Source organism: Rhineura floridana, chromosome 4 (genome assembly GCF_030035675.1).
Source record: "Rhineura floridana isolate rRhiFlo1 chromosome 4, rRhiFlo1.hap2, whole genome shotgun sequence".
NCBI lineage: Eukaryota > Metazoa > Chordata > Lepidosauria > Squamata > Rhineuridae > Rhineura > Rhineura floridana.
Window position 1 is genome coordinate 159,811,680 of NC_084483.1, and position 288,358 is coordinate 160,100,037.

Below are 288,358 nucleotides of genomic sequence, written 5' to 3' on the forward strand. Positions count from 1 at the left end.
AGCACTTGTTTTTAAGGTAATTCTATTTTATGCCTGATTTTGGGGGGAGAGATGTTTGAATAGACAAACCCATGTTAGCCATTTTGAAACCGTCACAGTGTTGTGCAAAATTACAGATGTTTGTGACAACAAAATCAGATGGGGCCATGGTGGGTAGATAAACTTTTCTGTGTCAGAACTTTTGGCCCTTATTTTAGAACACAGTCACTTCACATTTATTTGATAAATTTATACTCTGTCCTTCAATGCAAAAACATTTCCAGGGCAGCTCACACAAACACCACAGCAGGCATCCCTGTTTGTTTCTTAACACACACACTTCTGTAAAGAAAGGGTGACACCATTCCTAGAAATAGTAAAAAAAGAAGTTATGCTTATTAATAAGATAGCACTTCTGGAATATGGCATAATAGTGGCTAAAATTAGTATTTCTTAAAATAGGGGGCATCTGAAACAAAACCTCATTCTCACTAAGTTGAGATTTTAAAAGGACAAAGTCAGGTGAGCATGCATGAATTTTCTCTTTCTGGGTCTTGATAGTGCTCAAATAAAGCAAGCCCACTATTATCAGATTGATGGCAAACCACTTATGCCTCATTCACATAGGTCTCTAACCTGAGCAAAGGCTCACCAGGATGTAAGAACATGTTTCCTATGCCAGAGTCAGTTCAAGGCCCAGTGCCATAGTATGGCGGTTAGAATGTTGACCAAAAACTAGACCCTGTAGCTCACTGTCTAACTTACCCCACAGGGCTCTTGTGGAGGTAAAGGAGAGATAACTCCATCTACGTACACCTCCCTGAGTTCCTTGGAGGAAACATAGGATATGAGGGAAATAAACAAATATGATTAACAAGTGCAGTCCCACAGAGCTCATTGATGCTTACTCCCAGGTAAATCGGTATAGAATTGCAGTGTAAAGTCGGTCATGGGCAGATGTTATAATCTACAGTCCATTGGCATCCAATTGAATTTGTGCATTTTTGCTTTCTTTTTTTCTATACTGCTTGTGCAAAATTGCCATTTTTAACTGTATGATGATGAAATGCTTCAAGAACCGTTATGGCTAAACAGCAGCATACATATACTGTACTATAAATGATATTTATTGGGAAGTAAATCTTCCCTGACTCCAGTTCTCACTTATTCCCAAACGAGCGTGCATTGGATTTAACAGCCTAGATAATCGCCGCAATCCTATTCAGCATTACTTGGAAGTAAGTCCCATGGTTCCACCAAAATACTGATGCGCACTTATTTCGGGAGCAAGCCCCATGGAACTAAGCCGGGGTGGGACTTAAACAAGGTTAGAAACGACGCCGGTGTCCTAAGAGGAACTTCCAGGTCGCGTCTCTCACACTTGACTGACTGACTTGAGGCGAAGTCCCCTCAGGGTAGAGGGAAGGCCCGAAGGCGAGGCTCAGGCGGAACCCGTCAGCCCTTGCATCCATGCGGAGCGCGTTGAGGCGAGTACGCTTGCGCGACGGCCCGAACACGTGGCTTGCTGCGGGGCCGATCGCCTGCCTGCTGGGAACAGAGAGGGCCGGGCTTGAAGTGAGCGCCATGGCGGCGGTGGCAGGAGCGGGGGTCTCGGCAGGAGACACAGCGTGCGGGGACGAGGCGGCCGCCTTCCAGACCCCCGTCTTCCTGGCAGGGACCCCGTGCGCCTTTTCCCCCCATGAGCAGCGCTTGCTAGCGCTCTCCGGGCCGGACGGGCGGCTCCGCGTGTGGGAGACGGCCAGCAGCCGCCTGCACCACGAGTACGTGCCCTCTGCCCATCTCAGCGCTGCCTGTACCTGCTTGGCTTGGGCGCCGCCGGGCGCCGGAGGAGGCCGCGCATCTATCACCAAGGTATTCTGGGGGTCGGCCCAGCTGCGATGGCGGCGGGGAACGGGATGAGGGTATGTCTGTGGGGGGAAGGCTGGGCCTCTCCTCCCCACCCCCGCTATGTGTTGAACTGCCTTCCTCACGCACGAGGGGGCGCTTGTCACTCCTCACGGGGGGAGGGGGGAGGAAAAGGAGAAGACCCCGCAAGAAATACACTTGGAAGTAGCAACAATCCATGCTTGGCCTCGTCTTCTCACGTGTGACTGGGCCCTTGGTGCTAAAGAGAAAGGAGCCCGGCCTCTTCCCGGTCGGCCACTCTTCGTTTTTATTTTTTTTTTGGGGGGGGAAGGTTCTGTAGTAGTGAGGGGGGTGTCTGTTTTTCTCTTCTCCCTTTCTCCTTTCCCAATTTGTCTTGGGGTTCTCTGTTGTGGCCCCATTCTGCACCAGAGCACTCTTGGGCCGCAGCTGTAGCACATGTGTGCCACTCTGGCTCTGCCCCGAGCCTATCGCATGGTGGCTGGGGGAAGGAAAAAGACTTGGAAACCTTGTTCGAAGTGAGTTTAATCTGCGCCACCAGGACAAAACACCCTCCCAACCCTGACTGAGGAACCTAAGGTGGGCCTGTAAAGGTAATTTGGGTCGCTCCCTCCCATTTTGGGTAGAATTCCAAGTTAGGAACATAGGACTTTATGGTAAGCCAGACCATAGATCTATCATAAATCCTCATTCTCTACAGTGGCTGGCAGTGGCTCTCTAGGTTTCAGGCGGGAGACTTTTGCAGCCCTACCTAGAGATTGAATTTGGGACTCTTTGCATGTAAAGCAAGTGCTTGTGCCCGATCTCAGTATTTCCTAAGTTCAATTCTTGATTCTGGGCCTGGTGCCGAGGGCTCAGTCTTGGATGGTGCATATGTATGTACATGAAGCCAGTTCCCCAAATGCTATACTGCTTTACTGTGACCATGAAATGACCCCCTCTCCCCAGATCAAGCTATGAAGGACTGGGCTTCATCATCCTTAATAGTTGGTAAAAGAAGGTGTGGAGCAGTTTTGGCCTACCCTCAGTGCACCCCACTACTCTATCCTGTACAAATGAATCCAAATGGAGGAATCTGGTCTTCCTGTAGGGATCTCTTTTATTGAGAGAGTTAGAAGTGGGAAGTGACAAGGGAGAATATTTGTGTATGCAGTGAGATTAGGGGAGTACTGCTGTCCTCTTAAGGGTGCAGTCCTATCTGTGCTTACTTGGGAGTACGTGCCATTAAGCTCAGTGGGACCTACTTTTAAGTCAAAATATAGAGAATTAGGTTGTTAGTTAAGAGAGCCTTGCTCAATTATTAAAGAAAAGAAGTGAGTAATTGAGGGTGATCCTTAGTGGACTGTGCTGAGTTTGTGCTCGTCAGTCTGTAAGTTGTAAAGGATCCTGTTGCCTTTACATCTCCAACTACTCTCAAGTCTGATCCTATGTATAGTGGCCTTCCTGCTCTTTTTTTTTTAAGTTTTGCTTTTGAAGGCTGGAGCCTTGTACTGTTAACAGCTTTCGTTTGCCATGGAGTGTAACTATTGTTCTATTTTAGCAAAATCTTAACGTTCAAATGTAAGTCCTATTAAGTTCAAGAAGATTTACTCCCAGATAAGTGTATAGGATTGCAGTCTTAGTATCCTAATTTACTATTTTATTTATAGCCTACCCTTTCTATTGGTCCATGGAGGATTCTAGTGACTTTACCACATTTCATCTATTAATTGTTTGTTGATGATCTCCATGGATCAGTAGCCTTGGAAGTTCTTTGTACTAATTCTGATATGTGAACAAATAAATAGAGGCAGCTACTACTATATAACCACAGCCTTCTTGGACTTAAAGAGAATGTCCTTTTTATCTTGGTTTTTTCAGCTTTCCAACAAACTTACTACTAGCCCTGTGGCAAGTAGAGCACAATTTTGAATGAGGAAAATTAATGCACATTTTTTCCCCAAAGGTCACATCATGGGTCACTGTCAGGTACAGACAAACTATTTCATCAACTTTGTTTCCATAGGAACCTTTTTAGCCACTTTTGGACAAAATGTTGCAAAACTCCTTTTACTGTATATAAAAAGGAGGAACTACTTGAGCCCATTCATATAGGTCACATAGTTTGAATATGGATGTTGATATGAATGTGTCCAAGCATAAAAATACTGGCATCACTATATTAAAAATATCGCTTGAAAGAATTCAGATGCTGAAACACCCTGTTCACATGTAGCTTACCTATATATACTTAGACCAACATGTATTAAAGGACTCTTCACATTGGGAGGTAAGGCTTGTTACCAAAACTGGGAGTGTCATAGATTAGTATGAAACAGGAAACATTCTTCCCAAACTGGGGCATTTTTCCAAAACTGGGGCATTCTGTGTTTAAGGGAATTTTATTTCCTCGGTTGGTATCCTGTTTGATCAGCATCTGAGAGTAGGTTGTTTTTACTTCAGGATCTTTACTTGATATTCCCTCTCTACTGAGATCTGAAACCTGTAAAATATTTTCTAGAAAACTTTGGTAGTCTGCAGAGAGGAACAAATCTAACAGTTTAGAGAACATTTATGCAAAAAAGCCAGATAGCCTTACATTTCTAACTTGATGGTGTTGGCTTTGAAATCAGTACTATTTTCAATATGATTCACTTACAACAGTGGTTCTTAACCTTTTTGGGGGTCACAGATGTCCTTGAGAATCTAATGAAACCTATGGTTCCCTATAAATAAATACAGTTTATTTCATTGCATTGGAAACTGTTTTTGTCTTTTGCACCTGGTTCATGAACCCATGAAGCCATGGACCACAGCTTAAGAACCCCTGACTTACAAGCTGAGTGTAGGGAAATAGAAAAAGGGGGGATAATGGAGGGTAGGGTTCAGACCCATGGTGCAATAGAGAGACCACTGTTTGCATGTAGCACAAAGCCAAAGCTTGGCTTACTGTAAACACATGTGCATGTGGGCTCCTGGAGAGGAGGTTATGGCTGCTGCACTCATCTCCTAGTGATGCTGCTGCTGCACTATCCAGGGCTTAAACCATGGTTTGGCTTAGCATGTTGCCCAAACTCAGGCTTGTTGTTTGTCTCACTTAAGACAAACCACAAGCTATAAATCAAGAACAAATCTTGGGTACAGATTGTGGTTTGTAGCAAGACAAACCATGACCCTGTTTTGGATGACATACTAAGCCAAAACATGGCTTAGCCTTGGATAGCATGGCAGCAGCAGGACTTGGGGAAGAGTGCAGTGGCTACAAGTTTCTCTCTGGGTACCCACACATTCATGCTAAGCCATTATTTGGCTTAGCATTACATGTGAACTGAGCCAGAGAGAGGAGACAACATGCATGCTGCAGTATGGCGGAGAAGGTGTACTGGGGGATTAATAAAGAGGCTTGGAGTGACCCAAAAAGAGAAGAGAGGGTCCTGTAGGGTGCAACAGAAAAAGGAAGCAAACAAATAACTGGTTAAAATAATTTAAACTGTAGCAAAAATGATTGTCCCTTGTTAACATAGCAAGACAACCCTCCTGAGTTAATGAAAATGTAAAGGTGGCAGTTAAGAATGACAGTGCCTGTTAGTTGATATTAACTCTTCCTGTGGCTTTAGGTGAATAACAGAAGGCAGAAACAAAAGGGAACAAGCACCAAACTGAAGTCAGGAAGGAGCACCAGACCCTGTCTCTCCTTCCTGACTTAGGTGAATAACACCATTTTTGAGTTGTCTTGACTTTTCCCATCAATAAAATGAAGATAGTGTCTTTTTCCTTATGTGGCTGGGAGAGAAAGTTTGCAGAATACTTTTAGCCTGCTTTGGAGAAGAGAACAAAATGTTTGTTTTTGAATTTATTCTTTGAAAATGGAAGCTCCATATATGCCCTTACTGAAATAAAGACAACAAATATACTGAGTTTAACCTGTCACGTTTGAGCAAAAAAGTATGTAAAGCAGGAGCTTGCCTTTGTTCTGGGTTTTCTTTAAAAAAATGAAGATTTTAAATTCATGCCTGTTCATATTTGAACAAACTTGGTAGCCAACATGGTGACCTCCTGGTGTTGTTGAACTACAACTCCCATCAGCTCCAGCCAGCATAGCCAGTGGTCAGGGTTGATGGGAGTTGTACAGCTTAGTCTAGAGGAATACCACATTGTCTACCCCTGATTTGACCTGTTAACCTCTCATTTAATATAGCCAACCAAACTATTGCTCTTCTTACTTGTATCTCTTTATAGGAAGGCCCTCAGAGAAAGAAGAGGAAATCTGAAGCTGTAGAAGCAGGTGAACGGTTAGATCTTTTGGCTATTGGTACTGCAGCTGGCAGCATTTTATTATACAGCACAATAAAAGGAGAATTACAGAGTAAACTAGTAAGTATTACTTGCACCATAATTACTTTTCTGCAACTAGAATAAATAGTATTTTTGCATTGTTTTTACTAGACTAACTTGATCATGCTTCATTTAAAATGATTTAAGCATTGGTGTAGTTAGCAAATGATTTAATAATACCTGCAAGAATATCCTAGAAACCTCAAATGCCTGTGTTTCTGATGAAATATATGATGAAAGTTAACATAATAAATTATCCTAATTTTATACTCAAAAGAATCTATGGTAATGCTCCAGGATCCCCTTTGTAAAATGCTTCAGTGAGAATCTGAAAAGTTAACAAGAAAAGAGAGAGTAGAATTAAGACACATCTCTTGTATGAGTAGAGATATTGAATATGAGAGAGATCAGGATAGAGGTACTTAAAATAACAATAAAAAACAAGGGTAATAGACAAATTGGGCTCCTTTTGGAAGTAAGGGTGGGATCTAAATAGTAATAAATAAGAAGAAAAAGCCTCCAAAGTGCACAGTTGGTTGATGCCTTATGATCATCATCATCTTTTTAATAACAAATTCAACAAAGAAGAAAAAGGAAAAGCAAAGAAAAAAGGCAGGGGGAAAAACATAATAACAAACAGCACTGTCAGCTCACATTAAGCATATGATAACCATCAGTACATCCATCTGAAATTCAACATGCAAGGCTGCAATTCAATACACACTTACCTGGGAGTAAGTCCCATTGAATCCAGTGGAGCTTGCTTCTGAGTAGACATGTATTGGATTGCAGTCTAAGTCAATGTAAGTTCTCCAACTTGATGTCAAAATAAGTATCCATACAAGATTGGTGTTAATAGAAAATATGTTCAAATGTAGCGAGAGTGGTGTGGTCCTCAGACCATTTGGCAATAGATGATGGGTGTTTATCCCTCCAGAAGAACAAGTCTCTTACCGACTGTAAGGGCTTGCAAAGTCTACTTTCGTTGTCCTGCCGTTAGTCCGCATTCCACAGGAATATAATTTAAAAATACGTGAACACCTGCAAATATCAAAGAATTGGCCAGTACAAAATTGAAATGGACAACAACGTCAGACCAGGGTGATGCCTTTATTAGGACCAACCAAAAGAGTCAGAAGACTTCCAATTTCTTTAGAATTTTTCATCAGGCAAGATGTTATGAGAGGTGGTGGGGTGGGATAGTTGGGTGAGGAAAATAAACAAAAAAGTGGGAAAATTAGACTGGATATTATAGCCATGAGGTCTCCTCACAGATTGCCTACAACCTAAATCTTAGAGTTAAAGTCCTCTCAGCTGCTGAGATATCAGGTTACATACTTGGGATTCTGGGATGAAGAAGAAAAATGGCCGCTGTCCCCATTTTACCCCTTATCTTGTGTAACATCTTGCCTGATGAGTTCTGGAGAACTTAATATTTTCTGAGCCATTTGTTCTTTTAATAGGGAGTGATTGCTTACCTTTTTTAAAAATACAGAATTTGAATAGCCCTTTGTTCCAAAGAGGATAGCAAATGAAAGTACATATTGAGCTCAAAAAACTACATAAATTCCTGTAATGTAAGTGACTATTAAGAGCCAAACTATGAGTGTCAATGGCAAACCCATGTATTTAAACAATGGTTTGCATCAGTTGTGTAGAAAGTTGGGGTGGAGGTCTGCTTCTAGCAGTAACAGGCATGTGAGTGAGGAATCCAGAGGTGTTGCCCTGCCCTAAACTTACATCTCCAGTTTGTCCCAACTTTTCACTGATATCCTGTGTGTGCTCTGGGTAAAGAGAAGGGTTGTGGGAGAAAAGTAGTGGGTGCAATAAGAGTTATGCACTTCTCACCCACATCCCCCTTTTGCTGTTTAAAATGTTTCATCTCCTTCTGTATGATGGATCTTGTTTAAACACATCTGTCTGCTGCTGCGATAACTAGTTTGGCCCTGTCTAAGAAAGCTGTGTTTTGTGCTGCTTTGTCCTATGCATCAAGTTACTGGGAGTGATTGAGAGGGAACAGACTATTTCATAAGAGCCCCGATGACAAATGTTATATCATCCTAGTTTCAAACAGTGCAGAAAAAGTACTAAAATGACCACAGAAGAGTAACATAGATTGCTGTTACCCTACTAAGGAAGTGATATTGCATGCTAATAACTTTTTTCTTTTCATTCAGAGTGGTCATGACAATAAAATAAACTGTGTACGATGGCACCAAAACAATGGTTGCTTATATAGTTGTTCAGATGACAAACATATTGTGGAATGGAACACACAGACATGCAAAGTGAAATGGTAAGCCTGACTTAAAAACAGCTGCTATGTGGCAAAATATATTGCCACATTTGGTATTCAGATATAAGACTTCAGAGGTTTAAGATACTGGAAGCTTTTGTTGGATGCAATACTAATTACCATTTAAAGAAAAAAGTTGATGTATTTTCTGAAGCAGGTGATTTCCTTTTAGCTGTGGTGTGTGCAGTAAGAATTTTCATTAAAGTTGGGAAGCTTGTAGCAATCAAATTGGTGCCTGCGGTATGGAGAGTAGGCTGCTTTGCAGGTACAAGGATTTCTCCTTTAGAGCATTCTGTGAGTTATGTTAGTTATACTCAGGAAACCCTTTCAATGTAGAGAACACTAGATAAAAATCATAGGTATAGGAGAGATGAGATGCTGCAGGTGCTTAGAGAAATTTACAGCTGTGCAGTGATAAGATCAATACTGATACTATTACAGTAGTGAATCTGATTTTATTTCAGTGATAGCTCCATTAATGCATTCCTACTTTAAAGTTTCTTACAGAAAAATATAAACCACAGGGGCTGTGAATTTGTTTTGGTTATTAATATTTTATTGAAGTACACTTTCTGAAAATAAAAACAAACTTAATATGAGACTCTCTGTGTTGGTCAAGTTGTTCATTTGGAGAAAAGGAATATTGCTTCCTTGGTGATCTCTTCTAGCACTTTAAGTGGTTGAGCTTCTGCAAGAAATTGGTTTCTTCCTAAACTAAAGTATATATTATTCAGAATATGAAAGCCTTATGCAGGTGTTCACACCTTACACATAAGCAAGCTGCCTTCCTCTTCTGTGCCCAGTTTAACATTCACATGTTGTACATGGCATGTTTGTTAACATACAAATGCCCAGAGATCAGTTATGCAGGTGTGTCTTGGGCTGTTATAAATGTGAAGGCCAACACTTGGGTGAGTTGGGCTAGCACAGTCCTGATGAGCCCTACATAGGGCAAGAATAGGCATTCATCACATTTTTTTCTTAGTGGCTTGTGATAATTTCTAATGCTTCTGTTTCTTGAGGTTTATCCAGTGAATCAAGCAGGGCTGTGGAGTCAGTACGCCAAACCTTCAACTCCGACTCCTCTATTTTTCTACTGTCTGACTCCAATTCCACCCAGAATTGCTTCCAACTCCACAGCCCTGGAAAGGGCTGTAAATGTCTTTTTAAATTGGAAGCTCTCGTAGGAGCATTTTTATCGCTGCCTGAACATGCGCTGATCTTGGCATCACAGCATTTGTCTTCATCTGGGTCCTGTCATACACTGACACACAAAATATTTTCCATCTTGAGTTATGGTGAAATGCTCAGATATAGCTGACTTCATGGGAAGCTTCTTTGACATTGTGAATTTATACTTAAAAAAATTTGTCAATCAAAATTTATTTTGAAGTCGTAGTTGGTACATTTCTACCGACTCTTGACTCCACCCAAAATTGCTTACGACTCCACAGCCCTGGAATGAAGTATCAATATATTGAGTGGTAGATAACTTAAGAGAACAGGACAACTTAAGAGAACATGACATCTGTCCTCTTAACTTGTTTGCTCTCCCTTTCCCCAACCCCCTATCATACAGGAGAGGCATGCTTATCTTTCAGCATCCTTGCATGTTGATTTATGTTACATTTTTTCCATGGGCACAAGGCTCTTAAATTCAATGCCTTTCACCGATACCAGTACATTAAAATCATTGCAAACGTTGCCCAAGAAAAAATTCAAATGCTTGGCTTCTGCTTCCCTTAGCGCATCTAACATACTTAAACCAGTATTTAATGTTGCAGAATTCTGTATTTTCCTACGTTTCCTAATTTTCCCCCTTCTTGTCATGGTATGTGCTCATTGTAAGGTTGTACTCACTGTTGTTGTTCCCATTCTTTTCTAACTTCCTAGCAAATGGAAAGGAGATAACAGCAGTGTGAGTTCACTGTGCATCAGTCCTGATGGTAAGATGCTTCTTTCAGCTGGTCGATCTATCAAATTGTGGGACCTGGAGACCAAGGAAGTCTACAGAGTAAGTATTTGTTTGGAGCAGGGTGGAATATAGGGAAGATTGCTAACTTCTTTATCCGAGATGAGTTGCTTCACCTGATCTTGTGTAAGTAATATAATGTAAGATGTTCAGACTGCTGGTAGTTTGCTGTGATGATACTCTTAAAATGTGGTTTCGACTGGCTGACAGTTGAATGAGGACAAGAAATTCCTTGGCTGTGTCTGAGCGCTCCCAGCAGCCTCTTCACCAAACTTCATCTGAGTTACAAAAGGCATAGACTTGTATCCAGTGGTGTCCCTCTGCTGTCAGAAGGCTCTTTGATCCAGTAGAAGTCTCTGACAACTCTTACTCCTGGAAGCGTCTACTTGATTTTGTGGGGCCTCCCAACCTTAGGAAGAGTCTTTGGTGTGCTGCTAGAGGAAGGTGGGGGCAGGGAAGTTAGCTTCCACCAATCCTTATGTATGCAGTGCATGCACACACAAAAACCTCTATCAGTCTTTCCCAATCTTTGGGACTCCAGATGATGCTGGACTGCAATTCCCATCATTCCAGACCATTGGCCATACTGGCTGTGGCTAATGGGAGTTGTAGTCCAACAACATCTGGGGACCCAAAGGTTGGGAAAGGCTGCTGTAGATCTGGCTATATTGTTTTAGTTAAAAGAAAACATATATAAGAAGAGCCCTGCTAGATCGACCAAAAGCCTATCTTTTCTAGCATTCTGCTTCCCACAGTGGCCAGCCAGGTGCCTCTAGGAAGCCCATAAGCAGGAGATGAGCAAAATAACTGCCTCTGATCCTGGAGGAGGGGCGGGACATGAATTAAATAAATAAATAGTATACAGCCATCATAAATAGTAGCCAGTGATAATTTTATAATCCATGACTTTGTCTAATCCCATTTTCCATATGAGGCTGGCCATCACTGTGGGTCTTAGCTCCACCTATCGTGCAAAGGCAAGAATGTTTTTGAAGTCAAGACTAGGAGCGTCAAGCTCCTCCCACTCTCCAGTTCATTCTTGCCTTCGTACGAACAAGTTTGAAATTCTATAGCGTAGCTTTAGCTAAGTTTCTGTGTTTTTTGTCGCTGTATTTGTCCTTCTAAATTGGTTGCCAGTGTAGCACAACAGATTTAACTTATATACAGTTGCATTGAACAACTCAACCTTGTTTCTTTTTAGTTATGTGTCTTAATGATATATTGAAATCTACCTAAGGAATTATTAAATGAGGGATATCCTGAGACCTAGATGTTTGTAGCACACTGACAGATGATTACCCTGTACATATTTTTTCTGTTTTGTAATACACTTCCTGGGAAAAATTGATTCCATTACGCACAGAAGTGCAATACCTCTGAACAAATGAGACTGACAAGCAATCTCTGTCCCACCCACCCCAAGATGTAATGCATTATTAGGCAAAACCAGTATATAATGTTTCCCACTACTCTCAGGGACCTCTTTGGTTGTTGAGCCTGACACCTTTTAAATGTTACCTTCTTTGGAAGCTCTGTGGAAAGATTAATATAATTACCCTTATGGGAAGAATAATAGACTGGAGAAATATAAATCAATAACATCGTGTGATCCTGATCTAATGTATTGAAATGGATTCTTAAAATAACTTGTTCAATCTCACATAGGGAATTACATTCTATCTGGGGGTAGAAAATTCATTATCAGTTTCCCTCTTCGTTTATCCCAAGCACAAATAACTCCTGCTGCAGTATAAAAGCTTACTTTTATTGAATTTAAAAGTGGCTTTCTTTAATACTTGCTGCCTTTCATCTTAATCCTAAATTTATTCCCTAGTACAAAAATTCCATTGATTTTGGTGGAACTGGTTTCTAACAATTGTTAGAATTGGGGTGTAGAACAGATCTTCATCTTAACATTTTTTAATTAGATTTCATTTCAATTTTTTTGTTTCCAGCATTTCACAGGACATTCTACATCAGTATCAACTCTTATGTTTATCACAGTACGCCCTCCCAATGAGAATCAACCCTTTGATGGAATTACAGGGCTGTATTTCCTATCTGGAGCAGTGCATGACCGGTTACTCAGTGTTTGGTAGGTAGCTTTCCCCATAATGATCAGTGTTGTCATTGTACCCCAAAACATGAAATTAAACTCCATGATCAAAAATGTGGGTTTTGGATTGTTTCAGTGAACAGATATAATGAAAAATGTGGCTCTCACTCCTTGACAATTCAGTGTAGAAAGAAATTTCCGGGATTCTGAATATGTACTTGTATTACATTATGATACAGTTAACTTATTCTTTTTGTCTTTATCTTTGTGAAGCTGGAACTTTCCTAGATTGCCCCCCCATCTTCTTCAGTATCATTCTTTTTGTATTGTTTTAAAATTTGCTATTGTATTTTAAGGCAGGTGAGATCAGACAGGAAAGAAAGGAATGCTGTAATGAGTTTCATGGTTACAGATGAACCAATCCATATCGATCTGACAATATCAGAAAGCAAAGAGGAGGTATGGCTTATGTTCTCAGTATTTATTTTTTGATACCAGTTTACGGAAACTATTCTGGCTCGGAACTGATCTATTTTATGCAACTATCCGGATAAATTAAGAATCAGTAATTTAAAAAAAAATTAAATCATGTTTAAGTGGAAAGTATGTATGCAGTGGATTATATTTAATGTTAGTCATACTCAGAGTAGACCCATTGAAATCAATGGACTTAAGTAACCTAAGTCCATTAATTTCACAGCATCTACTCTGAGTGTGACTTAGTTGGCTATCGCCCACTCTCTTAAAATAAATTGTAACCTTAAGTACATTGAGTTAAAGACTTCTTTTATGTGAAAAAGAGCCATGGGATGGGAAATAGTTGCATAAGTATTATAAAAGATACATGAATTCATGTATCATTTGTTACATGTTGTGTGGACTTTCCCTCTTACTGGACTCTGGGATTAGCATGTGATCAGTCAGGAGAGGCCATCTTTTGTACATCCAGGAACATGTATGGAGCCCATACGGCCCCTCAGATACCTAAGCTTTGCAGTAGGTTCTTTAGCTATGATGATTTACAACTCCTAAATGGGTTCAGAGGAGGGCAATGAGAATGATCAGGGGACTGGAAACAAAGCCCTAAGAGGAGAAACAGAAAGAATTGGACATGTTTAGCCTTGGGAAGAGAAGACACGGGAGTTATGATAGCACTGTTTAATTATTTGAAAGGTTGTCCTACAAAGGAGGGCCAGGAACACTTCTGAATCATCCCAGAGTGCACGACATGGAATAATGGGCTCAAATTAGAGAAAGCCAGATTTTGACTGAGCATCAGGAAAAACGTCCGAACTGTTAGTGGTACGACAACAGAACCAATTGCAGGGCGGAGGGGCCCCCTCCAACACTGGAGACATTCAAGAGGCAGCTGGCAGCCACCTGTCGGGAAGTTTATTTATTATTTTATTTATATCCCGCCCTTCCTCCCAGTAGGAGCCAAGGGCGGCTCCTTATAAGTTGGATTCCTGCATTGAGCAGGGGGTTGGACCTGATGACCTTATAGGCCCCTTCCAACTCTACTACTCTGTGATTCAATAAACAAGTAGTATGGACACTCCATCTTATTGAGCAACACTATTGGTAACTACCAGCACTAGCTCTGGATAGTTTTACAGTCTGATCCCAGGACCGTTTTTCTCATTTTGTTTGATGGGACTAATTTGGAAGTAGATGTGCATATGATTGTAGCCTTTGCCTTCAAGTGATCTTGCTTAGCATCCTTACATGTGTACAGAGTGCCAAATAGTAATATATTTGTTCTCTTAAGGACATAGACCTATTACAATCAATAGGTTAGCCATGGCTAATCTATTGATTTCATTGGGTCTACGCTTGGAATGACTTTAGTCTGGATCCAACCCAGTATTTTTAACATTTTTAGCAATTGCTTAGTATGTTTGTGCATTCAGGAAATGTGATTTCAAAATGGAAAACTTAATTTAAATCAATATTTTTGTGTGTAATTTTAAATAAGTTGTCTTTATTTTAAAGTTATCTGTGCTGAGTATGATAAACATGTATAAAAGTAGGGAAAGTACTGTCTGAATATTGAGTATGGTAGTCTTTTTGAACTGATGATGGATACATTCTTTTCAGCCAGTCACGTTAGCAGCTGTATGCAGAGATGGACAATTGCACTTATTTGAACAAGTCTTGAATGGGTGAGTTGGTATTTAAATGCAGGCACATATTAATATTGATCTTGTGTTGAATATTAGGCAGGCACCATCTCTGCTATCTTTTCGGCGCTTTTTGAAGACTTTCCTCTTTCAACAAGCCTTTTAGGTTGAGACCTATCCCAGTCTGCTTAATAAGTTTTTTAATAATGCTTTTAACCCTTTTTTAAAGTTTTTTTTAATGTTTTTAAAGCTGTTTTGTTTAAATTTATTTTAAGATCTGTTTTTATGATGTTTTAAAGTGTTTTCAGCGCTTTGTTTGCGGCCCTGGGCTCCTGCTGGGAGGAAGGGCGGGATACAAATTAAATAATAAATAAATAAATAAAAGCGCAGAAGAGAGTAGTGAGGCAAATCTTTGTAGCAAAAAGGTTCTATTTGGAAGTTTCTGAAACTATCTTTTAATGCAGCCCAGCATTTCTGTGCATGCCCACACTCTTAGAATGTTGTCTTTGATAGCAATCCTTCAGTTGTATTACTTGAAATGCTTTCAGTGGCTGAAGCAGATGACTGTGAAAGTGGTTGGGCACTTACTAATGATCATTTTAGGCAAGTCTAACTTGCTGTTGCTTGTCAGCAAAATGGCAAACTTGGCACATGATAGCCATAGTTCTCAGTTAGTTCATGTTGACTTCTATCATCTGCAGCAGTAGTGCTTTGAGGCAGTTTTGTAGATGGCATACCATCTGAAGAATTTGGTTGGCTACTTAATGGCTGGTTCTGGCAAGATAAACTAGCCCAGAATAATTTTTTTATGAAGGGTGGTGTACAGATGACTTTAATTCTTAACATAATTCAGTACTGAGCTCAGTGTGTATTTTACATAATTGCTTTGGTGTGTGACAGCCACTATTGGAAAGCAGCTCAGATTGACAATAATCAGTAGCTGCCTTGTGCTTTGAGAGGTCATGAAGCTAGCTAAATATTTTACAGTTAATCTGTTTTTAACATACTCCTTTCTTTGCAGGTCCTGCAAAAAACCCTTGACATCAAAATGTACAATCCAGGTAGCAACATCTGGAGAAGATAGTGATTCCACACCAAAGCCCATCCCTATTCTAGCAGCTGCAATTTGTTCAGATAAAGAATCATTGCTGCTTGTATATGGAAACTCCTTACATCCTGTCTTTGAGAGAGTGGTATGTAAAGCTTTTTACAATCTCTGAAGCTGATATCATGCTTTAGAATTTAAATTAAAAATTCTCTCAGTTGAGGTGATTGCTACTTATGCTGTGCTTTGTCCAATACTCCTTGTAATATTTCAGGAAAGCTTGGTCTTAGCTTTATTTGCTTTAGAATCTAGCATTCCATATACCCTCTTGTTTTTGTAATAAATCAATATTTGTTGTATTGTTTCCGTCCCCTGCTGAAAACCTTTTTGTTTAGGCAAAATAGGTACTCAGATATGTAAAGCTGACATGCATATGAACAGGTGATTTTCTTGTTTTGATAATGTGTATTTCCAACTACTGATATAATTCATATTTGAATTTTTTTAGCTCAGCTTGTTTTTAATTTCTGACTTTTACAGATGTTTTAAAGTATATTATGTTTTATGTAAATTAATGTTTTTGACAATTAAGCTGTATACAAATATTATTAAATAAAGATACTCCAATTGGAATTAAAACCTTGTTGGCCTAGTTTATATTATCATAAATTGCTTGATTGGGATTAACGGACAACCTGAATAGCTTTTGTTCAGGAGTATGTCCCACTATTTAAACTACTTGCATGCTGTGATTAAAACCTATTACCAACCTGTGAAGGCACTGAAATGTGTTTTTGTGTCTCCTCTTCTCCCCCCCCCAACCCATTACAGACTATAAATACGACAGAACCGCATATATGCTTAGTAAGGGATATTCAGAAAACCCTGACACTTAAAACAGAAATGGCTATAACAAAGGTGAGATTGAAATCTTATTTCATTTTTTAAGAAATCGTTTTCTTCTAACTGAGATGTTAACTATGATAAGATATATAGAGTAAAAATGGCAAGTGCATGATGGCATACCAGAATGTCTTTTTTTAATATACTAATGTTTCTTTACAGGAAGATGAGTAGAATCTAATTTTAGTCATTAGAATAGCTCTAGCATACACATTTCAGTTCTGCTATGTATATGTTTAAATTGAGGATCCTGGGTTTAGGTACATAACGATAAATATCTATATCTTAAGAATGCCCATGAGATTGTAACATGTTCAGTTTCTTGGTACTTTATCCACTTGCATGGTGGCATCATGGGCAAATGTAAGCTTTCGACAAATAAACTATAGGGCTTCTGCTATACCAACCACAGAGAAAAGGAAAGTTTAAGGATCCTCAGGTATGCTGTGATGATCTCCATCTTGGTTTCGCTTATCACTGAATTCCAATGATGACATATTTCTCTTGGCTGTCTGAGCATACCTAGCGGATGGAAAGGAATTCATATGTGTGATATGGGCATGTCTCTTTATTCTAGGACCCTTTATAATTAGGATCCAAACAAAACTGACCAAAAGGCTAGACTCATTGTAAGTAGGATAGTTTCTTCAAAGCATACAATGAGCAGTGAGCAGTGTTATTTGAGTCAAACTAATGCTGCAGTCAGCATATTTGGGAGTAAGCCCCATGGAAATTGTTGTGGTTTACTTCTGAGCAGACATGCATAATATTGTCCTGTAGCTAGTGAAAAATATGTAAGTTCTGTTTTTGTTATGTTTCTGGTGCTGTTTGCTTATTCTGGTGCTTATTCTGCTAACTGTCTGTGTACAAATTTAGCAGGCATAGTGCCACTGACTCAGTTTATGACCTTCAGAGAAAATACAGAGATCTGTGAAAATGCAGACGTCTCACTGATGAATCTGTATAAATTATCAAGAATGGTTTAGGTATAATATTGCCTCTTTGTGCACAAGGTCCTACCCTGTTTTCACTTGTGTTCTGCAAAGAATAACTAAGTAAGCAAACTCATGTTACGCTAACTATATCATCCCCAAATATTTACTCATCCCAAGTTTTGGGACATGACTTGTGTCCATTAAGTCATATCCTTTAATTTCAGTGGGGCTACTTTGGATATGACTGCTTTAGGATATAACCCTGTGTTACTCTTTCATATAAGCATAGTGAAACCTTCCTCTTGAGTATATGTACACCTCTGTTGTAATTTGCATAAAATATATCTATGTGTAAATCCTCAGCATAATGTATTTTCTTATGAGAATTGGTTAGACTGACTTTATCTAAATCATAGGCTACACATTGGAAATATTTCCTAGTATTGATATTATACATATTTTATCAGTCCTGTCCTTCAGTAGAGAGCTGCAGCTCTCTGTGATGCTGCTCTTCCACATTTTTATTAATGACTTGGATGAAGAGGTACAGGGAGTGCTTATCAAATTTGCAGGTGATACAAAATTGAGAGGGATAGCTAATGCCTTGGAGGACAGAAACAAAATTCTTGATAGGCTACAGCATTGGGCTGAAAACAACAGAATGAAATTTAACAGAGATAAGTGCAAAGTTTTACACTTAGGAAAAAAGAAACCAAATGCACAATTATAAGATGGGGGATACTTGGCTCAGCAATAACTGCAGGCGAGAAGGATCTTGGAATTGTCATTGATCACAAGCTGAATATGAGCCAACAGTGTGATGTGACTGCAAAAAAGACAAATGCTATTTTAGGCTGGATTAACAAAAGTGTAGTTTCCAGATCACATAATTCCAGTTCCCTACTGGTTAGGCCTCATCTTGAGTACTGTGTCCAGTTCTGGACACCACACTTTAAGAAGGATGCGGACAAACTGGAAGGCATTCAGATGAGGGCTACAAGGATGATCGGGACTGGAAACAAAGCCCTATGAGGAGAGACTGAAAGAACTGTGCATGTTTAGCCTGGAGAAGAGGAGACTGAGGGGAGATAATCTGCAGCTATTGTTTATTGATAGCACTCTTCAAGTACATGAAAGGTTGTCACACAGAGGAAGGCCAGGATCTCTTTTTGATCATCCCAGAGTGCAGGACATGGAATAATGGGCTCAAGGTACAGGAAGCTAGGTTTCAACTGAAGATCAGGATACACTTCCTAACTGTTAGAGTGGTATGACAATGGAAGCAATTACCTAGGAAGGTGGTGGGCTCTCCAACATTGGAGACATTGAAGAGGCAGCTGGACAGCCGCCTACTGGGTTTGCTTTCAGTTTGATTCCTGCATTGAGCAGGGAAATGAACTCTATGGCCTTATAGGCCCCTTCTAAGTCTACTCTTCTATGATGCTAGTTGTTTGAACCATAGAGATCCTCAATCTTACAGTAAATTGCATCAGTATTGTGGGGCTTTCCCTACTGTTTGTTCCTTTAACTCAAGATTTATATTGTGTCTCCTTAGAATTTTAGGGTGAGATCAGGGTAATGGGTGCTCACTTGTGCAACTTTCTCTTCTTCCTCTTGTAGCCCCTTGCACCCCCCCCAAAATCCTCTCCAGAGCGGCATGCAAGGATCTGGAAGGAGAAGAGAACCTGGAAATCCTGTTATGCAAGCAGATTTCCATTGTACAAATGGGTGGACAGACAGTTACAATCTTCATACAGGCAGAATAAATCAAATCAATCAAATTTTATTATGTGGTCACAGACCCAATATACAAATCGATTAGATAGGCGTTCTATAAAACATACAAAATAAATATAAATAACAATATAACTTTAAAATGAGGCATTGTGGAACAGTCTTCCCGATGAGGTGCGCCTGGCGCCGACGCTACTATCTTTTCGGTGCCAGGTGAAAACATTTTTATACTCCCAGGCATTTTAAAGTGTATTTTAACAGTATTTCACTATCATTCTGTATTTTGGACGTTGTTTGGTTCTTTTATTGTTTGTTTGTTTTTGGTTCTTGATTTATTGTATTTATTGTACTTATACACTGTGCTTGTTTTATCCTTTATGTACACCGCCCAGAGAGCCTTCGGGCTTAGGGCGGTATATAAATTAAATTAAATAAATAAATAAAATAAATAAAATAAATTGGTATTTAAGAGGACCATCTTGCGTATATTTTGGATTGAATTAAACTTGGCTACTAACTCTGTGGTCGATTGGTTTGTATCGGCCAACAGATATTTCAGATAACAATCCGCAGACCTACCAGGCAAGCTTTCCATAATAGGGTGTAAGAATCTGGAACGTTCGTTGTTATAAAAGTTACAAACAAAGAAAACATGGGCCAGTGATTCAGCGTCAGTGTTCCTACAGGGACATAACCGATTTACATAGGGAAAAGAAAATGAGGGAAGGCCATATGAGTTTTCGCTACCTTGTTGTAAGAATACAAAAGAAAATCACATGGGCAATTGTCATGCTCTTACTGGCCTTTGATGTCTCCATCAGCATGTGATGCAAGGAGCGATCAGCCTACATAGCTTTTATCTGTGTTAAGATCCTTACTGGGAGAAGGGACTGAAGAGATTGCCTCTCCCTAGCAACTGCCCATTGAATCTTAGGACAGTATAGTGTACAGCTCTGTCCACAATAATCACTATAGTATATGCCTCTAATAGAGGTGTGAGAAATTATTGAGGCAGTTAACTGATAATTTCATGGCAGTAGTTCTGTCTGCACACCTGGCTAATGTTTGGTTCCATTAATAAAGGTTTTCCATCCCTGAGGTATAAGAGATTTCAACAGGTCAACTGGATTAAAAAAATTAGAGTGCATTTTTAAGACAGCCATAAAATTAATTTTTGGGTATTAACCTCATAGCTTTGCTTCCTGGTAAGTATCTTGTTTCCATTATTCCTTTTCTTGCCAGCCTCTACTATCTTACTTAGCTGACTCCAGTCATGATGACAATCCAACTCCTTTCTCCATGCAGAGAGGTTCATAGAATTTAGGGAAAGGAACTCACTCTCTTTTACACTTCACACAGCAAGGCTGCTTTATAGGATTATCGATGACCAGTTTGCTCTTAAGTTACTTTGTGCAATTGTGAATAAAGCTTCAATCCTGTGGAGAACATTAATTGAGAACTTTCCTCGAAGATTGTTTAAGTATCACTAGCTAGCTACCAGGGTGTCTTCTGTAAAAGAATAGTGGGTTTCAAGTGAAGTAGCTGTCATGCAAATTAAGTTTGAACAAGATTGAAATTATTGCTTAGAATATTGAAGGCAGTTGCACTTGGACACATGCAGACTTCTCTCTCTCTCTTTTTTTTTTTAAAGGTAAAAACTCCCATAATCAATTCAGAAGTCAAAACGCTAGTGCCTGGAATTCCTGGACATAGTGCAGCTATCAAATCTACATTTCGTGAAGAGAAAATTGCAAATAAAAGGAAATCTACTACAGCTGGTAAAGAGGTAAATTGGTGTTTGAACAGTACAATCACCCATTTATTATTGTACAAGTTCACATTGTGGAGGAGTATTAACCTCAGATTTTTGTTTAGTGCGCTTATTTTTCAAATTGTGTTCTGGGGCTCCTTGCAGTTTCTCAGGAAGGAGACCAGATCTAGTGAACCGGTTTTCCTGAAAGACAACTCTCCCCCCTCCCTTTTGCTGGTCTTTGTAATGTACAGTTCTCCAGAGGAGTGTTGGGTGTGTTCGAGGGTACATTCTCAGTTCACAGTGGGTGATGGTGAGGCACACCATGCCTGGTCAGCACGCCATGTAAACAAAATATGTACCTGTGAAGGAATAAAAGTGTTCAGCCGTTTCAATTGTGAGGAAATGCTTGTTTTCTGTTTTTAAGTGATGGTTCTGACCAGGAGGTTCAAGTGTTCACAGGGAGGGGGTCAAACGTTCAACCCAAGAAATTGAAAGAAAATGTAAAGACATTAGAAGGGGGGGAGGGGAAGCTAAAGGCTGGTGGTGGTGGAGGGGAGAGAAACCAATAAAACTATGAGTCACAAACTGATACAGCATTCTAGTAGCCTTATGATTAGCAAATAGTTGGAAGGGGAAAAGGAGATTTTGTACATAAGCAAAGCTGGTAAATAGGGAGTTAACAGTATTTCAGTTCTCTCTCTCTCTCTGTAATACTTTAAGAGAGCTGGAACACTGGAAGTTAGTACTGGGGGAGCATGGCAGAAGAAGGGAGTTAGAACTGCAAGTGGGCCAGAAGCTGAACGGAGGGCTGGAAATAAGTAATGGTTTGATTAAGGAAACAGTTTGGTTTTAACTGGACACATTTTCCTGTTACCTTTATATTTTGCTCCAGTGAACAACTGTTCAGATTGTTAAAGTAGTTCTTTTAACATCTTTTCGAAAGCTTAACCTTACATAAAACAGAGTTTGTTTTTATTTAAGTCCAAATGTGTCTGAGGTGTTATTACTCAGGTAGCAATAATATGGTGGCAGGTAGCAGTAATAAGGCTATTGCTAGCTGGGAGGTGAATGCCTCCCAGCCCTTCCATACTGCATCTGCTCCTGGAGAACTGCAGCTTGCTGAGGAGCCAGAAGCCTCACCCTGGAGAGAGCAGCTGTCAGAACTTTGCCATCCTTGTAGTTGCTTCCAGGGGGAAGCTTGCTGTGTGGGGTCTGGGTTGCGGATGGCAGTTGTGTTTGTGGTGAGAGCACAAACGCAAGTCATGAACATATATAGTGTAATTTATGGTGTGCCTGGGTTTTTGTTATTTTATATTTTCATTTATTGTATTGTATTGTACTTTAGAATTTATATTTACTGCAACTTTATTATATTTTCTTCTGTATTATTCTGTTCGCTGCTTTGAGATCCTTGTCCAAAAGCAATATACAAATAAACCAGTGAATGAAAAATGCACGAATTCACCCCACACCTAGCAGTCTACCCAGTACAGAGATTTGACTCGGGGTGCAAGGGTGACTTTGAATAGTTAGAGTGCTGTTTTGTGGGGGTGGTGAGGGTCCTGTACTGGTTATATACATTTGTGGGCCATATGAAGGAAGTTTCCTGTCTAGAAAATGGGGCAGCTCCATGAAATAGAGAATATCCATGAGCCTTAAGAAAGGTTGTTTCTAGCTCAATTAGTGAGCAAAAGAAGCAAAATTAACTTCTTTGCTGAATGGGTAATATGTTTTCTATATTTATAGATTGCTAAAGTTACTAGAACAGCAACATGTTCTGCCTCAAGAGGAAGCAGTCCTCAAAACAAGGGCAATATGATGTTTTTATTTATTTTATTTAAAACAAAATTGAATGCCCCCTTTAGGAGGAAACACAAAAGAAAATACAAAAAAACCCCACAAAAGACAAAAACAAGTAGTTCTGTACTTGCTTAGGCTTGAACATCAATTGCAACTCAGTCTGGAGATGTCAGACCTTGCCTCAGTTACCCATGCACTAATCGTGCCCAAGCTGGAATACCATGTTTTCTACATGGCGCTGCCTTTAAAGACTGTTTGGATACTTCAGCTAGGGCAACCACCTGAGTGCTGGTTGGATGCTAGATGGCTGGATTTGGGAAAGGGCTGTAGCTCAGTGGTAAAACATCTGCCTTGCATGCAGAAGGTCTAAGGTTCAGTGCCCAGCATCTCCAGGTAGCGCTGGGAGTGATTCCCTGTCTGAAACCCTGGAGAGCCACTGCCAGTCAGTGTAGACCACTGTTCTTCAACTTTGGGTCTCCAGCTTGGCCAATGGACAAGGGCGATGGGAGTTGTAATCCAAAAACATCTGGGGACCCAAGGTTGAAGAACAGTAGTGCAGACAGTGCTGAGCTTGATCGACTGTTGAGACTGGTTCAGTTCAAGGCAGCCTCCTATGATGATATGACACCAATACTGTACCAGCTTCACTAGTTGCCAGTGCATTTCCAAGCCCAGTTTAAACTGTTGGCTTCAATTTTTATAGGAAGGTCAGCTAACCTTTTTGGGCTCAAGCATCGCATCGCCAAGGGATTTGGCCTCACAGTGGGTGGCATCAAAAAGCACTAAAAAGCTTAATTATGAGGATGTTGCTCTATATGCGATGGCCCTTGCTTTTCAGATAACAGTAAATTTGTTGTTTGTTGTATAGGAGAGCATTGAAGACCGCCTCGGTGCAATGGATATTGATGTGACAAAAGTGAAACAGTCGTCAGGAGGCCTTCCACAGACAGACAATTTTGCAGTGCTTTTAGTTCAGGGTTTGGAAAGCAGCGATCCTGGAATACTAAATGTAAGTAAAAAGTGTGTTGTGAGTAGGGAGGACACCTTATAGGACAAAATAGCCAAAAATTATTTATTATGTTTTGTGTGTTGCTTTGTTACATGTTCGTAAACTACCCAGGAAGCTCTACTGAAAGCTGTCGTAGAAATAATTTAAGGGTTTCTTTGTTTTATTGTCTTCATGCCTGATGATATAACAGGCTAGTTGCCTCGTGCTAAGAGCTGCAACCATGATTGATAAACAGTGGGTTGTATCATACTCAGAGGAGACCCATTGGAAATTGGGATTGAGAACCAATATGTCTTCATGTGTAAGTGCACATGTCTCCCAGTCAGAGCATGGAATGCTGGCAGTGACTGTTGGAAGGGGGAAAACAGATGTGATGGGGAGTGGCTGGAAATCTGAATAGAAGTGTTCTACAGTGCAGTGTTGCAGGTACCACTTCCTTATATTTCTGATGTTCAGGCTGTGATGTCTGTTGCTTACATAGCCACAATGGAACCCCAAAGTTTGTAGAAGTACAAAAAACCTTTGGGGGGGGAAATGGCCCTATGAGGACTAGTCTGCTCAGTGGCCCCAGAATGCTGTCACCAGTGCTGCCTGTGCATGAGCATACCCCCCAGTACACCCTCAAAATGTGCTCTGGAGAGTTGGGGGATATTCTGGAGCAGATTTTGGGAATGCATTGCAGTGATTCATAGTGCAGGACACAGAATAATGGGCTCAAGTTAGAGGAAGCCAGATTTCCCATGAGCATCAGGAAAAACTTCCTAACTGGTAGAGGGATATGACAATGGAACCAATGACCTAGGGAGTTCGTGGGCTCTACAACACTGGAGGCATTCAAGAGGCAGCTGGAAAGTCACCTGTCAGGTATGCTTTAATTTGGATTCTTGCATTGAGCAGGGGGTTGGACTCAATGGCCTTTTAAGCACCTTCCAACTCTACAATTCTGTGATTCTAAGCAGAAGTGTGATTGTGCGATATTGTATTCTGCCCTAGCTGGCTTTGAATTTGACCTAGAATTAGGAGTGAGCAGTCAAGTGGCCAAGTTTGCTGATGACACTAAATTGTTCAGGGTTGTTAAAACAAAAAGGGATTGCGAAAAGCTCCAAAAAGACCTCTCCAAACTGAGTGAATGGGCGGAAAAATGGCAAATGCAATTCAATATAAACAAGTGTAAAATTATGCATATTGGAGCAAAAAATCTGAATTTCACATATATGCTCATGGGGTCTGAACTGGCGGTGACCGACCAGGAGAGAGACCTCGGGGTTGTAGTGGACAGCACGATGAAAATGTCGACCCAGTGTGCGGCAGCTGTGAAAAAGGCAAATTCCATGCTAGCGATAATTAGGAAAGGTATTGAAAATAAAACAGCCGATATCATAATGCCGTTGTATAAATCTATGGTGCGGCCGCATTTGGAATACTGTGTACAGTTCTGGTCGCCTCATCTCAAAAAGGATATTATAGAGTTGGAAAAGGTTCAGAAGAGGGCAACCAGAATGATCAAGGGGATGGAGCGACTCCCTTACGAGGAAAGGTTGCAGCATTTGGGGCTTTTTAGTTTAGAGAAAAGGCGGGTCAGAGGAGACATGATAGAAGTGTATAAAATGATGCATGGCATTGAGAAAGTGGATAGAGAAAAGTTCTTCTCCCTCTCTCATAATACTAGAACTCGTGGACATTCCAAGAAGCTGAATGTTGGAAGATTCAGGACAGACAAAAGGAAGTACTTCTTTACTCAGCGCATAGTTAAACTATGGAATTTGCTCCCACAAGATGCAGTAATGGCCACCAGCTTGGACGGCTTTAAAAGAAGATTAGACAAATTCATGGAGGACGGGGCTATCAATGGCTACTAGCCGTGATGGCTGTGCTGTGCCACCCTAGTCAGAGGCAGCATGCTTCTGAAAACCAGTTGCCGGAAGCCTCAGGAGGGGAGAGTGTTCTTGCACTCAGGTCCTGCTTGCGGGCTTCCCCCAGGCACCTGGTTGGCCACTGTGAGAACAGGATGCTGGACTAGATGGGCCACTGGCCTGATCCAGCAGGCTCTTCTTATGTTCTTATATGTGAGGGTGAATAGAATACAGTGTTGTAGAGGAGTGGTTCCCAACCTTTTTTCCCCAAGGGCCACTCAAAAATTGCTGGCGGACCATGGAATGTTGTAGCAATTGTAATGTGCTGTGTTAAGATAATATATTATTGTAAATTGTATTTTATTGCTTGTATTTCTCATATGTTATATTTTATTGTATTTTGTAGAATTCAGATTGTAATACAATAAAATACAGTATAAAGATACAAGCAATAAAATACAATTAAAAATCAAATGTAAATATTAAATGTGATGGATATGCCGTCTACTGTCTTCAGCCACAAATCCACAGTCATGCCGTGGAATACCTGAATGAAACCTTCAGGCTGCTGGTGATTCACAGATCACAATTTGGGCACTCCTGTTGTAGAGGAGGGCATGGCTAACAAGTTGAATAGGCAACTGGACCACTCCACGTTGTAACATTTTGTTGTAGGTCCACTAATTTTTGCACTTTTCTCCTTCTCTAACATGTGAAGTGATGACTAGCCCAAGGTCATCTGATCTTCATGGCTGAGGGGGTCTTTGAACTTTGACCTCGCCAATTGAATTTCATTGTGCTATTCAATATGCCACTGGCTACTGATTCAAAGCTTTCTTGGTGCCAAGCTTAAGCTGATAATATGGTTCTTTCACTGTTCCCTTCTCCTCACACCCCTTAACAGAAAGTGCTTCAAGCCAGGAAGGAAGCAGTGATAAAGAAAACAGTAGCCAGAATGCCTGTGTATGCTGTCATTCCACTGTTGCATGAGGTAAGAAATCTTTTATTATAATTTATTATAATATCAGCATTATACAGGAATGGTATGCCTGTGGCTCAGTTCATATGAAATTGGGTAGCCTTTGGTTCTCCAAACTTGTGCTTTGCCAGGCCAAAGCCAGCCAGGCTGTGTATCGTAGAACAGCAGTTTCTTGTCCCATGAAATCTGCAGCACCAAAGTGAAATAATTCTGAAAAATGGGACCTGACAGCATCTGACACGAATCGCCATGCAGGTAATGCATTTTGCCAGATGTGAACGCAGTTCATTCTATAATTCCAACGTGAATGGCTGCCATGACTTGCTTAGTTAAGGATGGTGCCCCTGTGTCACTTGACAGAAGTTAAGTTGTTCAGACTAGTAAAGAACAGTGACTTACTGTTTGAAATAGAAGTGTAGAGGCCAAGCAGGGGTTTGTACATGAATTGCAGCATGTTGTTCTGAATGCGCACATTGGCTTTTATTTTCATAGCCCTTGAACACGGAAACATCACATCACATTGTAACTTTGATTTCCCTCTCCCCTTTAAAAAGGGATACATGCATTGCTTTGAATTTTAAATGTGTATTGGATTTCATTCTGCTATCTCAGTGTCCAACAGTATTAGTGCAATATAAACTAATTTGCTGGATAGACTGGTAATTAAACCAAAGGCTCATTTGGCTCAGCCAAGTGTAAATGTAAGAGATAAAGTCTGAAAACAGCTTTTACCCAGTGGACGATCTTTCATTCAGCTGATGTTGATAGACGAGGTTTCCGACCTTGTTTTCCATGTAGTATTGTATATTCTGCGTTTTGTTTGTTTTTGTACCCCGGTAACAACACTATGCTATAAACAACTTTATTTTTTTTTATTTTTTTACAATAATTTTTATTCAAATTTTCATAAAACATAGAAAACAAAATCATAAAACATTCAAAGACAAAACAAAACAAAACAAAAATGATTAAACAAAAAAAAATAAAATGTTGACTTCCCATTTGTCACATATCAAATCAGTTATAAGTCTACAATATATAACAATCCTGTCTCTTAAATCATATTATAAAATCACTTTCCTCCAGTAGTTATCTTAATTAATCATCAAATCTCATAAACATTACTTTATTCTTTCCACAAAAAGTCAAAGAGAGGTTTCAATTCTTTAAGAAATATATCTATCAATTTTTCTCCAAATAAACATGTCAATTAATCCATCTCGTTAATAATTATAATAATCTTATTGTCATAACCATAGTCCAAATAAACATTTCGATTAATCCATCTCATCAGAATCTGTTAGGTCCAATACTTTCAATAGCCATTATTCCATTATCCCTATTAGTTCCATCTTCCATCTTCAATAGTCCTGTTAAGTCCAATAATTTCAGTGTCCAATCTTCCATTATCAGTATTCCATAATAATCTTGCTGTTGTAGCCATAGTCATATAATAAGAGTCTGATGGGAATTTCCTCTATCCCAAATATTTTCTTGCCATCCATTCTGAATAAGTTGCTGAAATACTGTTGTAAAGTCATATCTGTGTTCTTCTTTTTTACAAAATGCACTGGCTCATCTCTTAAGAGTTTTTCCATTGTCACATGGCTGCAGTTAATTCCATAGATTTTCTCTATATCAAGCTCCATCACATCATTCCAGTCCAGAAGATTATCCAAGCCATTGATAACTTTATCTCTAATATCTTCATTAATTTCTTCAGAGATAACGTTAAATTCCAAACAGTAGATTTTATTTCTAAAATCCATAAACTCCAGATCTTTTTCCAATTCCACATTTGTTCCAATCTCCAGGGCTTGTATCTTCCCTTTATTTTTTCTTTTCTCATCTCTGATCTCATTCTCCTCTCTCACAGAATCCCCTATTTCTTTAAGCTCCTGCGTCATTTTGCTCAGTTCAATTTTCAGCTCCTTACTACCCTGTCGCAGGGTTTGTTTCGTTATCTCAATCTCATCCATTATTTTCTGAAACATAATTACTTCCAGATTCTCAGCCACTTTCTTGATTGCCATTTTTAAAACCACGAAAACAAAGCAAAACAAAAATAAAGAAGAACCACTTCTTATTTCAGCAACAATTGGGTTAATATTCCAGGCTTGATGACATCACAGTATAAACAGAGCAACCTGCCTTATCTCTCTATGTTCAAGAATGCAAAACAAATTTAGTTCCCAGCATCAAAACAGTTAGTGGCGTCGTGAAGAAGCAGATTCGTCAAAATAAAATAGACCAAAAAGAGAATAGTCCCAGACAATATAATATTCCTCGGAATAGAAATCAGGAATAGAAATCCCTCTTCTGTGTATATCTTTAGAATGCACTTCCAGGACAGCTTTTTGCGACAGAAACAGAGATAAGCTGTTAATTTCGTGAATAACAGAGAAGAGCTGTATCTCACCCAGAAGTTGTCCAAAGCCGATCAATCTGACAAATCTCCTTTTGCTGCAACAATTTAAACCAAGTAAAAAAAATAATAGAAAGAAGGGTGCTTGCCTGTTAGTCCGTTCTCTCTTTAAAGAAAAGATAAACGTATCGCTTAAGCAGATAGAGCTTGTTAGGAAGTCCGTCCGGCATTGTTGGCTGGACCTTATCTCATAAATTAATGAAATCCAGTCCTCCCAACAAAAACAGGCTTTTGAGGTTGATCTCTACGTTTCTCCCTGCCCGGGAGAAATTTCATCAGTCAAAAAAAAAATGTTCTGACTGATTTATATCTGAATAAGCTTCTTTTGAGGCGGGAGCCCGTCCCAAAAGCAGGCACAAGCGAAGTCACCCTTCCCGGAAGTTCCGCTATAAACAACTTTATGATGATGAAGAATAAAATAGCACACCAAGCAGAAAGCTTAGTTTATAAACATTAGGTTTTGAATCAGTATTTTGAATACCTGAGGAAAACCTGGTTATATCAGAGTCTGATTATAGCTCTGTACCTGCTTTCTCTACCTCTTTTTAGCTCACAAAAAGGCTGCAAGGGCACCCATACAGGTAAGCAGAGATTATTTATTTTAGTTACTTACTAAAATATTTATATCCCACCCTGCTAGTGTAAGAACACCACCCAGGGCAGCTTGCCACGTTATCATTCTGTAAAACAGTTACAAAAAGAGAGTGGGTCAGCAGTAAAATTATAAAAACATTGTCTGAAACTGTAATAGTCAGCATTAAAGGGAAGAAAAAACTGTCTACAACTTTGATACCATTTATTGTAGACTAACGCTGTAGTGCTACTTAAAATGGGATCTGTGCTCAATTAGTAGTAGTAGCAGCAGGATATCGATGTGCATTTTGAATGTGCATGCTTTTGAAACAATGTGGTGTAGGTGGCTGGCATCCACAGTCAGATGTGCATTTGATTTATTTATCTTTCAGGTAAACTGATAGTTATCTCTATTGTAAATTTCTTGATTATTAAAGGCTGCAGAATCATGAATTCTGACATAACTTGAAAGTTAACCTGATTGATCTCTGCCTGACACCCTGGAGAGCCAAAGACAGCCAGAGGAGATAACAGAGGGTTAATGGACCAATGGCCTTACTCTGTATTAAGGCAGCTTCCTATGTGCATGCTCATCTGCTTTGGGAAAAGTAACATGTGAAAGTGGCCATAGCATACTTTTTGCTGATGTGATTACCACTACTAAAAACTATAGCTCATATGGATGGTGTAATTTATGACAGTCATTCTATTGGTATATCCTCCTTTAGTGCAGCTTGGGTTCTTTGTCTTGAGATAGGGAGGATGCTTTGTATATTTTTCTAATCCATATCAGTAAATGCAGGTCACTCTATTTACTGTTATTTTTCCAGTGCCTCACAAATGGTTCGATGGCTAAAGGCTGTTCTAACTATGCATGCTTCCTACCTTTCAACAGTAAGTACATGAATTACCAGAACTTCCCCCACCCCATTCTTCAATGTTTTTCTCTACCCCAAATTTGTACTTCTACAGTCCATTTGTTTGAACTGAATTCTCTGCTAATAGGCAACATATAATATATTTTGCCCCTGTTCTAGAGTTCACAGATTCTCAATATGAAGTCCCATTGTGCAAGCGGAAGTTCATTTGCACAGTTGTGGATTCTGCCCATAGTTCTAAATAGTGCTGATCTTGAGACTGTGAAACTTTGCTAAAAATTTAGTTTTTAGTCTTAAAAGTTAAACATTCCATTAAGCTTTTATTTTCTAATAAAGGGGAGCAGGGCTTGGTGCACAGCAGAGGAGCATAAGAAGAGCTTGCTGGATCAGGCCAGTGGCCCATCTAGTCCAGCATCCTGTTCTCACAGTGGCCAACCAGGTGCCTGGGGGAAGCCCGCAAGCAGGACCTGAGTGCAAGAACACTCTCCCCTCCTGAGGCTTCCGGCAACTGGTTTTCAGAAGCATGCTGCCTCTGACTAGGGTGGCAGAGCACAGCCATCATGGCTAGTAGCCATTGATAGCCCTGTCCTCCATGAATTTGTCTAATCTTCTTTTAAAGCCATCCAAGCTGGTGGCCATTACTGCATCTTGTGGGAGCAAATTCCATAGTTTAACTATGCGCTGAGTAAAGAAGTACTTCCTTTTCCATAGGAGGAATGCCATCATGCGGGTTATAGCTCGACCTATCGTCCGAAGGCAAGAATGTTTCTGAAGTCAAAACTAGGGGCGTCAGGCCCCTCCCACTCTCCAGTTCATTCTTGCCTTCGTACCGAACAAGTTTGATATTGATAGCGTAGCTTCTAGCTAAGTCATTTGTGTATTTGTCTGACAGGGTGTGGAAGTTTTGTTGTCTGTGTGTTTCACAGTTCCCTTCCCTCTGTCTTGTTTTTCACATCGTTTGTTTCATTTTCCTGGGGAATCCTTGGGGGGGTTTCTCCCTTGCCCGGGCCGTTTTTCTGCCTTTTCCCCAGGTTTTAGCCTAACGGCTCTCAGAGAGACCGCGGCCGCGGTTTTCTCTTCTCTCAGGCGGGAGCTTGCGGCTGCAGCTCCCGGCCTCTCCACACCGCTTGTTTTCGTGCCCGTTCGAAGTCACGTCCCCCACAGGAGCCTGCCCTTGAGGCTTCCTTTTATCTTTTGTTCCTGGCCGTCTGGGTCGCCGCCTTCCCGGTACGACCACGGCTTTTTCCGTCGCGGCGGTTTATGCCTAGAGCCTGCAGCTGCGGCTCCTCATACTATCACTGCCCCACCTCCCCCAGCTCGCTCTGCAGCAGCTTTAAATCTCGCCGCGCCAGTCGCCCGCAGGCTGCGGCTGCGGCTTACTCAGTCTCCCTAAGCCTACAATCACTAGGGGATTCTGCTGGCCGTCTTGCCTCTCTGGCAGACTCTTTTCCCTGGCTTTTACAGCCGCGATCGAGCCTTTCAGCCCCGCGGCTCCAGAGCGTCTCCTTTTTAAATTGGAGGCCGTTTTTTCATTCGCTGGTGCTCCCAGGGGACCGCCATTGCTTCTTCATCTCCACAAGCCTTCTCTGATTGGTCAATTTTTCCCGCTCCTTCTGCTAGCCCATTAGTATTGCAAAGGGGGGTCTCTATTCCACGGGCTATGGATAGCAGAGCCCAGGCCTTCTGTCAGCTCCCACTGTGTGACCTGCCCTTTGTGTGTGTGTTCCAGATAGGATCCTATAGTCTTCACAGGTTCCTCCATTAAATCTGCTACTGCTGCTGGTCCTGGCAACTATTCGATTACTGCTACTATCTGAACCAGTATAATCTCTTCTCTCCACTGACTGTGCACCTGTGACTGTTTCATTAAGACTATTAATACTACACTGACTGTGCACCAGGCTGATCGATCTTAGTGTGCAGAGGCTCTTGCTACTATACAAGATTCCTTTATTAAATCTGCTACTGCTGCTGGCTCTGGCCCATTCGTGACCGTGTACAAAGGCTGTTGATACCATACAAAGCTGTTTGATCTGTACATTCTGCCCCATCCGTGGCCGTGTACCAAGGCTGTTGTGTACAAAGGCTGTTGATACCATACAAAGCTGTTTGATCTGTACATTCTGCCCCATCCGTGGCCGTGTACCAAGGCTGTTGATACTTTACAAGGCTGTTTGAACTGTACATTCTGCCCCATCCGTGGCCGTGTACCAAGGCGGTTGATACTATACCAGGCTGTTTGAACTGTACATTCTGCCCCATCCGTGGCCATGTACCAAGGCTATTGATAATATACAAAGCCGTTTGAACTGTACATTCTGCCCCATCCGTGGCCGTGTACCAGGCTGTTGATACTATATAAAGCTGTTTGAACTGTACGTTCTGCCCCACCCGTGGCCGTGTACCAAGGCTATTGATACCACGCAAAGCTGTTTGATCTGTACATTCTGCCCCATCCGTGGCCGTGTACCAGAGCTGTTGATACTGTGCAAAGCTGTGCAAATATTACATTCTGCTCCATACTGTACCACACCTGCGGATACTGTGCCAAGATATCTGGACGTGCATTCTGGTCGTGTACTAAGACTTTTCATAGTGTACATTCTGCCCCATCGTGGCAGTGTACTTAGCCATCAGCCAGTGCATTCTGCCCCAGTCGTGTGCCGTGTACTGAGCCTGTTCAGGTCTGTACATTCTGCCCCATCGTGGCAGTGTACTGATACCCATAGAAAATATAAGATGGCGGAACAGTGCATTCTGCCCCATCGTGGCAGTGTACTGCTACCCTTAATATATATATGATGGCAGAACAGCCAGAGACAACCCAGGCAACCATGCTGAAACAACAGCCAGAGACGAACCAGGCGACCAAGCCTAAACCACCTAAGGCGGTCAAACATAAGCATGCTAAAGCGGTTGCCAAAACTAAACATCTTTCCAGCCACAGCACAACCAAGCAGCCTCACTATGTCTCTGTTCCAGTTCCAGAGGGGTCAACCCGTGCACAGCTAACTACCCTCTTTCATTCTCCTGCCGCTTCCTTTGATGAGGAGGACTTTCCAGGTTTTCCTGAACAGCCAACAGTCACTCAACCCGGGGCTTACTCTTCTTCACTACCTGTAGGGCCGTCCGCACTTCTGCCTATCCAAGAGCAACTGTCTACATCTCCGGGACTGCAGCTGTCCCATGAGTTCATTTCACACCTTCTAGGGCATGCTATTGTTTCTCGCTCAGAGACAGTCACCATCACAAGTTCCCGCTATCCCTCAACACAGTGGGGACCAATTTGTACACAGTGAGACGAATCCTTCATGTTCTCCAAATCCGTTTGACATTGCCAGGGGCAGGTTTGTTGATGACGTCTCTTGTGCGGAGGAGTCCGCATTTGCGCTGCAAGACGAAGGAGACGACTGGAGTGACCATTCTGAACATGAGCAGGATACATCCTATCGCCTCTTCGATGCCTCAGATTACCAACCTCTTGCGTGCAGAGTGCTGAACGCCCGTGCCAGATCCCATCGCTAAACTGGCCAAGGACGAATGGTCTCACCCTCTACAAGCACGCCGATTTAATAACATTGCGGACAGACTTTATCCTTTGGCCCCGGACTTTACTACCAAACGGGCCGTCCCTGGCAGAGACGAGCCAATTTCCAGCTTAGTTTCCAGATCCCTCTTGCCAAGGGAAGAAGAATCTCATTTAAAGGATGCCACTGAGCGGAGACTGGACTTTGCCTTACGCAAGACTCATAGGCCACCGCCTTTCCTATGCGTGCATCTACATCAGCCTCTATTTTCGCCAGGGCAGCGATGATGTGGTTGGATGACCTCATCGAGGATCCCAATCTAGATCCTGTTTTTCTGTGCAGATCGCTTATAAAATTGTGCAAAACAGCTGCTTTCGTGGCCGACGCCACCTTGGACGCGAATCAGCTAGGAGCACGCGCCATGGCGGCTCAAGTTGTTGCCCGATGGACCCCCTGGCTTCGTCACTGGCAGGCCGACTCTACCGCCAGAGTTAATCTATCACGGGCACCTTATGCCGGGTCATTACTTTTTGGCGATGAGGCACTAAAGGCAGTGCTTGTTGACCCTAAGGACACTCGAAAGCCTGTCTTGGCCACCGTCAGAAACATCAAGCGCAGACCTTTTAGACGTTTCACTTCGTACTGCACGTCTCAGCCCCTTCGAGGAACGCGGCCCAGGGGATGAGGCCGCGAGTTCCCAACATATGATTTCTGCTCCTCCAGAGGAGGCTGGAATAGACATTTCCAGGGTAGAGGCCCACGGTTGGCTAGTTAACTTCGACAAAAGCCATCTACAACCAACCCAACGTCTACAGCATCTAGGTGCAATGTTGGACACCCTGCATGCGACTGTGCTCCTGTCACCAGATCGCATATCGGCTATCACAGACATCACAAGATCTCTGATGCACAAAACATCTGCAGACGTCATGCTTCTCGCCAGGGCTCTCGGAATGTTGGTGTCCACCATCCATATTGTGCCATGCTCTCGAGCTCATACTCGCCAGCTACAGTGGGCCTTACTACCGTTCCAACACGACATTGCCAGCTCAAATCATCAAGCAATCCCCTTGAGTCCCACACGGCGCTTGTCATTCCGCTGGTGGACAAGGGTACAACATCTCACCCAGGGCACTCCATTCAGAGAACCCCACAGGACTGTCATTACCACAGATGCCAGTCTCCTTGGCTGGGGAGCCCACTGCAACTCCCAGTTAGTTCAGGGAGTTTGAAACATAGCAGAGCAAACTCAGAGCATCAATTGGCTGGAACTAAAGGCTGTCCACTTAGCTCTACTTCATTTTCAGTCTCTCTTCCACTTGGACCATGTCCTCATTCGAACAGACAACACGTGTGCCAAATCTCATTTAAATAGACAGGGAGGCACCAGGTCCCGACCTGCAGAACCTGTCTTCCCTCATATTCGACGGGGCAGAACAACATCTGCAATCCTTGCAAGCAGAACATCTAAGAGGAATTTGGAATGTGATAGCAGACTGGCTTAGCAGACAACAGGTCTTTCCAGGAGAATGGAAGCTTCATCCGACCGTTTTCCATCTTCTCCAGCGTCGTTTTGGCCTTCTCAGTCGATCTCTTTGCCTCCAGTCGCAATTGCCAGCTACCCAGGTACTTCGCGCGATACCTGGACATGACAGCGGAAGTGGTGGATGCCCTATCGCTACCGTGGCTGGATGGCCTATTGTACGCCTTCCCTCCAATACCACTGTTAGCCAGAACCTTGAGGAAGGCGCGGCGCGAGAGGGCCAAACTGGTTCTGATAGCTCCATATTGGCCCCGTTGACCGTGGTTCTCGGATCTCCTTGCCATGTCAGTAATGGATCCATGGACACTCCCGGTCAGGCCAGACCTCTTATCCCAGGGTCCAATATTGCATCAGGATCCCAGTTGGCTCAAGCTAGCAGCATGGCTTTTGAACGGGGACATTTGAGGTCGGCTGGCCTGTCTGATGCTGTAATTGACATTATTTTGGCCTCGAGAAGACCATCCACTGCTCGTATTTATCAACATACTTGGGTGGCATTTTCCAGGTGGTGTCAGACTCAGCACCTCGATCCTTCACAGGCTACAATACACAGGTGCTGCAATATCTTCATAGGGGCCTCATGATGGGACTCAGATCCAACACATGGCGTCGACATGCGTCCACTCTGTCGTCCATTCTCTCAGTGCCCTTCACTGGTACCCCTATTGCCTCACATCCGTTCATCAAACGCTTCCTCAGAGGCACTACCCTACATTCACCGGCTGTAGTCCACCGTTTTCCCTCATGGAGTTTGTCAAAGGTGCTGCAGGCTTTACAACACCCTCCGTTTGAGCCCCTCAGGACTGTGCCTTTACATTTATTATTCAAGGTCCTGTTCCTGATCGCGATCACTTATGCGAGATGAGTTTCGGAACTAGGCGCATTGTCTTCTGCTCGCCATCTTTGTGTCTTTCACAAGGGCTCTGTTAGGCTGAAAACTGATCCTTCCTTCCGTCTCAAGGTCAATTCAGTTTTCCACTGCAACCAGGACATTGTTATTCCTTCATTTTATCCGAATCCTACCCATCCTCTCAAGAAGGCTTGGCATTCGTTGGATGTCCGGAGGGCTCTCAAGACCTACCTGTCCAGGACCCAGGAGATTCGACGAACGGAGTCTTTGTTTGTATCCTTTCATCCAAGGTCTATGGGGCATAAAGTAGCTAATTCCTCCTTATCCCGCTGGTTGCGTGCATGTATTACTTTAGCTTATGAGTCTCTTAAGCTTCCGGTTCCAGCTAGTATAATAGCTCATTCCAGTAGGTCAGCGGCCACTACGGCTGCTTTTGCTACCAACGCTCCTGTTGCTGATATTTGCAGAGCTGCTGTTTGGTCTACCCACACTCGTTTATAAGGCATTATAAAATAGACCGTTATGCCTCTGCTGATGCCTCTTTTGGCAGGCGAGTGTTGCAACAGGTTCTTAATGATGATTAGGATGTGGGTGGTCCTCCCTGTTATGGGTTGCTGTGGTACATCCCGCATGATGGCATTCCTCCTATGGAAAATGGACCATTGGTCTCACCTGAAGGGTGATTTTCATAGGAGGAATGCCATCACGACCCCCCAGTTGGAGGAAATTTGGATGCCTAGTTGGAGGATACCTAGATTTCTTTTCTAGGGTTTTTTTATTACATTCACTAGTGAAGTCGAGACTGCTATTAATGTTATATCACTATGTTAGAGTCATGTTATTCTGAATACTGTTATTGTATTATGTCTTTGCTGGTAGGCCAGTTGGCCCTTTTTCCTGCACTTTTAGATATCTCTCTGGACTCGCTGCGAATGAACTGGAGAGTGGGAGGGGCCTGACGCCCCTAGTCTTGACTTCAGAAACATTCTTGCCTTCGGACGATAGGTCGAGCTATAACCCGCATGATGGCATTCCTCCTATGAAAATCACCCTTCAGGTGAGACCAATGGTCCATTTTGTCTGTCCTGAATCTTCCAACATTTAGCTTCTTTGAATGTCCACGAGTTCTAGTATTATGAGAGAGGGAGAAGAACTTTTCTCTATCCACTTTCTCAATGCCATGCATAATTTTATACAGTTCTATCATGTCTCCTCTGACCCGCCTTTTCTCTAAACTAAAAAGCCCCAAATGCTGCAATCTTTCCTCATAAGGGATATATTAGTACTGAGTATCATTGGAAAATCTTGAGCCGAGAGACAAAATGTGGTTCTTGTGCTAGATGTCCACGAATATGAAGTAAGAAAGGTGTTTCCTTAAGCAAGTTAGTATAAAAGGGAAGGATTAAGAATCAGTAACAATAAAATAGTAGTAAAACAGCAGTAGCAATAAATAAGTGTTGGCATAATTACATAAAAAATTAAACAAAAAAATTCAGCACCAGATTATCAAAATCAGTATAATATACTTAATCAAGAAAAAGCAGTTCAGAACAAATAGGTCTTTAACACCCATTTGAACACTTGCAACAATGGAGCCATACTAATCTCCATTAGAATTGAGTTCTCTAACATAGGGCCATCACTGAGAAGGCCCTCTTCCTTGTACCCAGCAGCCTAATTTGCAGTGGTGGGCATATGAGTAGTGCTTCCAAGGTGAAATTAAAGAATGAACAAGTTTTGATATGGATGTAGGTAGTCCTTCAAATAACCAGGTCCCAAACAATTTATGGCTTTAAAGATGAAAATCGTTACTGTGAAGTGGGCCCAGAAATGCACTGATAACCAGTATAGCTGTTACAATCTCAGTGTCACATGCTCTAACTATCCTAACCCCACCAACATCCAGGTGGCAGCATTTGACATTGGTTGATGGGTTTTGGACCATCTTCAAAGACAGTTCCATGTAAAGTATGTTACAGTAGTGTAACCTTGAGATCACTTGTGCATAGATTACTTGAGGCTAGGTCTGTCACCTCTAGATAGCATTGCAGTTGGTGTATCAGTCTAAACTGATAAAAGGCAGTGCTAGCCACCAATGTCAGGTAACTCCAAGCCTAGGAGGATCCCAAGCTGCAAACTTGGACCTTGAAGAGGAATGCAACCCTGTCCAAGACCAGTGTAAATTTTCAGGCAGGCTGATTTCCCATCCAAGTATACAGCAGTCTTTCTGGATTAGGTTTAAGTGTGTTCACTCTCACCCATCCCAAAACCACCTCTAGACACCATTTGAAGAGCTCCACAGTCTCCTTGGGATGAACAAATGGAAATGGGTAGAGTTGTGTATCATCCCCATATTGATGAATTTTATTTTTTTTATCAGTTTTATAGACCTTCACATGTTAGTAATACCAGGGTGGGTTCCAATATAGAACAACTCAATAAAACATTTTTTAAATAAAACAACCAGTAAAAATCAAAACACTACTGCAGCAGTCTGGAGATGAAAAACAATGATCTCTCTCTTTGATTAACCTAGTGGTGGGGAATCTCCAACCCATGCACCTAAGTAGGCCCACCAGGCTCCCCTAATGTCATGCCCATCTGTCCATCTATGTGAGGAACCAAATTGAAAAGGAAGAATTAGAAGTGCACTCTAACCCCTAGGGCCTGCGAGAAAAGAAATGCTTTTACTTGGGGGCAGACATCTGTTTACTGGTGCCACAATCCATTGTCTCAGGGAACAAAATTCCAAAACTGGAGAGTCAAACAGAGAAGGCCCTATCCCATGTCACCACCCAGTGGGCTAAATCCACTGGAGAGAAGAGAGCCCTGAGGCACTCCATAAGCTAGCAGGTCTAATAAAAATCCCTCAGCACCACCTTCTGGGACTTAGTCTCCCGGAAACCACAGACCACCATAACACCATGACTCTCAAGCCCAACCTGGCCCAGATAGCCCAGAAGGATGCCATGGTCAATTATATCAAAAGCTGCTTAGGGGTCTAGAAGAACCAATAAGCTTACTCTCCCCCATCCATTTGGGATAGGGGATAGGGGCATGTGTAAACCAAGGGGGGATGGAACAGAGAAGGATGGGGGCCAAGTTATATCAAGATTGGGCGGCAGGCGCTGGACTGATGCTGAGGGCAAACCATGTCAATCCAGAAGAACAGGGGATAGATGCGTAATACCCATCCCCTGTTCTGGGTCTGCCCAAAACCAGAAGTTAACTGGGGGACGCAGGATTCCTACCGACCTTCGATTGCTGCTATGTAATGCCAGGTCTGACACAAAAAACATCTGTCATCCATGATATGATACTGGATGAGTGCGCAGACCTGGTATGTATTACGGAGACCTGGCTGGACGAGGCCTCAGCTCCCATTCTTGAGGCCATGTGTCCGCCAGGTTTCCGCTTTGCGCAGCAACCGAGGGTGGGAAGGCGGGGAGGGGGAGTGGCAGTCATCTATCGGGAGTCTTTGATGTTCACCAGGCCTCCGCTCCCAAGGACCAAGTTTGTTGATTGCATGTACTGGAGGTTGGGCCCGAAGGGCAGTCTGGGGATCCTGCTTGTGTACCACCCGCCCCGCTGCACGGCAGACTCCCTGACCGAGGTGTTGGAGGTGATCTCGGATGTGCGAACGTTGACCCCAGAACTGTTAGTACTGGGGGATTTTAGCGTACACGCTGAGACCACTCTCATTGGAGCCCCTCGGGATTTCCTGGAAACAATGGCTTCCTGGGAACTGCACCTTAGTAACACTGAGCCCACCCATGTAGCCGGTCATGCTCTCGACCTTGTGTTTGTCCTGGAAGAGGAGAGCAGTGTTCTGAAGTTGGGAGTGGCTTCTTCCACTCCTGTGTCATGGTCAGATCACTATCTGGTGAATTTTGACTTCTTGATGCCACACACCCTCCGCAGGGGTAAAGGACCTATTAGAATGGTCCGCCCCAGGCGCCTGATGGATCCGGATGGATTCCTGACTGCGCTGGGGAATTTGGAACCTGCTGAAGGTCGTCCGGTCGTAACCCTGGTGACGGAGTGGAACGAGGGAATCACCAGGGCATTACACCGGGTGGCTCCGAAACGTCCTCTCCCCCTGAACAGAACTCAGACAGCACCGTGGTATACACCTCGGTTGCGAAGTCTGAGACAGGAGGTGAGACGACTAGAACGCCGGTGGCGGAAATCCCGCTCTGAAGATGCTCGAACACAGGTTAGAGCAGCAATAGCTGCCTACCAGGTGGCAATAAAGGCAACAAAGAAAGATTTCTTTGCTGCCTCTATTCCATCCGCAGAGTGCTGTCCCAGGAAGCTGTTCCAAGTGGTCCGAAGCCTGGTCGGTCCAGTCGCTCAGGAACCCTTGGAGCATTCAAAGGCTTCCTGTGACAAATTGGCAAGGCACTTTGCCGATAAAGTCGAACATCTGAAGAACTCGATTCCGTACGCTGTGGATGCAGTAGAGGATCCAGAGTTAACCAGTTGCAATTCGGTTCAGTGGGATCGGTTCTGGCCTCTTCCTTCTGAGGATGTGGACAAGGTACTTTCAACGGTGAAGCCTACCACCTGTCTGACTGATCCTTGCCCATCATGGTTCCTTATGAACTGCAAGGAGAAATTGGGCGAAGGGATCAGGGCGGTGGTAAATGCATCCTTGAAGGAGGGTGTAATGCCACTGGCCCTCAAGGAGGCAATTATAAAACCCATTCTAAAAAAGTCCTCCTTGGATCCCCAAGTTTTGAACAACTTTCGCCCCATTTCGAATTTGCCATTTTTGGGCAAGATCATTGAGCGAGTGGTGGCTAACCAGTTGTCAGCACACTTGGATGAAACGGATTATTTAGATCCATACCAATCGGGTTTCAGGACTGGGCATGGTACAGAAACAGCCTTGGTCGCTCTGGTAGATGATATGAGGAGGGCACTAGACAGGGGAGAATCCACCTTTCTTGTCCTCCTGGATCTCTCAGTGGCTTTTGATACCGTCAACCATGGTATCCTGTTAGATCGCCTGGAGGGATTAGGAATAGGAGGCACTGTTTTACAGTGGTTCCGTTCCTTTCTCTCTGACAGGCATCAACAGGTAGCATTGGGAGATGAGGTTTCAGACCCTTGGCCCCTCACTTGTGGAGTACCACAGGGTTCTGTCCTCTCTCCCATGCTATTTAACATCTATGTAAAACCGCTGGGAGCTATCATCAGGGGTTTTGGGCTGTAATGTCACCAATATGCTGATGACACGCAGCTCTATCTCTCCTTTAAATCTTCACCGGAGTTGGCTGTAGAGACCTTGTCCAAGTGCCTGGAATCCGTGAGTGGATGGATGGGAAGAAACAGGCTGAAGCTCAATCCTGATAAGACCTACGTGGGGTTACCCTTGAAAACGGTCCGGAAACTACAACTGGTGCAGAATGCGGCGGCACGCCTGCTTACAAACAGCTGCCGCCGTGATCACATCACGCCGGTGTTATTTCATCTACATTGGCTTCCAGTTGTTTTCCGGGCCCAATTCAAGGTGTTGGTCTTAACCTTTAAATCCCTATACGGTCTCGGCCCAGTTTACCTGAAGGAGCACCTCCAGTACCACCAACTAAGCCGCCCGACCAGATCAGCCACACAGGGCCTTCTCTCCGTCCCACCAACGAAAACAGCTAGGTTGGTGGGGACTAGAGAGAGGGCATTCTCAGTGGCGGCCCCCACTCTCTGGAACTCCCTCCCGTTCGATCTTCGCCATGCCCCTTCCCTGGATACATTTCGCCGAGCCTTAAAAACATGGCTCTTTGGACAGGCCTTTGGGGTCCCCGGGGTGGGCTAATTTCTTATATTGTTTTAAAATTGTCTATTGATGGCCCTGTACTGCCGCTTTTTAAAATGGTTATTGTTGACTGCGCTGTATTTTATTATGTATTGTATTATTATGTATTGTTGAATTTAATGTTGTACGTCGCCTAGAGTGGTTTTGGCCAGATAGGCGACACAAAAATTAAATTTATTATTATTATTATTCACAGCATGTCTTCAACCAGGCTGATCAAAGCTGGTTTTGTCACAAACCCAAACCAGAGCTTAATAGTAGATCTAGGCAATTAAGTCTGTATCAACTATTTATTTTGTAAAGTTATATGTTAATGTTCTGTCCGTTTGAACACCTCTTAAGATACCTTAACCAAATTTTGCATGATGCTTCCTGACATCTGTTAATCAGGAGATCCAGTCAGGGCTCATGCAAATAATGTCAAATTCCGGCTCATGCATGAGCCTTCATTGGATACGCCAATCCTGGTTCAGTTTGCTCAGCAGCAGCCCATCGAGGTAGTTAGGTGGAAATACCATGTTTGCTTTGTCAATGCTTTCAATGATATTTTTATGATTTTATTGTTAGTTCATTTCATCATTAAGTATATATACCACATTGCTTTAAGTTTCTTTTTAGGTTACCTTAAGTTGCTGTTGAGCAAACTGAACATCAAGGAACAGGTTTTCATCTGTGTTTGGATATGGTTGGATGCCATTTTGAAGCAAGATGGTAGACTGAACCTTTCAAAACTATACTGATTTTAACCACTGATTTCAAGCTGTACTGATTTTTTGGTTTCTTAGAATTCCCGAGCAACACTGGCTATGAGGTGACTAATATTTGTTATTGCAGAAGCCTTGGGGTTATAGTAAGGTTTTATCTCTTAAAACTGTTCCCATCGCTAAGAGACAGAGCAGATGACATGATATGAAATATTTATCCCATTCTCTGTCTATCTCCCTCCCCCCCCCCAAAAAAAAAACCCCAGTTGCCAGATCTGGTCCCTCAGCTAGGAATGCTGTATCAGTTAATGGAGAGCAGAGTGAAGACTTTGCAGAAGCTCTCTCGCTTACATGGGAAACTCTATCTTATCATCACCCAGGTGAGTTGAAGTGGGTTTTGGGGCACAGGAAGGGTATGAATGAGGAATGGAGGCATGTTACATATGAGTGAGGTCTATTATCAAAAGCTATGGTAATTTTCATTCGTTTTCCAAGTGTGCAGATTTCATGTGTGATGCAGAAAGAATCTGATGTTTTCAATATGCTACTTACAAAGTTTTTCAAAGTTTGAAAGGCACTGCATTCTGCTTCCTTGTGTCATCCTACATAATTCAAACTTGCAGTTTGCTACATTTGCTGCTGAATAATATTTTATTGATAATGCTGAAACTAGCACTTGGGATTCAATGGGAGGCATCAGTTGATACTAGCAAAGGAGATGCCTTTTAAAAGTGTGAGTTCTTACAGCAATTTATTTTAATGTGTGGGTTTGAGTTTCAGGGATTTTATTTTCTCCCCTAAATATAGCTTTTCCCTGGACCATATGGGTGTAATAAACTGGTCTGAACAACAACATAGAACTCAACGTAGTTTCTGGACATTCTGGAGGAGAGTTTTTGGACTCCTTAAAAGCTAACAATTTCATCGAGTTAGAAGCTTTTCTGACCTAGAGCCCACTTTGTCAGCTTCATGAACTATAACCCTCAATATGTCGTGTCAGCCTACTATGAATAACACTTTGGAACAGCTGACAGAGTCATAGTATACAAACATTGATGCCACAATAACAATAGTTTTTAAGATGCCAGAGGATTCCTCACTACTACAGAATAACAAGGATATTCTTATGGAAATATTTTGAAATGTATTTTTGATGAGTGTGTTGTTATTTCTTTATTACAAAAACATACAGTTCTTAATGAAGGATAAATTTCTCACATTCATTGGCTTCCAGTTTTAAAAAAGGATAAATTTCTCACATTCATTGACATTTCCAATTTTTAAAAAGGTTTCCTAAACAGATGGATATATTCCGATGTTGTGCTTGCAAAAATTTAATTTAACCATTTAAAATACCCACACTTTTTTTTTATCATAACTTTCAACACATGCACTACTCAAAGAGCTTAAGTTAGTCTTTTTAATTATACACAGTTCATTTTTCTATGAAGTAAGCAAGCACGATTGGTGGGGACGCGAGATAGGGCCTTCTCGGTGGCTGCCCCCAGGTTCTGGAACTCTCTTCCTAGGGAAGCATGAATGGCCCCTTCCTTGCTATCCTTCCGTCGGCAGGCAAAGACTTTTTTATTCCGACAGGCTTTTGGACTAGAAGATGTTTAAGATAGGACCTCATAAGGTCTGTTGTATTGTTCTATGATCCTATTCTTAATGTTTTAAATTGTCTTAGTATTTTAAGTGTGTTTCATGGTTTTAATGTTACGAATAGTTTAATTCTATTTTAATTGTATATTTTTGTATGTTTTTTACCTATGTATAGTTTTTATTTGTAAGCTGCCCTGAGTTCCAGTTTTGGAAAAAGGGCGGGGTAAAAATAAAGAGTAATAATAATAATATAATAATATGAAGTATTGCAAGTCGCGCACATGTGGTAGAATGGCTTAGTGAGAAAATAGTACTACAACCCCTGTTGATGCCACACATTCCTTTCCAGGTTGCTGCATTGGAACAGGCTCAGGATGTAGCTGATGTTGACCAGACTGCAAAGCTAGTGTATGAAGAAGGTAAGCAAAATGTTTTAAGTGGAGAGGACCTAAAAGGAAACATGGTGTGGACCTTTTGCTTCAGATTTAGGTCCTGGTCCTTTTGTTTTAGATTTAGAGTTACAAATATACCCTCTCAGTCTTCTCAGCTGAAATTGGGTGCATGGTGAGGGTGATTCACATTGTTGAATCAGCGTTAAGTAATTGAATCTGTTTTACTATTATGTTCATGTTGGGCTATTTTCCATAGGAGGTGGGCCATCACTACGGGTAATAGTTCGACCTATCGTGCGAAGGTAAGAATGTTTTTGAAGTCAAGACTAGGGGCGTCAGGCCCCTCCCACTGTCCAGTTCATTCTTGCCTTCATACGAGCAAGTTCTCAGATAGCGTAGCTTAGCTAAGTTTCTTGTGTCTACTTGTGTGTGTGTGGAGGTTGTTATCTGTAATTCCACTTCTCCCTCTCCTCTGTCTTGTCTTTAATTCGTTGTGTCTCCTGGAGAATTGTTGGGGGGGGATCTTCCCTTACCGGTCCGTTTTCCCCAGTTTTTTGAGCCTTTCAGCTCAGCAGAGACCGCGGCTGCGGTTCTCTAGCTTTTCAGGCGGGAGCTTGCGGCTGCAGCTCCCGATTTGGCCCGCTGTTTCCCTCACTTTGGAGCCGGCTCTCGCGGCCTCCTTTTTTCCTCCTCCAGGAGCTTGCGGCTGTGGCGGCTTCGTCGCTCGGCGCCGTTTTTTGCCTCCGTCTCCCGACCCTTCAATTTTCCCAGTTTTTTGAGCCTTTCAGCTCAGCAGAGACCACGACTGCGGTTCTCTACGTCGGCTCCCTGCCTCTTTTCCAACCTCCTAATTTCAGCCTGCCGGGGTCCTACCTCTCCGGAGCCTGTTGATTCGGTTCTCACAGGCTTCTCTCGGCAGTCTCTTCCTTGGGGTTTTTTTTTTAGAGCCGCAAGTGCGGCAATCGGCCCCGCGGCTCCTCCTGTGAGACTGTGCTGGGCAGCACTTCCCCCAGTTCGTTTCCAGACGGCCGCCATTGCTTCTTCTCCCTCCGCCATTTTTGGATCATTTTTTCCCGCTCTTTTTTCCGGGCGCCATTTTTGTTTGGATTCAAATTTCCCGCCTTTTTTGTTACCACTTTATTTACCAATGGATACCTTCCCTGCAAGCTATCTGTATGTGTGTTGTATGTGGGCTGTAGACAGACTTACACAGGGCTTACTTACACACAAATTTACTGTGATTGTACCTCAAGTCTGGAGCTTTAATTCAGTGGCTGACTCACACAAATCTAATGCGACTGTATCAGCAAGGCTGGAGCTTTAATTTCTGTGGCTGACTCACACAACTTTACTGTGACTGTATTATCAGGGCTGGAGCTTTAATTTCAGTGGCTGCCTTGTATTAAATCCGAATTATATTCTGTACATCCTGCCCCCTCTGTGGCCATGTACCACGCCTAAATCCAGCCTACAGCACTAATCTGAACTATATTTTGTACATCCTGCCCCCTCTGTGGCCGTGTACCAAGCCTAAAATACAGCCTATATTATACAGCCTATATTATTCTAACGCTGATACCACAGTGCATCCTGCCCCCTCTGTGGCCGTGCACTTAGCCATCTGCCAGTGTATCCTACTCCCTCTGTGGTCGTACACTGTGCCAGTTCGGGTCTTTACATCCTGCCCCCTCTGTGGCCGTGTACTGCACCCAAGTTAATATAAGATGGCAGAACAGCCAGGCATGTCGCAATCAGCCAATATGATGCCAGATCAGCCAGGCATGTCACAAACAGCCCAGCCGCAACACTCTAAGGCGACTAAGTCTAAGCATGTTAAAGCAATGGCTAAGACAAAACATCTTTTAAGCCATAGCAAACCAAAGTGGTCACGCTATGCCTCTGTGCCAACCCCCACCACTACCACAGCAACTCAGGCACACATAAGCGATATACTTCATTCCCCTGCTGCTTCCTCTGACGAGGAAGATTTTGCTGGCTTCCCCACTCAGCCTTCGCCTAACCAGCCTCCCTCCGTTTTACCGTCCCAAACATCTGCTCCAATAGCCACTCAGGCACAAACATCTGCCACAACTGGGCTGCTGCCGTCCCCGAATTTCCTCTCCCAACTTCAAGCCATGCTGGCTTTTTTCACCCAAATGCAGTCACCACCACAAGTTCCTGCCATACCCCAACTCAACATGGACCAACGTGCGTGTCATGAAGTTCATCCTTCCTGTTCACCTAACCCCTTTGATGTAGCCAGAGGCAGATGTATTGACGAAGCCTCGTATGCGGAGGAGTCAACCTTCACTGACCACGTTGAAGGAGATGACTGGAGCGACTTTTCAGATCATGAGGAGGATACATTGTATCGCTTGTTTAATGCCTCAGACTATCAGCCCCTGGCACGCAGGGTAGTTAATACCCTTGGTCTCCAGACTGCGCCTTCAACTTCCTCCACCCCAGCTATCAAAGGGGCCAAGGTTCTCAAATCCCCTGCACCTACTGAACATTACATCCTGGTGCCGGACCCGATTGCCAAATTGGCCTCTGAAGAATGGGCTCACCCATTCCAATCTCGCCGCTTCAAGAACCTGGCTGACAGGTTTTACGCCCTAGCTCCGGACTTTGCCACCAAGTTAGACGTCCCTGGCATAGATGAACCAATCGCTCGCCTCGTTTCACGTTCTCTCTTGCCCAGGGAAGGGGAATCCCAACTAAAGGACGCTACTGAGCGACGAATAGACTTCGCCCTCTGCAAAAATCATGAGGCCACTGCCCTCTCCATGCGTGCCTCCGCTTCGGCCTCCATTTTCTCCAGAGCAGCTATGATGTGGCTGGATGATCTACTAGAGGATACTAACCCTGATCCTGTCGCCCTCAGAAGGTCACTGATAAAGTTGCGTAAGACAGCAGCTTTTGTGGCCGAGGCCACCTTGGATGCCACTCAATTGGGGGCACGAGCCATGACGGCTCAGATAGTCGCGCGACGGACCCTTTGGCTTCGCCACTGGCAGGCTGATTCAGCAGCCAGAATGAATCTGTCCAGGGCTCCTTACTCCGGATCTTTACTTTTCGGCGAGGAAGCTCTAAAGGCAGTGCTGGTTGATCCCAAAGACGCCCACAAACCGGTTCTGGCCACTGTCAAGAACACCGACCACAGGCCTTTCAGGCGATTTCCTTCCTTCCGTACTAACCAGCCCTTTTGAGGAACGCGGCCAGGAGGACGAGGCTGCGACTTCAGATCCTATGACCCCACTTCATTCAGGGGCTCCTGGAACCGACGCTTCCAGGGCAGAGGTCAGTACCAAGGGCGCAGGGGCAACTCATCGTCCTCATATAGGGGAGGTCCTCGCCAACGCAAGCAGTATTAACACACTTCCCATAGGTAGCAGATTACTTCATTTTGGAGACCGTTGGCTGCGCCTCACTGCGGTCTCCTGTATCAGGGAGCTTTTCAGTTACGGCTATGCCATAGAGTTTTGGGCAACCCCATCAGACAGATTCCATCCGTCCCCCTGCCCAAGGGCACCAGCCAGGCACAAAATCATGCAGACAGCTATACACCACCTCTTGGACATAGCGGCAATAGAGCCAGTCCCCACAACTGAGAGGTCGGAAGGGGTGTACTCCCTCCTATTTGCTGTGCCAAAACGAGATCTATCATGGAGGGCGGTATTGGACCTCAAGTTTGTCAACCGTTTTGTAACATATCGCAGGTTCAAAATGGAATTACTCCACTCCATTACAGAGAGTCTGCATGAAGGAGACTTCCTGGCTTCTATCGACCTTAAGGAAGCGTATCTCCATGTGCCCATTTGCATAGCCCACAGAAAGTTTCTTCGGTTTGCTTTTGGCCACCAGCACTTTCAATATAGAGCGATGCCATTCGGCCTCTCCTCTGCTCCAAGAGTGTTTACCGAAATGCTACTCATCCTAGTGGCTTATCTCCGGACCCAAGGGGTTCATCTCTACCCATACCTGGATGATCTGCTAATACGGGCCAAGTCTGAGGAGCTGGCTTATCATCATTTAATGATCACCCTCAATGTTTTGCAGGCCTACGGCTGGCTTGTCAACTTCCACAAAAGCCATCTCCAACCAACCCAACGCCTACTACATCTAGGGGCAATGTTGGACACCCTGCAGGCAATGGTATTCTTGGCTCCAGATCGCATCACTGCCATCACAAGCATCGCAAGGTCCCTGATGCAACAAATATCCGCAGACGTCATGCTTCTCGCCAGAGCGCTCGGAATGTTCATCTCTACAATCCACATTGTGCCATGGGCTCGAGCTCACACTCGGCACCTTCAATGGACTCTGTTGCCCTTTCAAAAGGAAATTGCCAGCTCCAACCATCGCAAAGTTCATTTGAGCCCCGCACTGCGTCTCTCCTTCTGCTGGTGGACCAAGGTTCAACACCTCTCCAAGGGCACGTCGTTCAGAGAACCCCGCAGAACCGTTGTAACCACAGATGCCAGCCTCATCGGTTGGGGAGCCCACTGCAACTCCCAGTACGTTCAGGGGGTTTGGTCCACCACAGAGCAAACTCAAAGCATCAACTGGCTGGAGCTAAAGGCTGTCCACTTAGCTCTACGTCATTTTCATTCTCTGTTCCCTTTGGACCATGTGCTCATCCGAACAGACAACACGTAAAATCACATTTGAACAGACAGGGGGGCACCAGGTCTCGTCCTCTGCAGGACTTGGCCTCCCTCATCTTTGTCTGGGCAGAACAACATCTACAATCCCTGAAAGCAGAATATCTCAGAGGGATTTGGAATGTGACAGCAGACTGGCTCAGCAGACAACAGGTCTTTCCGGGAGAATGGAAACTTCATCCAGTCATTTTCCATCGTCTCCAGTGTCGGTTCGGCGCCCTCTCAGTCGACCTGTTTGCTTCCAGTCGCAATTGCCAGCTTCCCAGGTACTTTGCCCGATACATGGACTCAACAGCGGAAGCAGTGGATGCTCTGACAACACCGTGGCCAGACGGTCTCTTGTACGCCTTTCCCCCCATACCATTGTTAGCCAAAATCTTGAGGAAGGCGCGAACCGAGAGGGCACAGCTGGTTCTGATAGCACCATTTTGGCCACGCCGACCGTGGTTCTCAGATCTTCTGGCAATGTCAATGATGGATCCTTGGACACTTCCAGTCAGGCCAGACCTTCTATCCCAGGGTCCACTATGGCACCAGGACCCTACTTGGCTCAATCTAACAGCATGGCGTTTGAACGGGGACATTTGAGGTCAGTTGGACTGTCTGACGCTGTGATTGATATTATTTTGGCCTCGAGAAGACCATCTACCACTCGTATTTATCAACATACCTGGGTGGCTTTCTCCAAGTGGTGCCAGTCCCACCACTATGATCCATCCCAGGCCACTGTGCATCAGGTGCTGCAATATCTCCATAGCGGCTTTATGATGGGACTTCGACCCAACACTCTACGTCGACATGCGTCCACTCTGTCGTCCATTCTCTCAGTGTCCTCTCCTGGAGCTCATATTTCCTCACATCCGTTCATCAAACGTTTTTTGAGGGGAGTCGCCCTACGCTCTCCGGCTGTTGTCCATCGGTTCCCCTCATGGATTTTGCCGAAAGTTCTGCAGGCTTTGCAACGCCCTCCATTTGAACCCATTAGGACTGTGCCCCTACGTATGCTGTCCTTCAAGGTCTTGTTCCTGATCGCAATCACATCTGCCAGACGCGTTTCGGAGTTGGGCGCATTGTCTTCTGCTCGACACCTCTGCGTCTTCCATAAGGACTCTGTTGTGCTGAAGACTGATCCTTCCGTCCCAAGGTCGATTCAGTTTTTCATTGCAACCAGGACATTGTTTTGCCTTCCTTTTGCCCGAATCCTACCCATCCTCTCGAGAAGGCTTGGCATTCGTTAGATGTCCGGAGGGCTCTCAAGACCTACCTGTCTAGGACCCAAGAGATTCGACGAACGGAGTCTCTGTTTGTATCCTTTCATCCAAGATCTATGGGGCATAAAGTATCCAATCCTACCTTATCCCGTTGGTTAAGGGCATGTATTACTTTAGCATATGAGTCTTTGAAGCTGTCAGTTCCAGCTAGTATAACGGCTCATTCTACCAGGTCAGCTGCCACTTCGGCTGCTTTTGCCACTAATGCTCCTGTTGCCGATATTTGTAGGGCTGCAGTCTGGTCTACCCCACACTCGTTTATAAGGCATTATAAAATCGATCGTTATGCCTCTGCTGATGCATCTTTCGGCAGACGAGTGTTGCAACAGGTTCTTAATGAGGATTAACACGTGGGTGGTCCCTCCCTGTATGGGCTGCTTTGGTACATCCCGTAGTGATGGCCCACCTCCTATGGAAAATGTACCATTGGTCTCACCTGAAAGGTGATTTTCATAGGAGTGGGCCATCACGATCCTCCCAGTTGGAGGATGACTAGATATTTCTAATGGGTTACATATTATTGTTACGCTATTATATTTAAATGTAAGAGTGAAGTCAAGATTCTTAGTTCTGTTATATTGTTATGTTAGAGTCATGTTATTATGCATACGACTATTGTGTTATTTTCCTGGCGGGTCTGTTGGCCTTGTTCTTGTATTTTTAGATATCTCTTTTTAGACTCGCTACGAATGAACTGGACAGTGGGAGGGGCCTGACGCCCCTAGTCTTGACTTCAAAAACATTCTTGCCTTCGCACGATAGGTGGAACTATTACCCGTAGTGATGGCCCACTCCTATGAAAATCACCTTTCAGGTGAGACCAATGGTACAGCCTCCAGTGTTAGTCTAAGTGTGGAAGGAAGAGTTGGACTATGCCTCCTACCCCACACTCACCATTGCATGTCTAATCTGCCATATCCATAAATTCAGCAGGATGTCTGAAAAGAAGTGCCTTTTCATTCATGCAGACAATTATATCCATGTAGATGCCCCTTTTCAGACATGCCACTAAACATGCAGATGCTTGGACCAGTGGGGGCAGCAGATAACAGTCCCGCATCTTCAGTGTATAAACTAAACACGTGGAGGAGATTGTATGTAAAACCTTAAGTAAGCTGCATGATCATGTAGCCTAATTGTTGTATCACAATGTTGGGTCAAACCAATTCTAGAAGTTCTGCAGCTGGTTTACTATCTTTGAGTTACAAGAGGATTTGGGGAGGGTTGCAACTAAGCAGGAAGAGGTTTTGCTTCTGTGTTACTGGCTGAACCCAGCATGTTAGTCCTTGTTAATAAGACACTGGGGGAGTATTGTTAAAATTTGAACAATTTGAGCCCTTTCTTTTTCTGGCACCAAAATTACTTTGGATCTTCTGAACTATTTTAACACCAGCTTAAATGACAAAACCCTTTAGCATGTAGTAGTGCATGGTCTCAGTATCTCTTTGAGGAAAGGTCTACCTCAAACACTTGCATTTTGTCCTCACAGAATCATCAGAGGAAGGTTCAGATGATGAGATGGTTGCAGAAAAAGATTCAGATGTAAGTAATTGGCTTCTTTTCCCATGCTTGGCATTCAAATGTTTAAAAGTGATTACACTAGTTTCATGTTTTGTCACCTTCTGCTGCAGGAAAACTGGGATGAAGATGATGAGAAAGAAGAAAGCGAAGAGAACGACGAGAGAGATGAACTTTCAGATGATGAACAAGAAATGGCTGTAGAAAAAGAAATCAATGGGGAATCAGATTTGGATCCAGAAAATGAAAGTGAAGAAGAATAGCACACACTTTAAAAGACACAAAACCTATTAGCTGGCCACCAAAACTTGTTTTCTGGATTGCCGTGCTAAAAGCCGCTTGCATCACACAAGGGAGTACAGACTGGATACTTGACTGACATGTGTGATGGCATACTGGGCCCCTGTATTTCCAAGCCCAGAATGTGTATCAATGCCAGCCTTCTTATTCCTCTACCGCCTGTCCTATACTTTCTGGGATCACAGTGAAAGATTTTTCTTCTACATAGTAAGCAAATTTATCCCCATTACCTGGACATTCATTTTGCATCTTGAGTGAAAGAGTTTACCAATGCCCTTTGGATGGTAAACTTGTTGCCACTTTGTATCAGTTCCAAATTCTGATGGATTGCAGACCACTCTACCTTAGCATTCTTTAGTTAAGTACTTTTCCACTTGGCATCTTGCTACATTTTTTGGAAGAGAATAAATATTTTTGTAAGACTAAGACCTTAATGTTGATTGTTCTTCCTCTTCTTTCTTTGCCCATGTCTGTTCCCTCATAACAGCATTATTCACGCCTTGGCAGTGGTACAATGCCAATCAGGTTGAACACAGCATTTTCTTTATAAAACCAAATGTTTTATATATGTGTGTGTGTGTAAATCAGTCACTCTTGTTATTTCAAAACAATTAGGCTCGTTGGTGGTTCTTAATTTGTTCTTTTAATTGAGCTTGTATATAAGTTTAATGCTGACCCATAGAGAAAGTTCATCTTTGGAAGAGTGAAGTTTAAAAATATAATAATGAAAAGAGAGGGCAAATGCTTGTGAATAATGTAACGACGCGTATACATTTATTATGAATTTTTAATCTTAGGGGCAGAACAGGGGTTGCTATTAGCTCAATTAAGCTGAAGCGGTATAAACAATTTTTAAGAGCAAGGTTGGATAAAGATTTTGAGCCATTCACCAGTGTAATGTACAGTTATTTGTTGAATTGGAGCCGTTGCAACCAGATACTGCCCTCCTTTGTAAAGTGAATAAATATACATTGCCTTTATCAAGTACTAGTCCTGTCATGTGTGCATTATAGTTTGAGTGATTACAGGTTGAATTTTGTACTGATGATGATTCATCAGTTCTCTCTAAAGAAGCAGGCTACCAGATTTGAGAGTGATTCCAGCTGCGTCTTGTAAGCTCCCCACTGCCTTTCCTGCAACGTAATGGTGCTCATTTCGTTGCCTGTGACTTGCAGAATGCAAGTAAGGTAATTTTTTATTTTGCTCTTAGTTATTCTTGAATAAACAGTAGTTTCAGGAGAACCTGTGCTGCAAGGCTAAAGGAATGAGAACAAGACTGGCTTTTTCTGATCCTTGAGTGAAACTAGCAAATAATGACACCTGTCTAAATGTGTTCACGTAAGTGAAGCATTAAGGGTCTTAGGAGGAGTGTACAAAAATCCATGAACAACCTTCGGAGGTGCCAACTGCACAAAAACGTGCACTGAGCTAAGCTGATGTAATTTTTGTTACTGTCATGTCTTGTAGCCATTAAGCTGCATCATTAAAACATTGTAATGTCACATCACATATATATGCATACCTACCACCAAATCTGCTTGTGCATTTGAAGTTTTGTAGAAAGGCACTTGTAAGGGCTGATTACGCTGTCTTCTGTTTGTGTGTGTGTAATATGTACAGGGTGTGTTACCTTGTAAAACAACATAGGTGAAGATTATTTTCCTCCATTTCCCATATTTATAATGGCACAGTTGAGCTTGCATGATTTATTTAGATAATATTTTTACCCCACCCTTCAGCTGAGTTCCAAGGGTGGCTTACAAACTAAAGATACTGTACTATTAGTTGTCAGGGCTTTGTGATCTCTCTTGCTTGCTGAAGGCCAAACAGGGTAATACATTTATTTATTATTAAATTTATTTCCCACCCTTCCTCGTAAAGGGAGCCCAGGGCAGCAAACAAGTGGTAGAAAAATAAAAAGGTCTTTAAAATGTGCATTTCATGTATCAGTTTCTTTAAACTTAAATAGCAGCAATGAGGGATGTGGTCCTCTTTGGCACTGTAGGAAGCGGAGAGGAGACTTAACCCTTTCCCTCTACACCGGTGGTTCCCAGACATGTTTTCCTGCAGACCACTTGAAAATTCCTGAGGCTCTTGGCTGGATATGCAATGATTTTTCTGCCTGTTGTAGCCGTTGTACAGCACTGCTAGATACTGGTGATTTTTAATTGTATTTTTATTGCTTCTTTTATTGTATTTCACTGTATTATAATTTGCATTCCGTAGCATTCAAACCGTAACACAATAAAATAAAACAGAATAAAGGAAGCAGTAAAAATATCCATATTGATTTTTAATTGTATTTTATGTGGACATGCCACAAACCACTTGAATGAAGCTCATGGACCACAGGCCACAGTGTGGGAACCTCTGCACTATACCACAGTACTAGTGAAAACCATGTCCCACCTCCTAAAGCTGCTGTTTGCACTGGGAGGGACCCTGTAATCAGTCATCTTTTAACTACTGATAATGGGGCACCCAAGGCGGGCTTGGAAGATCAGGCAGATTCATACGGAAGAGAAGGCAGTCCTTCAGTTTTCCTCGTCATATTGGGGCTTAAATTTTTGTGTGGTTATGGGCTTGTCCACAATGAATGTGTAAAACTTTAAATTATTTTTACCCTCTTCAACCAAAATGGCTCCCAGACCTGCTTGCAGATTAATAAAAACAAGACAGTCCCTGCTTTCAGGCATAGAGTCTAAATAACACAAAAAGAAAATGGATTTGGAAGGAAGGGAGGAAAAAGGCAAACTTGGGTACCAGTTCTTAATTGTAAGTTTGTTTAATGATCAGTTGGGATGGCAGCAGTTCAAGGAAAGAAGGACCCAAAGGTGCTAGCTTCTCAGCTGGGATGGCTGCCTAATAGCTACTGGGCTAAGTTCAAGGTTCCGCTTTTGGTGTACAAAGCCCTATACAGCTCGGGACCAGGATACCTGAAAGACCGTCTTACCCCTTATATACCCAGTTGATCACTGCGCTCTGCAGGTGAGGGCCTCCTGCAGATACCATCTTATCAGGAGGTCCATTCTGCACAACATAGGAAACGGACCTTTAGTGCAATTGCACCTAACCTTTGGGATTCCCTCTTAAATATTAGACAGGCATCTCTGTTATCTTTTCGACACCTACTGAAGACCTTCCTCTTTCAACAAGCCTTTTAAGTAGAGACAGACTGGGATAATGCATCTGTGATGGCATTACTTTTTAATAGGTTTTTAAAGCTTTTAAAAAATGTTTTAATATGTTTTTAAGGATTTGTTTTAATATATTTCAAAGTTTGTTCTTATGATTTTAGAGTGTTTTTAGTGCCTTTGTTTGCCATCCTGGGCTCCTACTGGGAGGAAGGGCAGGATATAAATCAAATAAATAAATAATAAATGTGGCCCTGCATCTCTCCTCTTTCTCCTTTTGCTACAGCCTGATGGAATCTTGATTTCCTGATCTGATCATCAGGCACCAAGGAGTAGACTATACAGAAATCTGGACAGTATTTGACATAATTGTGGCCCACCATATAACTGAATCTTGGCACAGGTAGCAATTGGTGTTGGAAGAATTGCTAGATTATAACTAATAAACAATTTTGTATTGTTGCTCTGCAGGGTTTGGTGGCTTACATTGCAATTCAATATATGTCTACTCAGAAGTAAGCTCCATTGGGTTCAATGGGGCTTACTCCCAGGTAAGAGTATTGGATTGCAGCCTGAGAAGGTCAAATAAATTTTATCAATCAAAAGCGGTAAATTTGACCCTAAAGTGTGTTTCACATATTCTTCCTGCACTGGTGTCTCTTAGGTTTGCAATTACTTTTACAGAGACCCTTTCTGCAGGGGTGGGATGCTCAACTGGTTCTGCACCTCATGTGAAGTGTAAAGTATTGTCTGTCTTAAGTGTATGGGTTGTGTTCCAAGATCCACAGAGGCAGATAAAGCTGTAATATGTACTTCCAACAATTGCTATATTCCTTATTTGAATTGAATTGAAACTTTATTTTTACCCCGCCCTTTTTCCAAACTGGAACTCAGGACGGCTTACAAATAGAACTACATGTAGTTAAAAACATAGAAAACATACAATTAAATACAATTAAACTATGCACAACCTTAAAACCATAAAGGCACTTAAAAATCTAAAAACAATTTAAAATAATACAAATAATAATATAAAACAATAAAACAAGCCTTGTAAAGCCCAATCCTAAACACCTTCTATCCCAAAAGCTTGTCAGAATAAAAAAGTCTTTACTTGCTGACGCAAGGATGGCAAGGAGCGGGCCATTCGTGCCTCCCTAGGAAGGGAGTTCCAGAACCTAGGAGCAGCCACCGAGAAGGCCCTATCTCGCGTCCTCACCAATCGCACTTGCGAGGGTGTTGGGACTGAGAGAAGGGTCTCTCCTGAAGATCTCAGGGCCCGGGCAGGCTCGTATAGGGAGATATGGTCTGACAAAAACTTAAAAATATTATTTGTATTATATTAAAGTTCCAAACTCAATCCAAGTATCTACTCATTTGCTGTGCCTGTGTGTGTTGTTTAACACCAGATTGGTACATAATAAGACCACTCTCATCCATGACTTGATTGTGGATGAAGGTGCCGATTTGGTGTGTATTACCAAGACCTTGGTGGGTGAGTTGGAGGAGTTGATCTAACCAAACTTTGCCCACCTGGATACTCGCTGCAGCACCAGCACAGGCTGCAGGGACGGGGCAGTTATGGTCTACAGAACTTCCATCTCTGTCACCAGGAAACCACTCTGTCTTGGAGCTGGCTGTGAGGGCCTGCACCTGGTGTTGGGCTGAGAAGACAGCAAACTAGGGTTGTTGCTGGTGTACCATCCACCCTGCTACCCGGCAGCTTCTCTGACCGAGCTAGTGGAGGTCATTTCGGCTGTGGCATTGGAGCAGCCCAGAATGATAGTGATGGGTGATTTCAATGTCCGTGCAGAGGCTGCCTCTAGTGTTCCGGCTCGGGACTTCATGGCCTCCATGACGACCATGGGGCTGTCTCAAGTTGTTACTGACCCAACACATAGGGCAGGGCACACCTTCGACTTGGTTTTTGCTCCAGATGAAGGAAGGGGTGGTCTGGAGATGGGGGGGTGGATGTCACCCCATTGTCACGGTCAGATCACTTCCTGGTGAAGTTTAGACTTATGGCTCCGATCCTTCCCTGCAGGGGGGGTGGACAGATTAAGATGGTCTGCCCCCGGAGACTAATGGAATCCACTGGATTCCTGAATGCCCTGGGGGAGTTCCCAGTAGATAGAGCAGGTGACCTTGTTGAAGCCCTTGTCACGCTGTGGCTCTCGACATGGTTGCTCCTGAGCGCCCTCTCTGGCACTGTGGAGCCCAGCTTGCACTTTGGTACACCAGTGAGCTAAGGGCAATGAAACAGGCTGGATGATGGCTAGAGCGCAAGTGGTGAAAGATGTTCTGTGAGGCTGATTGGGCACGAGTAAAACATCATAACCGTGCCTACTGTGTGGCGGTGAGGACAGCGAAGAGGGCCCACTTCTCTGCCTCCATCGCATCCTCAAGTAGCTTTTCCGTATTGTCTGGGGTCTGTTGACATCAACTCCAGGAAATGGAGTCTTAGACCCTTCGGAGGCCCACTGTGAATTGTTTGCAAGGCACTTTGAGGGTAAAGTTGCTTGCCTCCGTAGCAGTTTTGATGCCCCATCTACATCTACTGTAGTCCCCAATGAGGTGCCCAGTGCAACGTCTGCTGCAACTTCTTGGGAACTGTTTCAGTTGATGCTGCCTGATGACATAGACAAGGTGCTTGTGATGATGCGGCCAGCAACATGTCCTCTTGACCCTTGCCCTTCTTGGCTTATTAAAGCTTGCCGAGGGGGTCCGACGGAGTGGATCCAGGGTGTGGTCAACGCATTATTGCAGGAGGGAGTGGTTCCAGCTGCCTTGAAAGAGGTGGTGATTCGACCACTCCTGAAAAAGCCCACCCTGGACCCATTGGTTTGTGACAACTACCGACAGGTTGCAAATACTCTCTTTTTAGGGAAGGTGATTGAGAGGTTTGTGGCGCAGCAACTGCAAGTACTCTTGGATGAAACAGATTATCTTGACCCATCCCAGTCTGGGTTCAGGCCTGGTTATGGAATCGGCCTTGGTTGCCCTGATGGATGACCTTTATCGGGAGAAGGACAGGGGGAGTGCGACCCTGTTATACTTACCTGATCTCTCAGCAGCTTTTGATACCATTGACCATGGTATCCTTCTGGGCCGACTTGGTGAGATGGGTATTGGAGGAACTGTTTTATAGTGGTTCCAATCCTATCTCCAGGGTCATTCTCAGAGAATAGCATTGGGTGACTGTCTTTCGGCCCCCTGGCAGTTGTGCTGTGGGGTGCCGCAGGGTACCATCTTGTCACCCATGCTGTTTAACATCTATATGAAGCCCTTGGGAGCAGTCATCAGGAGCTTTGGGGTGAGGTGTCAGCAGTATGCTGATGATACCCAGCTCTATTTCTCTGTAACATCTGAATCAGGAGAGGCTGTGCAAGCCCTGGACCGCTGCCTGGACTCAGTGGTGGGCTGGATGAGGGCCAATAAACTGAGTCTGAATCCTAGCAAGACAGAGGCGCTGTGGGTTGGTGGTTCCCTAGTTCGGATAATTGGTCAGTTGCCTGCTTTGGACGGGGTCATACTCCCTCTGAAAGAGCAGGTCCGTAGCCTGGGAGTGCTTCTGGATCCATCTTTGTCGCTAGAGGCCCAGGTGACCTCTGTGGCTAGGAGTGCCTTTTACCAGCTTCGGCTGGTGAGACAGCTGCAGTCGTTTCTGGACCGGGATAGCCTGACCACTGCTGTCCACGCACTTGTAACCTCCAGGCTGGATTACTGTAATGCGCTCTATGTGGGGCTGTCCTTGAGGTTGGTCAGGAAGCTGCAGCTAGTGCAAAATGCGGCGGCAAGACTGCTCACTAGAGCAGGATATCGCCAACATGTCATCCAGCTGCTGAAAGAATTGCACTGGCTGCCCATTTGCTACTGGGCCAAGTTCAAGGTTCTAGTTTTGGTGTACAAAGCCCTATACAGCTCAGCACCAGGATACCTGAAAGGCTGTCTTATCCCTTACATACCTAGTCGATCACTGCGCTCTGCAGGTGAGGGCCTCCTGCAGATACCATCTTATCAGGAGGTTCGTTCTGTACAATATAGGAAACGGACCTTTAGTGTGACGACACCTACCCTGTAGAATTCCCTTCCTTTGAATATTAGGCAGGCGCCATCTCTGCTGTCTTTTCAGTGCCTTTTGAAGACTTTTCTTTTTCAACAAGCCTTTTAAGTTGAGAGCTATCCCAGTCTATGTCTGTGTCAGAATTGCTTAATATGTTTTGAATAATGTTTTTAACCCTTTTTAAAAAAGTTTTAAAAATGTTTTTAATGCTGTTTTGTCTTAATGTATTTTAAGATTTGTTTTTATGATGTTTTAAAGTGTTTTTAGTGTCTTGTTTGCCACCCTGGGCTCCTGCTGGGAGGAAGGGCGGGATACAAATTAAATAAATAATAATAATAATAATTTACATCTGCCTGTTAGTTCAATATTTTTTGGTGGGGAGGGGTTTACCTTTAAATTTCATATAAGTTCCAAACTTTTCAACAAAGCCCAGCTTTTCTTCTCCCATTGTACTAGAATAGATGCTTATATTTCCATCTTCATAATTTATTTACTATTTTATTACTTTGCTGCTGATTATAGTAAAACACTATGGATGGTGTCTTAAGATACAGTGTAGATCCACTGAAATTAATGGACTTGAATTAGTCTACTCGGAATATGATTTAGTCAGGTATCAACCTACATCTGCTACCTGCTTGCTTCCTACTTTTAAAAAATATTAGGACAGGATACCATAGCATGTTATAGTATTTGCATCTGCAACATCTACTTAATCCTTTTAACTACTTGCTAAAACATGAATTTTTGGGCAGAGTCACCATTTAAGAAGTAAGCACAGCCTTTTCACAACTGCATTTCCAACATTGCAAAGACGCATCAATTGTCAAGGCATCAAGTGCCATCTTGCCAAAATGATTTCATAGGGTCCTTCCAGGCATAGCTTATAGTGTTATAGCTGCTGCTGTTCCAATGTTTTTGAAGCAAAATTGTAGCTGACTGTTCACACAACCAGATGTATGTCACTTTTTTGGTGAATGATTACACTTCACACACCCCTCCACACCAATGATGGGATGTGTTCAGAATGAGAGATTCTCTGTGCCTGTAGTGACATCCCTTCATTCCTTCATTAAACTAAGTAGTAATTGTTGGAGTTATGAGGATGCATGTAGGTTACTAATAGCCCTTTTGTGGGGTTCTGACCATATGAACTTCTGATGGCAGGAAGTACTCGAGTTCACTGTGTCAGTCTGAGCTATTTGCTGTTTGGGAGAATGCAGTGATAGGTCACCTGTCAAAAAAGTAGGGGAAAAGGCATGAAATGGAAATCACTCAAACTGCCATAGGCACACATAAAAGTGGGAAACTGTACAAAATACTTTCCATACAATTAAAATACTGCAGAACCATTCTGGACCTTTCACAAATGTTAGAATTTTTGTGATAGAAGAAAAAGCAAATTGACTTCAATATTCCAGAATAGTGATGAAATGGTAATGATGTCCTATGGAAGCATGCAGAAAAATATGAAACCCCTCAGCAACTATAGTGCTTCAAAAGATAGGCCTGTACAGTGCAAGAATACTTCTTTTATACCCTCAATTAGATCTCCTCATCACTTTTCACAATATGCTGCTTTGCTTATTTCAAACTCCCATCTATTACTTAGTAGGTAACTTCTCTACTTGCCCAAAGTATTATTTTATTGTACTGATATTCCAAAGTTCTGTTTCAATTGTCAACAAGATCTTCCTATTGTATTCTGTGATTTCTTGTTCCAGTTCCTTCAAGCTCACTACTCTATATTTTATCTAACATAAGTGGACCATTCGCATTGTAAAAATAGTCCCAAAGAGATTGATGTGGGCTAAGCAGGTTCTTACACTAATACGAAACTTTCACAAGAGCTGTTACCATTGAATTTGTAAAAGTTGTTGATTTTTCTGTTAGTACTTTTCGACCATAGAAAAGATTTAGGATGCACTAAAAGTAAACAATCACTATCCTCATGTCTTAGCGAGACATCAGGGGCATGACCTGGGGAGAGACCTAGGGTCTTCATATGGCGCAGGGTCCTGAAGTCCCTGATCCCTGGCATAGTCAATCCCAGCTAGACTGTGGGGGCAGATGGACAAAAAGCTGTGTACGGTTATATATAGGGCAGGGAGATGGAGTGGGTGTGGGTGAATTGAGGGAGAGGGAAGTCCTGTGAGTTGGAATTTGGAGATTCAGGGGATTGGGGGGAATGTAAAAGCATGGGGAAAGTGCTGGAGATGAGGCTTCAGGGGAGGGCTATAGAAGTATGACAAAACGGGTTTGGGATAAATCAATACAGGGAATCATTGCCGTTCTCACCTCCACCCGTTTCCACTTAAATTTTAAATTTTCCATTATGTCTTCCAATTGCTGTACAGTTCTCCCATGTAGTAGCGCTTGGTGTGTTGAGGTGAAGCTGCCCTCCTGACACCAGCATTGCTGCAGCTTGCCAGGACACTGCTGGAGCACGGCAGGTGAGCAGTGAGGTTGGGGTGCACAGGAGTACTAGATTGGCTCAGCCAGTGCATCCACACAGCCCCAACCTCCCCAGCATCTTGTCCCACCCCAGCCCCATCCAGGTAACCTGCAGTGATGCCAGTGTGTGTGTGTGTGTGTGTGTCTACCCTTCAGGTTCTTGTTTGGATTACCAGAGATGAGATGCAGACGTGAGGTTTGCTTACAAAGAGTTAAAATTTATTGAGTTCACTTACAAAGCATACAGCCAAGTATCCCCAATAAAAGTGGATCAGCCACACAGCTCTGCAGTAGCTGGTGTCAGACTGAACACTCATACTGGGCACAAGAGACACGTTTATAGCATAAAAATTGGCATACAAACTGATATGATTACATAAATGAGTGATGACTTTAAGGCATCAAAACATTACATCATGGCACCTGCTACATATAATTGGCTATTCTGACCTTTAACAGGACACCTTCAAAAGCAGACTAATTGCTAGAAAACTACTATCTTAAGATAGATAACTGAAACATCCTGGCATCCTCCCTTGACAAACTATATGCCTGCCTTATCTTTATCTCTATCTTTGCTAACAAGCAACTGCTGCACTATCTTATCATTGACCGTACCTTGACTCATCCACCTGCTAAGAATATGACCTATTACTAGGAAAGGCTACATCATACAACATAACAACAACTGATAGGCAAAGCCTCTAATTGCCTAATGGGACATTCTACATTATCTTGGTTAACAAGGTACCTTCCCAGCATCACTCTTGGCAGGGCATCACACCGAAGGCTCATTAGGAACCCAAGATTAGACTCCATATGGCTCTGAGCTAATTCTCTAAATGCTTAAGAATGCTGGGGCCTTAAAGGGGGATACAAACCTTTAGGCTAACAACAACTTTACTGGTTATATTGGCTTAAAGCTATACTTTATATATTTTGCTGACACAAGGTATACGGGGGGGGCAGCTACTGCTCCCAAGTCAACAGAAAAAAGGAGAATAAAGTTGAAACCAAGACCAAATATGTTTTCTCAGATGTGTGTTCATGCTTGCAGCAGTAGCCACAGTAAAGGGAGGTAGGGCTCCCAAAGGAGCCATACGATAATGGAACCAATTACCTAGAGAGGTAGTGGGCTTTCCGACACTGGAGGCATTCAAAAGGTAGATGGACAGCTTTGGATTCCTGCATTGAGCAGGGGGTTGGATATGATGGCCTCGTAGGCCCCATCCAACTCTACTATTCTATGAAGAAATGATTGAATGGGTGTACTGAGTGGGAGGTGTCACCCTGACAGAAGGTGTGAATCACTGCAGCAAGTGCAACTCAAAAAAGGAGGATGATTTATGGAACACAAAGCAAGGCAGATCATATTTGCAAATCCCCTTCATAGCAAATCAGCTGAGGCCCTTGAAAGCTTACAGTACAGTAAAGCTGCTTAATCTTAAACATAACACATGACTAGGGTTGCCAGGTCTCCAGTTTTCTGCCGGAGTTTCAGGGAAAAGGGGGCTGTCTCCGGCCTCCGGCAATACTTTGCTTAAACTGGATGATCTCCGGCTTTTCACTGGCCCCCTCAGCCACGCATGCGTGATTGACACGCATGCGTGACGGGTGTGGCTGGCCGCCTTCCCGCCCTTTGTCATTGAGGCAGGGAGAGCTGGTGCTGCCGGGGCCGGGCTCTGTCTCCCAGGCGGCGAGGCCAGGACACTCTCCACGTGCCCAGAGATGCCCTGCGGCTGAGGCCAGAGGTGCAGCCTGTCTTGGACAGGGGCGGGCGGGAGCGGTAACGAGGGGCTGGCCCTGGGGGCGCAAGGCGGGCGCTGCTTAAAAGGCCGGTCGGGCGAGTGCGGCGCTGTCATTCTCCCTCCTGCTGTGGGCGCCGCTGGGCGGGAGTGGCCGCGATGGAGCTTGGCAGTGGCGGTGGCAGTGGCGGCGGCAGTGTCTCTGGCTGGGGGGGGGCATCGCGGCCGCTGCCGCCCACAGCACGAGGGGTGAAGCGGCCGGGCATCCTCGGGGCTAAGAAGGAGCTGGCCCCGTCCGGCGTCCACTGCTGCTGTGGGTGGCAGGCTGGAGAGAGAGAAAGAGAGAGAAGCTAGAGAGAAAGAGAGAGAGAGAGAGAAAGAGAGAGATGCTGGAGAAAGAGAGAGATGCTGGAGAGAGAGAGAGAAAGAGAGAGATGCTGGAGAAAGAGAGAGAAAGAGAGAGATGCTGGAGAAAGAGAAAGATGCTGGAGAAAGAGAGATGCTGGAGAGAGAGAGAAAGAGAGAGATGCTGGAGAAAGAGAGAGATGCTGGAGAAAGAGAGAGAAAGAGAGAGAGGCTGGAGAGAGAGAGAGAAAGAGAGAGATGCTGGAGAAAGAGAGAGATGCTGGAGAGAGAGAGAGAAAGAGAGAGAGGCTGGAGAGAGAAAGAGAGAGTTTGGCCCTAATCCTCAGTTTCTTACTATTTCCTCTGGATAATTGCACTGCTGGAAACGGACAGAATCATCATGTGATTGTCTTTTCTTGACAGGATGTGGGAGTGAGATTGAAATGACAACAAATAGGAATGTGTGCCATTGTTCCATTTTTCTGCACATTTCCCATCTCCCCAAAGCAGCCTTCCCCAACCTGGTGCCTTCCAGATATCTTTGGGCATACAGCTGCCACCAGCTAACATCTGGAGGGCACCAAGCTGGGGAAGTCTGCCCTAAATTGTCAGCTGCTTCAGGTCTATCAGATCTAAGCATATGGTCACCCTGTTGTGGGAAAGTTCCCATTAAACTGACTCATGTTGTCTCATTAAGTCTCTAATGTGGCAATTTAAGCGAACAGACCTGATCTTGTTCTGGGTTTTGGACTTCCAGCAGGGGCTTAGACTAGAAGGACTAAAAGGCCCCTTCTAGCTCTGTGATTCTATGCTACATGTAAGTGTGTGTGTGTGTGTGTGTGTGTGTTACACACAAACGCACAGGCACACACACAAGCATACTTTTTTTCTTTGATCAATTTTGCTTAGAAAAAAAGTGTCTTGTTCTTGTCAGTTGACTTCCTTTTTTATTCTTTGTATGTACTTAAACAAGCTGGTCTGTTTTAAAAGAAAAGCTTGGTGGTGTTTGTGAGAGCCCACGAAAGAGCAATTTCAGGTAACTGCCACAGCCAAATGGTTAAGAATTGGCCTTATGACATAATGTGTACTGGCTGGTCTCTACAGAATTCCAAACACCATTTCAGACTTAAGGCTGCCATCTATTATCCCAAAGGCAGCCAAAGTAGCATCCTCCAGATATTGTACTAAAACTCCCATGGGCCCTATCCTGCTTGGCCAGCAATCACAATAAAGTCCAAAAACTTGACTGCATCTGTTTAATTATATGCATGGAAATGGAAATGGACTGCCTTCAAGTCAATTCCGACTTATGGCTACCCTATGAATAGGGATTTCATGGTAAGCGGTATTCAGAGGCGGTTTACCATCTAAGGCTAGTACTCCCCACCTGGCTAGGGCCTGCTCAGCTTGCCACAGCTGCACAAGCCAGTCCCTTCCTTGTCCGCAACTGCCAGCTGGGGGAAACGGCTCCTTGCGACTATGCACCTTGCCCACAGGTGGCAGGGCACATAACCCCTGAGCCACTCACTGTGGGGGTGATCTTTAGCTGGCCCTTGACATCCAGAAGACACGAGCGGGGATTTGAACTCATAGACTCTGGACTCCCAGCCAGGCTCTCCTCCCCACTGTGCTATACCATCTGTTGCATGAGCATACAGTTAACATACAACTGACTTCATAGCACCATGCAGATAACAACTGGCTCATTCTGCATTAGCATAGCTGCTGCAAGCACTCTTAGTTCATTTTTACAAGATAGTTCAACATGCTATCTTGTTCATTAAAAAAATGCATTCATTCCTGACTTTAACTCTTACCACTTCTCCAGGCTGTAAAAAATAAAATAAAACATCTTCCACTTTCCTCTTTTGTATCTTTAATTCAGTTGTTGTTGTTAATGTGCCTTCAAGTCAATTTCAACTTATGGTGACCCTATGAATCAGCGACCCCAATAGCATCTGTCATAAACCACCCTGTTCAGATCTTGCAAGTTCAGGTCTGTGGCTTCCTTTATGGAATCAATCCATCTCTTGTTTGGTCTTCCTCTTTTTCTACTCCCTTCTGTTTTTCCCAGTATTATTGTCTTTTCTAATGAATCATGTCTTCTCATTATGTGTCCAAAGTATATGTGTCCAAAGTCAGAGGAAGGCAATGGTAAACCACCTCTGAATACCTCTTACCATGAAAACCCTATTCATAGGGTCACCAAAAGTTGGGATCGACTTGAAGGCATTCCATTTCCATTTTCCATCCATACTCCCTAAGATGGTGAGAAGGAATGACCTTGTCACTTCAGCTGGACCTCTTTTAGGTAAGATTTCTATTTTAATTTCCAATCAGAAATTTTTTTTTGAATGGTATGCTGCACGCACGCGTGGTTGATACAATGTATCATGCTTCATGACATCACTAGGGCCCGCCCCATGATGTCACTAAGGCCCGCCCCATGATGTCACTAGGGCCTGCCCCGTGACATCACTAGGGCCCGCCCCATAACGTCACTAGGGCCCGCCCCCATTTTCTCAGGTTTTTGGATGGTTCCGACCTGGCAACCCTACACATGACACAGTGTTTGTTGCCCATCTTAAGCTTCTAAATTGTCAAAGGATCTAGCATTTTATTCATTTTATTTTCAAACTCGGGTTAAATCTATCAGACTGCTAGGAGCTCAGTGTTCCAGACTCTGAGATAACTTAATTTATCCCCAAAAGATTGCACAGAAGCAGTGTAAAAGTTTCTTAATCTCTTAGAAATGTTGTTCCACGGATGGCCAGTGGGTGGCAGATTAGTATCACAGAATGGTGGCAAATTTCTGGTCAAAAGTGATTGGGAGATACTGTGGTGTACTTGAAAAGGCTGTTCTTTTAACAATGAATTACAGCTTTGTCTTCTATTTCTACTTCCTGGTTATCTTCTGAAGATATTCTGTAAAGTGCAAAGCCCATGGCAGAAGCTCTCTATGTTGTCAGTAAATTTAACGGGTGAAGCCTGACCCCCTTGACGTTCTAGCTTATTAATATTAATATTATAGTGGGGAAGAACTTCATAATCATCCAAGACTTGCTCTGTGGAACTGGAACTGGCACTTTTATAAGTATCACATAATATTCGCTCCACATCTGTTCAGAGCTTGGAAGCAATTCGTTACTTGTAATTCATTACTTTTTTGAGGAATGAGTGGGTAATTCCTTTACATTTTGATTGTACTAGAACTAGGAGTAATTTTATTACTTTTGTGGAGTACTTGTAATGTTTCCAGCATTACTTTTGGGCATTACTTGGGGGGGGAGCTGGGGAAGTCTTCTGCTCCTCTAATTTGTGGATGAAAATCATGTGCCTCAAACTGGACTTCTGTGCGGTGTCGCTCTTCCCTCAAGCTCTGTGAGTGGGTAGGAGGCAACAAGGGAGGAGGTGGAGAGTGAGATGGGGGTGGAGTGGAGAAAACAATTGTGTAAAAAAATGGATGGTGGTGGAGAAGAATGGAGTGGAGGGAAAAAGGAGCCGGAGGGTAAGAACATGGATAAAGGAGAAGGAGGCAACAGCAGAATGGAGGTAAAGAACTGAGGAGGTGAAAGATGACTCTGTGTGTGTGTGTGTGTGTGTGTGTGTGTGTGAATACAGTAGCGGCCCACTTTTCAGTGTTCTGCTAATACGGCAGCTAAAATTAGAGTAAGGCCCCACTCATACGGTGCTTGTTCCACTTTTATGGCATTTTTCAGGTGTTGGGCAGCATTTTATTGATGGAGTTCCGCTTTTTGGCGGGTTCCGCTTTTAGGCAGGGGTCTGGAACGTAACCCGCCGTATGAGTGGGGCCCTACTGTACTGTGTTTGCACTTGGCACAGAAAGTGGCCTCCACCACCCTCTCTGGCTACTGTGCTGCATTTGCAGTATTTTAATTTTTTGCATCACAGGAAAATGTTTGCTTAGGTGAGTGTCCCTTAGTTGGTGGCAGGGCAGGGTCTGGGAGGTGGTTAAGTGAGAGAGATTATGCTTGCTGGCTGAGGGGGGGGTTGCACTTGGTTTGATGGTCAAAGATCTGCATAGTCGCCTCTGCCTCCCTCCCCACCTCCCTTACCAGCAGAGAGACCACCATTGCTATCTTACGGATAAAAAGAATTATTCTACTACCTCTGTATGTGTGTGTTTATTTTTAATGTTGTTTTAGACTGTTTAGATGTGTAGCAGCCAAGGCCAGCACCTTGTAGGCGTTTTTTTTTTAAGTAACTGAAATGTAATTGTAGTGATTACATTTGAGAATAAGTAAAGTAATCAGTGACTTTCAGAGCAATTGTAATGATAATGGTAATTACTACTTTTGGGCCATGTAATTGTAACTGTAATTTATTACTTTTTAAAAGTAATCTCCCAAGCTCTGCATCTGTTAGAAGTCCATCTTTCAGTGTGGCAGCCAGGGGAGGATGGGCATTGCCCATCAACCTCAATCTCTCCTCAACCAGGGTCCACCTGTCTGCATTCCTGCTTGCAACCAGTCCAAGCGATGGCACTGCCTGTCAGCTTCCTCCTTCTCCATCTCAGTGTTGCGCTTGTAGAACTCAGCAGAGAGGATGGAAACAACTGCAATCAGTTGGCTTTGCCTGTTATTGGCTCTGCCTCCACCTGCTGTTTGCCTCTCTACCTTGTGCCCTAACAGCCTGAATGGGCACCAGCCACCACAGGTGGCAGCATCTATGCTTGGAACTCTCTGCCTATTAACATAAAGGATCACCTGAGTCCTTACGTTCTATCTCGATCATTGAGATCTTCTGATGGGGCACTTTTGGTGGTTCCTCAACCCCGAAGTTTAGTTGGCCTCCACCAGGGACTGAGCCTGCAGTGTGACAGCCCCTGCCCTTCAAAACTCCTGACCAATAGAGGTTTGGCAGGAACCACCCCTTCGTTCTTTCAGGCATATCTTGAAAACGGAACTTTTTAGACAGGACTTTGTAATATGAATTCCCCCCCCCAAAACAATGCAGTATTTTTGATACTTTTATTATTGCTTTTAATGATGTTTTATTGGTTTTTAAACATTATGTTGTCTTTGTATGTTGTAAGCCACCTTGATGTACTTCTATGAAAAGTGCAGCTTATTTATTTATTTTAGCTATTATTTATTTATTAGATTTATATCCCACCCTTCCTAAAACATCATAAAAAGATTTTTAAAATATTATAACAAAATATTAAAACATCTTTAAAAACATCTTTAAAAAAAACAACTTTAAATACATCTTTAAAAAAACAATTCCAACACAGATGCAGACTGGGATAAGGTCTCTTCTTAAAAGGCTTGTTGAAAGAGGAAGGTCTTCAGTAGGTGCCAAAAAGTTAATAGAGATGGTGCCTGTCTAATATTTAAGGGGAGGAAATCCCATAGGGTAGGTGCCATTACACCAAAGGTCCATTTCCTATGTTGTGCAGAATGGACCTCCTGATAAGATGGTATCTGCAGGAGACCCTCACCTGCAGAGAGCAGTGATTGACTGGGTATATAAGGGGTAACATGATCTTTCACTTATCCTGGTCCCAAGCTGTATAGGGCTTTGTACACCAAAACTAGAACCTTGAACTTAGCTGGATAGCTAATAGGTAGCCAGCGCAATTATTTCAGCAGCTATGTTAAACAGCATAGGGGAACAAAATGGTATCCTACAGCACCCCACAGCACAACTGCCAGGGGGCCCACAGCACAACTGCCAATGGGCCAAAAGACAATAACCCAATGCTATTATCTGAAAACGACCCTGGAGATAGGATCGGAATAATAATATAATAATAAATTTTATTTCTAGGCCGCCTATCTGGCCGCACAAGCGGCCACTCTAGGCGGCGTACAAGATCAAGTAAAATACAACATACAAACTATAAAAACCCAAGAACTACAATATAAAACGAAACCGAACCCACCCATAGCTAAAACCAATAAAATTAGGCTACCCCAGGGATCTTGTAGGTCTGCCTGAATAGCCAGGTTTTCAAGGCTTGGCGAAAACTTGGCAGGGAGGGGGCATGGCGAAGATCATAAGGGAGAGTGTTCCAGAGGGTGGGGGCCACGATTGAAAATGCCCTCTCTCTGGTCCGCACCAGTCTAGCTGTTTTGACTGGTGGGACCGAGAGAAGGTCTTGAGTGGCTGATCTAGTCAGGCGGCATATTTGTTGATGCTGGAGGCGTTCCTTCAGATAAGCTGGGCCGAGACCGTATAGTGCTTTAAAGGTTAGTACCAACACCTTGAACTGGGCCCGGTAAACAACTGGTAACCAGTGTAGATCTTGTAACACCGGAGTGATGTGATCGCGGCGACGGCTGTTCGTAATCAAACGTGCCGCTGCATTCTGTACCAGCTGCAGTTTCCGGACCGTTTTCAAGGGTAACCCAACGTAGAGCGCATTACAGTAGTCTAAGCGAGAGGAGACCAGGGCATGTACTACCCGTGGGAGAAGATGGACAGGCAGATAGGGTCGCAGCCTCTGTATTAGATGTAATTGAAACCAAGCTGCCCGGCTCACTGCCAAAACCTGAGCCTCCATGGACAGCTGGGAATCAAGGATGACCCCGAGGCTGCGGACCTGGTCCTTCAGGGGCAATTTTACCCCATTGAGCACCAGGTCTAAAGCTCCTAATCTTTTCCTGTCTCCCACGACCAGTACCTCGGTCTTGTCAGGGTTTAGCTTCAGCCTATTTCCTTCCATCCATTCACTTACTGACTCCAGGCACTTGGAAATGGTCTCCACAGCCAACTCTGGCGAGGACTTAAACGAGAGATAGAGCTGGGTGTCATCCGCATATTGGTGGCACCGCAGCCCAAATCTCCTGATGATGGCTCCCAGCGGCTTTACATAGATGTTGAATAGCATGGGGGCAAGGATAGAACCCTGTGGCACACCACAATTGAGAGGCCAAGGGTCCGAGACCTTATCCCCCAATGCCACCCGTTGATGTCTGTCTGAGAGATAGGAACCATAGAACAGTGCCCCCTATTCCCATTCTCTCCAGACGATCTAAAAGGATACTGTGGTCAACGGCATCGAAAGCCGCTGAGAGATCCAGGAGGACGAGGAATGCATGTTCTCCTTTATCCAACGCCCTCCTTAAATCATCCACCATAGCGACCAAAGCTGTTTCAGTTCCATGACCAGTCCTGAAGCCAGACTGGAATGGATCCAAATAATCTGCCACTGTAAAACAGTGCCTCCAATACCCATCTCACCAAGTCTGCTCAGAAGGATACCATGGTCAATGGTATCAAAAGCCACCAAGAGATGAAGTAAGAATAACAGGGTCTCAGTACCCCTGTCCTTCTCTCAATAAAGGTCATCCATCAAGGTGACCAAGGCTGATTCAGTCCCATAGCTAGGCCTGAAGCCAGATTGGAATGGGTCAAGATAATCTGTTTCATCCAAGAGTACTTGCAATTGCTGCGCCACAACCCTCTTAATCATCTTCCCTATAAGGGGATATTTGTGACGGGGCGGTAGTTGTCATAAAGCAATGGGTCCAGGATGGGCTTTTTCAGGAGTAGTTGGATCATTGCCTCTTTCAGAGTAGCTGAAACCACTCCCTCCCACAATGATGTGTTGACCACACCCTGGATCCACTTGGTCAAATCACCTTGGCAAGCTTTAATAAGCCAAGAAGGGCAAGAGTTGAGAGGACTTGTTGCTTGCCTCATCATCCCAGCTGATGCAAGAGGGTGCAAGATTGAGTGCAGCCTCTCTCTGGAGTCAGAGTCAGACAGGTGGTCCCTGTCCTTGCAACACTTATAAGGGACCTCAGCTGTCTCGAAAGACAGCAACACAGAGGAGTGAGCAAGCAAGCAAGCAAGTAGATGCTCAGGTACTCATTCCCAGCCCAGGGCAGGACTTCTCCAGTCTTCCAGTGCTGCCGCTGTTCCCTTTATGTAAATATATAAATACTTGAACAAATGGTAAATAAACGTTACTTCTCACTGTTTTAGATGCCTGCTAAAAACTTTATTTCAGCAACCCTATTCTCCAGACACATTTTTTTAGTATTTGCTGATATTATCTGTATATTATTGTTTTGTATTTTATGTACACTACTTAGAGGTTTTTTTATTAAATGGTTTAGGGTTTTTTTCTAAATAAATAAAGTATATGCTTTTAAACAATTGCAAAACTAAGAACTGCAGCTTAACTCTGGGTTTTGAACCTAGGGCCTGCTTTTGGTCTTGCAGAGTCATCCAAAAACTCTTGCCAGGCTGGCATGTGGAACTGAACAGAGGTGTCCCGCTACTGGCTAAGCTGGCCTCCCACCAGCCAATGGCAGAGTAGTCTGGTCCCACTGCTCTCCCATGATGGTATCAGGCCTGATCTGGTTCCAACTGTGCCACCTCCAGCTGATGCAGTGATCATCCTGTCCCCGTCTGCCCAGCTGCTGGGCACCAATCTTGGTGGCTGGGGTTTGGATTGTCACATTAGTCTTTCTGATTCCTTTTCACCCTAACACCAGCTCTTGCCTTTTCTTTTTGCAGTGTCCCACATGTAGATAGCCTTCTATTGAATGCATACAGCACTCGACTGGAGCATCAGTCCAACACTGGTGTTAAGAGAGGAACAAACCAGGACATCTGAGCATCCGGATTATGAAACTCCCTGCCAAGGAAATGCTGATTGGCACCTTCTCTCTCTCAGCCTTCCCTCACAAGACACCACCTGGCAGGCATTTCATCTGCTGTGCTGATGTTTTTTAGAGGACTGATCTCTTGTACTAAGCTGAGTTTATCTGTTACTGCTTCCCCTAGTTTATATTGTTTTGTTATGTCTGTATGTTTTATAAGTGCATTTTGCAAATTGTTTGTGATGCTTGTTAACCATCTTGAAAAGTGGATCAGTAAGATTTCTTCCCTCCCCTATTATTTTGGGATTAAGGCTGTCTTGTTTCTGTGCTGAAGGCATTGATGGCTACAATGCATTTGCACGAACCATCACTCAAAGATGGGAACCAGTGGCCCTTCAGATGTTTTTGGACTTCAACTTTCATCAGGAATTTATTGCAGAGGGGAGTGCTTTTTTCACTGTCTAACTTTCACATCCATACATAGTGATCGGGAATACCAGGGTCTGAATGATCCTGACTTTAGCGTTCAGTGATGCATCTTTGCATTTGAGGACCTTTTCTAGTTCTCTCATAGCTGCCCTCCCCAGTCCCAGCCTTCTTCTGATTTCTTGGTACCAAGGTATTGATAATCCTTGAAAAGTTCAATGTTCTCATTGTCAACTTTAAAGTTACATGACTCTTCTGTTGTCATTACTTTAGTCTTCTTGACATTCAGCTGTAGCCCTGCTTTTGTGCTTTCCTCTTTAACTTTCATCAGCATTCGTTTCAAATCATTACTGGATAGTAATAATAATAAATATAAATAAATAATATAAATAAATAAACAAATAAATAAATAATAAATCATTACTGGATAGCAAATGGATAGCTGTGGATAGGGGACCTTAATTTCATCTAATCTTTCAAAGATATTTAATTTCTACGCTGGCTTAGATATCACCTGCTCTAATTATTCTAAAACGTTGTTTTTCCAACATCCGACAAAGCCATCTCATACAAACAAAGAGAGCAAGTAGTCTGGGTAACAGGACTGAGCTTCTTTTCCCTGCAACTGAATAGACATGGTGCTTCATGCAACTGCTTAATTCCCCAGTGCTGCTCTTCACTCCAACAATATAAACAAGGCTCCTGGGAGTGTGCATAGCTGGACCTCTTGGGAAGTGCAAGTGGAACTTGTGGTCAGATATGGAAACTTTTCACAGGTCTTCTAATCTCATGAGTTGAGGTCACCTGAAACCCTCTTTGGTTAAACAGTAGGTGACTTGAATGTCTTTCTCTCTCAACATTCTTAAATATAGCAGTGTTACCATTTACAATGAAAAAAACAGTTCCCTTGAGCTGAAGGTTTACAATTCTGTGCTTGGATCACCCCAAATCTATGCAAATTGCTCTGAGATATGTATGTCGTAGCGTTGGAGGGGGCCTATAAGCTCATCAAGTCCTGCTCAATGCAGGAATCCATCTTAAAGCATACTGACAGGTGGCTGTCCAGCTGCCTCTTCAAGGCCTCCAGTGTTGAGAGTGCCATATTGTGCTTTGCAACAGAACTCTTTTCTTGGGAGGGAGGAAGTGACAAGTTAATACCTTTTCCCCTTAACATTATTTGCCAGAAATTGGAAAAGAATGGTAGAAGGTCATAGTTTTGGGGCAGATGGTGAGGGAGTGAGAATGAGGATCAACAAGCCACCCTTAGAGTACAGAAAGGCCAACCTGGATCTGCTTTGCTGTTTAAATCTTTACTAGAAAGTATCCACACATTTTAAAAGTTTTTATGAAACATGAGGACATTTTTAAAATTTAAAATGTATTCATTGAGTGAAACTTTGATCCAATGGCATTATGTTCTAGAAACAATATTATAGGCTCTGTGTTAGCTGTACATTGGTATGCAAGTAAAGAACCTGGCATGGAATTTGAAGTCCTGAGAATTTCAACTTTTTTGTGTGTTTCAGGACTTGGCAAAGAGGAGTGGTGGATGGGAATGTCTATATGCATTCTTCCATTTCTTTCGGTAATGCTTGCTTTGCCATATTTGTTTTAAAATCTGAGTCACAAAAGCACAACAAATTATGGAAAATGTTATGTATTGCTTCATTTAGTCTGGCCAAAACTTCATTGTAAAAGAAAAGCAAAACAAAATTGAGCACTGAACACATATACTCTGGCTGTGCTCTGTAATTTGTAGAATCATCATATCATTGTGGAGTCAAGGGTCCATAGGCAGTACTTGGCTCTCCTTCTTCATCTTTCCTTGCTGCCCATCTATATATCCTGCGGTTTCCTTCCTCTTACTATGTGCTGCTAGTTGTAGCTACCACTGGCATGTAAGATACACAAGGAAGGCTAATAATAAAAAAGTCTTGTGGTGTCTTAAGGACAAGTGTATTGTATGACAATAATTATATCATATGGGATAGCATTGATGCTTCCCACCCCTTCCTCCTTTGCTCAGGAAAAAAAGTTATTCATTTGCATGTGAAAGTTGAAATGTTGCAACGTTTTAATGTCTCTGCTTGTGACTTTAAATTCTCTTTTTATTAACTGGGTATCATCCAGATAATTTTGGTTTTTGCTCATTTTCGGAAGAGCAGACAATAAAACTGACTAGAGTCTATTGTTGGCTGGTGTCACACTTCCGAGAGGGGAAACTGCCTTTGTGCTTTACATTTGCTGCTTCCTAGTAAACCCGTTAGGTATATTCTGTCACTGACCATTGGGGGCAAAAAAGAAATGATTTATAACCATGGCAACAGTTGCTGTGAGAGGCTGGGATCAACAAGAATCTCTTTCATGCCCACATCAATGAGTTGAGGGTGAAGAGTCTCTCCCATCCATTTGGACAAGACAACTAGGGCCACTTTTTAATTTTGACTGAGGTAAGTTCAACTGAAATGTTACACGCTCACTCACTCACTCACTCACTTGCGTAAGGGAAGTTGTTGCTCTTTGCTCTTTTGCTGAATTGGAGCTACTTACTTACTCCCAGGGGACTATTTCAACCTCTTTCCCTCTTCCAGACCCTCTTCTCTCTTTCCCATGCCACCACCAGAAGTGAATGGGGTTTTGTTCAAACAGTGTTTGCTAGAAGTTATGGGAACTTGTGCTCTGGCTGTCAGCTTCAGAGCTTTCTATCACACAGAATGGTTTTAGAGCGAATATACCCTTAAGCTGTGCTTGCTTTGTGTTATATAGTCATTCCATCTGACTGTACTCTCTTGCCTCTAGGCATATGGAAACCTTGGATTTGTTTAAAACGTTACATTTGCAAGTACTTTCAGAGCACCCTTCATGCAGTAGGGACGGAAAGTTCAGTTTCTCATTTTTCCAATCTTAAATTCGGTTCTCCATATTTCTGCAGCAATTTGCAATTTTCTTTAAAAAAAATCCTCATGAAAATTCTCCAGCATTTTAGTGTGATTTTCTCCTAATAAACACGTCTTTGCAGGCAGTTTTGACTAATGTACACATTTTTCAAGCAATTTCTCATCATATAATGCATTTTTGTATGGTATTTTCACTCATGTATTCATTTTTATGCATACTTTCCCCTAGCATATGCTTTACTGGAAACATTGTCTGGTCATTGAACTGCATTGCAAAATATGAACCAGTTTGAATTTCAAAGGACGGCTGTGTTTTGGTTCTCATATTGTTTTAGAAAATGTGAATTTGATAGATTCGGCTTGAAATGCAAACTGAATCAAATTTCTTGCTCATCTCTGTCATGCAGGTTTCTAAAAGCATACCAAAGAGTGGGCTTCATTTCAGAAATATATACATATTGTTACATGTATGTTTGAATCCCCACATGCAAGTATAGTCACTGGAAGCTCAAATGCCACCCCTAGGAGTGCGGTGGGACCTTTTGCTGGAATTAAACCCACACGTCGCTCTTATGTGTGTATAACCTTACTCTTAACCCTAATAAAGCACACAAAGAGTAAAGCAAAGGTTGGTTTATTGAAAGAAGAAACCTTTCCTGAAGAATGCAGCGAAACTCTGAGGTCAGAGTGGAACTTCCGTATCTAGCCTGTGAGGTCTTGAAGAATAAAGGAAAAGTGAATTTAAACTAGAGCTGAGTAAGAATGGTTTCCCAGAATTCCCCACCTTATTCATGGGCAGCGGAATGAGAGATACCATTTTGCCAATTATTCTTGGAAATGGGGCTTCCCATTAACAGTGGCCACAGAAGCACAACTTCTTTTTTCCTTAGAGATTTGTTGGGGTGGGGGCTGTTTTTGTTTTGTTTGTTATTGCCACTGTTGTTTTTGGTTTTGGTTTTTTTGTGGCAGCAGCAGGAGGAACTGTGGCAGGTTGGCCAGGATTTTGCATCCTCCACAATGCCCTGACCCCAGCATAACTGCAGAGTATTGGGAAGGGGAAATGGCAGTGGCCACCAAAAAATGTAAAAAGAAAAAGATTGAGAGTTTTCCGCAAAATGGCTATTTTTATCAGAAAAGAAAATTCTCAGAAAGTTTGTTAGAAAAATCTCTTGGATAAAATTAGGCTCAGCTCTAGCTTTAAACTATGGGAGATATTCAGTGTGAATCCTACTCAGAGTTGAAGTAATAAACATGACTAACTTAAGTTCCTTAATTTCAGTGGGTCTACTCTGAGTGGGACTTAAACTGAATGCAACCCTATGATAGTGAATCACTATGGATGTTCCATACAATTTTTAGTATTTGAAGCAACTAAAAGTGACTGAACATTTCTTCATGAGCAAGCCCACAAAAGGTCCTTCTGTATAAGAAGGAACCTGCATGTGGAGCAGAAAAGTGATATTTCACATGAGGGTTGTGAAAAACTGTAACCTCACCACCACACTGCAGTTTAAACAATGTGAGCTGCCTGTGTATATATTTCTACACAGAATGCTTTGCTTGTAGGGAAGTTTGCTAGTTTGTGAGGCCAACCAGTGATATTTTACTGCATGGGTGGGGAACCTTTAGCTCTCCAGATGTTGCTGAACTACAACTCTCATCAGACCCACCAAGCATGGCTAATGGCCAGAAAAAATGGGAACTGTAGTTCAGCAACATCTGAAGAGTCAAAACTTCCCCACACTTGTTTTACTGCCTGAGGTGAAGGACAAGATGGCGTCCCCCTCTATTCCACGTAAAGACTATCTAACCAGGTGGGCAGTTGACCCTTATTCAACGCTAGTGATAGAACAACATCCTCCATTACACATGAGGGTATCAGGCTAGAAAAAGAGGTACACAGCAGACTAACCTGGGGGACTCAGGGGAAATTGAGGGGGAGAGCCTGTTGCTGTGTCCAGCATCTGCTAACTGAAACAGCTGCCTCACTCTGCCTAACGGTAGGGCCGGCCCTGCTACTGTGTGAAGGGAAGAGGTTTGTAGTCCTCCTTTCCTTTCCAATTAGTCCTTGAATAGTCTCTGCCCTGACATCTAGTGTTTTACAACTCTGGGGATGTAATGATTTGTTGAGGCTTCCCTGTCTAATTCCTGGTTATATACTGTTGGGCCTGTCATTACTCGAGGTGTATTACGGATTGCCGCTGCAGCTGGAATGTATATCTACCCATGTCTGTGTATGAGGTGTTTATCTGATCTTGGAGCTGCTCCTGCTACTACTTGTCAGCATTGTTTATGAAGCCTGGTGGAATTAAATGTTATTGATTACAAGGCAGGGAGTAACTGCGAGATCAGCAAGTGGAAATTTAGGTAGAGATTTGTCAAAAGGATGAGACTGCAGCAGCTAAAACTTTAAACTTTTAATTGGCTGCGCCAGGGATCTTTCCCACTAAGGCCAGCCATCACATGCTCAGAATTTGTGAGTAAAAAACTTCGATTAAGAATTGGATAGTGTCTTCTACCACACCCCAAAATGTTTTGGGGCCAAATGTTTGTAAGATTCATAGAGAACTAGATGACATTGACACTGGAGGTTATTTGATGCCTTTGTTTTCAACATCTATCTCCTGTTTTCTCAGTGCCCTCTTACTCTGATTAGGATTGCTGTGTGCTTAGGGTTAAGGACAATGCAATTCCAGAACTGAGTTGGAAAAAATTGAGTTGTCCATGTCAGAAATTTACATATAGACCAGCATGCCCACATGGTGCACTCAGGCAAAAGTGGAGACCCCACGGCAACAGTGCTCAGCAGAGCTCTCGGCTCACATGCCTATACTTGTTAACATCTCCATCTTTATTATGCTGGCCTACACCCCAAAGTAATGTGGCTTCATCCTGTGCAAGGCAACCTGCCAGGGGGCCAAGGGGAGGCAGAAGGAGCCTTATTTGCTGCCCTGGGCTCCTTTTGGAAGGAAGGGCGGGATATAAATTTAATAAATAAATAAATGCTTCAGTTGTGCATGCTCTGGTAACCTCTAGATTGGATTACTGCAATGTGCTCTACGTGGGGCTGCCTTTGAAGACAGTTCGGAAACTACAGCTAGTGCAAAACGCAGCTGCTAGACTGCTGACAAGGACTAGGCGATCTGCACATATAATACCTGTTCTGGCTCGTTTGCACTGGCTACCTATTTGTTTCCGGGCCAAATTCAAAGTGCTAGTTTTGACTTATAAAGCCTTACACGGCGCGGGACCACAATACCTAGCGGAACGCCTCTCCCGATATGAACCTACCCATTCACTGCGTTCAACATCTAAGGCCCTCCTCCGAGCTCCGACTCACAGAGAAGCTCTGAGGGTAGTAACAAGATCTAGGGCCTTTTCAGTGGTTGCCCCCGAATTATGGAACAGTCTTCCCGATGAGGTGCGCCTGGCGCCTACACTTTTATCTTTTCGGCACCAGGTTAAAACCTTTTTATTCTCCCAGGCATTTTAATCTATTTGTGCTTTTAATGTATATCTGGCTGTTTACTTGTTTAATAATGTATATTTTACTGTTTTTGTAATTTTATTGTATTTTATCCATGTTGTGCACCGCCCTGAGAGCCCCCGGGCTGTGGGCAGTATATAAATCGAATAAAATAAATAAATAAAATAAATAAATACATTTGATTGGTCCAACATAGGGGATCTCTGACTAGGAATGAGTCAATTATGGCTTCTCTCACCTTCTCATTTTTCCATTGTTAAGGTCAGTTCAGTTCTCCACATCAGTTTGTGATTTAAAAAAAAATCCGCATGAGAATTCATCAGCATTTCAGTATGAATGTATCCTAATATACATGTTTGTATGTTGCTTTTACACACAAGTTTTACCAAGCTATTTCCCCTAAATCAATGCATTTTCGTATGTTGTTTTCACTAATATATGCATTTTTATGATCATGTTACCCTACTGTATGTATTGTTGTACATATTACTTGAGAGGAGAACTGCATTGCAAAATTCAGAGAAGTGGAAATTTTAAAGGATGGCTGTGTTTCAGTTTGTGTTCGTTTCAGAAACTGCAAATTAGGCATGCCTGCCATTAAACGTTAATAGAATCAAATTTCTCCGCACCCCTATATCTTACCCACATTTTTGGAATATGTAAGTGATTATTAAATGGTCTTTTTCATATTGCTTTTTATATATTGTTAAGGATGGAATAGCCATCACAGCGCCAACCGTGTAGCGCAAGATCACTTGCATGCCCTCTGCTTTATTGCATTATCCTGTTACCTCCTGTTTTCGTAATGCCTGTAGCATAACTCAGCCATGGTATATTCTTGGGAGGTTCAAGCATCCATCTGAGTCCCAGGTTCCTGATTAAGGCTTATTAAAGAAGACTATAAAGGGAAATAAAGAAAGGCAGTGAATATGCTTGATAAAAGAAAATAGAACTGCTTACTGGTTTACCGAAACCTACATGGAGCAATCTTGCATAGCAAGCATACTTATGCAGAGAGGCAGGCATCCTTTCCAGGCTATCACTATTTTGCAGGAAAGATTAAATCATATACTGACAAATTTAGGTTTGTACAATTCAAGTGGATTAAAGCACTCTTGTGCAACAAACCTGCTTTGAAATAAACCCAGAGTTTTGGTGGTAAGGAAAGTGAAGGGAAAAGGCATTAGAAAGTTTGGAATAACAATAGATTGACGGAAAGTCATATAATCTCTGCGCAAACAAATCAGGATGAATGTTCCATAAACAGCTAACGTATAACCGTCACACAAGCTTTATGCAAATCAGGATCAATGCTCAATAAACAGATTGTCTGGAGGTTACTTTGTCATTCTGTAGAGCCTCTTGAGATGGTTAGGAAGTGACAAAGCCTAGGAGAAAATATTCCATTTTGTATGATGTCTAGCCAGGAGGGTCATGAGTGATAGCCAAGGGATAATCCACCAATGAGGTAGGCTGACTGGTTTTGGTGTGAGCCAGCTCCTAGGCAAATAATGTCTGAGGAAAGCTGCAATCAATGTGAGGAATCACTTTGACAAGTAAGAATGATGTAGCCCATCCTTTCCAGCACCAGAGAAATGTGTGGATTTAAAGGAGGCTTGAGGGGATATTTTATACATTTTGGATGTGTGTGTGAGAGAGAGAATTTATGGAAACAAGACCTTATTATTATTTAATTTTTATATCTCGCTTTTTAGAAAATTTCTCACAAGGTGTTAAATAATAATATAAAGTTAAACAAACATATCACGTACTGTATAAAACATTCCAATAAAACATTGATAAGTACAAAAAAACCTTCATGGATAAAATAGTACAAACCAACAACTGATTGAACAAGCAGACAAGATATAGCCAAGCCCATCCGTGGAAACGAAAGCCACCAGTTATTAGTGCTGCTTCAGAAAAAAGGCTGTGAGGAAAGAAAGTCTCCAGAAATTTCCAGAAAGCCTGCAGTGTTGTGGTCTGATGGAGCTCTGTTGGCTGTGACTTCCCTGGCGCTGGCAAGGAGTATGCCTTCTGCCTCGCACCCATACTTGACCTCAAAATGTGGGCAGATCCCAATCCTTAAGAATCGTATATGGGACAGTGCTGGACTCAACAGCTCCATAATTATCCTATCTGAAATGAAGGCTGTTTATATTGTTGTTTTACCAAGGAGCTTTCTGTAGTAATTTGTCCAATCCTCAGAAAACCAACTATGTCTTTGGTTAGAAAATAACTTCCTGTGAAATCTGAACTCTGGCTTGTCCCTTGGTGTGAAGTTTTTGGCATAATAACTAAATACATTAGGTTTGTGAAAGGAATAAGTCTGCTCATGTCCTTTCCCTTTGCCGGAAAAGTCAGATGCGCCATCCAAAGGGCAGGCATTTTAAAAAATCAGCTTTAGGCAAGCTTTGGATTGCTGTGTTGATAACCCTTATTGAACTTTTGTAGATTTGGAGCAAGAATAATGAAGCTGCGGGGAAAAATAGAAGAGTGTTAATTTGTAAGGATGGAGGTGCTTAAGCTCAGGCCTTTTGTGTCCTGCCCTAGGCCGCTGAAGTCAGAACTGAATGCAAAGGTGTGCTTTTCTTTAATAGGTTTAACAGAAAATTTCAGTTCAGAATGCTTCATAGATCAGCTTACAGGTTACATAGGATACTGCAACTCTACTCAGCATAACTAGGCAAGACTACACACAGCTAAGACATTGCAGCAATTGGACAAGCCCCCTTAAGCCCTTAAGTAAGTGTGGGTGGGTTCATCTACTTGTGTGAGGAAGGGGTCACTAAACGGGCACACACGGGCACATGAGCACTCCTCCATAGAGGGACTGGGGGAAGCCTTTGAGCTTGCCTGTGCAGTTGCCTCTGAGGAAAGGGTGGCAGAGACACATCTGCGAGATTCTCCTCCCTGGGAGAGGAGGGGTGTGTGGCAGCAGCAGTAGCAGAGTGGACGGGAAGGGGGCGACAGGGAGGTGAAAGGACAGTCTCTTGATCAGGCAATGTCTTCTCAGTTGTAATTTGAGCTACGGGGAGTGAAGCTGTCAGTGTCAACGTAGCTGTGGCTTGCAGCTTCAACGTTCTCTGACTGTGAGACACCAGAACAAAAACTCACCAAACAAATTCACAAGTGGATTCCCCCCTTTACAGTTTTGGTTCCATATCTCTCTCTAAAATATATGAGACAGGAAGTCTTACTTGTTGGGCTTATACAAAAGAGCAAGAAGAGTCTTCTCTTGAGAAACCTCGGCTGATTTTTATTACTTATTTATTTATTTCAGAAATGTTTTTGCTACCTTTCTGGGCAAAGGCATTAAAACAATATAAAACAAATTTTAAATATATACAGAACAATCCAATTACAAAGCTAAAAACAGCAGCAGCACATCACTGTTTAAAAAATGCAGATTGAAACAAAAAATACTTCCTTCAGGAGGGAGTTCCAGAGTTATGGGGCCACCACTGAAAAGACTAGTGGCTGCTAGTTTAATGGTCCTCCTTGATGGGCCTGCAACCAGAGCCCTGAGCTTGATCTTAAGGCCTAGACAGGTTTGTATGGGTGCAGGCATCTTCAGATTACTGGTTAGGGCTTTCAAGGTTAAAACCAACCCTTTAAATTGAGAGCAGATGGAAAAAGGTTTGACTACTTACCCTGCAGGGTGTTTCACCTTTCCCTTCAGTGCATGCCATGTCTTACTTTTAAAAAAAATCATTTGGATGTGCTTTTACTTTAGCTGTTTGATGGTAGTGGCAGTCAGTGGTCCCTACAGGGAAGAAAGCAGATTCCAGTTTTCTAAAACAATGCCATTTCCACGTGGAATTGATTCTGTTTCTTTTTTCTTTCCTCAATAGCTTATTAATATTGACCAGTAGCAGCTCAAAAGCTTCTCAGAAGATAAGGAGGAAGTTAGGGATGCAAGGAAGGAAATCATCATTGAACAAGTGGTGGCAGGCCAGCTCCAGTCACTCTTGATGAGACCGATTATCTGGATCCATTTCAGTCAGGTTTCAGGCCTGGTTTTGGCACAGAAACAGCCTTGGTTGCCCTGTAGGATGACCTCTGTCAGGAGAGAGACAGGGGGAGTGTGACTCTGTTGATTCTCCTTGATCTCTCAGCGGCTTTCTATACCATCCACCATGGTATCCTTCTGGGGAGACTGGCTGAGTTGGGAGTGGGAGGGACTGCATGGCGGTGGTTCCGTTCCTACTTGGAAGGTTGGCTCCAGAAGGTGGTGCTTGGAGAACATTGCTTGGCACCCTGGACTCTCCAGTATGGGGTTCCGCAGGGGTCAGTTCAACATCTACATGAAACTGTTGGGTTCAGTCATCTAGAGCTTGGGAGTGCGTTGCCATCAGTATGCTGATGACACGCAGCTCTATTTCTCCTTTTCATCCTCTTCAGGTGAGGCTGTCAATGTGCTGAACCAGTGTCAGGCTACAACAGTGGACTGGATGAGGGCTAATAAACTGAGGCTCAATCCAGACAAGACTGAGATGCTGCTAGTGGGTGGTTCTTCTGACCAGATGGTGGATGTCCAACCTGTCCTGGATGGGGTTGCACTCCCCCTAAGGAGCAGGTTCGTAGCTTGGGGGTTCTGCTAGAACCATCTCTGTCACTTGAGGCTCAGGTAGCCTCGGTGGCACGGAGTGCCTTCTACCAACTCCGGTTGGTGGCCCAGCTATGCCCCTATCTGGACAGGGATAGCCTGGCTTGAGTTGTCCATGCTCTGGTAACCTCCAAATTAGATTACTGCAATGCGCTCTATGTGGGGCTGCCTTTGAAGACAGTTTGGAAGCTGCAGCTTGTGCAAAATGCAGTGGCCAAACCGATTCTGGCCCGCTTGCATTGGCTGCCTGTATGTTTCCGAGCTTGATTCAAGGTGCTGGTTTTAACCTATAAAGTCTTACATGGCTTAGGACCACAGTACCTGATGGACCGCCTCTCCCAACATGAACCCACCCGTACACTGTGCTCAACATCTAAGGCCCTCCTCCAGGTGCCTACTCTGAGGGAATCTGGGAGTCTGGCAATCAGGGAGAGGGCCTTCTCAGTGGTGGCCCCCAAATTATGGAATGATCTGGTTGACGAGGTGCGCCTGGCGCCAACACTGTTATATTTTCGGCACCAGGTCAAGACTTTCCTCTTCTCCCAGGCATTTTAGCATGTGTTTTTAAATTGTTTTTAATTTTTTTAAAATTCTGTTTTAATTTTTTTTGTGTGTTTTAAAATTTGTATATTTGTTTTTATTGTTTTAATTGCTGTAAACCGCCCAGAGAGCTTCGACTATGGGGCAGTATATAAATATAATAAACAAATAAATAATTGTCAGTGGAATGTTACAGAGGCAATAATGTGGTGTTCTCACGTCAACAAGTTTCTGCTTGTTGCTTTTTTGGGCACCACTGATTTGACTTTTGATTTTAAATCCCTTGGGACTCAGAAACTGGCACTGGCTTTCTTTCTCCTTTTTAAAGCTAGTAAGTTGGCAGGTCGCCTGGTCTCCCCTGACACCAAGGTCCCACATATCTGTTTGCATCCTGTGTGCCAAATGCCTAAAAAAAGGAGCCAATCAAATCACACTTGCCTAATGCATTAATGAATCTCCTTATACACTGCTAGCAAGCTTAATTCTTTAGCTAGCGGTAACAGGGGTTTTACAGCTGGGAAGGGGTGCACATTCCACAAAGGGGACCAGAGGGGGCAAAGGATGTTTTGGGGAGTGCAGAACCCCCAAATCAGACCTGTCCCACTGTAGAAATTCTAAAACAATCTCCCAAGTGTTAGCTGGGGGTATCTGGATGAGAATGGACGTAGGTTCCTCTTCTTTTTGTCACTGTTGTAGCATATGTTCCTTTTGTGTTGCAGTAGTTTCTACTTTTTGGCAAGTGCAGCTGATTTGGGAAAACCGAAGCTGAATAGGGTTTATTTACTGCTCTAAAGTGAGCTGTTTCTTAGAACACTCCAAGAGTTGTAATAGCTACTAGCATGCTTGGCAGAGTGCACTTGAATGTACAGCAATGCATTGCAATGACCTTTGGTATCACTGGAAAAGTGTGGAGGCAATAACTTTTTTTAAAAAAACTGAGTTAACAGGGTGCTTGCTCAGTTTGGGTTGGGTTTAGGAAACATATGCTCTTGAGGTTTGTGAGAAGCCAATCACAGTTCCGATCAAAAGTAGCTCTAGTCAGGAATGTGTGTATCTCTGTGCTGGCCTTCCCTAATGTGGTGTGTGTGTTTGTGTTTTGTGTGTGTGTGTCAATAACTATATCTCATGCTTTTCAGTTTGAACCAAATTTACCAAAGTGCTCAGCAATAAAGATACTTTAAAATATCACAATCAATTAAAACACCCACCCAAATAGCAACAAGTTGGAAGGCTAAAAACAAAAATTGATTAGAATACAAGAATACAATACCAGGGGTGGGGTAGGGAGCTATTAAACCCATCAGTGCAGAGTTCTTGCCATATTATTGTTTCCTAAACAGCTTGGGCACACAAAAAGTTGTTAACCTGGCATCTAAAACTGAACTAAGAAAGTACCAGGTTAACCTCTCTGCAAAGAGCATTCTGTAAGCTTGGGTATAAACAACGGAAAGGCCCTTTCCCTGCTCAGGTCAACTCTAAAGGTGGGAGCACCTGGAGAAGGGCACCTCATGACAATCTTAATTTGTGGACAGACAGGACTGCATGGGAGAATGCAGAATGTGGTCCTTCAGTTTAATTTATGAAGCTGAAAAGTAGAATTCAATTAAAGTGTGGTTACATTGAACAAAGGCAACCCCTCTTTAAAAAAAAATAAAATAAAATCCCAACAATCCTATTTTATATCATAGTCCCGATTTAAAACTACTGTGCTGATCTCTGAGGTCAGGCATTCTGGCCTGTATCCTTGTTTTTTAATATTTAAACTGTGCTAATCTTATTTCTGCATTCTGCATATAGTGGAGTCGTTTTGCCATTGTAGATATTACCAGTTATGTGAGCAGAATATTTCCTCTGGGTCATGACCTGTCCATAAATTGCTTATTGTTATGTCTTTTTCTATTACAGGTCTTGAATACAGTTCTCTTTTTGTAGCATTGCCCTTCCAATGGTTGGTTGCTGAGTTGCTGCACACACTCCATACATTTAAAAACACATTTCTGCCCTCACCCAAGAATCCTGGGAACCATTGTTGCTTGGGATTGTAGGTATGTGAGGGGGACTGAAGCTAAATTTCCCAGGATTCTTTTTTTGAGGGGGATGTGCTGTAACTGTAGTGTGTGTAAGCACACCTTCTTTATCTATTAACAATGACTGCAAAAAATGTTAGGAGAGGCTCTAGACCTTTTCTTTCCTTCCATACTGTCCTGAGTTCCTGACACAGCATGTGGCTCAGTTTGAAAGGTTCTAGTCCATAATCTAGTTTTTTCCCAAGACCTTCACTTAAGAGCAGACGAGTTTCTCTCTAAATTTGCGTTTTCCTCTTTCTTAGAAAAAATCACTGGCATTTTCTCAGGCTATAACAAACAGGTTACTCATCTTGATTGTGCAATCAGGCAGCAATATCTACTCAGAGTGATATGAAGGAGCCTGCCAAAGATAATCAAAACATTGTTTTGTTTTGTTTTTAAAGGAGTTAAAGGTGGACTTTCTTGTTTGTCTTTATAATGTTTGGCAGAATGAAAAATGTTTGTAGTCCCCCAGTTGCTCAACTATTTGGGGGTGGACTATTGCTGATGGACACTTGGGTCTGGTATAAGATATGAAGAACTAGTACTGCCTTGAAGAAGAATATAAAAGCTTCCCCAGTATTACCTCTGCTAAGAAATACATTATGAAATACATCCATGGGGGACCTTTATAAAATCCATAAGCTTACCTTCATTCTTGCTGCATTATGGTCCAACATAGTATTCTAAAAACAGTAGCTAAGAATGCTAGCACATTAGGCAAGAGGGCTCAGGCCCAGTGCTAGTGGGCAGCCAGGTGGGGCACTGGCTGAGGGTCCAGGAGCACAAGGGCCCATCGCCAGCCTTAGCCCAATCCTGCCATGCTGGTGCTTATCCTCCTTTCTCTGCCACCTCCTTCTTTCCCCTCACAGCCGTCTCAGCCCCTCCCTGTTCTGCTCCCTGATGCCCAGCTCAGCCAAGTCTCCCCCACGTTCATTTGCTTGGTTGCCCGCTCACCTGGGTTGACAAAGCTCATGACAGTGTCACCTCTCTCGCCTCCAACTCTCTGCAAAAATTACCAAGCTCAGTGAAAGCTGAGTGGAATGCATATATAATTTGTAAATTTGAGATAATGTTTATTTTATTTTATTTTATTTTTGCATTTAACAATAACACTTGGGCCTGTTTTTAGTTTCAAATAATATTTTGCAGCTCCCCCATATAATCTCTTTCAACTCTGATCCTAAATTCAAGCAAGAGCATGCCTCTTGCTTTAAATTTGTTATTAGTGGAGGAAAGCTATTTCATATTTCAATGTAATAAAATGCAATTTAAAAGACTTTTTTAGGCCAAATCCTAGCAACCACTCAAAAAAATTCATGTGAAACCCCTTTTTTGATGTTTTATTAACATCCCTATTTTAACCCTGTTCTGTAATAAGAGCATATTTTCTCTTGCTTTCTTCTTTGTGTTAGCCAGAGTGAACACAATCTGAGCAGGAGCTACATCTGTGCAGCTGATGGTAAAGCTGAAGTGTACCATTAAGCCAGTATAGGGTTGCCATATTCCAGTTCCACAAATCCGGGCAGATTAATTTGCATATTATGTAAAGTATTTGCATATTATGCAAATTATTCGCATATTATTTGCATATTATGCAAATATTTGCATATTAATACTTGGATTGTCCAGTTGTTTTGTTTTTGTGCCTAGGAATTACCACCAAAAACTGGGGAAAGATGTGAGAAATCTTTTTTTTAAAAGCAACATTTTTAGCCTTAAATGCCTAGACTCTAGTTTCCAACACTATGGAGTATTTATTGATTGATTAAGAGAATTTATATCCTGCCCTTTTGCTGTTAAAAACAGAGCTCAGCACAGCTTACAAATATAATAAAAACAAAAATACACAATCAATATAAAAACATAATAAAAACACAAAATAGCAACAAACATAAAGTAAGTCAGGGCAACAGTACGGTTAACCATATACGATATATTTCAAAGATGTGGTGGGTGGAGAAAAACAAGAAGCCAAAATGTTAGGAAAAGGAGTCTTTCACACCACATGCTCAGTTGTAAATACTGTTGCAGCAAGCTTTACAAGTTCCTCCAGTATTCCACTGGTGCAGGCACTCAGACATTCAAAGTATCTGTATGTTTCTTAGGTTTTATAAAAGCAGAGCTTTGCTTAACTCAAAATTTCTTCTCCCTTTGATCAACCACATCTACACAGGTTCCACCTCCATACTCAAAATGAAACTGGGCCTGGAAGTGTGCAACAACCTTGCTAATTAGATTACCAATGCCAGGATGTCTGTCTTATCGACTACTCTCCTGTTCCCCCCCCCCCCCCGGGCATCATGAAAGACCCAGTCCTGGGCTCAGAAAGAAAATAAATATCTGGTCCTCTTCAAAGTATTGATAAGCCTCTTGTTTTAATTGAAATAATAATTATAAATTCTTGTTCTTATCACTAATGGGAGTTAATTATCTTGCATATGCTGCTGTTGCTTCTATGGCTGTAACGGAGTGAGGTTAAAGATAAGTGAAATGCAAATAGGAAAAAAACAACACAAAAGGCAGTAACACTTTCCATACCTACCACAACAAGATTCCTATGAGTAAGGCAGAAAACTAAGCATCTCACAACCAAAAATATGATAAATGAAGAAATATTTATATAAAAGCATGACTATCAAATATATTTATTATTTACACAAACTGTAAAGATATTTATAGTGCAATCCTAGGTTTATTTATTCAGAAGCAAGTCCCAGCGTATTCAGTGGGGCTTACTCAAACAGGGACAGAAATGCAACTTCAAGTGATAAGCAACTTCATTCACACAACCCAAAATTCCAAATCATGCCACTTTACGCTGTTTTGCAACTGTTTATACTTGTTTTTATGGTTATTTGATTTTAAATGGCTTTATTTCTTGTTGTGAGCTGCCTTGGTTTCCAACCCTACCTCACAGGGGTGTCGGAAAGATTCCATACACGCACAGGCACACGCAGACACTGCAGATGTACAAATACATACAGCCCATATAATAGTTTATTGTCAAACCAGTTGGTCATTGCAGAAAAATCAGTATTAGTTTTAAAAAAATCAGTATTACTTTCCTACAGAATAAAAACTGTAATACCTAAGTAAGCCCTGCCTACTTGCTTTAAAATAGGACTGGAGGGCACAAACACAATTCTTTTTTACATTCACTCCAAAGTCCCATTGATTTTCAGCACATTCATAACCATGTCTACTCAAAAGTAAGTCCTATTGAATTCAATGGGATTTACTCTGGGCATATGGGATTAGCATTGCTTTTACAAAAAGCAAGCACTGGGAAAGTTTTCAAAACACTGCCCAAGATCTGACTCCTGCACACAAGAGGAAAAAAACCTGAAATGTATATACTTACCCAATTTATGAGATTTTCAGATAAACAGGGGGTGAAACCACCATTTTGTTTTCTAGACACTGCCTAAAGTCAATGAAACTGAAACACAATCCCTGATTGGCTGCAATCCTGAAAGGGCGGGGTTAAAGCTACGAAGTGCTATACAGTACTGTTTAAAGAAAGATTTAACAGTCGGGGGGGCGGCTGATGTTTTTATGTATATCTCGAGAACCCGACCACCTAGAAACTTAATTTTTTAAAAAAATTAAAGCTGAGAATCCGGGCCACCTAAAGGGCTAGCCGGGTGCCGGGTGGCATGCATAGAATCCGGGTAAAACCCGGCTAACCGGGCAATATGGCAACCCTAAGCCAGTATATACAATTAACTGGACGAAAGGTACAGGAAGCCTAATGAGATTATCTTTGGATCGTGTGATTCTTATGCACTTGAGCAGATCATGTGCAAACCAATAAAGGCATAGGTGGGGGAGGATGTGCTTTGAGTGTGTTATAGAAGCCTAAGTGCATTGTTCCAGGAGTTAGTTGCTACCATTGAACTTGCCATATTGCATTTACAGTGTTCTGTTTTGAGTATTTGTGGAATAAGGGCATTCCAAGCACATTCTGCCACTATCCTCCTGTCCACGGCCAGCACCAGGCATGACTGGGCCGTTGGGTACCAGCCTGCCCCTGGCCCAGAGCACCATAGCCCAACATCCCTCTGATACAGATGGTGCAGGGTTAATAAGCCCACCTGCAAGCCCCACCTACCTCTCATGTCATGTGAATGACGTGCACATGTAGTGGACATGCCTGCCATCAACTAAGACGGCTGTGGGGGCATCAGCCCCTAGGGAAGCCCCCGCTGCCATTGTGGGTGATGGCAGGCATATTGGGTGATGGGAGAGGTAGGGGAGACGTGCATATGGACTTATTAAAGCCTGCACTGTCTGTGCTGGGGAGGGTGCTTTGGAGCTCCATCTCCACAATCTGCAGCAGGTTCGGGTTGCAGGACTCAATGCTGCCGCCGATCACGGAATGGGAGTGCCACCCTCCTATCCTAAGCAGGGCCCCTTCAGGGGCCTCTCTGGGCTGCAGGGGCCCCCAGCCAGGGCTCAACCTGGCCACCCTCTGGCACCGGCCCTGCTCCTATCTAAAAGCCATCTATATATTTTAATTTCCCATTAATTGACTTTTTGTCCCTATGGCTTGGGAATTAATTGTAGCTCAGGGAGCTTTCAAATAATGGATTGCCTTCAAGCCTTTTGGAAGAATCAGAATGGCTTATGCAAAAGAAAGTCTTGCCATACTCACTTTTTCTTATTATTAACATTAATTCAATTAAGGTCTTATTCACCTTCAGATCCATAAGTGGCATCTTTGGCAGCACCTGCTAACAATGCCGTTCAGTAACTTACCTCAGCCAGACATAACAGTCCCTGTATAAGAGAACAGAGATCTAATCTGACAACCGTCTGTAACTTGGTAGCTGTAGGAGAAAGCCTGCATACGTAGACTCTTGGTGCATGATGAGCCAGTTATGCTCACCTTCTGCCAAGTATAGGATTTAGCTGTCGGTGCACCACTGTCATGCTATGCAAACCCCACTTTTGGGGAGAGGGGGGACAGTTTGTGGAGGTAGATAAAAAACTAGATTGTTCATGGTAGTGACTGCTGCCCATGGCTAGCTTGCCATGCATTGCAACCAAAGAGAAAAAGAAAGCTGGGGACTTTAATCTCCCTGAGTGTTATCATTAACATTTTAGGTCACCATACTTAAACAAAATCTATTTGAGATAAATTTGGAATAAGAACTAAAGCAGAATTGGAACTGACTAACCAATCTGACACCGCTTCTCATGGTTAAACGTGGATTGTGATTACTTCTCCCACAGGAAATATAATGTGAAATATTCATGCTTTGATTCTCCGGGATATACCAATTATACTTAGATTGCATGTGCTATTCATGCTTTACATCCCAGATGTCAGGATGTAGAATTTGCAGGTGCTCTGTGCCTATGAACAGATAGTAAAAAAACCCCAACCTACTCAAAAACTTCCTAATACTGCAGAGCAATTTTGCGTGTGAGGGAGAAGCATGGAAAGAAATGAAAAACAGCACAGGGATTTTTTGCAAATAAGTTCAGTAGTGTATATTACATAATCGTCTTTCCCAGAAACTTGTTTCTATCAATAGTGTGTTTCATTTTGTTTTAGTACTGGAGGCTACTTCAGAAGTCAGCATGCTCTTGACTGCACAGACTGTCTTCTCTATCTCTGCAGGACCCCATTCAGATCCATGGTGGTGAATTATTAATTCCTTTCTGTTGCTTTAGGTCTGATAAGTGGCAGCTCTGTATGAAAAGTGGACCTATTTGTTGGGCTCTAATTAATTCTTATACGAAGTGTTGTGTACACACATACACACATCCTTTCTGTGTGCAGTTTGGTTTATTTATGAACATTACGTATCTCTACTCAGAAGTAAATTTATTTTATTTAACAAAATGTATATTATTATTATTATTATTATTACATTTGTATACTGCCCCATAGTTGAAGCTCTCTGGGTGGTTTACAACAATTAAAAACATTAAAAGCAAATATACAAATATACAAATTTAAAAACCCTTTATAAAAAAAAAATTAAAAACACATGCTAAAATGCCTGGGAGAAGAATATACTGCTTGGATGTAAAGACCACAAAGTGGTTTACAAAAAACATTAAAATTATCAATAAAAACAGTTAAAAACAAGTAATTAAACATATTTTAAACAATTAAAACAGCTACTAACTAAAAAGATTAAAATACATCAACATCTATGTGTTTGGAAATGCTTGCGTAAACAGAAAAGTTTTAAGCAGGCAGCAAAAGGAAAACAGTGAAGGCACCTGCCTGATGTCAGTGGGCAGGGAGTTGCAAAGAATAAGTTCCTCCATGTGCCACGGGATCTCCACCCCTAGCGTCTTCATTGCCCTGGCCACAGTTCGGGACTTTAGGGGCTGCCCATCAATGGTCTCAATGGACAAGGATTGTGTGAGCGTCTGAAGGGGTATACCATGCTCACAGGGAAAGTCACAGTCCATGAAACTTGATGAAGCTCCACTGTCAATCATGGCGTTGGCTTGGAAACTCTTTCCCGTAGGCAGAATCAGTTGAACCGGCATGAGTAGAGTGGCTTGCAACGGAAGGGGCTGCTGATGAGGCCGCTTCGTTGACTCGGCTCCCAACTCTTTAGCCTCTACAAGAGCTGGAATCTGGAGTTTTCCAGCACCAGGGCTTTTTTGGTTTTGGAAGGGCATCCTCGGGCCAGGTGCCCCCTTTTCTGCAGTATAGGCATACTCCCTCCTGCACTTCTCCTTCTCCTCCTCTGACTAACGTGGTCAAGCTCCACCGACTTGCATGGGCTTCACCCCTGACAAGGTCGAGGTTCCCACACTAGGAGGATAACAGATGCGGGAGAGAGGTAGTGGTGCCTGGGAACGGATTGTCTCCACTTTGCGCTCCATATGACGGCCCTCGAGATTACCGTCAATCTGTAAACACAACTGGATCAACTCCGACAAAGTCCCGGGTGGCATCTCTGAACTCAGACCATTCCGATAAAAGTACATCAGTGCCGGGTCATTGTATTCGGTCTCTTGGGCTAAGATATGGAACGTATTAGTGTAGACCCCCATGGATCCCTTTCCTTGTCTCAGAGTTCCTAGCTGGCAGGCTACCATCTCCTCCCATTGAGGATTTCATTCATGGCAGCAATGAAGGTGGTATATTGGCCCAGGACGGGGTTATTTCTGATCAAGTACGGGGTGGCCCATTTGGCAGCCTCCCCTTCCAGAAGACTGATGATGAACGCCACCTTCGAGTTTTCAGTTGGGAACTCAGCTTGACATAAGAGTATGTATAGTTCACACTGGACAAGCAATATGGTGGTCACTCTGGCCACCATAATGGCAGGATAGCCCCATGGCAGATTTGATTCTGGTAGGCGGTGTGGCCGCCGGTGGTGTGCCTCCCTAGGCAATCAGGGCTCGAAGGTTCTGAAGTTGTAAGTTCTGGGTCATGGCTTGGAGGTTCTGGAGCTCAGCATACAAGGCGGTGCCGCTAGTCTCCATGTTGTCAGTCATGGAAGCGTTGGGGAAGAGAGATGGTGGCTGAGTCAAGCTGTCCTGCCCAGAGCGCAAATCACAGGATGGAGGCGAGGCTGGAATTAATTCCTGTTTTATTAGAGTAACAGTTACATCAAAAGCAGTGCGCTTCATAGACCTGTCTATGCTAACTCACTAATGTTTCTACCTGAGCTACCTAGGCATGCAGCATGTGGAATAAGTTGACTCAGCACCCCAATCAGGGGGGTGCTGCCTTAAATAGGAAAGGTCTTTGCTTGTAATCTCTGACTCCTCTGAAGTATCACCTTCTAACCGTCTTGCTTCTCGAGTCATCTCGTGCGGGGTGAGGGGGGACGATCCTCCGGCTGTACATCTGACAGTACAGGCTTGCTAGGTGCCAGTTCGACCTCAGGGGGCGAGGAGCAGGTTGGCGGGGAAGCGTTTGAAGTGCCAGGCGGGGAATCCCAGGGGGTAGAGTTGGCAGGTGTGCGAGGTCGCTTCTCAGTGGCTTTGTTGGAGCGTTTGTAGACAGAGCGAGATCCATGTCGACAGGGGGCTGTCCGTGGGAACATCACCATCTCCCCCTCCCTCAACGCCCTCGAAAGCCTCATCCTTCTCCAACACCTCTCCCTGGTCTACCTGGGGGAGCTGGGGCTCAACACAGGGGCAACTGCCAGGGGCTGAAAAACAATCACTCAGCGCTATTGTTGGGACTCAGTCCTGTAGGTAGGACTGGAACCACTGTAACACAGTGCCCCCAATTCCCATTCCACAGAGCCGATCCAGGAGGATACCGAGTTAAATGGTACAACAATAGAACCAATTACCTAGGGAGATGCTGGGCTTTCCAACACTGGAGGCATTCAAGAGGCAGCTGCACAGCCACCTGTTGGGTATGCTGTAATTTGGATTCCTGCATTGAGCAGGGGGTTGGACTCAATGGCCTTATAGGCCCTTTCCAACTCTACTATTCAATGATTCTGTGAAAGCCTCAGAGAGAACGAGAAGCAGGACCAAATTGTGTTGAGTTCAATGGGACTTACTCCCAGTTAAGTGGGGGCAGCATTGTAGCCTTATTTTGAAAATGTTTATTCTTTATTTCTTTTGCAAGAAGACCCAAGGCAGCTAACACTATGAGAAAACACTATGAAAAACAGTATGAAAACGGTCTTGTCTTTCATTATTGGATGAGTTTCAGTTGGTGCAGCTTGAGGAAGTGGACAAGGTACTTGGATTGGTGCGGGCGACCACGTCTGCTCTAGATCCTTGTCCATCTTGGCTAGTGAAGGCTAGCAGGACTACTACCACCGGCTGGGCCAAGGAAGTGATAAATGCCTCCTTGAGTGAGGGAGTAGTCCCTAGTAGCCTCAAGGAGGCAGTAGTAAGACCTCTCTTAAAGAAACCTTCCTTAGACCCAGATGACCTGAACAACTATAGACCGGTGGCGAATGTCCCCTTTTTGGGCAAGGTTCTGGAGCGGGTGGTTGCCGGTCAGCTCCAGGTGCTCTTGGATGAGACCGATTATCTGGATCCGTTTCAATCCGGTTTTAGGCCTGGTTTTGGCACTGAAACAGCCTTGGTCGCCCTGTATGATGACCTTTGTCGGGAGAGGGACAGAGGGAGTGTGACTCTGTTGATTCTCCTTGATCTCTCAGCGGCGTTTGATACCATCGACCATGGTATCCTTCTGGGGAGACTCGCGGAGTTGGGAGTTGGAGGCACTGGTTGGCAGTGGTTCCGCTCCTACTTGGCGGATCGTCACCAGAAGATAGTACTTGGGGAACATTGCTCGACTCCTTGGACTCTCCATTGTGGAGTCCCTCAGGGGTCGGTTTTGTCCCCCATGCTTTTTAACATCTACATGCAGCCTCTGGGTGCCGTCATCAGGAGTTTTGGAGTGCGTTGCCACCAGTACGCTGATGACACGCAGCTCTATTTCTCCTTTTCATCTTCTACAGGTGAGTCTGTGGATGTGCTGAATCACTGCCTGACCGCGATAATGGACTGGATGAGAGCTAATAAACTGAGACTCAATCCAGACAAGACTGAGACACTGTTGGTGAATGCCTTCCCTGCCCAGATGGTGGATGCTTACCCTGTTCTAGATGGGGTTACACTCCCCTTGAAGGAACAGGTTCATAGTCTTGGGGTTCTTTTCGATCCTTTCTTGTCTCTGGAGGCGCAAGTGGCCACGGTGGCAAGGAATGCATTCTACCACCTTCGGTTGGTAGCCCAGCTACGCCCCTATCTGGACAGGGATGACCTCGCCTCAGTTGTTCATGCTCTGGTAACTTCTAGGTTGGATTACTGTAATGCGCTCTACGTAGGGCTGCCCTTGAAGACAGTTCGGAAGCTTCAGCTAGTGCAAAACGCAGCAGCCAGACTGCTGACGAGGACCAGCCGGTCAGCGCATATAACACCTGTTCTGGCCCGTTTGCACTGGCTACCTATTTGCTTCCGAGCCAGATTCAAGGTGCTGGTTTTGACCTATAAAGCCTTACACGGCGTGGGACCGCAGTATCTTGTGGAACGCCTCTCCCGCTATGAACCGACCCGGTCACTTTGCTCAGCGTCTAAGGCCCTCCTCCGGGTACCAACCCATCGGGAAGCCCGGAGGACAGTTACTCGATCTAGGGCCTTTTCTGTAGTGGCCCCCGAATTGTGGAATAGCCTCCCCGAAGAAATACGCCTGGTGCCGACGCTTCTATCTTTTCGGCGCCAGGTTAAGACCTGGCTATGCTCCCAGGCATTTTAATGCGTTTAATGTTACAATTTTAAATCTCTTTGTTTCAGTTTATTTATTGTGATATTTTGTATTTCTGTACTTTTAATCTTTTGTACACCGCCCAGAGAGCTATTCGCTATGGGCGGTTTAAAAATGAAATAAAATAAATAAAATAAATAAAAATTAAAAACACTCCTAGAAGTATGAAAAAAAACCCAAACTTAAAAAAAAATTATTGAACATTACAGAAGCTGAAATCAACCAAAAAACAGAAGGAAAAATCCAACTCCTATAAGCAGCAGCATAGATAATCATAATATTATCATCAGTCAGCTATCACCAACAGCCACGTTTTCACTAGATGGCAAAGGTTTAATTGTGACAGGGCCAGACAGACTTCTCTGAGGAGAGTATTCCATCAGTGGTGCCACAATTGAGAAGGCCCTGTCTCTTGTGGCCACCTGCCAAGCCTTAGCTGGTGGGGGAGACATGGAGCAGAACGTCCAATGTTGACTGGAGCACATCAGGATTTCTGGGGCTGATTACCCAGAGGACTGTCCAGTGCCCTTTGGTTCAGCAGGTTTCCAGTGAATAAGTTGTTTGTCTGATTTAGATGGAAGAGTCCTGCTGCTGCTGTTGCTACAGATGGGCGACTCCAGGATTTGGGGGATCCTTAGGTACCTACCCTCTGTGGGCCCCTTTAAGCTGAAAGAGGTGCAGAGAGTAGCCTCAGTGGCCTCCACTGAGAAACCAACATAGCTATATTTTTCAGGATCAAAGAGTCTTATTTCAACAGCAAAGGTGTGATAAAGTCCATCCTCAGCTTTGTTTTCAGCATTCACAATGTTACGAGCTGCTGTGCTGAAGTATAGAGCCCAAAAGTAAATTGGGGCCATGCACAAGTAATAAGATGTCTGACCGACAGAAAGATGAAGTTTTTCCCTATAATTGTATTTCTCCATACTAGAAAAGGCTTACCTTGTTTAATTTATGAGACCTGCACAGCTGTTAAAGGCAAAAGGCATCATTCGTTTTGTTCCTATACCTGTACTTCTTGCTTCAAGCTGATCCTGTTGGAAGAAAGCGAATCCCTTCAGCAGGGAAAATACAAGAAATGCCAAACATTCCTTCTTTCTGGTTGTTCAGCAACAGTGATTTTGAGTGACTAAGCAACCTTAGTAACAGCAGTGCCTCTGTATTTGCCCAATAAGCCTTAGAACATTGCCATCACATTTTGCTTTCTAACTTTTTTTATAGATGTCCAGTTGACATTCTTTCTTTTTTTTAGTGAAAGCTGAGTCCATGCCTCCTGCTGGGAGAGGGGAAGGGAATAAATATGGAAATGAATTCAAAATCATTCAACATTCTACCCCTAGGTAGATAGAATTCATTCCAAACATGAAAATAAACAGGCAACATTGGCAATATCAGTATGCCAGATATTTCTTAACATGAGTGTCTCTAATTGGAAATGAGGTGCCTCATAGGTTTCAATTATGTGGCCACTACACTTAGAGCTACACAAAGTAAAGAGTGAATATGGAGCCTTGGTGTATCTAGCTTGATAGGATTGTGCTAAGATTGTTTGCACAAAAGAATACTCTTGCTCTTTATGTTTGTATTGCTGCAGTGCCCATAGTGGGAGTTAAATATAAAGTGCAATGAGAACAAAAATGGGTTGATTATTTAGGCCAGAGTCAATTATGGTAGCTTCTGGGTGACCTTCTTGTTGAGCATTCTTCCTGATTTGTTCACATAAAGTTTGCAGTGAGGTTAGACTGTGTTGGCTATTTATTCAACAATAATTCTGATTTGTTTGGGGGAGATTATATGACATTACATCAAGCAAGTTATCCCATGCTTTCCAGTGCATTTTCCTGTCACTTTCCTTATTGCAAAAACATTGGTAGTGGTGGTGCTGAGGATAAGAGAGCCAAATCAATTTTGATTGTGCAACTTGAATTTTCCAATATGTGATTGAATCCCACCCAAAAATAGCACAATGCTGTTGTTGACATAATGGAAGGTGTTACAAGGACCATAATAATTTCAAAGCAATATGTTGTAAGTTCTACTTCTGATGGAGGCATCCTCATTGATAACTAGCAGTGCCTACCTCACAGGATTGTTTTGAGGATATATGATATATGTACCCTCAGTTGTACTGTAGAATGATGAATGATTCCTTCCTGAAGGAAAACACAGTTTAAGGAAGGGTATAAGATGGATATGTTATCCTATCAGTTTACAGAAATCTGGTTTCTTCTGTCATAAAATGTGGAGATTTCAAAACATCCTTTTTCTGTTGGGTATTTTATTTTTTGCTCTTATGGGTCTGCTTCTAGGAGCTGGTCACGGGCAGGCAGAACTCCCCAATGCATAACCCCTTTCCATTGTTATTTGGAGCCTGTGACTTCTTAAGAGTTTGGGTGCTGTCAAGGTCACTCAGGTGCTTGCCATTTAAACACCCAGGGAGACGCTTCCTCACACCTGTATCTCAAGACTTCTTTGAAGAAGTGGTTGCTATGCAGCCTTGTTTCTTCACGGTATGTGACACTGTTTGCCTGCTCTGTGTGTATAACCTGTTAAGTGTGAGCTTGTTAACCTAGGGCAGTCAAGGATTGGCCTGAGAAGGAGGTACCCACACTTTTCCAAAACTGCCATCTGACTTTGGTGAAGGCAGAATCACTACTAAGGGGGAAGACTCTTGCAGCAAGTTCTGTGATTCTGCAAGGGATGGCAAATTTAAAAACAAGAAAATCGGGTTCCTGAAGTACAGAGGAGTTTGTAAAGCAGGTGAGTGACCAGAACTGTATTCTCTTCTGGCTGCTCTCTGAGAGCCAGTCTGTCTCTTAAAAAGCTGTTTACATTGACTGTGTACCAAATACTTTAGCTGAGCACACAGTATTCTGCTAGGGAGAGTGTTATGTAACTGCCATGTCATTTGCTTTTCATCCCTGAATTAGAGGTATATTCCACTTCAAACTAGTGTAGACCTCCCCAGAACTGAGGGGCTGTGAAAATGCTCTGAGGAGAAGCAGAGCACCCCAGAGAGGAACCTCGGGAACTGCAGCTTGTCAACCAGCCCTCAGAGAACTGAGAATGGGCCATACAAGTGACCCTCGCACAAAAGATGACAGGGATGTTCAAATGTGATGAGGAAATTGTGAAGGCAAGGGGATACTTGACCAGTTTCTCTACCCCTTAAGAGAGGAGAAGGAGCAGGAGAGGGTAAGCCGGAGAGGAGAGCCACTCTGGGCTCCTGTTGGGAGAAAGGGTGGGATACGAATGGAATAATAAATAAATAAATAAAATGAGGAGAAGAAGAAGAGTGATGGTTCATGATTACCACAATGAAAGTGAGCTCCATTTGTGGTGGCTTCATTTGTAGTGTACTGTGCTTTTGTTTCCTGTGAATAATGGTTGCTTCCAGACTGTTGCTGGTTTGGGGTGGGATTCAATCACATATTGGCAAATTCAGGTTGTAAAATTACAGGTGACTGGGAGATTTTGTGCAACACCCCCCCCCATTTGATTTTTTTGGTGATAATGAAAGTGATGAGAAAATGCACCATGAAGTGTGGGATAACACTTGCATTTATGCAACAACATGTAACCTCTCAACAATCATAAGAACATAAGAGCCTGCTGGATCAGGCCAGTGGCCCATCTAGTCCAGCGTTCTTTTCTCACAGTGGCCAACCAGATGCCTGTAGGAAGCCCACAAGCAGGAACTGAGTTCAAGAGCACTCTGCCCTCCTGCAGCTTCTGGCAACTGGTTTTCAGCACCTTGCTGCATCTGACTATGGTGGCAAAACACAGCTATCGTGGCTAGGGTTATCCTCCATGAATCTGTCTAATCTTCTATTAAAGCCATCCAAGTTGAAATCAGAAATGAAGGAAATCAGAATGAATGCTCATTAAACAGCCAATGTTGTTTAATCTCCCTGCAAATAAATCAGGATGAATGCTCCATAAACAGGTTGTCTGGAAACACTCAGTGTGCTCTTGTGAACACAAACACATGCACACTGCACCAGCATATGGAGATTTACTCCTTTCTAGGAAACATACGGAGGTGGCTGGTGCTATTTTGCAGGGTGTGTTTGGCAAGACCTCATATGTTTGTCCATCAGGTACATCGTGCATCATCCAACCATCTCAGAGCAGAGTTTGAAGCTCTCATCCTCAGCTGAAATGTCCTGCTGGGTTGGTGGAATTGTCACTGCCTTAGTGAGATGGCTGAGGATGTAGTGGCAAGCCCAGTCAGACTCTGGAAAAAAGAGGAGTGTTATTTTCACAGGGGAAGGCATTTTGCACATGGTCAGTGGCACTGTGTCTAAACCCTTCTATTGGAAATATTGTCTTCTTCTGGAAAAATAAACTCTGCACATTTTTGGAAGTACTCAGTCCAAGGTATTACAATGTCTAAAAAACAGGAAGTTTGCAAACCTTATCCCTGAGTAGGACATTCCCTGCTTCAGTTTAAGCAGCTCATAATTGGGTACCTTAGTAAGATGCGTTCAGTGATAATAATGCACTGTGTGTTAGTAAGCAGGGGATCCCACTTCACTGGTTATAATACAACTCAGTTCAGTTTGGGTGTACTAGAAACAGGAAGCACAGGTCTACCTACACAATCAGCCCCAAATGCAAACCTTTATTTGTTTTACTCTACTTCTTCAGTTGAGTGAAAATAAAACTTGTTCCTTAAACATATATAGTAATTGCTCAACAGCCTCTGTTAAATGGTTCAGAAATTTTCCAGAATGGGTACCCTTGACTACTCAAGCAGTAACTGTGGAGCAGTCAGAGAGCAATGGCTTTTTGATGGCTGGTTAATTAAAAGTGTAATTTTAAGTACTTCATAGGAAGGGGGAAAGCAAATTCTAAATATGAAGCATTTAAAAAAGAAATTTGGATCTTGGCTCAATATGTCTCATGCTACTGTTTGAGAAAAAAGATTTTCAAAGACTTCCTAGCTAGTAGCTTAATTCTGTTTTGTTGACAGTATTGACATTACACAAACACCTTCATTATACTGTTTTAGGGAGCAATCCAATGAGTATTTGCACCAGGCTGGAGGGAGTTGGATGTGGCAGACCCCCAGCTGAGCTGGCAGGCTCCTGGCTCTGCCAGGCTCAGCTGGCAGAAGCCCCTCATCCCAGTTCAGTCACAGCGCTGTCGGGATCCCGCAGGCTTAGCCAAGGGCCCAACCTGGTGGACAGAAAGTTGACGGAAGGCCCAAAAGTGGGGCTTTCTGGAGACATGGCAGAGTAGGGGCCAAGGGTCCCAATCTAGGTAAATTTCCACTGGCCAATAAGCTGGCTGAGTAAAATAATTTCCATAGTGGTCAATAGGGAGCACTTACTCCCCAGTAGGGGTATTCGCAGGAGCCACCTTTTCCTATTCTGGCCCCCGCACATGGCTCCCGACTGAGCCAACATTCAGCCAGCCCGGCAGCTCCCAAATGGGGACTGGATGCCATGGAGCTTTCCACCACCACTTCCTCTGCTGGCCCCCCTCCCGCTGGCTTCCCATGATTTGGATTGCTCTGCCTGACACCTGCTGAAAACTTTTATGTTTCAGAGGGCCTATCCAGACAAATGATTTGGTTATTTTTATTTATTTTATTTTATTTATTTCATTCCATTTCTATACCGCCCCTAGCCTATGGCTCTCTGGGCGGTTCACAGCAAGGAATAAAATACAATACATATCTGTTTTTAAATTTGTTTAATGTTTTACTTGTATTTATTGTTTTAAATGTTTTCGATGCTTTTATTTTTAAATAGTGTTGTGAGTTTGGGGGGGTTGAGATGGATAATTCCTGTGAGTCCCCTTCCAGCCTCTGATTTGGAGACTTGCACCTGGGGGGTGAAAAACTCGCTCTGCTGGTCAGATGAGTTTCTTTGTTAAGCTAATAAAGTGGCCAGGTGGGTTAATGGGTCTATTAGGTTCCCATCAACTGGTGAATGGGCCAGGGAGATCCTTTTGTCATTGAAACTCTTCAGGAGAGCCTCCCCCCCCTTCTGGGGCCGAGGAGAGGCTTAAAACACAAGTTTTGAGAAAGGCTGGGAACTGGAGTCAGGCAGAGAGACTGGGTCTCTACACCATGGCTTTAGGATGCCTCCTGTAACCCTGATGGAAAAGCTGGATATTGGACTGCTGATGCCTTGAACCCCTCCATCCTAAGCTCAGGTTGGAATGTGTGTAAATAAACAAACCATATCTCATAAAGACACTACAGTCTCTGCTGACCTTCTTCCCAAGGAAACTAAACCCAGGACGAGTGCAGGGACCCCTGGAAATCTCACCGCTTGGAGATTGGGGTGGCACGCATTGTTTTTAACTGCATTGTTTTATCACAGATGTGATTGGTGCCTTGGGCACCTTTGGGAGGAAAGGTAGGATATAAATTTAGTCAATAAATATAGCTAAGATCTTCTGATCTCTGAAAAGATATCACCCTTCCTCCTTTGCTGCCTCTCATATGCTTCTCAGACCACCTGTATGATGCCTCCTTTCTCACTTTCTTCAGATCCCTCCTCAAAGTCTTATTTATTATTTATTTATCATTTCATTTATATCCCGCCCTTCCAGCAGAAGCCCAGGGCGGCAAACAAAAGTACCAAAACACTTTAAAACATAATAAAAACAGACATTAAAATACATTAAAACAAAACAACTTTAAAAAACATTGTTTTAAAAAAGGCTTTAAAGACATTTTTAAAAAGGTTTAAAAATATTGTTTTAAAAAAGGTTTAAAAGCTTATTAAAAAGCATCTCCAACACAGAAGTCTTCCTTTTCCATGAAGCCTTTGGTTCAGCCCACTAGTTTTTACACCCTATGTAACCAAGGCTGCATACACACCATACATTTAAAGCATATGGCTTCCCCAAAGAATCCTGGGCACTGTAGTTTTCACCTCACAGAGCTACAATTCCCAGCACCCTTAACAAACTGCAGCTCACAGGATTCTTTGGGGGAAGCCATGTACTTTAAATGTATGGTGTGTATGCAGCCCTCATCTATGTATGTGAAAGAATCACACATTGCTCCCCTCTTTATTCTTGCCTGCAGTTCCCTTCCCTTTCTGTGTTATTTTAACTGTGTTGAATGTTATGACTGTAAGAGGCAGGGATCTGTATTCTTGTACTCTGTGAAGAATCATGCACACTGATGGCACTAGATCAATAAATAAAGTGACCAGTGGGACAGCGGCAGAGAGAGAATTGCCATTGAATAGATGGATCTTTGTCAGTTAGCAGCCTTGTACACAGTTGGCAAACCCCAAGACTATGCAAAAGAGCTAGTTTGCTGAAGTGCAATTTGCCTCTCTTTGCCAAATGGGTACAGTCTCAAGAAACAAAGCTCTGGAAAAAACACAACTGGTGGGAGCATTCAACTCTCGACAAGGGCTCCTCCTTCCTTTTGAAGATTCCTGAGAACATTTTCAGAGATGACATCCTCCTGTCATTGACAAGCAAGTTCAGAGACTCTTCGCACCTCTAAGGAATATGAGGCAGGCAATCCCTCAGCTCATTATTAGAGATGTTTGCTGGTTACTCTCTTCCATCTCTAGAGACAAATCCTTTGCTTGCTGTTACTTCGGGAGATTCTGTCTCAGCTCTGTTCTGTGAAGGCCCAGGGATGTAGAGATGCTTCTTGGTGTTTGCAAAGACTGCTTTGCCCTGAAAGTATCAAAAGGCAGGTAAGGATCTCATCTATCTTGCAGATTGAGCCAAATGTGGTGCAAAAGAGTCAAAGTGACCCAAGAGTTGCAACCTCATTTTTGGTGGTAAGTGGAACTATAGAATATCTTAAGTAATTTAGGGTTGCCAACTTTTGCTTCCATGCCTTGTAAGAATCAGTTTGTTTGCAGACATTAGTCGGTCACAATGCTGTATATCTCCATGAAAATGCAACATCTTATCTCCAGACTTCCACTGATTAATCAGCTCAAGAAACTGAAATGAGCTTAGATGCATTTTGGTCAGCTGGCAACCCTATGTAATTTCTTCTGGCCTCATGATCTTTATTTCTGTTTCAAAGGCAGAGAGGTGGAATTTAAAACCTATTTATCTCTACTCCCTCCTATGTGCCAAGTAATCTAGACCAGCCTTCCCAAACCTTGTGCCCTCATTGGATGTTTTGGACTACATTTCCCATCAGCATGGCTATACTGTCTGGCACTGATAGGAGTTATAGTTCACAACATCTGGAGGGCATCAGGTTGGACAAGGTGAATCTAGACACTTCCCTGAGGAAGGATATCCTGTATGTAGATGTCATCTGTTTTCTTCTGTTGAGTTATGAAACTTGAACTATATAGAGTTTTTCCCTTGCCTTAGCTTTAGCTTCTGCTTCTTGCTTATAGCTAACTAGGAAGTTGAATGTGTGACAGCTAATGTTGTATTCAGAAATAACGAACAATGAATTAACTGTGCATTGTCCCCCTTCAGTACAATCTAGCCTCCAGACTCCCCCTCCCTTTCCTTAGACTAGGAATAACCCTGCTGCAGGCCTATGTATTAGAACCCTGCCATACACATTAACCACACCTATGTGAAATGCGACTCAGTGTATAAGATGCAACAGACAACACATGCAGGATAAGAACATAAGAACAGCCTGCTGGATCAGGCCAGTGGCCCATCTAGTCCAGCATCCTATACTTACAGTGGCCAACCAGATGCCATGGGAAGCCTGCAAGTACAATATGGGTGCAAGAGCACTCTTCCCTCCTGCATTTTCCAGTAACTGGTATTCCAATTACGGAGGGAGAATATAGTCATCATGGCTACTAGAAACTTATACCCTTTTTCTCCATTAATTTGTCTAATCCTCTTTTAAAGTGACCCAAGTTGGTGGCCATTCCTAGTGGCAGGAAGTTGAAGCTGATGAGTATGGATTGAGAGAGTTACAGTTCAGAGCTGACCTTAGAAAAATGCACCAAAGATCAGGGAGAAAATACTTAATCTTCCTCTTCCCCTCCCCTTTAATGCAGCTGGTAAATGCCTGTTTTTTCTTTTTGCCATTAACCTATGATTATGATTATCAGATACCCCCTGTGATACTAAGCCTACTGTCTAAGGTCCAGTGTTGAACTGTAAGGCACAAACATCCTAGGATGAAATATACTATGCGCCCTCTCACACCTGTGGCCTATAAGCTGCATTTACTCTTCTGTCTGCTCACGCATGTCAGTTCTGAGAGGCAATCATGTCAGGCATGCACTGTTCTCTTTATAGACTGGGGCAGGGAACAGGGTGTTAAAAACAAATCCAGATTTACTGCCATTATGGTAACCCAAATTTTTGTGCCAAGAAAGGCTGCAGAAGTTAGCTTTTCTCAATCAAGCACATTCTGTCTGTATATTTATTTGGCATACGTTGTTCTGCTTCTGTTTAGTTATTGGGAGGAGCAATGAGTCTGCAGGAATCCTTCCTTCTGATCTCTGCAAATCTGTTGTATGCTGCTCCCCTCCATGGCTTCTATGATGTCACCAGTCATTTGCAAAAGTGCTATAACATGAGCACATTCCACATTGTCTGAATAATATCAATCTGCATTATCCAAGTTATGGGTTCATTTGGAGGAAGGAGTGGGATATAAATTTAAATAGCAGCAGCAGCAGTAGCAGCAGTAACCGTAATAGGAAGGATGGAAGAGAAGCCGGTGCTCTCATGCACGCATGCCAACATTTTTTAAAGCATTCTTCGGGTCGAGGTGAAGAACCTGTGTGACTCACCAGATGTTGCTGGATTACGACTCCCATAATCCCTGACCATTTGCCATGCTGGCTGGGAGTCTGATGGGAGTTGAGGTCCAACAACATCTGCATCAAGTAGTTCCAAAAAGGCGAAATAAGGATATTGATTTACAAGGGACCAGAAAAGAGAAATTGTGCTGGCTGAATATTTTATTTATGTACATATTTATAATCCACACTTTCATAAAAATATATCAAGGTGGTGTACAACATATAAAAATAAAATCAGCAAAAAGCATCCATAAAAACGTGATTGAAAACATCAATAGGTAGGGCAGTTGGAACCAAGCATATGGTTGTCTTATAAGATTAGAATCTCATTCACACATGCAAATCAACATTGGATGTTGCAGTTATCAAGCATGTGAACCACTCTTCTTTGTTATGAGAATCTTAAGAATTCTCACTGATTCACTGTTGAATACTGAATCGAGTAGCTGCAAAGTGCTTATATGGAAACTCTCTTCAGTTTTTACCTTCTGAGCTCCTTGTGGATAAGATTTCGTTTGACTTCAGTGCCCACTAGATCAGGCCCCCAGGAAGTTTGAATGAAAATAAACATTTTTGTTCTTTCCTCTTTGTTTTTCTTAAATTGTTCTGCAAGTTGTTGCAGTTAATCAGCCAACCTTTCAGAAATTAGTATATCTTGGCCACAACTCCTAGTAGAGACAGTAACAAAATGTACTCTGAAAACACTGGGCACAATGCTTGAATAATTTGTGATGTCCTAGACTTGGCACTCAGTATTGGTGTTTAATTACTTCTGGAGTTTGGATTCAAAACCAATCCATCCCGCTCTCTCACTCATTCCTACTCACACTTCTGCCTGCAATGGTAGAAATGGTTACTTTGTGACAAATCTGATTTATGCAACTTTTGACAAATGACTGTGGCCTCCCTCCCCTTTAAAGAATCTTTTGCTGTAAGGAGTCATTCTGAACTCTGTGAATTAAAGAATTAAGAACTTTCGAAATAAGCTCAAGATTTTCCTTTCTGGGAAAGCTTTTAATGAGCAATTTATTACTGGCCTGAGTTTAGTGCAAGAACATTTAAAGGGTTTTTAATCTAGTTGATATATTACTGGATTTTTAAAAAATTGTTTGCCACTTTGAATTTTTATAACAGAAGTAGTGCAGAAATAATGAAATTATAAAAACAGCATATTAGAGCTTTGACTATTGTAGAAATGGCAGTTCTGCATTATTCCAAAATGCACACAATGCCTAAGATTGTCCTTTTCCCTGTTAACAATCACTGCTAATATGACGAACTCAGGTGGTGACTGTTGGCAGGATTGTAGCCAAAAGAGGGACACTGAGAAAGAAGAGAAACAAGAACCCCAAGATTTGTTGAAGTACAATAAAAAATATACTGGGGGGGTAAATCCCTGCAACACATGCACATACACATCTCCCCCCCCCCAGCCCAGTGAGAAGAACTGACCATGGTCAGTAGTCATGGAAAGTAGAGAAACTGTTGGAAAAGAAAAATGCAACATGGAAGAGGGGCAGAGGAATGGAATGCCCTGCTTGAAGGGCTTGGGTTGGCTTGGCTGGCTGGAAGCTTGAACAGGAACATTCCTGTTGGTGGGGAAGTATACATGTACTGCTTGATTCTGTTGCAGGTCCCACTTTGTTACCTATCTCCAACCTTGACATGCAGGCAAGTTTTTTTCATTGTCCACACAACATTCGCATCAAAATGCCATTCCATATTCATCCATTTAAAACCTGTTGCCAACAACCCATTTGCGATATGTCATTGACCTGTTTGCAGCATTAAGCCCACATCTGAAAGTATCCATTGTTTCACTCAGAAGCCCATGAAATAGTAATATATGGATGAAGGATCCAATTTAATAAAGGTTGCTTGTAGACCCCAGTGTTTCAGAATCTACTCCTGATCATTTAATGGGTTATATTTGTTTTTTGTGCTTTTATATTATCACTTCAGACATAGAACTGGGTCCTTTTCAGGAAAGGAGGAGAATGGTCTCATGTGCAGTGTCCCCATGCCTGACCCTATGCACACACAACAATAGGTAGACAGGACTCTGTCCCAACAGCTGGGAATCCTATTCTTTCAGTTGTTATCTGCATACAGCTATCTATGCATAGGTTCTATTAATGAGTATGTGGAGCCTGGGAGCATAGTGGATATAATCCTGTTCCTCTCCAAACATAGAAAAACAGTCTTAAACACACAGGGTACAAATGAATGCTTGGAGATGGCTGGTTGGGTTTATAACCGATGGCTCCAACCCCAACCAGCATGCATTCAAGAGTCCTACATATAGGCTTCTGTACGTGAAACCTGGTGCCTTTGACTATGATGGGCTCAGGAACGTATGAACAGAAACCAATTTATGTATGTGTGCATGTAAGCTTCTTGCAGGCATGACCCTTGAATATGAAGAGATCAAGGCTACCTGAACAGGGCTTGTTTGCTGAATATAGCCCTTCTGGAGGAAATGGCAGGTATAAATGGTAAAAAGAACCTATTCTAAGGACTCAGTTCTCCTCCCAATAGCCTTATACATGGCTAGTTATTGCATTAGAGCAGGTCAACCAATGAAAGCCAGAACAGCTACTGTGACATTAACACTGATTGGTCATCAAGAGAAAAGTTGAAGAGGAGGAGAATGAAAGGGGGGGGGAGCCAGCCACAGCTGTTTTATTTATTTATGCAACAGAATCTATATACTACTTGACTGTAATAAAACCTCAAAGCGGTTTACAATTTTTTTTTACAGGAGCTGTGACTCCCATAGCTAGTTCATAAGGCTTTCCTTTATCTCGTCCAGTCACAGGTTTTATCATGTTGAAGAGAGAAATGAATTCCTTTATTCTGCATGATAAAACCCCACAGCTATAAGAATACAGAGGAAGCACGAGAGCTTTTTAAAACTTGTCTGACACATGTACTCTCAACTAAGTTTTGTACACAGTATGCTCTCCTTTTTAAGATGGGATTTTTGTTGAGCGTGAGACATCCAAATTGACTTTGCCCTTGAAACCATCCTACACCTCCACATTATTAAATTTAGGAATTCATGTTGCAGAGCACAATACTGAGGAGAAATAAATGTAAATATATTGCTGCATAGGGAAGATGCCGACGAAATGGCTGGCAGGCTGCAGTGTGATAAATGGGTAAATAAATTAATAAATGGTCAACTCACCTAAATTTACAGTTAATTGGCTGGTATTTTATCCTTGCACATTAATTTCATGTTGAGGCATATATAGAGGTATTCTCAATATTTCATTTTTATTAGAAGAATGAATAAATACTTCTGGCTGTTCCATCCCAGGCTCACGCTCTTATGTCTTACGGCTTAACCAAGCGTGATGCATCCATTTTTTCCCTCCCAAATCTTTCCCTCACAAATCAATCGCTTTGGGTCCTTACCGTAGTTGGTTTATTGTGGGAATGGCTCTTCTTTCACTCAGCTCCTGTCTGGGATTGTCAAAGCTGTTTATCATCATAACTGCATTTGCCTGTCAATGAAATTAATGTGAACTTTACCATAAGTTGCAATATCAGCAGAACTGGGCCTTTCTGACAATGCGACCTATACACTAGGAGTTTACTGTGGAATAACCAGGCTTTGTTTTCTTAGTTTTAATGGGGGATCTATGTGATGTCATCATCAAATGGTTGTTCTGTGTTTTTCCCATGGTACTTCCATATTTTTTTCAGATCACAGACAATCTGGGGGTTTGTTGTTGTTTTTTTGATTTGGAAAGAGTGGAACAGTAGCACAATCATCTCAGACAACAATTGCCCTTCCTGTTAATCTTAAGTCTTATTTAAAGGGGGATGATTTTGTCATGTGCAGTGATGTGTTTAGTGCAGAGTGGTAAACCTGCAGCCTTCTAGATGTTTCTGAGCATTGGGCATGATTGCTAGAGCTGATGGGAGTTGTGATCCAACAACATTTGCAAAACCAGTGGGTAAGGCTTTCACCACACATCTCTGTACATTGGCACACTTTTACTAATACATTTTCAGTTGGCATCATTTTAGCCACATATTTTAAAGTGATCTTTTAATTTGTGTGGTGGTGGTAAAGTAGTAGTGTTCATTTTCAAATGGTTAACACACACACACACACCCTTTCTGGTGCAATTTCATCTCCATGTTTACTTATTTTTCCACTTTTTAATGCTATTGAAGTAATTGTGCAATACTACTTTTTAAAAAAATGTTGTAATGCAAATTTTTAAGATGAATTTTAAAAACAAAATGATAGGAGATGTAAGAAAATTTATTTATTTATTTATTCGATTTATATCCTGCCCTTCCTCCCAGTAGGAGCCCAGGGTGGCAAAAATGGGGTGCTTCCCCAAGTACATACCTGAGTCATACCCCTTAGTGTGAAGGGAACATAATGTGATATATGCACACACAATTTGTGGTTGCCTCTGAAGCCTGGAAAGTCAACTGAAATTCCACATGCTGCTTATAGCAGTAGAGTATTACACATGTAGGAATAGGAGCTAACAGTCTGGAAGCACTAATGTGACCACATTTCCAAAGCAATAGGCCTCTGCCCTTACAAGCTCTGAGGATATGTTCACAACATCATTTTGTGATTCTATGTAGGAAGGTTCAGGTTACTTCATGCTCTGAAAGAATATGTGAGGGGGTAGTGGGGCCATGGGGGCTAACTCATCCCACCCTTGATGTACACAGTGGCCACAACTTCTTGCACATGTTCAGCTGGTGTGACAAGGGACACTGTGAAACATAATGTAAATGCATGGTGCCCCTCCATATGAGGGAGGATCCTGGCCCAGTCAAGTGAAAAGGCTCTATGCATGTATGTTAGTATGTGCATAGAATTGTTTCACATCCTGACCAAAACCACAAATGGAGGAAGGGTGTATGTAGTCTCTCTGCATTTTGGGCTGGGGCCAGCCTGTGTGTCTCTATGACATCAACTGGGATGTGTGGAATCATCTGCATCCCTAACATGTCTGTTTTCATTGGCGTTCCTTCATGGGTCACCCTGCAATGAACAGATAGTTGCACTCGCATATGGTCACAGATCTCACAGCATGTTGGTTGGACAGGGCTGGAGTGCAGTTGGAGTCACCATGGGGAGGCTATAGAACAGAAGTGGAGGACTTGTGTTGGACTCCAGCCCCCCTTAGCCCCAGCTAGCATGACCAGTAGTCAGGGATGCTGGAAGTTGTAGACCAGCAACATCTGGAGGGCTACAGTGTCCATCCCTGCCACATCCGTGGCATTATAAGAGGCATGTTACTTTTTAAAAAAGATGGGGTATTCTCTTTTTGTTTTTGCAATAATCCCAGGAGAAATTCTACTGTGAGGCCTGTTAACATTGCTCCGAGACTTGAAAATCCACCTGCCTAGACAGATATTGGCCTGCTCATGAGGAAATGATCTGTGCATCTGCTTCTACATGGGCATCCATCTCACACAGGAAATCCCAAAATGGATTTCTGCCATGACATTGTAACTCTCCAGTGTGCACACAGCTGTCAGTTGTATGTTGGGGCTAGGGCTGGGATCACTCTCATGGGAAGCTGTATCAACTACTGTTACTAGTACTTGTTTATTATTGTTGTTGTTGTTGTTAACTTCTCATTAACTTCCTGATGTGCATTTGTAGCAAGACAAATGCTCATGCTGACTTCATACAAGATTGTATTTGCTTTTTTCTTCTTAAAGGTAAAGGTGTCCCCGCACTTGTAGTGCGAGTCGTTTCCGACTGTTAGGATGACGTCTTGCGACATTTACTAGGCAGACCATATGTATGGGGTGGGATTGCCAGGTCCTTCCCCGGCCTTTCTTTACCCCCCAGCATATGCCGGGTACTCATTTTACCGACCACGGATGGATGGAAGGCTGAGTGGACCTCGACCCCTTTTACCGGAGATTCAACTTCCTCCTTCCGTTGGAATCGAACTCCGTCTGTGAGCAGAGCTTTCGGCTGCGTTACCGCCGCTTACCACTCTGCGCCCCTTCTTACAGAGAGATTATTTCAGTGTAGGAAATATTTAATTATGAATCAGCCCTCAGTCTTTGACTGAGAGTTCAGGAATTCCATTAGCTGATAAATTAGTTATAGTTTTCCTATAACTATAGTTATAGTTTCCCTATAACTCTTATAATTCTCAATGTCACTTGTGCTGTTTTGTCTGTGGTGTTTTGCGTAGACCTGTGGATCTTCTGGGAGAGAAGCAACAGCAGCTGTGAGGCCTATCAAAAGAAATCGGACTAGTAGCCTCTTAGAAGTATCCTGGGCCCTTTCTTACACATGGCAACAAATGATGAGTTTACAGCAGGTAAAGATTTGACTTTAACTGTTTCCTTTCTTCCTACTCATATTTGAAGCTTTCTTCTAGGACAGGCTTGGGGGAACCTCAGAAGGGAACACAGTCTCCAGGCTGCAAAGGTTCCCCCATCCCTGTTCTAGGTTATTGCATATCTGTTGTCCATCCACTGGTAATCTCCAGGCTGGATTACTGTAATGCTCTCTATGTGGGGCTGCCCTTGAGGCTGGTCCGGAAGGTCCAGCTGCTGCAAAATATAGTGATACAACTGCTCACTGGTGCAGTGTACTGCCAACATGTTACCCTGCTGCTGAAAGAATTGCACTGGCTGCCCATTAGCTACTGGGCCAAGTTCAAGTTCAAGCTTGGGACCCAGGGTACCTGAAATATTGTCTTACCCCTTATATACCCAGTCAGTTACTCGCTCTGCAGGTGAAGGCCTCCTGCAGATACCATCTTATCAGGAGGTCTGTTCCACACAACATAGGAAGCAGATCTTTAGTGTTGTAGCACCTATCCTTTGGAATTCCCTCCTCTTAAATATTAGACAGGCATCATCTCTGTTATCTTTTTGGCACCTTCTGAACACCTTCCTCTTTCAGCAAGCCTTTTAAGTAGAGACAATATCCCACTTTGCGAATATGTTGGAATTGCTCTTACAGATGTTTTTGAAGCTGTTTTTTAAAAGATGTTTCGTTTAATATGTTTATAAATATGTTTTGTTTTAATATGTTTTAAAGTATTTTGTTTGTAAGATCTTTTAGAATGCTTTTAGTGTTTTTGTTTGCTGTCCTGGGCTCATTCTGGGAAGAAGGGCTGAATAATAATAATAATAATAATAATAAAAAATCTGGAGAACACTCTCACCAAAATTTGACTCTGATCAGAACATCCCATGAAAAAACTCTCCACAAGTACTTTTATTGTTGGTGGCAGTACATCAGGAATGGATGTAGCCCTTCTGGTGTTGTTGGAGTACAACTCCCATAATCCCTGACTGAGGCTGATCAGTAGGGATGGAAGCGAAATTCAAACTTGCTTGCATTTTAATGAGAAACTACCTAATTCCCACTTCTTGAACAAATATGCGAACTGCAACACAGCTTTCCTTCAAAATCTGCACTTCTCTGAATTTTGTGGTATAGTTCTCCAACCAAGCAATGTCTACAAAAATGCATATATTAGGGGAAAGTGTGCATAAAAATGCATATATTAGTGAAAAATAATATATCTGTTATATTAGGGATTGTTTGCAATAATGTGCCAAAACTGCTTACAAAATGTGTTTATTAGGAGAAATTGCTGAAAATAACATACACAATGCATTATATTAGGGGAAAATAAACATTAGGGAAAAGATGGTCTGCATAAATGTGTATATTAGGCAAAATTGCATACAAAAATGTTTATGTTAGTAGAAATTCACACTAAAATGCTGATGAATTTTCATGAGATTTTTTAAAATTGCAAATTAATGTGGAAATGTGGAGAACTCAACTTAAGATTGGAAAAAGGGGAAACTGAGAGATACCAAAATTGACTGATTTCCCCATCTCTACTGACAAAACCACAGAAAAAGTCCATATCACAGTGCTAGGTGGAAAAAGAATGACATTTCCCCTGCAACAATATAATATACGCAGGGGTCAACAATATGGTGCCCATAGGCTCATATGTGCTTGCAGAAGATTTTACTGGTGCCCACACCGCTCCCTTCTCCACCCCAGGCTTCAAAGATGCATTCTATTGTAGCCAATATAATTGGGTACAGTGTGTGTGCCAGTGGCAGTTTCTCTGGATTACAAATAGGCGCATGAGCCAAAAAGGTTGGTGGCCCCTGTACTACAGTCTGAACTTTAGTAAAACACAGTATACCTAAAACAGGGATTTTAGCAAATGGTCATTCATTAAATGTTTAATTTCATTTGTGTTGTTTTTGTTTTTAAAGCTAAGCACCGAGCCCCCGTTGCAATATATTGTGGAAGTGTTCCTAAAGCAAAGCCTGGATGCAGGTCACTGAGAGGAGGGAGCATCGATTCCAATTTGCAGCTCTGTGGGAACGGATGGATGACAGCTGATGATGGTTAGGATGGGGAAGACTGGGTGTAATTTGTAATCTAGGGACCACTCCAGGTGGCCTTATATTGTGGATTCATGATTATTTCTGCTCATAGTGGTTTCAAGCTGTTTATACATGATCCCACTTTCAATACCGTTTATGTCTTTCAAAATTTCAGGATGAACATATTGCTTGGTTTCCAATCAGTGCATGTCATGTGACTTCCTGCTGAAATCCTGTAACTTTTATACCACAAATATTGCAGAATATTTTTTCTCTTGCTTTCATGCCATTGCACAGGAGTGCCCCTCCAGGCAGCAATAATGATGTAAATTTTGGGAAGTATCGCAGAACAACTAATAAAGTGGAATGATCTATGGACAATCCAATATAAATTCACCACTAATGGACTTATTGTATTAATACATGTTGCAGAATACACCCGCAAAAAACTACTAGTCTAGAGGGGCCTTGTAAAAATAAAACCCCATGTTTAAGTGGGAAAATGAGGGGCATGCTAAAATTGCCTAATATCCAGCTAAGACATTTATTCATCTTACTACCCAGTGTTTACTTAGGAGTAAGTCTCATGGAGTTCAGTGGCTTTTACACTCAAATAAGTGTCAAAGGGATATAGGCAATGAACCTGTACAGTGGCTTTAGTCACTACAGCATGGGTAACACATTTTGAGAATGTGCAAGCATTTGGACAACTTGACTTTTATATCTGGGGGAAGGATATATTTGGCCAACATACTGCAAAAGTGGGAGGAGAGGCAGACCTACTCTGCTTCTCATGCATGACTCTAAATAAACCCCTAGTGAAACGCTGCCCATGCCTCCAAGCAGGGTTGGTCAGAGACATTTTGCTGCCTGAGGTGAAGGACAAGATGCCTCTTTTCATTCCATATGCAGAAACCAAACAGATAGGCAGTGGTCCTGTTCAGCCTTCCATTTGGCAGTGAGCTGATGAGGGGCTCCAGCCAAGCCAGCTGGCTCCTGTGATCTTCTAGTTCCCTGCAGAAATAAACAGGAGGAATAAACTGGATCCCTCAATAGGTGGGCTGGTTGAGTAACTGAACTCCTCTCATTAAATTGCCCTGCAGCCTCTCTTCATTCAGTTCTAAAGAAACAGACATGTTTGTGGGGAGGCAAAGGGAAACCTCTGGATATTTCCCCTCTGGAGAACTGGGACAGTAGGAACGGCCTCCAGAAGAAGAATACAGATAGCACACTCATGGCTGATCCTTCTCAGCTGCCCAGCCCCCTGACAAAACAAAAGCCTGGTGAGCTGGAGGTGAGCAATGCGGCTGTGGAAACAGCACAAATCAAGGACAAGCTCAAGAAGAGGAGAATATCTGAGGGCATACATGCATCAAGTAAAGGTATGATGGATGCTGCTTACTTACTGATGCTGATAAGAAGTATTGGTATTACTTACAATAACCTGTAACAACCCTTTTTTGCACAGTGTTTTAAGACCTTACAGCTTTCAGCCTTGCAACAATCCTTTGAGGCAGATGGAGAATTGAGACTGAGCCATAGTAATTTACCCAGTGAGATTATAGGATCTGATCCATTCCTAGGTTTAAAGCTCAATACTCAGTTAAACCACAACATTTAAAACTGAAGAAATGCAGCACCGGAAAAATCTGCCATGGACACAAAAAAATTATTGACCAACCTGGCAACTTAGGTCTGTGTGGTATTGGCACTGGCACTGAAAACTACAATGTGTTTATTTAAAATAGAATAGTTAAAATTAAAAGAACTCTGCTTGAATAAATGGGCCATCAAAATGTCAACAGGTAACATTATCACATATTGCCTTCAATGTATACAACTTGAGCCATTTCCCAAATGCCACCCAGTACCAACCATTTCCAGACCCAACTCTCAGAGCTGCTTCTCAATGAAATGACAATAAACTCTTGTTTGCCACTGTGGTTATGCACAGCGGAATTCCACAACCAGTCCCAGCTCTTTGCTGCATGTAGCTGTATGATACCTGTGATTGAAAGCATATAGTTGTAGCATGCACCATTAGAACATCAGAAAAGCCCTGCTCGATCAGGCCAATGGCCTATCTAGTCCAGCATCCTAGTGGCCAACCAGATGCCCATGGGAAGCCCAGAAGCAGGACCTGAGCACAAGAGTACTCTCCCCACCTGCAGTTTCCAGCAGCTAGTATTCCAAAGCATACTGCCCCATGGAGGGACAGCATAGCCATCATGGCTAATAGCCGTTGATAACCCTATTCTCCATGAATTTGTCTTTTAAAGCCATCTAAATTGGTGTCCATCTCTGCCTCCTGTGGGAGTGAATTCCATAGTTTAACTATGTGTTGCGTGAAGAAGTACTTTCATTTGTCTGTCCTGAATCTTCCAACGTTTAGCTTCATTGGATGCCCATGAGTTCTAGTTTTATGAGAGAGGGAGAAAACCTTTTCTCAATCCACACTTTTAGCATGTCACCTCTTATTCACCTTTCCTCTAAACTAAAAAAAAACCCAAATGCTACAACTTTTCCTCATAGGGAACTTGCTCCACTCCCTTGATCACTTTGCTTGCCCTTTTCAACCTTTACCAAGTCTACGATATCCTCTTTTGAGGTGAGGCTACCATAACTGTACATAGTATTCCAAATGTAGTCACAATGTAGATTTGTATAACCACATTATGATATCAGTAGTTTTATTTTCCGTTCCTAATATTCCCTAGCATGGAATTTGCCTTTTTCACAGCTGCTGCTCACTGGGTTGACATCTTCTCTGAGCTGTCCACAACAACCCAAGGATCTCATTCTTGGTCACCACCAGTTCAGTCCCCATATCTGTGTACAGTATATGAAGTTAAGATATTTTTGTCCCAGCCTGATCCCTTTACATTTGTTTACACTGAATGCATTTACATCTGTTCACACTGAATGCATTTTACCACCGATTTACTCAGTTTAGAGAAGTTCTTTTGGAGCTCTTCATTATCTCTTTTTGTTTTAATGACCCTTCACAGTTTAGTATCATCAGTAAACCTGGCCACCTCACCGCTCATTGCTAACTCTAGAACATTGAGGAACAAGTTAAAAAGCAGAGGTCCCAATACCAATCCTTGGATGACTTCAATTTCTACATCCCTCTGTTGGGAGAACTATCAATTTATCCCTACTCTCTGCTTTCTGTTTCTCAGCCAGTTTATCATCCACAGGAGGATCTCTGCTCTTATTCCATGACTGCTAAACTTATTCAGGAGTATTTGGTGAGGTACCTCGTTGAAAGGTTTGTGAAAGTCCAGGTACACTATGTCAACTGGTTTACCACTATCTATATGCTTGTTGACACTCTCAAAGAACTCTAATAGGTTGGTGACTTACCCTTGCAGAAGCTATGTCGGTTCTGCTTCAGCAAGGTTTGTTCTTCTCTATGTTTGGTTATTTTATCTTTAACACTGCTTTCCACCAGTTTTCCTGGAATAGTGCTTAAGCTAACCAACCTGTAATTTCCAAGACATTCCCGCCCCCCCGATGCTTTTTTTTTTATGGTGTTATATTAGCCACTTTCCAGTCTTTAGGTATGGAAGTAGATCTTAAGGACAAGTTACATATTTTGTTAGAAGATCAGCAATTTCACATTTTATTTCTTTGAGAACTCAGGTGGATGCTATCCAGACCTGGTGATTGGTCAGATTTTATTTTCTCTATCAGGCCTAGAACTTCATCTCTCATCACCACTATTTGCCTCATTTCCTCTGACTCCCTTCCTGCAAAAGTTAACTCAGGGCCAGGCACAGTGATCTACCCTATATCATTCAGCTTCTTTGCAATCTTCTTTTCCTCTTTTAGCACACCTTTGACTACCTTGTCATACAAGAATCCAACCACCTCCCTAGATGGTCTCCTCCTACTAAAGTATGCAAAGAATCTTTTGTTGTTGGTCTTTATGATTTTAGCAATATGTTCCTCATTCTTTTTAACAATCCCTTGTTGTCTGTTTGCATTCCTTTGTGCAAAGAGTTTGTGTTCCTTTCAATTCTCCTTATTTGGAAAAGACTTCCATTTTTGAAGGAAGCCTTCTTAACTCTCATAGCTTCTTTGATTCTGCTCGTTAACCACACTGACATCTTCTTGGCTCTGGTGGTACCTTTCCTGATCTGCAGTATACACTCCAGTTGAGCTTCTGGTACTGTGTTTTTAAACATGTCCCAAGCATTTTGGAGCAATTTGGGCTTCTTGACCTTGCCTTTCAACTTCCTTTTTACCTATCCCCTCATACTGGGGAAGTTATCTCTTTTGAAGTCAAATGTGAATGTGTTGGATTTTCTTAGCAATTGGCTGGTTATATGTATATTTAATTATTATTATTATTTATTATTATTATTACTATTATTATTCACTTGAGACCCAAAGATCCTCAAGCGACTTACACAATGTTAAAACAAAAACAAATAAGACAAATTATAAAAACATAACAATACACAACAACGAAACAAAAGCAAATTCATAGCACTGTGGTCACTATGGCCACTGCACCCAATTGGTTCATCAACGATTACATCTCACAAGAGGTTCTGGGCACCACTGAAGATTAAGTGGAGGGTCGCTAACCCTCTGGTCAGTTCCATGACCAATTGTTCTAAGTCATAGTCATTTAGAGTATCTAGAAATTTAACCTGTTTTTCATGACTGGAACACATATGGAGCCAGATAGGATGAGGGTAATTGAAGTCAACCATGACTACAACATTTCCTCTTTTGGATGTTTTCCTTGATTTCATTCTTCATCTCAAGATGTCTCTGAGCATTTCAATCAGGGGGGCAATAGCACATCTCCAATACTAAATTACTCTTGGGGCCTATCATATTTTTATTTATTTATAATAATAATAATATTAAATTTATTAGTCGCCCATCTGGCTGGATGTCCAGCCACTCTGGGCGACGTACAAGATAAAAACAATACATTAAAACATTAACATTTAAAACCATAACAATAAAAACCTAACCCACCCCAAAAGCCTGCCTGAAGAGCCAGGTCTTCAAGGCCCGGCGGAAGCTCATCATAGAAGGGGCATGGCGGAGATCATTTGGGAGAGAGTTCCACAGGGTGGGGGCCACTATTGAAAAAGCCCTCTCTCTAGTCCTCACCAGTCTAGCTGTTTTAACCGGTGGGATCGAGAGAAGGTCTTCTGATCTTGTTGAGCGGCATCCCTGACGATGCTGGAGGCGCTCCTTCAGATAGACTGGGCTAAAACGGTATAGGGTTTTAAAGGTCAAAACCAACACCTTGAATTGGGCCCGGTAAACAACCGGTAGCCAGTGCAACTCCTTCAGCACTGGAGTGATGTGATCTTGCTGGCGGCTGCCTTTAATCAGACGAGCCGCCGCATTCTGTACCAGTTGCAGCTTCCGGACCGTTTTCAAGGGTAACCCCACGTAGAGCGCATTACAGTAATCTAGGCGAGAGGTGACCAGGGCATGTACTACCGGTGGGAGCAGATGGTTGGGAAGGTAGGGGCGCAGCCTCCGTATCAGATGGAGTTGATACAGCGCCGCCCGGCTCACAGCCGAGACTTGAGCTTCCATGGTCAGCTGGGAGTCAAGAATGACCCCCAGGCTGCGGACCTGGTCTTTCAGGGGCAATTGTACCCCATTGAGCACCAGGTCCACATCCCCCAGCCTTCCCTTGTCTCCCACAAACAGCACCTCGGTTTTGTCAGGGTTCAGCTTCAGTTTATTCCTTCCCATCCAGCCACTCACCGACTCCAGGCACTTGGACAGGGTTTCTACAGCCAACTGTTGGATGTTGTATCTGGCGCAAGCAGATGCCCAGGATGCAGAACAGTATAGTGACAGGCTGGATGCCAGTTGAAGCAATGAGCCGGACAAGCAATAAGTTTTAAGAGTCACTTTACTGACAATAGAATATATCACAAGCTCTCTCTCTGTACAAACTCCTCGACCCCCACACCAACTGGCCAGATCTGCCAAGTCTTATAGATAAGGCCAGCTGGTTGCCTTGGATACTTGTCCTTGAGATCTGCACGGACTCTGAGCGTCTTGGCCTTGTAACTCTGCCATGGAAAAAATACTCTCAGGAACCCTTTACTTGCCAACATTCCCCCACCTATTTTTTCCATAGCCTTCTTGCTTAGCATTTCACACATTATATCACATTTCAACAATACATTTCAGATTATGTTACAGATTCACATTTTCACTTCTTTTCATGTCATTTACATTTACATTTCTTGCATTTACTTATATCATTTTCTCCACATGATACATTTCTTTTTCTTCAGTTTACATCAGCATCATTTGTAATACAGTTACTACATTGCATTAGAATCTCAGCATCACTTTTATTACATTTCATTACTCTTCATGATTTCCATCATCCCACTTTTTCCAGTTACTGAAGTCTATATGTTTAATGGAATTTATTTTAAATCTAACAGGTGGAATACCTTTTGTTGTTCTCTCTGATCTGCGTGGTTGTATTTCTGCCTTAGTGTCTGTGTCTGTGTCAGGCGATTCCTCTGTTTCTCTCTCAGAGCTAGAACTTGATTCACTACTGCTGCCTGTTTCTTCTTGTTTTGTTGGTACTGTGTCTGCCTGTTGTTGTTCATTACTACCTTCAGTGTTTCCCAACTCCACATATGTTTTCTCTTCCCAATCCTGCTCTATTGCTTGCACGCTTCTGCTTAACACCACAGACCTTTGTTTTGGCATCCAAATTCTGTAATACGTGTTTTCAAAACCCAGCATGTACCCTTTGTCTGCTCTCCTTTGCAGCTTCCCTGTCCTTTTATTTTTGGGAACATGTACCCAGCATTCTGCTCCAAACCTAATCAAATGTTTTAATCTGGGTTTTCTGTCATACAATTTCTGATAAGGAGACATTCCAGTGGCCTTATGGAATATTCTGTTTTGAATGTAAGCTGAATACAGAACACACTCTCCCCAGAAACCTTGTGTTAAAGAGGAGTCACATAGCATTGGTCTTATTGAGTCCTGAAGCAACCTGTTCCAGCGTTCAGCTAACCCGTTCTGATGAGGACTATAAGGGGCTGTTAACTCCTGTTTTATTCCTCTTTTATCCAAGTATTCAGTAAAAGAGTGTCCTAAGAACTCTCTTCCTTGATCTGATCTTATTCTCTGTATTTTGACACCAAACTGCACTTCAATTTTTGTAATAAATCTTTTCAGTTTCTCTGCAGCTTCACTTTTAGCTTTTAGTAAATAAACAGTGCAGAATTTTGAAAAATCATCAACTATTGTCAGGAAATATCTTGCACCCCCCTGAGTAGGTTGAAATGGCCCCACTAAGTCCACGTGTATTAATTGATAAGGTGCATTTGTACTGGGCATGGCTTCTTTGTTCTTTGCAGCCACAACTGCCTTAGTTTGTTTACACACGTGGCAGTCTACATATTTTTCACAGTTTCTCAATGTCACATCATTACTGTTCTCTGTTGTTTTCACCACATTTTCATATCCTATATGGCCTAGTTTTCTGTGCCATAAATGAACACAATTATTATGGGGTTTCTCATTAGCACACATGAGTACATGATTTGTTTGTTTCACGTGTAAGAAGAACAATGAGTTCCTTACTATTCCTTTCATGAATATTTTTTCTCCTCTCATAATATGCACTGAACCCCTTTTGAACATTACATTGAACCCCATTTCATTGAGTTTCGACACAGCCATAATGTTACATTCGATATCAGGAACAAACAGCACATCTGTCATAATGGTATTGAAACCTGCTAATTTCACTGTTCCTCTACTTTTGATAAGTTTCTTAGATCCATCAGCCATTATCACATGATCCTCTACGTCACAATATGTATGAAACATGGATTTATCTTTGATTATACTATTTGTTGCCCCACTGTCAATTGCCCATAAATCTTTACAGTTATTTCCCTGCTCATTGTTAATACATTGCTTATTCTTACTAGCATAGATCACCTGTACCCATGGTTTTCTTCCTCTTTCTCTTCTTCTTGCTTCACAATTCCTTTGTAGATGTTGCCTGGAACCACAAAAATAACACGCCTTTTGTCCATACAGTCTCTCTTGTGCTGCTTTGTTGTTCTGCTTTTCCACGTTGTGTTTAGACTCAGTCTTTTCCTGCTTTGTCATTTCTTGCCTCCTTTGGAATTCTTGTAAAAGTTTGCCTTCTATATAATCCATATTGAGATTTGCATCGTCCATTGCTTCCAAAGAGCTCACCAGACTATCATAACTTGAATCTAGTGAAGCTAATGTGATATACACTTTTTGCGTTTGAGAATGTTCAATTTCACGTTCTGACAACTCAGTAAACAGTCTGTTTATTTCCAACAAATGCTCTGACATGGTTGTATCTCCAGATAAGCGCATCTGATACAATCTTCTGGCAAGATATATTTTAGAACTGGCAGTCTTTTTCACATGAATATTTCTTAAAGTTTCCCAGGTTTCCTTAGCTGTTGTTGCATCACGCACGTGCAGTAATTGAGAATCATCAATAGAAAGAACAATTAACGCCTTTGCCCTCTCATCCAGCCTTCTCCAATCTGCTGGAATAGGCACCCCGGCGGGTGGGTCTTCTGCGATAGCTTTCCACAGGTCTTCTTTCACTAGAAAAGCCTGCATTCTCTGTTTCCAAGTGCCATAATTTTTCCCTGTCAGCCTTTCCAAGGGAATCCCGGCCGATAACGTAATAGACATACTTTCACTTTTCACAGTTCACCGCCTTTGTAATTAGAGCTTCTCACCTCTGTCCTTCAGTCAGGTTTTTTTTTTTTCCCGGCTCTCTCACAGCTTTCAGCTCAGCTTTCGGTTTCTCCATCTCTCTGCTGTTTTACTCGCTGGTCTGCTGTTCTGGCTTTTCTCTGCCGCTTTTCTGCAATCCTCAGCACCAGGTAATCCTCAGCACCAGGTAACCATCAGCACCAGGTAACCATTCTCTGCTACCACTTGTTGGATGTTGGATCAGGCGCAAGCAGATGCCCAGGATGCAGAACAGTATAGTGACAGGCTGGATGCCAGTTGAAGCAATGAGCCGGACAAGCAATAAGTTTTAAGAGTCACTTTACTGACAATAGAATATATCACAAGCTCTCTCTCTGTACAAACTCCTCGACCCCCACACCAACTGGCCAGATCTGCCAAGTCTTATAGATAAGGCCAGCTGGTTGCCTTGGATACTTGTCCTTGAGATCTGCACGGACTCTGAGCGTCTTGGCCTTGTAACTCTGCCATGGAAAAAATACTCTCAGGAACCCTTTACTTGCCAACACCAACCTCGGTGCAGATTTAAATGAGAGATAGAGCTGCGTGTCATCCGCATGCTGATGACATTGCAGCCCAAATCTCCTGATGATTGCCCCCAGCGGCTTTATATAGATGTTAAACAGCATCAGGGAGAGGAGGAAACCCTGTGGCACCCCACAAGTGAGAGGCCAAGGATCTGAAACCTCATTCTCCAATGCCACTCTTTGGTACCTACCAGAGAGGAAGGAATGGAACCACTGCAATACAGTGCCCCCCATACCTAACCTCTCCAGGCGGTCCAAGAGGATAACGTGGTCAACGGTATCGAAAGCCGCTGAGAGATCAAGGAGGACAAGGAAGGTGCATTCACCCCTATCCCACGCCCTCCTCATATCATCTACCAAGGCAACCAAGGCTGTTTCAGTCCCATGTCCAGGCCTGAAGCCCGATTGAAATGGATCCAGATAATCCGCTTCCTCCAAGTGCGCTTGCAACTGTTTTGCCACCACCTGCTCAATCGCCTTGCCTAAGAATGGCAAATTTGAGACTGGGCGAAAGTTGTTCAGATCTTGGGGATCCAAGGAGGGCTTCTTTAGGATTGGTTTTATTACTGCCTCCTTGAGCGGTGATGGCATTACTCCCTCTTCGAGGGATGCATTTACCACCATCTTGATCCCCTCACCCAGTCTATCTTTGCAACTCATAATGAGCCACGATGGGCAAGGATCGAGTAAGCAAGTGGTTGGCTTTAAGGTTGAAAGCACCTTGTCCACTTCATCAGATGGAAGACGCTGGAACCGATCCCATGCCACCAGAGCACCACTGGTCACCTCTGGCTCGCTCACTGTGTCCACAGCGCACGGAATAACACTCTTAATACGATCGATTTTCTCCGCAAAGTGTTTAGCAAACTCGTCACAGGAGACCTTAGCATGTTCCATTGGTTCCAGAGCAACTGGACCGACCAGGCTCCGGACCACTTGGAACAGTCTCCTGGGACAACACTCTACAGATGCAATAGAGGCAGCATAAAAATCTTCTTTTGCTGCCCTTATTGCCACATGATAGGCTGCCGCAGCCGCTCTAACATGTGTCCGATCGTCGTCAGAGTGAGATTTCCGCCACCGGCGCTCTAGCCGTCTCACCTCCCGCCTCAGAGTTCGCAACCGTGGGGTGAACCATGGTGCCGTCTGAGCTCTATTCAGGGGGAGAGGGCATTTCGGAGCCACCCGGTCTAATGCCCTGGCGATTGCGGTATTCCACCCCTCCACCAGGGTCTCAGCCGAGTGGCTGTGTGCATGCTCCAAAGAGTCCCCAAGCGCATTCAGGAATCCATCAGGATCCATCAGACGCCTGGGGCGGACCATTTTAATAGGTCCTCCACCCCTACGGAGGGTTTGTGGCACCAAAAAGTCCATCCTCACCAAGTAGTGGTCTGATCATGACAAGGGGGTGATGGATGTACCCCCAATTTTCAGATCACTCCCCTCCTCTCCCGAGACAAATACAAGGTCGAGTGCATGACCGGCTACATGGGTGGGCCCCATTGTAATAAGGTGCAGCTCCCAGGAAGCCATGGTTTCCATGAAGTCCCGAGGCGCCCCGGTAAGGATGGCCTCTGAATGTACATTGAAGTCCCCCAATACCAACAGGTTTGGGGACTGTACACATACAGCCGAGACCACCTCCAGCACCTCAGCCAGGGAGTCCGTCGTGCAGCGGGGTGGGCGGTACACGAGCAGAATCCCTAGACTGCCCTTTAGGCCCAACCTCCAGTACATGCAGTCTGCCACCTTGGTCTCACAGAGAGGAGGTCTGGTGAGAACCAGGGACCTTCGGTAAATAACCGCCACTCCCACTCCCCGACTACCGACCCTCGGCTGCTGTGCATACGAGAACCCAGCCGGACACATGGCCGCAAGAATAGGAGCAGCAGCCTCATCCAGCCAGGTTTCCGTAATGCATGCCAGGTCCACGCCCTCATCCAATATCATATCATGGATGAGGGATGTTTTTTGGGCAACAGACCTGGCATTGCACAGCAGCAGTCGAAGGCCAGAGTGTGGAGTCAAGCATCCCTCAGCTGTCTGTTGGCTCTGGACAGGCCCGGAACAGGGGACAGATATTATGCATCTCTCCCTAGTTCCTCTTACCTGACGTGGCCTGCCCCTAGCTTTCCACCAGCATCTGCCGCCCAGCCTCGGTATACATTGGCCTCCCACCCTTCCCCCATCACTCCCCTGTGATTGACACATGCCCCGATGTAAGCTTCCACCACTCAGGCAGGTACCCAACCTTAAAACAACCCCCCCAAAAGAAAAACAAACAAACAAACAAACACAGCACACAAAAAACCCAGGCCACCTCAGCCAGCCGGCTTATGTATCCCTCCAAAGAGGGACAGGTGGTAGGAATCAGTCACAGCTGGCTGGGTACCTGGGGCCTGGTCCTGCAGGATGCAGGTCTGCCTGGCAGAAGTCCCACAGGGAAGGGTGGTGGAGGTGGAGATCCGACAGCAGCAGCAGCAGCAGGCTCCCCCCCCCGGGCAACGATGCTCTTCCTGCAGGCACTGGGCCTCCCAGGCCACCCCAGCCAGCCGGCCCATGCATCCCTCCAAAGAGGGACAGGTGGCAGGAATGTCACAGCTGGCTGGGTACCTGGGGCCTGGCCCTGCAAGATGCAGGCCTGCCTGGCAGAAGTCCCACAGGGAAGGGTGGTGGAGGTGGAGATCCGACAGCAGCAGCAGCAGCAGCAGGCTCTCCTTCCCTGGGCAACGATGTTCTTCCTGCAGGCACTGGGTCTCTTTGATTTATATCCCGTCGTTCCTCCCGGCAGGAGCCCAGGGCGGCAAACAAAAGCACTAAAAACTTTAAAGCATCATAAAAACAAAATTTAAAACACATTAAAACAAAACATCTTTAAAAACGTTCCTTAAAAAAGAAAATCCACATATCCACAACGATTCTGTGGAAGAGTCTGCCCCTTTTGGAATTTCTAGCTTGTTTGATATACAGAGTGATGACACTTCCAGTGTGTCCTTCCCTGGCCTTCCTATAGAGTTTAAATCCAGAGATAACTGTGACCCACTGGTTATCTCCATTCCGCCAGGTTTCCATTATGCCCACTATACCAATGCTGTCCTCTAAGACCAAGCACGCCATTTCTCCTATCTTGGCTCAGAGGCTTCTGGCATTAGTATATAACCACTTGTATATATTGTCTCTCTTCAAGTGGGTTTGGCACTTTTCGCCTGTGGTGCTTTGGCCTCTCTGAATAGCTATCTTGTCCCCCTGCATTCACAATGCACCTTTCCCATTTAAATTTTCACCATTTTTTTCATCTTCATCCTAGACAGGAGATTTGTTCTGAATAGGGTCCTCTGCACCTGTTGGCTTTTGCCTTGCAATCAGTTTTAAAAGCTGCTCTGCCACCTTTTTGATTTTAAGCCCCAACAGTCTGGTTCCATCCCAGTTCAAGAGGAGCCCATTCCTCTTGTACAGGCATGGCTTATCCCAAAATGTTTCGCAATGCCTAACAAATCCTAACGCCTCCTCCCAACACTATCTTCTCATCCACGCATTGCGATTACAAGGGTGCCTCTGTCTAGCTTTCCCTGTGCATGGAATTAGTAGCATTTCACATAAATGCTTGGAGAAATGCTGCCTTGGATATCCTGCCTTTCAGCATCCTACTTAGCCACCTAAAAATTTTTTCCAGGACCTCACAACTACATTTCCCCATGTTGTTTGTGTCAGTGTGCACCATGATCACTGACTCCTCCCCAGTACTATTTATCAGGCTATCTAGATGACAGGTGACATCCACAACTTTCATGCCAGGCAGGCAATTAATCCTGCGATCTGTACACTCATCATCACACACACCTATGTATGTTCCTAATGATCAAATCACCCACTACCAGGATTCTTCCCTGTCCTCCCCCTCCCCGGAGAAGTATCCTTTGTACAAGAGGATAGTTGCTTGTTCCCCCAAGGAATGGGTTCCTTCTAAGGGATCATTTCCCTCTTCCTCAGAGTGACACTCTCCTTTCCCAAGACCCTCATTCTCCATGATAGCAGAAGAGCTATCATCCTGGGAGTAGGATACAGATATATTCTCCCTGAAGGCCTCATCCAACAACCTCTCTGCCTTTCTCACCTTTTCAAGATCAGCGACCTTGGGCTTAAGGGAACAAACTTGTACCTGGAGAATCAGGAGCTCACTGCAACGAGGATGCACCTTTGACTTCTCTTCAACAAGCATATAGTTGTACATGAGGCAGCTACTGCAAAACACGGGAAAACAGATACTGCTGCTGGCTTCCTACCTGCATCATTGTTTTTGTAGTTTATTGAGTTGTTACATGGTGTTACTATACAGAGTACCTATGGAACTTAGATTTTCTATAGATGAAAAAAACAGATGGGCAGAGTGGTGTGCCCTGGCTCCCTTGCCCCGCTGCCGAACTCTCTCTGCTGCTTAACCCATTGTATTTTTAGTTGCACACACAACATTTTAAAGACACAATTTAAAAATCCAATGTGTGAAGCAGACTTCATTAGGTTGCTGCTTTCTACTTCTGATATGGATGTAGGTGTGATCTACCACTATACCATGTTTCTTCTGGGTAGGTATCAAAGATATTTTAAAATGATATTTCCTTTCTCAGTCCAACTAGAGACAATACCCACTTCCCACCTATTTCAGAGACTGGATATACTTTTTCCATGGATCCAGTTCCAGAAGCCCACAGTCACAGTAGGATTTGGCCCATCTGCATGACTGCTGATATCATTGCAGGAGGCGTATGCGGTATAGAGTTTGCTGGAGAGGACAAGACATCTGCCTTCTCTAATGGCATTTTCCAGTTTTCAGGCTATTTCCTACAGTGCCAAGCTGATGTACAAACAGTTCATTGTCCTTTGTGTGATCTACTCAGTGTAGCTGAGAGATATTGAAGTTTAGAATTAGCCTGTACATGTTTCCAATATAAAATGTCACATCCATTGTGTTTTGTATTTGCAGGCTTACTTGACTCTTCTGGTCCTCAGGGACTTGCCCTGAAACCAGCCATTTCCAAATCTGCTTCTCAAAGACTGCTGATCACTTCCAAGCCCATGCCTCCTATTCAGAGCATCCCCACTTCCCCAGAGGCCAATGGACACTGTGAAAGTGAACATAAAGTGTTGGGGAATGGCACAAATTGCTTGGAAGTTGGAGGGTACCACTCAGTGTCAACAGCAGTCACTCAAGAGGTACAGCCAAATAAAGATACTAAAATGTGTTTATGCCTGAGAAAGTTGTGCTTCTGGAAGGATTTGGGTTCATTTTATGTTTCTGCTATTAAAAAGTGAGGTGATAGTGTTTATCTGAGCAACAAGGTTATTATGTTGGGCCGATTGCACCAAATAGCTTTTGATTTAGTTTGCAGCTGAACTGCACATCTATTGCGGAAGCATCATCAAATTGGTATAAACGTGTTCTCTGTCTATGGTTCAAGTCACATTGTTTTCATTAGGGGCATAAATTTACATGCTAGGAAAAATGTCTACAGGAATAGAAACAATGTATGAAACTACTTTATATTAAATCAAATCAGCGATACTGTCCACTCGGCTGGGCAGAAGAAGCAAGTGGCCTATCTATTGGCGGTCGGTCCCTCTCTAATCCAGCGGTTGCATTATGCTAATTCCCACCATCATCAACGCAATGAAGACCTTCTGTGAGGTTGGAAACAAACTGTTGTACCAAGTAATCTGATACTGCCTACTCCAGCCTTCCCCAATCTGGTACCTCCAGATGTTTTGGACTACAGCTCCTATCAGCCCCAGATAGTGTAGGCAATGGTCAGGGATAATGGGAGTTGTAGGCAAACACATCTGGATGGCGCCAGGTTGGAGAAGGTTGGTCTACTCTAACTGGTAATGGTTCTTCAGCATCACCAGCAGGTCTCTTTCACAGCCCTGCTGTGGAGATGCCAGAGACGGAACATGGGTCTGTCTGGACATAAAGGATACGCCAACTGTAGCACCTCCTCAAATTATGAATTAAACCCAACCTAAGCCATTATAGTAGCCCACATTAATCTGTCCTTGTGCCTTCCACTGCCCCCTCCTCCATTTAGCCTCAGATTTTATTTTATTAGCAACGTTTTATATTGCTAATAACCACACAATTCTATCTGCCCTGATTCGGAACCACTAGGATTACCCCTCTTGTTTACATGAAACAAAAACAAACCTCCTCTCTTCACTTACCAAAATTGCTAAGTAAAAGAAAACCCTCACCACTGGGCATAGCAAGTTCTCATCACTGGGAATAACTGAGTAACATTGTTTTTTTAAAAAATATGTCCTGCTGTTGTGCTTTTAACAGTCTACAGGCAGAAAATAATTAAGCAGGTGAATCTTTCATCATTACTTTGGCTATGGTCTTGTGCATGTTGACCTGACAGTAAATCTCAATGGGATTTACTTCTGAGTAGCAAGGACAGGATTGTAGTGTCTGTCTCCATATGCCAGGAAAATGGGGTGGCCAGTTGAAAAAGAAGATGGGGCTCCTGCACCTTTAATAGTTGTGTGGAAGACGGAGCTTCAGCAGGAGTTGGCTTGTCATGCAAGCTATACCTGCTGAAATTTCCTCTTTTACACAACTATTAAAAGTACAGCAGCCCTGTCCTCCCTCTTCTACACAACTTTTAAAGGTACAGGAGACTTCTCCTCTTTGCATTTTACCATCCTACAGGAAAACCTTCAAGTACTGAATTTTTGTTTGTCAAGCTGACAACAGAGTCACAGAAGCAAGGCTAGCAGAAAAAGCCAGTAATGTTAGGACCCCTGTTCCCATCCTCACTGGGATCCTTAGCATCCGAGGCCAGCTTGACATAGGCTACCGCTGTTTATCAAGACTATCTCTGAAAGTATCATTGAGAAAATTCAAGGATTTATGTCTGTATGTGTGCAAGAGACGAAGAGAAGAGTTGTGTTTTGAGAGGACCAGTAGCTATAGAAGCAGAGCAAGAGGCTGTGGTGTTAGTCTTCGTAGCCAAGATAGAGCTTGTCGGATCCACCTTGAAGTTGCTGCTGCTGCTGCTGCTGCTGCTGCTGTTAAACTGGTAGTCCAGTCATGGTCAAATGCATCCCTCAGGATAGAACCACAGGTAGGAAATTCCCCTGGCTCAGCTTTTATTTATTTATTTATTTATTTATTTATTTATTTATTTATTGCAGTTATATACTGCCCCATAGCCAAAGCTCTCTGGGTGATTACAACAATTTTAATTACAACAATTAAAAACATTAAAAACGAATGTACAAATTTAAAAAACACATTTTAAAAAAGCAATTTAAAAACACATACTAAAATGCCTGGGAGAATTGGACATGGAGACCATACTTACTAGTACCTGCTGAAGCAGGGAGGGTGCCGGTATTTGTTTGTGGCAATATTCCATTTGTGGTTAAGCATGTGGTGCTAAATTATCCACATTGTTAACTGCTCGCCAAACTTAGCTGTGCACCAGCCACCTGATCTACGCCATGAAGGTCTAGCTTTTTCTGGATGTTTATTTGTTTTAAAAAATCAATTTGGCTGGCTGTCCTCTTTATAAGATCTTGGAATCTACTGGGACCTAGTTGTTGATAAAAGATAGGGTTTTGACATTGTTGCTGCTGTGTGAATTGGACGGAAATGCAGAAAAGGCTGCCTGTAACATAATCTTGCATACAGCGCAATAAATGGCCTAGATGCCTCTTTGCCATAAGTCTAATCAACCTATGTTCATATGTAATTGCCAATGGTATATATGAGGGAGGGATCCCTTCCTTGTTTTCCATGTTCTTTTTGCCTGCCTGCCTTGCCTGCCTGCCTCCATGAGGATCTGCTTATAAGCATCATTGGAAGTAACACCAGCCTACCTAGAAAATGAATTCTGCATGTCAGAGTACCTCAGAGCTGTTTTAGTGACACATCAGCTAGGTGAGGCACACTGCATTAGAATTTTTTTCCTGATGCAGGAATCATCCCTTAGGGATATCATATGTATTATATTGCACAGTCAATGAGATATGAAGTGCCTCTGGAGTTAATAACTTGCGGTTAGATGTGACAAATTGTTAAGTGGTATTTGGAGAGGACCAAGGATCTGGTGATCACATCTTACCTTCTGGGGCTGAGAAGCTGATGAGGGCCAGCAGGAGGAGCACTAATGCAAAAAATTAACAGACTTCTGAGAAGCAGATTTTGATGGAAGGTCGAAAAAGTTGCAAAATTGGCCAGAACTCAAGGCTGTCTGGCAGGAATAATAGATACATCCTGGAGATTGTGAAATTTAAAAAAGAAAGAAAAAGAAGAAAGGAATAGAGTGCTGAAATTCTACTGGCAAAGAAGGTAGGAAAGACAAGTAGGGGGAGCTATGACACTGCAGGTGATGCAGCCAGCATCAAAACTTAGGAAAATGTGGTGCTTCTGCTGAAACAGTAAATCTTTCATGCTAGACCAAACTTCTCATCTTTTTGCTTCCTGAAGAGTTCTGTGTAGCTCGAATGTCTGTGTTCTGCACCAACAGAATTTGGTTTAGACAGACTTAAAAAAATAAAATAAAGGTTGATCTGCGTTTCTCTTATTCTTAGAGACTCATGCAGCAACTATTGTTTATAAAAATATATGAAGGAAAATGAGGCTAATCTCAGCTTTTCCCTGCACAGACTTCTTTTTGTTTCCACTCTGCTACCTTCTTAAAAACTCTCCAGGAATAATCCCATTCCCACCTTTTTCACTTAGAAGACTTCAGCTTTCAAAGGTCTCCAGCTAGAATTCTGAATTGCTACTGTCTTGGATGATTTCTTTGGAATGGTTTGCCTGCCCCATAATCAAGTGACTTTCCACGCACATGCATTAAAGTGACATTGTTTAGGCAGTGATAGCAATATCTCCTAAGACCATGACTATCAGCAGGTCAAAGATAGTTGCTTGAAGTCTGCTTATGTGGGCAAGTTTTAAGTGAATTCCTTGTAAATGGGGCAAATCATTTGCTGACTCTTGCACTCTGGGAGCCTCAGTTCAGAAACATATTTTTCCTCCACACAAAACTTGAGTGATACTGTCATTATCTTGGTCAATTCAGCCCCAAAATGAAGCCCTTCGTGAGTTCATGGAGTTGGGCAGAGGTGAACTGGAGGTAGCAGGTTATAGTGGCCCAAGGACTGGGATAGAGTTGGTGGATTTCCATAAGCCAAGATAAGGCAGGGAGTCAGCTGGATGCAGTCAGCTTGTAAGCAGACAGTTTATTCTAACAATCCAAACAGAGCTGAACTCTACAGTTGAGCAGACAGAGAAAAATGCCTGGAAAATGCCTCATCCTAGGTGAGGAGTGACTTTCTTAACAGGGAATATGCTCTGAACAGGAATTTCAGAGTTCTGTATTCTCTTGATAGGCCCATTGCCAACTCAGGCAAGGGTGTAGGAGAGAATTGGCAATTGAGAGGGGGTTCCATGATTGGTTTGAGCTGACGGTTCAGTTGGTATGGACATTTCTGGATTTTGATCTTCTGTCATCAAATGGGCTGTGGGACCTCATGTCCTCCAGGTCTGGGTGTGGCCTCTACCCAGGGCCATGGATGTAAGAGCATTTTCTTCCATGTCTGGGTCACTGGCTGAGGCCAGTTAGCAGTGTGAAATATTAGAGTGTCAGGACTAGAAGGCTCAGCCACAAAGCTCACCCTCTCTCAGTCTAACTACCTCACAGAGTTGTTGTTGCTGTGAGCTCTTTGAAGGAAGGGTAGGATGTAATGTAATTAATAAATAAAGTTACAAATTTAGTCTGTCTTTTGTTTGAATGTTGACCTCTTCTACCATGCTTTTCTGCAGATCCTCCATGGCCATGATGAGAATCTGAAGAGGTATTTAGGAGTTGCTTTGATCCCACCCATCCCCAAATCAGCAAAGGAACAAGAAGAAAATTCGCAGAATTTTCAAGAACTTCTTCAAGGCTCATCACAGTTCTTGTTGGAATCTGCTCCTCTTGCTGCAGAAGAGTCCTTTGAAACAAGGTAGATCTCTTCTGCTGCCTTTGTCTTCTCTATTTTACAAAGCCTCACCTATAGAATCCAGAAAGCCTCACCTATAGAATCCAGATTCTGAAATCTCAAAGGATACATTTTTTAATGTGAGCTATAACTCCCTGTTGCATGATTATAAAGGCAGTACTGAATATAAAAAGGGCACTGCTGGGTCAGATGAATGGTCCATCTAGTCCAGCATCCAGTTTCCCATAGGGACCAATCAGATGTATCTAGGAAGCTCACAAGCAGACTGAAGGCAATTGCATCTTTTGCTGTAGCTCACAGCAGTTATTTGTAGCCACAACACCTCTGGCGTAGCGCAATGGCTGAGCTATGACTCAGGCAATTCAAACATCACTAGGTAACCTTAGGCATGTCACTGGCCTCATTTGCATAACACTGGCCATAAACCATCGTTAGTCAAATTAGACTCTGCATGAACTATGCACTGGTATACATAACTTGAGCAGTCCCCACTTTGCTTCTCCTTTCCTCGATAGGGGAAACAAGCCATGGGGCATCTGGCTTAGCATTATGTGTGAAGTTCCACTCCAAATAAACAATGAGTGAAAGCCAAAATTTATTCTTGGTTTACTGCTGTTGTTTGTTTGGGGAAGGAAAGCATGAGTGCTGGTTTACATGTAGCAATTACCCCTTATACACCCAGTCAATCACTGTCCTTTTCAGGTGAAGGCCTCCTACAGATACCATCTTATCAGTTGGTCTATTCTGCACAATATAGGAATTCGGTTTTTAGTGTTGTGGCACCTACCCTTTGAAACTCCCTTCCTTCAGATGTTAGACAGGTGCCATCTTTGTTGTCTTTTTGCTGCCTACTGAAGACCTTCCTCTTTCAACAAACCTTTTAAGCAGACACCTTTATCCTAGTCTGCGTCTGTATTGGAATTGTTTTTAAGATGTGTTTATTGTTTTATCACTTATTGTTTGCCACCCTGGGCTCCTTTTGGGAGGAAGGGTGGGATATAAATTTAATAATAGTAACAAATGCTTTTTAGATTACTGAAGATAGTGTCTGTGTCTGTGTTTTGAATAATCTAAAGCACTGTATAAGTGCTGAATTATTATATTACCTCTCGTGAAAATCCAGTTTTTTTCCTCTTGTATTTTCATATTATTTTTTTTCTCTCAATTGTTTTAAGATCAAAACTAATGCCTTGTAATACTGAGAGGAACATCCTCAACACTCTGGGTAGGTGCAGATTGTGTATTTGCTTTATTAGAAAACATGAACATGCATTTTTAAAGAAATTAATACTGAAAGTACCTTTCTAAAAAAAATATCCAGCAGGTGGTGGAATTTGGGATGCTTATGAGATTACTTTTATTAGTGAAAAAGTGTGTGCACCCATGTTTTAAGATGTATACAAGAAAGGGTACATATTCCTTTCTTTCTTAGCAAAAGTCTGCAAGCCATTCTGGACAATACTCATCTTGGCAGAGAAACAGAAGTTCTTACCCTTCCAACGTGGCATTTATATACATCTTAACTAATTATATTTGGAGCAGCCCTTGGAAAAAAAGGTGCTCAAGCACAGCAAATACATTCAGAAGTCTAAAAGAGTGATGTGGTCTTGCCAGTTTAGAGCAGGTAAGGTAAGACATATGAATTAATGTGCCCATAGACAGAAAATGAAAGTGAAAAGTCCATTGACAGGTCCTCAGCAGCTTTCCATGATTAAAAATGATCACAAGGGCTGGCAGGGACTGTTCATGTTCAACAAGCCTGATCTTGCTGTGTTGACACAGGAGTCACTAGACTTAACCATTCCTGGCAGATATTTCTCCAGAGTAGAAGGAAAGTAATTATCTGCGATAGCATTTGGGGACAGGCCAATGTCAGGGTAACAAATAAAACCAGATGATCAATCAAGAAGGAAAGTTGCAATGTGGCATTAGAAGACAGGGCTGACCCAGGAGGCATATGGAGGCTTCTAGGCCAGGCTGCAAGTGGTGCAGAGGTCTTGAACCAAAGTGGTCAAGCTCTGGAAACAGGGAAATAAGCAATACACATTGGAATGAAAGCACAGGAGAGAGAGGCTCTGGGGTGGGGTAGGAACATAGGAAGCTGCCTTATATTGAGTCAGACCATTGGTCCATTGAGCTCAGTATTGTCTACACTGATTGAAACAGTTCTCCAAGGTTTCAGGCATGACTATCTCACAGCCCCACTTGGAGATGCTGGGGATTGAACCTGGGACCTTCTGCATGTAAGGCAGATGCAAATGCAAAAGGTTACACAAATGGCATGGGGCATGGTAAAGCAATATAAAAATGGTAAAATAAAGAGCTGGCATTGCCTTTGGTTCCATTTCCTTGTGTATTTATTCCAGTCAGAGTCATTGTAAGGAGCAGACAAGAGTAATGGGAGTGGGCAGGGGGGGGGAAGGCAATCACTGTAATGTAGCTGTCATTGTCTGTACCTGAGAAGCTTGCCTGTAGCTGATCTGATAAAATATGCAACAAGAAAAGGTTTATAGAACGAGGAAGATCGCAGTGCTGCTGGCCCCAGGTGGGGTGAGAGATAGTGGTGTGGGAAGTGCCTTCCTGCATGATCTGTCTCTCCCATGTACAGTGGTAGAGTAGTGTGGGATACAGCCACAGGAAAGTTGTATTACTTTGGTAATACATGAACCTGGTTTTGTCCAGTATTAGCTATCTACGTAGCCTTTGGTGGAGGAAACAACCTTGTGAACTAGTATAGTGTAGTCAGCAGTTAGGAGTGTCAGACAAGGACTGGCAAGACTTGGTTCAAATCCCTCCTCAGTCATGAAGCTCACTGGATGACTCTCCTCTCTCTGTGTCTCTGCCTAACCTACCTCAAAGGGATGTTGTGAGGATATATTATAACTGTGAGCTCTTTGGAGAAAGGGCAAGATATAAATGTGCTAAATAATAAAATAAAGAATAAAATTGGCAGTACTTCTTTCTATTGCTGCACTGCTGGGCATTGTGGCATTGGAGAAAGGAGCCATATGTATCCTTATTGCTGATCTGCTGAGCAGGAAGGTGATAGTTTTTGTGTGGCAGTTTTAACAGTAAACACACTCTGTAGGTTGCTATGAGCTGAATAATAGAAAATGTATTATTGATTTTAAGCAGCATTGTTGTGTAAATTAAGATTAGTTTCTGGCGTGACTTCATTGCTTTTTAAATGTAGCCTTTTTTAGTTCCCTGTGTCACAAGAAGCTCAACTGGAGAGCAAGTCCTGGGTTGTGTGTTAAAATGGAGATTTTCACTTTCTGTCTCTAGGGAGATTACTTGGTCAAAGGTGCTATTATCAAGGGGACTGAGCTGCTAGCTTTGATCATTATTCCTCTGCAGGATGTCTCAGGAAAGGGTTTATTGTGGCAACCACTTCAAGAAGCTAAATTCTGTTAATATACCTTTTAATTTCCTATCAATGAGAAAAAGGCATTTTATTTTCTCTGGATCTTCTCACAGCGCAAGAGAAAACATATGATATAAACAAAATCCTGTTTTACTCCAAGGAAGATGGCTGTGTATGTAACACAAGCCTGAAAAAGTAGAAGACAATATAATTAAATAAGGTCAGAAGTAGAATGCCTCAGCTGCAGGGTTCCCTCTCTTTATTTTCATCTGAGCATTGTCCTCATCTTCCTTTCTTCATGGCCCCTGTTAATTTGCCAACTTTCCTTGATTTTGGTCTGATTCCTGCCCTGTCTCCCTGGGCTACTTTCGATTTCAGTGGAATGCTTGGACTTCACCCTTTCATGCTTTCAATCCAGCATTTTAACAAGAATGCTGGGGAAAGTGCCCAGGGAACAGACAGACAGACTCAGCTTTGGCTGGGTCACCCCTGCACTGACTCCTCTAAGCCAGAGCTTTTTGAATGCACAGTCTGTACTCTGTGCAGCTCTTGCATATTGCAAGATGCACATCCAGTCCTTTTTCCAGCTGGCATTTGGATGGGTTCCTTGCAATGTAAGCAGTGCCGGGTCCAAATGGAATTCCTGTGGAGTGTATTTTTGGAGAGTTCCGAATCATAAGCAGACACAGAAGCTAATGGGCAATCCTCACATTGTGTTGGAGAGTTAAGAATGCGCACATTCATTTAACAGGCTGACCTACATAAGAACATAAGAAGAGCCTGCTGGATCAGGCCAGTGGCCCATCTAGTCCAGCATCCTGTTCTCATAGTGGCCAACCAGGTGCCTGGGGGAAGCCCGCAAGCAGGACCCGAGTGCAAGAACACTCTCCCCTCCTGAGGCTTCCGGCAACTGGTTTTCAGAAGCATGCTGCCTCTGACTAGGGTGGCACAGCACAGCCTGTCTAATCTTCTTTTAAAGCCATCCAAGCTGGTGGCCATTACTGCATCTTGTGGGAGCAAATTCCATAGTTTAACTATGCGCTGAGTAAAGAAGTACTTCCTTTTGTCTGCCCTGAGTCTTCCAACATTCAGCTTCTTTGAATGTCCACGAGTTCTAGTATTATGAGAGAGGGAGAAGAACTTTTCTCTATCCACTGTCTCAATGCCATGCATAATTTTATACACTTCTATCATGTCTCCTCTGACCCGCCTTTTCTCTAAACTAAAAAGCCCCAAATGCTGCAACCTTTCCTCGTAAGGGAGTCGCTCCATCCCCTTGATCATTCTGGTTGCCCTCTTCTGAATCTTTTCCAGCTCTATAATATCCTTTTTGAGATGAGGCAACCAGAACTGTACACAGTATTCCAAATGCGGCCGCACCATAGATTTATACAACGGCATTATGATATCGGCTGTTTTATTTTCAATACCTTTCCTAATTATCACTAGCATGGAATTTGCCTTTTTCACAGCTGCCACACACTGGGTCGACAATTTCATCGTGCTGTCCACTACAACCCCGAGGTCTCTCTCCTGGTCGGTCACCGCCAGTTCAGACCCCATGAACGTATATGTGAAATTCAGATTTTTTGCTCCAATATGCATAATTTTACACTTGTTTATATTGAATTGCATTTGCCATTTTTCCGCCCATTCACTCAGTTTGGAGTGGTCTTTTTGGAGCTCTTCGCAATCCCTTTTTGTTTTAACAACCCTGAACAATTTAGTGTCATCAGCAAACTTGGCCACTTCACTGCTCACTCCTAATTCTAGGTCATTAATGAACAAGTTGAAAAGTACAGGTCCCAATACCGATCCTTGAGGGACTCCACTTTCTACAGCCCTCCATTGGGAGAACTGTCCATTTATTCCTACTCTCTGCTTTCTGCTTCTTAACCAATTCGTTATCCACAAGAGGACCTCTCCTCTTATTCCATGACTGCTAAGCTTCCTCAGAAGTCTTTGGTGAGGTACCTTGTCAAACGCTTTTTGAAAGTCTAAGTACACTATGTCCACTGGATCACCTCTATCTATATGCTTGTTGATACTCTCAAAGAATTCTAGTAGGTTACTGAGCCAGGACTTTCCCTTGCAGAAGCCATGCTGGCTCTGCTTCAGCAAAGCTTGTTCTTGTATGTGCTTAGTTAATCTAGCTTTAATAATACTTTCTACCAGTTTTCCAGGGACAGAAGTTAAGCTAACTGGCCTGTAATTTCCAGGATCCCCTCTGGATCCCTTTTTGAATATTGGCGTTACATTTGCCACTTTCCAGTCCTCAGGCACGGAGGAGGACCTGAGGGACAAGTTACATATTTTAGTTAGCAGATCAGCAATTTCACCTTTGAGTTCTTTGAGAACTCTCGGGTGGATGCCATCCGGGCCCGGTGATTTGTCAGTTTTTATATTGTCCATGAAGCCTAGAACAATAGAACAAACTCCTTCTGAACGTGGCGTTTACAATAGCCACTGATAGCCCTATCCTCCAATAGCTCTTCCCCATGTCTTGTGGCACAGACTAATGTCACATCTACACAATTCACTTAATACACTCTTATGCCTACAGAAGAGGCTACTTCCATTTGTTAGTCTGTGTGGGTGGCCCTAGAGGAGAGATTTGAGGAAACACAAGCAGGAGTGTTATTGACACCTTCAAGGTACAGTCACCTCAGAGGGGTTATCTCAGGAGAGAAGGAGAGCTGACAGAAATCAATATCCCCAGGAACAAACACAGTCAAAAGGTGTGAACTTGGGCCCCCTGTCTCAGGAAGTAAAAATAACTAATTTACCTAGGCCTTCTGTGGAGCTGATGAGTCACTATTCCTTAACCTGCATTCATTTAAAATTTAGCTGTAGGAATCAGAAGAAGTTCATATGGATCCCATTTCAATCATAAAATCAGAGTAAAAATGTAAGAAAAACCCTGCTGGATAAGTTCAAGTTCTAGTTCTGCATCCTGCTTCTCGCAGGGACCAGCCAGACACCTTAGGGAAACTCATGAGTAATATGTAAAGGCAACCACCAGCCTCCATCCAGTGTCTGTTGTTCAGAGGAAAACTCCTTCTGAATGTGGCGTTTACAATAGCCACTGATACCCCTATCCTCCAATAGCTCTTCCCCATGTCTTGTGGCACAGACTAATGTCACATCTACACAATTCACTTAATACACTCTTATGCCCCCCCCCGCAAAAACCAAAACCAGGGAACTGTAGTTTGTTAAGGGTGCTGAGAGCTGTTAGGAGACTACTCACAGAACTACAATTTCCAGCACACTTAACAAACTACAAGCCCCAGGATTCTTGGAGGAAGCCAGGACTTTTAAAGTGGTGTAGAGTGCTTTAATTCTGTGATGTGAATGTGGCCTAACTTCATTATGTGTTATTAGAAGTACTGTCTTGACTATGCTGAAAATCAACTTTATTCACTAGAGTACTAGTGTTATGAGTGAGTGAGAGAGACCCCCCTCCTTGCTGCATGCTCTCCACATCATTAATAATTTTATAAAATTCAATCATGTGCCCCCATATTTGCCTTTTTCTTCCCCTAAGCTAACACATGTTCATGCAAAAGCTTTAGTCTTTTCTTGTGGAGAAACTGCTCTGTTCCCTTATTGTCCTGCTTGTCCTTTCTACATAAATTATATCTTTTTGAGATGGGGTGATCAGAACTCTTTGTAGTTTTCCAAATGTGGCTGTTCTAAGAGCGAGATCATGTGGTGAATGCTGACAGAAATGGAGTCACAGCCAGGCCACTGAGGAATAAGAGGGAGGCATGCCTGGGAACCCCAATGTCTGCAGAAGTAAACAACAACACTTTTAGAACCCTCCCCTCCCAAAAAACTAAGGGGGACAGACCATGCTCAGTGGTCACAAAATGTTGAGTGTTAGTTGGAAAAAACACACACAACAGGAAATTGAGGGGGCAAGGGATGGAATGGCCTGCTGAAGGAGAGCATGGCTGGTTGGAACCCTGAACAGGAACATGTCTTTTTGAGGAAGTGGATATACCATAGAATTTTGTTAGTTTCCACTTGTAAATAACATTATGACAGGGCCAGCCAAAACTGGCTAATACAATATTTCTTTACAAGGGCAACATTAGCATAACCCTCAGCTGACAGAAACTGGGAGCTGGAAGAGCAGCTCTCTCTCTCTCTCTCTCTCTCTCTCTCTCAGACACACACACACAGACACAGACACACACAGACACACACAGACAGACAGACACACACACAGACACACACACAGACACACACACACACACACAGAGAGCTCTTTGAATCATTCCCTGTAGAATAGGTGAACTCAATCTGGTGGAGTATCTCCTTGGCACAGTCTCGATTCACATTAATACATTGTGTAATTTCTTGGCTCACACTCTCAGCAGTAACACTTATTATTTCATACATACTCACTGTCCATGGTAACATGCTGTTTATGTTTTATTGGCTCATCAGAAACCAGAAATGGCATCAAAAATGGCATGTCTGAATCCTTGAAGGCTGCTATGTGTCCACCTGAATCTGTACTGCCATTAACCATCTCCTCTCTCAGCCTGCCTAAGGAAGGAGGCCAGTTCTCAAGTCCTTGCCTTTTAAAAGATGAGTGGAAGGAGAGCAATGGAAGGGTATGTGCCATCTATCACCTTTCTACTTCTAATCAGGGATTTTGATATGATGACTGAAATGATTTGTGTTTAACTGAGGCAGAGACAAAGGAAAAGGTATGGCAAGTTATTAGCCAGTAGGGAAGGTTACTGTGAGTGACATTTGATCTTTTTTTAAAAACACTGTAGCACTGTAGTTTTGCATGCTGGCTTGAAATTGCAGGACTGGCCCTATATGCCTTGAATTGTCAGACCTCAGCAGGGGTGTAGTGGTCCAGGGTCTCGGGGGGGGGGTCTTAGACCCCTTACTTTTTTGGGAGCAGGGTCCCAGCAGGGTCCCTATGTCTCCAGTGTCCTATGAGCTAATCAGCATGAAAAGGGAGTGTTAGCCACTCAGAAGACCCTTCTTACATGGTTCCTTGTCCTTTCCTGCTGATTGGAGCCAATCAGAGTGAAAGGAGATAAGCCAGCCACTGAGAAGACTCTTCTCAGTAGCTAACACACTCCTCTTGCATGCTGATTGGCTCCTATGGAAATCTGTTGTTCTGGGAGAAAGTGCACATGGGGAGGACTGAGAAGTGTGGAGATGATGAAGGACAGCAAACAAGTAAAGGATGGGATGTGGCTGTGAGGGGGCGTGGCATGACTATCATGAAGGGACCCTGCACTTCTGAACTTGTCACTACACTACTGGACCTCAGAGAGGCTATCACTGGGAAACATCCTCATCTGTAAGCACCTTTAGAGCTACATTACAGACAGACTCATGCAACAGAACCCTGACAGCTTTTTTTTTACAGGTCATGGGGGGAAGGCCAATTCTAGCAGGGGCTGATTTGGAGCGGAGAGGCAGCAGACAGTGAGGGGATGTTCAGTCTTTTTTTCACCGCTTCTGCACTCCTGTTAGCTGCTTTTCTTAAAAACATTTTAACAAGGACAGTGGAGTTCTACCGTACACGTTTGCTTTGCATATAATAATGCACAGTATGCCCTTAATAACTGAGCAATATTCCAATACTTGTATAAGTGGCTGGGGGTGGACCCTCCAGGCAGAGCTTGGAAGATTAATTTTAAAAGGTAATAAATTACAGTTACAGTTACATGGCCAAAAAAGTAGTAATTACCTTTACAATTACAATCGCTCTGAAAGTAACTGATTACTTTACTTTTCTTCCAAAGTAATCACTACAATTACATTTCAGTTACTTTTTAAAAAAACCTACAAGGTCCTGGCCTTGGCTGCTGCACCTCTAAGTAGCCTAAAACAACATTAAAAATAAACAAACACATACAAAGGTAGCAGAATAATTATTTTTATTCATAAGATAGCAATGGTGGTCTCTCCGCTGGTAAGGGAGGTGGGGAGGGAGGCTGAGGCCACTACTCAGATCATTGCACATCAAACCAAGTGCAACCTCCCCCCCCTCAGCCAGCCAGCATAATCTCTCTCACTTAACCACCTCCCAGACCCTGCCCTGCCACCAACTAAGGGACACTCACTCAAGCCAACATTTTCCCCTGAGATGCAAAAAAGTTAAAATACTGCAAATGCAGCACAGTACCCAGAGAGGGTGGTGGAGCCCACTTTGTGTGCCAAGTGCAAACATAGTATTCTCTCTCTCTCTCTCTCTCTCTCTCTCTCTCTCTCTCTCTCTCTCTCTCTCTCACACACACACACACACACACACACACACACACACACACACACACACACACACGTTGTTATCTTTCACCTCCTCAGTTCTTTATCTCCATTCTGCTGCTGCCTCCTCCTCCTCCTTTATCCACGTTCTTGACCTCCAGATCCTTTTCCCCCCCACTCCATTCTTCACCACCACTATCCATTTTTTAAAATAATTGTTTTCTCCACTCCACCCCATCTCACTCTTCGCCTCCTCCCTCGTCGCCTCCTACCCATCCACAGAGCATGAGGAAAGAGCGACACTGCACAGAAGCCCAGTTTGAGGCACATGATTTTCATCCACAAATCAGAGGAGCAGAAGACTTCCCCTGCTCCCCCCCCAGTAATGCCCAAAAGTAATTCTGGAAATGTTACAATTACTCCACAAAAGTAGTAAAATTACTCCTAGTTCTATTACAATCAAAATGTAAAGGAATTACCCACTCGTTACTCAAAAAAGTAATGAATTACAAGTAATTCGTTACTTGTAACTAGTTACTTCCAAGCTCTGCCGCCAGGGGGGTTGACCTGCAGTTGAATTGGCTGGAGGTTACGAAGAGCACCCAAGAGTGCAGCCAAATAGGCTGTCCTGACTATCACAAATGAGGGCAGGAAGAAGGGGTGGTAGAGCATGAGAAGCCCTGGTGAGCTCAGAGTTGTTTGGGGTTGAGAGCAGGGACAGCCCTAGACATTTTGCTGCCTGAGGCAGAGCAGCAAATACCGCCCGCCCCCCCCCCCCCCCAAATCAAGGTATATAGTACCCAAGACTGATCAAATTATTTTTGACACTGCAGTCAGAAAATCCCAGAAGCACCTCTCTCACTACCTGGCAGAAAAAATATCAGTCATAATAAATTAAATAAATAACATTGGCTACCCTTTCATGACAACCAAAATAAGCTGCCTGAATCTGTCAGAGAGCAGTGGGGTCTATGGGTCACAGATATAAGAGAAAGGGATGGTGGGAAGGGAAGAGGAGGAGGAAGAAGAAGAGCAAGAGTGATGGTCCTTCAAGCTAGGGAATGAGATTTGTGGTTGCGGAATAGGGTTGCCAGGTTCTTGGCCTAAGACTGATCCTGTATCTTTAGGAGAAGAGAAAGTCAGCCAAGTGCAGGTGTTCTTGCAACTCTGTAATGGGAAAAACCACAAGGTGGAATTCTCCCTCCTCCCTCCACAACTTTTAAAGGTACAGAAGACCTCTTGGTTGCCAGGCCCGGCCTCCAAGATTTCTTCTGTATCTTTAAAAGTTGTGGAGGGGGAAGGGAGAATTCCACCTTGTGGTTTTTCCCATTATGGTGTTGCAAGAACACCTGCACTTGGCTGACCTCTTCTCCTAAAGATATAGGATCAGTCTCAGGCCATGGACCTGGCAACCCTATTGTGGAATGTAGGTGACAGCTATATGGGCCCAAGTGAAGAGCCAATGGTCCAGGAGGAAATAGCATGAAAACTGAACCCTGAGTGAGAACTCTTAGCAGGAAGAAGCAACCCTGAATTGCAAAAGATCCAGCACTGCATAGCCCAAGCTAAAAGGAGAACAGGAATTCTGAACTGTGAGGAAAGAGGTGAGCAGACAATGGAGTAATCAACTACTAGGCCTGAAAAATGATACATGCAGATAGACTGTTTCATTGTAGACCTGCATGCCACCATTTTTGTGGGCATAGAGGGAGGTGAGTGTGGAGCTCTATGATGTGGAGATCTCCTCAGCTAACCCCAACATGGCAATTTATGAAAGTGATTTTTTCCCAATGGTAATTCTAAAAACATTACATCTGCATGGTGTATATGAGTATGTGTGTGGATGTGGATGGCGGGTAGCTTTGCTGCAGAAGCAGTTAGTCACCTTATTCTTCTTCATCACATATACAAATTTGGCTATATGCGCATTTCTAGACAAGAGCTGTATAACAATAAAGCTCACAGCCTTCTCAAAAGTATTATTATGCATAACCCAATCTCTGAGCAGTGAGAGATTTCAGATGTACCAGTACATATCTTAGATTTGATTTCCTTAGAATGAAGGTCACCATGAAACTGTGTTTGTGTTATCTCAATGACCCGTTTACAATATTAAGCCCCCATCTGGAAGCACCTTCAGCTTACACTATCTCACAGAGTTGTTGTGAGGATTACAGGTGAGCACCTTCTTTACAGGAAGGGCAGGGAGCAAATGTAATAAATAGAAATAAAACATTGAAGGAACATGTGCAAATCATATGCAGCCAAAATAAATCAAGTGTGCATTTTTATTGCACTAAGTTGATTGTACAGAAACTATTTGATTTCTTGAGAGCTTTTCTGTGGTGGCAAAGTGATACATACACCAAAGACAGGACATTAAAAGTAAAATTTTGGGATACAGGAGCCCATTAACAATTTCTGAGGATCTGGACTCTAGTAATGCTGCCCTTCTGCATACATACTAATATAAATTGTGTGCATTTTTACATACATTTTTACATGGCTACCTATTAGCTACTGGGCTAAGTTCAAGGTTCTAGTTTTGGTGTACAAAGCCCTATACAGCTTGGGACCAGGATACCTGAAAGACCGTCTTATCCCTTTTATACCCAGTCGATCACTGCGCTGTGCAGGTGAGGGCCTCCTGCAGATACCATCTTATCAGGAGGTCTGTTCCACACAACATAGGAAATGGACCTTTAGTGTAGTGGCACCTACCCTTTGGAATTCCCTCCCCATAAATATTAGACATGCACCATCTCTGTTATCTTTTCGGTGCCTACTGAAGATCTTCCTCTTTCAACAATCCTTTTAAGTAGAGACCTTATCCCAGTCTGCATCTGTGTTGGAATTGCTTTTTATAATGTTTTTAAACCTTCTTTTTTTAAAAAAATAGATGTTTTTAAAGGCTTTAAAAAATGTTTTTAAATATGTTTTGTTTTAATAAGTTTTTAATGGTTGTTTTGTTTTAATATATTTTAAAGTCTGTTTTTATGATGTGTTAAAGTGTTTTTAGTGCTTTTGCTTGCTGCCCTGGGCTCCTACTGGGAGAAAGGGTGAGATAGAACTCTAATAAATAAATAAATAATAAATAATGTGGCTTGAGATATTTATTTATTTATTATCATCTATTCAGCATTGTGCTTGCTAAAACTTTTCCGTTTCTTGGACTGAAAAAACATTTGGCTCAGCCATTTTATTTATTTATTATTTTATTTATTCCCCTTCCTTTCTTCCAGCAGGAGCCCAGGGCGGCAGACAGAAACACTAAAAACACGTTACCCAACCTTTTTCGACCCAACGCCGCTTTGCAAAATCTTTTTGTGCCCAACACCCCCCTCAGACTAAGTATATGCCAATGCTTCCTATTATACTTAATATACTTAACAACAAACTCATTCATTTTACCGGCATTGTTTCATTAAACAAGTTCATTTAAACATCACAGAAACAACGGGTAGCGAGTGTGTCTCATTCCTGAAAAAACCAGCAAATAACTGACTGTCTGCGTCACCCATTTGCACACGGCACTCATCCGTTGGAAGAATGCGCCCTCCACCAATACACCCAGTTTATCAAACACTCTCTCGTGATTGGTTCCAACATCCCTCAAGACAGCATCGGAACATTACCTAGTGCTGGGGCGTGGCTAATATCCCCATTCCTTGATATGACGCTATTCAGAATTTCTTTACTAAAGAGCACACACTATTTATAGTGTTATTTCCATGAATTGAGACTATTAAATACATTCTAACTGGGGAAAGCAGTTGGGGGGGGACAAACAATGATTTGTGTATTAAGAACATAAGAACATAAGAACATAAGAAGAGCCTGCTGGATCAGGCCAGTGGCCCATCTAGTCCAGCATCCTGTTCTCACAGTGGCCAACCAGGCGCCTGGGGGAAGCCCGCAAGCAGGACCCGAGTGCAAGAACACTCTCCCCTCCTGAGGCTTCCAGCGACTGGTTTTCAGAAGCATGCTGCCTCTGACTAGGGTGGCAGAGCACAGCCATCACAGCTAGTAGCCATTGATAGCCCTGTCCTCCATGAATTTGTCTAATCTTCTTTTAAAGCCATCCAAGCTGGTGGCCATTACTGCATCTTGTGGGAGCAAATTCCATAGTTTAACTATGCGCTGAGTAAAGAAGTACTTCCTTTTGTCTGTCCTGAATCTTCCAACAATTAAATAAACAATTAAATAAACAATTAAATAAAATTAAACTTAAATGCTTCAACTGTCGCATCAGACCGCCAAATGTCAACGCCACCTAATGAACCCAAATGCCCCCATAAAGTTTGTAGTCACGCCAACTCCCACCTGAAAGGCTGTAACGCCCCCCAGGGGGGCACTACTTCCCACGTTGGGAATCGCTGCTTTAAAACATCATAAAAAGACCTTAAAATACATTAAAACAAAACAACGTTAAAAACATTAAAAAAACGTTTAAAACATCTCTTAAAAAAAGGGTTAAAGATATTAGAAGACATATTAAAAGCAATTCTAACACAGACGCAGACTGGGAAACTTAAAAGGCTTGTTGGAAGAATAAAGTCTTCAAAAGGTGCCGAAAAGATAACAGAGATGGCGCCTGCTTAATATTTAGGGGGAGGGAATTCCACAGGGTAGGTGCTGCCACACTAAAGGTCCATTTCCTATATTGTACAGAATGAACCTCCTGATAAGATGGTATCTGCAGGAGGCCCTCACCTGCAGAGAGCAGTGACTGACTGGGTATATACGGGATAAGATGGTCTTTCAGGTATCCTGGTCCCAAGCTGTATAGAGCTTTGTATACCAAAACTAGAACCTTGAACTTGGCCTGGTAGCAAATGGGCAGCCAGTGCAGTTCTTTCAGCAGCGGGGTGACATGTTGGCGATACCCTGCTCCAGTGAGAAGTCTTGCCGTTGCATTTTGCACCAGCTGCAGCTTCTGGACCAATCTGAAGGGCAGCCCCACATAGAGCGCATTACAGTAATCCAGCCTAGAGGTTACCAGTGCATGGACAACAGTGGTCAGGCTATCCCGGTCCAGAAACGGCTGCAGCTGTCTTATCAGCTGAAGCTGGTAAAAGGCACTCCTAGCCACTGAGGTCACCTGGGCCTCTAGCGACAAAGATGGATCCAGGAGCACCCCCAGGCTACGGACCTGCTCTTTCAGAGGGAGTACGACCCTGTCCAAAGCAGGCAACTGACCAATTATCCAAACTCGGGAACCACCAACCCACAGCGCCTCCATCTTGCTAGGATTCAGACTCAGTTTATTGGCCCTCATCCAGCCCACCACTGAGTCCAGGCAGCGGTCCAGGGCTTGCACGGCCTCTCCTGATTCAGATGTTACAGAGAAATAGAGCTGGGTGTCGTCAGCATACTGCTGACACCTTGCCCCAAATTTCCTGATGACTGCTCCCAAGGGCTTCATCTAGATGTTAAACAGCATGGGGGACAAGACACTACCCTGCGGCACCCCACAGCACAGCTGCCAGGGGGCCGAAAGACAGTCACCCAATGCTATTCTCTGAGAGCAACCTTGGAGATAGGATCGGAACCACTGTAAAACAGTTCCTCCAATACCCATCTCACCAAGTCGGCCCAGAAGGATACCATGGTCAATGGTATCAAAAGCTGCTGAGAGATCAAGTAAGAATAACAGGGTCGCACTCCCCCTGTCCTTCTCCCGATAAAGGTCATCCATCAGGGCGACCAAGGCCGATTCAGTCCCATAACCAGGCCTGAACCCGACTGGGATGGGTCAAGATAATCTGTTTCATCCAAGAGTACTTGCAATTGCTGCGCAACAAACCTCTCAATCACCTTCCCAGTCGGTAGTTGTCATAAACCAATGGGTCCAGGGTGGGCTTTTTCAGGAGTGGTCGGATCACCGCCTCCTTCAGGGTGCCCAGAACCACTCCCTTCCGCAATGATGTGTTGACCACACTCTGGATCCACTCGGTCAAACCCCCTCGGCAAGCTTTAATAAGCCAAGAAGGGCAAGGGTCGAGAGGACACGTTGCTGGCCGCATCATCGCAAGCACCTTGTCCATGTCATCAGGCCACATCAACTGAAACCGTTCCCAAGCAGACTTTGCACTGGGCACCTCATTGGGGACTACAGTAGATGTAGAGGGGGCATCAAGACTGCTACGCAGGCGAGCAACTTTACTGTCAAAGTGCCTAGCAAAAAATTCACAGTGGGCCTCCGAACGGTCAAACTCCATTTCCTGCAGTTGATGTCAACAGACTCCTGACAATACGGAAAAGCTCCACTGGATGGCTACTTGAGGATGTGATGGAGGCAGAGAAGTGGGCCTTCTTCGCTGCCCTTACCACCACACAGTAGGCATGGTTATGATGTTTTACTCATGCCCGATCAGCCTCACAGCATGTCTTTTGCCACTTGCGCTCTAGCTGTCGTCCAGCCTGTTTCATTGCCCTTAGCTCACTGGTGTACCAAGTTGCAGACCGGGATCCACAATGCCAGAGAGGGCGCTCAGGGGCAACCATATCAAGAGCCCTACGCGTCTCACTGTTCCACAGTGTGACAAGGGCTTCGACAGGGTCACCTGCTCTATCTACTGGGAACTCATCCAGTGGATTCCATTAGGCTCCGGGGGCGGACCATCTTAATCTGTCCACCACCCCTGCAGGAAAGGATCAGAGCCATAAGTCTGAACTTTACCAGGAAGTGATCTGACAATGGCAATGGGGTGACATCCACCCCCACTATCTCCAGACCACCCCTTCCTCCATCTGGAGCAAAGAGCAAGTCGAGGGTGTGTCCAGGTCAGTGACAACTTGAGACAACCCCATGGTCGTCATGGAGGCCATGAAGTCCTGAGCCTGAACACTAGAGGCATGGACATTGAAGTCACTGAGCATTATTGTTTTGGGCTTCTCCAACACCACAGCCAAGACGGACTCCGCCAGCTCAGTCAGAGAAGCTGCTGGGCAGCAGGGTGGATGGTACACCAGCAGGAACCCTAGTTTACTGTCTCCTCGGCCCGACACTAGGTGCAGGCCCTCACAGCCAGCTCCAAGACAGAGTAATTTCCTGGTGACAGAGATGGAAGTTTTGTAGACCACAGCAATTCCTCTCCCCCCCCAATCCCTGTAGCCTGTGCTCGTGTTGCACTAAGTATCCAGGTGGTCAAAGCTGGGTCAGATCAACTCCTCCCAGCTCACCCACCCAGGTCTCAGTAATGCACACCAAATCGGCACCTTCATCCACAATCAAATCATGGATGAGAGTGGTCTTATTGTGTACCGATCTGGTGTTAAACAACAACAAACACAGGCCAGTGGGCACAGCAGATGAGCAACGCGGAACCCACCCATGAGAGGAGTGGCAGCAAGGAACAAGGCGCAGATAGCCTTGTCCTCGTCTTCTGCGGTAATTCACCACATCCCCATGGCTATATTTCCCTCTACCCATGATCACTGAAATTGGGGTGGCATCACCCATGTTCCTCCATACTAAGACTCCTCCTAAACACCTGATATGGACCCAGCACGAGTCCACCAACAAAGTCTGCTGGAGCCAATTATCTGAGAAAGCCTCTGTGAGAATTGGCAACGTCATACCCATTCAAACTTTTTCACATAGGGCCCATCTACTCCCCCATCTCACACCCAGGGAAGGCCAGCTTTTTGCCAGTTACAGACTCTCACTGTGAAGGCATCTGGTGACTTTCTCCTACCATTCAGTTCACTGCACAGGCTCCCACCCTGTGCAGGAACTACACATGCACCACATGCCCTCCCCACCACCAATCTCCTCTAGATTGGTTTAACAGAAAATTAAAACAAACAAAAAAGGAAGGTAATAGAAGGGGGGTAGTGCCCTCGCCCTCGGGACTCTTTTCTCTTATTTCTTATTTCCCTTCTGCAAGGGAAAGTCCTGTCTCAGTAACCTATTAGAATTCTTTGAGAGTGTCAACAAGCATATAGATAGAGGTGATCCAGTGGACATAGTGTACTTAGACTTTCAAAAAGCGTTTGACAAGGTACCTCACCAAAGACTTCTGAGGAAGCTTAGCAGTCATGGAATAAGAGGAGAGGTCCTCTTGTGGATAACGAATTGGTTAAGAAGCAGAAAGCAGAGAGTAGGAAAAAACGGACAGTTCTCCCAATGGAGGGCTGTAGAAAGTGGAGTCCCTCAAGGATCGGTATTGGGACCTGTACTTTTCAACTTGTTCATTAATGACCTAGAATTAGGAGTGAGCAGTGAAGTGGCCAGGTTTGCTGACGACACTAAATTGTTCAGGGTTGTTAAAACAAAAAGGGATTGTGAAGAGCTCCAAAAAGATCTCTCCAAACTGAGTGAATGGGCGGAAAAATGGCAAATGCAATTCAGTATAAACAAGTGTAAAATTATGCATATTGGAGCAAAAAATCTTAATTTCACATATACGTTCATGGGGTCTGAACTGGTGGTGACCGACCAGGAGAGAGACCTCGGGGTTGTAGTGGACAGCACGATGAAAATGTCGACCCAGTGTGCGGCAGCTGTGAAAAAGGCAAATTCCATGCTAGTGATAATTAGGAAAGGTATTGAAAATAAAACAGCCGATATCATAATGCCGTTGTATAAATCTATGGTGCGGCCGCATTTGGAATACTGTGTACAGTTCTGGTCGCCTCATCTCAAAAAGGATATTCTAGAGTTGGAAAAGGTTCAGAAGAGGGCAACCAGAATGATCAAGGGGATGGAGCGACTCCCTTACGAGGAAAGGTTGCAGCATTTGGGGCTTTTTAGTTTAGAGAAAAGGCGGGTCAGAGGAGACATGATAGAAGTGTATAAAATTATGCATGGCATTGAGAAAGTGGATAGAGAAAAGTTCTTCTCCCTCTCTCATAATACTAGAACTCGTGGACATTCAAAGAAGCTGAATGTTGGAAGATTCAGGACAGACAAAAGGAAGTACTTCTTTACTCAGCGCATAGTTAAACTATGGAATTTGCTCCCACAAGATGCAGTAATGGCCACCAGCTTGGACGGCTTTAAAAGAAGATTAGATCAATTCATGGAGGACAGGGCTATCAATGGCTACTAGCCGTGATGGCTGTGCTGTGCCACCCTAGTCAGAGGCAGCATGCTTCTGAAAACCAGTTGCCGGAAGCCTCAGGAGGGGAGAGTGTTCTTGCACTCGGGTCCTGCTTGCGGGCTTCCCCCAGGCACCTGGTTGGCCACTGTGAGAACAGGATGCTGGACTAGATGGGCCACTGGCCTGATCCAGCAGGCTCTTCTTATGTTCTTATGTTCTTATGTTCTTAATATCAGCCTGAAACGACATGTAAAATCAGTAAGGCTACATGTCCTTCTTTTTCTCTAGTGGTACTGCTTCTGATCTTTTGCAATTCCTTCCCCCTGTACCCACCCACCCAGTTTTCTGCCTAATATCTGCTCCCGCTTGTACTTTCTCTTGCAGCTGCATCCAATTCTGGGCAACAAATTAAGTGTTTTAAGGGAAATCCATGTTCAGATTTCCTGATGTTATTTCCTCTTCTAAAAGCAGTTGTGAGGGACACAAATTAGATTAGGTTTGTAGTAATGGGGGAAAGGAGTTTAATGCCTTCCCTCCTTGCACCCTTTCCCCGATATAAATCCCCTGTGAACCTACTATCAGCCATGGTGGGGGGGAAATAGACTGATACCAGGGTGGCCACTTATGCTTTGTTAAAAAGTGAGGGAATGCATCACCAAAAAAGAGGGACACATCTGAATAAAAAGTGAATGTGCTCATTGGTATGCATAGATGCAAATTTAGAGAAAAATATTATAATTTAAATAGAAATATGATACATCTCATCATATCAGAGAAGATTGTGACCACATGCCCTGGGTGCCTGCTTAGTGTGCCATCCAGGTGTTCATAGTTGATGGGCAACTTCAGGGCCTCTGCTCTCCCTTCTGGTGGTTCTTTATCTTTAAACTCAACTTGAGCCAGACAGCCCTCCAAACAGAGGTCTGTTTCAAATAGAGGGCTGTTCTCTAGCACCTACTCCAAAGGGGAACATTCTCTGTAAAGTACAACTCATGACCATCCTAACAGGTACCCACATTGTAGCTATATTTTTTCTTCTCTGTGGCTAAAACCAGCTTCAGGAATTTGAGGAAATAGTATTGGGCGAGGTGGGTTAAAAGCCCCATCTTCAACATTGCAGGCCTGATCAATCCCCTGGATGCTGCCCCGCAACTGCTTTAAAGGAAAGAAAATGATGCTGTAAGATCTGATCATGGCCTCCCATGTCATGTTTAATTTATTTTACCTTCACTCTTAGAGGCAGTATGCTTCTGAATGCCAGCTACTGGGAATCACAAGTGGGCAGAGTGCACTTGCACTTGCACTCAGATCCTCCTTTTGGGCTACTGCCGGGAGGAAGGGCAGGATATCAATCAATCAATCAATCAATCAACCAATCAATCAATCAATCAATCAATCAAATAAATAAATAAATAAATATCTGGCTGAGAACAGGATGCTGGACTGGATGGGCCATCGGTGTGATCCAGCAGGCTCTTCTTGTTTTCTTATGGTCCACAGCCTCCACTAAATAACTATGTCAGTATAGTATTGTACTGCTTGTCAAGCAAAAGCATCTATTAAACATATCTGACATAAATTTCTCCCACCCACTCAGATTTAAGTGAGCTACTCTGGTGAAAAGACAAAAAAAAAATAGAACATCACTCATGTTGATGAAATACTTATCTTGCTTATTAATAAATAAAGATTTATGGAAATGGATGAGCTCTGGTTTGTGACATTGCACTGTGCCCAGAGAGTCTTCACTTTTGTTTAGAGTAGGGATGGAATTTTATAAACATCTCAGTGTCAAGCTTATCCATACAAATATTTTTCTAACTCCTGTCTTGCTCCTTGATCTCCTTTCCACTAAAATATGAACAATTCTCATATAATATGTGCATTATTATACGTATAATATTATGCACGTTATTATAAATATTTACACTCCAGGTTTCCTAAAGTTAACTAGCACATAAGCAGATACATTCAACAAGGCATATAAATATAAAACTGTGTTAATACTTATGCTGCAAAAATGTAATACTGCAGGAGGTTTGACTCTTTTATACATAGTATATGTATAATATACATATTTTATGTATACTTTTGCATATAATTAGGCTTTTTGAAAAAGAGAGAAAAAAAGAAAATGCAGAAGCAACTTGGACATAAGTGAGCGTTTGTTGCAAGAGGTGGTACCATATGGGCAAAACTCGATTGAGTTAGGATGGCCAAATTCCATGTATAAAGGCATTTAGTGTAGAGCAACACAGTTGTCCATTTTTTTCATACATGATGGTGTGTTTCTGTTGTGTCCAGATCCATGTGACCATAGCTAAGTCGGCTCAGGAGAAAATGCGTCAGAAGCAGCTCAAAGAGATAGAGATTTTGCACAAAGAAAGAGAAAAGGAGAAAGACAGGGAAAAGGAAAGATTTATGAAGTTTCAAGATCAGCTACAGAAAACTGCTTGTGAAGGTATGTAGCTACTTGAGACAGAAAAATGATTAGCTATACAGATTTTATATATTGTCCAGATACATCAGTAGCATTTTGCATCACCCCAAATTTCATTTACCTCCTTCACTCCATGTACCCTGTACTGTGTGCATCTGATCTTTACAAGTCAGAAAAAAAGAATAGGTTATGGGATGAGATAAGCTGGGAGTGGGTGGGTTGCTACCCTGACACAGGCTTTCAGCTTGCAACAACTGCTTGAGAGGCTGAAATTCCATAAGTACCCTTCCCTGCCCCCATGAACTTGCAGTGGTGGAGGCAAAACAAACAACATGTATTGCATTTGTGCTTGTCATATAGCCATTAAAAGATCAGAGCCCTTGTCAGGAAAAAGGTGCTGAATCCTAAGTACTGTATATCAGTTTACTTCCTAAGAAAGTTATCTTATGCAGGAATGTTAGCTGCTGTGGGAGGGAAGAATTGTCCCAAATTAAGAGTAATTAAAATTCTTTTCATTTTATTTTACTTATATGCCACTCTTCCTTTAGAGAGCTCTGCAATGGCCTACACTGAGGTTCCACCCAAGCACTGAACTGATTGGGTCTGTTCCCTCTGCACTTTAACCGTAGTGTAGACTGCTATGCAATGGGGATTTTTTTTAATATGAAGGAGCTTTCACGGTGCAGTCTTATTTATGTCTACTCTGAAGTGAGTCCCACTGAGTTCAATGGAGCTTACTCCCAGAGAAGTGTGCATAGCAGACATAGGGAACCCGTGGCCCTTCAGATGATGTTGGATTACATCTCCCATAGTTCTGGACTATTGACTGTGCTGGCTGGGACTGATAAGAGTTGGAGTCTGATAATGTCTGGGGAGTCATAGGTTCTCCATCTCTGTTATATAGGAATGCAGCCTCAGTCTTGTGAGCCTCCTCACCCCTCCACTGCAGTCTGGAGTGGGTTGCCCTGGGCTCCTACTGGGAGGAAAGGCAGGATATAAATCAAATAAATAAATTAAATAAATACAGGTTAGCCTCCTCATCTCCTATTTGCAAGAATTAGGCCAATATTACAGCACTGGCTTTCCCTGGACAACTCTGGAATACTCTTACACCCTCATCATTTTCACTGAACTTGATCCTTTTCTTGGTGAAAAAGTGGGACACGTCATCATGTACTTCAGTAGACATGAACAATATTGAAATAAGCCACTTGCTGCAGAACAGTCTGTGCCTTTGACATTTATAGAGAGTGTATTTCATCAAAGATTTTGTTACATTGCAACAGGAGCATTTTAAAAGGGAGCTGTCCTAGCAGTAGAAGACTGGGTCTGATGGTAGCTTGTAAAAAAGAATTGCCCTAATATTCTACCCCCTGGGCAATGTTGAATCCGAATTCTAATTTCATCACCATTAAACCCACACAGATTTCAGTGTAGCAGCAGCACTTATAGTCAGGCAACATAGATACTCTTCCCAATAACATTTAATATTATCAATGAAATTATTGCCAGGAGGAATTTTTCATACATAGGAAGCACTTAGTTATACAATAATAACTTTCCTGTTTTAAGTACCCACACATACTCTTGAGAAGTGATGCTTTCAGACAAATATCAAAGCTGTTATAATAGGAGTGCATATTTAAAATGCGGAAGAAAGATATATGGCAGAACTCCACCAACTGATCTAATTGCAACTGACATGCAGTGATTGTGCTGCAGCATATACTCCACAAAGGTCTGCTTGCAGCAGCAGTGAAAGTGGCAAAGTCAGCACTCTGCCAGAACAAGGCTCTGGTGCAAGGTCACTTGCTCTTTTTCTTTAGTACTGGCTGGAGGTACAGAAATATTTTCTTCCACCTCTTTCAGAGTGTCATTTTAAAGTGATCCTCAGGTGCAATCATCATCATCATTTCAAATTTGTAGAGCGCTCTTCATCATGTCAGCATGATTACAGGATAGTTTCCAGCAATGGCGTTAAAACAATTTTTATTGTTTCTTCTTCTCCAAATTTGTGGAGTTCCCTCTTTCTTAGAAGAGACAAGATCTCAGCAATTTATCTCTTGCAGTTTCCAGCAATACATAAAAATACAATGAGCAAATAATATAAACAAATGTTAAAACAATCCAATTAACAAAACAGTAATAGAGCAACAGCAGGAGGCCAAACAATCACTGGTGGCTGCTAGTTAACACCAAAAGCCTGAAATAATAAAACCATGTTTACCTGCTGGTGGAAGCCCATCAGTCTCTCCACTGTCTGGGTTTCCAAGGAAATGAAGTTTCATCAGAACGGCTGCAATGTTTAGTTGATTAATGGATTAACCCAATCAATCCAAAAACTTTCTGATTAACTAACAAGACTTCTCTGATGAATTAGGTAGCATCTTTTTTTTTTTAGTATTGTATTTCCAAAAACTGAAGGGACCAATGAGTATAATCTTAGAAGAGGCATTCTCCATTTCTTATTCACAAGGAAGGGGATGCCTTGTCTAAAAGAGTAATCCCAACCAGGCAGATATGCCAGAATAGCTTCTGTGGCCAGGGTTGGGGGGGGGAGCAGGGTGATAAAATACCATTTCCCATCCTTCCATTGACTCCCATGGGTGAATTTAGGGGTTTTTGTGGTAGTATAAGTTGCACCAAGCTTGGTGGGCATGACCAGTGAATGAAGGGAGTAAGGATGCAGTGCAACTTTGTTTATCTCTCTTCCAACCCCCAACATGTCCATTCCATGCCCTTGGCACCCCTTGTTTTGCCCTTACACTGGCAAAACTTCTACGGGCTTAACTTACACCAGCAAGCTTTCCCTCATATGGTGTAAATAGATATGCTGGGGTGTACTAGCATGCTTAGCCAGGGAGGGAAGATATGCCACATCCTAAGCTCTCGGGCTATGGTCTGAATGCACATGAGGCCAGCACCCTGCTGAAGCCAAGCAGGGTCAGTTGTGGTCAGTGCCTGGATGGGAGACCGCCTGGGAACCATATGTAAGCCGCCTTGGGTTTCTATCGTGAAAAGAAAGGTGGGGTAAAAATGTAATAAATAAATAAATAAGCTCTCCCGGTGGATGTGTGTGCACTATTTTGCACTATAAGATGGTGCCTGCTATGACATATATGCACATAATTACACACTTTCCCCTACTTCACAGCTATTATTTTTTATTCATATTCATATGTGTGCATATGTAACCAGATCCTTAACCAGTTTATTACACCATGTATAATTAATCAGTTTATTAAGACATGTACAATTAATGCATGATGACTTCTTTAATCAGGTGTCAGCTCTAATCAGAACTTGTTGTTCAGGTAACAATTTACAATCAACAGAATAGGCTGGGTCCTAAAAACATACATCTCAGGTGTCAAAGGCCAGTGTAAAGAGGTGCGTCTTCAGCATATGACAAAGCTATACAATGTAGGTTTCCCATGCACTTCTGTGGGAAGGAATTCCACAACTTAGGGCTGCCCTCTCCTGGTCTGAACTTCTGAGTGCGGTGGAACTTCCAAAAGGGTCCCCTCTGCGAACCTTAATACCTGAGAGGGTCTGCAGAGAAGGAGGGAGTCTTTCTTGTAATTGATACATCTCTTCTACTGATGAATCAATCCCTGTGTTTCTGTCATGTTCTTCAGGGCTGGCGTCAGCACCTGGCATCCTTGGGCAGCTGTAGGCACTCCAACACCCTGGAAGGGCCCATCGTTATTGCCTGTCCTGTCACCCTCCTCCCCTTTTAAAAAATAAACATAGCTCAGCAGTTTGAGTGGCGCTGGAATGCTGGGTCTAGCTGCTATTTTAATTCCACACAATGCCCCTGACATAGCATCACTGCAGGGCATTGTGGAAAATTTAAGGAGTGGGCCCCAGCCACCCAGCACTGCTTGGAATACTGCTGATGTCCATACTGCTGCCAGGTAAGGCCCACCAACAGAGGAGGGAATCCATTAGATGGCACTTTTTCCTGGGCCCCCATAGACTTGGAGCTGTCCCTAATGGTCTTTCAGCTGTTTGTTCATTCTTTGCTGAGTTTCCTACATGACTTTCTGCAGGCTCTGGGCCACTTAAAAGCAATGCGACCACTCCTGTTGCCCTCAGCTTGAGCAACCCCTGCAGAGCTCCTGTCGGAATGGCCTTAAAGAAACGGGTGAACAGGCCCTCTCTGCCCAGCATCCCTGTAATCAACCATGACAGTAGCTTCTTGAGGCATGCTTCAGGTGAGACATAAAAAGTGCTAGCAACTTCTTACAAACACTGCTTTTATATTTGTCACAGTATTGGACAGGAGTGTCTGGCACAAGCAGGGCATCATCATCACCATCACCATCACCATTCACACTGTAGAAATAAATGGGAAAAGGGGCTTCCTCCTCCAAATATTATAATATCAGCTAAGCAGACAATATCATTGTTTCTTCTCACTGGGGGTTTTCAGATTATCATTTCTTGGAACTTGTCAGCTTCTTCAGAAGAACTTTATCTGTAGGTCACCAAGATTCCAAAATGTGGTGCAAAATTGGAAAACAATTCCTTTTGTCGAGCCAATATGTAATGATTAGTGTAGCAAATGTGTAAAAGTGACTGGTTATTTTAGAGCCATCACAAAAAGCCAAAAGGATGAGTGCAGCCACCTCCCTGCCTGTCTGCACCACTCTAGGTGAATTTAAAATATTCCTTGTTTCTGGTCCTTTCCAACATTTATGGGTATGTCTAAGGTCTGCCTGTGCCCATCAAAAGTGGGTGTGAATGAGGAAATGCCTGCATTCCTATACTTGCATGACTCCTCTTGGAGGTGTGTAGTGGTAGTGCCAGTTTTTCCATACTATTGCAGCCAGCCAGCCTTCTGGCCATCCTGCACAGTCCACCTGCACAGCCCACTTAGCATGTGATTTGCTTGGAGAATGCAAGTCTTGTGTGATATTGCCACTATGCACAGCGAGGAGGGATGGCAAAGCCTAGTGTGATTTTTTCCCTAATGAACACATTTTGTATGCAATTTTGCCTTATATACAAATTTTACAAAGCATTTTATGCATTTTTGTATGCTGTTTATATTTGCATTTTTGTCCACACTTAATGTTAATATGTACATTTTGTACAAATTTCTTGGCAGGAGAATAGCATTGCAAAATTTGGAAAAGTGCAAATTTCAAAGTATGGCTGTATTTCAGTTTGCATATTGTTTTGGAAAGTGTGAATTTGGTATATTGCCTCTACATGCTGGCAGAAGTGGCTTGCCTGTGGGACAGAGCTACAGCAATAGTCTCCCAGCAGCAGCATTGCTGCTGTTTATCAACAAGGTGAGGCTGTAGGTGAGGTTGGGGCTATACAGGTGCACTGGTGGGACAAACTGGGCACTCCTGCCAGAGCACCCATGTAGCTCTGAGCTCATCAGTGCCTTGCCCCTCCTCCCAATAAGTGGCAGCAATGCCATTGCCAGGAGGCAGTTGCTGTGGTTGTGCCCCACTGAGCAAGCCGTTCACTGGACCTAGAGTAAATGGGATGTTCAGCCAAATGCACACTCTGATGCAGATTCTTACTGCAGTCTTTTCAATGAAATGTGATTTAGATATGCATTAACAACTGAGCTGGAACAGTAAAAAAAAATACTCCTTGTTTGTAACCTTTAATTAAAATGTCACTATGATTGTTGGTGATTGTTGTTTAAAACTTACAGCTAATTCCCTGCCAGCAAACCTCCCGAGTTCTCCAGAATGGGAAGAGGATCTTGTAAACAGAGATACCTTAGAAACAAGACCCTTGTCTTACCCGGAGCAGGGGCTAGTTGATGCTCTGAAGTGGCTCAATAGCAATGATTGGTAAGGAAAAAGAACTTTACTTTCTGCGTGTGCCTCATGCCATAAAAGTAGGGCAAGTGGCCTTGAATAATTGAAGGCTGCAGTAGGAAGTGAGATTCAAATTCATTTACCCCACTTTCCAGACAAAATACACCCTATGTGTTTTCCTCTTGTTCCTTCCATCCCACATGGGATACCAAAATAATGGTTGGTTTTCAAGCTCAGTTTTGGAAAATTGTGAACTTGTTTCAAAATGCAGTGAACAGTTTCAAGGCAGCCCTCCTTGGGCCTCCCTCCCTGTAATTCTAACCAGCTCCATAAAATCCTGCACCCTTAATACAACTCCATGAACTTCATATCACTGACACCACTATAGGATTGTCTTATTTGCGGTGGCTTTCTAGACAGCATGAAATCAATGTGTGAGCCAAGAAGCATTATCACAAAATGTAACCCCAGGGTTACATTTACTTGCCCTAGAATTTTGCTTTCAAGTAGCCACTTCCACTAACAAAACCTTTTTGAAAGACTACTATCTTCAATTTATCCTGAGTTATCTATCCTCAATTTAGAGTACAGTACCATGACCAAAAGCCCTTTAAGTCTGAGTCTGGAATGAGGTAATAAGACCTTATCATTGGCAAAAAGTAAGACACACATGTTTCTATTGTCAGGTTTTGGAGCGTGGCATGCTGAGGCATTAAGGGCATTGTCAAGATTGTGTAGATACAAAATAAACATAAAGGGGGTAAGAGTACAACCCTTGCCCAAGGCAGGTCCAAGAAACCTTGCTGCCTCAGGCAGAGCAGTGTGAGTGCTCCCACCGCATAGACATCAAGGCACATAAATATCCAAGTGCAGCCAAATTATGTTGGCACCTGAGGAAGAAAATCCCACAAGCACCTCTCCTGTCCCTGGCAGTAAACATGTAAGAACAATCAATTAAATTACTAACAGTTTTATGTCATTTCATAAATATCCCCAAACAGCTCACTGAGGTGGTTTCCCCTTTCTGCCTAGTGGCAGGGCTCGCCCTGATCTTGCCTAACACCTTGAGTTATAGGCAGTGAGTTTATTTATAAAAGTATTTATATACTACCCTCTCATAAAACATCAGGGGGGTGCACAGCAACATAAAAACATTTAAAAGCAATACAAAACCATCATTAAAATGACTGGCTACTCAGAAAATATTTTAAACAGCTGCATAGGCCTGTTGGGACAAAAAAATCTTCAACAGACACCTGCAAGACAGAAGCAAGAATGCCTGCTGAAACTCTGCTGGAAGAACATTCCACATAGCATGAGTTGTCCAATCCTTAATTTGAAGTTTGTTATTCCCTTAGAGAATCTTAATAATCTTTTGCACAACTTAATAAAAAGCCTCTTATATCACACACCGTTAAAGTCCTTTGGAAATCACAAAAGATATGGAAGATTCTGTCTTAGCACAGAGGCATTAATTGCCATTGGACCTTACTGTTTACATTATTTTTCTCTATGCCCTTGTATTACTCATTGTATATATCTGCCAACCAAGGACAACAATTCACACATCTGATGAAGTGAGCTCTAGTCAACAAATGTTTATGCCATAATCCTAATAATCCTAATAATCATAGTCTTTAAGGTGCCATGAAATTCTTTCTTATTGCTGCTGGTACAGACAAATGCATCTGCCTTTCTGGAAGCTGTTGCTCCAGAGTTTGTCACTTGTGCTCATTTTTATTGCCAGTTCACCAACAGATGGTGCTGTTAATTCAGTAAGGCAGAGTCAGGAGGGATTGTTGGCCAAAAAAAAAAGAAAGAAAAGGTGGGTGGGTGCATAAGCTTCACCTCCTAAGCCTCATAGGAGAAAATGTGTCATGCAGGTCTCAGTGCTTTCCAAAGATGGAGCCTATCATGTGGAACTAGTAAATCAATCACACTCTTTTATTCAGCTTGGTTCATTGGAGATTCTATCTAGCACACAGTGAAAGGTAGTTTTCCCCATAGTAGTTTTAAAACCATAGTGTATAAGAGCTTCTGTTAAATTCAGCATCTTTGCTTTTCTGTATTCCCAGTGTGTGACTTCTGTGACACATCTCATTTTCAGACTCTTTCGCTGCTGTGAGAAATCCCGTCTCTGCAAAATGCCAGGCGAGACCAATAATTTCTCTTCTCTTCTCTCCCTCCATCTTTCTGATAATTACCTCTCAGGCATCTGAAGGAGAAAGGACTCTTCAGTATCCGATGCTTGGCTACCTGCCATTCAGAAGTTCTCCAGTGTAGACTTCATGATGTTTCCTTGGCAGCTACGAAAGAGGTGGGAAGCATGTATTTAACATATGTCTAATCTATCTTCTCTTATGTGTTACCTGATGCAATCCATTTCTATTTAGCCAAGGTGTCTCTGGGCAGCTTTTATAATTGTCTGCACCTATAGCTGCCCAATATGCTATTTATCCATGCTGGAAAATACTAAACTGTGTATAGTCTGCACAGGAAAAATAAATAATCAAAATTCAGCACAGAATAAATCCATGCAAATTAGTTCAATTTGCATGCTTTTACTCACTTTGCATAAAGCTGCCTGTTTCTGAAGCTTATGCTTTCATAGACTTTTTTTTTCTATTCTGTCAAGGAGAATGACCAGTGGGATGGAAAGAAAGAAAGATGATGGTATATGGGGAAGGGGTTCAGGATATTGGAGGTATCATCCATGGAGGAAGGGGAGTAGAGGCTCTACTTTCCTGGACTCTGAAGGCCCATTAGACAGAGCCCCTTTTCAAGCCTTTCTTAGCTGCTTAATAGCTGACAAGGCCTAGGAGGTCACTTAAAAAAAATAGGGAAGCTGAGATTCTCTGGATGCCCAGATTGAAAGACTGCATTGTGTATTAAAGATGGAAAGATCTGTCAGTTTTGTTTCTCTCATTTTTCCAGTCTTAAATTTAGTTTTTTTTCTATTCTGTCAAGGAGAATGACCAGTGGGATGGAAAGAAAGAAAGATGATGGTATATGGGGAAGGGGTTCAGGATATTGGAGGTATCATCCATGGAGGAAGGGGAGTAGAGGCTCTACTTTCCTGGACTCTGAAGGCCCATTAGACAGAGCCCCTTTTCAAGCCTTTCTTAGCTGCTTAATAGCTGACAAGGCCTAGGAGGTCACTTAAAAAAAATAGGGAAGCTGAGATTCTCTGGATGCCCAGATTGAAAGACTGCATTGTGTATTAAAGATGGAAAGATCTGTCAGTTTTGTTTCTCTCATTTTTCCAGTCTTAAATTTAGTTCTGCAGCAATTTGTATTTTTTTTAAAAAAAATGCTCATGAAATTTCTTCAGCCTTTTAGTGCAATTTTCTCATACTAAACACATTTTTGCCTGCAGTTTTAACTAATGTACACATTTCTGCAAGCAATTTCTCCTACTATAATGCATTTTGGATGTTATTTTTACTAATATATTCATTTTATGTGCATTTCCCTCTTATATATGCATTTTTGTAAACATTGTTTGGACAACTGCATCACAAAATTCGGATAAGTGCAAATTTTGAAGAATACCTGTGTTTCGGTCCTTGTATTGTTTCAGAAAGTGCAGATTTGATAAATGTGGCTTTAAATGCAAACAGAATCGAATTTCTCCCCCATCTCTATTTTGTACTTATGAATCTTCAAAGGCTCTGTCAGTCTTTTATGGTAGCATCTGTTTGTGTCTGACCTGAATCTAACTTTTGTAAGGATGCTTCTAACATGGCATGGAGAACTCTGTGGACTCCGTGCTGCTCATGCACACAAGTTTTGTGCAGCATCCTTATCAAGACACTGTCCCATACTGTTTTCCTATTTAATCCAGATTTACCATTTCAGTAGAAAATCCAGTAGGTAAAAACAAACAAAGGTGGAAACAGTAAAAGCAGATTAAATGGGGTGGGGAAAAATATGGGTGACATCATGTGGACGATGTGAAAAACTTGCATGCCTGAGCAGCACAGAGTCTACAATAAACTGCCATGTGGAAGCACCCATTGCCTATGGCTTTTTTTTTATTCCTCCCAGGCTGGTGGGGGCACTCTTGCCCTCTTCTGCTGCCATCACTGCTATCCTGGAGTTGGGAACAATGCTGTTTTATCCCAGCTGAGAAGAATACATAACCAGTTTGGACAAGCATGCATAGGTTCTTCCGGTGCTTTTATTGTGATGGAACTCACCAGTACAGACTACTGGCACCTATTTTTTTGCTGCCCATGGCAACCATTTTGTCCTGGTACCCACACCACTTTTATAAACGTATGAGTACTGGCACCTCATTTTTTTGTTTACCAAAAAAGCACTGAGTTCTTCATATTCACAAATGCCTGTGCCATAGGTTTTAAAAGGAGCTTTCTCTTCTATTCATGTTCAGCTCTGCCTCTATATTTCTTCTTTCTTTCTTTCTTTCTTTCTTTCTTTCTTTCTTTCTTTCTTTCTTTCTTTCTTTCTTTCTTTCTTTCTTTCTTTCTTTCTTAGATATATACCCCAACCTTCAGCATAAAACCCTCAGAAATCAATTTAAATCAAAATAAGCCTAAACCAAAAGAAGAAAACAGTAATAGATACACTGTTTAAAATAGTGGAATTTATCCATATATAAATGTGTGCTCTTCATAACTGGCCTAATGTACAAGTGTGTTTATACTTGGGTGTTGACAACCAAATTCAGTATGTCTCACAGTAGCACCTCTGTGTCGTAAATCTAGCCATGTTGATTCTTTCTCTCCTATCAACTTCATCTCATTGTCTGAAATGTTTCTTCTATTTCCACCAAGAAAAAGGGGGACAATGCCTGATTCCAGCCACCTGCATTTCCCCAATCCCAAATACAATTTGTGTTGCTGTACTCTGTGAACTAGCCATTTCTTGGATTCTAGGGAGTTCATTTACCCATGGCTGCTCTGAGCAGCTGTGCTATTTATTTGATCACTTAATGGAGTGGTCTTTATTGCTCTCATTTTAAAACCTTCTAATAAAAAGCAGGAAGTAAAAGAAGCCACAGAGACCATTTCTATACTTCTACATTGTTTGAGCAGCCAATTGGGCTGTTAGCATAGCAAACTTGGCAAGGCCATTAAGTCTTCTGTCGTCTGCAGCAAATAATGGCTAGCCACTTGTGTAATTTGTGGTCTCCAGCTTCTTTCTTAAAATGATCATGGATATAGACTTGATTCCCTGTTTATAGGAAGGTTAGAACATCTTCAAACTTTAATTATCTGAATGTGGGATTCAGTTCTGTGGCATTCAAACCCTCCCACTTTGCAAAACACAAACTTGCTTTGATAATTTGATGACAGAGAGCCTGGCTCAGAGTGTCTGTAATATTTGGAAAGAAATATGGACCCCTTTCTTCACCTCCAGAAATCCTCACCCCAGGAGATAGCCACATCTTCAGTTTTGGTCCTTAGCCTGTTACACCTTTCACAGTCAACTCTATGTATAATCTTAACAAGTAATATAGGAAATTAGGACAGAAAGATATTTCCAGCTCTTCCTAATAATTGGCATCTCATATCCATCTGTCAAGAAGCACAGCTTCTGTTAAGTAGTGTGTGTGGAAGCGAAAGTGAGGCAAAGACGGTCTCTCATGCAAAGCATAGCATCAGAATTCCTCAGGTGCTTAAACCAGTGCACAAGCTTGACTTCAGAGTTTTTCAAATGGCTATTTAGTTATTTTCTTTGTATTAGGCATTTATATGCAGTTGTATAACCAAGCTCTGAGGGTGGCTTACAACAAGAATGAAAACAAATTAAAGGTATTCAATAAAACACGTCAACAATATGGAAGCAATGTCGCTGGTCGCTTACTGTGGAACACTGTTCCAGCAGAGATTTGACAGACAACCTCACTTTTGACTTTCAAGTGTTTCTTGAAGCTATGGTGACAAACCTGTGCAGATGTTCAAAATTTTCTTAGCAGCCAGTCATTTTTATTGTTCTGTACAGTAGGGCCCCGCTTCTCGGTACCCGCTTTTCGGCATTCCGCTAATACGGTGCAAGCGAGGCGATCAGCTTATGGGAAGCATCAGAATGGCATGGAGGGTATTTTCAATTTAACATTGCAGAATGTGAAAAATCCATGCTGGCTATAGTATACAGCCACTCTTGTGGCTGTATAATAAATAAAACAAAAAGTGAGATAGATAGGTAAAACAATTATACCTGGACCAGATTAAAAAGCTTTGCCTGGCACCAAAATAATATCAAGGTTGCACTGGCTGCCTTTATGTTTCCAAGCTCGATTCAAGGTGCTGGTTTTGACCTATAAAGCCTTACATGGCTTGGGACCACAATACCGGATGGAACGCCTCTCCCGATACGAACCCACCCATACACTACGTTCAAGATCAAAGGCCCTCCTCCGGGTGCCTACTCCAAGAGAAGCTCGGAGAATGGCAACAAGGGAGAGGCCTTCTCAGTGGTGGCCCCCAAATTATGGAATGATCCTCCTGATGAGGTACGCCTGACGCCAACACTGTTATCTTTTCGGCGCCAGGTCAAGACTTTCCTCTTCTCCCAGGCATTTTAGCATGTGTTTTATATTGTTTTAAATTTTTAAATTGTGTTTTAAATTGTTTTTTTAAAAGGTGTATTTTAAATTGTATTTGTTTTAGTTACTGTAAACTGTCCAGAGAGCTTCGGCTATGGGGCGGTATACAAGTATAATAAATAAATAAATAAATAAAGGTAGGAACCAGGTGAGTCTATCTGATATGGGTATTCAGTAGCCGGGACCACCACTGACTGGCTACTTGCTACACCTCACCTTGCCCAGTGACTGGCTACTTGCTACACCTCACCTTGTTGGGAGTACCTGAAGAAGGGTCTCAGAAGAAGATCCAGTGACAAAGATGGATTACTGAGCACCTCCAGACCTTGAACATTCAACACAGGATAAACAACACTCACCTATTTAGGGAGCAGTACATGGCCTACTCTGGCCTATAGTGTTAAGAGGCTTGCTTGTTGGTCTGACTTGTTCTTCCCCATATCCAAAGCTGGGGGGTAATATAGATTGAATTCCTGCCTTACATCCCTCAAGTATGAGATTCAGGACCTGCAGAGGACTTGGATCCTCCAGTCATTAGAAGAGTGAGTTTGTTGTGGGAGTGTAATTGTAGTTTTTATATATTTATTAAAAGAATTTTAACCCTGCCTTTTAAAAAAAAGGCTCAAGGTGATTTCCAGTATTTTAAAGAACAACATCAATATATCAAAAAGAAATAAAGGTAAAATAAAACTGAACAGAAATGAGCACAGCAGATTTAAAAGACATAAAATCAGAGGATCAATAAAGCAAACACCTTGAGCTGTTTTCAATAGGAATAAAACTTCTTGCAGGATTCAGTTTTTATTTCCAAGTGCTTTGCAAGTAGGGATGGGAGAGAAATTTGATTTGGTTCACATTTAGAGCTGAATTGATCAAATGTACACTTTCTGAAACAATATGAGAACAGAAACACAGCCATCCTTCAAGAGTCGTGCTTATGCAAATTTTGTGATGCAGTTCCCCAACCAACCAGTGTTTATAAAAATGCATATAAAAGGGGAAAATATGCATAAAAATGAATGTTAGTGAAAATAACGTTCAAAAATGTATTATATTAGGGGAAACTGATTGCAAAAATGTGTACAGCAGTCAAACATGCAAACAAGAATGTGTTTAGTAGAAGAAATTTGCACTAAAATGCTGAAGAATTTTATGAGAGTTTTTTTTAAAAAATGCAAATTGCTGCAGAACTGAATTTAAGATTGGAAAAATGAGAAACAGAGAGGACTGAAATGGATAGATCTTTCCACAGCTATTTGCAAGTGAGGATAATTAATAGCCCCATGCCCTTCTGAAGAAAAAGGATTATGTAAGGCAGGACCTGGGAACTTGATCTGGCTGCTGGGCCAGAGCCTTACTTTTCCAACTCCCATGGGCCAAATGTGATGTCAGCTGAAGTGTTTTCCTTTGCCTGTGTGGTATGAAATCAAACTCTACAGAATGAAATCAAAGCCCCATGCATTTGCATCTGCTGATCAGCTGGCCATTGGTACCTCCAAATCCTGCTTTACCTGCCCCATGCCTGATGTCACATATGATGTCAAGTGTAGGGCAGGTTGGTATGGCTTGGCCAAAATGGCCTCATGGTCCAAATGGAGAGGCCTGACAGACCTAATTAGGCTCACTGCCTGGAGGTTCCCCACAAGTGATGTTGGATGAAACAGACAATGAGAGAAGAGGGAGCTGTCCCGTGATTTTTTGTTTAAAATAAAATTCAGTTGTGAGGGGCTGTGAAGCAGGGGAGGTGTTTGCCCTTTTTCCTGCAGGCCATTTTTCTGTTCAAGTTTCTCCTTTCCCTGAGTGTTTCCCTGAACAACATATGAAAAGATATTGGGTCGCTATATCTTTTCCCCACTGGTGAGGAAAGCAGCTGTCTGGGGATTTTAATAGAAATTATGGCCCCATGGGGGAACATGCTAAATATAACCTGCCATTTCTCCAATCTAATTTGCAGCATCATGGCTGCATTTTGGAGGGGGAGAAGTGGGAAGACTACTCACACATATCCTATGTCTTGATTAGTTTGGCTCTTCAGCTGGGAGTCAGATAATTTCTGACCTCATTTCTTCCCTGGTGAAAGTCGTCAGTTTGTATTCCACATGTAGTTTTCTTCAAAGCAGAAAATGATAAGCTTAATATCTCTATGGATACATGGATACATTTTTACTGATAATGAAGAACTCTCAGTTCAATATAAGTTACTGTGCTGCTCCTTTCTGCACCTATATTCCCTCTCCTACTTTGTGTTACATCTGTAGGCCATGGTGTCTATTCAGATGGAGCCATCCCAAAACGGAATTAATTGCATGTTCCTCCTATTGTGATATGAAGGCAATGCAATTCAGATTAACTCAGGGATGTGTCCACTAGATTGGTGCATTCCAGGTTTTTATCCATGCTTTGATGAGAAAGATGACATCATGTGTAAAATACTAGCAAGTAAATAGTTCCACCTTGGGTTGGTGTATCAGAATTTGCAGCAGCAAACAGAACCACCTGAACTTGTGAATATTTCAGTTGTAACGTTTTCTTTACCAGGTTAGCAACCTCCGGTCAAAAGTGTCTCGGTTTGCTATTGGGACCCTCACTGAACTCTTCAAGGCCATGAAGAAGCATATGGACCAAGAGGTTGAGGAGATTTCTCGGGTCCTTCTCCAGAAGGCGGGTGATACTAGTGAATTCATCCAAAAAGCAGCTGACCAATCTTTAGGGGTCATGGCACAGAATGTGACCCCTCCACGAGCGATGGCAGCCCTCATGGCCAATGGAGTGAAGTATGTAAAGTGCCTTTTCACCTGCATTCTTGCACCCTCAGTGATATCTGGGCACAGACAGGAAAGCTTAGGATTTTCAGGTCATGGTGCAAGGAAGGCAGTTACTAAAGGACAGGTGCCTAGCCCTCCTATGAGTAGTAAGACCGAAACATGTCTTGGGGTTTAGCCATGAAATCAGTGAATGCATCTCCCAATCCAGTTTTATCTTTTGTGTGATAATCCAGCAAGTCTTGGTTCGAAACAATGTGACCAGTCCATATATCATAGGTTGGGAAGTCATCTGGTTGGTCAACGTGAGAACAGATTGCTGGACTAGATGGGACACAACCAGCAGGCTCTTCCTATGTCACCTATGTGTTCCTATGTTCTTATGTCACTATTAATGGGTTCAGTTGCCCCCCCCCCCAAATTCATACATCTAAGCTAGTGGCAATCACAATAGCAATGGCTGATGTTCTTGGGATAATTTAGAAAACAGTATTCTGTAACAGAAGTGTGAGCTTGAGATATGGTGTCTGGATCCCATGCAACAAATGAATGACCCAAGGCTGCTGTCACCCTTTCCACCAATTCCAATACTTGGCTGCCAATTCTGGCAAATTCAGGGTCCACCCTCAAGTCATACATGGTACAGTGTTCTTCAGTTCACTCTGCTATACTCCTTGACACCTGCACAGCTAACTTAGGGGAAATTGTGGTGGGGAGCCAGATATCACCATTACTGAGTTTGCTGTTTGGCCCTACAAAGCACATTGGCTTCAAGCCATTAATCATTTGTTTGATGTATGGTAGGGTTGCATTCAGCCACATTAGTAAGGCACCTGGGATCTTGACTAAGTGAGCTGTCCAAGGTCAGTGAGCCATATTTCTTTGGGGGTAATCTATCTGGGGATGCGTGCTGATGATAGATGGGGCCAGAGCCCAAAATGAGTGTGGTCACCCCTATTCTCTGTATCTCCAGTTTCTTCCCTGCCTAGTGGATTGCTAGAGGCAAGATACACGTAAATCACTCTTGCCAGTAAATCTGAATTGACTGCTTACAGAAGGCAATTCAGAGGCGACAGGATAAGAGTGTATAAAATTGTGCCATGGCATGGAAAAAGTGGATAGAGAAACTTTTTTCTCCCTCTCTCATAACACTAGAACTTGTGGATATTCAATGGAGCTGAACGCTGAAAGGTTCAGGAGAGTACAAAGAAAATACTTTTTCACATAGCACATAGTTAAACTATGGAATTTGCTCCCACAGGAGGCAATGATGGCCACCAACTTGGATGGCTTTAAAAGCAGATTTAGACAAATTCACAGAGGATAAAGCTATCAATGGCTACTAGCTATGATGGTTATGTTCTGCCTTCATAAGCAGAGCTTGGAAAAGTTACTTTTTTGAACTACAACTCCCATCAGCCCCAGCCAGCATGGCCACTGGATTGGGCTGATGGGAGTTGTAGTTCAAAAAAGTAACTTTTCCAAGCTCTGCCGAGGCGATATGTTTCTGAATACTAGAAACTGCAGGAGAGCAGAGTGCTCTTGCACTCAGGTCCTGCTTGTGGGCTTCCCATGGACATATGGCTGGTCACTGTGAGAACAGGATGCTGGATTAGATGGGCCACTGGCCTGATCCAGCAGGCCCTTCTTATGTTTTTAAGGCTTTCTCACCCACCAATCTGCCCTTCAACCACTCCATCTGTTTCAGCCTCTTCTTCCTCAAGGCTCATCCCACCCCACCCACATGAAATTAAGCCAAGGTCCACATGCACGTTGCCCACCTCTGCTGTATGCATTTGCAGATTAGGTGAGAACTAGACAGTGGGGTATCTTTGTTGAGGCAAGCTAGGGTAGCTACCCAGACATTCATACATTCTAGGGCCCCATGTCTTTTCCTTTGGAGTGGAAAAGCCTCATGTTTCTGACAGTCATGATCACTGCATTGCAGCCACCGTAATCCCCTTGTTCGAAAATGTGCTGCTGAACACTTACTGACCATCGTGGAACAAATTGGGGCTGAGAAACTGCTTTCAGGCAACCGGGATAATACAGAGCTGCTGGTGCAGACTTTGGTCAAACTTGCTCAAGACTGCAATCAAGATACAAGGTAACTGCAGGCCACCTGGAACAGCTAAGAGTCTTTGAATTAATTTCATTACAAATTGACATAAACTAGCCTTTTCCAACCTAGTGCCCTCCAAACATTTTCAACTGCAGTTCCCATCAGCCCCAGCCAGCATGACCAATGGTTAGGAATTGTGGGAGTTATTGTTCAACAACATCTGGAGGGAATCAGAATGGAAAGGCAGGCATCTACATGTTCCCAAATAAGTTGATACTTTTTTAAAAAGTAAGATTTGTTTTGGAGGGCAAAAACATATATTCAGACAAATGTAATAGAAAGGAAATACAAAATGGTACATTAACTAGTCTAATGCCATTTTCTGAATGGAGATGAAAGTTTGCTATCAAATGTTTTTAATTAACTTTTCCCTATATATGTTAGATTTTATGGCCGGAAGATGCTGAATATACTTATGTCCCATTCAAAATTTGATGGGTATTTGAAGCATTGTCTACCATCACATGACTTGCGTGATGTCATGGCTGCAATTAAGCAGAAAGTGAGTATGGAGGTGCAAGGATTATCTTGGAAATATTTGCACTGAAAGTGGAATTGGAAGATCAAATACAACCTCTTTTTTGTTCTTTGGTGCATGGAAATTAATTACAGGCTGAATTCAGGCTTAGCAATGCTTAGAATAAACCTTATGAAGTCAATGGGACTTGTTAGGACTAACTTAAGACCCAGGAATTGCAGTGGGAATACTCTAAGCACGACTGAATCTCCATCCAGCCCTATGTGTTTGCGCACAAGTATCTCCTCTTCAAATATTGGCACACTTTGAAAATGCTGTGAATTGTCCATTATAGAACATGTAGAGTTTCCCTCATTGTTAAAATGTCTATGTCTAGTCTAGCTAGCCCCTATTTGGGGGCCTCACCTAGCCCCTCAAGCAATTTTTTTGCCCCCCCGGCCCCACTGATTTTGGTGGTAGCAGTGGTAAGAATAAAAGTAGACACAGTGCTGAGGTGGATGGAGCCCGGCACCCTGATCAGGATGCAAACCACTCCCTCCCCTGTCATTAGATGAGTGGAAAGGGTCCCCAAACCCCCCTACTCATCTCATCTGCATGGAGGGGGGGCTGTGTTCCTGTGCATGTAAGAGAGTATGGGGTGGACACACCCACTTTGACCACACCCACCGCTGGCATATTGCCCTCGGAGGTTTGTCCAAGGGTCAGTGTGGCCTTTGCTTGATACAAAAACCACCCCACCACTGGCCTGTGTATTTATTTACACAGGGGACAGAAGACCAGGTGTCCCAAGCTCCTTCTGCTAAAAGCCACAGAGGATCAAAGAACAGCAGCTTGACAACGTCGCTGGACAGCTTGCCTTCAGATGAAGGGTATGAAGCATCACTTTGCTCTTTTATTCTTCATGAAGATATGGATCATGTAGTTGGCACACAACAAAATAAACCTTTTTTAAAAGCCCAGCTGACTATGGCATGTGTGCTGCTGGACTTAACCCTGCATGCCTACAGCTATGTTCAAGGGGAGAGCTTGTTCCTCTTTACTGTCTTGTGCTGTCTTTGTCTTTTTATCATGGGACTCAAATTTATATTTTTTGAAAGGAGGAAACACAATGAGTGTTTCTCTCCTACTGGTTGCTGAAAATATTCTTTCAGGACAGAAGAGTCTGTAATTGAACAAAAGCACGTTCTGCTCATTCCTTTGACTTCCTCCTTAGGCCTCCTCCCTTCCTAAGGTCCTCCATCTCCAACTTCCTTGACTTTCCCTGTCTCCATGTTTGCCAGTCTCTTCCAGTTTGACATACCCAACAACTTTGCAGTGAAAGTGAATTATGCAGATTAAGTACATTAAAACATTTTGCTTCATTTGCATTATATGTTTCGAATTTCAAAAAATGTGTCTCCTGCTGCTTCTGTTGGTATTGACTCCTGAGTGGGGATAGAGGAGAATTTCAGTTCAATTTGCACTGAAAGACGAAGCTGCCTAATTCGCACTTCCCCAAACAATATGTGAACTGAAACACAATAATCCTTCAACATACACACTTCTATAAATTTTGCAGTGCAGTTCTCCAGCCAAGTAATGTGTATAAGAATGCATATACTATGATAAAGTATGTCATTGCATTTGGGGAAATGGTTTTGCAAAAATGGGTAAAAATGCAAATGTAGTGCCTTCAAGTCAATTCTGACTTATGGCGACCCCATGAATAGGGTTTTCGTGGTAAGTGGTATTCAGAGGTGATTTTACTATCGCCTTCCTTTGAGGCTGAGAGACAGTGACTGGCCCAAGGTCACCCAATGAGCTTCATGGCTGTGTGGGGATTTGAACCCTGGTCTCCTAGGTCGTAGTCCAACACTCTAACCACTGTGCCACACTGGCTCTGGGTAGATAGGCAAAATTGCATATTAAAATGTATATATTAGGAGAAATTCACACTGAAATGCTGATGAATTTCCATGACTAAAAAATCTGCAAACTAATGTGGAAATGTGGAGAACTGAACTTATGATTTGAAAGATGAGAAACAGAGAGAAAATGGAATTGACAGATTCACCCATCCCTACTCCTCAGTATACAAAATAATGCAAGATAACACTGGGTGCCATCATTTATGTAATACTGATGGATAACACAATGAAAAAACCTTTAATTATCAACACCAGGTCTGTCTCAGATGTCCTAGGCCTGCCACAGGCCGTGACTCACCGCTCATCCCTTCGTAGCATTGAAATTATGGAGCAGTCGAAGGAGCTGAACAAGATGCTGATGGCCAAGGAATTTCAGATACGAATGGAGGGAGTAACGCTGCTAATGGAGCACTGCAAAAACAACCCTCAGCTAGTGTCCTCAAATATCATACAGGTATTGGGACCGTTTCCATGGCAACCTAATCCCGATTCCCTACCCAGTTAAATTGATGGCCAAACTGCATGTTATGTTAGAAATACTGCTGTGCATTTAAACACAGACTGGGACCCTAGTATGGGGGGTAGAGGTATGCTTTAACCCTTTGCCTTCCACTATGATCGTGGGCCAGATTGCCTCGTGCACCTGCAATTTGTACAAGAAAAGAGATCCAACTGAAGCAAGTTGAAGGTGTTTCTTTCCCAATGCAAATTACACAGTCTGGACTGAGGCTACAATGGGAGTTAAATCCCTCAAGCCCCCCTCCTCATATGCTAGGATCCCAATTTGGATTGAGGCCCAGGTGCTGGCATAGCTACACAGCTAACAAAACATGTATTTGTCCCTAATTTAAGACCATTTTTTATTCTATTCAGTTGACTGTTATTTCTGGGAGAACCTTTGTAAGTTGCTGCTCCTTTGTCCTCTTCTCCTTATGAGCAGTGAAATGTCAAAATCTTTGTTTTCCAGGAATGGAGTGTTGTTTATAAGATGTTTAGAGGAGTAATAAACACTGGTTGTTTTCAGGAGGGCAGTGAAGCACATCTAGAATACCCTATGTTATTAAGGAACCAATCAATCACTACTCTCCTTTAACTATGTGTTTCTGATCCCAGCTTGATTATTCCTTCACCATCACAGAGCTACCATTTGTAAAATTCCAAAATGTGAGTCATCATGCAAAACCTAGAAAAAGATATCACACTAACTCTTTGGACAAAACCAAAATTACTCCTATTTTTCTTGTTTGGTTTGTTGGAATTATCTCTCTACTATAATTTGAGAAATGACAATAAATACAAAAGAGGTCATCATGATCATGAGCCTATTAAAACATGTTGCTTTCATATGAAGGCTTGTAATTGTTTGGAAGGAGTCTGTGTTCCTCTGTTTCTGTGCGCCTGAGGTAGTAGGCTATTTATAGTAGGACTTACTTGTTCTTTTTGTGTGTATGTTCACAGATCTTTGATGCTTTTATCCCAAGACTTCAGGACTCAAACAAGAAAGTGAACCAGTATGCATTAGAATCAGTTGTCTCCATGATCCCAATCCTTAAAGATGGTTTAAATCCAGTCCTGGTCTCTGTGGTGACTGTAGTCACGGATAACTTAAACTCAAAGAATTCTGGGATTTACAATGCAGCAGTGAAGGTGCTGGACAAAATGATCATTCATCTAGGTAATCTTTCCCCATACACCCTTACTTTTTTTTTGTTTTTACATTTACCTTTATATCACACCTCACCAGAGACCATCAAGGGTGGATCATATATGCTTCCATAGAATGCTCTCATTTGAAGCTGTTGTTAGCTAGATATTTCTAGGCCTAAAATGAAAGATTTGCAATATTTAAAATGAAATATTTTAAGTATTTTAACATTTCTCAGAGATAGGGAGCAGCCATTGCTTCTTTATCCTAGAATCCTAGGTGTGTAACCTGACATCAGTAGGACCTGGGTGAGTGGAATGTGTTCATCTTGTGATCTCTGTCTGGAACTGAGCTTACAAACTGACCTCATGGATGCAGCATCAGCCTAAGTTTGTATTTTTGTGTGTTTTCTTTTTCTTTATCCTTCTCACCCAGGTTGGCACAAGACAAAGAATCCCCTCCCCCCCCCAAAGGAAACTGTGGCTATAGGCAACCAAGATATTTTGGCATCTGAAGCAAAAGGCCCTATTTCTATAAGCTTCTGCCTCCCAGACAATAAAAATAATAATAATAAATACCTAACAACTTGCTACCCTTTCATGATACCCAAAATGTTCTGCCTGAAGTGACTGCCTCACTCTTCCTGATGGTAGGGGCCAGCCTTGCCCTCAACCCCTGCTTTGTATAGCAACATGCCCAATGAAGAATTTTGGAGAACTCAAAAGCTTGCCACACTTTTGTGATAATTTGGTTGATCCCAGTAAAGGTACTGCCCAGCTGTGAATTTTAGAATGTTACAAAATGTTTTTCTATAATAATTAAATTTCATCCTAGAAGTGGGAATAGGCCAAGACTGGTCATCGCTCATCCCTTTCTGTTCCAAGTAATGGCCTTAGCAGTCTGGGAGTTCCAGCCCAAACCAGAGATTCAAGGAAAGGTTCTGGTTCAAATAAAGCAGAACAAGTCAATGTAAGGCAAAGCCAAGGTTGAGGCAAGGGTAGTATCCTGGACAATTCCATGCAGCATTCAGGCTAGACTCTTCCTATGAACAGAGCTCAAATATTGCTTCAACACCAGGCAACTCCAGCTTGAATTGCAGCTCAGTCTGGGTGGCTAACTCTGTCTTCAGAGAAAGGAGCCTCTTCATTAAAGGTACCTAGCCTGCTTTAACAGACATTGATTCAAAAGGACCAGAGGAGACCATTGTTCTTGTTCTACTCTGACTTCTGGGCTGGAGCCCTTGGTCTTGGAAAATGGCAAAAGGACCTCTTTGGGACAGAGAGGTGCTGGCACAACAGGCTGTTCTTCCGCTGGAAGCCCAGGGTAGCAGGAACATCTAGGTTGGCTCTGAAGGCAATTCTCTCTCCTACTGTAAATCATGCCATTGTCACCCAGAGATAGAGAGTCAGACCCTGTGGAGTAATGACACACCCATAACTTTTCTTTGTGAGCACTTGAAGTAAAATGGTATTTGCCATTTTTGTTTAACTGTGTATTAATAATGGTAGTAAGAGGAATGGATTGCCATACCCAACACACTGAGACTCAGGATACATGTTAACTACCACCATGAATATGGTCATGAGTACACAATATGACTGCTGACTTTCTCTGTCTGTAACCAGGATGGTGGTTTTATGCAGTTTTGATGTCCCCCTGCCTCACGTCTTAATACAAGTACAGATGGAGACAATGATGTAACTTGACAATTTTGTCTTATATGCACATTGGTTTAAGAATGTTGCTGATGGGGGACCCCCTATTCTGGAATTATTCCTTTGATTTCAGTATGACTACTCCAAAGACATCAAGTTTAAGATTGTAGCCCTTTCATGGGTTTATCCTTTAATGAGAGATATGCTGGCTTTTAAAAATGGTGCTACTTTGGTTCTACTTTTCTGAATGCAGAATAAGCCTGTCTCTAGAGCTATAAATCTGCCACCTTTCACCTGTGCTAAATTGATACAAGAAAATGTTATGTATGTGAAATGAAGGCAATCTTGGATCTGAAATGAGAGATGACCTTTGCAGTTAGGGTCACTAAAGGAAAATGTTGTAGGCGGGCAAGGGATAATGCCTCATTAAAAGCTGATTAGTGCAGTTAAAGTGTGTCCTCGATGACCTGTGTTCAGTAGGAGTGGGGAGATGCATCTATTACTCTTGGTAGGATGTTCAGAAAATACTGATTTTACAAATAATTTGGAGTGCTATAAAATTAGCTTTGCATTGGAGGCCAGATCAACATATGCATTAAAAAATAGTAGAGTGAATGTTATCATTTCAGATTGCAGGTATAGACCCACATTTTTCATTATTTTTCATGTAAAAAATTCCATGCATGCAGAAATCTAGCACATCAGGTAGAGAGGTTCAAGTCCAGCCATCTCCCTACCTTGCTGGTTTTCTACTTTCAGGGAATATCTTATGTTGGAGAGTACTCAAAAATGTGATGCCCTACACCTGCAGTCTGAACTGGAACTGTCCATTCTGCCCCCATAATCCCACCTCATTCTGTAGCATGTGTAGAGATACGGCCTGAAAAGAGTGTTAGGATGCAATCCTGAACATGCTTATTAGGGACAAGAATAAAACTGGGACTGGAGGAAAGCAATGAACATGATAGGACTTACTTCTGAGCAAACATGTATAGGCTTACGCTGTTAGGAGACTTTGGCCTGGACCAGTGAACATGCTTAGAGTAGATTAAAGTGGAACTATGGGCTGGGAGTGGGAAAGGCTTTAGAAGCATTGGGAGACTCTTGAGATATGTGGCTTGGATCTTAGGAGCAATACATATCACAATATTTTTTATGTAGCATAGTCAACATGGATTGACATAGCTGGTGGCTTTCGGCATGTTGAACCAGTCTTGTGAATGCTCCACATGTGCTCAGATTGTAAATTGCTGCATCCTGGAAAATGTTTCCAAATTCAATATGAGAATGCTAAAATCCACTGAAATAGTTGACTTCTGCTGATGTCATCATGAAATAGTTTTATTGTGTTATACATTCATTCTGAATCTGATTCGTAACAGATATACGGCCGAGTGGTAAGTGTTCTCCAAACTTTAGAGTCAGGGTTGAATATAACTGACCACTTGTCATTTGTATACTCATTACAAGGAACAGCATGAAAAAAGTGCATTAGTTCATAGGAAGGCCACATGATGATGTTTACCAAATTCCTGCAACTGATAAAAAATAGGGTAGTAGGTATGTTGCAGAAACTAGCTTTACCTTGTGACCAGGTGCTGTCAGTTTCCCACATTGTTCTATGTACCCTTTGGTGATTTTACAACTAGAGTCCTTCTGGTAAAAAGTCGTGTGTATCCACCCTCAGAAGCATGGCAGCTATCTACATATCTACAAGATATGGGAGTTATCTTGTTCTTGATGTGGGGGATAGTTCCACAAATAAGCTTTTTCATAGGTTCCATGGAAACCCTAAGTTACGAGCTTCAGCTAGCTGCTTCTCCAGTCTCTAGTCTATAAATATTTCTAAGATGCACTCTTCTTTTTCAAAAGAAATTTATGGTTTACGGAGTTCATTTCTGAAGAACAAACAATCATAAATCCAGGTCTAAATGTCGACTTGTTCCAAATGTTGTTCTCCGTAGGATGAAATTGCTGTTGCCAATAACTACACAACCAAGGACTGCTGTAAATCCCATGCCATGTGGATTTATGTTGGCAATGGAAATGCAGTGTTGGGTGGATAGGCCAGACATGCTACAGGGTGCTCAACAGTCAGGACTGAAGTTAAAGCCAGCATACTGGTTTCCTAGCTGGGTGACTAATATTCTTAGCCCATAGTGTATCGAGGAACATACTGTCCCTGTATGAAAGTATGGGGTCAGAAATGAATTTACTCCTAGTTCTGATTATTTAGTGACTGTGGAGTGTATGGGCAGTCACCTAGACTACTTAATTCTTTGGGTACAATCCAGAGAAAGAATGTCCTGACAAAGTGTCAGAGGCAGCATGCCACTGAATCCCAGTTGCTGGGAACCACAAGTGGGGAGAATGTTGTTGTGCTCCAGCCCTGCTTACAGGATCCCCATGTGCATCTGTCTAGCTACTGTGAGAATGATACTGGACTTAAGTTGGACCTTTGGCCTGATCCAGCAGGACTCCTCTTACATTCTTATGCTATTTTCTTGATTTCCACTGGAGTTAAAAGGATTTAAGTGTAACATGTGTCGTCTTCATACATTACTCACGTGAAGACGATAAGCATGGTGACGGGCTGTGGGAACCATGCATTTAGCCCCACTCCCAAAGCCACACAGCTGCTCCTGCCTTTGCTGTGTTTGCTGTAATTTCTGCAGCAGGGAGACTTCTTTACTTGTGAAGGCACTCTGTGCTGTTTAGAACCCTGATCATCCAGGTTTGACATCATTCAGGAAACCTCCTTGCTTAGAGCAGGCTCCTTGCTGCAGAAGTTATGACAAATATGGTGATGTAAGGGGCAAGAGAAGCAGTGTGGCTTTGGGAGTGATGCCCTGTCCATGTCACTTACCCTCTTCCCACAAGAAACCTCTGAAGAGGGCTTGGCTGTCTGTGGATTACGATCACTGAGATTTTGGAAATGGGAGTTCCTTATACACGTTCTGAGTTAGGAGTGAAGTTCTTTCCCTTCCTTGATTGGGAGCCCCTTGCTGTCCTCTATAAATGCTTTATGAATCACACCATAAGTATAAGTGAATATATTTATTAACTTTCCATGGGAGTTCAGGATTGCCAACTACTATTGTGGAACTCTCATGAACCCTGAAAATCAAAAGTTTTGAGTTTACACTGAAGGTCTGAAGGGGGGAATTCTTACATATTTGAGATCTTAATAAAGCAATGAAAACTTGCCTACAGTTTTCATCTCATTTTATCTCATTATACTGCCACATTGAAGACATTATAGCATACATTCATGCCAGAGCTATCCTTTACAACAGACTTTTATGCAGGAAAAACATAGCATAAGTAGCCCTTAGTCTTCTGCGTTGCCCAGAAACCCATCTGTGTTGCTCTATAGGATTGAGCATTAGGGCGAATGCATCTGGGCTTAAAGCAGGGAGGTGGAGGCATGGAAACCCTGACATTCCCCCTCCCTCAAGTCCCTGTGCAAGGCAGCTTCACTTCCGACTTTTGTATGTGAAATCTCCATGCAGACCGTTCCTGCAGAGCTTTCTGTGGTTGGAAGATGAGCAGGTGGGGTTCACACAACCCCCTACAGTACATCCCCTTTCTTTGCCTCCTCTGAAAACAGCTCTGAAGTTAAACACCTATCAATTCCATATTGGTGTTTGCATGGATAGCAGATGTTTCAAAATGCACAGCCCATTTCAGAAACACAAAAGGAAAAAGAAGTACCCATGTATTGCTCTTGCTTTAAAATGAATTTCAAAGGTAGTTTTAAAGGTGAACTAAATTTTTTATGGATATTAATAAGTGAATGTTCATCAATAATGAATACTCTGCATAGTTCATGTACTTTTTATATTAGCATTTCAAAGCGTTTGTTCATCCCACTGAAGCTAGCAGTTATTCTTTTCATTCATCATAGAAATAACAATGTTGTCTGGCTCAGCACACACATCATCGCCATTAGAAAGTGTCAAACAGAAAATAGATTTTCTGTTCTCTGCTTTCTCAGCTTTGCTGTAGTTGATTCTTGGCTGTTATAAATTGTGAGAGGTCAAAGGTTTTTTGGGGGGAGCTCTCTTTTTTTAAACAACCTCAAACCCTCCCACATTAGATTATTTATTTGTTTGTTTGTATTTATTAAAAATTCCATCCCACCACACCATTACAGCTTGAGGTGAATTGCAAATGAAAAGGAACACCCTTATTACTATACAGTATATTGAATAAAATCAGGCGAATGAAAACACACTATAAATGTTTTAATTGCTTAACCCTGGCTGTCAAAAGCCAACTCAAATAGCTTTTACATAGCTTCCCAATAGGGATGTCAGAGAATTCTGATAAAAACAGGAGTGGAAATTGCTGATAGTCACTTATTTGTCCAGTATCCAGATCAGAAATCAATCCATTATGAATACAGTCACTATGTGCTGTTGTTGATTTTAGTTTACTATAATTAAGATGGCATTCTGGTAAAAATGATTCAGTGGCATTGCACATTATTTTTAAGTTTAAGGTCCCAGCTTGGAATTGTATCTGATTAAAAGAGCAGAAGTAAATGGGGTTGGTGAAGATACTCTGTCTGTGACCTTAGAGCTGCTGATGTTGGTCAAAAATGAATAAGCCATCTGGCTGTAAGTAGACTTCATGAGACAGTTCCTATCATTGTATTTTATGTCAGTTGTGTTTCCCAGAACCAACAACATCTGAAAGTTTTCTGAAACCACTGTCAACTATTTGAGCAGGGTTATTTTATTTATCAGAATGTACATTTGTTAATGAACAAAACATCATAAAATAAGAAGAGGCCTGCTGAGTCAGGTCAAAGGCCCATCTAGTCCAGCATTTTGTTCTCACACTGGCCAGCCAGATGCCTATGGGAAGGGTGGTTGAGATAAATTGCAGGGCATAACTAGAATAGTGTATGAATGCGCCAGCTGTATTTCACATTATTTTTTATTTGAATGATACCACAATTGGAGAGTACTGTTGCTGTGCTTCAGTGGTTTCTTTGATATCAGAATTGCATGAATGCTAGGATGTGTCTTGCTCCACTATGACTGAGAATCTGGCCAACCTGTGGCCATTTTGTTCATTTATTTTATTTACTACATTTGTATCCCACCTTGAATCTCATGGCAGCATATGTGGTTCTGCCCTCTCCATTTTATCCTCATGAGCAACTAGGGTTGCCAGGTTCAATCCCTGAGACTGATCTGTATCGTTAGGAGAAGAGAACGTTAGCCAAGTGCCGATGTTCTTGCAACCCTGTAACAGGAAAAACCACAAGGTGGAATTCTCCCTTTCCCCTGCACAACTTTTAAAGATACAAAAGACCTCTTGGTTGCCAGGCCCAGCCTCCAAGAGGTCTTTTGTATCTTTAAAAGTTGTGCAGGAGGGAGGGAAAATTCCACCTTGTGGTTTTTCCCATTATAGGCTTGCAAGAACACCTGCACTTGGCTGACTTTCTTTTCTCCTAAAGATACAGGATCAGTCTCAGGGATTGAACCTGGCAACCCTATGAGCAACTCTGTGTGATACTGCGAGACAGTGACTGGCCCAGGGTTACCCAGCTGCACTCTCCTTTCTCTCCAAGCTGCCAGTTTCTTTCACTCGCTTCTCAAATTTGCACCCAGCAGAGGCTAAGGACCTCTCATTGTCTGATTATTTTGCATTGCTACAACAAACACAGAAGCATAGAGTTCTGTATTTTTCTTGTGAAAAATAATTGTTTTGTTTCTGAATCATTACGTTTTTTAGTTTGTTTTTTAAAGTTGTAATTAAAATGCCTCTTATTTTCAAGGTGACAATGGGGGACCAATGTTAAGGTGGATGTATTAGCGAAATGGATGCCAGTAAGGGGGAAGAAGTGCCCTGATCTGAGGCTAGATAACCTTTATGTAAGCACAAGGGTGGTGTAAAATTCACCATGGCTGTTATAGCTACCAATGATTAGTATGTGCAGCTGGCCCATCATAGATTCAGTGTTGCAGATGGAGCATTCATATCACTTCCTACTGCTTTAAACTCAATGCTTTCACTGGGCTCAATTCACATATTCAGCTGCAAGCTATGTTATGGTTTATTCATATACTGCTTATTGGCCCAAACACCAAAAAGGCCAATCAAAACAATATAAAATCGGAAAATCACTAAACACCCACCACACATGGATTTGTGAGCAGCATTCATTCTCTCGCCACAGACGCAGCTTCCCTGCATTCCATCTGTCACTTGGAAGCCAGGTTAGCTCAATCCCCTGTCCCCCTGCCACACTCCAGTCTCTCAGTTTAGGAGCAAGCCCATCTGCAGTCAGTTACCCATGGGGAGTGCCCTCATTGACATCACACCCCGAAGAAGAATCTGAAGCAGCGATCTCCTCATTTGTTGTTTCCGTCTTTGGCGCTGGCTGACCAACGGTGGCCTCCAAATAAATAGGCTTCCCCCTTTGAAGCCAGCTACAACCATGGCATTGCTCTTCACAGGGTGGGGCTACCTGGTCAAACCTTCTGGCTTTTCCAACAGGCTGCTGTTCTTGAGGTGCAGCAGAAAAGGGCTGGGGAAGCTAAAACTGGCATTCACCTCCCAGCCAGGAATAGTCCTGCTGCTTGTCTCCATTAATGTGTATAGTAATGAAGTTAAAAGAAATCAAGGGTTGCACATACACAAGTGAGCCAGCCTAAAGAAAACAGAAATCTTTAATCATTTACTATGTGATACAGCTAGGGATGGGGGAGAAATGAGATTCAATTCACATTCAAAGGTGAACCTACCTAATCTGTGCTTTCCAAAACATTGTGTGAACTGAAACAGAGCTATACTTTCAAATCTGCATATCTCTGAATTTTGTAATACAGTTCTCCAGTCAAGTAATGTGTACAAAAATGCACATTCTACAATTCAGCAGTATATAAATCTTGTTAAACAAATAAATAAATAAATAGTGTGCATAAAAATGCATATATTGGTAAAAATATATTTTGTATGTTATTTTTATGGAAAAATATTATGGAAAATTGCCTTGCAAAAATGTGTATATTAGGCAAAATGCACAAAAATGTGTGTACTAGGAGAAATTCACACTAAAGTGCTGATGAATTTTCACGAGGGGTTTCTAGAGAAAAGTTTGCAAACTGATGTGGAAATGTGGAGAACTAAACTTGACTGGAAAAATGAGAAACTGAAACTGACAGATACTCCCATCCCTAGATACAGATAACTTTCTCTTACCATCTCCTTCCTCCTTGGTTTATAATCATTTCCAAACAATGTGTTTCTGTTCCTTTCAGACAATCTTCTGCTGCTTCAAACATTTGCCAGCAGGGTGCGTTTCATCGGTGGCCAAGCTCTGCAAGATATTACAGCCCGCTTGTCAGGTAACAAATGACTTCACTAAACTGCAGTCCCCATGAGAAATGAAAGCACATGGGGTAGGAGTTTCATCTGATTGAACAAAGCAATAGCTCGTATAACAACAAGAGGCAAAGGGCTTCTTTCTTCACAGCACAATGTCTTTTATTGTCATTTATACCTTTTTGAAGTGGAAGTGAGAAGTGCTTCTTATTCTACCTTTAGAGTTATGGTTTATTGAACTGAAAATTTACACTGTGCCCACATACTTCCTTCTCCCCTTCCCTACTTCTCGCATCTTTAATTCAATATTGCTAAGTCTTGATAAACAACAATTTCCTGTTATATCTGAAGCATGAAAGTGGTATGAAGCAGGAAATTGTGATTTCATATCCTACTTTGTAACTGGACATTAAATCACAGTTTACTGATTCAGATGTAATGAGAAACTGGTGTAACAAACCCTGGAAGTTTTCCATTATGGCACATGAGAAAAGGAAGATGGCACTACATTAATTTTCAGTCAAACAAACCATGGTTCATGCACAAACAGACTTCTGAGAGCACATCTGTGCATTTTAGATGTAACCTAAAAGGCCAGTTGCCACAATCTCTTTAATCTACTGGATAAAGAAAGCAGAAATTGTGACCCATATCCCCAGTCAATTTCTGAAACTAGACATGAGATCAGACTGCAAATATTTTTGTATTGCAACCGAAAGAACAGACCCAAACCTCCAAATCTGAAAGTAGTGCTTCTAGTATTAAACATTTCAGTAAATTTTCCATCACACATTTTGATTTTGCAATCAACCTTTGATTCCAACGTTTTTTGAAAAATTGTTTGTGAGCCCTTGAACATATGGAGGGACTAAAAAGCCACTTGTTGCTTTCTGATCAGAAGTCACCAAAAGGTCATTGGTATCACTGGCGTTTGACCCATCAAAGAGTTGCAGTCTGGAAATTTGATATGGCCATTTTAGACAGCTAAATGCATGAAATAAATAACCAAGGCATCTATCATGGCATAGGTCAATAAAACCCAACAGCATTCTAGAACTATATTTTTCCAGTGGAAATATAGTATTGAAGTCTCTGGTTTATAAGAGTGATGGTTGCTTAAGATCAGCAAGTCTTCCATTTAGTAAAATTTACCTAAGATATTTCAGTCAGAAAAGTCTTTATTTCCTCAGTCTGTTCCATTTATCATTTTACTCTGTTCTGTTCCTTAAGAAGACTTTAATCAAGCACATAATCCCTTTTTATACAGTAAAATGAATGGTAGTGCAACAGTTGCAGAGCTGTTACTGTAGTGTGCTCTTGCTCAACTTCCATTCATTTTTGTGACACCTCAGTTTATTGCTCCTGAAGTATGTGGACTTACATGCAACACTCCCTACCAGTCTGCATGGACCGGATGAAAATCTAATATTGTTTTTGACCTGATAAACCTTTATAGTTTTGATTGTGAATATCCAGAACCTCAGTGATGTTGGTGTAATGTGCGGTCATAAATCATTAATAATTTTTAAAAATACCTTCTATGCACAAAACGAAATCAGAAATCAGATTGCAGTCATGTTATCAATGCAATGATAATTATCAGCAAGAAACCAAATTAATACATGTAATGTAGCAAGAAATCCTTACAGGACGCTGCTGCTGCTGCAGACATTATTACTATTTGTATAGTGAGTGTTCAAAGCACTTTACAAAACATTATCTCACCACTCCTAGGATGGAAAAGTATCTGCAATCACTCTGTCTGCATTGTTATTCTCTTACTGTTGGTGGCTAGCTGGCTGGGCTGAGAGGGAGTAGCTCTCTTAAGGCCACCTAGTGAGGTAACAAACTCCTGGAGAGATCAGAACTAAAGTAGCATCCGATGCCTAGGAAGAGGATCGCTCACTACAAATAAGTAAAAAAGAACAAACATACATGAGAGAGGCAATAGCCCATGAGAAATTTGTTTCTTCTTTCTCTGCTTAAACTCAAGGCAAATGGAAGTAATGGAAACATACCCACAAGATAAACAATAACAGGCTCAAAACAGGTTGTTGTTGTTTAAAGAAAAGGTACAAAAACAAAATAGCAGTAAAGCCTCAAAATCCTAGCAGTAAAATACCAGCATAAACTCTGTTAAAACACAGGAAAACCTTTCATTCCACCTCCCCACCCAAAGATGTGCTTTTGCATACTTCATGAGGGAGTAGCTAAAGCTTTAGGCTTCTGCAGAGAAGATCTTCTATTGGCAAGTCCTTATTAGACAAGATGACCCCACTTTCATACTACCCCTGCACAGTGCTAGGTAGCTAGTTTTGTGCTGCTTTGGAGAAAGAACAACTTTTGTCAGAGCAGATAGGCTGCTGTACCATAGTAGAGGCTGGGGGTGATACCCAGCCTTAAATGCCTGTAAACCTAGAAGGTGCTCCAAGACGCACATACTAAATAGCATTTGGGCTGTAAGAGAAGGAAGGTAGCACAGTGGCCATATGAAATTAGGAAGCATTTCCAAAATAATATAGTTTTCCCTGCTTCTTAAAAAAAATCCTCTCTTATAAGAGAACTTTGTTTTACTTTCTTTCTCCTTCAGACCTCACATTCTGTCTTGCTCAAATTAATACAGTCAAGGCATTGGGAAAGTAGAAGGAGAGGATGACTTTCAAATATCATGACTTTCTGCAGTACTCTTAGGAAAGGAGGAGAAATTCGATTCAGTTCCCATTTACAGCCAAGTCTATAACTGAGATACAATCATCCTTCAAAATTCTCACGTATCGAATTTTGTGATGCAGTTCTCCAACCAAAAAAAGTTTACAAAAATGCACATAGCGGGGAGAAATGTTCATAGAAATAAATATCTTAGTGAAAACAACATGCATTATATTAGGAAAAATTGCTTGCAAAATGTGTGTGTTGGTCAAAACTCATACAAAATATGTTTGTCAGGAGAAATTCACACTAAAGGGCTGAAGAATTTTCATGAGATTCTTTTTTTAAAAAAATTGCAAACTTCTGCAGCAATGTGTGGAACTACAATTAAGATTGGATCCATGAGGAACTAAGATAACTGAAACTGACAGAACCTTCCATCTCTAAGTGTTCTCTTTCCATTTTTAACAAGGGCTGAGCCCAAAAGGTTAGGCTGTTCACAAAGTGGAACATTGAAAAGCACCACATTTTATTATGCTTTGGTGATAAAAAGGAACAAAAAGTGTTTGCCTAATCAGAGTGAGAGCAATGCTCCTGGAATCAGCTTCATTTGCTCTCTGACATCTGCACAAAGCCATATCTAATTGGCTAAGTAGCACTGTGATGTCATGCTATTCAGTAAGGGATCCTCCATTGCCTGGGATTGCATGTGTGATTAATCAAAGGGAAAACATACAGTAATGAGAAAAAATGATATTGAAACAACAGCAAATGGGGGAAATGATAGGCTGTATCTTCCGTAAGAAAGAGTTTTAACCAAAGAGCAGTTTATTTTCACAAGGTAACACTAAGTGTCAGATAAATCATGTAGCCAACATTTGTTCTTAGGCTATCACTTATTTATTTATGTTTATTTTATTTAACAAAAAATATATATATTGCTTAAATGGAAAGACCTCTCAATGGTTTATAAAACATCAAAATTATAAACAAGTAATTAAAATGTATTTAAATCAATTAAAACAGCTACTAAAAAGATTAAAACAGAGCAACACACTTGTGGGTTTGTCTAGGGGGAGATAAACCACAAGCCCTAGTTTGGATGTAACACTAAGTCCAACCATGGCTTAGCTCTGGGTAGCACAGCAGGACTGGGAGAGGAACAACAGCGGTACATGCCTGCACATTTCTTTGTTCATGCTTAAGCCATGGTTTGGCTTAATGGTACATGCAAACTGGGCTTTTATCTATTTCATTTCCAGTGTAATGAACATCTATAAACATTCCTTACTTTCATGAGTGTCTTTACCTAAGTCAGGGAGGAGCAAGCTGTGATCCTCCAGAACTTGATGGATTCCAACTCAGATCAGTCCCAGCCAGTGTGACCATTGGTCAGGGATTAGGGGGTTGTAGTCCAACAATGTCTGGAGGGTTCCAGGTTCCCCATCTGTGATTTAAGAAATAGCTGCCATTTAATTAATAAATGAAGGTGTTCTTGGTTGCTAGAAGTTATTTGAAATGTTGGCTTCCAATTCTGTGCTGTCTGTCAGGAAGCTCTATCCTATGCATGGATTTTAGCTTCTGGAGTACGCAGAGTAATTTGGGCTGGGTTAGCTACTTTGTCAAGTGGAGCTAGCTTGCCTTAGAAACTCCCTTTGTACTCAGTTACAGCAGGGCTTGTTTTCCTGCTGTTTTTAGATCCTCAGCTGATGATTAGCTAATAAAAGTCTGTATAGGAAGCTTTCACTGGCATCTCTCCCATCCCTAACTCTTTGCTTCTGTGAAAATATTCCTTTTTAAATTGTGCTGAAAATTGTGCTCCAGTTTTACATGTCCATCCATCCCCTGTGAAAGTGAGGATCAAATTTCTGCAGCTTTGGAGGTTGATGGGAAATATTCAGGGGTGAGAGGGTATACGTGTGTTTGTGCTTATGTTATATATTGTTTCAGGTAGTTGGGGGATCAGAACAGGAGGAAAATGCTCTCTGCACACAGGTTCTAAGAACAGTAAGGTTTCTTAGAATGCCCATGGGATGGTGCAATGTTATGTTGTCCCTGCTGGGCCAGAAGCATGCATATATAATGCCTCATGCCATTGCAAGCACATGGGAGGCTTTAATTTTTTTTTTAAAGAGCAATAAAGACCATTGGTAGGTACAGTTTCTTCAAAGTTCTCCAAACCCCACCCTCTGCAGGGGCATTTTTAATTCACCCCACCTCCTCTCAAATGGCAAAAAAAGTTCATCCCAGCACTAATTCGTTGTACAATATGACTATGCTGCTCAGGTAATTAAACGAAAGCTGGGATTGAGACCCTGTACATGTTTAGGACAGTTATTCATGGGTGTGTGTAGAGCTGGTATCAAGGGACATAGAATCATTTAGTTGGAAGGGGGTTATAAGGCCATTGAGTCCAACTCCTTGCTCACTGCAGGAATCCAGCTGCCATAACTGGACATCAGCCAAGAGTCCACATCCCAGAAAGGGGCCCACTGAGAAGAGCCCCCAGGCCTACTGCAGTGCAGAGGCAAACTCAGTGAGAGAGGTGGCCCATGGAGGGTGTCTTGTGCAAAGGCCCTCCAGAACCTGAAGTCAGTGCTGGATGTGTGTGACAGAATTCCTTATTTGTAGAGAAACAAGATACTTCACAAACTTCTGGATCTCAATTGTATAAATATGTTCAGAAAAGTGAGCAACTTTTTTCAAATTCAGAGATTCTCTTTTTTCTTCATTACAGTTCTTGTGGGTTTTGCTTATCCACGGAAATCCCAGGTTGTGGAGCGGCATATCCTTCCCATTCTCTGGTATTTCCTGAGCAACATGATTGGTAATGGTGTGCTGCCTGGAAAGAGCGGAAATGTGAAAACTGTGGTCTCTAAACTTGCTAAGAGCCTGCACAAGCAAATGGGACCCAAACTTGAGGAATATGCATCCAGCCAACCACAACATGTGATCAAAACCCTCCAGGACCTCCTAGATATGAAATTCCTGTGAAGGAGACCCCACATCATCTCTGGGACAATTTACAGTGTGCACTTCAAGAGAGAACAGAAATGAAGTGGTGGACAACGATACAGTGCTTGCCATTATTTATGTTATTTTTAAATAAAATAACCAACTATGGAGAGTTTATAGTAATAATCTACTACAGAAAGTGTATATAATATATTTTGCAATAGAATTAAATCACATATTTTTATAAGGCTTAAATTTCCCTAACTTTTGTCCCATAGAGACTTACAATTATTATTATTATTTTTAAATCTATGTACAGTTGTAATTCTTATCTGTAGAAAACAAAGCACTTCATGTCATAAATGTGTGTCAAAGGAGAAGGGGAGGGTGACAGAGATGAACCTTAATGGGCAACATGCTCTACAATAGGGGGCTGCCAGTGCAATAGGTATGTGTTTGTGTTTCATTTTTGAATTACATGAGCATCCAAGGTGATCTGTCAGTGTCAGCCTGGGTGTTTCCTATTTGGGTTCTTGTTTCACCAATAGATCTTCCCAAATGGAAATGCCTTGCCTCTTTCTCCAATATAGCTGGAATGCCAAGGCAAGAGCTTTTGTAGGTTGGGATGAGTGTAGACAGGTGGCCAAGTCTTGCTCATCTTGACTAGTAACCAAATTCTGTGTGACAAGATGTGTCCAAGGCTTGAAACAGTTGAGAACCAAAGCTGCTAAGAAGATCACAAGTAGGGAATTATGAAAAATAATTAAAGACCAGGAGCTGAAGGAACAGAGTTGTTGCACCAACAGTTGGTTTCACCTAACTACTGCTTCAAGTATTAGAGAGCCAGGTAAACCTTAAATTCTGTCCACTTAACCTATTGTGCTTTTAGTGGTTCTTTAAGGCAGCAGAATGGGCAGGAGGGCCCCAAAATGCAGCAGGCTTGGCTTACCACATTTTAAAGCAAGCGAAGTACTACATATTACCATCTAAAAACTCCCATCCCAAGGCTTTTAAATTCAGAATTTTAAAATATCTTATCTGTACTACTCCATGGTGTCCCTCTGGAAGGGGTAGTACCCAGTCTTGAAATATGACATTGGCAGGATTCATACCCCAGGAGATCTCATAATTTGTTTGTTATGTCTGAGGCCTAGTTCCATGGTGGTAAACCCGTGCTATGAAGACTGCAGGAGAAGCCTCACATGATTAGATGTGTCTTCATAGAAAAAAATCTGTCCACATGGAAAAAAATCTGTCCACATAGAAAGTTATGCATTAGGGAAAAGTATTCCAGCCTAGTCCTCTCGATGACATCTAGTTTTCTATGTGCAGATTTTTGGTTTTTGTATGGACAGGGCCAGCACCAGGTATGACTGGGCCCTCGGGCACCAGCCTGTCCTGGACCTGCAGTGCCATAGCCCAACCCTCCCCATACAGGCAGCGCAGAGTTAATAAGCCTGCCTGCACGTCTCACCTACCTCTCCCATCCCTGTGAATGACGTGCACACTGCGTGTGCATGCCTGCTATCAACCAAGATGGCAGTGGGGGCATCAGTCCCTTAGGGAAATCTCCACTGCCATCTTGGTTGATGATAGGCATGCATGTCATTTACAGGGACAGGAGAGGTAGGTGGAATGCACAGGCAGGCTTATTGAATCCCATGCTGACTATATGTGAGCTCCCTCTCCGTGATCGATGGCAGGGTTGGATCACAGAATGGGAGCGCTGCCCTCCCATCCTAAGGTGGGGCCCTTCAGGGGCCCCTCTGGGCTGCAGGGGCCTCTGACCAGGGCCCAACCTGGTCACTCTTTGATGCCAGCCCTAGGTATGGAGAACTTTTCAGTCATGTGAACTCTCCTGCTGAAAGTCTGAAGTGGTATCAGTTTATCACCTTGGTGAGAATTGAGCCTCAGATAGCTCCTTTTGTCAAAGAACCCATAGATCTTTATAACCTGATGCCCATTTGGTAGAATTTGCAGTGTCAGATGGGAGTTGATTGACTCATTGTACTAGTGGCCAACCTTTTATAAGCAGAATTGGAGTAACAGAACCATATGGATATAGGGACCAGCAATAAGCAAATATTGTAATGTGAGTGAATGAGTAAAAAAGAGAGGGAAAAGTGGACTGAGACCTGATTCACATACCTACTTCTGGTAAAGTATAGTCACTATAAACTGCTCTTCTCTTAACCTCACATTTTGAGATTAGAGCCCCCTTCGGGTGTAGATTAGATCCACTGTCACATCAATGTCTGGCTGGCAAGGGGTGGAGTCATGTGATTTGTGTGTGAGGAAATCTTGGATATTTTTCTAATTCATGGTACAATAAAAAAAAACTCATATCCTGAAAAAAAATCTAGCTCAATTCATTATGCCAAGGAATTAAATCTGAGGTAGCTTCATTACCTGGGCTGTCACTTCAAAGTAGTTGTATTAACTGTCCAGATTCCTAAGACATTGGATGAAACTGTCCAAAGTTATTTGGACATCACTGTCCAAAGAAATCATTCCTAAGTAGAAAAGAGAAAGGGAAAGAAAGAAGCCCTAGCTATCGCTCCATCTAGCTCAGTATTACCTAATCTGAATGTCATCAGCTATTCACGGCCTCAGTCAAGAATCTTTTCTAGCCCAACCTGGAGATGCCGGAGACTGAACCTGGGTCCTTTTGCATGTAAACCATCTGCTGTGATCCTTTCTGCAATACAAAGAAATATTTTTAAAGAGGTGTTTGGGCCTAAAAATCATCACTGAGAGGAAAGAGCCTGAAATAACGGAAGCAGATATACTGAACATGTAGAAGAATCCCATCAAAATGTATCTCAGATTATGCAGCATGTTAACTCCTGTGAACTCACCACTCCTCACTTAGCAGTGAATTTATCAGTATAGAACTTCCTTTGGTAATGTGGCAAAGAGGCTGGGAACACCTGGATTTTTATTGAAAAGAGCAGCATTCTGCAGTGATTCTGAAACTCCCAGAACTCATTCTGGTACATTATTGCAAACAAAATCATCCCTTGCATCCTGGGGTTTACTGATTGCTATCATTGTCTGAAATACTCTGGAGCAGCATTTCCAGAACTGTTTTAGAAGTTACTATTCAAATGCTAACATTAGGGAAAGTCTGGTATACTGTGTAAATGCCCAAGATGTTTGAGTTCAAATATTTAAAATAATGGTTAATTCTCCTTTTATTTGTCTTTTCTGATCTTCTTCATAATGTTGAGTCCAGAGGGCATCTTCTCTGGACATTAAAATGGGAGAGCGGTGGGAGAAATGTAGGGCTTAAGTTGGGAGAGAGGTAAAATATACACATGGCAAAAAAATGTATATATTAAGGAAAATTGCATATAAAATGTAAGTATTAGGATAAAGGTGTACTTAAATCCTGGTTATTTTTTGTGAGGCCTTTTTTCAAAATTGCAACTGAATTTAATATTGAAAAAATGAGAAAAAGAGAAAGCAAAAACGGGCAGATTTGTCCATCTCTAACCTCTTTTGTGTATGAGAGCGGAGAGAACAAACTGACATACTGCTAAATGAGACCACTGTTCACATTAAAAAAGGGTTGTTGGGGCAGTTGGAAAGTGGTAGAGTACAATGCACAATGAAGAGATTTAGGGTGCTGTAAAGTAAAGACTAGGGGAAGAGTATGTTTCCAAGCTGTTTGGGAAGAGAGGAACAAACAGACATACACAAGTAGGAAATACTAGTCTAGAGATAATTTCAAAAGAAACTTGTAGGCATTGTGCAGGCCAGTTCTATTCAGAAGTAAGTGTTTACTCTTTTCTTAAATAAGTGTGCATAACATTGCAATGTTCTATATTTTCTATATTATGTTTTCTATATTATGTTTTCTATATTATGTGGCAATAAACCTGTCTTTTACAGCTGACAGGGAGATGCAGCCAATCCTAGCTCTGTGATGAGTGTATCTGTATGACAATAGACATATTTCAAAATACATAAACATATATTACATTTTAAAGTGTTGACTTAAAATGTCTTTGGCTGCAAACCCAAACAATACATACTGGCCCCACTAAACACAGTAGGAAAACTCAGGCAATCGTGCCTTGGTTTAAAGAGCAGAGACATAAACAATTTTTTTGGCCATTTACACAGCCCCTTCACTCATCTCTTCACATCTAGAGCTGTCATATATATGGGGGTATTTTTACATTTATATCCTACCTTTCATCCAAGGAGCTCATAGTGGCATACAAACATGGTTCTTCCCTTACAATCACAGAATAGTAGAGTTGGGCCTAGAAGGCCATCAAGTCCAACCCCCTGCTCAATGCAGGAATCCAAATCAAAGCATTCCCAACAGATGGCTGTCCAGCTGCCTCTTGAATGCCTCCAGTGTTGGAGAGCCCACTACCTCTCTAGGTAATTGGTTCCATTGTTGTATGCCTCTAACGGTTAGGAAGTTTTTCCTGATGTTCAGTCAAAATCTGGCTTCCTGCAACTTGAGCCCATTATTCCGCATCCTGCACTTTGGGATGATCAAGAAGAGATCCCGGCCCTCTGGTGTGAGACAACCTTTTATGTACTTGAAGAGTGCTATCATATCTCCCCTCAGTCTTCTCTTCTCCAGGCTAAACATGCCCAGTTCTTTCCGTTTCTCCTTATAGGGTTTTGTTTCCAGTCCCCTGATCATCCTTGTTGCCCTCCTCTGAACCCGTTCCAGTTTGTCTGCATCCTTCTTGAAGTGCGGAGACCAGAACTGGACACAGTACTCAAAATGAGGCCTAACCAGTGCTCAATAGAGGGGAACTAATACTTCACACAATTTGGAAACTATACTTCTGTTAATGCAGCCTAATACAGCATTTGCCTTTTTTGCAGCCTGGCCTTCTTTCCAGTTCCTGTATATTTCCTTTTTTGTTTTCAGGTCATCTCTAAGCTTTATGTGAAGCCACGTTGGCTTCTTCTGCTGTTTTTCCCCTTTTTTCCTTGGTGGAATTGCTTGCCATTGAGCTTTTAGAATTTCCTTTTTTAGAAACTCCCACCCATTTTGCGCTCCTTTTCTCATTAGGGTTGCTTGCCATGGAGCTGTGCTTACAATTGTTCTGAGTTTATTAAAATCAGCTTTCCTGAAGTCCAGGGTGTGCATATGGCTACTCTCAGCTTTTGCTTCTGTTAAAAGCAAAATTCAAGTATGGTGTGGTCACTTTCCCCCAGAGTCCCCGTAATTGCCACTTCATCCACCAAATCATCTCTATTGGTTAGAATCAAGTCCAGGATAGCTGATCCTCTGGTTGCTTCCTCCATTTTCTGTAGGAGAAAGTTATCTCCAACACAAGTCAGAAATTTCTTGGAGGGGCCATGTTTGGCAGAATTTCTCTCCCAACAGATATCGGGATAATTGAAGTCCCCCACTACTACTACATCATGCCTCCTTGAAACATTGGCAATTTGCTTTTCAAAAATTATATTCTTGTCTTCTCCTTGACTGGGTGGTCGGTAGTAGACTCCAAGCACCACATTCATCCAGCCATCTGTCGGGAATGCTTTGATTTGGATTCCTGCATTGAGCAGGGGGTTGGACTTGATGGCTTTATAGGCCCCTTCCAACTCTACTATTCTATATTTCTATGCTTCCTTTTATTACTTGCCCCACTAATTTTAATCCAGACCCTCTCGGTGGAGCTACCAAGCTTGTTGTCCAATCTTCCTGTATTTCTGTGCCGGGATGTATATTTTTAACATATAGTGCAACTCCACCTCCCTTTTTATTCCTTCTGTTCTTTTTGAACAAGTTATACCCTTCAACTGCTGTATTCCAGTCATGGGAGTCATCCCACCAAGTTTCAGTTATACCTATCAAGTCGTAATTGCCTTCCTGTATTAAGAGTTAAAGTTCATCCTGCTTGTTTTCCATGCTCTGCGCATTAGTATACAGACATCAAAGACCATGTGATTTATGGCTTGGCTTCCTTACTACATGTTTCTGAGGACTGTTACTGGGCCCTATTACAGCCGATCTCTGTTCCCGTTACTGTGCATAAGCCTTCATCAGGCGTTACCACCAAGTTTACATCTCCCTCCCCCTTAAGATTCAGTTTAAAGCTCTCCTGATGAACTTCTCTATGCTGTGGCCAAACACATTCTTCCCAGTCCTTGTGAAATGCAACCCATCACTTGACAGCAGTCCATCTTCCAGGAAGCATAGCCCGTGGTCCCAGAATCCAAATCTCTCATGTCGGCACCACCTTCATAGCCATTCATTCACACAGAGTATTTTTCTTTCCCTTTCTACTCCTCTTCTAAGTACTGGAAGGATGGATGAAAAAACTATCTGGGCCCCCTTCCCAGAGCTTCAAAGTCTGATGTGATTTCTTCATACCTCTGTTTGGCAGTATCATTTGTTCCCACATGGATGAGGAAAAAGGGATACCTGTCAGTGGGCTTGATGAGTGATGGCAACCCTTCCGTCACATCTCTAATCCGTCCTCCCAGTAGACAGCATACCTGGCGAGTCCACGGATCTTCTCTGCATACTTGGGTTTCAATCCCACGCAGTAGGGAGTCTCCCACTACTAGTACTCTTCTTGTTGTGGGGCATGGTTTCATTGTCCCTGCTTGATTGAGCTTCAGCCTCTTGCTCATTGTCACACAGGGTCTCCTGTAATTTTTTCACCAAAGGCTGTCCTCCAGTCTCATCCTCGAGTGGTTGAAAGTGATTCCATAGTTCCACTGGTGAAGGGTATCTTCTAGCTCTTCTGCTCCTAACTGTTACCCTTTCCCACAGAGTTTCCTCCACTTCATTGTTCCTCTCCAAAGCAGTCTCCTCTTCTGCTACCACATGCTGTTGTTCTTCCACCTCCACTTCTCTTTGCTGCTGCTGTTCCAGCGTTCTGTCTAAGAACTCTTCATCTTCTCTTATAGTCCTCTGTGTGGCCACCCACTGTTCCAGACCTCTCACTTTTTCTTCCTTTTTTTAAATTAATTTTTATTCAAATTTTTCAAAGACAAAACAAAACAAACAAAACAAATTAATAACTATTACAATAAAAACGATTGACTTCCGATTTGTCGTAGATTAGCTATAGGTCTATGATATATAACAAACCTGTCTCTTAATAAAATTATACAATCACTTCCTCCAGTGGTTATCTTGATTGGTATCAAATATCATTAACATCATTTTACTCTTTCCCCAAAAAGTCAAAGAGAAGTTACTAATCCTTGAGATATATATCCATCAATTTTTCTCCAAATAAACATGTCAATTAATCTATCTCATCAGGTCTACTAAGTCCAATAATTTCAATAGCTCTTCTCCCATTATCAATATTGATTCCATCTTCCATCTTCCATCTTTGCACACCCAGTAATCTTGCTGTCATCATGATTCCATCTTCCATCTTCCGTCTTTGCACACCCAATAATCTTGGTGCCATAGTCATATAATAAGAGTCTGATAGGAATTTCTTTCATCACAAATATTTTGTTGCCATCAATTCTGAATGTGTTACTGAAATGTTGTTGTAAAGTTGTGTCTCTGTTTCTCTTTTTTACAGAATGCACCAGCACATCTCTTATGGGTTTTTCCATTGTCACATATCTGGAATTAATTCTATAAACTTTCTCTATTTCAAGTTCCATCAAATCCTTCCAATCCAGGAATTTTTTCGAGCCATTAATATCTTTATCTCTAATCTCTTCACCAATTCCTTCAGGGACAGTGCTAGATTCCAAACAGCAATATTTGTCTTCAGGATCCACCACAACCACAAAATCCAAATCTTTTTCCAGGTCCATATTTAACAAATCCACTCCAATCTCCAAGTCTTGAGCCTTCTCTTTGATCTCTCTTTCATCCTCTTTTTCTTGTCCAGTTATAGAGTCCTGAATTTCTTTCAGTTCCTGTCTCATTTTGCCAAATTCAACTCTCATCTCTTGCCTGGTCTGTCCCAGCTCTTGTCTTGTTAGCCCGATCCCATTCATTATTTTCTGAAACATATTTAGAGAGAGAAACCCTTCCTGAACATCCAGGGTCTCAGTGACCTTCTTGATTGTCATTCTTGAAACCAAAAGAACAAAACCCCTTCAATTCCAATATAGTCACTGTATTAAAGCAAAGAACAGTTTATTTCTTTTTCCAGTCACAAATGAGTTAATCTTGCAAACCAGATGACATCACGCTCTAGACAGCACGAATGGCCTTATCTCTTATATGTCCAAAACAAATTTAGTTCACAGCGTCCAAATGGCTAGTAGCATAAAGAATAAGCAGATTCGCCAAGAAAAAGAAAAAGAAGTAGACCAGGAAAAATAGTCCCAGACATATAATACACAAATGTCAAATAAATCAGATGTTCTCTTCAAATTAGCTGCCTCTCATCCGTTTATATCTTTAAAATGCTCAATTCCATGCCAGCTTTTTGCAATAAAAACAAAGATAGGCTATTTCAATTTTCTTCCTCCTTAATTCCGTATGTAAAAAAGAAAGTTATAACTCACCCAGGGCTTCTTTGTTGCTAACTCTTTGACAAATCTCTTTTGCAATAACGATAACAAAATGATAATAATAGACAGGAGGATGCTTGCCTGTTAATTTCAGTTTTTCTTCAAAGAAAAAAAACAGCTCGCTTAATCAGTTAGAGCCTGTTTGTAGTCCCTGGCAGCGTTCCACGTTGCTGGCTGCCTTCCTTCATAGGCAGTTCCAATGAATTCCAGTCCAGCAAACAAAACGAAGCTTTCTGTGGATAATCTCTTCATTTCTCCCTTACCTGGGAGAAAATTTTTTCCAGTAAAAAAAAAAAAATTCTGACTAGTTTTATAATGAAAAAGCTTCCTCTGAGACGGGAGCTCGTCTCAAAGGCTGCACAGGCGGAGCGATTCCTCCTGGGAAGTCACCTCTCACTTTTTCTTCCAACAGTGCCATGAGCTTGCACTTGTTGCACGTGTATGCCATGTTGTTCTCAGGCAAGAAAACAAACATGGCACACACCTTGCAGGTCACAACCACTGGAGTATCCTTCCCGTTCATACTCTCTTCTACCGTTTGTTTCTTTCTAACTACTTGTTTTGGAGTGGCCTGTGCTTTGTCCTGTCCTACTTCAGGGTAAACTTGAGAGTCCCACTGGTATGCTGTGCACTGTACAAGGAGAATTAGTAACTTTTTTTTTTAGGGACCTCCCCCTTGACCTCCCCTGTCGAACTCATTTGTCAAACTCCTGTTTGCTTTCCCTGTTCGCTCTCTCTCTGAAAGTTGGCTTGCTTATATCTCCTCTCCTGTGGACCAGCTGAGACAGCTCCCTCTTCCCTGCTCAGTTAGGAGTCAGGAAACAGAATGAAAATTCCAGCACACACAGCTGCTGCTTGTTGTCCTCAGCAGCTCGATTTTTCTGATTTTTTTCCTCACAACAACATTGTGAGGTAAGATAGGGTGAGAGTCAGTGATTGGCCCAAGGTCACCCAGTGAGCTTCATGATTGAACAGAGATTTGAACCCTGGTTTCCCAGTTCCTAGTCTGACACTCTAACCATTACACCACACTGGTTGATGAATAAAGTGAATCTTGGAGCTTTTCAACAAACATGGATGAGTGTAGCAAACAGAAAGCTTCTCTATTTTTGTCTTTAATTATATAGGGATGCTGGCAACAAGAGTACTGTTCTGTTTGCTAATTCCTGCCCAGCTGATTCTGAATTCGGATACGTTAATCCAGCGATAGATGTCCATTTGTTCAGGTCATAGCATGGAAAAGACCTACAAATAAAATGACAGGTCATTGGAATGTCTGAGACTTTGCCACATACTTGAAATGTTCCCTATATTGGCAGCATCTGGCCCGTTTGCACTGGCTACCTATTTGTTTCCGAGCCAGATTCAAGGTGCTGGTTTTGACCTATAAAGCCTTACACGGCGTGGGACCGCAATATCTTGTGGAACGCCTCTCCCACTATGAACCTACCCGGTCACTTCGCTCAGCATCTAAGGGCCTCCTCCGGGTACCAACCCATCGAGAAGCCCGGAGGACAGTTACTTGATCTAGGGCCTTTTCTGTAGTGGCCCCCGAACTGTGGAACAGCCTCCCCGAAGAAGTACGCCTGGCGCCTACGCTTCTATCTTTTCGGCGCCAGGTTAAGGCTATGCTCCCAGGCATTTTAAGCGTTTATGTTATAATTTAAATTTTTAATTTTTTTCTTTAATTGCTGTTTGTGTTTATTGTTTGTTGTCTGATTTTATTGTTGATATTTTGTATTTTAACCTTTTTGTACACCGCCCAGAGAGCCACTCGCTATGGGCGGTCTATAAATGAAATAAATAAATAAATAAATAAATAAATAAAGCATCACATTCTAGAGCCCTGGAGAAATAGGGACAGAAATGGAGAACATTTTCATTGCCTCAGCCTGGGCTAATGTGTTGGGCTGGTGACCAGTAGGCATTACTGTCTCTAGTTGTTTTCCATGAAGCCTGCAAGTTTGAAGACGTAACTGTGGTTAAGGGGGAGTTATGTCTTTGCCCTGTCTGGGAACGGACTGCCAGGGCCGTTGCTATGGTAGCCATCTGATAGCGACTGGGAAAGTTCTAACAGAGTCTGTGTGTTGTTGTCTTCTGAATTATGCCTCTGAGCTGAGAGGCTGTCTTTTGTGTTTATCTATGGAGAGAGATGTACCAGAAGGGGGGTGACTGAAGAATCTCTACATGTATTTACTCTTAAGCCTCTGGCCTTAATGTCTTTCAATAAAGACTCTTAACATGCTCTGAAGAAGTTTCTTGCTCAACTTAACTCCAACGTAATGTATGCTGTTTCACACAACAACGCACACAAGCCAACATAATGTACCTTTTCTGGGAATACTGTAATAAAGACTTCATTATACTCCATATACTTTAATGGATAGGTGTGGCTGCTGTGTACATCGTATCCTCAGGGGCACATTCATCCCTTTATAACCAGTGTGTGTGTGTGGGCAGGGAGAGGCATGGGCATCCACAGGAATGGTTTCTTAAAAGCCATGTCTACCAGGCAGAGCTTGGAAAAGTTACTTTTTTGAACTACAACTCCCATCATCCCAATCCAATGGCCATGCTGGCTGGGGCTGATGGGAGTTGTAGTTCAAAAAAGTAACTTTTCCAAGCTCTGTCATCACCACTGCTCAGTCACCAGGTTAACCCGAAATAGCAGGCCTGTTCTCTGATGCTAGCTATGTTTGTTTGTAATATTTACTTTGCATATTGATTGTCAATGGGAAGACCTGCTATCTATCTGCAGGTAGACCTGGCATCCACATGGCTTCCTACTCACTTCGGGAGCCCTAGATTATTTCCCTGGCTCCCTTTATTATCCACTGTTGCGCTCACTCATAGAGAATATCTCTTTCCACCTCTCCTCTGTTTAGAATGGATAGGAGGGTGGTTGTCCACTCCTGGCATCCAATGAAATGTGGGCATGTTCAATAGAGTATGCTCAATGTAAGAGAAGCTGAGCCAGTGCAAACAGAAACTGAGCAGGAAGACCATTATTGTCTCTAGTGCACTGTAGATTTCTGAGAGGATATTTACTGAGGCCTTTTGCAGGAGCCGTAGGAAGTATTGGTGGATATACTGGTGACTCCTGATTTATATGATGGTTTGTAAATGTTATGTATATTAAGAAGTACCTGTTAAATAATATTTAAATACAAGTGGGGCCTGCAACAAAATGTTGCAGTGTGAAGTGCTCCTGGTCAGGGTTCCAGTCAGCCTGCATGCCTTCTTCAGGATACTCAATGTCATTTCTCCTCCCCCTTGGTTTTCTGTTCTCTGCTCCCAGTACCCTCAGTATTGTGTGGTCACTGAGCATGCTTTGCGTTCATTGGTCGGTTTTGTGGTACCCCCTTAAATTTTTTTTGTGCTTCTGCTGACTTTGGAGTTCTCCAGAGCAAACTAATATCTCTACTTTGCTTCTCAGTGGCCCTGTTATGACACCATTGCCATTACAGCTCAGCACCTGAGATAGCTGTTAGTATAAGTGATGGTTTAGTTTTGTTGATCTAAAGTTCTGTCTAATATCTCTTGTGCCTACTTCAGTATCCCTGAATTAATTTTTTTAAATATAATAAATCCATGACTTTTAAAAGGATTTTTAAAAATTTCAAGACTTTTTTCATCTTGCACCTGTAGATCATTTCCCCCCCACTTTCTCTCTTCTTAATTGTGCTCCTTTGTCTTAGCTACTCAGTTTCATGTAGAGTTCTAATCTGATGCTTCCACTGCGACAGACACAGTAAGAATCACAACCCCACTCATCAAGAGGTACCAGAAAAAGATAGGTCAATGCCAGGGCAGTTGTTGGCTGGCAAGAGTTCTGAACCAGCTCAAGTTGCATCGGCCTCTACTAGACTCAACACTGTTGACAAACAGAGCTTTCCAGTTTCCACTCCATTTCACTAGTGTGACCTTTGCAAGGCCAGAGGGAGCAAAACTAGATATATACACTGAACACAGGGGGGGGGGATCACAGTGGGAAGGAGCTGGGAGGCACTTGGATAGCCAGTCCTAAATTCATTGGGCTTTCTTTGAGGTTTTCTTGTTGTTGGGGCACTACATCATTTGTTATTTCTGAACCAAAGGAAAAGAAAATTAAGCATTCCTTTCCAAAGGGTTTACTAAAAATAGAACAGAACAGAACCTTCTGAGTAGTTTAACTACAGTAGAGTAAAGGACTACATGCACTGTCTTGACTACTGTGCATGGAAGGAGGGATACAAACATTTAAATAATGCAGATCATAAAACAGTTGATAAATATAAAACAAGGGTTGCCAACCTGGTGCTTGTGACCCACTAGTACCTCCCATGGTACCCATGAAAGGTCTCGGTAAGTATGCCCTCAAAAATCCACAATGCACGAGAGACTCTTTATATTGGCTCAGTACTGGATGTCAGGATCATACACTCACCCTCCCTGCTGTTCTGAACAGAGGAGAGGCACAACAAGCTTCTCTATGAGAGTGAGCAAGCAGTGGCTCATGTAGATGCCTTTTTCCTGTTAATGGGGTGGCTGATGGGATGGGGAATCTCTACACCATTTGGTGATCCTCTCTCTCTTTCTGCTTTTTCAAATGTGGCCTCCATTTTGTGACTGGTGCTCACAAAACTTTCTCAAAATTCCAAATGTGCCCACTGTACAAAAGGTTGGTGAGCCCTGATATAGAAGGCATATTATTTATTTATTTTATTTATTTATTGCACTTGTATACCGCCCCATAGCCGAAGCTCTCTGGGCGGTTTACAGCAATCAAAAACATTAAAACAAATATACAATTTAAAACACATATTTTTTTAAAAAATTAAAACACAATTTTAAATTTTAAAACAATATAAAAACAATATATCCAGGTTGAATGACAGTGGAACATGGTCCAAGTTAACATGTGGGAATTAAAGGTGAGATTGCTGCCGGGGGGGGGGCACTATTGCCTAATAACTGCTTCAGGTACATAGTATAACCATTTGCTGGAGCATCAGACAGATTACTAAGGCACCAAATTTGCGAGACAAATACTTTGTGTAAGAGAAATACCACTATTTGTTGTTTGGACTGAGACCTGCAATCAGATTTGTATTTTATTTTCTACAGTCCTTCACCCCAACTGTCTGTTGGTATTCTGGCTTGTTTTGAACTTCAAGAGCCCTTTTGAGATGGCTAATATGTGTAGACTGAAGACCCATAGTGGTGGTGAAGTGGGATTAAGATGGCTGACTTGTATGCATTCGGTTTTGCTATCTGAAGATGTCCTATGCAAATACAAATTTGATTTCTGATTACATGTTCAGAGCTAATGCATATATAGTTTGTACAAGCATAAAGTATATTTGGAAGGGCCATAGCTCACTGATATAGAACTATAGTAGAGTACACTTGCATTCAGGTCCTGGCTTGCTGGTTTCCCATAGCATATGGTTAGCCACTGTGAGAACAGGATTCTGAACTGGATGGGACATTGGTCTGATCCAGCAGGCTCTTCTTAAATCCTCCTAGGCATTCAGTCTACACAGTTAGAATGTTTGAAAAAGGCATGTTCACACGATCAAATTTCTCTATGAAAACATGTGCACAGTCATGTGGGAAAAGACTACTGTGTGGACAGTTCACATGGGGAGCTTGTTCGCTGATCAGAGCTGCTAGAAAAATTGCAGCGACTATTACAAATATGGCTGCCATCTCCCCAAGTATATACTTTGGATCATGCACACAAGCTTTTGTCCATTCAGGATTCTACAATGTGAACTGGCTCAAAGAGTTCAGGGAGACTCAAATGCCTCCCTCCTGTTTGCAAGATGTCCCTCCTGTTTGCAAAGGTGCCTGTGGTTCTGCTTGTGTGATTAATTTTTGCACCATTTCGGTTTTGGAGAGGTTGTGGTCAATGCATGCTTTGTAGTTCTTTGCTTGGCAGTCTGAGATTGTCAAGGCATATTTGGACGCTGTGACAGCATGACTTCACATTTCAGTTGCTTTCCGTTTCAAGATGAAGCTGATCACATGCCAGCAAAAATGAGAGATTCACTAAACTAGCAAGCATTTCTCCTGTCCCTTTCTCTATTTCTGTTCCTTTATACCAGCTGAGAAAAAGATTCAAACATGACCATAGTTGATTCCAACTGGTATTAATGGGTAAGTTGTAGCCAGTGCATAGGATGAGAGATGGTACAAACATGTCTTCTTGTTCTCCCTGCAACCAGAGAAACCAGTCCTCTGGCAGAAGTTATCTTTCAGCTCTTGTTGTTCACACTAGGTTTGCATTGCCACTCTTTCAAGATCATAATTAAACTTACCAGCAGTTTTAAAACTCCTGCATAGATAAATATCTACTAACACAGATTTCTGGAATGGATACCTTTCCCATTCATATCAAACAAATGCAGTACATTTGGATCTTATTCTTAGCCCAGAAGTGCAGAACAAAATCTCCAAGGGAAACAGGACCAACAGTTGGCAGTATTAATTGTTATTTTTTCCTTTCTAGGTACAAAGATGCCCATTCAACATCTACAAAAAGGTATTACCAGAAAAGGAATTACTAGCTCAGCTCTACCCATGATAATTTACCTCTGAGCTAAGCAGCCACTTGAGAAGGCGACGGATATAAATAGATCCAAACAATCCTTTCCCACACCTGTTGCTGAACACACGGCCAGCTCTCAGTTTAGGATATCCATGTTGCAGATAGGGATGGGGGAAGGAATCCAGTTCAGTTCACATTTTAATGTGAACCTAACTAATACCTACAACTTTCTAAAACAATGTATGAACTGAAATGGAGCTATCCTTCCAAATTTGCACTTGTCCAAATTTTTTAACTGAGTTCTTCAACCAAGAAATGCATATATTAGAGGGAAAGTATGCAGACAAATCCACAGATTCATGGAAATAACATGAAAAATGCATTAAAATTAGGAAAATTGCATAAAAATGTGTATAGGCAGGAGGAATTTGCACTAAAATACTGGCATATTTTTATGTAAAAAATGTGCACACTCTGGAAATGTAGCAAACTGAATTTAAGATTGGAAAAAGTAGAAACTGAACGAAACCAGAATTGTCAGTTTCATCCATCCCTAACTGCAGAGGAGGGCAAAACCCCTGTAACTTTCATCAGGGCCAGCTGAAGACATTTTGTTGCCTAAGTCAAAGGACTTGATGTTCCCTTCCCAAAATGTAATCTATTTTTAACATTGGCAGTAGAACAGCTTCCTTCAGTGTACCTGAGGGCAGCAAGCAAGCTTAGGAGGTGCAGGGCAAGCCTTGTGGCCCACACAGCCCTATTCTCTGATGCCTGACCACTACATCTTGCTGCCTGAGGCAGCCGCCTCACTCTGCCTAATGGTAGGGCTGGCCCAGTTGTACAGAATAGGGTTATTTCAGCAGATCAGCCAGTTGTGCAAATAGGAGAAAAGGATATCTTTCTAAGGGCCAAAGTACACATGATGTTCAGTGACATGTAGATTTTTCTTCCCTCTTATAAAATGCAGCTGTGGGGGCTGCAGTTTACAAAGAAAGGGTAGAATGAGGGAGGGGTTTCTCAACCCCTTTCCCTCTGGCATTCCCCCACCCCAATCAAAATCATCTCTCAAGCATCTCTCTCCTACAAGGTGAATAGAAGCTGTGTGTGTGTGTGGGGGGGGCAGAAACAGAGAAAGGATTTGTAACAGAAAAATCACCAGATAGGACAGGATTAAGAACCCCCTTCCCTACAGCCTTCTGCTTTCAACTGTAGCCTCCACAGATACATTTTATAAGAGGGAGGACATTTGGGGCGGGGCAGGGGATTCAATGAACCTAAGCATTGTAGGTAGTTTGGTCAAGAAATGCAATTTTATGCAGAGCCAATATAGGAGCTGTAATCCTGTTCTCCTTTGCATCTGGTCACTGCGACTTAATTGTATTTATTCATTATATTTGTGTGTATTTGTTATGTGTGTATCTCTTTATAATATTTATTATATTGATGTGGCATGCATGATTTTTCTCCATATTTTTATCATCCTCACAACCCAGGTTCACTCTCCGGCATCTCCAGGTAGCGCAGGGAGAAACCCTTGCCTGAGGCACTGGACAGCCGCTGCCAGTCAGAGTAGACGATACTGAACTAGATGAACCAATGGTCTGACTTGGTATAAGGCAGCTTCCTATGGGCCTATATTTCTAAGCCTGTGAGATGGCTGAGGGCTAGTGCCTGGACCAAGTGAGCTTCAGGACTAAGTGGGGACTGGAATCTGGGTCTCTGCAGTCCTAGTATGACACACTAACCATTACACCATTGTGAGGTGTAACTCCGTATTCATTTCCATTGAACATTGACCAGAACTGTTATTTTCTGTGAATCTACAAGTTCTCAGCTCTTCATGGAATCTGGTGTGTGGTGCAGAATATGCGTTCTTGGGAATATTTGGATTGATAATTTCTTTCTTTGTTTGTTCTTTCTGTCCCATGCACCTGTGAAGATGTGCACGTAAGCATATAGGCAGTGTTCAGGGATACAAGTTTCTGTTCTCAGGAACGCTTTCTGATACATGTCATGGTCTCTAGGTGTGATCTCTTTCTTAGGGTAAGCCTTTCCCATATTTCTCACTATAGCTATATGCACACCATACATTTAAAGCTCACCCCCTCCTGAATCCCTTGGAAGTGTTATTTACGCCTCATAGAGCTACAGTCCCTAGCACCCTTCACACACTACAGTTCCCAGGAATTTTGGGGGGAATGTGTTTTAAATGTATGGTGTGAATGCAGCCTGTGGCCAGATGGTCATCCAATAGAAGCATGCTCATTTGTAACAATACACTTAAGATAAGGAGATTCACATCTACGGTATATTTGTCTCCTCTCCCCTCTTTCCGGAGCCATGGGTAGATTGGGCGAGCAGATGCAAAGAAGGATGGGGCTCTTGTACCTTTAATAATTGTGTGTTTTACAGCAGAATGTGCAGAGAGCAGAAACACACAGGGAAAAAGACCTTTTAGATTATTTAGATTCTCGGGACTGAAATTTCATGCTGTCCAGGGCTTATGGTTTAAGCAATGCACCTGGTCTTGGTGCCTACTGACACAGCTATTATTCAGGTAAAGGGTTGCAGATAAAAGGTTGTATGAAGTCCTTGCGTTGTGGCTGTGCCAACAGTAACTCATGGCTGGAAAGCTGATACCACTGGAATTATCTTGCAAGGTAAGTGAAATGTGATGAGAAGCATATAAGCAACTTCGCTATGCATTAAGCTTCCTGCTAATGTACTGTCTGTGCGTATGAAAACTAAGCCAGTTAGTCTTGCAAAGTGGTTCCACTGATGATAATCCAGGTTTAACCCTTTGGCTGTGGCCAGGTTAATAGCAACAGTGAATCCAGGACAGTATGAATTCCATTGAGAAAACAGTTTTGAAACGGCAGTTTTAAAATAAAATCAAGTATCTTTTTAAAACACAGGTGTAAAATGAGATTGAATGCTACTAATTCTTTGGAAGTTATCTTTAATAAGTGGTGATTCCTTCACCCCCACCCCCAGTCCTACAGATCCTAATGATATCTAATGTGTGAGGGGTAGCACACCAGTATATACAACACAAGAAAAAAGAGGTCTCATTATGATGGGTGGGTTGCTCTGTGGAGGGTGGCCTTATATATTCTGATTCACAACCTTGTCATCTATTCACCTCTGTTCAGGACTCTTTTGCAAGAATCATTTAGCTCTCACATTGCTCAGACCATCTGATGGTCCTTAAATCTTTACGCTGACTTACTGCCCACTTCCAAAACCAGTATAAACTTCTTGTCTCTTTGCTTTAGATCCCAGCATATACTTGTCTCAGTTGCCTGTGACCACTGCTTGCCCAGCTCCACAAGTCTCTGCCAACAATGGCACGGAAGGGGGGAGGTAGAGCAGCAGTGGTGTTTTCCTGGCAGTGGTGGTGCTGCATATGCCGAGATAAGGATGGGTTGGGCAGGGCAAAGCAACGGTGAAGTCAGGGGAGTTCCGGGTTGGGTGCATCAGCATCCTACAGGGGTGTACACACCTGCAGGATGCCAATGCCACCACCTTGGAGCTCCCCTGCTCTTGCCTTGCCCTGCCCTATCCTGGTGAACAATGCCGCTGCCACCGAGAGGGCAATGCTGATTTTCTATCACCCCTTATGTGGTGCTGCTGACCTCAACTGTCCGAAAGTCTCTTGCTATCTCAATAAATTCCCTGCCTTACTGCCCTTTATGCTTCCAGCTTGCTCCTGTCTGCAGACTCACCTCTCCAGTTTCAGAATACTGTCTTGTGTTCTGATGCTTGGTAACATCAGGGTGTCATGCTGGGAATGTGATGGAACCTTCCGAAACAGCTTTTCTCTGTATCGCCAGTCCCTTTAATAGCATACACAGATGGCGAGTGACGACAGAAATGTAGCCAAAACAGGGCCACTGAGAAACATGAGGAAGGTATCATCATCTTTGGGAAACTCCAGGGTTTGCAGTACTTAAAAAAAAAAACTCAAGGAGGCAAATCTCTCCCCCCAAAACAGTTCAATGAGGACTGAGCATATCCAGTGGCCTCCAGAAGCCATGAAATGTTGAGTGTCAATTGGAAAAGAAAAATGGAAAACTGTGTGCAGTCAGAGGGCTGGGGTGATGCAGAGGCCTGGAATGTTCTGCTTGAAGAGAATAGCTGGATGGAACTCTTGTTATTGGGCAGCATGGTCCCAAATATTTTTAGTGCAGGAACAGAAGTTTCCACCAATACTGGTATGAAAAAAAATGCCCCCAGACATCCACTAGCTGTCCATTGTCCTTGTGATCTGCTGGAGAACATTCCACTATAATTCTGGACTGAATTGCCTCCCAGCTCCCTTAGCTGATTTCATAAACAGACAGCTGTCCTATTAATAGAGACAGCAAAGACAGCAGGACCTAATGAACCACATGGTCGTTTTTGCAACAGCCATACTGTTCTTTGATGTGTAGGCTTGGGGAGCCCAGCTGAGTTGACCTCTGGTGGTGATAGGGTCTATATCAGTCTTGAGAACTGGACGATGACTTTAACTTCAATGCTATATTTAATTTAATGATTTCTTAGTATAAAGCCACACAATTACAAATGCAATCTAATACTCTGTAACTTTTGAAAAAGGAGAATTTTTTCCATAACAAGGTTTCTCAAAATGGCTTAAAAAAATCAAATATAATTTTTGAATATACATCATATGATTCATATTCACAAATATACAAACTTGCAGCAAAATGGAAGTTATTTAAACAAATATACATACCTCTGTAACATAATTTTTAAAAATAATTTTACAAACATTTTTTAAAAGCCAGAAACCATATAGTCTTATGAAACAGATTGGCACCAGAAACGGGGACTATATGAGCTTATGTAATTTTGTTTTTAAAAAATCATTTATAAATCTATACTTCCCCAACCTTGTATCCTCCAGATGTTTTGGAATATGACTCCCAGCTGTCATATTCTGGCTGGGGCTGATGGGAGTCATAGTCTAAAATGTCTGGAGGGCACTAGGCTGGAGAAGGTCATTTTAAGCCTTATTAATGCAATAGTGAAAAAAAGACTCCATTCTTTCTATGGTGCCACATTATGAACCAAATGAACATAATCAGAATGGGAGAAATACTTGACTGATTGGGCTCTTATGCCCATTCTATGATATATGCAGATTTCCTGAGTACATTTTTGAGTACAAATGACACATTTGCTCTAATCAAGAATCAAGATGAAGCTTTTCTGCGATACAGAAGCAATGAAATTACACGGTGGCTAAGGTTACATCATCTGAAAAACTAGACCTTGTAAAGAAAGCTGTATTTAATAGTTATTAAATTTCATTGATATTATTCTCCATCGGCTGCTTGTCTTTCATTCCCATACATGCCACTCACTGAGCCCATGGAAAACTGAAATTTAGAATCCATTAGAATTCACCGAGATGCCACCTAGTTTTATAGCATGTCTGCACTGGCCAAATGTGGAGTGGCCACCAGGTGTCCTATCCACTCCCCATTTACTACTCCAAGGCATTTCTGATTACAGCAGTCTATGCCATATCTTGTGCTCTTCCACTTTCATTTGTACTGTGGACAGAAGTTATTCCTGATATTGGGGAATAGTCCATATTTCTGCAGAAATGGTGATCTACTTTGTTCTCTTCATTACTGCTCTGGGAAGAATATTCCTTCATGCACCCAGTTTGTTCTAGGTGTGGAAGAATGGGGACTCTTCTAGTGCAGACATACTTTATAGAGCACTGCAGTCCTATGCCTGTCTATTCAGAAGGCCTGAGTTCAATAGAGCTTACTTTCAGGAGAACGTGTATAGGACTGCAGCCTTAAGAGCTCTTCGTTTTTGATTTACTTTTTTTTTTTACTTTGATAGTGGATTCTTCCTTTATAATAAAGGATTGACATGGCTTTCAAATATGTTAGTGCTACTTCACTATTGATCTTTCTGCTAGCTATCTGATACTGCCTTGGACCAGATACTCCAATGTTTTTTTTCCCCTATGGTAGGAGTGGAGACCCTCAGGTCCGGGGGCTGAATGCAGCGCTCTAGGCCTCTCTGCCTGGCCCTCAGAACTTTCTCCTGGCCACACTCCTTCTCCAAGTCACACCCCTCACTGACCCTCTTTGAGTGTGTTGGCCTGGCTGGGATATGTCCTTGAACTCTGATAATGCTTCTTGATTGTCTAGAATAGATGGAGCTCTCTCTCTCTCTCTCTCTCTCTTGTAAAAAGGGAAAATTCACATTTATTGCATTGACTGGGTTTGTTTTTGCCTCTGGCCCCAACCCGCACGAGCATGTGGCCCCTAGAAGGTTGCTCAGAAGGGGGTGACCTTGTGCTGAAAAAGGTTCCCCACCTCTGCCCTATGGTCTTTTGCTTGAGTCATCTGGAACTATTTGCTCTGCAGGTACTTTCTTGTGTTCACATATGCTCTGTAGCTCACAATGGTCTGGATTGCAAACACGTGGGTGGGTGGATGATCTTTCCTTTTTGAGTGGAGAATTGGCCTAGATGACTTTCAGAACTCATGTTCTGAAATGCTAAATCAGGAAGCAATTGGATGAATGCCATACACGTCTACCCAATATCCATTATTTTTTGACATGGCTAGTACAGCAAAGATGCGTAGCTTGGGGCTACACATAAAGAGATTCTCAGTCCTAGGTCACAGCATTCCAGCTTCCATCTTATCACTTCCACTCAGTCTTTCTGGAGTCCTTGGCCCACAATGTAGAGCTCAGGGTGGGAAGATGACTTGGTTGTTCCTTTGCCTTCTGAGCAATGTGTGCTGTTCCAAGAGTCCATCTCTTTCCTATGGCTCTCTTCCATGCTGCAGAAAGAAAATATGCTTAAGACCAAATGCTAATGAAGTATGATCTTTTAATAACAAAACCATAAATGTAACTTGTAAACCCATGAAAGAACACCACCACCTGCCATTTAGAAAACCCTTAGGTATTTATTATGCCGTACAATTCAGTTCATGGTATTTTTAAATTCTAATTGCCTTATACCAAAACAAAGCCCCATTTTTAAAAAATCCTTTGGGAACCAAGAATTATTACTGCAAGTTTTCCAAGGTAAGCTAAATTGTACATCAAGAAAAGTATACTTTTGATACCAGTATAAAGTATGCAATTTAAGCAAATATGCATAGGTTGGGATATTTTTCATGATAGATTCTGCTAGTCATGTGCAGCTAAGCAGGGCAGTGAAGTCACAATCCTGTGACCCCTGGGAATCCTGCCAAGCACTGCTTGGCTTCAAAATGTTTAGCAGATGTTGCCCACACACTTTCAAGCACACCATTGCAACCATGAAAACTGAAATGTTCAGAATGCTGAAGCTTGTATCCAGTATTGATTTCTCTGATTTTCCTGCCCTCTTGCAGAACTACTGAATACACATCCTGACTTAAAACTGGCAGACACTCTCTTCTGCCAAGGGACTTCTGTATTTTTGGGAAAGTTACTGTTTTCCAGCTTCTTTTCCCCATATGCCTACATTGCAAATTTGTTGTGAGAGTGAAGAAAATGAAATCAGTCTCTTGCAAATCAGAAGTGATACATTCATAGATACGTATTTGCCATATTTATATCTGGTTACACTTCTAAGAATGGGGATGGATTAAGTTGCTCTTTCATACTAAATTCATATTCATAGTTTGGAGAACTGATACCATGTTAATTCCACACAAGGATGGCTGATTTGCTGTGGAACATTCTTTTTTCCTCTCCAGGCAAGGCATACCCAGAGAAACAACTTGAAAAATAAATCCAAAATCCGAAGACAATGTCCAGGATCTGAAGCAGCTAGTTTTATATGAAGAAGGTTGTTTTGTAATTGTGTTTATCGAACACAGCCCCACACAGCACAGTATAGCAAATCCCTTTTGAAACTGAATAGAATGTGGAAAGAAGTTTGTGATATGTCATGAGATGTGTGGGATCAGCTATTCAAAGGGAGGAAAAATCCCAGTGGGCATGGCGAAGCCCCCTTGGCATGCCTAAAGTAGTTTTAAGATCCCAAACATTATATCACAGTGCAAATCCACATGGATATCACAAGGACGACCAATGAACGAGAGACTAGATTCCTACCTTTTGATCACAAATATTTCCTACACACATTCTCATAAACTTCCATATGTTTTTACAAAGGCACATGTTTTATCACAACTTTTGCCAATCTGGTGTCCTCCAGATATTTTGGACTACAACTCCCATCAACCTAGCACTTCTTGGCTAAGGGCCTATCTAAAGTGCTTCTGTACAATGATGGAACTAATATATAATATAAAATATATCTATTTCCCATAAATTAGGTTATTGCTGGAAATATTAAAAAACAGATTTTGGTACATGCAACAGTTTTTCAGGCTCAAAACATAAAAGATAACACATTTTGATACAAATGCATGAAACTATAGAGCACCAATACAAATAGACAGAGTGATGTTACTACCCAAATATACAAAATCTGTACCTGGATTTTGTGCACGGCCTTGATTTCATCATCTTTTACTTTTTTCATTTTCTCCCCTATTTTTGTTTAGATTATAAGCCAAGGAATCATCAGTTTAAGAATAGTGTAGAGTAATAGCACTTTGACAGTGCAATCCTATACATGCCTACTCAAAAGTAAATCCCATGAAGTTTAATGGATCTTACTCCTGGGTAAGTGGATATACAACTGCAGTGTTAAGACCCTTTAAAAAAGAGTAAAAATAATATACTGATGCAGTCCTGATCCAATACAAATTTACCCCTAGTCTGAAAGGATCAGATCCAAGGCTTTGCTTTCTTTCTGAGTCATTAAACCAATTCCGTGGCCCTGAGTTAAGTGGAATATTTGAACAGTATTTCTACTAAGATTTTCTCCCAGCTGTTACTGATGGGAAGGCCTTTAATCTGATATCCATCATTGGAATAAAATAAACTTTCCCCCCCATTACACTTGCACAAATCCTATTATGGATTAGCGGGATTTATTCGAGCCAAGCAATCATGCTGTGAAAACGTGCCCCTCAGAGCTGATTTCCAGCAAATGGCAAGGCTCAGAACAGCAACGTAACTCATTGCCCTGTCCAGTTACGTGACCAGATGGTTGCCAGTTCCCATAGCTTGAAACACTGATAGACTGTACCAAGCTACAACGGACGCTAGAGCTCTCTAACCAGGGCCAGTGACACATTTCTCCCTGGAGACTGTAGAGTTAAAAGAATGAGTGAATGATTCATATGAAACCAATACTGGGCCTGTGTTTATATCATCAGTTATTCTGGGATAACAACCCCTGGACGTGCTTCAGTTTATCATTTCGTTTACACATTAAAGGCCCCAGGTTTAAACTCTGGCATCTCCAAGTAGGGATGGGAGTGTCCCCTGCCTGAAATGTTGGACAGCCACTGCCAGTCAGTGTAAACAGTACTGAGCTAGATGGAACCATGGTTTGACCCAATATAAGGCAGTTTCCTGTATTCCTATCACGTGGCAGGGAGTGGCTGAAACACCCAGGGCTTCTTCATTTATTTTATCCATCAGGACAACAAACCCGTGGATAAAAGCCCCAAATCCTGTTTGTGTTAGCAAACCCTTAATCTTGTAGCCACTTCCCACATTGTCATATGATGCCAAAACGTTTTGCCAAAATGCCCAATGCATGCAGCAAACTCCACAGTGCATCTGCAAACTGAAAGAACTTTACATCTCTCTGTGAGCTAGTTCTACAAATGAATCATTCTAGTAGGTGCTTTAAACTGCAGTGTGAAAAGTAACTCATAGGGTAAATGCAGCTCATTCAAAAAAACAACACCACAAATGATGGTGATATAGTGCATCAGTTTAAATCAGGGAAACATCCACACAAGGCGACTTCTCACACTATCAATTTAGTATTAACTGGAAAACCGGGCCTCTTAGAGAAGTCAGCACAACTTCTCTATCTTTGACCATTTATTTATTTATTATATCAGCATCTTACTCTTTGAAGGATGGGGAAGGGCCATAGCTCAGTGGTAGAGCATCTGCTTGGCACGCAGAAGGTGTCAGGTTCAGTGCCCAGTGTCTCCAGGTATGGCTGGAAGAGACCCCAGCCTGAAACCCTGGAGAACCACTGCCAGCCAGCGTGGACAATACTGGGCTAGATGGACCATTGGTCTTGCTAGGTACAAGACAGCTTCCTATGTTTCTCTGAGAAATTTAGAGAGGCTTTTAGCCTTACCATAACTTTGTGAAAGAAGATATCTGGGAAAGGACACCCAGTCAGGTGCCACAGGCAAGCAGGGGTTTAGAATCCCAGGTTTCCCACACACATGCTCAACACAGACTCTAATTCTAGTACCACATGGAAAGCCAATCAGGTAGGCAGCATGGCCATTGCCGATGCTGGGTTGGTTTTCCAGCCATCATGCAGACAGACACGGGCATGAGGGGAATCAGGGCATGGGCTGCATGACTTCAGTGTGTACTATCCAAATCAATGTGCTGATGTACCCTAAGAGTACAGTTTTTGTCAATTTTACAAATCCTCACTTATCTGAATGCTCCTCATTAGCAAGAAATTGTTGTGATTGGGATATCAATGCAAGAAGGCAATGTAGTACTCCTTGATCCAACACTGTCACTGGAGGTTTCAGTGGCTAGGAGTGCCTCTTTCCAGCTCCGGCTGGTTCACCAGCTTTGGCCCCTTGGTCACAGTGCTCCACGCTCTGGTAACTTCCAGACTGGATTACTGCAATACACTCTGCATGGGGCTGCCCTTGAAGACAATTCGGAAACTTCAATTGCTCCAAACTGCAGCAGCCAGATTACTGACTGGGATTCCCTTTAGAACTCATATAACCCATTTCAAAACAGTTGCATCGGTTGCCAGTTCATTTCCAGGCTCAGTTCAAGGTGCTCACGTTAAGTGTTTCAAGCCCTAAACGACTTAGGTCCCAAATATGTGAAAGACTGCCTCCTTACCTACAGACCCTCTCGGGTGTTGAGATCAGCAAAGGGAGCCCTCTTGGTAGTTCTGCCACCCTCAGAAGTTCAGGGAGTGGTGGCCCAAGAGAGAGCATTCTCTGTGGCAACTCCCTCCCCACTGAGATGCGTCTGTCAACTTCATTGTACAACTTTCAGCAAATGCTGAAGATGGACCTGTTTAGCCTGGCCTTTGATACCTGAGAAGTATATTTTTAGGACCCACCCTTTTCTCTGTGATGCTGTTTGGGTTGTTTTTAACTGTTTCTAATTATATGTTTTTTAATTGTTGTAACCTGCCCTGGGACCTTTGGGTGAAGGGCGGGTAATAAATTCTGATGCTAATGCTGATAATAATAAAGTTACTTGCCTTGACTATGAGGCAGTCTACACATGTAAATGCAACTTAAAGGCTTTGAAAATAACATTTCTTACCTTGTTTGATTAAGCGCAGGCTCACTACCAGCTGTGGCAAACAACGGTAGCAGAAGTTGGAATCCTGGCCTGTGGTCAGAGAAGCTCCTCCGTACAAACGGTTGAGGATTGGCAACACTAACTGCAATCCTTCTCTGTTGATCCCCACATTGCCCAAGCTGTTTGCCGTTCCTCCATGCAAATGCTGACCCTTCAGCATGGTCCACAATAGCCTCTATGGTGGAGCCGTTCAATGGCAGCATTGGCTTGGCTTTGAATAAAGAGGAAGTGGCTGGACAAAATATTGAGTGTGCATTGCTGATGATCGTTGGGGAAGCAGATTGTTGCTTATTCCCAGATTCCAAATGGTTTTGTAATCCTTTGTGCAACCGAGTTGGGGAAGTTGGTGAGGACTGGGTAGTTGAGAAAGGAGGTGGGCTTGTGGGCTCTGTTGTTTGTGTCCCATTGGAGGGCTAGATAGGTTTTGCTGGGTTGGTGGTGAAGGCATCTTTCTTTGTGTTGGAGGGCTTGATGATTTGAGCTTAGCAGGGGGGCTTGGCTGTTGATTGGTAATGGGGAAAGAAGCTTGGCTAATATGTCTATGATATAATGGTGGGCTTGGGAGCCTTTTCTCACTGGGGGGCGATGGAGGTGGTGTTCTCACAGGGGACACTTGTCTGGGAAAACCTGTCATTTTCTCACTTCTGGGTGAATTGGAAGAGCTTCGCTTTTGAGCTAAAGCTAGAGGCCAGCTGCATTCTTTGCTTCCTGGCTCACTTCCATTCTGTTCTAGCACTTCTTTAGGATTTTGAAGAGGTATTATCTTACGGGATTGCTTATACAGATCTGCAGTTTCTTCCATTTCACGCTGCTTTTGTGATGCTAATGGAATCTTTTGGCAGTTGTCAGATGTATAGCTAGAATTCAACGCCGGGGAATATTTTCTTAGTCTGGAGGCCACCCTAGCATTTTTTGGTGCTTTCTTTGTAATGGTACTGGGACTGTTGAGGTTCTTACTTGGTAACAAGTCAGTGGAACACAGGAAAGCTTTCATTAGCTGAGAAATGTGAGTAATTTTCTTAGTGGTGAAATGTTCATTTGTCTTGATACTCTTGGCAATTTCTGAAAAGTTTTCTTTCATTGCTGCATCTTCTGAAGATTTAACTGAATTAGATGAGATGTCCATTAACATTTCGGGAGGTGGTGGGGGCAGGTTTTCCATATCATCATCGTCGTCGTTGTCGTCATCATCATCACCATTTGTGTCACCTCCACTTGCAAGTACAGGTGACCCAGTGGTATCAAAAGTACAGTGTGTTGGATTCATATTTTGACAATTTATGTCTCCTAATGGTGAAACTCTATGTTTTTGATTTAAAGGCACAAGCCCTCTAGGAAGTGGAAGACTGGGAGTAATGCTTGGAAGCCCAAACTTCCTGATACATTTTATTGGACCCAAAGTTCTTAAACATGCAGGTTTCACAAGACTTTCAGTAGGGCTGAAAGTCTCAATTAACTTTTTTACAGACTTACGAGGTGGAGCACAACCAAAATTGTTCAGTTTCTGTGTCCCAGAAGGCTCATTTTCTTTCCTAGAAGTTGGATCCTTTGTGGATGTGGTGGGTGTGTCAGGCTTTCGATATTTCCTTTCATCAGGCTGTTGGCTAATAGCATTTTGATCATGCCTAAATGAAGGGACTTTATCTTGATTAGGCAATATGCTGAAGTTTTTAGCAAGAGATGCTTTCAGTTTATTAGTGGAAGATCTATAAATAACATGCTCAGAATCTTGTACATTAGATGGTTCCTTTGGATTTGGGAATACCATTTTATCATTTGTATCCTTGTTTCCATTAAGTATGTAGAACTTTTCCAGCCTTTGGCTGAGTCCTTTTTGAGTCCTTTGAAGATCTAAAAGAGTTGCATCCTCAGCATGACATTTCAGAGATTCTTCAGACCTAGACCTTTTCTTTTTAACTTGTGCCTTCTGGCTGCCAGTTGCTGTACTAGGCCGCATCAATACTTTGCCATTTTCTTCTTCCATCCATTCCCTCTTTCCAGATGTAGCAGGGACAAATTTGATCTTTTCACTAATAGCATCTTTCATCTTGAGTATAATTTCCTCATTCTCTGTGCTCTCTATTCGTTTGGCGGAAAGCCTCTGTTTACTGTCTGTTGCTACAGGTGAAGATGTGGATTGTCTTTTAAGTAAAGTATCCGTTCCTTTTTCAGATAGACTTATATTATTACCTTCTTCCTCAGACCTTCTTCCATCACTGTCTTCATTTGTGGAAGATTCATAGGTTGATTCACACTCTTTGAAACAATCACCCTCATGAATAACACTGCAATGCATAGTGTTGAGAGATGGAGTTCTGGGAATGTTTTGATGTTGCAGAAGGGTAGCCATACTTCCTTGTACTCCTGCTGAAGAAGACATTACATCCTTGGTGTGTGCAGGTGGGTAAAATATATCCTTGAATTGTCTTTCCAGGGCACAGTCATGTGATCTGCTTGTGGCATATACTGAGGTGCATGGCCATTGGTTTTGTCCTGATATCCTGCTTGGGTTTAGGGATATAGGATCATGTGAACATGAATCACAATTTGTTTGTATTCCCTGTTTATCAAGAATATTCAAGTCTTTGACTGATTCACTGTCAATACCAATTCCACTATCTTCAGAATAAAGTGTCATATCATCAGAGTGAGAGTAAAAGGATCCAGCTGCAGATGCTTCAAGGAGTTTTATTGTCCTAAGCAACCGTTCATCAAAATCTAGTTTGGCTTTCAGTTTTTCTTCTAAGTTACTACCTGCAGACCGTAGAAAGCTGCAGGACTCCTGCAGGGCACCAGATGTTCGGGAGGCCACAGTTCCATTTACAAGCTGCATTTTGTTGATTGTATACTGTAGTAACTGTTGCAGGAGATCTGGATGCTCTTCCAGGTTTCCTTTGTCAGCTGGCCAAGCCAGATTCTCTCCCACGTCTCTGAGTAGGTCTTCTCCATCTTGGGCAATTTCTTCCAAAAGATGGTTGATTTCATCAAAATGGAAGAGTAAGAAGCTCACCATTTGCTGCATAATTAGCTGTGTTTCAGTGGCCTGGTTGGCCATACACAAGATAACCTCATATTTGGAGAGGTTGGGGTTTAGATAGGCATACGCATTTTGATGGGCTTTAACAAGCAGATCTGGGAAATCCACCTTTTTAACTGACTCACATACAGGTGGACTGGGTTTTTCTTTAGTTTTGCAATGATGACCTTGTTTCCCTTGCTGGCTGTTCTTTTTCTTTTTCCCTTTCTTTGAGTTTTGTTTTTCGTTGCTTTCATTTTTGTCTTCCAAAGCAAAACCAATTTCTTCTGACGCACAAGAGTTTTGCTTTTTGGCCTTAACATCCCCAGCCATATGTTTGGGAGATACTATCAGTTCAGATATGGCTATCTCAGTCTCGGAGACTGTCCTTCCAATTTCCTTCTCTTCCTGGTCAAGCTCAGATAGTGAAGGATCCTCAGATGAGGAATGGAAATTAACGTTTTTGTCCTCATCTGATGAATTTTCAAAGAAGTGATCTTTAACTTCAGTCTCTCCCTGACATAACTCTTCAAGATCATAAGAAGAGGAGCCTTTGATCAGCAGTGGGAGTGAGAAACCTTCGCTCTCTGGATCAATTGGCAGATACCTTTATTCAGGGACTTGGCTCCATGTGTAACATTATGGTTAGCAATATCACTGTGTGAAGGAGTACAGCCCATTATGCTACCTCTCCCTAGCTTTCTTTACTGCTGAAAAATATCCAGCTGATCTAGGAAGGAATAAAAAGAAATGAAAACTTACAAGTAAAGCCGATGTAAGGATCTCATGTTTTTGAGGAAGGTTTCATCTTGAACAGCCCCAGTTTGGTAGATTATCTTGCTAGCTGTGATAAACTTCAGCTTTCTCTCAACAAATGTGTTCAGTGCATTCTTCCCTTTCACATTCTCCCTTTGGGTGCAAAGCAGCAGTGTAAAAGCTCCATTGCTTTAGTCTGAGCTAGTGGATTAAGAATGCTTGTGTATCTTGTTTCTGCCTTGACAGATGCCAATGGGAAATAAGATTTTAAGCTTATTAGGCTAAGTTGCCCAGCTAGTTTGTTGCATTTATAACGGGACTTTCTTGTTACATGCTGCATTTGATAAATTAGCTTCTTATGCATTACAATACATTTTCCCCACTATGCCTCATTGCTAAAGTGTACTTGGTGCTTTGGAATCCTAAAGAAGGGTCAGTTGTAAGTTCTTCCAAGTGATATTATTTGAATGGCAAAATACCACTGCGCAGACACATGCAAGGACAAAGCATGACCTTGAGAGGATGACACCAATCAAGAAGAAAGCACAGTGCCCCAAGTCAAAAGAGGTGAGAGCTGGAAAAGCCTATCAGGCCATACAGCCAAGAGGGTTTCATCCTTTTCTGACCTGCAGCATCAAAGCAGTTTTCATTCTATGAATCCCATGCATACACTTGTTTTTTTTTTGGGGGGGGGGCTTTCTCCATAAATGTTTTGAGTTACTTTAGCTATCCTTTCCTTCCCCAAATGCTACATTGCACAATAATATTTTAAAAGTTAAGGGTTATAAGTCCTACTCACAGCAGACTCATTGAAATGAAAGTACTTAAGTTACTCATGTCTATAAATTTCAGTGGAGCTACTCTGAGTAGAACATTGGATATAAACCTAAATAATTATTCAAAAGCTGCATTAATATATCCATTGTATAAGACTGCAGTTACAAAATTTTATGTTAAGTAGTACAATATTATACTATTGTAATGTTACTGGTGCATCTATTTTAGATTTTAAGTGATGTGTCCAAATTGGATTGCAACCCCCACCCCTGCTTGGCTGTGAAACTTTCTGTGAGTAGCTATGGCAATGTCACTGTCCTTCAGTCTAACCTACCTCATAGGGTTGTTGTGAGATTAAAATGAGATAACTGCTTGGAGGAAGGATAGGATACCATTGTGATGATTAAAGGCTTTAGTATAGCAAATGAGATATATACTGGAAAAGCAGAAGAACAGAAATTTTGAAGGAGTGGGTGAACTGGTACTGAAGGAGGGTCAAAGTGTGTGTTTACTTTTCTGTGTAAAATAAATAAATAAATCCAAAAACATATTTATATAGCAGAACTTCTCCCTGTTTCTTTTCAGATTATTTTGATAAATTTATAACTTCAATTCTACCAGAAGATGGATCAATGTGTTCACCTCGTAGCAACATACTCCAGGAGCAATACTGAACAGTGAGATGTGACTTGCAGGAAAACAGGCAAAGCCAGCAGCAAATGAATGGAATAGAACATTGTCAGTCTTCAAGCAGACTGGTGGAGTACAGTGGAGAGGAGGGAAGAGCATGACATTATTTCTTTAACACAGGATGGGGAACATGTGGCCCTCCAGATGTTGCTGGTCTATAACTACCATCATCCCTGACCATTGGCCATGCTGGTTGGGGCTGATGAAAGTTAGAGTCCAACAACATCTGGACGACCACAGGTTCCCCACCGCTGCTCAAAGACCTGCTATTTCATCTAGTGAAAATGTTTAACAGATCACTAGTGATGTCACAATTCATTCCCAGAGGAGCAATTGTCATTCACTGGCAATCACTCGTGACCGAGTAAGATTGTTTTCCAAAATAAAGTCTTTAGCAGTGGGTCCGTAAGTGACTGTGGAGGCCAATCCTAGATCTACACAGCCTCCCACAATGAGGACATAGGTTTCCAGATGGAAGACTTGCGATGAGGATTTGTTTGATGTGCCTTCCACTTAACTCATTTGTCCCTTTGTGCTCATTTGTGCTTCTTCAGAGTCCATAGCACCTTTGATAATAGCTGACCTCCATTAGGGACGTTCATGGGCCAAGACTTCCCAGTTCTCGATGCTCATGTTACATTTTTTAAGGTTATTTTTAAGAACATCTTTAAACCTCTTTTGCTGTCCACTGATATTCTGTTTTCCATCTTTAAGTTGGGAGTAGAGTAGCTGCTCTGGAAGACGATGATCAGGCATTCGAACAACATGGCAGGTCCAGCAAAGTTGTCTGTTATAGTCTGTCTACATTATTTTCTTTTGCCTTTGACTTGATGAGTTTACGGGTAAAGATACAAGAGCATCTGCAGCAGTTCTTGGGTGGCCTATAAATTACTGTATTCATCAGAGTTGCATTGCTCAGCATCACAGTTGCATTTATTAATCTGCTCTGTGCCAAAAGGCTGGATGAACACAAGCAGGTGCAGTTGATTGAAATGGAAATGGACTGCCTTCAAGTTGATCCCGACTTATGGCGACCCTATGAATAGGGTTTTCATGGTAAGTGGTATTCAGAGGTGGTTTACTATTGCCTTCCTCTGAGGCTGAGAGGCAGTGACTGGCCCAAGGTCACCCAGTGAGCTTCATGGCAGTCTAATGAAAATATTCTTTAGGTGATCTTGAATGGCTTTCACCCACTTTGCATCCAATACAAACAAGAAATGTAAACTGTTTGCATACAGACCAGGCAAAGAATACTGAACATTTTCTGGTCTTGTGTAAAAGCTCAGGCTTTTGCACCCAAGGTGATTATAAATTATAATAATTATTAATAAAGGTCCATCATATTTTTCTGTGTACTTATTTTACCATTCTCATCTCATGTACCTTACTATAATCTTGTGATGTTAAGGTACAGTGTGAGCAGGTGTAGTCATCCAGGGTCTCAAGGGGTCTTAGATCCCTTACTTTTGGGGGGGACCGAGATGCCAGCAGGATCCCTGTGTCTCCAGCATCATATGAGGCAATCAGCATGAAAGCAGAGTGTGTTAGCCACTGAGACAAGTCATGTTCCTTGTCATGTCCTGCTGATTGGACCCAATCAGAGTGAAAGGAGTTCCTATTGGTTCCTACTTCAAAAAGCCAAGTTGTGGAGAGCAAGAATTCTGTAACTGCAGAAGAAGAGATAGTAAATCCTGATGATAGCATCCCATCTATATCATCAAGTAGTTTGGCAGCAGCAGGAGACAAATGGGTAGATACTGAATTCAGTAATTCAAGCAATATATCTGACAGTGAGAAAGGTCAGTCAAATGGTGACAGGGATAGAGAAGCAGAAAGCAGTATTCAAGCCTGGCCAGATTATTCTACAATCTTAGAAGGGTATACAATCTTAGAAGGGAGCAAGGCTGCAACTATTAGGAAGAGACCCTGCCTTTCTGAATTTGCCACTACACTACTGAAAGAATATATTATCAAAGGCCATCCAGTAAGATTAATTACTTGATTGAGAATGAATCCACAGCTCACACATCTAAGCTAACACTCTGTGTGCTGCACAATAAGGCATTCTCAAAGAGGAAGGCAGGTCTTCCCCTGGTGCACTATGCAGGTAGTCGTTAGGGAGAGGATAAACATTTTCCTGACCACCCTCTTTCTGCCTGGGTTTTGTGTTTGTGTTGACACACACAATCTACTCTCTCCCACGTTTGAATTGGTACAACATGGAGCATAGGAGGCTACCTTATACCAAATCAGGCCATTGATCTATCTAGCTCAATATTTTTTACACTGGAATCTTTCCCAGCCCTACCCGGAGATGCTAGGAACTGAACCTGGACCTTTTGCATGCAAAGCATATGTTTTGTCACTGAGCTATTACCCTTTTCCTATTTTGTGTGGAACAATTATTGATGGTTTTGAAGCAAAATATATTCCCCCTACTTGTTTAGGATCTTTCCCTTTGGGACCTTAAAACATGTCAGAACAGGGATGGAAGGATCTGTCAGTTTCAGTTCTCTTACTTTCTCATTTCTCCAGTTTTAAATTTAGTTCTCCACATTTCTACAGCAATTTGCAATGTTTTAAAAAAGAAAGTCTCATGAAAATTAATCAGCACTTTAGTTTGAATTTCTCCTAATAAACACATTTTGCATGCAGTTTTGACTAATGTGTATATATTTTGCTGCCCTGAGCTCCTACTGCGAGGAATGGCAGAATATAAATCTAATAAATACGTGATAAAATTAATAAATATCTCATAATACAATGCATTTTTCCATAAGATATTCATTTCAATGCAAAAGTTTCCCTAAAATATACTTTCTTAAACATTGTTTGGAGAACTACATTGCAAAATTTAGATAAATGCAAATGTCAAAGGATGGCTGTGTTTCTGTTCCCATATTATTTCAGAAATTTCAGAATTTGTTAGATTCACCTTGAAATGCAAACTGAATCAAATTTCTCCTCCATCCTTACCTCAGAACCATAACATATGGGCTCTCTTTTCTCTTTATCTGCCTGCTCCTTGCTTTCCAAAATAATGGGGCCATCTTTTCCTTACAGGTACAAGTCTTGTCTGCAGTACAAATTGAAATGGGTTCTCTATAAAATACCCTGAGTTGAAGACTATTAGAATGCTGATACATGTTAGTGGTGTTATGAAGTGTGCTGAAAACATGGGGCCTTATGTCCTCTTCCATGCAGGTCAGTAAAGGCCAGCAATACTAGCCCGTCAGTAGACAAAATTGAATATAGGTATGCTGAGATGCTTTAGTGTGAAACACTTTCTCAATGTGTACAAGTACACATCAGGGACTGATTCAGGGCATCCAACCAATTAATTTAGCATCTCACTTCCATTAGCTTTGCACAGAATAGAAGCAATAGAAACTTAGCAGCAGCAAGCTCACGTCCAAGAGTTTGTTTCACTTAAAAGTAAATCAGAAATCAATGTTTATGTAGATTTTGTGAAACGAGGAAAACTGCTGTGTTTTTCCTACTTCTCGTGTGCTGCCCTTAAATATCTGATGACTCATTACTGCATAAAGAGCCTCCCCTACAATGGAAATGCAGCAATATCTTGAACGCTAAATGTACTGATTTTTAAATAAAGGGTGAACCACATTTGTGTGACAATTAGGGTGATTAGTACAACACACAGCTTTACATGTTACACAGGTGTTGAAAGATCTGCACTGGTTGCCTATTAGCTATTGAGCCAAGTTCAAGGTTTTGTTGTTGACATTTAAACAACTTGGGGCCAGGATACCTAAGAGACTACTTCTCCTGGGATATACCAAGCCTGTATTTAGGATCTTCCAAGGAGACCCTGCTGGTCATTCTACAACTAGCAGATTGTTGTCACTTGGTGATAATGCAGAAGTGGGCCTTCTCAGTGATAGCATCTACCCTCTGGAATGCCCTCCCTTGGGTAATTCATGAATGAGAGACAGCAATTACCTTTAAATGTCTACATAAGAACATAAGAACATAAGAAGAGCCTGCTGGATCAGGCCAGTGGCCCATCTAGTCCAGCATCCTGTTCTCACAGTGGCCAACCAGGTGCCTGGGGGAAGCCCGCAAGCAGGACCCGAGTGCAAGAACACTCTCCCCTCCTGAGGCTTCTGGCAACTGGTTTTCAGAAGCATGCTGCCTCTGACTAGGGTGGCAGAGCACAGCCATCATGGCTAGTAGCCATTGATAGCCCTGTCCTCCATGAATTTGTCTAATCTTCTTTTAAAGCCATCCAAGCTGGTGGCCATTACTGCATCTTGTGGGAGCAAATTCCATAGTTTAACTATGCGCTGTCTCTGAAAAACATGTATATTTAGCCAAGCTTTCCTGGACTTAGCCTCTTAATTTTAATTCTGTTTTGTATACTGCTCAGTTTTATTTGTGATATATAGTTTTGATCTAGTTTTTAGGAAATTTTACTCTTGTATTTTTATTGATTTTATGTAAACCATTAGATTTTTTAAATTACATCAAGTGATATATATATATAATACATAGTAGTAATGTAAGTATATCAGATTATCAGAATCCTAGTATTACTTCTTTAGTTTAGCTCAAAGTATTTTAAAATTCTCTCATGTTCCCTGGTCTGGTACTGCAGAAAGCTCCCCCTTATTTAGCTGATTTCAGCATAGGCTTGATCTTGTCTTAATCATGAAACTCAGTTGCAAAATTAGCAATGGATTTTGTTATGCATGTGTGTCTAACCCTTGTTTTTCTTACAACATTGTGCAATCTCAGAAGTCAGAGCTATTTCAAAACGCTGTTCTGCTCTAACTAGCTGTGCAAGTTACCAGTCTCATCTTGCCTTTCTTTTAACTTGTGGTAGCCAATAAAAGTTTTGGCTGGGAGGTAATTTAAAAAATACAACCTGGTATTAAGGCAACTTTCTCATAGATAAGGTGGTAAATCTTTGTCTGGACTGTACCACTGCAGTTATTATTTATGTAATTTTTAATCCCACCCTCTCTCCAAAGAGTTCTGGGCAGCTCAACAATTCCCTGTGCATATTAAACTAGAAATCAGGTTTTTTGTTTTTAAAAAGGAGCTAGCTTAGCTATCTCTCTGTTATAGCAGTTTCCTAGTGTAGGAATGCGGGAGATATTATATCTCTAGATTGTATCCCAACTAGGGATAATCTAGCATGTGATCTCCATGCTTACAATTTGAGGTGGTACAATCCACACACAGGATTACGTTATCTGCTGTACTTGTGTAATGCAATACTTCTGGTTTAGGCTTCCAATAGTTATGTGTAGTCTGATTCTTAACCTCAATTTCCTGTTTGTGCACATTCTCTTTATCAGATGAAAATAGATACTATGGTTATTCGCTACTTTAAATAAGCCATGTAGGGCAGAAGGCAAATGACATGAATAAGCCTCTTCATGGTTTGCTGATTGATGCACTATGCTACCTTCATATCAAAGGAAATATTTCCCTCTCACACATACAAAATATTTAATTTGTTTTCCTTCCTGCTGTTAAATCTAGTGCCTAGCAAGACCATGGATTTTCTTCAAGCGAAGTATAATAAGCAGGACTGCTTCAACAGAATTTTGCATCATGCAGTGCCACTATTCAGGATTGCAGGCACTCCATTCATCCCATTTTTTTTTTTACGACAAATGCAATCAGACATCATTCTGTGGTTACACTCAGTGCTCATTGGCCTGTTTCTGGGGTCCCACCCATGGTTGTTTTTCTAAAGTTTTTTTTTGTACTTCTGAAAACCTTTGGGTTCCCCCAAGCCTACTGATACCTCCTTCTTGTGAATAGTTAGTGCCATTTTGGCTACATGAGCAATGACACCAATGGCACTCAAAGCCTGAACATTGAAAACAGTGTCTTATAGCCTCTAATTGTTATAATCAAACGTGTTAAAATCTGGTACACATATTGAGAAAACAGATGCACAGAATAGAAGAACTTTATTTCCCTTGTGCCTATTAAAAAGGTACAACAGAATGTTAGATTCTTCTGTTTTCTTTGACTTTTAATTCCTTATCAAAATTTTGCAAAGCATGGGTTATATTCAACATATTGCTAAGTCACTTGTTCAGTCAGCGTATGGATTTCTCCTTGCACAGCAGAACATTCTACCTCTCTCCTTGCCCCCCCAAATCTTTCTGAGGGTTCCTGTGCTGTACCACTGTCCCTCAGAATGTCTGATTATTTGATGTGCAGCACAATCCTATGCATGTTTTTACTCATAAATATACATGTCACTGTGGTCAGTGGGGCTTACTTCTAGCTAAGGCTGTATGGAATTCAGTGGGTCTTACTCCCAGGTAAATGGGGTTGCTGTCTATGTGTGCATATATGGCTGTAGTTCAAGAATCAAATCTTATAATTACCTGAGAGCCAACAGCACCGTCAATCTGGAAAAAATGGCACAGACTCACTCTGGCTGTACAGGGTCAAGAACTGAATATAGTTTTTGAGGCCAACATTCCACTTTAGGCCGCAATCCTGAGCACACTTACTAGGGAGTAAAGTCCACTGAAGGTTTCTGCTAGAAGGAAACCTTCCAAATTTGCTGCAGAGGTGTATTACAACTTATATGTATAATTTAATCTTAGAAGTCAACATGCATTTCTTTAAAATCAAGGAGCTTTCCAAATAGAATTAACAAAGACACTATAATGTTATGTAAAGTTTTTGCTCTCAGCTTTTAAAAAATCATGCCTAAGTGTGTTAGGCACCAGCACCACAGTATCTGCTGGCATTTCCTGAATTTAAACAACATTTTCCTGTCATCTCAATACATGGATACATTTTTTTTCTAGTGTTCAAGGTGCTTTTGCACTGCATCTTTGTGATTCTACGCTTTACAACGTTTGTGACGGCTTAAAAATCGTTTCCAAGCCAGGCCCACCACCGTGTTATTTATTTAAAAAACACCATCACCATCACCAAATTGGGGGCATTGCATCGGATGGGTGAAGCGGCGCGCTCTGAGTTTAATACCATTGTCGCTTGCGTGCGCTCGCCCACCTTGTCCGCCCCCTCCCTTGATTAAGCTGAAGAACGGTGAGCAGGGAGAGGGGGCGGGAAGAGAAAGAGACAATCCAGTGTACGCGCCGTTTCCTAGGTGCTGAAACTGAAGAGACGCAACGGGCGGTAAAACAGCAGGGAGGAAGACCCTCAGTATGTAAAACAACTTTGGTTAGGGGGCGGGGCTAAGATGGCTTGTTGGCTATTCGGGGACCAGAGCTCGAGAAAAGCCAGCGACGGGGCGGGGCCTAATGCCTCAGCCTCTTGCTTCTCCTCCTCAGGGATAGCGGGTGATGACAGGCGGAGGTGGTTGGGGGAGGGGCATGGGAGGCGAGCGAGGCAGCCTGATCCTTTTCCCTCAGCGCTTGTGAGGCGGGCGGGGGCATCGCCTGGTGGGAAGGGACTCATCCATCCTCTCTCTTATCACTGGAGGTCTTCAGTTAGCGGAGAGGGCAGGTAAAGACTCTGGCGAGTGCGGAGGAAAGGTTAATAAGGGTCTTCTGTCGCCGGGGCTTGTCTTCTTTTTGGCTGTCTGGAGGGATTTTGAGGGAGGAGTGGTATTTCTCTGAGGAATGAGGGTGGGTACTGCTCCCCAGCCCCAAAGGCGAGGGGGGCGTTATGTGTGGGGAAGGGGGGAGGCGTATGTAAACCCACCTTTGTGATGTGGGGGGGGGGCTGGGAGGCGTGATGCGATAAGGAGGTAGGAAAATGTGGGAAGGAAGGACTTCCAGACATGCCCACGTGGAGTGGCGGGGCATACATTGTGGGTGGATCTGTTGCAAGGTCTGAGGTCAATCAAGCAGCTGCTAAAGGTGACCTTTATCCACCTTTTTTTTTTTTGAAACGAAGTTAGGTGCATTTAAAAGGCAGAAAAGAAGAGGCTGCTGAGAGAAGTGGGAGCAAATGCAGTCTGTTAGGTAGTTATGTTGCTCAGTGCGTGGGCTGCAGTTGTACATACTGGGAGTGGGTTCCTGAGTTTATAAAAGGCATTAGTGAAAGATGTGGCAGGGAGGAATAGCTCTGTTCCCCCCGTCTCTGGGTTTTTGTTGCATTGTCTGCTGTGTTTTTGTGAATGTTCATCTTCAGAGTTCTGTGCCTTTCCAACAGTTTTTTTTCCTCCTAGCTACTTTGCAAGCCGTTAGTATGTTACCTATTTTGACTTGGGTTTGATGCGAGCTTCTTAGGTAATTAGTATGGCCAGGGTGTATGTGTGTCACCTCTCCTCTCTCCCCCTCCCCAAACTTTCTGTCCTTTGCAGCACAAGGTGTGAAAGTAAGAATTCCACATAGGTTAGAGTTTGGCTTCTTACATAGAAAGTTTTTTCTCCTTAAAGATTTAAGCACCGTTAAAAAAACCTTTTTTTCAAAACTGCAGAAGTGGGATGGAAGTAAGAGGAAAAAGTGACATTACTGTTGTTTGTAGTGTGACTGTTGGTCAAGGGAAGCAGAATTTATTATGAGTAGGTGGGGATATTACCATTTATATTTAAAAAAATGTGACAAGAACAGTTTTCAACATGAACTGTTAGGATTTCATGAAGTAATACCTATATCAAGTGCCATACAGAGATTCACAATATGAATCCCAATACAGTACTCTATTCTTGGAGATGAACCTGTTAAATTCCCTTATGACTAGCTACTTTGTTTGGCTGATTATTCCTGTTGTGCAATAATTTTCACTCAGTAGTCTCTCCAACTATTAGCTAAATAGATACTATAAAACTGTTTTACTGTATATGCTTTTACTATGGCATGACATATCTCTAAACATCCAGAAATATCAAATGTTCATTAACAGAACAAGAAGCTTCCCTTAATCTATCAGGTGAAGACTGATTAGCACTTTCCATGTCATATTAAGACTCCTGATTCTAAAGGACATAGTAATCTGTGCTGCTCACAGCTCTGATTGCATGCAGTTGCCTTCTAATTTTTACCAAGTATACAGTGTAGTGTAAGTGCTGTTCAGTTCTGATATTCAGTGAGATTTGACAGAGACATTTGACATTTGAAACTGTAGTGCAGAAACTTTTGCGTATAAAAGTTGGCTGCAGGTTGTGCTGCATTCAGTAGTGCATAATAAGAACCTAATGTGTTTAGGTATTTCCTCAGGATGAATTCAGGCAACTGGGAGTCCAGAGTCTGTGAGTTCAAATCCCTGCTTATGTCTCCTGATTGTAAAGGGCCAGCTAAAGATCACCCCCACAGTGAGTGGCTCAGGGGTTACATGCCCTGCCACCTGTGTAGCTGTGGACAAGCTGCATAGTCCCAAGGAGCCCAGTTGCCCCCCAGCTGGCAGTTGTGGACAAGGAAGGGACTGGCTTGTGCAGCTGTGGCAAGCTGAGCAGGCCCTAGCCAGCTGGGGAGGTCTAGCCTCAGAGGCAGGCAATGGTAAACCCCCTCTGAATACCGCTTACCATGAAAACCCTATTCATAGGGTAGCCATAACTTGGGATCGACTTGAAGGCAGTCCATTTCCATTTGCAGCTTTATTGCTGCAAATGTTGACTTCTTCAGTCACCAAGTGAAGGGAACTGAAGCTAGCATGAGGGAATCAAGGAAATTGAATCTGTGACCACCACTCACAGAGCAAGCCAGATCATGAAGTTCATCCAATGAGTGCTGGCTGTGTGCCTGCTTACTTGGTTGGGCCCCTTCAAATAACATATTTTCATTTGGTGATTGTGAAAACCAAAGCTTATTTTAAAAGGCAGCCAAGGGTGGAGGCAGCAGGACTGGTTGATATTTGATTGAATCTATCATCAAAGGCAAGCATGTATTTAGTACATTTTATAGGTCCAAAGTGAAGCAGTTCTGTACTGATAAAGAAAGATCCAGATCTCATTAGGTACCATCTAATCAGGAGGTCCGTTCTGCACAACATAGGAAACAGATCTTCAGTGTAGTGGTACCTACCCTTTGGAATTCCCTCCCCTTAAATATTAGACAGTCACCTGTCTGTTTTGGTGCCTACTGAAGACCTTCCTTTTTCAACAAGCCTTTTAAGTAGAAACCTTATCCCAGTCTGCATCTGAGTTGGAATTGCTTTTTAATATGTTTTAAAGCTTTTTTTTTTTTAAAAAAGATGTTTTTAAAGCTTTAAAAATGTTTTTAAAGTTGTATTGTTTTAATATGTTTTTAAGGATGTTTTGTTTTTAATATATTTTAAAGTCTGTTTTTATGATGTTTTAAAGTGTTTTTAGTCCTTTTGTTTACTGCCCAGGGTTCCTACTGGGAGGAAGGGTGAGATGTAAATCTAACAAACAAACAAATAAAATGTTTTAAAGTATCTATTTTTTGTGATATGCCAGAAAGGTCAATTTCCAGTATGGCCATCATTTTTCTAACATTACATTTGCAAGATAGACAAATTATTAGTATAGCACCTTTTTGCTAATGAATATTGTTTTTCTTCATATTGTGTAACTTTCTGTTCATGAATAATGGGGTGTTTTTGCAAGAGCTCTGAGAATTATGGAAGTGCCGTGAGTAGACATGCTGGGCCAGTGTTGATAGGTGGACAAATACCCTTCTCCCACAGTATATGGAGTCCTTCCCAGTCTACTTCACAGTCAGTTGGTAAAAAATCCAGCTCCATTTTCTGCTGTGGGAGATGGAAGCAAGTATTTCTATGAGGTAGTTTTGCCTACAGTGAGGATGAGGTTTACTGGTAGAAATAAATGGGGTCATCAGACATGCCTATGCCTGACCTACTAAGCAATAATACTACGACAAGGTGAAGAAAATGAGAGCTTGGTGACCTGTCCTGCCCCTTCCTAACTTTTTGAATGACGTATTTCCACTATGCATCTGACAACAGTTTTCTGTGGGTTGTTCCAACCACTCCTTAGCTTTCCCTAGTTCATACATCAAGGTGAAGGTACCAAAGAAGCAGCAAAGCTCTAGTTGTAATAAAAAGTATTTAATTTTGTTCCAGCATCTTCATGTGTATTACAAATGTTCGAAAGATGTACACTTGATACCCAGTTTTATTGATATTAACTTGAGTTCTCTGTTGGCTTATCATAACTGATGTACCATTCACCTGGTTTTCCTTAAACCCTGGTTTCTTTCCTGTCCTGTCCCTTTTTTTCTTGTAAGTTCACAAGTTGCCTACTTTTTTCTGCATGTCTTTCTGATGTTCTTGATTAATAGACTGCCAGGCTCCCCCCATCTTTGACGGGGATTTCCTTAGACATGGAGACTTCATTACTGGGGAATAGTTTGCAGATGGAGATACTGATTAGATCGAGCCTTCCCATATGATTTCTCTCAGGCCATGAATACATTCCTTATTATAACAATACTTAATTTGTTGCCTCAAGCTTTGCCCTAATAGCAAAGTAGCATTGATGGGTTCTATAATAGCTTCTGTTATTTCACATTTCCCCTCCACTTTTTATTTCTTTTTGGTGCCCTCGTATCTCCTACTTCTTCAATAATAGTGATACATTTGTTCTGACCACTCTGTTGAGTTTGAAGATTAATGATATATACAGTATTATTTCACTTTCCTGTATTTTGGGGGCATGGCAGTTGAGCTTGAACTGTATAAATGTGCATGATGCTAAAGTTGAGAAGAACAATTTATTTATAATTATTGCATATTTATAATTATTGCATATTTATCATGTCCATCTTCAAGAGGTCAGGATAGTTCATATTTGACATAATTAAAAAATCAATATACCCAAAATCTGTAGAAGAAATATAAAAGCAAAATTAGTCACTCTGAAAACAATGCCTCATTAAGAGAAAAATGTTTGACCCACTTTCAAGGTTTCTCTACCCTGACCAATAAAAGCAGTTCTAAAAATAATGATGGTATGCATATTAAATCTTTGAAGTTGACTCTGGATGGCTACCTTCGAGATAGAGTTCCATAAGTATGGGGACTATGGGGGGGGGCTCAGTGTTCATCCTTTATGACTTTATCTGGCAAGCAAATGGCAATTTGATAAAACATCCCAGTAATTCCTTAAGATACTTCAAGTTGAATATGAGAATAGTCATGTAAGGCACGTGGGACTCAAGCTATTTAGAGCTTTATAGGCATAACTGTGACCAGTGCATTGCTGAATTCCGAGACTCACTCAGGCTATAAGTCTGATTGACAACAGGCAAGCCCTTTTCAGTTTAAACATTATTTTGAACTTGGATGGGGCGGGGGTAGGGTAGGCGAGAAATAAATAGAATAATAAGGGCAAATATGTCCTGAAGTTAAATGTAAACCAGGGAGAAATAATTTTCAAAGTCAATGTTTGAAATATTTGGGACACCCAGTGCCTGCAGGGGGAAGAGGACCATCACCGCCCAGGGAGGGAGAGCCATCTGCCTGCTTGTGCTGCTGCTGCTTGGCTATCATCACCGCTCTCTCCTTCTTGGGCTTCTGCTCTGCAGGTTGGCACCTTGCAGGACCAGGCCCCAGGTACTCAGCCAGCTGTGGCCGATACTGTTCCACCTGTCCCTTCCTTGGAGGGGATACGTAAGCCAGCTGACTGAGGTGGCTCCTGCTTTGTTTGCCTTTTTGTGGGTCTTGAATCATGTGCCTGGGAGAGAAGACTCAGAGCCAAGTGGGGAGACTTGAGGGCCCCCCAATTAGTGTAGTGACAGGTAGAGGGAGATATGGCGTTGTGAGGAGGACTTGCCAGGTAAGGGGAACGCAGCCCAGGCAGTTAACGGCTGTGCCTTGTTCCGGTCCTTCCCACACCCGCAGGTTTGTTGGTTGCCCTGTCAGCCAGCTCCCAGGCCTCCGGATGCTGCTCCTAAACGCCAGATCGGTGCATAATAAGATCTCCCTCATTCACGATTTAATTGTGGATGAGGCAGCCGATCTGGCATGTATAACCGAGACCTGGGTGGGTGAGCAAGGAGGAGTCAGTCTCTCCCAGCTGTGTCCACCAGGGTACCTGGTCCAGCATCACGGTAGACCTGAGGGTCAGGGAGGGGGGTTGCTGTGGTCTATAGGAGCTCCATCTCCCTCTGCAAGCACCCTGTCCATGTGACTACTGGTCTGGAGTGTTTGCACCTTATGTTGGGTCAACGGGACAGACTGGGGATTCTGTTGGTGTACCACCCACCCCGCTGCCCAACAGACTCCCTAGCTGAGCTGACAGAGGAGGTATTGGATGTACTGTTGAGATCCCCCAGATTGTTGGTTTTGGGGGATATCAACATTCATGCTGAGGCCATCTTATCTGGGGCAGCTCAGGATTTCATGGTCTGCATGACAACCATGGGACTGTCCCAATATGCCATTGGCCCAACACATATAGCAGGGCATACTCTAGACTTGTTTTTTTTGCAACTGGACATGGAGTTGGTGATCTGAATGTGGGGGGCCTTACATCAGTCCCTCTGTCATGGACAGATCACTGCTTGCTGAAGTTTAGACTTACAGTGGCTTTTCCCCTCTGCAAGGGTGGGGGAACCTATTAACTTGGTCCGCTCCCAGAGACTAATGGATCTGGACAGTTTCCAAAGGGCTCTGGGGAGTTTTCTGGCTGATAGGACTGGTGCCCCTGTCAAAACCCTGGTTGAACTGTGGAATACAGAAATGACCCGGGCGGTTGACATGATTGCTCCTGAGCGCCCTCTCCTGTGTAGAGCTCGTACGGCTCCATGGTATATCCCAGAGCTGAGAGCGATGAAACAATATCGGAGACGGCTTGAGTGCAGATGGAGACGAACTCCTGGTTGATGCAGTTATACACTGGTAAGTGCCTATGGTAAGCTGTATTTAGGGGCAGTAAGGGCAGCAAAAAAACAATATTTTGCTGCCACTATCGAATCATCACTCTGCCACCCAGTGGAGCTCTTCAGAATTGTCCGGGGGCTATTACACTCTGGCCCCAGGGACAAGGTAGAACCATCTGAGGCCCGCTGTAATGAATTTGCTAGGCACTTCCAGGATAAAATCTTCAGCATCCACCAGGACTTAGACTCCAGTGTTATAGCAGATGAATCAAGCGAGGTATCCAGAGCACAGCCTTGTCCTGATTTCTTTGATGAATTTCAGCAGGTGCAGCTTGATGCTGACAAGGTGCTTGGACAGGTTCGTGCAACCACTTCTGTGCTGGATCCTTGCCCTTCTTGGCTAATAAAAGCTAGCAGGGATGGAACAGCCGACTGGGCCAGAGAGGTGAGTAATGCCTCTCTGTGAGAGGGGGTGGTCCCTGGCTGCCTGAAAGAGGCAGTAGTGAGACCACTCCTGAAGAAACCCTCCCTGGACCCAGAAAATCTTAATAACTATAGGCCGGTAGCAAATGTTCCGTTCCTGGACAAGGTCCTTGAATGAGTGGTTGTGGGCCAGCTTCAGACCCTCTTGGATGAGACCAATTATCTGGATCCATTTCAATCGGGTTTCAGGCCTGGTTTTGGCACAGAAACAGCCATGGTTGCCCTGTATGATGACCTTTGTTGGGAGAGAGACAGGGGGAGTGTGACTCTGTTGATTGATCTCTCAGTGGCTTTCGATACCATTGACCATGGTATCCTTCTGGGGAGACTGGCTGAGTTGGGAGTGGGAGTTACTGCATTGCAGTGGTTCCGCTTCTACCTGGCGGGTTGGCTCCAGAAGGTGGTGCTTGGGGAACATTGCTCGGCACCCTGGACTCTCCAGTATGGGGTTCTGCAGGGGTCAGTTCTGTCCCCCATGCTGTTCAACATCTACATGAAACTGCTGGGTGTGGTCATCCGGAGCTTTGGAGTGCGTTGCCATCAGTATGCTGATGACACGCAGCTCTATTTCTCCATTTCATCCTCTTCAGGTGAGGCTGTCAACGTGCTGAACCGGTGCCTGGCTGCAACAATGGACTGGATGAGGGCTAATAAACTGAGGCTCAATCCAGACAAGACTGAGATGCTGCTAGTGGGTGATTCTTCTGACCAGATGGTGGATGTCCAACCTGTCCTGGATGGGGTTGCACTCCCCCTGAAAGTGCAGGTTTGTAGCTTGGGGGTTCTCCTAGAATCATTTCTTGTCACTTGAGGCTCAGGTAGCCTCGGTGTCACGGAGTGCCTTCTACTAACTTCGGTTGGTGGCCCAACTATGTCCCTATCTGGACAGGGATAACCTGGCTTCAGTTGTCCATGCTCTGGTAACCTCCAAATTAGATTACTGCAATGCACTGTATGTGGGGCTGCCTTCGAAGACGGTTCAGAAGCTGCAGCTTGTGTAAAATGCAGCAGCCAGATTGGTAACAGGGACCAGATGGTCCGAACATATAAAACCGATTCTGGCCCGCTTGCATTGGCTGCTTGTATGTTTCCGAGCTCGATTCAAGGTGCTGGTTTTGACCTATAAAGCCTTACATGGCTTGGAACCACAATACCTGATGGAATGTCTCTCCTGATACAAACCCACCCGTACACTACGTTCAGGATCAAAGGCCCTCCTCCGGGTGCCTACTCCAAGGGAAGCTGGGAGTCTGGCAACAAGGGAGAAGGCCTTCTCAGTGGTGGCCCCCAAATTATGGAATGATTTCTCTGACGAGGTGCGCCTGTCACCAGCAGTGTTATCTTTTCGGCGCCAGGTCAAGACTTTCCTCTCCTCCCAGGCATTTTAGCATGTGTTTTATAGTGTTTAAATTTTTTTATTGTGTTTTTAATTGTTTTTATAAGATCTGTTTTAAATTGTATTTGTTTTAATGTTTTTAGTTACTGTAAACCACTCAGAGAGCTTCGGCTATGGGGCGGTATACAAGTATAATAAAATAAATAAATAAATAAATATTTCACAAGGTGTGCCTTCTAGTCAACCTTCAGATACATGTGCTGAAACACCTTGCATTTCCATGGGCTATTCTTTTGAGAAATTCTGGAAAGATAGGAACTTAATGACTATGCTTAGCAGCAGATAGTGATGTTTGGTAATGCTACTAGTGAAACGTTGAAGCTGTGCCACTTCATTTTTGTGAGAAACTGAGGCTGGGTTCTTAATCTTTTTATACATATTCTGTCTGAATCCTTTACAATGGCAAAAATCATCAGCTGTATATAAAATAAAAATTTGCATAGGGTAGTTTGCATTGGAACCTTTAACTGATACAAAGTGAAAATTTTTGAAACTGCCAAGTTGCCTATTATTCATGGTTAGTAATGAACTTACGAAATGGGAAATCTTCTGCAGAACAATAAAGTTTTCAATATTTTTGGGAAATTTCCCAGTGCACATCACTAGTACTTCAATTGAGACTGCTGCATGGTGGAATATGGTGGTACTAAACATGCCTTCTAGTGTATGTTCCATGTTAGCTGGTACTGAGATCTTGAGTAGGTGCTGCTCTCATGCATTGAAATTCTCTAGCCTTGTGAGCTAGTAAAACCTTAGCTTGAAAAAGAAAAAAGAACTGCAAATAACCAATTTGCAGGGTTAACACCAGCCATGGAGCGATGTGTGGATATATTGTATAAGAATACCTCTCTGCTGCTACAGTACCATTCTTTCTATTATTCATACCCTATTTTACTGCTTCTTGTTGTATTTCATCACAAACTTTGTTGCAGAACTCTATCACATCCACACCATACTTTAAAGTGCTATAAATACTACATTAACAGTCATGGAGAATCCTGAGAACAGACGTTTGTTAAGAGTGCTGACCTCACAGAGCTGCAGTTCTTTAACTAAAGTTCCCAGGATTCTCCATGACTGTTAAATTGGTATAGTATTACTTTAAAGGTATGGTGTGGATGTGACCTTAGAGTGGTGAAATGATTTCTGAGATAACACAGCAACTTTGGAGCTCCGAATATTTTGTATCTGTGTGGAATGTGTTATGCAACCTCCAAGCTCATGCTGGTGATCTGAAAATTGACATTTTCTGCTCTTGCCCCTTCACTCTGGAATCCACCACTTAGATTTGTATATATATTACACAGGTTAAATAAATAAATTGTATTCACTATTTTAGCCAGTAGTAGTAATGAGTGCTTTATTGCTAGATCAGTGGTCACCAACCTGTCACCCAGGGGCGCAAAGGCGCCTGTGAAGGCCTTCAGTGATGCCCCTGGAAGGTAGCCCAGAGTCTGAGCTTTCTCTAGCTGTCCTCGAAAAAATGTTATGGAGTAAAATGTGCAGATACCCTTCTAAGTGATTGCTGTGAAATGAGCCAGCCTGGCTACTTCTCCGTCAGTATTAGCCAATCAGTGAAGTTAGAGCTGTGATTGATAATTGAGTTGTCTGGAAACCAAGCAATAGGAATCCCTGGGATCCTAAAGATCTGCTGTTTTGCTCTCCCTTCTTGTGCACTTTCTCTTTCCGTCTTTTTTCCTAGTCCTTGGAATCTCTATAGTTGGCCATTTTTATCTAGCAACCAGGATACATCTTTCTTGTGCTGGGTTCACCTGAGATCAAGCGGTGCCTAGAAATTATTTTCTGAAAATACTACTACACAACAAGTGTGGGTGATTGTTAAAGAACACCCCTTGCCCAAAAGGCAAATGTGAAAACTTTGCAAAGAGGTTTAGGCATGTCTCCTACCTTGCAGGAGTACAGGATCTCATTAAGAATTCTCCATATAGTTAACTTACAGTACAGTGGTATACATGTCTGCTCAGAAGTAAATTTCTGTGTTTAATGGGCTTACGTCCTGGCAAGTGGGTACAAGACTGCAGCATATGCTTTGGTTTAGGGTTGGCAGGCAGACTTTCAACAGGTCAAACCTTTTCTATTATGGAAATACAATTTTGGGAAAAGTTTCACCATGACTACTCTCTAATTTTGTGTTATACCATGCCTCACATGGCAGCCATTTGTGTTAGGCCACACCCCCATGGCAGCCATTTTGTGACTGGTGCCCCCAGCACTCTCATCATTTGCCCTGTGCTCTCTGGTCCAAAAAAGTTGGCGATCTCTGTGCTAGAGGTCTCTGATGATTACAGTCTTGTGTATATTTGACAATAGGAGTATAAATTGCATCATGTAATTGATGTTATAACACACAATTGAGGGAATTCTTTTATTTTATTAAAAGTGGCTTTCTAGAAGATGACCATAGAGGATTGTCCTGACGCTTCCATAGAAGGAGATCTACTGACTAGAAGATATCAATATCTTATTCCAGGTTCTGAAGATTCAGTCACCTATTTGGTTTCTGCAGCACCAATGCCTTCTGAATGTGGTAAGCGTATTTGTAGAAAGGAAGAACTAAGAGCTGTTTTCAGAATGTTGAGACGGTGAGATGCATGCAGATAGCTTTCAGAAGAATGCTCTGAACTTGGAAATCAAAGGTTATTTTGAAAAAGTCTCATCTGTCCCCCTTATCTGAAATGTGTCAAATCATTGTGTGCTAAATACCATAAAATACAATCAGTTACATGGCCTTCCCAAGCAATCAAAAGGTAACACATTTGCTGTTAAATTGCATTTTCCCAGACTCAGACAGCAGTATTTTGGTGTGAGGCATCTATTACAATTTGGAGTGCTGTGTGAAATGTTTGTGCAAATGTCACAGGAGCCTCTTGCCTAGCGTCCATGGCATTGTATGTATGAGGAAGCTGGCGTAGTGAATAGATAGAGTGAAGAGATACCTGTTCAGCAAAAAAGCTCAGTGGGGGGGATTATCTCGGGCAGAGCCATTTCATTAAATTAAAATGATAGCAGGGATACATTGGAAGCTGCATATCCTTCATCATTTTACAGTTGGGGCAGCTGGACAGTCACCTGTTGGGCATGCTTTAATTTGGATTCCTGCACTGAGCAGGGTGTTGGACTCAATGGCCTTATAGGACCCTTCCAACTCTACAGTTCTATGATCCTGTACACTTCTGGTCTCTTATCCCACATTTGTGCATCTCTACCCTCATTTTATATATTATAGGAGTTTATTCTGTATTTTTGATTAAACCACCAGGTATTAACTTAGCCGTAGCCTGGATCATTTAAAAGCCAATGAAGAGTTGTAGGATGTTTATGTAGGATGGTTTCTAGTATGAAGTTTTCATATTTAATGAAATATAATTGCTCTTTGCTGCATCATACAAAATTATACATTGTGCACTAGATCATAGGATCATAGAGTTGGAAAGGGCCTATAAGGCCATTGAGTGCAACCCCCGCTCAATTGAGGAATCCAAATTAAAGCATAGCTGACAGGTGGCTGTCCAGCTGCCTCTAGAAATGCCTCCAGTGTTGGAAAGTCCACCACCTCCCTAGGCAATTGGTTCCATTGTCATACTGCTCTAGCAGGAGGTTTTTTCCTGATGTTCATCTGAAATCTTACTTCCTGTAAGTTGGGCCCATTATTCTGTGTCTTGCACTCTGGGATGACGGAGAAGCTATCCTGGCCCTCATCTGTGTGACAACCTTTCAAATACCTGAAGAGTGCTATTATATTTCCCCTCAGTCTTCTAATTTCAAAGCTAAACATGCCCAGTTCTTTCAGTCTCCCCTCATAGGGCTTTGTTTTCAGTCCCCCGATCATCCTTGTTGCCTTCCTCTGAACCTGTTTCAGTTTGTCTGCATCCTTAAAGTGCTTTTTGTGTGCTGGATGAAGTACTCAAGATGAGGCCTAATCAGTGCCGAATAGAAGGGAACTAGTACTTCACATGATTTGGAAACTATACTTCTGTTAATGCAGCCTAATGCATTTGCCTTTTTTGCAGCCTCATGGCACTGTTGGCTCACATTCAGCTTGTGATCAACAACAATCCCAAGAACCTTCTCACATGTAGTATTGCTGAGCCAAGTATCTCCCATCTTATAACTGTGCATTTGGTTTCTTTTTCCTAGGTGTAGAACTTTGCACTTATCCCTGTTAAATTTCATTCTGTTGATTTCAGCCCAATGCTCCAGCCTATCAAGATCCCTTTGAATTTTTTGTGCCTTCCAAGGTATTAGCTATCCCTCCCACTTTTGTATCATCTGCAAATTTGGTAAGCATTCCCTGCACCTTCTCATCCAAGTCATTAATAAAAATGTTGAGGAGACCTTGGCCCAGGACCGAGCCCTGTGGTATCCCACTTGTTACCTCCTCCTAGTTTGAGAAGGAACCATTAATAAGCATTCTTTGAGTACAATGCTGTAGCCAACTGTGGATCCAGATCCACCTGATAGTTGTTCCATTGAGCCCACATTTAGCTAGCTTGCTAATTAGAATCTCATGGGGCACTTCATCAAAAGCTTTCCTGAAGTCAAGAAATATTATGCCCATAGCATTCCCATGCTGATGTTCATGCATGTGTGCTAGAGTCAAGATGCTTCTGTTTTCCACTGAAATAGTTTTAGAGACTGCAGGGAGGGAGCTGAAACATCTAGAATAGCAACTGTAGTTCATACCTGTGCACATACAAACTCTTAAAATGCATCTTCAAAATATCACCAAAATATAAATAGCAAATTGCCAGGGGCAGATAAGAATAAAATGAGGATTTTTACTGGAAGATGGAGACAGTTGGAGCATATAAAGCTATATTAAATTGACCTTTCATAAAATCATAACCTCTCTTTTGAAGGGTTATTTAAATGTGGCTGGAACTGCTTCCATCATATGGGGACTGTTTGTATGGAGCAGCTTCCACTTGGAGCTGTGTCCATGTGTGCTCCATTTTCCAACAGCAACCACTTGTAATAATTCAGCCTTTTTCATTGAGGATACAGTGGTGGTGCAAATCCTGTGAACTAATGCACAGTAAGGTTGAACTGTTTGAACAGAAAGCTTCTCTGTGGTTGTCTAAGTGAGATAGTGTTAGGAAGTAAGAGTCCAGTCGTGCTGGAAAGGTACACATTTGACCTTGAAGTGATACAGAAAAGGAAACCTTGAACAGTAAATACTTTTGCTCAGAAGGTCCCAAATAAGAGCAAATTTAGATAAGATAAAGATGTATTAGGTGTTTCATCTGGATGAAATAAGTGTAAATCTCTTTCCAAAAGGGTCATGATCAAGGTAGCCTGAAGTTTTATAGTACTGTACATAGCTCAATTTATTATGTATTATCATAAATGTATATTGTGCCCTTCCTCCCCAAAGGAGCCCAGAGCAGCAGAGTTCTATATTTTACAGATACATTAACAGAGCTCTATATCTTTCTTTGAGGTGCTGTGTGTGTATTATAAGAATAAGATTACTGCAAGCTGGCCCTGTATGTGTTCATTTTAATCCTTTCCCAAAATACAGTCCTGAGATAGCCTCTGGAAAAGTAGAAGTTCAGTGACCCTCCATTTCCATCCCTTGGCTAAGAAAGGCATTTAGGTTTCCATGCCTTCTAAATATAGTAGGCTTAATTTTTTTCCTTTTCCTATTTTTCAAGCCTTTAAATATACTCTTAATGGGCACAATGTCATTGGTGCCTTCTGTATTATCACCCGTCATGTTTTTTTCCTTGTCCCTCATCTGCATCCTTGTCTGCCCACACCAAAGTGAAATGTGCACACAGGGCTTAAAACCTTTTTCTTGTGCATACATCCCTTTATACAATGCAAGATATGCATGTGTGTGTGTGTCTGCTTTTGATGGGTTCATGCCCAAACAAGCATTTCACCTGCGTATATGTTGCAGGAGACTCAATCTCATGTCCCCAAATGTCCATCATGTTGTCCAGGAAGACCCTATCTCAGCCATGGCCTTGATGCCCTGATATTTATATTTGCTGTAAACCGCCCAGAGAGCTTCGGCTATGGGGCGGTATATAAATGTAATAAATAAATAAATATTTAAACCACCCCCAAGCACATCTGTCTTTGCAGTATGCTGCTAAATTGTAATCCTTGCTTGAACCATCTTCCCAAGTGGAGTGTTTTAATATCCACTGGGAATGCTTGTTTGCTGCCTAGAGGTTTCTGGAATTAAATATCTCCTGTAACAACAGGAACTATTGCTGGTAACATTGCTTTATTATTGTTAATCACAATTTGTTTTATTGCTCTCCATGCACTCTAAGGTTATAGGGCAGGTCACAGCAATTTAAAATACAACATTAAAAAAAGTTTAAAACAAACTACGAACACAAAAATAGGTTGGTTCTAAAAAAGAGATGTGCCTTCAGCATACGACAAAAGCTGTATGGTAATGTCCTCCCTCTTCTTCACATTAGACTGGCCTTTTAGGACTTGCTGCTTCCTTACCCAGCTTTCCATGGGTCATGATGGCTCTGTATGACATCAGCAACTGTATAAAGATTTATACCTCAACAATTACGCTATGACTTTTACTGATAGTTCAAGTCACAAGGCGGTGTGGGAGCAGAGTTAGTCCATACCGTATGGACCACTCTGTTTTAACAAAGCTGATGTCAGACTCCTCTGATGTTTACTCTAAAACTTCTTGCAATATGACTGACCTTGAATTATATGAAATTATTGGATTTAGAAGAAATTTTAATTCCCAGAATCCATTGTTAGTTGTGATATAAAACTTAAGCTCACATCTGTGTAAACATGCTTGAGTGTCCACAGACCTCTGTTATAGTCTTCTTTAAATTACATTATCTTTCCTTAGCTGGAGACTCTTTATTACAGACTTGGATTATTTTTTGTCAGTTCCTGAATATGTTCCAATGAACCGATAGACCAGGCTGCTCAGATAGTGACCCACCTTGACATTCATCATGCAAGGATCTTGTTTAGTGACTTTACTCTGGTCTTCAGATCTAAATTGATGGCTCAATAGCAAGAGTTGTGGGGAAGGCAGAGCAATAACAAGCACAAACTAATATTTCATGCATGGTTGAATGTACCCATCAAGAACTGCAAGCGGAAAGTTGGCTTGGCTAAAGATTGTTCCAGTACATATGCTCACCAGAAATAAATAGCATGTTGCTAGTTAGATTTTGACTTTCAAAAATACAGTAGTAAATCGGTGGTAACAAAACAAAGTGAAATGTTAAGACAAGTGATTCAGCTTTTAATTACTGTTGAAATCTTGTGTAGTGACTCCAGAAGAACTTGCTCCAAATTATGTACATTGTGCACGCTTGACAGCTGAATAGCTGGTTTGCTTTCAAGTGAGTGCATGTAATGCCCCCTCCTTCTGCACTGTACAGTCATTCCAAACTTCTAAGAAATCTCCAGTACAACACCCTCTCTGGAAGGCTGTTTCGCTCTATCCTGTCTTGAAGAAGACTTCTTAATCTTGAGTATTTCAATGAAAGAATGCTGTTAGTCATGGCAATGAAAAAAAGTATTAAAGGGCTTGTTGGTCAGTTCAGTATTTAGTATTTTATTATAAAAATATTTGTATACCACTATTTCATTAAAAACATCAGTGTGGGCTACAACACAAACAACAAAAACAACCAAAATAGAATAAAAACAAAGGTCACTGAATCCTCTTCAGTATGCAGGGTTTGCCCAGTAGGCACAGCAGTATATCTCAACTTTGTTTCAGCTAAGTACATATTGCTTGAATACCTTTTTTTTTTTTAATGTTTTCCAAATTTTCGGCAAGCTTACTTGATCTGCAACATATGAACCCTGTTTCACTTGCTGGCAAATACATTGATTGGCACTCTATTTTTAGGCACTCCATTTTATTTTCCAAAAACGGCTAGCTAATTCTCCTTTAGGTTCTTGCGGGAATAAATGTCATAGCTGTTCCTGAAAAGAAAGTTATAGGACAATGAGTGTTCATCCTGAACTTATCCTGATTTGCTTGCACAGTGGGTATGCAGCTTCCTGTGAGTCATTCATTCATCCCACACTTTTCTGTGTTTCCCTGCCACTTTCTTAACTGCCAAAAGTTCAGCTATTTTTAAAAAAGTGAATTTGTTGTGCCAAGGTGACAGAGTGCTTTAATCCACTTTAATTGTACAATCCTAAATTTCCAGTATGTGTTTGAATTCCTCCCACAAAATACTGACTGCCTCCAAACAGTCAGTATTCTTCCTTCTTCCTTCACAGCTGGCACAGAAATGCCGCAGAGTGGCAGAGGATCAGTTCCTCCTCCATCAGTCTGCTTGGTAGAACGCTTCTTTAAAAACCAGCCCGCATTTCCATTCTGCCTGTGGAAGAGGCAGCTGCCCCCCTCCCCTGTGGGAAGCATGGAAGTGAGGGCTGATAACCTTTTAGGAGGCTAGCCAGAAAAAAAAAAAGCTGGCTAGTTTAACTCTTGTAAAATTATTTACAAGGCTGTGATGTTTTTTTTTCAACTTTCAAAAATGGAATTGTCACGAAATCAACAGTGCAATGTTAGTTCAAAGGAACTACTCCAGTGTTTAGTGCAATATGGCCAATTTATCTCTGCTTTGTAAAAATCCTAATCTGTTTGCCCGCATCAAATGAGAACAGGCGCTCCTCTAAGTAATTCAGATACATATACCCCGTATTGGAGTGTGCTTGCCATTACCAATGTCGCTAGTTGGTTTGCAAACAGGTTTTAGTTTAGTTTTAGTTTTCAATATCTGCTGTTTCCTCCTCCACTACCTTCCCCTTCTTTGTCATTGCTTATGTCCCTCTTTATTGTTTCTCCTTCTTTAAGCCATGGAAGTTAGGCTGGCCTCATTTGGAAAGCTGGGGTCCTCTGCAAGGCCTTTCATTCTTTCCTCAATACCTTACGGATGTATGATGTTTTGTATCATGCTGGGAAGAAGGCAATTGTCAAAGCTAATCCACTTTAATTAGAAAAATCTTTCTTGCGTGTCCAGGGGTGAGGGTGGTAAGCTCTCAAACATTACCTGTTAATGGCTATTCTGATGACTGACCTAACTGTGCAGTCACTAAAAACGTTTAATTGTGCCATAAATAAAACCAATTCAAACTGTACAGCTCTCTTAGTGCCAATAAATTGATCTGTTTATCCACTCCAACAGCTGCATACATCAATAGGTTTTTATTTAAACCACACCCTTAAATTTCCTTAACTGACAAACAGGTGCAGTTGACTAAGAAGTAGAGAACTGCTGCTGCTTATTCCCTAAGCAAACTCTAAATTCTGAGCAGCTAGCAAAATGCTGATATTGGCTGTAAGACAGTTTAATTAGGCTAAGTCAGGTTTCTGATTAGTGCCCTATTTCTGATGGTAATTATTATGAGTTATATAAGTTAAGTGTGTGTGTGTTAGATTTCCTCCCAATCTCCTTTGCTGCTGTAGCCTAGGTTTCCAGAGATTTTGTTGAATTCAATTTAACATTTAGGGGTGAGGGAGTTTTCCCTGAGCAGATTAAAAAATAAAAAGCAGCTGCTTGAAACTAAAGCCCGAAGAAAAGGAATTGGGAGAACTGCTTAGCCCTTTCCCTACAAACTATGGAAACTCTTGGAACTGACACCCGCCCCGTGCCCCTCTGCTTTTCTTCCTGCATGGGAAGAACAATTTGACTGGGACAACTTTGACTGGAAATATGGCCAGCAGAGGGGGTTAAACTGCCCCCTCCCTCTTCTCTTTGTTGTTGCTTCAAACTGTATTTTTCAGTTTTTTTAAAAATCTATGCAGGGGAATGTTACACAGCACAACAATAGTTTGGTCCAGAGTTTCTTCTTTCTGTGTACTAATTACTGTTTTTCTGATCTGTGTGTGAGGTTTTTATTTACTGAAAATATAAAATTTTAAAGAATATCCACTAAATATCAATAAAGCTACAATCTTTGCCATCAAATCAGAATTCTTGACTGTTTTATAGTATATGTATATCATGTCCACAAACATGTTGAGAGTAGGGTATTATTTCTGATTACAAACTTCTTTAGAAACTAACCTGCTCTTTCTCATTCCTACAGAGTTCTCCTTTTTTGATCCAAATGATGCGGCATGTCAGGAAATTCTTTTCAATCCCAAAACATCTGTGTCTGAATTATTTGCTATCCTAAGACAGTGGGTCCCCCAAGTTCAACAGAACATTAATATCATTGGGAATGAGGTGAGGAATATATTTCGATTTCCTGAGTGTTTATATAGAAACACATTTTTTGGGTGCGTGTGAGAGAGAGTATTGATTGTTGTGTGGTAGTATGTAACTACTAATTCTGCTTTAATCTTAGAGCTAATGCTATAAAAATGTCATTGCTCTAACCTTTTGGGCTAAAAATTTAGCTCTTGTTAAACGTTTGAATTCTTGGTATTCTAGCAAGAGCCAGTTAGTTCTGCAAAACTGCATTGAGGCTATATGTATTTCTAAGCTTATATAAGCCTGGCAGTTGAAGGAGATCCCTTGCCTGAAATCCTGGTCAGTTACTACCAGTCAGTATAGTAGACAGTTCTGAATTTGATGGACCAAGGGTGTGACTTTGTATAAGGCAGCTTCCTGTGTACCTACGTTAGTACAGGTAGAGGAATAAAGATAATGAATCGAAATGATTTCTTTTGTTAATGACATTAAGCCATTTGCTCTCTCTCAGTTGCTGCAAAATGTATAACCAAATTGCTCTGATCATGTACTAAAATGAAATTCGTTGCCAGGCATCACTGTGCGACTGATACCTTTTTCATGCTGAAAGTAAGACCTGTTAAATAGCTGCATCAGATTCATTCAGGGTCTTGTTTTATAACTTCTGCAGATCATTAAGAGAGGCTGCAATGTGAATGACAGAGATGGATTGACTGACATGACTCTCTTGCATTATACATGCAAGTCAGGGACTCATGGTATTGGTGAGTGAATAAATTAGGAATCTTTAGTGTCCATTTATGACAGGAGGAGTGGCTTCTTTACCTCTTTCACTGGTTGTGATGCCACTGTGGCTAGATTTTTGGTTAAAGGGGGCTACATCCTTGAGGCTATCCATACCCCTAAGAAGGGAAAAGAGCTGCCATTGGTGCTTTCAATGGCCTATCTGTAGGAATATTATATATTTATATTAAAACTGATAAGCTTCTTCTTGTTCACAAAATAGCTATCAAAGAGTATAATAAAATGAGCAGTCAAATAACACAGTTAAGCAATAACCTTTTAGCAGCAGAGAAAAATATGAATGGCGTCGGCCGGAAGTCTGCAGCTTAAAAAGGAAAACAAAACTATAGAAGGTTTCCCCCCAAAAGATGGCTTTCACCAATTAATGAAAAGTTATTAAGGGAACATGTCTGCCTCTTCTCTTCTATTCCTAAATATCTGGAGATCCTTGAGTATCTGCAAGATCACCCAGTCTTCCTTAAAATTGAAGTCAGGAGACTTGTGCACATTTAACTTCACTATATAGTCATGTCTCTTTGTTTGCACTCAGTAGTGTATTTGTGGCCTACTCCCATCAAGTCTTCTAAAGGGAATTGACACTAAGAGAAAGCAAATTTTCACTTCTACTTTTCTGCCTATTCTAGGGCTCTGTCAGGTTTGTGGCACTCTACACAACACTTTATAATAAGCATCTTTCCCCAGCAACAGTTTAATATCACCTGCATTGTGTTTGTACCCTATTATTTTAATTAAAAGTGAGTTTGATATTTTATCTTAAAGCAATATTAATAAAACCATGTGGCAGGATGTGGTGTAGATAGATGTTTTCTGCAATCATCTGACATTTAAAAATGAATGCTTTTTAATTCTACCACTAGTGCCCAGTCTCCGTGGGTTGTGTGTATGTGTTTATATGCACTTTAGAGCTGTGACTCATGATCCTCTTGAGTCAGAGCATTTGCTTTTAAACTGTCCTATTCCAGTAGGGATATTTGTTCTGGCATAAATGTTCTGGTTTGATGTGCTTTGTCATTGTGCCACTGACAAAATGCCCCACTGTGACATGGGGTGTTTGTGCATTGGCCCAGTGTTACCATGAGCTAGAACAATGATACTCTGTGCATGGACCAGCACTGTTACCAGTAAAGCTGCTGTGTCAGCATCAGTGCAAAGTAGAGAATGGGGTTTGTTTTGAGTCAACTCACGTCACATCATTCCTGTTTTAAAAGGTGCAAAAGGTCTGTCAGCTGCTTCTTACTTCTGCAAACTGAGGCTTAATTAAGCTTTTAATAAAGGCATTTTGGACTTCTTGACATAAGTCCTACTGAGGAGCCATTTCCATGTAGGCACCTCCTGAAGACTTTTTAAAAATTGAATATAAATTACGGGAAAACAAATCTTAGTTTTTGGGAAAAGATTCGTGAGCCATTGATGGTCAGTGGATGATCATCAGTTGGAACAGTGCCGTGTATTCAAATACTTGGGAGTAAACTTTTCGGACACCCTCTCCTGGAAAACCCACTTGCAAGCCATAAAGCAAACAGTGATAAAAACGGTGGGAGCAATTTTAAAGTTTTATCGCTCCACTGGCGGCAACTTGATCCTTCCAGCTCTAAAAATTTTCCAGGCCAAAATAATCCCCCAAGTTTTGTATGGCGCATCGGTATGGGGTTGGGAAGATGAAGCAATTTCATCTTTAGAGACTATCCAAACAAATTTCCTAAGGCGCCTATTGTCCCTGCCTCCAGGAACTTCATCAGCTATGCTTCGAGCGGAGACTGGTCTCCCTCCGCTGGGTGCTCGCATACACTTAGCTCTTTTGAAGTTTATGAGACCATCCATAGTATCGCAAGGCAAGGAACTACTAAACCTCTGCTTCGATCACCCATTTTCACGTAATATTTGGGGTAATAGACTTGAAGACTTATTACATAAATATCATCTAACTATCCAGCAATATAACACCATAGGATCAAATAAGAGACTCCGCGAGGTGGTTTTTCAACATTGTGAATATTTAGATTATCTAACTGTACTTAATTCCCGAGTAGCCACATGGTACTGGAGATTCAAAACCAACCATAACTGCTCCTCATATCTTATTCAGGCTTTCCCTATCAGCCTTAGACACACATTTACTGCAATCCGCTTTTTCACTCTGCCCAATACAGATAGAGAGGGAAGAATAACCAACATTCCAAAGGAACAAAGAAAATGTGTCTGTGGTTCCAACGGGGCGGAGGACCTTCCACACATTTTGATATATTGTTCAATTTATCAGAATCATAGAACGAAGCTCTTGCAGAAATGGCTAGACACTTATGGGATGACCACGGATGTTGATAAAACAGTTTTTAAAATGTCTGATTCAAACCCGGAGGTAACACATAAGGTAGCCCTATTTGTGTTAGCAGCCCAGAAACTAAGAGCTAGATTTATTTTAGAATCCCAACTAAAATAGAAGCCTTAACTGGTTTTAACGGGGAGGCGGCTCTCCTATTAACTTTTTTTACTATTTTATCTATCTGTACTCTGAATGAAGTTCTATAGAAGCCTGATATACGATTGGAAGTTCGGATGAATACATTCGACCTTTTTTTATTTTAAAACCTAGAATCTCTTTTTAAATCTTAAACTAAACTTCGTCGTGTACTGTATACTTTGTATATCTTGTGTTGGCCTATGGCCCTGCAATAAACTGAAAACTGAAATTGTTTTGTTTTTTTTAAATTCCAGCAGGCATTTTTAACTGAATTCTGATTTTTATAATTATAGCTAATTTTTCATTTTCATTTTAATGAGTTTTTTCTACACTGCTTAGAAATGATAGTAATTAAGCAGTATATAAATTGTCAAAGTAAATAAATAAAATAAACAGAAACCAAGGTAAAAGCCACATACAGGCTTTTCCTGCAAATACATGTAGAAAGTATTATAAAGCTTACTTTCATTTCAGTTTCCCAACTGTGTTTACAGGCAATAACTGCCTCACTAGTCCACAAAGCTTTCCTGTAAAGAAACATCTTGCTTGGAACACCTTGGGTTTATAACAGTTGCTGTAAAGTTGCCCGCATTCTTTGAGCATAGTGTTCAATTATTTAACATATTGCAATAGCCTATTAAATAACCACAAAAGAACATATAAAGTACCTTTTAAAAAATATCTGTTTTGCAGGGGATGTTGAGACTGCTGCCAAATTTGCCTCCCACCTTATTGACTTGGGTGCAGATATCAATTTGAGGAGCCGTTGGACAAATATGAATGCTTTGCACTATGCTGCCTACTTTGATGTTCCAGAGCTCATTAGTGTCATTTTGAAAAATGCAAAGCCAAAAGGTAAATATTGCAAATGTAATAGAAATAGATGCCTTTTTTCTTACCTCTGTCAATATCCTCAACACTGCAAAGGGCTGTTTCCTGTGTTACTTTTCCCTGCTTGTGTATGCAACTAACTGGAAAATGGACAAAGATGCACATTGTAAGGCAGAACTAGTTGATGTGAGAACATGGTGTAAGAGTCCACAATAGCAGCCCCAGGTCAAATTTGTCTCTTCCCCATCTGTGCTATGTAGTGAATCTTAGCTGTATCTTGGTGTTGTATGTTTTCCCCATTTCTGCTCTGCATCATTGACTGCTACTGGAGATTGGAGTAAGGGAAGTGGAGAACTTAGTTATTGTAAACCTCCCAGAGAGCTTCGGCTATGGGGTGGTATATAAATACAATAAATAAATAAATAAACTTGGCATGTCACATTTTGTCCTTTGCAGTGTCCAGAGAGTCAGGTGTCCATGTGTCTTAAAATGCATGCCTCTGTACCATTCAGAATTACACATTTTGATCGACATGATTACACTCTTTAAGTACCTGAAGGGCTGTCACATAGAGGAGGGTACAGATTTGTTCACTGCTGCCCCAGAGGGTTAGACTAGGTCTAATGGTTTTAAGTTGCAGGAGCGTAGATTCAGATTGGACATTAGAAGGAACTTCTTGACAGTAAGGGCAGTTCGGCAATGGAACCGACTGCCTAGGGAGGTGGTGGGATCCCCTTCGCTGGATGTCTTCAAGCAGAGGCTGGACAGCTATCTGCGGGAGATGCTCTAGCTGTGGATTTCCTGCTGTGAGCAGGGGGTTGGATTCGATGGCCTACAAGGTCCCTTCCAACTCTATGATTCTATCTTGCAAAGAGAACACATCTTATGATGAGTATGGAAAACAATGTCAGAAGTGAGCACCCATAAGATGGACAAATTTTTCTCTCTCTATTTTTTATATCTCTGTTTCGAATTCTTGCTTCACTTTGTGTTTTTAGTAACTCAGTATTGATTACTTTACATTCTAGGTCAATTGCAAGTTTTCAATTTAGAAATCCTCCTTACACAGCTATATTTTTACACAGCTGTTGATATTATGCTGTATTAACATGAGTTATACATATCTGTTCAAACAATAGCTAAATATATAAATGTGATCCTCATTAATGCTAATACTATGTAGCTGTTACTTTGAATAGAGTAATACACCAAATCAGTCCATTGGATAATATTGTTAATAATCTTTTATTTGGCCAAATTATCAATATGAGAGACCTGAAGACTTTATAAATTGCTAATGGGATGGGTGGGAAAATAGAGAGGAGAAAGGAAGCACATGCTTTGAGTTGATTCGCTTCCTAGAATGCTGGTTATGTAATGCAAGAGTGAACAAACAAAGACAAACTTGTTTCTGTTGCCGGTTTCCTGACTTCTTGAACCCTTTTATCGAAAAAAACCTGCAGTTGGAAAACCTAGCAAATCCATTCTGAAGACTAGTGTTTTTGTGCCTCATTCTTCTTACCCTTTAGAACAAGTTTTGCTTGTTTGGCAATGGAATCTTCAGAGAGAAACTGAGGCTATTATTATATATTGTAACTACACAAAGCTGTTGCTGATAATTGTGTCCCTGTGTCAAGTTCTCTTCCTTTCCTTGGTAATGGGTAGCAATGCATTTCTGTGATTTTTTTCATTGTGCGCATTTCCCTGTTAACATTCCATCTTGTTGCCTGCTATTGGCAAGAAAATGCAGAGCATTTTCACATTACAGAGGAGAGAAGGAAAGACTGACACTTATTTTTAGTGGCATCCCTATGTTGCCCACAATGTTTAGCTCTTGCTTGAATATAAATAAATACATTTCTTCACTGGAAACGGTGTTGTCATACACAATTCTATTTCTCTGTAACATCTGAGCCAGGAGAGGCTGTGCGAGTTCTGGATCAGAGCCTAGATGCAGTTGTGGGCTGAATGAAGGCCAGTAAGCTGAATCCAGACAAGATGGAGCTTTTTGGGTTAGTGGTACCCTTGTCTAGAAATTGGGGAGATGGCCTGTTCTTGATAGGGTTGTACTCCCTTTTAGGGAGCAGGTGTGTAGTCTGGGGGTACTCCTTCAACAATCTGTATCAGTGAAGGCCCAGGCAGCATCTGGTGCCAAATGTGCCTTTCACCATCTTTGACTGGCTCATCAGCTATGACTGTTCCTCGTCCTAGCCTGGTCACTTTAGTTCATGTGTTGGTAATTTCCTGGTTGGATTATTGCAATTCACTCTACATGTTTTTAAAGTTGTTCTTTTAAATATGTTTTTAAGATGTCCTGTTTTAATACGTTTTAAAGTTTTGTTTTTTAGATGTTTTAAAGTGCTTTTAGTGTTTTTGTTTGCCATCCTTCGCTCTTCCTGGGAGGAAGGGTAGGATATAACCCATAAATAAACCATAACCTATAAAACAAACAAATAAATACATGGGGCTACCTTTGGCAGTCCAGAAGCTGTAGCTAGTGCAGAATGCTGCGGTGAATGCTTGTAGAGACAACTCTCCCATCAATATAATACCAGTGTTGAAAGGTCTCCACTCGCTGCCAGTGTATTAACTGAGCCAGGTTTAAAGTGCGTTACATAAGCCCTAGACTGCTTGGGGCCCCGGTACCTGAAAGACCACCTGCCCCCTTACACATTCCTGGACTGGAAGATCATTGGGGTATGCCTGTAGAATGCCTTCCTCGCAGTGCCACAATCCTGAGATATAAGAACCTAAGAAGCGCCTGCTGGATCAGGCCAGTGGCCCATCTAGTCCAGCATCCTGTTCTCACAGTGGCCAACCAGGTGCCCGGGGGAAGCCCGCAAGCATATGGTATGTGGCAACTTGTAAGAAGGCATTCTCAATTGTGGTACCCCATTTCTGGAATGCCTTTCTCTCTCAGATGCAGGTAGCAACAACACTGATGGGAACTTTGACACCAGCCAAAAACAGGGCTACTCCCCCTTGCAGTTGACTAAAGTAGTATTCCTCGCCTGACTGATATAGTTTGTAGTTAGTCTATTGTCTGTTTTACTTTAAGTTATATTTAAATGAAATATTTTATGTTGTATTTTAATGTTCCTCACTCTGGGAAGAGCAGGTTATAAATAAAATAAATCTGATTTGGGAGGCAGAAGCTAGAATAAAGGCTACACCCTCCTATTTTTGTGTCAGCATATGCAAAAAGTTACATGTATCATAAGTGCCTTGAACATATGCTCTAAACATAACTCTTAAAGTTCATATCAGTTCTTGTTCACCTCAGAGGTCTTGTTATGACAAGGTTTCAGAGCCCCTATCTTCTTCTACTTAGCACTGAAAATGGTGATTAGACATAGGCCTGTTTTTAGGTCCTCCAAACCTGGCTCCTGTATAGTTGAGCAGGCAGCCAACCAAATCAATATAAGTGCTTGCATAGGGAGGAGGTCTCTAGCTGAATCAGGCTCTCTCTTACCCCTCCCAATTTATCTTCACCACAAGATTGTGGTTATGTTTGGTTGAGATATAATGGCCGACCTAAGTGAGCTTCATGGCCCAGTGTAGATGTCCTTGTCCTAGTCAAACACTCACAATGCTGAAGAGCCAGCCAGTATGTTCACCATTTCTTCCTTTAATCTACATTTATTTAAAATAATGATCACATTGGTCCATGCTAAAGGGGAGAAAGGACAGCCTTCACCATAGCCTTTTCTCCTAGTCCAACAAAACCTATTTGGAACACTTACACCCTCTTCCTAATTGAAGTATTGGCTGTATACTTCTGAATTTGGCTTAACAGTGTGAGTTAAGAAAGGGGTACACATTTTTAAATACTGTTTTGATTTTCAAAGTTGTTAATTTAAATATTTTCAAGTTCATCTTTTTAATGAAATCTTGTTGATTGGGTTGGTACAAGTGACAATATTCAATAGGCATAAACCACTGGGATAGTACTGTAGATCTCAAGACTTAGTTTGAAGGCACATGATATAGCTGGTAAGAGCCAAGCTAGAAGTAGCACTAATTGTGTGAAAGCAGTTAAGCTTGCATATTTTAAAAAAATGTAAATAGTAGATGCGGGGGAGCCTGAGCAGCATTGAGACCACGGGGTGGGGAGGGAGAGTTTAACTGTTTGCCTTGCTATGATCCCAACAAAAGTCCCTTTCTCCAAAGCTACAATTGGACTTTCTTCTTGATGCAAATAGCTGCTGGGAGGAGGGGAATTTTCCTTTAACCCTTCCACTCATCATGGTTTTAATTTACCACCACCATCACCACGATGCTGCTTGGGGTCCTCCATGGCTGCTATTTTATATTTTAAAACACAGGTCTATTGCATTCATGCAACTTAATGCTGTATGAAGTTTAGCTGTAAGCAGCTGTGGGTCTGACCGTTGCCTGGATGGGAAACTGCATGAATCCCATGTGCACTCCTTGGCTTCTAATAGAGAAGAAACCCAGGATATAAATGTGCATATTACTACTATTACTGTGGCATTAGCTATATCATAAGACTAATATTAAGGCTCATAATTGTAATTGCTATTAGAATATGGATTATGAATAAAACCAAAATGGCAATCTAAGATGTTCAAAAAGTGATAAATGTTCTTCCATTCTCATATATATCTGGTGTTTAATTGTAGATGTGGATGCCACATGCAGTGACTTTGAGTTTGGAACAGCTTTGCATATTGCTGCCTTCAACTTATGTACAGGAGCTGTTAAGCGTTTATTGGAACATGGAGCCAACCCTGCCTTTAGGGTGAGGTTTTGATGTGCAACCTTTTTGGATTTATCTGACTATATTTGACTCTCTCGCACACAAAGATTGACAAAATGTGTTCTTCTAAGTTGGATATTTGAAAAGAGAGATGTGTTTTAGGGGGAAACCCCGCCTCCCCACTTGCTCAGTCTGTTAGACTTGTACATATATTAGCTGATCTTTAGGAACAGCTGGAAAACGATTCAGATTCCTAGATACCAGCACTGAATGTTTCTGAGTTGCATAACCAGTTGCCTCTTATTTTTTAATTACCTGTATTTTAGGCATTTAGCTAGAAAACCATTTAAATCTTGACCATGGGTTATTTTATAACCTAATACCAATGTCAGAGCTCTGTTTTTGAATATATTCTGCATCTCATGATCATCATCAAGCTTATTTATATGATGTGCTTCAAAGTGGCACTCAAAGTGGCTCATAAGAACAGTAAATAAATCAATATTTAGGTACAACTAAAGCAATAATAAATATATCAAACACATGACATAAACTACAGGATGATATCCAACATTACATTTTGTGAGTGGATGTAATGGGACTTCCTCTTGCCTCCTCTGGTAGTCCGCCCCCCCATGCTCCACAGATATGTTCCAAGAGGGTTCTCCAATCTTCTATAGCAGATTGGGAAGCTGCAGGGGACGGGGAAGTTCTGTTGTGTGAGTGGAGGTCTGTTCTGCTCGTGGACACAACTGGATGGTACCCATAGTATTTTATACCTATACTACCAAACTTAACAAAAATGTTCATATTACCATTCCCCTAAACATCTGAATTCATTCCCTTCCTATTTCTTGTTTCATTCTGCAGAATGACGAGGGGCAGATTCCCGCAGATGTGGTTCCTGACCCAGTAGACATGCCACTAGAGATGGCGGATGCAGCAGCCAGTGCTAAAGAAATCAAGCAGATGCTCTTAGATGCAGTACCTCTGTCTTGTGACATTTCCAAGGCCCTGCTTACAAATTATGATAATGTCACTGGCAAAGCCATGCTTGGATCCCTTGGCCTAAAGCTGGGAGATCGAGTTGTTATTGCAGGACAGAAGGTATGTTGAAAAAACTAACTACAGAAGGGAAGCAGACTGGATTGGAAAGGCCATTACTAGGGAGTTGGGCTGTCCTAGTCTCAATAGTTGTTGGCTTCATTCGGTTACAGAACATGGATCCAATATGCATTGCTGCTGCTTCCCGATTGAAGCCTAGTAGTATAAGGAGGGGCCTAGTTAGCAGTACTGACATGGTATGGAAGCCTCCTAAACTTTCCGCTGTGCAGAAATGTATAATAGCAAAGGGTGCCACAGGTTTTAACTAAAGGGGCATATTCAGTTTGTAGGTATGTTGTCCTGATTATATCTTGGTCCACAGTTATTGCTCCTCACAGTTGATAATGTTATAACTCAGTCATATTTTTTACCTTTGTTATTCCCCTGCTGATGCTAGTAAGATTCACAGTAATTCTGTGCAAGTGGGATTTTAGGTGATGATGAATCCTACTTCTGCTCTGAAATGTAATAATAAAGTATAAAACCATTTCCTCAGCTATCTAAGCAAACAGGAAATAAGAACCTTACATAAAGCTTTGTTTTTACTGTGTCCTCTCCACACATGCTGTAGGAGGAAAAAACCAACACTGGTTAGTAAAGTAAGCATTTGATTCTGCAAACATTTCTCAGCCATTTGCTGTAATGAGGCAGTAGAGATTAGTTTCTAAAGGGCATTCATAACTCTGCATCCCTTGGATAGATCAGTGGATCACACTCACATATAAAAGTCATAAGCTTTGCCCACACAAGGGATGTGCAGCTGTTCTGTGTCCTGAAACCAATCCACAGAACATGATGTCATATTGACTTACTGGGGCTTCCAAAAAGTTCTCTTCCCATCCTTTTGCTCATGTAAAAACTACTGAACTCTTTGCATTTCAAAAACAATTTTGCAAACAGAATGGATAGAACATACCTCTGCACTTGCAAGCAGAAAGTTCCTGAAATTCACAGTTGTCAACAATACTGGAATCTATTAATTTGCAAGTTACACATGTGATTAGGTGATTATCTTCTAATATAAAAACAGAGTAGGTTTTCCTGTCTGATTTAAACATACTTGAATTGTATGGTTTTGCCACATTTCTGATCTGTTGGAAGAGTTTTGTGTCACATAATTACTCAGTTGCTATTTCCACAAACTAGTAAAAGGCAAATTCACTCTTAATCTCTTAATAAGTTTAACTACTTTCAAAGTGTAATGCAGTTAGTTTTTTCTTGGAGGAAACATTGAATCTTCAACTTTTTGTTAGAAAAGTGTTAACATCAAAGGTCCTCCTCTGGGTGCCTACTCGGAGGGAAGCTGGGAGGCTGGCAACAAGGGAGAGGGCCTTCTCAGTGGTGGCCCCAAATTATGGCATGATCTCCCTGACGAGGTGCGCCTGTTATCTTTTCGGCGCCAGGTCAAGACTTTCCTCTTCTCCCAGGCATTTTAGCATGTGTTTTAAATTGTGTTTTAAATTGTTTTTAAATTTGTATATTTGTTTTTAATGTTTTTAGTTATTGTAAACCGCCCAGAGAGCTGCGGCTATGGGGCGCTATATAAATACAATAAATGAATAAAATAAATGAATAAACAAACATTTCTGATAATTTGTAAATGCATCATGTGGTGGTTTTATAGTTCATGCAGTTTTGTTTTAATAGCTAATGTTCTGAAATTGCTGGTTCATGTATGTTATTCCTGCTAAAATAAGTTTTGTGTGTGTGAGCAAAGGCTGCATTTGAGAAGCTGAGTATCTGTACATATTAGAATTTCTATTTTGAAACATTGTAAGAATCTATCAATACATAGAATCATAGAGTTCCATGGTCCTTTGAAGGTCATTTAGTCCACCCCCTGTTCAGTACAAGAGATTAAGAGCTAGAATTTTCCCAACAAATTGCTGCCTAGCCTCTGCTTGAAGTTCTGCAGCGAGTGACAGTCCTCTACCCTCTCAATAACTGTTTCCACTGTTGAATTATTCTTACTGCTAAGAAGCTTCTCCTAATGTTCAACTGAATATTTATCCTCTTGTAACTTAAGCCTAGTCTTTGACCTCTTTGAGTACCTAAAGAGTTGTCTCATAGAAGAGTGCTTGTTTTAGGCTGGTGCAGATCCACAAATATAAAAAAAATCTACACTTGAACTCTCCTCCTCCCCCTGGATACATGTGTTAGGTCTACACATTCCTTGTCCTTTTTTCCCGCTTTAAAATAACCCTGTTGTAAAGATGGAATGCATACTTTTCCCTTTAGAATGGCACACTAAGATTTTGTGGCACAACTGAATTTGCCAGTGGACAGTGGGCCGGCATAGAGTTGGATGAACCTGAAGGAAAAAACAATGGACGTGTTGGAAAAGTACAGTACTTCAAGTGTGCTCCAAAACACGGTATTTTCAATTTGAGATATATTACATTGCCTGGCAAATTCTTTAATAATATCCTTTTTGACTTGTTTAACATGATATATACATGGACCCAATTTATTTTTCACTTGCTTGAGGTTTCTCTGATTGGAAATTGGGCTTTCTGTCGTAAAAGCACATTCATGGTTCCTGTAAACAATATTCATCAGTAGTCTCCTTCTAATTTCTGAAGCAGTTTATCAGTAGTGTCATTTTCTTTACTTGCCAAATAGATAGCACTGTACTTTAGATTGACATTTGTTGGTATTACTAGTGATGTAAGCAGTGTGCTCTGTAATATCCCTGAAGTCATGTATATATCTTAAGGACGATGACTGAAGGCTATATTTAGGAAAGACAGAAGTGATGGCAAAATGGCTGGGACACAAGTAGGACTGATGAGGCCAATTCTCATCTCAATCACAGGCTTGTTGATGTGAAAGCTTAAGTGTTCGTTTTTAGTGTTCTTCATCTTCTATCCATAAGAGGAAAGCAGAATACTTGAAGCAGCCGTATAAGGATAAAAACCATTATCCTGAGAACGAAAGTGTCAGGTACTCAGCAGTCATTTTAAATACTTGAACAGTCATCAATACTTGAATAAGGTTATCGAGGAATAGCTGAGCTCTGCAATTAATAGCCTTGTGTGTGTCTTCTCTTCCAGGTATCTTTGCACCTCTGTCTAAAATAAGTAAAGCTTCAGAACACAAGAAGAATACAAGAGTTTCTTCCTCACGACCTCTGTCTACAGTCAAGTCCAAGAAAATTGATGTTACACACATAACTTCCAAAGTGAATTCTGGTAAGCGTTGTGGCCCCCTTTTTTTTTTTAATTGTTTTTATTGATTTCATAGTAATTTAACATGAATAATATAGTGATACAAAAAGACATCAATTTAACTTTAATACCCTCCCCCTCCCCCCACTTTAGAGCCAATTCCTGTTTTGATTCGGTTTATGTGCTATGTTATGGAAAGTATATTGGTAAGTATTGGTATACAGGTGATTATTGTAGTGAATGAAAATTAAATACAATATTAACATGAGATGGTTTAAAATTGTAGGAGTATTATTATTCGTTTAGGAAAACCAGATAGTTTTTGCAGATGAAGAAAGCTGGGTATGTAGGTCTCGTTGTGAGGTGTATTCCATGTAGTTCCACCATACTGACGTGAACAATTCCGGTTTTGCAGCACCTCTTAGAAATCGAAGATGCAGCGTGATTTTGTCCAATATAGCTATCGTCCATATTTTGTTGAACCAAATCTGCAAGTTAAGTCCATCTTGATTTTTCCAGTATTGTAATATTGTTAGTCTCGCTGCTATGAGTAGTTTACATAGCAGATGTTTTGATTTTAATGTTTTGTTTTCATCTTTGAATAAAGATAATAAAAATAGTTCCGGTGTTAAGTGTATTTTTTCTTTCGTAATGTTGTTAAGTTCGGTACGTACTGAAGTCCAAAATTTTTTGATCTGTGGGCAACTCCACCATAGGTGGAAGTATGTTCCTTTCTGATTGCATCCTCTCCAACCTAAGGGAGATGTTGATGAAGATATATGAGAGAGTTGTCCTGGTGTATAATACCATCTGTGAATTGTTTTCAGCATAGTTTCTTTATGTGTTGCAGAAATTGTTTTGCTGTGTTTAGAATGAAAGGTTGAAGACCATTCAGATGTTTCTAGCTGATATCCCAGATCTTTTTCCCATTGGTTTTTCAGACCTGTCAGTTTTCCCATATCAATTTCTAGTAATATTTTATATAGGTTAGAGACTATTCCTTTACCAGAGCGACCACTATCTAGTAATATTTTTTCAAATTGTGTGATATTTTTAGTAGCGTTTGTTTTGATTTGAGGGTCCTTTAGGGTAGTTTGTAATTGGTATGTATGTAACCAATCTAAGTTCCAAGATGGAATATCAATTTTTAGTTGTTGAATAGTGATTGGGTTACCTTGTGGAAAAAAATCTCTCAATCTAAAATAATTTTTCTCCTCTCCTATTTCTATATATTTTTTCAAGAAGTCATCTCCTGCTTTCGGGTAAGCAGGTAAGGGAGTTAAAGGGGAGTATATTGAAGATAATTTTAATTGCCATTGTTTCCAGATGGAGAATGTGGATTTTGTATATGGATTATTAATAGTTTTAATCCATGTGTGGGTGATTGGTAAGAAGGGTAGATTCCAAATCTTGCGTTGTGGCCCTTTTTTAATGGAAGCCAAAGGGCATGAAAATGACCAATTTTTCTGTCCAAAGTCACAATCCATAGTTTGTAGGCAGTCATGTTGTGTTAGAGGCTAAGCAATAAAATGTGTAAATATGGTAGGTTGGGTCAGATTGATCAGATAAAACTTGCTGTCCCAACATGTCTGTCACACCCATACCATACATTTAAAGCACATTTATACCACTTTAACAGTCATGACTTCCCTCCAAAGAATCCTAGGAATTCTAGTTTACCCCGCACAGAGGTTTCCATGATTCCTTGGGGGAAGCCATGATTGTTAAAGTGGCATAAATGCGCTTTAAATGTATATGGTGGATGTGACCATAATCTCCACATATCGTTGTTTTTAATGTAGATATTGTTGCACTTGTTTTGCCTTGAAATCTAGTTGAATGTGTGAGCCCCCTGATGTGTGTGAATTCCCACATGAGGGGAAGAGATAGCCCCAGCCTCTCACCTGCTGGAGCAAGCAAGCCTTGCTGTTTACCGCATGTTGGTGTTGGTTGCTTGTCCTCAGTAGATTGGAAAAGGCAGGAGTTGTAACTTGACAACCCTAAGGCCGAATTTCAGCTGTCCTTCTCCCCTGAAGCTCCAACATCTGTTCTTGTGGTGGTTGGCTCTTGGTAGCAAGTTGTGAACTCCTTTATGGAGCATGTTCTCATAGAACATAGGAAGTTGAATTCCGAGACAAATCATTGGTCCATCTAGCTCAGTATTGTCTGCACTGACTGGCAGTGACTCTTCAGTGTTTCAGGTAGGAGCCTTTCCCAGCCCTGCTGGGAGTCACCATGGATTCAACCTGGGATGCTTTGTGTGCACTGCATGTGCTCCACTCACTGAACTAGGCCCCTTGCTTTTCCGTAGAGTTCTGTATTCCCTTGAGTTCCCCTTCAGAAATTTAATTTTATATCCTATTCATTTCAATACAGGGCAGTACATTTTAACAGAAGGTAGTTTGAAGTTCATCATGTGGGTTTTTTTAAATGTCCGTTTTTAATTTCTCAGCCACCTGTCCTTAGAAATTTCAACTTTCCATTAAACCTCCCCCCTCAAAGTCTTTAGTTCTGCTGTTTTGATAGCTACCGCAGATCTGAAAATAAGCCTGGTCAGTCTTTGTTTTGCTTAATGTGGAAACTCCCACCTTCTTTGACTTGGTGGGGACCATGGTAAAAGAGATTGTTTTACCTAATAGATGTAGAAACTAAGAATCTTGAATTGCTTTTAAAAACACTGTGCATGTTATTTACCCTTTTAAAAGGAATTACTTGCTTTGGAGTGGGGGGTTAAATCTGAAAATTCAAATTTTTGTAGTAATCAAATTTCCTCCCATAAAATAAAATGTAAGTTGATCTGTTAACACATTTACTGTTGCTGGTATTTTTGAGGCTGATAAACATATATTGCATTCATAATTAGCATGAAAACAGCCCAACAGCTAGCTTAAGCCAATAGATGCGGTTTAATGCTGCGGCCAGAGTTCTTACTGGGACAAAAAAAATTGATCATATAACACCTGTCCTGACCCAGCTGCACTGGCTACCAATATGTTTCCGGGCCAGATTCAAAGTGTTGGTTCTTACCTATAAAGCCCTTAATGGCATCGGACCGCAATACCTGGCGGAACGCCTCTCCCGCTATGTACCTACCCGGTCGCTGCGCTCGACGTCGAAGGCCCTTCTCCGTGTCCCAACGCATAGGGAGGCACGGAGAACGATAACTAGAGCTAGGGCCTTCTCAGTGGTGGACCCCGAACTATGGAATGCCCTCCCTGACGAGATACGCCTGGCGCCTTCTTCGTTATCTTTTTGGCGCCAGGTAAAGACCTACCTCTTCGCCAAGGCATTTTAAAAATTTAAAAATTTGAATTGAAAATTGAAAATTTTTAATTATGTTTTATTGTGTATTGTATTTACATCCACTTGTATTTTAACCTGTTTTATTATGCTGTACACCGCCCTGGGAGCTTATTGCTATAGGGCGGTCTAAAAATGTAATAAAATAAATAAATAATAAATAAATAAATAACTGATAAAGAATAAGGTTCTGTCCTTTATGTTTGCTGCAAGAAAGGTCAGCTGCAGACTCTTCTTTTCTGCTGTTTGTGGCACGTTGTGTATCATGAATATGGAATGGAAGACCTTTGGAACATTACTGAGCCTCATTAATATTTTCCAAGCATAGATTATGAGGGTTGGTGTTGTTCTGGCATAGGCTATTCTCTTAGGGAAATAGTTGATTTTGTTGTTGAAATGCTTTTATATGTAAATTCAACTTAGTTGTGAGTGCTTCAAAAGTTTTTGGTGCTAGTGCATATGAATTTTGGGGCACAATTTGATGTGATGTGGGAGATAGGTGATGAGAATCCCTGATGGTTTAATTAATAGCAGCTGCACTGCTTTGGGATATCTTTAAATCCTTGATGGCTCTTATTTTTGTTGCTTGACATTTTAAAGAAATTATATAACCCCTCCCAGAGGACTTTTTTGGGGGGTGATATAGAAAATAAATAAATCAAATAACAATTAAGTACTTTTTTATCATCCCACGTTGAAAGGGAATAAGAAACAAGAAAGCCACTTTAGCCCTGAATCATCCAGTTTGTTCAGATCAGTATTGCTTAAATCAGGGGTGCCAAGCCCACTCTCCAGATCCGGTCCATAAAGCTGTTTCTAGTGGCCTGTTGGCCATCTGCCTTCTTACCTTGGAAAAGTGCCTCTTTTCTTTCTGGCCCATGAAGCTGCTTCTAGTGGCCCATCCACCATCTGTCCAAATTTGGGGGAGAAAAGTCCTCTTCTTACCTTGGAAAAGGACCTCTGGTGTGGTGCCATTACAGGAAGGTCTTAGAGACTCAGGAAATAGGAAGGTGCCCTGTAACCTTCTAGCATGATGCTAGTATATGAAGGTACGAAGAGAACTTTCTTACCTTTGTCCTTTGTCCCCATGGTTTGGATTTTGAATCCATGTCTCCTAGGTTTCCATCAGAGGTTTTCTCAAAGTCTGATGCTTGAGAGCTTTTAACTGGGGGTGAAACTGGGAATCTTCTTATTCATTCGGGACATGAGCTATATTATTGGGCTTTTGCCTTTCAATACTTTATCCTGCTATGGAGGACATATGTTTTAAATAGCCATCTCTCTCCATATTTTACTCATATGTGTAAAAGGGAGAGGGAAATCTCTTCATATGATCTACAGATCTTACCGAAGTACTTGGATTTTTAGATGATATCTTACTGCATGTTTGTTCTGTGGGGGCAGGGGAACTATTGTTAGACTATAATGGTTTTGTTGATTTGGTTTGGCTCACAGGCTTATCTACATTGAAAAAAGACAGTGCTTCTGATTCCACATTTTTGGGCAGTGAAGAAGAAATGAAAACACCAGGTAAAGAAGGTATGTGTTCTTCAGATATTTTGGCTGCTGTAATTGGCATGAGTAAGAAAAATTCCAAAATAACACTCTCTCCCAAACAGAGTTGCAGAACTATGCCACTAAAAATAGTTTGTGCCTGTATTCTGGCTCTATAAAGCACAGTGATCACTTCACAATAGGCCTATGCAGTTGTTTAAATTTTATTGAGTAGTTAGTCATTTTAATGATCGTTCTGTATTATGTTTAAAGGTTTCTTATGCTGCTGTACATGGTATATAAGAGGGTGGTATATAAATACTTTTCTAAATAAAATAAATAATGGAATGAGCTGTCTGAGATCTGTGTATGGAAAGTATAGTGCTATAAACATTTTTACACGTGGGTATTGGGGGGGAAATGCTCAGCCCTCTTGATGTTTAGTCCCTTTCCACTGCCCACCTTTTCAGGGCACATCTTTTGAACTGTAACTTTTGTCACTTACATTCCATATCATAGGAATCTCCTTTTTCTCCAGGTGGAAATATTTATAATAAAAAATGTATAGTCCTTCTTTGCAACTTGCACTGCTTGTGGCAATCTCAGTATGTCTCGCAAAATTCAAGGGCTGTTTCATATGATACTCATGGAAAGTGTGAGATTTCCAGTAAGGAGACATTGCAAGGAACTGTTTGCTGTTGAGGGGATGTTGATCACAGATACATACAAAAGCTTAATACATGAAGCTGCCCCAAACCCTCACAATTTCTAACAAAGATAAATTAAGCTGCAGTCCAACCTCCCTCCCCTCCATTTGTGGGGGCTTACAGAGCAGTGACTGCACTGCTGCATCTGCTGCACATGGTGGCTGGGGCAGAAGGGGTGTGTGTGGGTAAGATTGCTACGCCATCCTGGAGCTAGTGCAGTTATTGGATCCAGATGCCTTTGCGCTTGTAGCAGTGAGACTGGCTTGGGAACCAGTGTATCCCAGACCAGTTCAGCCCCTCCCCTCCTCTGGGACACTCCATTTCAGCGCCTTCTGTTGCTACTGCCCACTGATATCCCATCAACAGCATTCTAGTCGGCATGTTTGGTGGGCGGAGGGGGAGTGCTGCACTGATAGAGTGATGGTTGTTTAAACTGGTGAGAGGCTGGCTTAGCTAGGATTGCTGGCAAAGGGACACCTTAGCCCAATCCAAGCCCCCTCCCCCCAGCCTGACAAAAGGGGAGTTTGGATTGTTGTGTTCCTGTTCTCTCCAGCTTCATGGTTGAGTAAGGTGGGATATGCTAAGGATCAACATCTTGCCACACAGTCTTCTGGTTAGAATAGGCCAGAAGATGCTATATAAAGAGAAGAGAAAGTTTAGAGGTAAATCTTCTTAGGTACCTTGAACATTGAGATTTCACAGATTGAAATGAATATGATTTACCTCCTAATCTTATTTTATAGACTGGATTTTAATATTAATATGGTGCATAACAGCATGCAGTAGGCACTAATCCACACACTTCATAATTCACCCAAAAAATGTCACTGCCCCAGTTTCTCATCAAAGATTTAATAAATTGGCTATCAAAAGCAAAAGGCTGATGTCTTTTATTACTTGAGGCTGCATTATTTTTACAGTTACATTCTCTGCTACAAGTGTTGTGCACTACTAAAGTAGTCCTGAAAGACTGTAAGTGGTGTCCACTATGATCAGTTAGCTTTGTGCAGATGACTTCTTCCCTTCCTTTTACTGGGGTGGGGTGGGGATGAAAACCTTTTTTGACATCTTCTGCCTTGTTTGCATCTTTTTTTTCTAGTGTGTCTTTATATCTAAATAATTATTTTGGGTTTTTTTCTTTTAAGCAACTTCCCTTGGTTCCAACAGTTCTTCATCTTCCACTACATCTTTGGACAGCAAGCGGAATTGTTCAAAGAAGTGGAATACCACAAGCAAAAAGAAGGAAAACTTGAAAACTCATTCTGCTGCAAATCAAGGTATTGTGGGTATGCTTTCTGTTCAAGTACTAAAGTAAAAATAGTGATGGTACCAAGAGGCCCATATCCCTTAAGTGTAAATCTAGTTTTCTGTTACTGCAGCTGTTAATCTAAACCTAGTTGTCTACAGATTTCTAGATGCGTTTTTTTGTAGGGGTGTGGGTGGGATTGCGGGGTTATATAAGGCTGAAATGTACAAGGCTGAAATAACCATGATGAGAAGTACGGTACAGTGGAGGGCATGAATTTAGTCCTGGTATAGCCTAATCAACCTAATGTGGAAACTTGTTCTCCCATTCATTCATCACTTGATGGGAAAAGAGGACATGTTCCTACATATATGTCTTGGACATAGCTCTAGATTATTCATATGCTTGTCACTCTTAAGATTACTCTGCTGTGGCTTTTTATAATTGTAAATGGAGTAGTTTGCCGCATTTCACACAGTCCCTAAGGTGGATAGGTGTGCCTAACAATGAGAAGAGGAGCTGTTGTGGAAGTGTATTTAGTCTTCTCTCCAGCATTAAGTGTGGGGATACTAGCTCTGCAACTTGTCAGAAGAAATCAGCTGTACACAGCACTGATTGGCTGGCATCCATTATATCAATAAGAACTGCCTCCTCCAACTGTCCCTGGAATAGTTTTTCAACTTTTAGAAACACTAGCTTGAGCTGAATGACTTTTCAGTAGATATACATGTGATATTTTAACAGTTTTGTAGAAAGGTAGACAGTCCGGCTCAGCCATGGAATATGGTATATGTGTGAAAAAATTCACACTTGAGAGTAAGCCCCATTTAATTCAATGGGATTTATTTCAGAGTAAACAAGCATATGTTTGGGCTGCCCATCAGTTAAGAATTCAAAGCAACCTCCTCTGTCATTTGCAGTGGGAATCTGGACTCACTCTGTAGGAGAAAAAAAATGCACTAACTTCTGACTTGAAGTAATGTTTGTATTTGGCTGTGAGTACTCCATGTGGCTTTCTAAATTCATATTCAACCCTCTTCTTATTAACATTAAAATTAAGAAACTGCATTTTCCCAAGCTGCAGGAGGCTTTTTTGTGGCTTCATTAATTAAACCCAAGGGTGAAGCAAGGGAATAAATTTCCCATTGCAAATGGGAACAGAGGTCAGATTACTGTGGACTGCTACAATTTTGGTCCTACTTCTTAGTTTCTAAAACTTCTTGGATACAAGACCTCTTCTCATGTGAGTCTTTTCATATAATTTGTGAATATTAACTTTGCCAAACTTCAGAAGACCACATAGGTATATCTGATTAGTTATCTGGCCTTTAGTTCTTTTTAAGGCACTATTTACTATGATGGCTTTATATATGTGTAATTATTAATAATCCTTTTTTCTTATGTTCTTTAAATATCTCCTTTATTTTTGTAAATCTAATTGAACAGGAGGAAATAACACTTTTCCATCTGCTGGAAGGAATCCTTTTGATGAAGGGGAAATTCAGATTGGAGACAGAGTAGTGGTGGTAGGACAGAGAACTGGAATAGTTAGATTCTATGGGACAACAAAGTTTGCACCAGGTAAGTTTTCTGCTGGTCTTTTAAGGCAGAACTGTGATGAGGTAGTGTCCAGAAGCCTAGTGTGGTAGATCTGTGAATGAAGCTAAGACTTTTGTCATAGGGGATACCTTTTAAAAGAAAACATTTAATTTCACTTGTTTCCTGCACTTAAATTTTCAGATGAATTTACACTGCAGCTTCCAGTAAGAAACAATGTAAAATGTCAGTTAAATGTAAAATATCAGTTCAAAACCAATTAAACAATACATTTAAAATAAAACCATGTAGCCATAGAAAAAATGAGCATAACTGTGTATTAAAAACACAGGCACATGCAACCATTTTAATCTAAAATTAGGAGCCTAAAACTCACCAGAGTTGGTGCCACCATGACAGAGAAGACTCTTGTTGTGGTTGCTATCTGCCTAGACGCTGAAGATAAGGACACCTGGAGAAGGGTGCCTAGGAAAAAAAAGTAATGCTTGGGTAGATTCATACGGAAGCAGGTGGTCCTTCTATAATGTGAATTGTGCCCAGAAATGCACTAGATGCCAGTGGAGGGGTGCTAATACTGTTTAGATCTATCTAGCGTGGGTCATTCCAGCCAGTAATTGGGCTGCTACATTTGAACTTACTGAGGTTTCTACTAGTCTTCAAAGTCTAATTCGGATGTTTTCAGGGTTACTGTGACCAGGCGTACTTTATTAAAATGGAAAAATAGGACTACCGAAAGCTTATGCCATTGACCAAGCTAAGTACAGGAATAGAGGATTTTTTGGTTTAATAAAATATTATACATAGTCCTACAGCTTGACAAATAAACACATACCTCTTATCAAGTTAAAAGATAATGCAGTCTGTAATGTAAGTTACTAAGATAAATAAGGAACAAAATGAGGTCCACTGGTTATTCTATTTTGATGTGATGCCTTGAAACATTGCTACCACATTACTGCTTCTAAACTCCATCACTGGGTTTACATTTGAAAGGTACAAAATACAGTGTGATGGTAATGGTAGGTATGTTACTTACCTTGCACATTAGCCTTTAACTAATGTGACAGCAAGAGGTGTGAGAGACCCAAATGTAATGGGAGGCCATGACAAAGGCATACCCATTTATTATTGATGTGTGAAACTATTCTAGACAGGCTGTTGGCCCATCTAGGCCAAGACCATGTCTTTTGACTTGCAGAAGCTCCCAAAGGTCTCTGGCAGAGGTCTCTGCAGCCCTGCTGGCCAAGATCCTTTTAAATGGATGTGGCAGAGATGAAGCTGGGATTTGAAACTGGGACTATCTGCATGCAAAACATGTGCTGAGCTATGAGTCTTTTCGAAAGCAGTTGTATTGACATCATAAAATCAGCAAGCAAAAAAAATCAGTTCGTGTTGAAGCAAGCATGACCTCATCACTGTATGCACAAGTTCAACAGTACACACAGATTTACCTACATTTGCTCATCCTTCTCAATCAATTGAATAGCTCTTACAAATAAAGTCTCTGACTCATTTCAAAACATTAATGTGCAAGGAACAGGAAGCATGAGTGGTTTCCTGAAGTTTATTGGATGCTACCAAGTTGAGCTACCAGTCAATAGATAGTGCAAAGCTCATTAACTATAGTTTGCAGCTGTAAAAATGGAACATATTTTATTTAGGGTCTTCAGGAACCGTTAAGGTTTGCCTCTGCCCACTGCTCTGCCTCTTCCCTCCCCCCACACCATTATCACCCTGAACCTGCTTTGTTTCAGAGCTGAAAATGCAATAAAAAAGTGCTATGTGGCCACAATGAACCACATAGCACCACTATTTGACACTAGGAGTTTTTGCTATGGCTTATATAGCTATGGCTTATATAATTGTGGATTTGTGTTGTATTTTGTTCTGTGTACCTCTACCACTGTTTTAAAAAATAACTGGAGGTGGAGGTATATCCTTGAAAACCCTTGATGTGTGTTTTGTCCTAAGGGAAAACTTGCTCTTTTGCAGGAAATGTTTCCACTGTAGCATCTCACTTCTGATGAAAGCTTTCAGTACAGCAAGCCAAGGCATATTTAGTTGTATAAGTGTTGGTGCTGATAAATTGGCAGAAAATCTGTTGCTATTTCTTTTGAAGGCGGGGGGGGGAAGTCTTCCCCAGCCAAGCCTTTTAAATGCATGATGGAGTTCTGGCTGTTTCAGCTTGTAATTAGAATTGCCCTTAAAACTGGACCCTAAGCTCCAAATGACTTGAATTTTAATTTTGAGTCTTAATGGAGTTGAATAACATGAGAAATAGTAATAGGGCATTATGGAACTTTGTACAGAATTAGGAGATGTATCACAGATTGCTGGTGGTTAAATGAAAGTGTTGCTGTTGACTGTCTGTCTCAATGCTCTGTGAAAAGATGAATTGGTTGGAGCTTTCTGAAAGTTATTTGCCTCCTACAGTGTGCACTCCGGATGTCCTCCTTGGAAGTGCAACCCTTTAGAAGCTTCCCCTCTTACCACTTTCCTTTCATCATGGAAATCTTTATGCACAGGAATGACAGAATGCTTATTTGTAGTGATAGTTTATTTAAGGTGATCTATTTAAGAAACATCTTTCCTCTCCACTCGTTCCTTCTCCTTATTTGCTAATTGTAGATTCAAATTGCCAAGAGTATTTATGTACAAAGAATGCTTCTCTGACATATAGATGGATAATTGTAGTGAACAATAACACTATTTGAAAGAGTGCTTCTTTGCCTCCCATGACTCTTTAAATATCTGATTTTGCAGGGGTTTGGTGTGGAATAGAACTGGACAAACCTCACGGCAAGAATGATGGTTCAGTTGCAGGTGTACAGTACTTCAGCTGCCTCCCCAGATATGGTGTCTTTGCACCACCCTCTAGAGTGCAGAGGTGAGTGTGGAGTTCATGACAGCAGGACAAAATGGGTTGTGCTTCACAGTTTGACCCTGACTACTTTCTTTCAGAATATGTTTCCAATTGAAGGGAAGCCCAGAGGAGCACCACACAGCTCTGTTTTAGATAAACCCTGGGTTGGCAAAAGGAAGTGATTTGTCTTTGGACATAACGTGGGAGCAATCATTAAAACTGAAATGTATTTGGGCCTTGTTTGCTTTAAAGAAGATTGTTTTTGTTTTGGATTTTTGTCTTTTAAAATTTTGTAGTATATTCTGGTATAGTAATTTCTAATTTTTAAAATACGTTCTCACTCTAAGGAGAGCTAGCTGTTGCAAGAAGGATTTTCTAAAGCTTTCATTTGACATCTAAAAATATAAAGGAAAAGCCATAATTCGGTGGTAGGGAACATGCACACAAAGAGTTCGAGATTCAGTTTCTGAGGATGGTAGGTAGTGCTGAAGACATCCTCTGCTTGAAACCCTGGATACCCACTGCCAGTCAATGTAAATCAGAAGAGACTAACCTGCTGCTAGACTTCAACTCACATAGATCCCAGTTAACATGGCCAGTGGTCAGGTGTAGACCTACTGGGCTAGAGATGCCAAAGGCCTGTCTCAGCCTTTTCCGTTTAGAAACATGGGATTATGCCTCATGCTGAAGAAAATGCTTCTTCTGTCCAGGCACAATACTTAGGTGCTGAAGGAAGATGCTCCTCACCACAGATGGCTAAGACACCTCTGTTGGAAGGGGGTGGTGGTGATAAACTGACATTTATTTAGCACCCGTCTTACTCTGTGCTCTACAGAACTGTACAGTGACGCCACTTCTGCCCCCTGGAGATAAAATCTAAGGGCAATTTCTTTTTTGTTTGGCCCCAGCTGCATGGGTTCTCTTTACATTGCCACAAGTTGCAACAATCTGGTGAAGCAGTTCATAGTAATGACTTGATGCATAGAACAATCACCATGCAGACAATACTATTGTGGTAACTGATAGCTGACAGCATAGACAGATGACTATTGGTACATGGGAGGGTTTGCAGAAAGTGGGAGTTTGAGAAAGGTCTTAATTTAAGGAAGAGAGATCATGTGACAGAAGTGGAGAATAAAATGGGAGACGAAAGGACTAGAGAGCAAAGAAGGCTAGTGGCAGATGGGGCCAGGAAGATGGGAGCAGTGTCCTGGAGATCCCAAAGTGGAAAGAAAATGAGCTGAAAGCTGATGTGGAGAGGCATAGAACAGTGACATGATCTTAGCAGAAGGAATGAAAGATGACCTGTGCAGTGCATGTTCTAAATCAGTGGTTCCTAACCTTTATGAGTATGGGACCCTCTTGATAACCTCAGACTTTTTCATGACCCCCACATGCTAATTGTTGTCATTTTAGTCTCTGTTAATTGAAAAAATGTTTTATTAAATAATGTCACTTTTGATTCATTACAAAAACAAATATGATGATGATCATGATGGTGTTTATTACCTGCCAGAGCCAATCAGCTTGATAGATTTTCCCTTATTGCTGCTGACAAAAGGTGGAGGGAGAGGCTCTGGAGTGAAAAGCTGGCCCCTTCTGTTGATGCACTCACTTGAGTGCTGTGCTGCTCAGCTCTCTGTGTAGCAGGAACTGACTGTGCCAGCTGGAAGGAAGGAAGGGAAGGTGGAAGTGGCTGCATGCGCATGCACTGCAGGCTCACAAGTTGGTGATGCACAGACCAGCCATTAATCAATTTTTTAAATTAACAAATCTTCTCTTGGCTCGTTGTGACCCCCCTGGGATGACTTCGTGACCCCCTGGGGTCCCAAACCCCAGGCCGGGAACCACTGTTCTAAATTTTCAAAGCAGGAGCTGAAACAGGTTGTTTTTAATTGTTTTTAATGTCAATGTTAAAATGGTTGTAACCTGCCCTGGGATCTCTGGGCAAAGGGCAGGTAATAGATGATGATGATGACGGTGATAATTATCGCAGAAGAAGAGGGAATGCCAATAAATAGGAATTGGATTGTTTTTGAGAGGGAGGGGGAGGGGGAGAGGGAGAAAGTGTTAAACACATGATTTCTTTTGCAGGCTAATGGGATCCCTAGACTCCCTCGCAGAAGTTTCATCAAATAAAATGAACCATTCTCTCCCTGGTAAGAATTTGACAAGCATCTGATTTCGTTGTTTCATGTTACCTGTGCAAATTGCAGCAACTGTAGCTTTTTTGGGGGGGGGGGAGGTAAGAATGAAATGGGAAAGCTCGAAGGCAGGGACTTTTTTCATTTCTCTCTCACCCCCTATTTTTCTTTAATTTATTTATTTATCGAATTTCTTAGTCGCCTATCTGGCTGGCTATTTGTAACCTCTCCTTTTCTACATGCACACGCGCACACACACACACACACTTGTAAGAAGTTCCATTGCACTAGCAGTAATCCTTGTGCTGACAGGAGGAATTAGTTGAATACTGCCCTGAGGAGACAATTCTGTCAAAAAAGGAACTAAATAATTGAGTGGACAAGGAAGGTGGCCCATTTTTAAATGTTTGTGCTATATGCATATTGGAGGAAAAAAGTGTGTGTGTGTGTGTGTGTAAATATATATATATATTAGTTTACTGCTTACTAGTCTGGACTAAATATTGTTTTTTTTCTTCTTGTGCTCAGGTTTTCGGCGAAGTTTTAGTACAAACTCTGCATCTTCCCAAAAGGAGATAAATGGGAGAAATTCCTTTGTCAAGTGAGTGACTTTTTAAATAGCAGAATGTGCATAATCTTATCTGATGTGATTAGATGAACTTAGCTTCCTTTTTGTCTCTGGAGGCATGCATCTTAGTGATTAACCATGGAAACACATGCATGTTTTCTCTGAAGGAAGTAAGCTTTGTTCAATGAGACTTGCTCCCTTTTAAATGTCTTTAGGATTATAGCCTAAGGAGTCATTTTGATATATATGTATAATTCCCAACACTAACCCTGAATGATTATAGGAAGGCTCAATGCTAGTGATGGCTTTTAGGAACATAGGAAGCTGCCCAATGCTGAAGCAGACCATTGGTCCATCTAGCTCAGTATTGTCTACCCTGACTGGCAATGGCTCTTCAGGGTTTCAGGCAGGGAGTCTTTTCCAGCCCTATCTGGAGATGTCAGGGATTGAATCTGGGACCTTTGCATACAAAGCAGATGCTCTACCACTGAGCTACGACCCTTCCCCAAAGGAAGGGCCATAGCTTGCCTGTACGTCTTATGGGTGCTCTGAGTACTGGTTTTCAGAAAAAGCTGGCTGTACATCTGTTTTATGAATAACTAAAATCAGAATAGTAAAGAAATAGGTCTAGGTCAGAATCCCAGTTCTGGGAATCATTGTCCACATTTTCTGCCAGCTCAAAAGCTAGGCCAAAATGCCCCCCAATCCTATTATATTTAAATAGACCAAACTAGACAAACTAATGGACCAAACTGTGTTAATTACTGACATCACAGCAGTCAAGGAGGAGGAGTTTAGCTCTTTCTTCCCATGCTACAATCCTGCCAAAAATAGCTCTTCCAGTGCTATTTGCATTGGTAGGAAATCTTCATCATCTTATGCTTTTGTAAAGCTGTTTGACCTTGTTGTTCATAAAGTCAATAGAGAGGAGGATATGCAGGCTTTTCTCCTGGGTTGACAATGAGTGTACTGTGTGGCCTTTTAAACTAATTGAGTGCATGTTTTACTACTGATGTCAGATCTGAAGCAACCTGGTCTTTGTAAAGAGGCTCTGGAGTCTTATCTTAATCTGTTGGTGGCAAAGCTCCTTATTGTGTGCACATGCAGTGTAGTTTTGTGTGTTTAACAAATGCCTCCTTGTCTCTGCTCAGGTCAAAAAATGCTTCACTGCGACGCAGTTGGAGCAATACCACTACAGCAAGTACTGAGGGTCCTGTGAAGCTCCGTGAGGGCTCCCAGGTATTCCTGACCAGCTCTAGTGAGATGGGCATAATTCGCTACATTGGGCCCACAGACTTTGCCCCAGGTGTATGGCTTGGCCTGGAACTCAGGAGTGCCAAAGGCAAGAATGATGGATGTGTGGGTGACAAGCGGTATTTCACCTGCAAGCCAAATTATGGAGTCCTGGTGCGGCCAAGCAGAGTAACTTATCGTGGGATTAATGGGGCAAAACTTGTGGATGACATCTGTTGAAGCAAAATGCTCCAGCCCTGAGATTGAGGGTATAAGAAATAAAGCACATCAGGCAATCATGCAGGCAATGGCAGGTTCTGTCTTACCCAAATCCTAAAACTGAACTTCTATAACGCGCACACAGCTCTAGCCAGATTGCACTTGCTTTATGACTCTGAGAAATGAAATCTTAATAGCTTCCCCTACAGAACAGTCCTTGCCCGAGCGCTTATTGCATAAAAGACATCTTGGGATTGAACTGCCATATTATTTGAATAATCAACTGTTTTCTATCTGGCTCCATTTTGACATGCTTTGCCACTTCATAAATGATCTTTCCATCCCACATTCTAATGAAACTATAAAGTGACTTGAGATAGCAGAGCTTGTTAAACAAAGCAGTAGGATTTGTCAGCTTGCTGTCTTCACTTTCTCTAGGAAAAAAAAGATAGCAATAAAGGGGCAGGGAAGTGACAGTATTTAAGGAAAAAGTGTTGTAAAACGGGTAGCTTATAATTCACACAGCTCCTCCAAAGCACAAAGCAACCAGCTTAAAAGAGTCTAAAGAGAAAATTGTGCTCCTTCAATGCTACATGCCTAAGCAGCCTGAATTAAAAAAGGGAATAGCTAATAAAGCACAAATATTTTTAGGTTTGTAGTAAAAATATTTTAAACAGTGTGTGCATATATAAACATATATACAGTATATGTCTGTGTGTTTAAAAAAGATAGCAGTGTGCCAGAAGCACTTTCAAAAATACTGTTGGAACTAGTATTATGCACTTTTATTTCTCTCCTTTGAAGAGTTTCCTTCCTGAAGTTTTAGAGAAATCATTTTGTTAGTCAAAACTGCAGCCTGGAACACTGCATCAAACTTTGTCCAGCCAGCAATCAGATTGGCCAGTGGGTTATTTTAAGGTCCGATAGTGGTACTGGGCCAAGATCGTATGTGCATAGATGTGCACCACCTCCTCCCCAGGAAAACATGCACACCTGATGTGGGAGTCTTGCTCCCTTCCGGTTTGTGACGGTATTCTTAGACTGGTTAAAACACCCCAGTGTGGTCTGATGGTGACTGTCTTCTGAGAGGAGACATTGGCAGAAAACCTATGGACATTCCATGGTTTCTGCAGATGCAACTTTCCTCATTTCTAAAGCAGTCATCATGTTGACCTTGGACCTTTAGCATGCCTGTTATGCCAAGCCACAATGGGCTGAGTTAGGCCATACTGCAATTGACCACTTGGCCTACAGACCATCAGTTATCGATTCGGGGCAGAAAATTTAAGATGGATTTTGTTGTTGCTTGCATCAGAAAAACCCTGTGCAATAAGAGTTCTATATCACTGTTGACGCATCTTTACTGTCAACAGTGGTGGGTGCTGAAGCCTTTGCCATTTTTATATATTTGCTACATTATTGCCGAGAAGCATGATGCATTACTGTATTGAGAAGCATTTAAAACATTTGATGATGATTTTTCTGTAATATGCTTGAGTCATTATGGATTTATAATTTCTATTATGAAAGATATATTTTAATTCTTTGGCATATCTTAACTCTTATTATATAGATTCAGATAATTTAAAAGCCACAGAAGCAACTAAATGGCTTCAACTTTGTAAAGAAGGTGGCTTGTCAAATTGCACTTAAAACTAAAACCAAATTCTAGCTGTTTATAAAAGTATGTATATTTTAAAACATTGCTAGAACAATTTCCCATGAGCTGCATTAAACATGACAAAACTACAATATCGCTTTATAGCTAATCGGTATTTTTAAACTAAGGACAATGGTTGTAAATGGTGATTATAAGCTTGTTCTTAATTATGGCGATACATATTTGAGGATCAAGATGGACCTTGATGCCCTGAATATTGCAGCGTCTGTTTCCTTGGGTGTTTGAATGTATTTTTTCATGAGAGTGCTGTTAATGGTTGTTTTTAAGGATGCCCATTGCTTTTAAGAAAACTGTTTGAGCTATCACTGACAAGAGTGTCCTTTTTTGAATTGCTTTCTTCTAATGTTAATTTGCACATTATGTATTTAGGATAAAGAGCAGCTGCTGTAATGTAATAAAGCAGATGTTTTAAACACCTTTTTATGTTTGTAAAATATTTATGTACTCTACAGACATGCTGATCTTGAATATAAAATGTTTTATGCATTCCCTATATGTTTGGTAGATTCTATTTTTCTTTTGCTCTCTTCTTCCTTTAAGTAATGTGACTTCCAGGGTAAACACTGGTAACACTGAAAGATAGAAATTCCTTGATCTTTCTATATGCAGTTGCTACATAATGTGAAAGATTTATCACCAATATATCAGTGTGCATGTATGGTATGCTCACAGCATCATAACTGCCTTTTTATTCTGATTATGCACTTCCAAAAGATTACTACAGGCGACCACAATGGACTTGGTTGAAAGTTGTTAACTTTGCTCAAGTCTGAGTTGTTCTTACACACAGGCCTTGATGTATTTGCTATAATGTATTCCTGACAAATATTTCTTATGATATACGATCCTTAGAATGAAATTCTACCATGGACACATCATTGCATGTGTGCCAGTGCAGGTTTGCCCCCATTTCTCCACTATACTGAAAATCCCTGAAGCTGGCTTTTATGGAATCTGTTGGGTGTATTGGGTACTGTGCTTGAAGTCATATAATGCACTTGTAAATTGCTTCACTTTTATTTTGTGCAGTTGAATTGCATAATGCTTTCTGCTTATGTTTAGTTATTGGAATGCTGTAATTCTTGTCATTTTGCAACGCAATCCTGTACATGTCTTCTCAGAAGTAAGTCCATTTTCCATAGGAAGTGGGCCATCACTGTGGGAAATAGTTCCACCTATTGTGCGAAGGCAAGAATGTTTTTGAAGTCAAGACTAGGGACGTCATGCCCCTCCCACTCCCCAGTTCATTCTTGCCTTCGTACGAACAAGATTGGAATTTCACGTAGCATTTAGCTAAGTCTCGTATTTGTTTCTCTTTTTCTCTTCAAAACCTTTTTGCTGTTTTTTGTGTCTAGCCTACTGAGGATCCCCTCAGAGACCGCGGCTGCGGCTCTCTTCCCCCTTTCCTCAGGGCTATTTAATTCCTTTTATTCCCTTGATTGGGGTGCTCTGAGACCGCGGCTGCGGCTCTCTTTATTTTTGCAGTTTCAAGCTCCCTCCCCCCCCGTAGCCAGGGGGCTCCCTCAGTGACCGCGGCTGCGGTTCTTCTTTTTTTTTTTTTAGATCGCTTTTGATCGCTTGTGAGGGAAGGGGAATCCCTCTCCCCCCCCGATCGTTGCCGCGGCTGCGGCTGATCCGATCTCTGCGGGAGCTTGCAGCTGCGGCTCCCGCCGTTACTACCTTACCGCAGATCGCCCTCGCTACGTGGCTTAAATCCCACTGCGAAGGGCTTTACAGACCGCGACGGCGGCTCTCTCTGCGGCGGCTGCCGTGTGTTCCTCTACCTGCTCTTCCAGAGTTTCTTTTCCAACCGCTACTGCGGCTTTCGGCGAGTCCGTGCTGGCCAGCCCTTCCCCCAGTTCGCTTGCGACGGCCGCCATTGCTCCTTCTCCCTCAGCCCCGTTTTGATCGTTTTTTCCCGCCCGTTTTTTTTCCGGGCGCCATTTTTTGAAATTCAAAATTCCCGCCTTTTTTTGTTACCATCTATTTAGCTTCGGATACCTCCCCTGCAGGCTACCTATCTGTATGTTTGTGTGTATGTGCTGCTGACAAACTTACACAAGGCTGATTTACACACATTTTTACTGTGGCTGTAATCATAGTGGCTGAATTGTATTATTAAGGCTGGAGCTCCAATCCTAGTGTGCTGGATTGTATTATAAAGGCTGGAGCTTTAATCCTAGTGGCTGGATTACATTATCAAGGCTGGAGTTTTAATCCTAGTGGCTGGATTACATTATCAAGGCTGGAGCTTTAATCCTAGTGGCTGGATTACATTATCAAGGCTGGAGCTTTAATCCTAGTGGCTGGATTACATTATCAAGGCTGGAGTTTTAATCCTAGTGGCTGGATTACATTATCAAGGCTGGAGCTTTAATCCTAGTGGCTGGATTACATTATCAAGGCTGGAGCTTTAATATCAGTGGCTGACTTGTATTAAATCTGATTTACATTACATATCCTGCCCCCTATGGGGCCATGAACAAGCCAAAAATCCAGCCCACAGCACTAATCTGAGTGTGCCAACTCTAAAACAGCCTATATTATATTAACGTGGATACCTCTGTGCATTCTGCCCCCTCTGTGGCAGTGCATTCGCCATCTGCCAGTGTATCCTACCCCCTCCGTGGTAGTACGCTGTGCCAGTTCGGGTCTTTACATTCTGCCCCCTCCGTGGCAGTGTACTGCACCCAGGTTCATATAAGATGGCAGAACAGCCAGGCATGTCACCATCAACACACATGGTGCCAGATCAGCCAGACATGCCACAATCAGCCAAGCCACAACATACTAACACGTCTAAGACCAGACATGCCAAAGCACTGGCTAAGACAAAACATCTTTCCAGCCATAGTAAACCAAAGCGTCCTTGTTATGTTTCTGTGCCAACAACCACCACAGCACAGACACACATAAGTGATATTTTCCATTCTCCTGCTACTGCCTCTGACGAGGAAGAGTTTGTTGGCTTTCCCCCTCACGGTTCGCCTAACGAACCTACCTCTGGCTTACCGCCTCAGACATCTGTTCCAACAGCCCACCAGGCACATACATCTCACACATCTGGTCTGCAGCTGTCTCCTGATTTCCTCTCCCAACTCCAAGCCATGCTGGCTTATTTCACACAAATGCAGTCACTACCACAGGTTCCTGCCATACCCCCACTCAACATGGACCAACGCGCGTTCCATGCTGCTCATCCTTCCTGCTCGCCAGATCCCTTCGATGTAGCCAGAGGCAGATGTACGGACGAAGCCTCGTATGCGGAGGAGTTAACTTTCACTGACCATGTTGAAGGAGACGACTGGAGCGACTATTCAGATCATGAGGAGGATACATCGTATCGCTTGTTCAATACCTCAGATTACCAACCGCTCGCACGTAGGGTACTTCATACCCTTGGTCTCCAGACTGCGCCCTCAACTTCGTCCGCTCCAACTCTCAAAGGGGCCAAGGTCCTCAAATCCCCTGCACCTACTGAACACTACATCCCGGTGCCGGACCCAATTGCTAAATTAGCTTCCGATGAATGGGCCCACCCGCTCAAAGCTCGACGCTTCAAGAACATGGCTGACAGACTTTACGCCCTAGCCCCAGACTTCGCCACCAAGTTAGAGGTCCCTGGCATAGATGAACCGATCGCTCGCCTCGTTTCACGATCTATCTTGCCCAGGGAAGGGGAATCCCACCTAAAAGATACTACTGAACGTCGAATAGACTTCGCCCTCCGCAAGAACCACGAGGCCACTGCCCTAGCCATGCGTGCCTCCGCCTCAGCCTCCATCTTCTCCAGAGCATCTATGATGTGGCTGGATGACCTTCTAGAGGATGATAACCCTGATCCTGTCGCCTTCAAAAGAGCACTATTGAAATTACGTAAGACAGCAGCTTTTGTGGCCGATGCCACTTTGGATGCCACCCAATTAGGGGCACGAGCCATGATGACTCAAATAGTCGCTCGTCGTACCCTCTGGCTTCGCCACTGGCAAGCTGATTCAGCGGCCAGATTGAACCTGTCCAAGGCCCCTTACTCCGGATCTCTACTCTTCGGCGAGGAAGCTCTAAAGGCAGTTCTGGTTGATCCAAAAGACGCCCATAAACCGGTTCTAGCCACAGTCAAGAACATCGACCACAGGCCCTTTAGGCGATTTCCCTCCTTTCATTCTAACCAGCCTTTTCGAGGAACGCGGCCAGGAGGACGAGGCCGCGATTTCAGACCCTATGATTCCAACGCATTCAGGGGTACCTGGAACCGACGCTTCCAGGGCAGAGGTCAGTACCAAGGGCGCAGGGGCAACTCATCGTCCTCATATAGGGGAGGTCCTCGCCTACACAAGTAGTATTAACGCCATCCCCATAGGTGGCAGATTACTTAATTTTGGAGATCGATGGCTGCGCCTCACTAAGGTCTCCTGGATCAGGGACCTCTTCACTTATGGCTATACCATAGAGTTCTGGGCAACCCCATCAGACAGATTCCACCCGTCTCCTTGCCCAAGGGCACCAGCCAGGCACAACATCATGCAGACAGCTATACATCACCTCTTGCACATAGCGGCAATAGAGCCAGTTCCCACAACTGAGAGATCGGAAGGGGTGTACTCCCTCCTATTTGCTGTGCCAAAACGAGATTTATCTTGGAGGGCGGTATTGGATCTCAAGTTTGTCAACCGTTTTGTAACATACCGCAAGTTTAAAATGGAATCTCTCCATTCCATTACCAAGAGTCTGCATGAAGGAGACTTCCTGGCTTCTATCGACCTTAAGGAAGCGTATCTCCATGTACCCATTTGCATAGCCCACAGAAAGTTTCTTCGGTTTGCTTTTGGCCACCAACATTTTCAATATAGAGCGATGCCTTTTGGCCTCTCCTCTGCTCCAAGAGTATTTTCCAAGGTGCTACTCATCCTAGTGGCTTACCTTCGGACCCAAGGGGTTCATATCTACCCATATTTAGATGATCTGCTCATACGGGCCAAATCTGAAGAGCTGGCTCATCATCATTTAATGATCACCCTCAATGTTTTGCAGACCTACGGCTGGCTTGTCAACTTCGACAAAAGCCATCTCCAACCAACCCAACGCCTACTACATCTTGGGGCAATGTTGGACACCCTGCAGGCAATGGTCTTCCTGGCTCCAGATCGCATCACTGCCATCACAAGCATCGCAAGGTCCCTGATGCAACAAACACCCGCAGACGTCATGCTTCTCGCCAGAGCGCTCGGGATGTTTATCTCCACAATCCACATTGTGCCCTGGGCTCGGGCTCACACTCGGCCCCTTCAGTGGACTCTGTTGCCTTTTCAAAAAGACATTGCCAGCTCCAACCATCGCAAAGTTCGTTTGAGCCCCGCTCTGCGCCTCTCCTTCCGCTGGTGGACCAAGGTTCAACACCTCTCCAAGGCCACGTCGTTCAGAGAACCCCGCAGAACCGTCGTGACCACAGACGCCAGCCTCATAGGTTGGGGAGCCCACTGCAACTCCCAGTACGTTCAAGGGGTTTGGCCCAACGCAGAGCAATCTCGAAGCATCAACTGGCTGGAACTAAAGGCTGTCCACTTGGCTCTATGTCATTTTCAATCTCTGTTCCCTTTGCAGCATGTGCTCATTCGAACAGACAACACGTGTGTAAAATCACATTTGAACAGACAGGGGGGCACCAGGTCTCGTCCTCTGCAGGACTTAGCCTCCCTTATCTTTGTCTGGGCAGAACAACATCTACAATCCCTGAAAGCAGAGCACCTCAGAGGGATTTGGAATGTGACAGCAGACTGGCTCAGCAGACAACAGGTCTTCCCAGGAGAATGGAAACTTCATCCAGCCATTTTCCATCGTCTCCAGTGTCGGTTCGGCGCCCTCTCAGTCGACCTGTTTGCTTCCAGTCACAATTGCCAGCTTCCAAGGTACTTTGCTCGATACCTGGACTCAACAGCAGAAGCAATGGATGCTCTGACAAGACCGTGGCCAGACGGTCTATTGTACGCCTTTCCTCCCATACCATTGTTAGCCAAAACCTTGAGGAAGGCGCGAACCGAAAGGGCACAGCTGGTTCTGATAGCACCATTTTGGCCACGCCGACCGTGGTTCTCAGATCTACTGGCAATGTCAATGATGGATCCTTGGACACTTCCAGTAACGCCAGACCTCCTATCCCAGGGCCCAGTACTGCACCAGGACCCTACTTGGCTCAATCTAACAGCGTGGCGTTTGAACGGAGACACTTGAGGTCAGCTGGACTGTCTGACGCTGTGATTGATATTATTTTGGCCTCGAGAAGACCATCTACCACTCGCATTTATCAACATACCTGGGTGGCTTTCTCCAAGTGGTGTCAGTCCCACCACCACGATCCATCCCAGGCCAATGTGCACCAGGTGCTCCAATTTCTCCATACTGGCTTTATGATGGGACTTCGACCCAACACTCTACGTCGACAGGCGTCTACTCTGTCATCCATTCTCTCAGTGTCCTCTCCTGGAGATCATATCTCCTCACATCCGTTCATCAAACGTTTTTTGAGGGGAGTCGCCCTACGCTCTCCGGCTGTTGTCCATCGGTTCCCCTCATGGAGTTTGCCGAAAGTTCTGCAGGCTTTGCAACGCCCTCCGTTTGAACCCATCAGGACTGTGCCCCTACGTATACTGTCCTTCAAGGTCCTGTTTCTGATCGCAATCACATCTGCCAGACGCGTTTCGGAGTTGGGCGCATTGTCTTCTGCTAGACACCTCTGCGTCTTCCATAAGGACTCTGTTGTGCTGAAGACTGACCCTTCCTTTCGTCCCAAGGTCGATTCAGTTTTTCATTGCAACCAGGACATTGTTTTGCCTTCCTTTTGCCCGAATCCTACCCATCCTCTCGAGAAGGCTTGGCATTCGTTGGATGTCCGGAGGGCTCTCAAGACCTACCTGTCTAGGACCCAAGAGATTCGACGAACGGAGTCTCTGTTTGTATCCTTTCATCCAGGGTCTATGGGGCATAAAGTATCCAATCCTACCTTATCCCGTTGGTTAAGGGCATGCATTACCTTAGCATATGAGTCCCTGAAGCTGCCAGTTCCTGCTAGTATAACAGCTCATTCTACTAGGTCAGCTGCCACTTCGGCTGCTTTTGCTACTAATGCTCCTGTTGCCGATATTTGTAGGGCCGCAGTCTGGTCTTCCCCACACTCGTTTATAAGACATTATAAAATTGATCGTTATGCCTCTGCTGATGCTTCTTTTGGCAGACGAGTGTTGCAACAGGTTCTTAATGAGGATTAACATGTGGGTGGTCCCTCCCTATATGGGTTGCTTTGGTACATCCCACAGTGATGGCCCACTTCCTATGGAAAATGTACCATTGGTCTCACCTGAAAGGTGATTTTCATAGGAAGGGGCCATCACGACCCTCCCAGTTGGAGGATGACTAGCGATTTTATCAATGGGTTACATGTTATTGTTTCCATATTATATTTAAATGTAAGAGTGAAGTCAAGACTTTTAGTTCTGTTATGTTATGAAGTTATGTTAGAGTCATGTTGTTATGCATGTGACTATTATGTTATTTTCCTGGCAGGCCTGTTGGCCTTGTTCTTGTATTTTTAGATATCTCTTTTAGACTCGCTACGAATGAACTGGAGAGTGGGAGGGGCATGACGTCCCTAGTCTTGACTTCAAAAACATTCTTGCCTTCGCACGATAGGTGGAACTATTTCCCACAGTGATGGCCCCTTCCTATGAAAATCACCTTTCAGGTGAGACCAATGGTACATTTCTGCTTAATGGGGCTTTATTCCTGGCAAGTGGGTATAGGAATGCAGCCTTATTATTAACTATCTTTGGGCCTATTTGGTGGAAAGATGGGGTATGAATATTTATCATTTTGTTTTCTGGATTACAGAATATATTTCTAATGTATAAAAAATGCAATACTTGTAATATAAGGTGGATAAATTTATACTCTGTTAACAACAGCATTGAGATCTTAAAGTTCTTAAAGCAGACAGGTCGGAAGAGATCAGGCAACTTGTGAGTATGAGAGCATGAAGAAGCTGTGACTATGTTGTCAAATTACTTTGTGATGATGGTATATGACCTTTCTCACTTTTCCTGTTTGCTCTTGCAAGTGTGTATTAAGACTGTGTCTGCCCAAACTGTCAGCATAAAATCTACATGGCTTCAATACTGAGAAGGGTTTTTTTTTTTTTGCAAAATGAGTTCTGGTATATTAGAGGATAAATATACCAATAGGGTAATGCATAGCCACCAAGGAATAAAATGAACTGAATATATGAAAAAGTACCTGTTTTGTTTACATTTTTTTACCAGTAGTCTGATTCTAGTGTTATGTAGAGCTAGTTGGAGTCTGCCTGGTTGGCACTGACTTCTCAGTGGCAGTTCCTCATTTGTGGAATGTCCTCCCTAGGGAGGTGTCTGTCTCTCTTGTTACTGACTTTCAGGCACAACATAACATATGCTTGCTGAGTGGGGTCATACGGAATTTTGGAGTACATTGTCATCATTTTGCTGATGACACACAGCTCTATTTCTCCTTTTTCATCTTCCGCAGGTGAGGCAGTGGATGCATTGAATCAGTGCTTGGTTTCAGTAATGGACTGGATGAGGGCCAGGAAACTGAACCTTAATCCAGACAAGATTGAGATGCTGTTGGGTGGTTCCTCTAACCCAGCCTTTCCCAGCCATTGGCAATGCTGGCTGAGGCTGATGGGAGTTGTGGTCCAACAACATCTGGAGGCACACTGGGAAAGGCTGCTCTGACCAATTGAGTGGTGTTCGGCCTGCTCTAGATGGGGTCACATTCCCTCTGAAGGAGCAGGTTTGTAGTCTGGGGTTCTCTTGGATCCATTGCTGTTGTGTGAGGCACAGATGGCCTCAGTAGTGAGGAGTGCCTTCTATTAGCTTATGCCTTCCATTAGCTAAGGCTGGTGGCCCAACTGCAATCCTATCTGGACAGGGATAACCTGGCTACAGTAATCTATGCTCTAGTAACCTCAAATTTGGATTATTGCAATGTGCTTTACTTGAAGCTGCCTTTGAGAGTGGTTTGGAAGCTTCAGTTAGTGCCAGATGTGGCTGTCCAGTTTGTTGGTGGGTTCAAAGCGAACAGAACACCAATTCTGTTACACTGTCTACATGTACACTCCCAAGCCCAATTCAGAGTGCTGGTTTTGAC

The 288,358-nt window shown here is 42.3% G+C and overlaps 4 protein-coding genes and 2 non-coding genes across 11 annotated transcripts; 5 read left to right on the plus strand and 1 right to left on the minus strand.

The window, feature by feature from the left end:
* The first annotated feature begins 1,305 nt into the window (after positions 1-1,305).
* WDR43 (WD repeat domain 43) lies at positions 1,306-53,678 on the plus strand. The gene is made up of 18 exons (XM_061624959.1): positions 1,306-1,851; positions 6,082-6,216; positions 8,355-8,473; positions 10,367-10,487; positions 12,401-12,540; positions 12,858-12,960; positions 14,599-14,663; positions 15,643-15,814; positions 16,498-16,584; positions 20,890-21,024; positions 23,660-23,800; positions 26,558-26,644; positions 29,607-29,638; positions 30,461-30,524; positions 43,214-43,327; positions 44,899-44,968; positions 52,366-52,418; positions 52,508-53,678. The coding sequence occupies exons 1-18, from the start codon at positions 1,450-1,452 to the stop codon at positions 52,655-52,657; spliced, it is 2,190 nt and encodes a 729-aa protein (XP_061480943.1). The 5' UTR covers positions 1,306-1,449; the 3' UTR covers positions 52,658-53,678.
* On the plus strand, positions 10,611-10,695 carry LOC133384746 (small nucleolar RNA SNORD53/SNORD92). The gene has a single exon (XR_009762676.1). It is a non-coding gene; the product is annotated as a small nucleolar RNA SNORD53/SNORD92 (small nucleolar RNA).
* LOC133384745 (small nucleolar RNA SNORD53/SNORD92) lies at positions 17,011-17,089 on the plus strand. Its single transcript, XR_009762674.1, has one exon. It is a non-coding gene; the product is annotated as a small nucleolar RNA SNORD53/SNORD92 (small nucleolar RNA).
* Positions 53,679-85,488: 31,810 nt separating the features above from the next.
* TOGARAM2 (TOG array regulator of axonemal microtubules 2) lies at positions 85,489-193,954 on the plus strand. Of its 6 annotated transcripts, none has more exons than XM_061624961.1 (20): positions 85,489-85,637; positions 113,187-113,315; positions 115,252-115,386; positions 116,469-116,747; positions 129,649-129,878; positions 134,491-134,672; positions 135,845-135,894; positions 142,489-142,658; positions 155,631-155,787; positions 159,819-159,983; positions 161,444-161,585; positions 163,764-163,869; positions 170,662-170,897; positions 172,834-172,992; positions 173,392-173,509; positions 174,251-174,354; positions 175,648-175,846; positions 176,851-177,067; positions 185,970-186,056; positions 191,420-193,954. In XM_061624961.1, the coding sequence occupies exons 2-20, from the start codon at positions 113,288-113,290 to the stop codon at positions 191,674-191,676; spliced, it is 3,021 nt and encodes a 1,006-aa protein (XP_061480945.1). In that variant the 5' UTR covers positions 85,489-85,637; positions 113,187-113,287; the 3' UTR covers positions 191,677-193,954. The 6 variants fall into 6 exon arrangements, with proteins under 6 accessions (XP_061480945.1, XP_061480947.1, XP_061480944.1 ...); XM_061624963.1 differs by lacking the exon at positions 85,489-85,637 and adding an exon at positions 99,826-100,018; XM_061624960.1 differs by lacking the exon at positions 85,489-85,637 and adding an exon at positions 104,714-104,937.
* A 24,080-nt stretch (positions 193,955-218,034) lies between these two features.
* PCARE (photoreceptor cilium actin regulator) lies at positions 218,035-222,004 on the minus strand. The gene is given in 3 exon segments (XM_061624967.1): positions 218,035-218,459; positions 218,462-221,696; positions 221,699-222,004. Coding segments are annotated over 3 exon segments (3,735 nt in total). The 5' UTR covers positions 221,774-222,004.
* Positions 222,005-230,652: 8,648 nt separating this feature from the next.
* Positions 230,653-279,677, plus strand: CLIP4 (CAP-Gly domain containing linker protein family member 4). The gene is made up of 16 exons (XM_061624980.1): positions 230,653-230,783; positions 241,306-241,452; positions 248,979-249,118; positions 249,756-249,849; positions 253,044-253,205; positions 257,825-257,943; positions 258,772-259,008; positions 261,244-261,379; positions 262,059-262,196; positions 266,928-267,011; positions 268,819-268,950; positions 270,366-270,500; positions 273,240-273,363; positions 275,434-275,498; positions 276,012-276,084; positions 277,203-279,677. The coding sequence occupies exons 2-16, from the start codon at positions 241,320-241,322 to the stop codon at positions 277,522-277,524; spliced, it is 2,094 nt and encodes a 697-aa protein (XP_061480964.1). The 5' UTR covers positions 230,653-230,783; positions 241,306-241,319; the 3' UTR covers positions 277,525-279,677.
* Positions 279,678-288,358: the final 8,681 nt, after the last annotated feature.

Excerpts from the sequence above, each read along its gene's own strand:
- WDR43 (XM_061624959.1), top strand. The coding sequence starts at position 1,450 with ATGCGGAGCGCGTTGAGGCGAGTACGCTTGCGCGACGGCCCGAACACG. Across the intron at positions 43,328-44,898 it reads TCTATCTTATCATCACCCAG|GTTGCTGCATTGGAACAGGC; the intron begins GTGAGTTGAAGT and ends ATTCCTTTCCAG. Across the intron at positions 44,969-52,365 it reads AAAGCTAGTGTATGAAGAAG|AATCATCAGAGGAAGGTTCA; the intron begins GTAAGCAAAATG and ends TTGTCCTCACAG.
- CLIP4 (XM_061624980.1), top strand. The coding sequence starts at position 241,320 with ATGACCATAGAGGATTGTCCTGACGCTTCCATAGAAGGAGATCTACTG. Across the intron at positions 253,206-257,824 it reads GAAAAATGCAAAGCCAAAAG|ATGTGGATGCCACATGCAGT; the intron begins GTAAATATTGCA and ends GTTTAATTGTAG. Across the intron at positions 270,501-273,239 it reads GACAACAAAGTTTGCACCAG|GGGTTTGGTGTGGAATAGAA; the intron begins GTAAGTTTTCTG and ends CTGATTTTGCAG.
- TOGARAM2 (XM_061624961.1), top strand. The coding sequence starts at position 113,288 with ATGGCAACAAATGATGAGTTTACAGCAG. Across the intron at positions 170,898-172,833 it reads CTCATGGCCAATGGAGTGAA|CCACCGTAATCCCCTTGTTC; the intron begins GTATGTAAAGTG and ends ACTGCATTGCAG. Across the intron at positions 174,355-175,647 it reads AGCTTGCCTTCAGATGAAGG|GTCTGTCTCAGATGTCCTAG; the intron begins GTATGAAGCATC and ends TATCAACACCAG.